At 41.9% G+C, this 231,936-nt stretch overlaps 4 protein-coding genes and 1 long non-coding RNA gene across 31 annotated transcripts; 2 read left to right on the top strand and 3 right to left on the bottom strand.

The window, feature by feature from the left end:
* Positions 1-55,482: 55,482 nt before the first annotated feature.
* On the bottom strand, positions 55,483-186,067 carry LOC102929958 (S-adenosyl-L-methionine-dependent tRNA 4-demethylwyosine synthase TYW1). Of its 7 annotated transcripts, none has more exons than XM_027831409.3 (17): positions 185,967-186,067; positions 184,682-184,979; positions 181,866-182,008; positions 180,905-181,045; positions 180,295-180,396; positions 179,374-179,568; positions 177,557-177,838; positions 176,115-176,237; positions 161,793-161,919; positions 146,812-146,864; positions 143,612-143,730; positions 133,213-133,322; positions 129,175-129,352; positions 125,166-125,301; positions 84,593-84,703; positions 72,980-73,147; positions 55,483-57,968 (listed from the first exon to the last, which is right to left on the bottom strand). In XM_027831409.3, exons 2-17 carry the CDS (start codon positions 184,713-184,715, stop codon positions 57,747-57,749), a joined length of 2,244 nt encoding a protein of 747 aa, XP_027687210.1. In that variant the 5' UTR covers positions 184,716-184,979; positions 185,967-186,067; the 3' UTR covers positions 55,483-57,746. The 7 variants fall into 7 exon arrangements, 5 of the variants coding, with proteins under 5 accessions (XP_027687210.1, XP_027687203.1, XP_043386858.1 ...); XM_027831402.3 differs by having other exon boundaries at positions 185,923-186,038; XM_043530923.1 differs by lacking the exon at positions 185,967-186,067 and adding an exon at positions 185,390-185,512.
* LOC122463169 lies at positions 89,523-93,956 on the bottom strand. Its single transcript, XR_006286261.1, has 3 exons — positions 91,289-93,956; positions 90,209-90,298; positions 89,523-89,664 (listed from the first exon to the last, which is right to left on the bottom strand). It is a non-coding gene; the product is annotated as an uncharacterized LOC122463169 (long non-coding RNA).
* An 80-nt stretch (positions 186,068-186,147) lies between the features above and the next one.
* Positions 186,148-193,902, top strand: SBDS (SBDS ribosome maturation factor). Its single transcript, XM_037880211.2, has 5 exons — positions 186,148-186,320; positions 188,574-188,703; positions 189,859-190,059; positions 190,701-190,865; positions 191,654-193,902. The coding sequence occupies exons 1-5, from the start codon at positions 186,193-186,195 to the stop codon at positions 191,780-191,782; spliced, it is 753 nt and encodes a 250-aa protein (XP_037736139.1). The 5' UTR covers positions 186,148-186,192; the 3' UTR covers positions 191,783-193,902.
* A 290-nt stretch (positions 193,903-194,192) lies between these two features.
* LOC102939269 (merlin) lies at positions 194,193-225,559 on the bottom strand. Of its 18 annotated transcripts, none has more exons than XM_037880200.2 (18): positions 225,211-225,559; positions 223,295-223,366; positions 218,546-218,654; positions 215,618-215,743; positions 215,098-215,220; positions 209,772-209,855; positions 208,508-208,576; positions 208,170-208,252; positions 206,870-206,945; positions 206,192-206,329; positions 204,429-204,503; positions 203,303-203,416; positions 202,729-202,851; positions 201,529-201,746; positions 200,489-200,591; positions 199,244-199,371; positions 197,481-197,631; positions 194,193-196,749 (listed from the first exon to the last, which is right to left on the bottom strand). In XM_037880200.2, exons 3-18 carry the CDS (start codon positions 218,633-218,635, stop codon positions 196,501-196,503), a joined length of 1,950 nt encoding a protein of 649 aa, XP_037736128.1. In that variant the 5' UTR covers positions 218,636-218,654; positions 223,295-223,366; positions 225,211-225,559; the 3' UTR covers positions 194,193-196,500. The 18 variants fall into 18 exon arrangements, 12 of the variants coding, with proteins under 12 accessions (XP_037736128.1, XP_043386861.1, XP_037736127.1 ...); XM_043530926.1 differs by lacking the exon at positions 225,211-225,559 and adding an exon at positions 225,142-225,190; XM_037880199.2 differs by lacking the exon at positions 225,211-225,559 and adding an exon at positions 223,810-224,361.
* A 72-nt stretch (positions 225,560-225,631) lies between these two features.
* MRPS17 (mitochondrial ribosomal protein S17) lies at positions 225,632-230,276 on the top strand. 4 transcript variants are annotated; one of them, XM_037880212.2, is made up of 4 exons: positions 225,632-225,937; positions 226,789-226,877; positions 228,422-228,568; positions 229,845-230,276. In XM_037880212.2, the coding sequence occupies exons 3-4, from the start codon at positions 228,446-228,448 to the stop codon at positions 230,133-230,135; spliced, it is 414 nt and encodes a 137-aa protein (XP_037736140.1). In that variant the 5' UTR covers positions 225,632-225,937; positions 226,789-226,877; positions 228,422-228,445; the 3' UTR covers positions 230,136-230,276. The 4 variants fall into 4 exon arrangements, with proteins under 4 accessions (XP_037736140.1, XP_037736142.1, XP_007054225.1 ...); XM_037880214.2 differs by having other exon boundaries at positions 225,909-226,158; XM_007054163.4 differs by lacking the exon at positions 225,632-225,937 and adding an exon at positions 226,385-226,435.
* Positions 230,277-231,936: the final 1,660 nt, after the last annotated feature.

The raw sequence follows: 231,936 nt of genomic DNA, 5'->3' as shown, positions 1-231,936 counted from the left end.
CCTCCCTCATCACTGTACTATCTCAGTGCCTTCCAGTAGTGCAGTAAGCATGCATAAGTAATATCTGTCACATTTGGTTCAAAACTGTAAACCCCCTGAACTCTTTCCCCTCTTCAGTTTCACATTTCATTCAAAAGGCGGGACCTTTATCAGCAAGTCACTCCTTAGTATCTTTACGGAGCTTTCGCTCCGTGCTAAGTCAGATGCATTACAATCCTACTTAGAGTGTAAATTTATCGGGGTAGGGTTCATCTTTTTCCTATGTGTTTATACAGCATCTTGTACAATGGAGCCCTAATCTCTACGGGGCCCATAGGCATAGCTGCAGTACAAATAAATAGTAACAACAGACACAATAAATGACGTATTGTAGAAACAGAAATAGGCTTGAGCCAACATATCTGGATCTGAACTGTCCCATGTTCGGGGAGTTTAGTGTTGTTCAAATTCAGACTTTTCATCTGGGCCCATCTCTAATTGTCACGCATCATTACGATGTTTATTTTCCTTGGAGGAGGTTACAGTAGCTCTAACTCTAGGCTTTGGATTTTTATATAATCTATTCTAGCTAGTTACACCCAATTCCCATCACTAGAGTACCACAGCATGACAGTAACTCTTCCTTGGCTTCCACCTAGACTTTGGAGGTCATTCAAGGGTGTCTGTTTGGGGGTGGCAGAAACCTTCCTCTTGAACTTCCCTGCTTAAATGGAGGCAGAAAGTCATAGAGTTTAAGGCCAGAAGGGACCAGAACATTTAGTCTGACTTCCTGTGTCTCACAGGCCACCAACACCACCCAGTGACAGAACCCAACAACCAAAATTAGACCAAAGAATTACACCCCACAGCAGACAAGACTGTTATGTGTCCCAGGAGAGAATAGGAGAGACCGAGGTGCACCAGGGCCTGGGGCAGGAAAATGATTAAGTGAGATATACCCAGATAGTCCTGGCAATTGACCCGCGGTCACAAGGACAAAGGACATCAGTGTGATCTGAGCATACTTTGTACATCTGCAGGAGGCTCTTGTATGACGCGATAAGTGATCACATTGCTGCTGACACACACATACACACGCAGAGGAATGTTTTAAAGCAGAATTCATTGTTTAACTCTAGCTTACCCCTGTTTTTCATTCCACTGACAGCATATGATCTAGACAGACCAAATGACTGCAGCACAAAGTAGAACAATTTGCTGATGAGACAAAATCAGGGATAAAAAGAGGAGAGTGTAACTGTGGCAAATAGGAAATGCTGAAGGAGTTGGTTTTACGATCAGGCATGTAGAAGATTGAATTTGAGATTGAAAATGGTAAATAAATTTAGATTGACTACAAATAATCCAAACAAGAATGAAAATGAACTACTGGCAAAAGGACCTTGGGTGTCCCGAGTAGCTTTTTAAATTTCATTTCCACCTTGCATAGCTATTTACCGAAAACTGACGTTCAAGAGTAGAACGCTATGGGACATACTTTATTTCCAGGGAGATTTTTAATAAAAACAGGATATTAAGTGCTGCTTTCAAAGTAGCGAGGGTGAAGGGCCTAGGTCTCAAAAAAGGCTTGAGGTTTGGGCTTGATACACACACACACACGATTAGATGCTTGTCTGAATTATCTGGACCTCTCGGCTCTGCCGAGTTAAGTTGGAGAGGCTCTCTCATGGAAAGCTCAGAACTTCTTGTGTCAGTCAGAAACCAGCTACGCTCATGGTACTTTGGTGTTATCTCTTTGAACCCTGGTTGGAACCCACAAGGGCAGAGATGTTCAAAAACTGGAGAGGAGACAAGGAAGAGTTGAGGGCCAATTCCTCCCCATCCACCAAGGCCAAGAAGCTACCCTTGCCACAATAGGCTTCATGAAGGGAGGAGAAAAAACTTTCCCCGTGCTTCAGACCACTGAGGGGTAACAGAGCTGCTTCAGGGATGCTACTGCAGCTCTACTTTTACAGTTACACCTTTGCTCCGTGAGTAGCTGGCCCTGGCCTTGTCTCATCCTCTGTCTCCCAGCTGCATGGGATATGGCGTGAGCTGGGCCCTACAGTACATGGGGCTATGCACCAAATCCTGGCTATACCAGCCCCACATCAGTTCCACTGCAGGCAGGATCCTCTTGAGGAGGTGATGAGGACAGGGGCAGAATTTGCTCCTCAATAAGCTTTGTTGACCATGAGAATAGGTTTGGTTGGAGTTCTTATGAGCTTCAAGGGGAATTGCCAAGTGTCACTAACCCAGGTTCAACCATCGTCAGATAGTCATTCTCTGCATCTTCAAAATGCACAACCAATCACAGCCAAAATCTCACAGAGGAATTATTTTCCATTCCCAATAGACTGGGAATAGTGAGGTACTTCAAAGGGATGTGTGAATATTGCAAAGTGTTACTATGATAAGGGCTTGCTAATGCACAGCAGCTCCGTGGTTTCCTGCAGGATTCATATGAATATTCATATCTCTCACCTTCTTTGGTTTTTAAGGAGCAACAGTCACCATTGCATGTAGATGTGTGTTACTCCAGAAGGTTTTCCAATTGAGAAATCCCAGAAAGGTTTGCACATGTGTAACCCTTCTGCCTGTCAGAGTTGGCAGCAACAAGGGCCGGGTTCAGTATCTAGGGGTTCCATTCCAATAACACAGTGCAAAACCGGCTCGAGTCCCCACCCAGTGACCTGGGACAAATATATACCACCCCCGCTGGGCGCCTCCAAGAGGCAATACTTCCCCTCTCGCAAGCACATAGTCTGAGTGTAGCAAAAAGCCTTTTAATAACAGAGAGAAACAATGTGGCATTATGCTGGGGAAACACCACCAACAGGATTCATAACACAACCCATGAGCAAAAACCCACCCCAAGCAAATTGGGGCATGTCCTTTCCCTTTGGTTCTTGAGTCCAGCAACCCAAAATCACCCAAAGTCCCAAAAGTCCAACAACCCAAAAGTCTCTGTCCCTGGTCAGGGCAGCCCCAGAGTTCAAAAGTTTATCTGCAGAGTTTTACCTCCCAACCTGGGTGGAGATTGCAGGGGCGGGAGGGGGGTTAAGGGGCACCTTACACGGTCCAAATCTGATGGCCCCACCTCTCCATGTGGCTCCGCTCTGCCAGCCACCCCATGAGCTACTCTAGGCATCCAACAAACTGCTCTGCAATTAGCAGTAAGGCCCTCACCAGGGGGCCCATGCCACCAAGTATTAATACGTGTTCCCAGCCTCTCTCAATTCACAGAGTTTTGGAACCCATGTCCCTTGCCTAGCGAGTGCTACTTAGTTGATGGCAAGTCCCTCCATCATAACAAAAGGCCAAGTACAGTTTCACTGTCCTTGATTCCCATAATCAGGGTAATAACAATTTATTCTTCCTGCCCCAATAACAGAGACACTGGGGATCCCACAGCAGCCAGAGTGACCATTTGGGCAGCTATGGCCTCATTCTAGGCGGGGTGGGTGTGCCTATGCAAATGAGATGAGCCCCTGAAGTTCTTTTCCACAACTTGCCACACCTCACCACCAGATGTCAGGGTGCAGCTCATCCTGACTCTGCTTACACATGTAAGGCAAGATTTTCTTAAGTCACTAATGATTTCTGGTTCCTAAAATGTTAGCAACTTAAAGCAGCTGGATTTCAGAAAGTGTTGAGCACTCTGGAAATCAGGCCCCCGTAAAGGTTATCTAATATCCAAAATCAACAGTCACTCCTGAAACTGAAAAACTTGCCCACTGATCCCAGTATTTCCAAATACCTGGAGTCAAACAGTCAGGATCTCACAATGGGAGCAAAATATAGAAGGAAGAAATGTTGATCAATATCCCTGGTGGGTTTGGTTTGGAAGAGTATTCTTTAGAAACACTGCTGACTATTCTACGAGGTTATAGAAGACATCACTTTACCTTCAGAATAAAACTTGATAAGCAACCAGATAGTTCAACACTCTACGTTGGGAGACACAGATCGGCGTATCACCATGCCGCCTGCCAGAATCCAACCTAGGTCAGCAGTGACCTGCTGTAACCCACTGGTCAGTATGTGCTACACACGTATGCCCAATCTACAGAGCACACCAGTCTGTTACAGCTTCTCTGCTTGACAGCCTGGCTCTGTATATGTAACACACCGGTCAGTGTGTGTTACCTTTTCCCCTTTTGGTATGAGACTGGGTATAGCTCTCTGCTTGAGAGACATCAGGGGCCTGAACCAGGGACCTCCAAAGCTAAAATCATAAGTCTCCACAGCTCAAGCTACAGAAACAAACTCTCTACCTGGGGACTGTACAAGATCCATATCCTCCATGGATCTGGCACAGTAGAGGACACAAAACGCATTCTGAGCAGCTTGTTACACTACCATATGTGTAATGAGTTGGGAGGGGATGTTCAGCCCAGCCCTTAGTGGACATGCTCTCATAGTACAAAAACTCCCATGAGAGTCAAGGCCTGGATGGGCCACTGAGACAAAGCTATCCTCTCATCCCTAGATATAGTTCCTCCAGGAACGTTGGTGAGACACTAAAGGGGAAATCAGACTGCCCCTACAGCACCTGTAATTCTGTGCACCGAGAGAGTGAAGCGGATTCTAGGGTTGTACCTATCAGCCATGAACATCACACTCATTTTTAAAGCTAGTTTTCAAAAAAGGAGAAGATTCTTATTATCTGTTTTCATAACTAATTATTGGAATTGTGGAGGGGAAAGCACTGTGTAATAAACATTCACATCAGGTATACTGCTGCTTTGAGTAATCATGCCATGGGGACCCATGCCATTGGAATTCAGAAGAACAAATATGTCAATGTCTATAGGTGAACTCATCAACTTACAGTTGTTCAGGTTGGTAGGTCTGTGGTCTATAGCAGTTTTGCAGCCTATCCAGAGCAGCAGCATCCTTGAACTAAAGCAGGGTTTGCTGGCACTAGTCCATTTGCAACCATTCTAGGAGTGCCAGATGGGGGCTGTGTTCCTTCAGAGAGCTCTCATTAAATTCAAGTGTCGATCAAAATCAACGTGATGCTATTCCAGGTCAACACTGCTTTATTAAACATCTGTGTGAAATTCCCCTGGCTCATACCATGATTCAGCTCCACCATCAAATTTATCCCTTGGTGCATTTACTTGAGAATGCAGAAACACTATTAGGGATTGGAACGCTTCTGGATTTTAATTTGAAAATGTCTATGTCCTAGCAGATGAAATTAAGCTAATTTGGGGGAGAGAGGTTTGGGACTCTGAAATGTTTCCTACAATGCATATTTGGACTTGCATAAACTCTCGTCTTCAAGGTACACCCCACTGTTTAGAAGCCCAACAAAGGTCTGACTCAGAAACATTAAAAAAAGCCAAGTGTGAGCAGGTAGAGTTCCCACCCTGCTCTGAGCAGAATATCAGAAGAGGGCGTAAACCAATTCAAATTCACCCTCTTCCCAGAATTTTTTTTTTCAGAAAAATGTTATCCCACTTTTTTCAGTTTCCAGATTTTCACTGAAGAAAAAACCCCCCAGAAAATGGCAACCAAAATGAAATTTTTCCACACTCAAAAAATTCCATTTTTGTTGAAAGCCGTTAAAAAAATAATGCGTCATCCAAACAATTCCGAGCAAGACTGACATGTAGGTTTCTCTGTGTGTCTCTGTGCACGTGTACAGAATGAATACTTTAACAATAACACAGCTCAGCACCTCCACTTTTCAGATGCTTAGTGACGTTTTGGACACTTGCTCTGATCTGATTCCTTTTGCCCCAACTTATCTTGTTGAGACTGTATTTTTTTGATGGCATAACCTCTCAAATATATTGTTTTAAGAGCCTGATCAAAATCCCATGGTCATCAAATGGCCATGGATCAAGCCCTAAAACTTCAGCAATTTTTCTTACTGAATTCAGTTTTTTCCAACTTCTGTGCGCCCCAGCAATGGAAACCCAAACCGGAAAGCAGTAATGCAGTTAACGTGGTCACAATCAGGTGAGCTTTATAGTTTCCCTAGTTCCAATCAAACACAAAATGAAACTCTGAGGAAACTGCTCAGCTTTGGTCTTCACTGCTGTTATCCCTTAAAGTTTCTGCATCTACCGTCTAATGCCTAGCACCTCTTTCATAACCTCAGCTGTTGGGTAGGGTCAGTTCCAGGGACACTGCAGTTTGACAATCTATGCTGCAATGTGGCTCTTTCCCACATTGGCTGTCATACTGGAAAGCAGAGAAGTACACATAGCTGGACATTTTAAAAAGTTGAGAATCGCTACCCATTTTAAACGGAAACAGTAAAGTTACCCAGATCACAAGAAACCCAAATAATTTAAAGGGTAAAGAAATCTTCTAAACGGTAAAATATTGGAATTAGCTGCTTCCCTACAGCTCACCTGAACATTCTCAGCTCACCTCTCACCCCCATATTTTTAATTACTATCGGATATGTTCTGTGTATCAATTTTTTATGTGAACTGTCCATATCACTAAGCTTCTAAAGCTATAATGGTGGAATCCCAGCCAGCTGCTTTTTCAAACCACAGATTTGAATTATTTTTGCCCAAGCCTGAATGTCTACACAGCTATTTTTAGCCACACAGCACCAGCCCTGCAAGTCTAAGTCAGTTGACCCGGGTTCTTAGACTCACTGTAATGGATCTTCTGTTGCTGTGTAGACATACCCTCAAGGGCAGATCCTCGTCAGCTGGTGTTAGTTGTCATAGCTTTGACGACTTCCAGATGAGGATCTGTTTAAGTCTCAAAACTGAAGTCCTGCACATAAATCATGAGGTTTATAGATCCTGGGTAAAATTTTCAAAAGTAACTCAGGCTCCGAAGTCCCATTTTCAAAAGTGACTTAAGCCCAGATTTCCAGGGGTGTTAGGTGCCTAAATAACTTGAAAAATATGGAGAGACTAATCAGAATTTTTTTTTTTTTTACTCTGAATTGCAAAAAATGCGCTTTCCAGAACGAGTGAAATTTGCCAAATTGTTGGAGGAAAAACAGAGCTCTGGGGTGACGTCTAACTCCTTCCATTATCATGGATATTTTATTTGTTCTTGTTTAAATTATAAAACAACCACTCTTGTTTTCTAACTAATCTGTCTCCCTAATTTTAATTTTTTTCCTCCATTATTTTCTTGCTGCATTAAATAAAGTGCTGCTTAAATAAGCTGGTCCACAGCTCTGAAAACTCACCGCAAGGCTGGGCTTTGAGAATGTCATAAAATCAATTCCAAATTAGAGCTGAATGTTATCACTTAGGGATTTGCGCATTTTAATCAAGGAATGAGGCATGCATTGGACTCAGAGGTGAAACAACAGCAGCAGCTCTCTTTCGACAAGCGATGAGCCTAGCCTACTTGCCTCTGCAGGAACCGTCCTAAAGATTACCTCTCTCTTTCTCATCACTAATTCCTATAAAATGCATGTCATCAGTGTGATGTTTTGGGGTTCACCCAGGCCAGCAAGGGGTTCAGTCACCATCTGCCTTGTAACCTGGGCTCTCTTGTGGCTGTGCAGCATTAAACCAGAGCTCTGCTGGCAGCCCACAAGCTTCACCCTAGCTTTGCCCCACTTGTTTACTCCTTGCAGGCTGACCTTAGGACCCTTCCAGCCCCAAATGCATCCTACTGCAGGGACCAGTACCTCTCACTGGACCCTCAGAGAGAAAGTGCCAATTTGCTGCCTTTTCAGAACCAGCAAAACACTCCAACCTGTTAGCTTTCTGCAAGCACGCACTTTCCTGAACTCATCAAGCACCGACGATTTATAATGAAAGCAAAACAAGTTTATTAACAAAGGAATCATGGATTATGTAACACCAAGCGAAAGAGAGAAAGGTAGAGATGGTTACAAGCAAATAAAAGGAAAACACATGCCTAAAAGTCTAAAATTTAATCTAGCAAGATACAGTCTTTGTTCAAGATGGATTCTCACTCTCTCTCACTCACACACACACACACACACACACACACACACACACACACGCCATCTCCTCTACTGGCCAGGATCCATCACAGAGACCAGATCACTTGGTCTCTTTGTCTCCTAAGGAGAAGGATAAAGATGGAGTCTCTCTGTGTTCCTTATATCCCTAAGGGATGTCTGTTTTACAAGTCAGGAAGGCCCCCTCGGGATTCAGTTTCTTGTGACTCTGGGGTACAGGAGCCATGTTAATTCTCTGTCTCTCGAGTTCAGGAGTAGGAAAATTCCCCCAGTTTAGCTCGATGACTTTGTTTAATACTAATCTGTAAATCGAGGTAAACCCACATGCCTTTGTCTCGGACAGACCTGTTCATCACCTTTATCGAGCCTAGGCAGTCTGGTCTTACACATGTTCTAGTAACATCATACAGAGAGAATTCATAACTTCACATATATGGTTAACACATGCATCTTACACTATGAATAAACAGTGTGTTATTGGCTTTCATAGGATATCTCACAGGCATGCTTTGTACAAATGTTACTCCAGTAGCATGTAGGGTATGAATACAGAAGTGCCTAGGGCCACAAGCTGAGCAAAAATGACTCCTGGTGCCCAACACACTGCAAAGCACTCCCATAAGCCCAAACTCTACACACACAGAATCATAGAATATCAGGGTTGGAAGGGACCTCAGGAGGTCATCTAGTCCAACCCCCTGCTCAAAGCTGGACCAATCCCCAATTAAATCATCCCAGCCAGGGCTTTGTCAAGCCTGACCTTAAAAACTTCTAGGGAAGGAGATTCCACCACCTCCCTAGGTAACACATTCCAGTGTTTCACCACCCTCATAGTGAAAAAGTTTTTCCTAATATCCAACCTAAATCTCCCCCACTGTAACTTGAGACCATTATTCCTCGTTCTGTCATCTGCTACCACTGAGAACAGTCTAGAGCCATCCTCTTTAGAGCCCCTTTTCAGGTAGTTGAAAGCAGCTATCAAATCCCCCCTCATTCTTCTCTTCTGAAGACTAAACATCCCCAGTTCCCTCAGCCTCTCCTCACAAGTCATGTATTCCAGTCCCCTAATCATTTTTGTTTCCCTCCGCTGGACGTGTTCCAATTTTTCCACATCCTTCTTGTAGTGTGGGGCCCAAAACTGGACACAGTACTCCAGATGAGGCCTCACCAATGTCGAATAGAGGAGAACGATCACGTCCCTCGATCTGCTGGCAATGCCCCTACTTATACACCCCAAAATGCCATTGGTCTTCTTGGCAACAAGGGCACACTGTTGACTCATATCCAGCTTTTCGTCCACTGTAACCCCTAGGTCCTTCTCTGCAGAACTGCTGCTGAGCCATTCGGTCCCTAGTCTGTAGCGGTGCATGGGATTCTTCCGTCCTAAGTGCAGGACTCTGCACTTGTCCTTGTTGAACCTCATCAGATTTCTTTTGGCCCAATCCTCCAATTTGTGTAGGTCCCTCTGTATCCTATCCCTACCCTCCAGCGTATCTACCTCTCCTCCCAGTTTAGTGTCATCTGCAAACTTGCTGAGGGTGCAATCCACACCATCCTCCAGATCATTTATGAAGATATTGAACAAAACCGGCCCCAGGACTGACCCCTGGGGCACTCCACTTGATACCGGCTGCCAACTAGACATGGAGCCATTGATCACTACCCGTTGAGCCCGACAATCTAGCCAGCTTTCTATCCATCTTATAGTCCATTCATCCAGCCCATATTTCTTTAACTTGATGGCAAGAATACTGTGGGAGACCATGTCAAAAGCTTTGCTAAAGTCAAGGAACAACACGTCCACTGCTTTCCCTTCATCCACAGAACCAGTTATCTCGTCATAGAAGGCAATTAGATTAGTCAGGCATGATTTGCCCTTGGTGAATCCATGCTGACTGTTCCTGATCACTTTCCTCTCCTCTAAGTGCTTCAGAATTGATTCCTTGGGGACCTGCTCCATGATTTTTCCAGGGACTGAGGTGAGGCTGACTGGCCTGTAGTTCCCAGGATCCTCCTTCTTCCCTTTTTTAAAGATGGGCATTACATTAGCCTTTTTCCAGTCATCTGGGACGTCCCCCGATCGCCATGAGTTTTCAAAGATAATGGCCAATGGCTCTCCAGTCACATCCGCCAACTCCTTTAGCACTCTCGGATGCAACGCATCCGGCCCCATGGACTTGTGCTCGTCCAGCTTTTCTAAATAATCTGTTGGACTGACCTGCACGCTGGCCTGGAGTTTTCCCAACAAAAACAAAGGTATGTCATAGCATAACCGCTTCCTGAAGAAAATTTCTTCTGGTAAACTACTTTTAAAATATTTATATATTCCTCTGCAGTTCAGAGTGCATGGCCAGGTCAAGTTTCTATTAGCTCCATTTCTTCCACATCATTAATATTTACAGTGAAGGAAAAGCCAAGTCCTGGGGTTTGGCTGCGTTGCACAGAATACAGGTCAGGAGGGGCTGGTATACTACGGTGACTCAAAGCTCATCTTTGTATCCCATTGATCATGGTACTTCTCTGCACACAGCCAGTTGCCCTGCACCATGTTAGAGCAGCCCAAAAGCTGCTCTACCTTAAGCCAGGTTGCAAGCACTCAGAAGAAGCAAAAAATGCAGTCTAAGATCAAAATGGCTAATCCAATCAGAGGAAAGGAGTGGGGGCATTCGTTCTCTGCCACCAGAGAGTCACCCTAACGCTGGGGTAATTTCTCTGGGTACCTTAAATTGGTTTTAGGTCACAACAAAGGTGAAGGGCAAAGCAAGAGACAATCTAGCCAAAAAAGTTTGTCTGGCCGGGACATATCCCCCCTCTAAATTGCGCAAAATGTCAATCTTTTCTGAGGCAGCAGTGGCATTAAAACTATTTATGTCTGTGTAGCGGGGTGGTCACCCGCTCCTGCCCTGAAGGGCCTAAAACAGCCCAGGAGAAGGCTGTGGCTGGGAGAAAGCAGTTCCCAGGCTGATTGGGGGAAGCAGGCTCAGCTGTGGCCATGCCCCAATCAAGGCTCAGCAGGCCCTTATAAGAGGGCAGTGGGTCAGGAGCAGAGATACTCTCTCTCAGCCTTCAGAAGGAGATGGGCCTGGCTGCTGGGGCGCATACCTGGTGAAGCATACTAAGGTGAAGCAGGGCTGGGGAAGGCCAGAGGAGCTGGGAGGCTCCAGACTGGAAAAGTCCCAGGCTTCAAGCCTGGCAGACTGCCTAAGATAGGTAGTGGGGTTGCAAGGGGCAGCCCACGGGTAGGCAGAGGCAGCAGGTCCAAACCCCCCTTGCCTGTTATGATTGGCTTATATACTGCAGTCTGCCCCAGTGAACGGGGGCTAGATGGTGACTGGGAAGTAGCCATATACTGAGGCGAGGTGGGGATAGCGGGTGGGGGTTCCCCTGGGAGGGGGAGACCCAGATCTGTGGGGGTAGTGCAGGGGGCAGCACCCCAGGTAAAGGGGCACCGTGGCCTGGGACGGACACAGGGGCCAGCAGCAAGCAGGACACTGGCCTGCAGAGGGCGCTCCAGAGGCTGGAAGAGCTAATTCCCAAGGACGACCAGCAGGAGGTGCCGCAGGGTTGAGTCGCCGAACCGTTACAGTCAGATCTTTAGTTGGTATAAATTAACCTAGATTGACTTCAATTGGGCTGTGACAATTTACACCAGCTGAGGATCTGGGCCTCTGTGTTCATTGGAACTTTAAGGGATTAAACAAAGTACCTTTTCTTTATAAGCAAAACATATTAACATTGGTGGTGTTTACAAACTTGGTGACTGATTTTGCACAAGTGATGGGTGAACCCTAAATGGTTCAGTTCAGATAACTATCTGAAAGCTCACCCAAAGCTTCTCTGAAGTATCCAAACCTCATGAGTCTGGAAAACCAACCTGGAAATCCATAAGAAAAGGCTTTTTTGTGAGATTTCATTATCTGTTCACTAATGGAAATACCTGCCAGAACAGTTTTTCTTGTGGTATCTCAAGCATTTCCAATCCCAGTCCTGGATGCAAACTGGGCATGGAATGCAAAACTTTTTCCAAACACTTCAGAAACTTGCAAAGGGTTCATTCTCAGCTTCTCCAGAGAAGAGTTATGAGGGAAGCGGGAAGAGTTATTAATATTTCTCAGTGGGTTCACACAACTGATTTCAAAAGCTTGGATCCATATCCAATATTCCAGGGCATTTTAGATCCAGAGTAAAGGCCCACACCTTTCAACTCTGGGATCCAATACAATTCTGATTGGAAAGATTAAATGCAATGCACTTGGCGGAAGGAATTTAACAGCCACTGGTAATGAGAATTTAGTATCAGAGTAGGACGTTAAATGGCTTCTCAGCCTCAAAGGAGGAAGGAGAAAGTAGATATATACAGCCATTAATTATAGATATTTTTCCACCAATCTCTTTAAATAGTGCCATTGGGAATCAAAGAACTTCCTCCTAAAATATGTTTTTTTAATGTTAAGGTTTCACATAAACAGAATAATTTAATGAATACTAGGCAAGAATAAAGATCAACCAAATCAACCCAATCAGTCTGTGCAGTCTGGGGTGTTTAAAATTTCATAGGCAACACTTCTTTGCAGCCCTTATGCTTGGCTTTTTGCAAATCTGTGACATTAATTGCAGTATAGAAGAAAGTAAACAATGTGAACAGCTCTTACGAGCTGCAATATCTTATACTTTATGCAAGATCAAAGGGGGAATAGACAGGAAAAGCTGTTAAAGTAGCCACCAATATCATTGTGTTGACAGTGTAGCAAAATATTAAAGAGCCCAATCCCCAAAAGGCATTTGATTAACCCTTTGGAGGCTGCATATACAACCTCCCAAGCACACAACTGTCCAGAAAACACCATCATGCTGTGGTTTATGCTGTTACATTAGATACTAAACCACATCAAACCAGTGGAAGATACAACAATGTAGTCACTCAAATCAATCAAATTATTTGAGCCAACTACATTCCTACAGTTTAAGCAACACAAACAAACTGGGGGAAGGGAGGGAAATGAAACTCTAACAGCCTGGTGTAAAATGTTCTCCTGTTAGAAATGTCTCTGACTGGCTGAGATTAAGTAAAACCTGATTCCTCTTCCATTAAAGTCATTGGGCACATCTAGACAAGGAAAATAGACCATGACTAGCTAACACATTTTAACTAACATATTTTACACTATTTTCCAAGTGTAGCCAGAGCGAATCAGAGGTTTGAGATTATGGAAGTGAGCCCTCGGTGTCCAGCAGAGAATAGAGTGAGAGCATTAAACTTATATTTACTTCTGATGTGCCCATGATTTCCACACAGATATCCAGAAAAGCTCCCTCCCTGAATTTCCACCTAACTTCCCATGGGCCTGTTAGTAAGTGGGCCTCCTAAGTCAATATCTTAGACTATTGTTTTACCCCTGTAAACTCAGTTCTCGAGATTCTCATAGAATCATAGACTATCAAGGTTGGAAGGGACCTCAGGAGGTCATCCAGTCCAACCCCTGCTCAAAGCAGGACCAATCCCCAATTTTTGCCCCAGATCCCTAAATGGCCCCCTCAAGGATTGAACTCACAACCTTGGGTTTAGCAGGCCAATGCTCAAACCACTGAGCTATCCCTCCCCCCCATGGTCATCAGGCATTTTGTCACAACCTCAGGGGTTCCCCTGGGGAAGGCAGATCAGCACTGCGTGTTGCTAACGCTGTTGCAAGCATCGCAAAGCATTTTGGGGAGGGTCAAATGTGTAAGTGAAGAGTGAAAGATTCTTTTGCAGTCTGCAAGAGGCCAAAGGGAGAAGAAGAAGAGAGCAGAGAACGGGTTAACTCAACATTTCAGCTAGCTCAGTCAGAAGATAAGACACTGGCCCTAGCAGTCCAAGGACACTGCTCACAGCCGAGACTTGGCTGACAGCCGAGAAAGACAGGGGCTTGAGGCTTTCCCGAGCAGCCGTGAGAAAGAAAAACCCAACTGCACAGACCTGCAAGGCAGCAAGGCCAGCAAAGAAGAAAAGAAGGACTAAGACTACAGAGACTGAAAACACCGGCGAGATGGCAAGAGGGGGAGCCGAGCCCTGCATCCCTGGAACCGGGGTGTTTTGAGAAAACTGAAGACACCATGGAAAGCTGGTTTGGACTGGCACAGAGGGCACCAGGAGCAGAGGTCCCTGAACGAAGCACCCCCCGTCCCCCCGCCCCCAAGGAGCCCGGGACTTAAAACCCTCCTGAGAGCTGGAGCAACTTGGAGATCACAGCGGACCTGGACGACCTGTGCACACAGGACAGAACTCTTGTTCACCCTTCCCCCTCTTCTTCTTACGTTACACCCAGGCCTGGCCAGCCTCGGGTAGTGCACGTGTGAGTATGAAAGTGGTTAGGGCTTGGGGCACTAATGCTTCCTTCCTTCCTTCCTCTGAGTGACACGGGAACCACCTATCACTCTCCGCTGTTATTTTATTATTTTATCAATAAAGCTGTAAAATTTAGACACTTGGTGTGTTACATCATCTCCTCCCTTAATGATCCTGTGGCCTCAGACTGATCATCTGACGCTTCAGGCAGATTAGGAACAGAAATCTGTCAGAATTTCTCATGCATCCTGAGACCCATAGCCCTGAAGATGATACACCCTCGGGGCAAGGAATTCTTAGCCTGTGCCATAATGGCCACAAATCTTGAGTAGAGGACTCTCCAGACCCCTTCTCTTCACTGCCTCTTAGAGGTTGAAAGTTTTTCTACCTCTTGAAGATGGCTTGTGGGAATTTCCCCAAACCATCTAAAATTCCTGCCTGGGTCATAATGAAACAAGAGAGAGAAATATTACAACCAAACACCATGCTCTGCCTAATAGATCCAGGGTCATATTGTCAAAAGACACTTAGAGCTGAAGTCCCACGGATTTCAATGGGATTTAGGTTGCTAAGTCACTTAGGCACTAGTGAAAATTTTACCCCCTAGTCTTAAATCTCTGCAAAGGCTCCTCTAGATAGGCCCACTGTGTCCGTACAGGGAATAAGCCATAACTTCTCGAGCATGCATCCTCTCCTCAGCTACCACTTTTGACACTTTAGCCCTGGCAACATGTCGGAGACCCGGTGTCTCATCTCATCCTCTATTTGACTCCGTGCTTTCCTGTATGTTTGATGTGCCTGGCTTTTCAGCAGAGCAGACACTTCCCACCCACCCAAACGTCACCCCACAGAGGGGATACTGCAGCCTGCCAAGGTCAATGTCTGCTTTCTCACATCATTCGCTATTGTAATTAGGGCTCTTTGGAAAACCAGACGGGAATCCTGTCTGCCTCTCTGCCCTGCCATCCCCACTGCCTTTCTTATATCTTATTTCCAATAGGCAGCTCTCCCTTCCCTGTTTGTTCTAGCCTGACAATCATGCTTTTGCTTGTTGTCATGGCTGGAGGTATCAGCCTGAATCCAACTCATTGTCTAGCTTTAAAGAGACAGCGCTCATGTATGCATAGCCCTCCCTCTGAACTGTTTTTTTTTCTGTGCTTTTTTAACCTTAACTTTTAATGAGATCAAACATGTCTTCATCTCAGCTATAATCCTGAGAGCCTCAAGACTCTCGCTAAACCTCTCTCTCTTCCACTCCACTCTCATATGACAAGCGTAATTGAAATTAGATTTTCACAGTGCAGCTGCAGGAGGGTTAAGAGTGGACTTGTCCTACGTACATCTTAAAACCCCAGAAGGGGCTCTTGCCAGCGTACTGAGATCCTATTTAGTGATTATTTTCTTTAATACTGGAACTTAACACTCACATTTGTGTGCACGATACAACTAAAAATAATCCTAAGGAGCAGTCCAGTAGCTTCCTTGGGGTTTGCTTTAATTTTCACCATCGTCAAATCTGCCATTAAATAACATCATTGCTGTCATGTCTCATCTGCTTTTCTCTCTTCTCTGCTTCCCCCATTTAGGCATCTCCTCTCTTTTACATTTCCCCCACTTACTTCTCAGCAGACCCCGGGCTTTTTTATCTTGCCCATCATTCTTCCAAGCTTAATGTCTTCTTCCAGCACAGACTTCTGGGAGATGCATATCTTTTTCAATTCCTTCCTCTCTCTTTGCTCTGCGCACACATGCACACTCACTCATTCTCTCATATCTATAGCTGCCTGCATTCTCGTGGCTAATATTACAGTCATGAAAAAGCAGAGAGAGGTGGCGCAGCTCTAATGCACGTCCCTGTGAGCCCTACAAAAACGTTAGCGGAGTCTATGGAACCTGCCTTATCTGATGCCAGGAGAAATAAAACGTTAGCCAGTCTCAACCAGCATTAATGCAAAAGGGAGAGAGTGTGGTCAAGCGGTGGTAGTATGGGAGAATTAGACTTAACGTCTTCATAGGGGTGGTTCATATGTCTCGGTGCTGTTTGTGGCATAAATGCCTGGACAGATTAGATGGCGCGCCACAAGGCTTATTTAAGTAACGTTCAGGGATCCTCAAGGTGGGGGCTCCAGTACATTCTGAGCTATTCCAGTCCTGGGGTGAGGGTCAGCTCCACACTCTATTCCAAGCTCAGGCACTGACCCTGTAAAGTCTTACATACACGCTTGACTCTACGCATGGGGATAGCTGAGTAGGGATTACTCAAGGGCATAAATGTAAGTGTGTGTATAAGTCTTTGAAGGATCAGAACCTTTGCGCATTATCATTAACTGTGTCAATCAGTACGTAAAAAGCCTCTCCCCTCACCCAGGTGTGGTCACAATCAGAATTTTGTCCTCTTTAATAATGGATGGCTGTTTCTGAGACTAATAGAGGGGCCAGTGGCTCTAAGTTGTCCACTGCACACCAAAATGTTCCAGCCCTGTGCTTTGCAACTCCAAAACGATGTTTAAGGCACTGGACCGGGACTCTCAAGAAGTAATACAGGGGGGCTCAGTGCCAGTACAGAGGCTTCACATAGGTGGCCCAGGATCTGTGGGGCAGAATCCTTAACTCCTTTGCCCCAACTGCAATAGAACCATATGGGGGGAAATCTTCACCATGGGGTTCTCTATGGGAAGGGGTTCTCTAGTTCCTGGTGAATAGGCATGAGAACTTGGGTTTCATTAAAAGGAAGCCTTTTCCCCTCCCCTCTTTCTCAGAATTTTTGGCCACTTTTATCTGCAAAAATGGTAGCATTTAATGCTCTGGAAGAAATTGGTGATAACATTTCAGCCACAGCCTCCTCACCCTCAGCTCCACTCCTCTGACCTCTCTGCGGCAGGATGGAGCATCTGATCACAACAGAGCTCCCTTCATCCCAAGCAGCAACCAAATGTCAGTGTTTTATCCACTTTTCAGACCACGGTTTGCCCTCAGCATTGAACTGCCTTTCCACACGGTCGGAGAATCGAAAATCACTTGGACAGCTGATTCTCTTACAGGGGTACCGGCTATATCACAAGAGCCCAGGAATAAATGTGATAAGGCATTAAAGTAACAATGACAGAGGTGTGTTTTGGGGGTGGCACTAAAGGGTGCGTGTGTTCATTCTGAAATAAAAGCATCTCATTGTGTTGGCCTCCCAGCCGCTCCTGAACCACAAACTCCGTTGGCACAGAAAAAACACAAGAGGGTTTATCCAATTCATGCCCAACAACCAGACCATGCTGCATAGCTGCTAAAGGCTCATAGTCAGCAGAAGATCAATTTCTGGAAGTGGGCCAGAGCTGCTCTGCCTCAATGCAGTTCCTATTGAACCAGTCACCTGAAAATCAAGCATCGCTTTATCTTTACTCTGCATTTGAAGGGTTTAATATGGGGTCAGCACTCCCAAATTGTCCCTTCCTCTTGCCCTCAGCTTTCACTAATTCCCCTAGAATGGCACAAAATACACAGATGGCCTTTGTTTATAACCATATGTGGATGATGACTCAGATCATGTAATAAGGGAAGCATCCTGCTTGAAAGTCCACGTCAGCCGGGCTACATGGAGACAAGCATCTCAAGCTGCTCTGAAACTTGGTATCCCCAAGTATCCAGTTGAGAACCTTTCACTACGTAGCTACATGTGCATTGATACACAGATGACCATCAGTATGCTCATTTTACATATACCACTGTCAGAACCAAAAGTAGCATCCTGAAGGGACAACAGGGAAACCCAGCCATTTGGGTTATTCTCTGGCAAAACAGGCAGCTTGTCGATTACAGCTGACCTTTTCAGGTCAGTATTTTTCCAGAGCTACTTGCGTTTTTCCAGCCTGAAGGCATTCTCTGATGCAACAGTATAGCTACAGCTAAGTACATCCTGTTTTTTTGAGGACAACAGCATTCCCTAGTGGCTAACACATATTTCCACTAATCTCATCTTTTGCATACGGCACTTTAGTTTCCGTGGCCAGATGGAACCATCAGATTTCTCTGGTGCTTTTTCCCCCCCATCACAATCAGGTGGCTGTGGTAGTAGATCTGTGTTTGCCCGTAGGTAGACATCATGCAAACCACCCACATTCAAACCTTGCAGTGGATACTAGGTGCCATCCTGTCAAGATCCCAGGTAAAGGAGGAAAGCCACCTACCTTCCTAAAGTCCCTGACACCTGCTTCTGCTCCTAATGTTTTTGCAACAACATCTCTCCCTGAATCACTCCTTCCTTGACAGGCCACTGGGTCACAGTCTTCTGCCAATTATGATAATCAGGAATGGCTTTGTATTATGGGGCAGAGCTCAGATCTTGCTAGCCCTTTAATCTGCTTCTCCAGCACAAGCATCAAGAAGAAAGATGGGCCAAAGACACCTGAGCCACTGGAAGTGCATGTGAGGAGAGAGATGGGAGCGTTCCAACGCAATAGGACCCAGGTGTGACCCCCCCCCCCCCCCGAATTTCAACATGAAGAACAAGACTCTGACCAGTAAGACTCTGCACAATCAAAGCCACCATCCAGTTTGCCCGTCTTTGTCCAAAGCGTCCACAGCACACCCTGCTCAGCTCAGTCCCTGGAGAGAGGGGAAGCTTCGTGCCATTCTCTGAGGTAACACGCTTGACTCCACCCATCGAGAAGCACTGATAGGCTCCAGAGGTGCGCGCTGTCATTTGCAATGAGGACAGCCATCATTAGAGCGGAGACACCATTTTCAGCTGAACCCCCCCCCCCCTTTTTTTTTTTTTTTTTGCTGAAAAATGCAGATTCGGTGACACCCAATCATTCTGCGAATTTGCTTCAGTTTCACCAAATTGTTCCTTTAGATAAAAACGCTAGAAAAATCAGGGGAAAAAAAAACGAAACATTTTGTTTGCAATGTTCTGGATCAAAATAACATTTTGTTTTGACGTTTCCCTTAATTTTAATAACCTTCAAAACCATTCAGAAATGTTCAGAACATACTCAGTAGGGAACGAGCACGGAGATGAGCTTTTAGATGGGACTCAAGTCATGCAGTCACTTCTACAAATGTTACGCTCAGCATACGTGTATGCAGCCCGTGGCAGGGACCTTCCTAGCCTGCTGCAACGTACTTAGGCTAGCAGGGCTCACACAAGCACTCTAAAACCTATCAAGGCAGACAGTGCTTTGAAGTTGCAGCTCAGGCTCAGAGGCCAAGCTGTAACTTCAAAACTCTGTCTACACAGCTATTTTCAGAGCACTAGCCCAAGTCTATCAGTCTGGGCTGGGAGGCACACTGCCGCGGAGCCATTTGCCTAAGGTCCCAGTGTAACCCTGTGGCAGACCGAGGAACTGAGCCCAGATGTCCTGACTCCCAGTCCAGTGCCTCAAGCACGAAGCCGCGCTCCCTGCTACAACCTCCCATAATAGCACATTCAAAGCATGGAACAATAGTACAGTAAAAGCACCAGTAAAAAACATTTGAAACAATCCAGCAAAGTTAGAACTGAACGCAGCACAATTTGCTAAAGTGAAAGAATTGCCAGCAAGTTTCTAGGAGTTATGAGACTTCCCCCTGTGGCAGGGAGCAATATAGAAACCTCCCTCCTGGCAATGCCTTGCCACTGTTAATTAAGGTTCCTGCAGTCTTACTGGAGCTAAAAATGTTCTGTGCATGACCCAGAGAGGCAACTCCTGCACTTCTCCATCTGGTATGCCTGACCATGAATCTCCAGCTAGCGCTGTGATTGTGGAATTCAGACCAGGCTAATGGCAGCAGAATCCATCTTGGTACTTTAAAGGCAGAGCAGGATCACCTCCCTACAGACTAAAAAGAGTGGATGAGCCAAGTAGGCCCATTAATCTGTTCTCTCCCTCTCTCCCTTTAATCACTGAAAATCTGTTTTCAAGGGGTGTAGCGATCAATAATGTTAGCAACAGGATAGCATGATATTCGGATCAGGAAGAGAGGCTTAAAGAGGCCGCTTTGTTGTCTGCATAAGATAAGAGTGATCCTGAAAGCAATCTACTAATGATGTTGAACAGAGCTAGAAGGCTATAATATAGCTCAGGGTCAAGGGCACAGGAGAGAGGTAAGCTGCATGATCCTGTGGTTAGAATTTGAAAAAGGGTATCAGGACTCTTGGGTTAAATTCCCAGATGTGTCTCTGAGAAGCACAGAACTTGGACACATCACTCAGTGTCTCGGTTTTCCCATCTGCAAAATGAGGATAATTTTTTTATTATGGCATGCATGTTTAAATACTGTAATAGATTAGTACTAATAGCTATTTCACAGGTGTGCCAAGAGGTTTTGTAAAGTGCTCAGAGATTTGACTGAAAATAATGTGTACTGAACCCAATTATTACAATGAGCACAATCTATTTATTGTGCTTATATGACCCCCAATACCAGAGTACCTGAGCACCTCACTGCCCCTGTTTATCTTCATGACACTCTTGTGAGGCCGGACAGTGCTATTATTCCCTTTTTACATAAAGGGAACTGAAGCACAGGGAGACTAAGTGACTTACCCAAGGTCACAAAATCTGTGGCAGAGCATGGAATTGAACCCAGGTGTTTCAAGCCTGAGGCTAGCACCCTAGCCACTAGCCGACGCTCCTAAAAACACAGAAGGGATTCAAATCCATCCATCAGGAGAGAGGATACTGAGACACCCATTGATCCACTGGCTCAGGATTCAACCATAAAGACATCAGGATTAGTCAAAAATATTAACTAGGGCCCCAATTCTGCAATGACCTCAGCATAAGCAGACGCCTGTACCCACGTAGGATTGGGACCCCAAAAAAACAAAATTGTCAAGTCAACCTCCTGCACTGCTGACCCTCTCTGAATTCCCATTATCAGCATTTTTAAGTACAGTTTCCTTCTCAGAGGATTTCAGTAACTATTTCACAACCTGTTTAAAGAAGATTCCTCTTTTAAGCCTTTGTTTAATCACATAATCCTGAGAAACACCCTCGGGGGCTGGGGGGGCTGCTGATTGCTTTATCCCCACGTAATTGGATAAAATTTACTGATCTAAAGTAAGGTTTCAGAGTAACAGCCGTGTTAGTCTGTATTCGCAAAAAGAAAAGGAGTACTTGTGGCACCTTAGAGACTAACCAATTTATTTGAGCATAAGCTTTCGTGAGCTACAGCTCACTTCATCAGATGCATACTGTGAAAACTGCAGAAGACATTATATACACAGAGACCATGAAACAATACCTCCTCCCACCCCACTCTCCTGCTGGTAATAGCTTATCTAAAGTGATCACTCTCCTTACAATGTGTATGATAATCAAGGTGGGCCATTTCCAGCACAAATCCAGGTTTTCTCACCCTCCGCCCCCCCCCACACAAACTCACTCCCTTGCTGGTAATAGCCCATCCAAAGTGACCACTCTCTGTACAATGTGTATGATAATCAAGGTGGGCCATTTCCAGCACAAATCCAGGTTTTCTCAACCCCCCCCCCCTTTTTTTTTTTTTCAAAAACCACACACACAAACTCACTCTCCTGCTGGTAATAGCTTATCCAAAGTGACCACTCTCCCTACAATGTGCATGATAATCAAGGTGGGCCATTTCCAGCACAAATCCAGGTTTTCTCACCCCCCCACCCCCATACACACACACACTCACTCTCCTGCTGGTAACAGCCCGTCCAAAGCGACCACTCTCCCCACAATGTGCACGATAATCAAGGTGGGCCATTTCCAGCACAAATCCAGGTCTTCTCACCCCCCCCGCCCCCCTCCACACACACAAACTCACTCTCCTGCTGGTAATAGCTCATCCAAACTGACCACTCTCCTTACAATGTGTATGATAATCAAGGTGGGCCATTTCCAGCATAAATCCAAGTTTAACCAGAACGTCTGGGGGGGAGGGGAGGAAAAAACAAGGGGAAATAGGCTACCTTGCATAATGACTTAGCCACCTGGATTTGTGCTGGAAATGGCCCACCTTGATTATCATACATATTGTAAAGAGAGTGGTCACTTTGGATGGGCTATTACCAGCAGGAGAGTGAGTTTGTGTGTGTGGAGGGGGGCGGGGGGGGGGGGTGAGAAGACCTGGATTTGTGCTGGAAATGGCCCACCTTGATTATCGTGCACATTGTGGGGAGAGTGGTCACTTTAGATAAGCTATTACCAGCAGGAGAGTGGGGTGGGAGGAGGTATTGTTTCATGGTCTCTGTGTGTATATAATGTCTTCTGCAGCTTCCACAGTATGCATCCGATGAAGTGAGCTGTAGCTCACGAAAGCTTATGCTCAAATAAATTGGTTAGTCTCTAAGGTGCCACAAGTACTCCTTTTCTTTTTGATCTAAAGTAAGTCCTCTGGAAAAGTTTACAGTTTATAGCAATAATACCAGGGCAATTTTTGTAATAAAAGGAAGCTAACCACACGCTTTGGAGAAAACAGGTCCCATTTTGGGGACATGGTGGTGCATGGGAAACAGCAGCACATGTTCAGCAAACATACAGCTACAAGGTAGAGTTCTTTAAAAGTTAGCACTGCAGAGTGGAAGGACAGTGTGGAGAAAAGGGACACAATAGAAAACACTTCCTGCAGGGGGCAAAGGAGGGAAGCCTGCAGAATACAGATTTTGAGAATATAGAGAGGGGGGTTGATACTTCCAAATACAGGGTCCAATCTTGCAAGGTTCAAGACCTCAAATCCCCACAGGTTTCAGAGTAGCAGCCATGTTAGTCTGTATCCGCAAAAAGAACAGGAGAACTCGTGGCACTTCAAAGACTAACAAATGTATTTGAGCATAAGCTTTTGTGGGCTACAGCCCACTTCATCGGATGCATAGAATGGAATATATAGTAAGAAGATAGATAGACAGATATATACATACACACATACAGAGAAAGTGGAAGTTGCCATGCAAACTGTAAGAGGCTAATTAATTAAGATGAGCTATTATCAGCAGGAGGAAAAAAATAAAAACAAAAAACGTTTTGTAGTGATAATCAAGATGGCCCATTTAGACAGTTGACAAGAAGGTGTGAGGATACTTAACATGGGGAAATAGATTCAATATGTGTAATGACCCAGCCACTCCCAGTCTCTAGTCAAACCCAAGTTAATGGTATCTAGTTTGCATAATAATTCAAGCTCGGCAGTTTCTCGTTGGAGTCTGTTTTTGAAGCTTTTCTGTTGCAAAATTGCCACCCTTAAGTCTTTTACTGAGTGGCCAGAGAGGTTGAAGTGTTCTCCTACCGGTTTTTGAAAGTTATGATTCCTGATGTCAGATCTGTGTCCATTTATTCTTTTGCGTAGAGACTGTCCGCTTTGGCCAATGTACATGGCAGAGGGGCATTGCTGGTACATGATGGCATATATCACATTGGTACCAGTGGGTATTAAAGGTGCTTAGCACATGGCAGAACCAAGTCTCTAGGAACTCCAGGTGGGCCCATAACAAAAAGCCCAGCAGCTCTTTGCACCCTCAGACGTTGTGTCTCAGACTCATCTTTAATAGGAACGTCGGACTTACCGAACTAGAGGGGGCCACTGATACTTTCTCATCTGATAGTCTGTCTCCAGCAAGATGGTTCAGGAAAATGCTGATGCTAACAGTGTCTCTGTCCCTTTGCGCATGGAATGAGAAATTCCTTCCTGACTTCTGGAGGTGATCGGATAACATGAGATTCAATTTCCATGATCTAAAATGAGAGTGGTCTTCTAGGTAAAGCACAGGGCTGTGTGCAGCATTTCCCCTGATCTCAGCTGGAATGTCTAGGCACTACTCTGATACAAACAGCACTAATCATACCACTTACGCTTCCCAGCACTGCTGTGCAGTATTTCATGAATGTTAGTCAAGGACATTGAGGTCCTCAGGTGGAAGGTATGGAGGAAGGGCAAAGCATTTTTGTGTTACCTGGTGAAAAAGTTCAGAAACTAAAAATGTTTTTCAAAAAATAAGGCAAAGGATGTGAATTCTTATAAAATCCAGATAGATTTCCAACCCCGCGATTACATGATCTCTTGCTCTCCATCACAAAACTTGAAAAGCTTCATTTAAACTTAACATAGCACAATTTACATTGAATGCAATTTCAGCATAAACGTGTTTATAAAAGGGAGAAAAATTGTTGTCCATTCACCATGACAAGTAATCCATTACTGCCTGTGCCCCTACAGAAATAATCCCTTATACTTCAATTAAAATTTAGAACCTCATTAAGGAATTCTTCAGAGAGCGAGAAAGTGGCCTACGCTGCAGTTGTTCCTTTATTTATAGAAAGTGGAGACCATAAGCAGTGATATAAATAGCTTTATTTGCATGCACGTGACTTCAGGGTGTTTCTTTTATGATAATGAAAATATTGACTTAATGGACCATTATATGAGAAAATAGAAAAATAAACATGCTGATGTATTTCATCCTAGTGTCTATTCCATATTAAAATACTGGCACTTAAACTATGACATGGATAATGTATTGTCAGAAGCATTTTGTAAACGCTTCATGCGGAAAAACTAGTTAGAAGATTTCACAAAAGCTTCTGATCCTGTCAAAGCCTTTTCTTCTGTATTAAAGCTGTCTGGGCACTGAAGAAATTATGCTCACAACAAAATCACGTGTTTCTTGCCAGCTGCCAATATACTATTTGCAAACCAGCCACCAGAAGTACACAGTGTCAGATCATGATCTGTAATTATCACCAGGGTAGAAAACACTACACTAAATCTACTATATGAAAATAAACAGAACAGTCACAGTATAATGGTAGTGGCATCATTTTACCAGGTGTGGTATAAACAGTGGCATGTGGACATGTGGTGCAGAGAGTTTACCTTGTGGACATGCATCGGATGGTTCACAGAGTCAAACCTATTAGGAAATGGAGTCTTTCACCTCTAGTGCATTAGTTCACATAGGACACCAGGTAAGGACTAACTAAAGTGGATGATGTAATGACCACACCACTCCCTTTTCATTGAGAAGTACAGTCAGGCTGGACTATGGCAACTCAGTCTTCCTGAGGGTCATCAGGGGAGCTATACAGAGACCACAACTAATGGGGTTGCTTCATGTGCTCATTTGCATTGTGCTACCCAGAATCCTCCTCCAGCTCACTGTGCTGTTCCAGTATCTCTGGGCTGGTATCTGAGCTCTAGAAACAAATCAAAGGTTTACTTCTCTGTCATGGTGGGTGCAAGATGCTCCCTCCTGCCTATTCTGAGTCAGTCGTAATTAGGAAGGATTTTGTGCCGATGGTTTCACTCTCCATACCTTACTGTTCTTGGGTTAATAGAAAAGGAGCAAAGTGATCATTAAGTGCAACTCCAGTTGTATAAGCAGAATCTAAGAACACTGAATTTCCTTTAATCAAAGGAATCTAGATATAGCGCCACACTCTTGTAATGTCCCACAACACTGCTTTGAAAAGACAGTTAAATGAAATCTGTCTGGCATCTTAAATCAAACATCGAACAGCGCCTTTGAAGAGATCAGAGCCTTACAAGTATTGTTCAAAAGGTTCTGGACGTTCTCTGTGTTCTCGGTTTAGTCTTAGGGAGGAGAAGGAGAAAGAAAAATAAGAAATAGATGTCTCTGAAGACATGAGTACAGTAAAGTGAAATAGATCTTTGGGGGGAGGAGGAGGAGGAATATCAAGGTAGCATCCAGGTAGGAATTCAGGTAAGGTACCTGATGCTACATTGTTAAGGCAATACACTAAATTCTAAGTGATAACAAAACTGCAAAATGAGTTTACTTTCTGCGTTCCCTGCAATTAATAAAATCCATGACAAGAAATTATAATTGTGAGCTTCTTGGACAACATGGTAACAGGGGCCACATAGACACCTCAGATAGATAGAAGCATAAAAAGAAATGCTAAGTGTAACGCTTTTTTTTAAAACTTAACCTTTTAAAATAAGTATTTTCTAGTATTTACTGCTTTATGAGCTGTGAGGACTGATTTTGTCAGCCTTTTGGCAGTTCTACCCTCAAGGCCAAGTTTTTCAAAAGTCACCAGCAATTTGGGGCACCTAACCTGAAACACCTTAGAGGGGCCTGATATCCAAAGGTGGGTGCTCAAGCACTTGTTTAAAACCAGTCCTCTTTAAGGAGTTTCACATTACGTGTGCAAAAATTGAGGCACCCAAAATCACCACCATGTTTGAAAATCTTGGGCAAGAATCCATTCACTGTCAGATGTCTCTTATGCAGACAAAGTTCTTAGTGAAGGCAAAAGCCCTTAGAAGCCACAAGAGACGACAGAGCACTTTTATAACCTGCACAGGTACGTGGCTCACTGTGACTAAAGTCAAGTTTCTGGAACCGTCTCTCTCATACTGGGCATGCTCAGAAACTTGACACTGGCATTTACATAGTCACTCCCATACTACAAACTTGCTCTCCATCCTTACATTAAGGACAGGTCCTTCCAGCAGGACTGGACCCTTAAGGGATGATGCAAATAAGTTAGACTCAACAGTGACCATCGCAAATAAAAGAGTCTAGGAAAACACTAGGTAAGTCCTCACCCTTGCAATCTTACAAACATGATTTGGCTTTCTCTACTTTACCTCACCCACAACACACTCCTCTCCAGCCTACTCCTCCATGCAAAACGTGCTGTCTTCATCTCTAACCATGCTTGTGGTTAGAAATTAACATTAGATCAGTATTATATTGCAGACTTCACTGGTTGTCTCCCACCCTCTTTTATGGTTGTGTTTGGGACTTGAGAAACCTGAGCTGTTTTTAAAGAAGAATTTTGTTTGGTGGAATATATAGCAGTCCCTCTCTGCTCCTACCTTATTCATTCCCTTCAATGCAGCTATGCTTGCTACACAGCACAATCGTCCCATTATTAGACAGTTTATATAATGCTAGCTCTGCTTTAATAAGGTGACCATTGCTGCAGTTTCTGGCTCCGTTCCAGTCAACTGAGATACTGAAATTTGCACTTACACTGTGGGAACTAGCCCCCCCTTAAAAAGGCGGGGGATCTAAATTTATTGTCGGGGCTGCAGTCTTTAGTTCAGATCTTCACTAACAGTCTCAGGAGAGACCTCAGCAGCTAAAAACTATGGAAAGGAGTGCAAGTCTTGTAGCATGAGGATCCAGGAACAGACAGGACAATTAATGTGATTGAGGAGCATAGTAAGAAAAAATGCTGACTTTGAAAAAAAAATATTTTGCCAAATCTCAGGGAAGCCAAAGTACACATTTGACAACTTTTATTGGAGCTGCACCTTGAACACTAGCTACATTTCCGAAGAAACAAATGGCACTGTTCTGCCTCAAACAGTGAATCCCCAATAGAGTCAAATCTTAATGGAAGCAAACAAAGAATTAAGGTAAAAAGAGGTGACAAATTATTAATTCCTCTTAAAGATCCACTTCTGCTGTACTCAGTGAACTGAGTTCACTTGTATATAAGTTGCTTATTCCCTACTGCTGTTCCCTTCCCCTAACCTTTGTTTCCTTACTTATCTTTCTTAGAAAGCAAGTTCCATACAGTGCGGAATCATCTTCTCTGGCGTTTGAAAATTGTCTCACACACAGTGGGCACTAGACGTGTGTGAATTATGGATTTTTCAGTTTGCTGGCAATTCAGAAAAAATAGAGTTTTGGATCAACCCAAAATAAAAAAAATTCAAAATATTCAGCAAATTGAAAAGTAAAAAAAAATTGTTTTGATTTCAAGCATTGTTTTGTTTTATATATATGGAAATTCCTGAACAAAACGTCATTTTGAATTGAAAAGCCAAAACGTTTCATTTTGAAAATGTCAAAACAATGTTTTGGTCATTTTCAGAATTTTTTTTTTTTAAGGTTTTTTTCCAGCTGATACAATTTGCCAAAATCTACATGAATTTGAGACATATTTTGGTTGAACTGGATCTACATTTTTCACTAAAAAAAGTTTCATTTGAGAAATTTCAGCCAGTTCTAATGGGCACTACCATGAATAAAGCGTACATAGAAAGAAAGAGAGAAATAAAAAAAATTAAGAGATTGTGACAAATAACAACTGCTTGTGCCTTGTCCTTATGGTCCCCTGCATAAACACAGATTGTTTCAATTGTGTACTACCTATTTATTTAAAAGTGTTCAGTGACTGTATCATTATGGAACTTGATATACAATGCTTAGCTAAACTCAGGGGTGGCTCCCAAGGAGACATTCCAGTCTGCTGGGTAAACGTTACACATCTTAAAACCACATATAAATGCATCTGCCTCCCACAGATCAGCCATGACAGACTACCATGTGAATATGTATTAATGGACTGATTGCCAGATTGCACCCAATGGGCATGCAGACTCTCAGAACCTCTCAAGAAATAAATGAATCAGACCACTAGGCATATTCCTATTGGGGGTGTTCCTGCAATTCTAAGGAAAATGTAAAGAGCAAAGTTGCAAGGGTAGCCTACACAGTACGGCATACTATTTATTAATTATTATTATTATGGAGACATTCCAGAAGACTGGAAAAGGGCAAATATAGTGCCCATCTATAAAAAGGGAAATTAGGACAACTCGAGGAATTACAGACCAGTCAGCTTAATTTCTATTCCCAGAAAGATAATGGAGCAAATAATTAAGAAATCAATTTGCAAACACCTAAAAGATAATGAGGAGATAAGTAACAGTCAGCATGGATTTGTCAAGAACAAATCGTGTCAAACCAACCTGATAGCTTTCCTTGACAGGGTAACAACCCTTGTGGATAGGTGGGAAGCGGTAGATGTGGTATATCTTGACTTTAGTAAGACTTTTGATACTGTCTTGCTTGACCTTCTCATAAACAAACTAGGGGAAAACAACCTAGATGGAGCTACTATAAGGTGGGTGCATCACTGTTTGGAAAACCATTCCCAGAGAGTAGTTATCAGTGGTTCACAATCATGCTGGAAGGGCATAACGAGTGGGGTCCCGCAGAGATTGGTTCTGTTCTGTTCAATATCTTCATCAATGATTTAGATAATGGCATAGAGAGTACACTTATAAAGTTTGTGGATGATACCAAGCTGGGAGGGGTTGAAAGTGCTTTGGAGGCTAGGATTAAAATTCAATATGACCTGGACAAACTGGAAAAATGGTCTGAAGTAAATAGGATGAAATTCAATAAGGACAAATGCAAAATACTCCACTTAGGAAGGAACAATCAGTTGCACACATACAAAATGGAAATGACTGCCTCGGAAGGAGTACTGAGGAAAGGGATCTGGGGGTCATAGTGGATCACAAGCTAAATATGAGTCAACAGTGTAACACTGTTGCAAAAAAAGCAAACACCATTCTGGGATGTATTAGCAGGAGCATTGTAAGCAAGACCCAAGAAGTAATTCTTCTGCTCTTCTCTACGCTGATTAGGCCTCAACTGGAGTATTGTGTCCAGTTCTGGGCGCCACATTTCAGGAAAGATGTGGACAAATTGGAGAAAGTCCAGAGAAGAGCAACAAAAATTATTAAAGGTCTAGAAAACATGACCTACGAGGGAAGATTGAAAAAATTGGGTTTGTTTAGTCTGGAGAAAAGACATGATAGCAGTTTTCAAGAACATAAAAGGTTGTTACAAGGAGGAGGATAGGACAAGAAACAATGGACTTAAACTGAAGCAAGGGCAGTTTAGGTTGGACATTAGGAAAAACTTCCTAACTGTCAGAGTGGTTAAGCACCGGAATAAATTGCCTAGGGATGTTGTGGAATCTCCATCAATGGGAATTTTTAAGAGCAGGTTGGACAAACCCCAGTCAGGGTTGGTCTAGATAATACTTAGTCCTGCCATGAGTGCAGGGGATTGGACTAGATGACCTCTCGGGTCCCTTCCAGTCCTATGATGCCATGATTGGCGTTACCGTCGTGCCTAGCAACCCTAGTCATACACCAGGGCTCCACTGTGCTAGGCGCTATACAAACACAAAACAAAAAGATACTCCCTGCCTCAACAGGCTTACAATTGTATGTGTGTCCTGGACCCTGCAATCTTTACTCTTCTCTCATATAAGTTGCCCCATTGAAGTGAACAAGCTTTTAAGGAAGACTTATAGGACCGGGTCCAATATTAGCTTGTCAAGGCTGAATCCCCACTCTGAGTGCAGGAAGTGGGGGCCTGCAAGGATTTTAAAAATTAATACTTGCCACTCCAGGCTTGCATTACACTCCCAAAGTTACAGCTTTTCTCTGACCTTGCCTTGGCAAACACTGCCACCACCCAAATGCAAAAAAAACCCCTTTGAACCCAGGAAGCAGCACTTGGGAATTCCTCCCTTTGGGGTACCCTCAAGCCCTTTCACCCCCGCTCCAGGGAAGAGCTGAGAAAGAAAACAAAGGAAATTAGCTGTGCTACCAGTTAATCAAACAACATGCACAAACCTCTTAGGACACTAAAAATCCAATCCTGTTCTTAAAAAAAGGTAAATTTTATTAAAAACAAAAATGAAAAAAATACATCTGGAACTTAGGCTTTTTGCTAGATCTTAAAAGAAACACTTACAAAAATTAAGCATCAAGATAGCTCTCTTGAGGTTCAGCATAAAGGTTACAAGCAAAACAAAAACATTTGGGGTTAGCACAGAGGAGATGCACAAGCCAAAATAAGAAATAAACCTGATCGCGTCTAACTAAACATTCCCTATCCAAATTATTTCTTCTAGGTATGAAAGATACTTTTGCATACCTGGTTCAAACCTTACACAGCATTTCTGCTTATAGCATTGCTGCTCCGTGTCCCTGCAGCCCAGAGAACAACAGACAAAGGGAAAGTTTCTTTCCCCATTTTAAAAAGTTCTAGCCTTCCCATTGGCTCTTTTAGCCCACTTTTTTTTCTTTACCTGGGGGACGTGTTAACCCTTTACAGGTAAAGCAAGTAAAGAACAGCTACCAAGAGGAATTTTACAGCTAAGTGGCCAGCTGGGTGTCCAAAAAAGGGAGCTATCCCCCCACTTTATTTATCACATAGCTATTTTCATATTTTTCATTTTTAAAAATGGAGTTTTTGCCTGATCTTGATCCCATTGAAAACAATGGGATCAGAAGCAGGACCTATCGACCTGATCTTCTTATGAGCTAGTGAGCACCAACAGCTCCCAGTAAAGCCAATGAGAGTTATGGGTACTCAGCATCTCTGAAGAGCAGACCAGAACTGCTTACAAATTGCCTTATTTTGGCAAATGAAGGGCTTTTTTATTTGTGTTTTTCAGTAGGGGTTGCAAAAAAAATTTTTTTAAGTAACATCTAAAATGCCGACTTCTCCCACTTTTGCAGAGAGGCCATACCCACAAGCTGAGACCTGGCAAGACAATTCTGAGCCCACTGCAAATGTTTTCAGCCAAGCCATAAAACGGCAAGCACAGGGATTTATCACAAAAACACTGACAGACGCTTAACTGTAATGTCATGAACAGGTAAACAGCAAAGATCCTACAAAAACAACTCCTGTCTCAGTCTTTGTAAGAAACAGTAAATCTGGCTTCCAGTTAAAAAAGCATTAGAGGAGATTTGAAGTAGGCATATTGGCTTGGCTCCTGATCCAGCGGTATCTAGGAAAAGCAATAACTACTGATGATGGAATGCCTGCGCTTGAAGCACTAACTAGAACAAGTGTTTGAATTTATAGAGCTAGTAACTGAAAGCCTGCTCCTGCTCCCACTGAAGACAACAGGAAGTTTTGGCTTCAATTAGAGCAAAAGTAGGTTTTTAAAGGAAACCCTGCTAAATGGAAATGGGCAGTGTTCACATTCATTCAGGCAGCCTTGCAGGGTGCATCTTCGGTTCTGTCACTGATCTTGAAGGCCTTGACTACACCCCGAACAAACTGGACTCATCGTTTTCAAGCTGTGGGCCGCCACTGGTGGGAGCATTACAACATTAACCCTCCTTGGAGTGTCTCTGAGATTAGAGGATGTCAGAGTCCCAAGAGCTTTATTATGCCTCCATTTACACCAGAATAACTCAGGAGTAACTCCAATGAGGACATAGCAGTAAAAAAAAAAAAAAAAAAAAAAAGCTCTGGAGCCCTGTCTACACTACACTTCCCACCAACGATGGAGCTGGACTAATGGTGAATTACGGGCCTGTAGTTTGTCGAGGAAGTTGAAGCCGGATTCTGCTCTCACAACAGTTTTACACCAGTGTGATGGCTTATATGTGCAGTTATTCCTGATTTACATCAGAGTAAATTGAGATTAGAATCAAGCTCTCAGGCTTCTGCGATCCCCCAGACTCAAACATGGCTGGCCCGGCAGTTTGTAAAACCAGCTGCTAAATCTCCATACTTTTTCTCTTCTCTTGAACTGGCCCAGTATGTACACTGGCTATACCTAAGGGTGCCCTGTAGGATTGTGCTGGTCATTACAAGGACATAAACAATGCCCCTAGGGAGGATAAGGATGTGTGTAATAAGCTCTAGTCTTAAGGGTTGTTTCTTGCAATTGAGTACCATTGATTTAAATGAGTTTCCATTACTGTAGATGAGGCAAAGTGATTAAACCAGCCCCTTGCTATTAGCAAAGCTTGAGAAACAGAGGTGTTAGCTGTCAACCTATTACCAGCGTAAAGCAGAAAGATGGTTTAAAGAGGGAGGATGGTCTTATGGTAAAAGCATCAGACTGGAGCTCAGGAGATCGGGGTAATTCCCAGCTCTACAACACACACTTCCAGGGTGACCATGGGCAAGCTACATAGGGTAATATTTTCAAAAGCACCTAAGTGACTGAGGAGGCTAAGTCCTTTTTTCAAAATTGACCCAGACACTTAGGGGCCTACACTGCGTTGACTTTCCATTAGACTTAGGCTCCGAAATTCCTTTTGAAAATTTTACCCTTAATCTCTCTGCGGCTCAGTTCCTCATTTATTAGGTGGGGATAACATCGCTTACTTACTGGCTCAGTCTCATCAAGAATGTATGGTTTGGGGGGACTGTGTCTTTTGCACAGCACCTAGGACAATGGGGCCCAAATCTTGGCTGAGGCCTATAGACGCTACAAACAACAGCTACATTCACAGTTTCAAGTTGCTGAAGCTGTTTGCACACACCGAAGACCAAACACCGTCATCAAATTTTATACAGAATTACCACTGAGCTACAAAGCGTTCTTTTAGAACTAGCCCCTTCCAGCTGTAAGGACAAGGAGTCTGCCACCGTTTGCCAGCTCAGTGCAATCTGATTGGGCAAAGGGTGCTGTGCATTCAGCCAGACTCCCTCCTTGGTCTTAAAGGGATACCATTCCTTACAAAACTCAAAGCACAAGGGGCTTCCGTTCTTCCCATCTTAACCACGGGGCACGGCCAGGCTCAGCTCTTCGGAACACACATTGGCCTTGCTACTGTGCTGTGAGGAGAGTGCAGAGGAGGCTGGACTGAGCAAGAAAATTAAGCTCCATTAATGCTCTGTCTCCATTAAATAACAGCTTAGCGTTAAATGAGAACCGCATCTGCATACTTGATCCGCTTGTGCAGCTTATTCTCAAGATGAATCCTTCACGGACATAAAACAGATTGCAACGGGATTGGCCTGGCCTTACATGCAATTTTTTTAAAGAGAATTTAAGCAATAAACCTTTATACCTGCCATTTTAAAGGAAGCCAAAAATGCACGAGAATGAATACCCTGAATTTCCAGGCTTACTCCTTTGGATGATGGATGGTGTCTAACAGATAGTAAATAACTCTCTTGATTTTAGCTTGGTATCTTCATACCATACATTGCGTGACCAAACAGAGAGGTTGCCACCACATTTTGGGCATTTTCTGCTATGATATAAATTGGGATTACAGCCAAAGGACATTTTTCATGACTTTCTAGGATAAAAATGCTCAGTCTGGGGAGCCTGAAGCTGCACGTGGCCTTTATGTGCTTCCATTTGCTTTTAAGTATTACTCGGTCTTCCATCAACTATGCGGCGTGGGAATGAGACCCCACAGTACATTCCAAAAGCCAGGCATGAAAGAAAGGGCAAGTCATGATGCATGTGCTGCTTCCGTGTGACTTCTTGTTCTTCAGTTACCCGTGCCTACCTTTGTTATTTGTATTATAGCAGCACACAGGAAACCCAGTTACAGGCCCCAGGGTGGTAGGTGCTGTACAGAAAAATAAAGACAACCCTCCCTGCCCCAAAGAACTTACAGTCGAGGTGTCAATCAGAAGGTAACATCCTACTGTAAGATTCTATTTCATCCCTTTGGGAAATTAACACAATATTTCTAATTACTTTTACTGCTGGTGAAAGAAGCCAGATAGGCAACCCTGGAGAGTGAAGTCCTCTAGTTTTTGATATATTAGACCAGGGGTGGCCAAACTGTGGCCCGTGAGCCACATGCAGCTCTTTTACACTTGAAGTGCGGCTCACAGAGCCCCTCATGCCCCCCCCACCCCCCAATTCTCCAGCTACCAGACTGGGAGAGGGGAGCTCGGAGCTTCTTCCCTGCAGCAGGGCTAGGGGCTTCTGCCCAGTGTGTAAGGGGGTCTCAGGGATTCAGTCCTACAGGAGGTGGGGTCTCAGGGCTTCAGCAGGAGTAGGGCTGAAGCCCCAACCACTGGCAAGTGCTTCCTGCGGGGCTGAAGCCCTGAGCCCCAGCACTATTAAAGATGGCTCCCACTCTCCACTGGTGGGAGTAAGTTCACCAAGATCTTTAAGGATGAGAAAACTGGGGAGAAATCTGTGGGTCTCCTGAGAGACAAGCAGAGACCATCCAGAAAACAAAAAGGAATGAAATTACACATTCTTATAGAGCAGTGACAGTATGCAGGACACTACGGTGACACGAGTGCATACGCTCTAGCTGCATTACCCATTAAAGAAGCCTGTCACAGTAACATACACTTGCTGTAATTACCTGCCTTTGACCACACTGCTTTACAATTTATAGTGTGCAGATGGGTTACTTTAGACTGTGTACTGTTCTATTACCTACTAGACAGGCTAGTAGTGGAATTCTGTCATCAAATTACCTCCAGGGCATCTGATAATGAATATTCCACCACTGGCTCAGTGTTCTAACATCATGCTGGGAACATGCCCAAAGCAGGGAGGGCTTTTTGGGACTCCAGAGTCTTATTTACAAAAGTAAAGTTTGCTAGAAACACAAAACTACAGGAGCTCCCCTCACCCCCCCCCCCCCCCCCCAACTATTTCCTTAGTGCAGTTTTCCAGCTGGAATAGCTTCGAATGAATTTGGTTTTATGTGGCTGTTTTTTCTCACTACTGTTTCTCAAAGGCATTTAATGTCTTGGGTAGCCTATTTGCTTAAAGGAGATGAAATGTTCTGTTCCAAGCAGATTTTAGCAGCTGAAATGGGAGGTGAACAAGGGATTAGGCTATTGCAGGTCTATCTAAACAAGACTAAATACTGTACCAGAGCAGCTTTAGTTATAATGCCATAAGCCTTCTACCAAAGAACAATATTTTATTATTAACATACTAATTTTCTGATCCACAGCAATCCTCTTGGAATCATTACCCAGTCCTCTGTATGGAAACACCACTGAGATTTATTTTTTGCAGAATTAATCTATGGAGTTGATTTCTACAATATGTGGATGATATATTGTATCATTCAGATTGTAGCCTATTGCGTGAGATTGAATCTCATTAGAATTCCCCCATGGTCCCTGGCCCTGGGTTGAAATATGCAAACGGTGTCACTCCTACATGATAATTCTGAAGCAGATTTTTATTTATTAGCTACTTTGTAAGTGTCGTGCATACACAATACACCAGCCCCCAGTGCAAGGAAACGTATTGTCAATATGCGGCGTTGGAAATGACAGCTCTGTCTATTATTATGTAAATCAGCCCAACACACTCAAACAACAAGTGTGCTTTTGAAAACCCTCTCATTTGTAGATAAGATTTGACAGTGACCCAGCTGGGAATTCAGATTTAGCCTCCACACACAATAGTTTACAGCAGGAAAGTTGAGTGTTAACTGTTACAATAAAAACTGGGCCAAGGATCTACATGCCCTTTGTCCATTCTGTCCAATACAGAGGATTTTCAGAGCACCGTCTCCTCTTCATGGTAGGTACCACGCAGGGGAGACAGTATGAGAAATTTCAGATCCTTCAGCAACACAGCCTGCAGCCTCCCAGCCCTTTTGCCATCACATGGACTAGGTCATCTGCCTCTGTCAGTGTGCCCATTGTGCAGGCTGCATTAGGGAAAAGGGAAGACGGGCAGCTTGGGCACCCAGTGCCATGAGCAGAGAAGAGCCAGATATATAGTATTAAAGCAGACAGCGCCCACTTCCATTTCTGAATCAGGTCCGAGTAGGAATTTGAACCCAGGTCTCCAACTTTCCAAATAAGTGCCCTAACAACTGGGCTACTGGCTATCCTGAGATCTCTCTCTCTCTCATTCTGCACTGCAGCAAAATGCCCCTTTTTATGACAATGGGAAAGCAGGATTTGAGGCCAATCATTTGGCCCAAAATGACAAAGGGAAATTACAAGTTAAGGCTAAACGTCTTTATATAGGGGAATGTATTTCATACTAAAAGGGGGGGTAGGGCGGGGATCTGATTTACATGAATGCCCCACAAGAAGCAAGGAAATAGGTAAACCACTACATTTCATACCTTTTAAAATATTTTTAACCTTTTTTTTTTGCTGCCAATACAAAGCATTGTTCACCTTAACCTTCTCAGAGTTCTGTTTCATTGAACATCACTGTCTCATTGCTCAATAAGAAGACAGAGTAACAATGAACTGAGCAAACCCAAATTATGCCACATGGAATCACAATACAATTGACTTTTACATTATGAAAATTGAGTTTTCTACATACCCTCTGTGTATAGAGAGGGGCTAAAATCCACATCATTTCCCCAGAGCTCTCTTTCTGGTACAAGGGAATGGAAACAGGGTCCATTACAGGAAATAAAAGGAGGACCACAATGTCCACCTGACATTTGCATATAATGAAAACTGCACTGTGAAGTTTCTCTTTAGCAAGTTTACGACTTTCAATCAACAATTTAAAGTAAAAATAAGCAAACTATGTTCATAAAGGCAGCTTTGCCCATACAATGATCAAATGTAACTTGAGAATGCATCTGTCAACAGAAAGAATTACAAAATGTATTTTATGGTGTGGTTTATTTGAAAGCAATCAGTCAATTTGTAAATATTGCCATTTCTTGATTTGAATCGTGTTAATCATAAATATGATCTGAGGAATGAAATAAACATGGAATTCTCTAGATCATCTGCACCCATACTAAACCTAAGAGTTTCAGTAAAATAAGGTCCCTGCAGTTTTTTCCGTATTTTACAGATATGGCTGTTGGTATCTATTTCTTATTTTTAAAATAATACTGAAACCCTAAAACTGATAACAGAAAAGAGACCTACAATCTGTCATTCTAGATCAGAGCATGTATTAGACAATATTTAATAAAGTACCAAAGGTTCTGATCCAACAAAGTGCTGAGAAACCTCTGCACCAGGCCTAGTGCCCTCAACTCTCAAAGACTTGAATGGGAGTTGGGGATGCTCATCTCCTCCCATAAGAGGAATCTCATAAAAGCAGGCCCAAACACAGCTACAGAAAAAAATATGAGGACAAGCAATATTGCCGATGCAATTTTAAGCCACATTCACGTTATATAGCTAACCAAATCATCTACCCTCAGGATTATATATTTCCTCACCCACCTACAAAAAAAAACAAGGCACAGATAAAGAATATAGGAAAGATAAAAAATAAACCCTGCAAGGTGAGAAATATCAGTTTAGCCTTGCTGGATTTTGCAGATCAGACTCATCTCTAGCAAATCGAAGCCAATTGCAGCCCTCCTGGGAACAGGAACGTTCTCCTGACTTCTGATTTGCTCCTGCTGTCCATTTCCCATCTGAACAAACATCCTGTTTCCATGCTAACAATGAACACCAAGGGCCATAAAGATAGAAAACTTAATAACCTACAAGTAGACTAGAATGTTTAGCAAAGTTTCTGTATGAGGCATTCAGGCCTCAAAAACCTGTATAAGCACAAAAACTTGTCTCTCTCCCCAGACGAAATTAGCCCAATAAAAGATATTTCCTCACCCACCTTGGCTTTACCATATTAAGGAATCATTACACACTAAATATTTAGGCCAATATTTATTCCCACTTCTCAGGGCCTAATCATGGTTAAGAGACCACATAACATGTACCTGACAAATATTTACCGCTGTCCTTGTGGAGAGGGAATGAAGTTCTCCAGGGGAAGCTAGAACCCAGATGGAGCCTCTTTCCCTCCCTCCCCCCACCATGTGGTTCCGGAGCAAAGAGGAGACAGACAGAGATTCCAATGGGTTGGCGCAGATACAGCCAAAAAAGGGACCTTCTGGTTCCAGAGAATTTTCTACAGTTCTGACTGGATTATCTCTGGTCTGTGGTGACTGTCAGTTTGCTCCAACCCTCTCGCTGCCTCTTCACCTCAGCTTCACTCCACACCTACCCAGTCTCCCCTCTTCCCTATCTTCCTCACCTGCTTCCCTTTAATGTCTCTTCTGCTTTTCAGTTTTCTTTCTATTCAGCCGATCCCCTGCTAAATAAACCAACCCCCCAACAAATCGTGACGCTAACATGCCATTTGCTGCCATCACATTGTTCACTCTGCTTGTGTTCTACCCCTTTTCCCACCCTGTGTCTGTCTTGGCTATTTAGATTGTAAATGCTTCAGGGCAGGGGACCATCCACTACTCTATATTTGTACAGTGCCTAGCACAAGGTGTCCCATTCTTGGTTGGTCCTCAGGCACTACCCAAATAAACATGACTATTAACAACCACCTAGCACAAAAACAAGTTCCATTCTGATACGTTAAGTTATAAAGTGCCAGTGAATCAAGAAAGGATCAAGGTGATACCAGAGAGCTTACAGTGGGCGAGATAATAACTTTTATTGGACCAAATCTGTTGGTGAAAGAGACAAGCTTTCCAGCTACACGGAGCTCTTCTTTGGGTCCAAGCTTGTCTTTTTCACTAACAAAAGTTGGTCCAAAAGACATTACTTCACCGACCTTCTCTCTCTAATATCCTGGGACCAACATAGCTACGCTGCTTACAAGGTTATACCAGGCGTAGATGATGTTTATCCATCATTTTAATCTACTAATTGGCAGAAGGACCCAAAATCTGCACAGTTGTCGCAGATCAACAGCATGAACCCGAATATTTAAACTTGTAACTGGATTGCTCAGACAGATGAAAGATGTTTGAAAGCTACATTTAGCTAAAGAGATCCCAATTGGTTACACAATGGAGGGCCCTCAACTGTAATTTATAACTATTAAATCAGCTGTGTACAACAGCATAAGAACATCAGGGCTTTGCTAAATTATTTATTTGTATTGCAGTAGTGCCTAGGAGCCCCAGTCATGGACCACAACTGCATATGCTAGGTGCTGTACAAATACAAGAGAAAACCATGGTGCTTTTCAGAAGCCAGACTTTTCATAGAATGGCAAAAAGTTAGTGAACTGAAAGTTAAGCACACTCTCTGTTCCGAACGCTTAACCTACTTTAAATTGCTGAGACAGCCAAATTCTGCTTGCAAATCTGTGCTCTGGCTGTTATTTTGTATATTATACTAGCATCTAGAGGTCCCAACCACAGCTGAATCAATATAACAAGTGTGACAGGGTCTAGTCAGATGCCTATAGGAAAGTAATAGAAGGCAGATATATTAGCCCCAGGCTAAGTAGGTCCCTTTTCCCTGGGTAAGGTAACAGGGAAGGTTCCAGAACAATCAGGAGCCTTCTGGAGACAATTAAGACAGGCTGATTAGAACACATGCAGCCAATCAAAAAGCTGCTAGAATCAATTAAGGCAGGCTAATCAGGGCACCTGGGTTTTAAAAAGGAGCTCACTTCAGTTTGTGGTGTGCGTGTGAGGAGCTGGGAGCAAGAGGCACTAGGAGCTGAGAGTGAGAACGCGGACTGTTGGAGGACTGAGGCGTACAAGCATTATCAGACACCAGGAGGAAGGTCCTATGGTGAGGATAAAGAAGGTGTTCGGAGGAGGCCATGGGGAAGTAGCCCAGGGAGTTGTAGCTGTCGCACGGCTGTTCCAGGAGGCACTCTAGACAGCTGCATTCCACAGGGCCCTGGGCTGGGACCCGGAGTAGAGGGCGGGCCCGGGTTCCCCCCAAATCCTCCCAACTCCTGGTCAGACACAGGAGGAGTCGACCTGGACTGTGGGTTCAGAAAAACGGCCAAGCTGAGGGCTGCCGTGAAGCTCCAAGGCGAGCAAATCCGCCAATAAGCGCAAGACCCACCAAGGTAGAGCGGGAACTTTGTCACACAAGCCACACTTAAAAACTAGAGGAAAGGCTTTATACCCAGTGTTGAAACAGTAAAGGCAAGAATTTGTGCATGATACAGTTTGAAAACTTCCCTTGAACTGACTGCGGCCATGCATGGCAGCTACACTGTACAGGAACAATGCACAGTCTTTCAAGCTAAATGCAGCAGAGACTGTTTTCGTCATGATCCTCTGTTGGAGATTTTCCATCACCTTTGAAGCCAGGAGATTTTGGGTGAGACACAAGATAACATGGAGTAACAAATGAAGCTGCCAGCACTGACCGGGAAGTGGAAGTGAGTCAGTGCAGCTGTAGGATAATGTCGACCGACCTGATAAATGTGATGCCTAAATGCATCATTTCCTCCCATATCAATGTACTGTGTAGGAGAACCTAAGGGTAATGAGCTTTATTGTCAGGCTACACTCAAAACTATAGAGTGGAACAGGACTGCTTCCCTGAAAAATATTTCAAAGCCAAGTTCCATATTCTCAATGTAATTAGCCAGGGAAATATAGAAAAATTTCCTCCTGCAAAAGTTCAGTCCTTGTCTACTCTGGCAATATGCACAGATTTCAGCCACAAGTGTTACTGCATCACAGCAAACCCTTCGTGCAGACAGGGTAAAATGCTGACAGTCAGACTTGCACCAGCATAGCTTGGCCTAGTCTCAAGCACTGTAAATAGCAGATATGCCTGTCTACACAAGGGGTTCCGCACTCCAGGCAACTACACCAATGGCTGGTCATGGATGGCTGAAACTGAAGCAAAGGTGTCGTGTAGACAATACCTTAGTTTCACCTAGTTTCCCATGAGCAACCTGATTCAGAAGGACAAATTACAAGTCGCTGACAATAGGACAACCACTCGGGGACTGCGTAAGTGCCAATAATTTTGACAAGTATCTTCTCATTTCCTGGGGCAATCCACTGAATGGGAATGGAGCATTTATTGGCTAATTATTCACGTCTGACGCTTTCTCTCTGTTTTCTAAATAACATGTATTTAGTGCTAAGATGATTTAAACAGCTGATCCAATCTGAGCCCCTGGCAAAGAGGATGAAATTTAGCATGGCAATGGCAGTTTAAACTCCCAGATGGCTGACCCAGAGGTGAGGATTACACTATTATCAGCATGCATAAAAATTCCTGGAGATAAAAGACATGTATGGCAAATCCATTAGAAGAGGGAGACGGAGAAATCGACCAAGAATCCTAGCACTGTGGGGGAAAACAGTAACTAATCAAGCCTCTAAAATTTCCTGCCTTTCCCATCAACTGGTTATTTTCTCTCATATGAACAATATCATCATGGATCTGATCCCGAAAAAATGCACCTGTTTTAACTCGATTCATGTGAGTTGACCCATTGATGTCAATTAAGTCAAGCATATGCATAAGTCTTTGCAGGCTGGGGCCCCTAGCAAAAATGTTGAAACTAGCGAACAACCTTTAATGCTAGTCTATAACCAGTCATATCAACCCTTACTGGAGCTAGATACGGAGGCAAGCCAAATACAATAGGTTCATACATCAGATTTCCCAGTGCAAGAGCCCAATCCAATCACACTCATGCAAGAAGTCCCTAAAGCGAGTTCCACCTAGGCCAGTGGTTTGATGAGAAAAAATCAAGGATCTCCTATGTGCTGTAGGAAGTATTGTTGGCTGGCTATCCAGCAGGAAGGAAGCCAAATAGGTAAGTAGTTACCTTCTGCCTACTTCCATTTCAAATGGATAAGGCAGCACTCTTTGCTTCTGTCATAAGCAATTCTGCGATGCTATTGTGCAGTTAAACAGCTGCCACATTCCACCCTTGAGATGGCCACATTGCAGAGACAAGGGAAGTGATGTCTATTTATAACTTGTATAGGAGTTTGCAAAGCTGCTATATAAATGTAAGTGATACCTACATATACATTGTAAATAAGCACAGTGTGAATTCTTTTCCTCCATGACATCAGTCAGTTTAATTATGTTCTCAAGAAAAAACATAGAAGCAAAGGAGATACAGGGTTCAGCCTACTGTCCATATTCCCAGTGATTTTACTGGGATTTCTTGAGTCAAGGTTTGACCCCAAATTAATAATAATCTGAACAGCCACCTGTATAGAATTTGTCTTCTACAGAGAGCGGACAGGTGTTTAAATAGATATCAGTCAGTATTTCACACATTCATATTCATGAGCTGTGAAATCGGTAAGTCCTGATTGCCCTTGGATTGGAAGGTAAAAGTTTTCATATTGTGCTTAAAGAACACCGAGCTGAGACTAAATCTGTATGAGGTTAGCTTCAAATACACCAAACACCAGTGGTAACAGATGTGAAGGCTCTGATGAGCCTGATGGGGAGCCTGTGGAGAGAAGAGTGTTCAGCAGTAATGAAGTGGGAGAAAGAAAAGCACAGGTTAGGACACAAGACTTCAGCCTCCTGACATCTATCTCCACAAAGGGTGAAATGATTTGTGAAGGACTGATATTTAAAGGCATGTAAGGCTAGCTTGTGACCTGGCCTACACAGCGGCTCAGAGTAAGGGTTTCAGAGTAACAGCCGTGTTAGTCTGTATTTGCAAAAAGAAAAGGAGTACTTGTGGCACCTTAGAGACTAACCAATTTATTTGAGCATAAGCTTTCATGAACTACAGCTCACTTCATCGGATGCATACAGAGTAAGGGGGAAATGAGAATTCACATTACATGCCTGCACAGACCTTGGGAATCAGCAGGCATGCTCCCCAGAGTGGCTGGGCCGGGGAATGGTTGTACCTTTGCTCTGCCCTTTTGGTGCATCCAACCAGTGTAGCTGGGCTAGCTCGGAAGGTGCTGTAATGTACTGCTGATATAAGCTAATAACAAACAACTATCTCACCAGAGTAAAGCAGAGAGGGAAGTATTATTAGATATTTGTATTAAAGTAGTGCCTAGAGAATAGAGATTGGAGCTCCAATGTACTATATGCTGTCAATACACATAGAAAGAGACAGTGTAAACTCCAAAGAGTATACCACCTAAATGAACAAGACATAGGGGTGAAGTGACTTGCCCAAGGTCTCAAAGCCAGTCAGTGGTAGAGCCAGGCCTAGAACCCAAGTCTCCTAACTCCCAGTCCAGTGTCCTACACGCTGGCTTATGCTGCCTCACAGGTGGGTGAGGTTTACGAAACATACCATGCTGAGGGCTGTGACTGAAGGCACAATGTTTAGCTTGCCATTTTCAGGACAAAGAGGGTGCTGTATAATCACACAGAGCAGCAGCTGCAGCAATCGGAATTTCAGCCCTTGACCAGCAAGGGCAATATCATATGGCAGCAGCATTTTACTGCAGTGGCACTTGCATCATATTGCAGCATATCATTACAGACAGCAAAATGGAAAAGGCTTCGGGCCAGAGTCTATAATCCTCCGTCTGGCATCCAGACGACAGAAACCCCCTCCTCTCTAAAACACTGGGCTTGCACAGCACACATGGCAGATGGAGTTTTTATTGAACCAGGCCCAAGAGAGAAGAAACAATTAAGATTATTCCATAGTTAAGGTATAAATGTGATACAGGAAAGGCAGGTAATCCATCTGTCAGATAATCATCCTGAAACTGTAATTAACAACTGCCCCTGTAATGAGATGTACCAGTTCTCAAATATACTCCTCTCCATTTTGTATCTAACCAGAGTAGCAAGTTGGAACAAGGGTCTAAAAATAATTTATACTTCACAATTTTTAGAAGGTTTTTTTAAATCATCCTGTTCTTACTCCTAATCCCCAAAATTGCAAATTTAAGGGCTCATCTACAGTTCACAGCAAGCTGAGGCATAAATCTACCCTGCCTCACCATGTGGACACTGCTGACACATTAAAAGTTCCCTAGTGCACTTCTATCTACCCTGCTTTGAAACAGGAATAGATCAAAGTGCACGAGGGAACTTTAAGTGCGTCAGAACTTAGTCCGTGGCAAGCTAGTGCAGGGGAGATTTACACCTCAGTTTGACATGAACTAAGTGTTTGTGTAGCCAAGCACTACAATTTATGCTACTTACATTGTTTTTTAATATGGCTGATTAGCTGAATCAAAAGCTTTTGTCTCTATAGCTGTATGATATTACTAACATGTGTCTGTCTGCATCAGGGTTATCTCTAGAAATATTCCCTGTCAAAAAAGAGAATTTATGATGAAAGCAATATTGCTGACTTGTGATTTTATCATAGGTCTTGCAACATTTCTTAAATTCCCAGCTCCTGGACTCTTGTGAATACATGAGAATTTCAGATCTCATTTTTTTTAAAAAATAATTTTCTAGTCCTCATGGTAGCAGAGAAAAGCTTAAAAAAAAAGCACATCCTAAAGATTCAAAAGTCAGACTGGTGAATAAAGAGAGAACATCCCTCCCATTAATAAGTCTCATGATTTTTATTAAGCCAATCTTGATTTTTGAACACTTAGGACTGACACTATCATTATCAAAGTGAAAACAACTGCATGCACCGACTCTCCCATCAATCCTCTATGATAGAAAAGTGTACCCATTTTATAGCTAGGAGACTCTTGGATAAAAATTGAGGGTCCGATTTTCAAAAAAGTGTCGAGCACTCCCAATTCTCACTAAAGTCAGTGGGTGCTCAGCACCTCTGAACAACGTAGCCTAAGCAACTTACCCACGGTCATGCAGCAAGTTAGCATAGTTTGAACCAGTCTCAAATAGGAATCGGGAGCTCTGAAACCCAGGAACTGCTGCGCTTGCTGTCACTTCAAATTATTCCCAGTGTGACGTCAACAACTTCTTCTCAATGAAATATTTTTAAAACAACAGGACTAAATATAACCATCCTCTACATCTGCATCTACAGGTCCCTGTTGGGTCTCCAACCTTCTTCATAATTAAAGATTTAACGAAGAGTTCTAAAATAAATCCCTTTGAGAATCAAAGATCCATCACAACCCCCATGATTAATATGTATGTTCCAAACAAAACCTATCTTCCCCCTGCCCCGTCTCCTACAAGCTGCCAATTTGCTACTTGTGTGTTTCTAGCTAGTCATTCACAGAAACATTTTACATAATAGACCACCTTCTTCTAAGCAGATTGCTGTTCCTTCCAGTTCATTGGGATCTACTACTTCAGAAGAGGGCTAGATCAAACAGTGTATGTGTCTCAGACCCTGCTGTCACAATCACATAACTCAGCTTGAAGGAGCCAGGCAAGCCAGATGAAAGCTTGTCTAGACAGCACAAGGGGAAGCTGTTAGGTCTCACGCTAATCTACAGGTTGATCTGGTGGAGCACAAATCTCTAAAGAAAAAACCAAAACCCTACTTTAGCCACAGCTCCACTTGCCACACAATTGACTCAGCTCCCGTTCTTACAACGTGCTCTGGCTGTCACCTCCTGTTTGGTGGTTTATAGATCTTTTAAAAAATTCTGCACTATTCCATTTCTAAAAGCAGTGGCCCAAAACATTGCATCTTCCCGTAGTACTGCTGGATTGCCTGTTGGTTACAGTGCTATCCTGGCATTTGGGCAACATGGCTTCAAGTCCCTGCTCTGCCCCAGACTTCCAAAGAAACCTGGACAAGTCACCGAGTTTCTCTGTGCTTCAGTTCCTATCTGTGAAATGGGGATAATAGTAATTCCCAACCTCATGAAGTGTTGTGAGGGTAAATACATTAGAGATTCTGAGGTGTTCAGATACGATGGCAATGGTGGCCAGATAAGTATCTAAGACAGTGTTTTGTGTGATTGCTGTAGAATAGCATCGTATTATTTTCCTAAAGGAGGACACGACATCTAACGGACAACCAGTGGATGTAGCAATTCTTTAGCTCCAACATTTTAGTCAGAGTTGTCTGACTCAGCATCCAGCAGTTAAAACTTAAGGCAAAGTCATTTGTGCTGGAGCAGCTACAAGTTAAAAATTATCACACAAGTATCTACCCTGACAGGAAAATTAATTTCCCCCCTAGTTCAGGCATGAAACAGAACAATACCTACTTGTACAGCAAGACCCTTTCTGACTATAGTTCTGCTGGGCATACAACCAGCAAGGACGACACAAAAATGGGAGGGTTAATAATAAATAATCTCGCTGCCTTTTAACACGTCAGTGTCTGCCTGTAAAAGCCATTGGAAAAGGTGTCACATGTCAGTGTGCACTAAAGATAGTGCTTTCGAAATATGAACTTGCTGGAACAAACACCTGTCACAGCATCTTGAGAACCTTTTTCCTTCGTATTAGCAGAGTGCAGGTGAAGAAAGTCAACCTTGGTTTAGAGGAAGACTGGATGTAATTTTAGACCAGATGATAGCAAGGCTTTCTGCAGAAAAGCCCTGGATCCTTAAGAAGCTCATTATACATATATAACCTGAATTCAGACAGCCTGGATGTTCTTGACTTACAAGTTCGCCCTAGAAAAAGTTACCAAACAAGAATGCACTTTTGCTTGTTTGAATGATTCCAAATGATGCTTAAAGCCATTCAGGCACAACGCAATGACAACATAGCTAATGTTAGCTGGGAGAATTTAATTCAATACAATTTGCAATTGTAAAAATGTAACTACACGTTTGTTTTATAGCTGATTGACCATATCTGAGTTTGAACATAAAGCAACTCAAACCATTCTGTATGCTCCAGCTTCTTTTTTCGTTGCAACAAACACTGGCATTTCTTGATTTTAAGAACTTTTCATGACTTTATCTTAAGAAACCCTATGAATGTAAAATGAATGCACGGAAAGCCTTAAAGGCATGCATAAAATATGAAGGGGGGAGACCCCCTGTGCTAGCAGCAGGAGTAGAGTAGGGACTCTAGAACATGGGTAACAAGATGGACATCTTCCCTGCGCGATGGAAAGAAAATATCTGGTATTCACAAACAGAGAAGTTAGCTAAAAAACATTAAATACTCTTTCTTGGAGTCTGCAACATAACACTACTTTATTTCTTAGAACCCACATGACAACACACAAGAACCCCAAAAACAAAGAGACAAAGCAGGCTGCTTGCTCAGGCAGAGACACCCAACTTGCTCTAGCTCCTCACAGATGGACTGCTAAACGCCCCAGATTGAATGCTTCCCAACAGATCCCCGACTCTGTAGCAGCAGGACCAGGAAAACCCCTGAGAATTTAAACAGGTTTCAGAGTGGTAGCCATGTTCGTCTGTATCAGCAAAAAGAACGAGGAGTACTTGTGGCACCTTAGAGACTAACAAATGTATTAGGGCATAAGTTTAATTCCAGTTCTGCAGTTTCTCATTGGAGTCTGTTTCTGAAGTATTTTTGTTGAAGGAAAAAACAAAAAAACTTCAAAAACAGACTCCAACAAGAAACTGCAGAACTGGAATTAATTTGCAAGCTGGACATCATGAAATTACGCTTAAATAAAGACTGGGAGTGGATGAGTCATTACACAAACTAAAAACTATTTCCCCATGCTAATTTTTCTCCTACTGTTACTCACACCTCCTTCTCAACTGTTTGAAATGGACTACCCTGATTATCACTACAAAAGTTTTTTTTTCCTCCTGCTGATAATAGCCCACCTTAATTGATGAGTCTCATTAGAGTTGGTATGGCAACACCCATTTTTTCATGTTCTGTGTATATCTATCTTCCTACTGTATTTTCCAATACTTGCATCCGACGAAGTGGGTTTCAGCCCACAAAAGCTTATGCCCTAATAAATTTGTTAGTCTCTAAGGTGCCAAAAGTACTCCTCATTCTTTCTGAGAATTTAAAGTGATACCTTGTCATTTTAACAGTATTCAACACACTGCAGCATCGAGCTGCACTTCGTTAGCACAGAAGCTTGGCCTTGCCCTAAGGCCAATTTGTGCTTGTTGCATGAGCAAGATGGAACCCACAGCTTGGTCTCTGATCACACTGGCTTTTTCAGACTTTACTCAGGCCTTTGTAAGAGCCTCCATTAATTGCGCTCATCTCATATGTACCACCTAGTAACTCCAGACAGACTCAATTCCTTGCACTCCTGGACTAAGGATTGTTCCATTATTTGTTTGGTCTCTCTCATTGTGCTTGATGTTATCATTTCAATCCACTCTTAAACACCAGTCAGTGAATCCGAATTCCTACCTGTCCAGCTTGACAATGAGATTCTATCGGATACTCCATTGGCAAATTTATCTCACCTTTTCTAGGCACTTGGCTTTCCTCAAGGAGGCTATACTAACTTGCCTTGTCCAAGGTGATTTTGGACTCACCTTCATAGAATTGACACAATATGGGCCTGGTTCACATGAAATAATTAGAAAGAATATAGAGATAAGCCAAGCGCATCTTGGTTGAAGAGAAGAAATGGCTGGGGGGGGGGGGGGGGGGGAGCATCTTTCGTCTCACTATCACGCCTTCCGTTTTGCTTCTTTGGGGCATCCTGACCTAACTCCTTTTGATCGTAAAAAGACCCTGTGAGGAATCATAGCACTAATGCAAACAGCCTTTATTCATGTAAATAGTCTCCTCAAGCTAAATTGACCCCTCACACTCTACTAAATCCCATTGGCTGGAATGGGATTTCATGGGATGAAAGTAGATGCCCAATTTGCCTCATTGATTTCAATAGGACTGCAGGATGAGGCCCTAGACCAGCACATCCTTTTCAGATTGGCAAAATAAGAGGGATAAGTCAGAAAAGATCAACAATATGGGAAGGTGTGTACATGTCCAGACTGGAACCCATTTAAAATCAACCACAGTCAAAGTCAGAGACACTACAGTACAGCCCCACAGGCATTGATGTTTACATTCAACGAGCCAAGGAAGAGGTGCACAGTACTTAACCCACGTGTCTCAGTCCATGTAATCCAGCCAACATACGAGATCCGCTGCAAAGCCTGCTATTTTTCTCATGCATATGGAAGCGAGGTGGTTTGACAGGAGGATGTAATGCGGTGGAGAAGTTATGGTGATCTGAGTTGAAGTTAAATTTACTGTAGATCTATAACTACATAATCTTACGTCTCCCTAATATAAAGTTGGTTTTAGCATTTGTTAAGCATAATGGGTCTCAGTGAAGCACTAGAAACCCCTTCTGCTGACGTAGGAAGCCTTTGCACTATTGCACGTTAGTGGTACAGTTGCAGGGCCACAGCTGAGCTGCCATAGCAGCTATAGTGTAGACATGCCCTACATCATATGGACTTTCAATGAGACAAATACCCAAATGCCTGCATCCCCCCTTTTGGAAATGGGACTTAAGCACTTTTCAAATTTTTTACCTCTACTATAGTAAATGAATCAAACCAAGTGTATATTGGTGATTGACAAAACAATAAAGAGAAACCAAAACTTATTTCATATACATCACTTTTTAAAAAAACAAATAAACAAAGCTGAAAATTCCTGCAAATCAGGCATACAGACACAAAATTATGGGGGAAAGGAAAAGAATTCAAGTTCTCTGCTCAGCAAAGAGGAAGGAATGTGTGTCATTTTTATTGATATTTTCCCCAATATTCATTTCCTTTGCTCCATCATATTAAGTCACTTGCACAAACACCCGGTCATACTTGCCATCAGTTACTCTCACTCAGGTGCCACGACCCTGTGCCAGCTCATGAATCAGTTTGCACTGGATGAAATGAAAGAGAGCCCCTTATTTAAATGAAGATGTCTCTTTCCATTTTCTCCTTATTGCATCATGCTAAATATAATATTCAAAATAATTCACAGGTGAAGCAAAGTAAAGGCAGAGCTGATGGAGAGCAACTGTTTTGGGGAAGTTTCTAATCATGATTTTGCTCTTTATGAAAAAGCTATTTCTATCCTTTGAAAAGATGAACTTTAGTGGGTCAGGAATGAAAGTGATGGTTCTTTACTCCATCCCTATCCATAACTCTACAGTGGCTGGATGTTGCAGCTACGAACATCAGCAATTGAACAAAATTGTGAAATGTCAGCCTTGATGATCATCAAGGAGCTTCAGAGTTATCACTGAGATGAACTGGGATAGTTCACCCTCCTAGAGCTATTATTGCTAACCACAGTCTCAGTAATATAGTGCTGCACTGGTGTTAGATTCATGTGTGTGTCATGGTGTGTGTCCTCCTCCCTCCTCGCCCCAAGTACAGGGATAGACCTTTTTAAGTGAAAGCTTCAATTCTGCAGAAAATGATGGCACCACTATATCACAAAATACCAGCTCTTCCTGATCCCGGATAGGTTAACTTAGTTTACAGCATGTTCACTAAGAAGGTCTTACCAAGACAATGCAGAGGTTAAAATCCATCTTACTTTTGGATCCTGGAGTTGAACTTTCCAGGAGAAGCAGCTGGGTACTCTCAGCAAGAAAAGTCATGGTTTTGGACATTGCCCCTTGTAGTGGTGCCAGATCCTGAGTCTGGGGAGCTTCAGGCCACAAACAAAAGACTGAGCTGTTAAGTCAGACTTTTAAATGGACACATGACCATTGCTACCAGTAACAGGCAGCAGGTTTAAATACCTAAGGAAATACTTCTTCACACAACGCAGTCAACCTGCGGAACTCATTGCCAGGGGATGTTGTGAAGGGCAAGGGTTCAAAAAAGAATTAGATAAGTTTGAGGAGGATAGGTCTATCAATGGCTATTAGCCAAGATGGTCAGGGATGCAACCCCATGCTCTAGGCATCCCCAAACCTCTGACTGGGACTGAACAATAGGGGATGGATCAATGGATCCATTGCCCTGTTCCGTTCATTCCCTCTGAACCATCTGTCACCAGCCAAAAGTCAGAAGACAGGAAACTGCGCTAGATGGACTACTGGTGTGACCCAGTGTGGCCATTTTTATGTCCTTAATGTATGGGAGGGTGGGAGTTTGATATAGTGTATCTATTCTGAATAGTATAAAGGCACACAATTGCTGAGACAATAGGCTCTGTTACAAACTGATACATATAAAAAATAGTTTGACATTCCCTGACTAGAAGCTTATTCAGTAACGCTTATGGAAAAGTGACATCAAAATCTCCAAAGAGGATGGGCCCAAGCCTGATCACTGAGCCCTATGGGAATTCTCCCACGACCAAGCCCTTTTATAAATCTATGTCAAAAGGGAAAGGATAGAGTTTGAGAACCCTAAAGATCACACTTTTTTCTTGTGCAGGCTGGATGAATACTGTCGCAGGACAGCCCTAGCACAGAAAGGGTGTAAATCACAAGCAAAGTGAATGTATTGTCGAGAGGCGATCTATTTTAAATCTACCTTAAAATAAGCAATTTCTGAGACGGCATCAAATATTATCGTTGATTGTTCAGAACCAAAGGACCTTTGTCCGATTAAAAAAAAAAAATGTCCAGCAAAACTAATAAACTTCAAAGTACCAAATATCTGAATCCAAATACAACAACATCTAGCCTATCTTCTTCAGATATATTAACCTAGGAGAGCACTCCATTCTGGTTGCATGGGTCTGAGTTTTAGCACATTTTAGGAACAGCATGGGATGGCAATTTATATTAAGTTGTACACTTGAAAGCTAGCTGTGTAAGAGGATTTGGTTTTGGATATGGGCATTGAAAGACATGCATTGTGCTTAAAGTAAATCAGGTATAACTGCAAGACAAAATCCAGCTAGTTTTATTCACTTGAATAGTCCTAAAAGTGAATGGAACTACTCAAGTGAACAGCGTTTGGCCCTTAGTTTGCTCAATGTTCCTAATTTTCAAGGTTTTCACGTTTCACTCATCTCTGTAATCCCAAAGCCTTGCTCCCTAAAGCAACTAAAATATTGTACCTTGATCATGCCATTAACCATTGCCACGATCAAGGTGAGATATTCCAGCTCCAGTTATGCCTTTGCATACATGGCTGTAATTCCAATGACTTCAATGTGAAATATGTCTGTGCATTTTAGGCTGGGATTGAGCCCTTAGCTGCACTCAGTACTAAACCCTATTCTGTTTTCCACTAAATGAAAAATGAACTTTTCGTTCTTTTCTCTCTCCACACCTTTGTACATTTCCAGTTGAAGTGGCCACCTGCCAGCGATCACAACAAATTCCCACTGTGTGCCGAGAGATTTATATTTACAAATCAGTAACCAACACCAGTCATTGAAACTCTTCCTTCAAGTTTTGCTGAATATTTTTTAAAAAGGCTCCAAAGCAATACAGGCCTGTTCAACTCCTGGGCATTTAGGTCACTCCCAGGTTAAAGACCAGGCCACACGTAATTTTGAAGATTAAACTATTTTTTTCCGACAAATTGTGAATGGTTTGTCAAAATACTTTGTTCAGGAGGGTGGGGGAGTCGGAATCGCACCTTAGCTGCTGCACTAGGAGCCTGCGTTCAAATTTAGCCTCAAGAAATCTCAGTGATGACACTTTCCTAATGTTAGCGAGCAAGCTCTTACGCAATGGTGCTTCTTATGCAAGATAACCCCAACAGAAGAGCGGTGCGCAGCTGGGCTTTTGTGGGGAGAGGGACCTCTGACAAGATGGGATCAGAACAGAGAGGAAGGATGGGCCAGTGGGCACTAGCCTAGAAGTGGAACAATGTAGCTCCAAGTCTCTGCTCTTTCAGACTCCACATGTGACCTTGGGCATGTCACTTAGCCTCTCTGTGCCTCAACTCCCGATGTGTGAATGGGGATAACAGTGCTTGCCTTCCTCACAAGGGTGTTCTGAGGAGAAATACATTAAAGATTGGGAGGTGCTCAAATACGACAGTAACAGAGAATCTTAGAGAGACTGATAGAACACACGGGAGCATTTTCTGACTCTTTAGTGCTTCATGGGAAAGGATGATCCAGCACTTAGATGTTATAGAGCATTAACTGCCTAATTATCACCATAGCCGTCAACAGCAGCACACATCCCATCAGTAAAATCCAACTCTCAGCCTTCAATGATTAAGTATAAGGGGGAAGCGAAATTGAATAACTATACTGCAGTGCATGGTCTGAAAAGGGAGGTTAGGGTAGATTCAGAGCCAGGGGGCCAGATGCTGGGCTGATTTATAGCTGTGTAATTCCATGGACATCAGTGAGGTTTGGAAGTGATCGGAGTATCTGGCCCTAGGAAACCAGATCAGCTACATCACAGAAAGCCTTAAATGGAGTATTGTACGTACATTATAGTGCATAGATGGGCCCCAGTTCTACAATTTGCACGAACAGGCATGAGCAGTCAATTGCAGTATTGAGGCCTAAGTGCTAATACTAATCTAATAGAACCTATGCAGGGCATTAGATTTCTGGCAATTATCTTGATTTGATTTATACGGGAAACTAGAAGTGGCTTTACACTATGGTGCTTCTTAGCAACACACAAAACATCCCTAATTTCAAAGAAATACGTTTTTCACTCCACTGCCCCAACCTTGAAGGAACTTCTAATAAGACATTCAGGCTGCCATGAAACATAACAGGATTGGACAAGGTCTCAGTCTACAGACATCTCCATCAGAGGGTAATTCCTCCTGGAATGTCTGTGCCGAGGAGCAGTAGCATGTCAATGTTGTTTAAACTTCAGCTCTTCACGAACAAATACGCTGTGTGTTGATAGCTAAACTGCAAGGGAAGCCAACTTCTATTGGAACATGTTACCTCTCATTTTAAATCCAGTGGAGCACTTCTAAGTGAGATCATTTCTTTCCCACTTCCCTACTATAACATACAAGACGACTTTCACTATGGCAAAGCAAAATTTGCACACTTTGATGCAATGAAATACTTCTGACCTCCACTGTATAAACAGCTCCACACCTTAAGGATTTGACAGAAAGAAGATTGTACGTTAGCATGTAACAGCCATTCCAGCCAATGAGAAAAACCTCATTCTAGAGCTGAAAAAACCCAAGGGGATTTATCCAGACCAGTTCTGGTTCTTGTTTTGCAAAACCAGAACAGAGCCTCCTCTGAATTCTTGGGATTTGTAATCCGTATTTTGAGATCTGTAATCCTTATTTTAAAAAGCCCTATTCACTTGAAAGAGACAGTAACAGCAAAACTCAAGTTTTACTAGTAAAAGTGAATTATCTTACAAAATAGCTTCTAATGACAGAAAGCTGGGCATCTCAGTTTGCAGATGGTATAAAATAATTTCCAATATTGGCATCTTGAGACAGTAGTTGCTAAAATGTAGTTGAAAGGAAACAAGTGAGTAATCATAATGATGTGATTTTTTAAGATGTGATATCTTGCACTAACACCTGGATGAGAGCACTAAAAATGCTTGCAGAGCCAGTAAGCTAGTCCAAGCCCAGATCAGTGAGCAGAAAGGAAATGCGTTGCTCCCTAGACTTTTTAACTGGGAAAAACAGTGAAAAATTGGAACCATGAAGTTGTTTTTCACACTAGGGTTTGGTAAGTATTTTGCAGAGGTGAATGGTGAAAGGAAAAAAAATCCACGTTTGATTATGGCTTTCTGACCATTACCGTAACCAAATATGCCAACTGCATTACGAGTTTCCAATACCTTTAAAGGATCGATGAAATCTAATTATCTTTCCTTTACAATTCACTGAACGACATTCCTAGCATATTAGTATCAAAAGATATATGAACTCCAGTCTCCAATTAATAGAGTAGAGATAGTCTAAAGGCCAGCATGCTGTCTTTGTGGTTGACGGTATGGGGATAACAAAAGGATGCTTACTTTTGACTTTGTAACCATGCACAAAAGCTATCAATTTTATTATACCCAATATTACAGTGAGCAAAATGTTCTAACCACTAGATATCACTCTCTAGAGAATTATGGCTGTTTGTATTTGTCACCTTTAACCTCCATAGCATGAGAACAAACTTGAACATTTAGAAAAAAAGCTGGAGAAATTACCTATTAGGACATCTTCACACTAGTTCAGACCTCTCTCTCTCTCTCACTCACTCACACACACACACACACACACACACACACACACACACTTTTTGCTAAAAGCAAACCAAAAGCTCAAACATTTAAATTCCCATTACAAAATTTTTTTTAAATGTTTCGTTCACGTCCCCATATAGAAAAAATGGTGAATGGTGCACAATCACACACAAGAGACTGCGTTGAAAAGTCAAGTACTTTATTTCCTGCCTTTTCTGAATCACTTTTACAGTTTAAGAATTGCACTTTTAAAAAATTACAATCCCACGAATACCGACATGTCCAAGCTATAAGGCAGGAATATTACTAATTTTGAAAATACCAGCTACTGTAACAAAGAAATTAAAAAATTGCAAAGACCTTCATAAAACAGCCAGGTTAGGTAGTTCGGTTTCAGTCAAGATACATTATGGCATTCTCTGGGAACCCTGAGAGAACACATCTAAAAGATGCATATATCTTAAAAACATGGCAGCAAGCATAGCTCTCTTTAACACATAGCTATAATATGCCTGAGATTGTATTGTTTAACCTGCACGAGCAAATTATACTCCTCCTTGAAGTTTGCTGTAAGTGGAAAATAGTCAAATACAACTCCATTCTATAGTCATTATATGCAACAGGAGTCTAAGATCCATATAGATGGAGATTATAAATAAACCCACGATCCTCAGCTGGTCTAAGTCAACACAGCATCAATACTTCCACGGAGCTATTCCAATTTACATCAGCTGAGAATCTGACCTCAGATATTTTCACACTGAGACTTAGTAACTTGTACATGAGCAGACAGTGACATTGCACGGGGTTTTCATGCAGCACATTCAAGCGTATTTCATAAACAGAATGGTGCAAACTGTTGGGCTACAAAAGCAATTATTTCCTCAATGGTAAACAAAAAACACCTTTATTGAAATGTGAATTCCTAGTAGCAGTTACTTTAATCTCTTAGAATATCACAAAAAGCCATCTGTGGCCCAGCCTCTCCGACAGATACATTTATAACACGCACATCAGTTTGACCTTTACTTTTCTGTGATAAAAGACAACAGTTTTCTTGGAACAAAAATCCCAAACCTGATTCAGACTTTACTTACACCAGTTTTACACTTATAACTTGGACAAATTCACCGTTGTTACTGTATATTTACGCATGTGTACGGAAGTTCACAACAAGCCCCAAAGTCCAGGCTCTACCATCACAATCAGAAGTTGTCACAAAAACTGAAACTGTTGAAGGGTTTAGACAACAAGTAACATTCCTGAATAAATGTACTGCTTAAAATCAAAACTGCTCTTCATTCACAACTGACAATTTTGATCAAACACACTGGCACTTAGGCTTGAAGATTAGCCACCATCACCCTCCCACACACACACACACAAAATGCCAGTAATGATTTGGTTCGAGAGAGAGATTCTGTTGGTGCCTTATTCCTAGTCGTTTCAAAATATTGTTGATTGTTCAGTCTTTCTGCTCAAAGGTAGAAGTGATTCTTTAGATATTAAGACTTGATGTATTTAGGTTTTCCTACTGGTCAGGGATTCAAATTAAAATTCACTGCTGCTTACTCAAAAAAATCAAATACTGATAGCCTACCTCACTCAAAACTCGCAATCAGTAGGACATTGTGCACAAATCTGATGAGCACGATTTGGCCCAAAAGAGTTCATACAAAACTGAACTCATTTTGCTTGGAGGCACGACTATTTAGAAAATATTAAATATAAGAATCCATGAAGTTGGAAGACACTTGGGCATGTTTTAAAGGCTTGACACAACCAGCATAATTAGAGGTGTTTTATGACTTCAGTGGATACTCTCCACCTTGCTGGATCGGGCTCTAGATTTATTTGTCTTTTCTTTATAGCAACGAGTGTTTGTGATTGACATACATGTTCATAAATCTTAGGTGCTGCCAATGGCATGGGTATGGGTCCTGGTATGGGTCAGGCTTTTAAAACCAGAGCTCCCAGGTTTCAAGCCCTCAGACAACCAGACGAGGGGGACAGTTACACTGAAAAATTCGACCTCCCTATCATTGTTATTGAAACAGAACATTTAAATGTTGAAACAGGAAGCAAACAGACACCAGCTCTCTCCACTCCAAAAAGGCCAGCAACAAAATAATAAAAGCTGTAACACTAAATTGTGTGGGTCATAGTTACTCTCTAATTGCAAGGTCTATACACTTAGAATAAAATGTACATGGCACCATGCCAATTATAGCAAATTGTTTATATGGATCATTTGTACTAGATTAAAAAGTGTCTGATATTTTAATTCGCAGAGCTAGAAGGAACAGAAGGAAAGAGATTACAAAGGGCTTTTGCCTTCTTGTTGCTGTCAAGGGTTAGGGCTTCATGCAAATATTCTGTATGCAGGTTATGCTATATAAGTAAGAAAACCAAACAATAGCTCTATCTGTCAATCAGGTTAGTGATATCAACACCCCGAGATGTCCTTTGTTTTGTTCTTTCGTTGAAATCTAGTGTCCAAAGGATCAAAGCCCCTCTCTCTGGAGCCAAACACTGCCCAGTGTGGTGTTTTGGTGACATAATCTGCTGCGGTGAAGGTCTTTGATCCCCTGCTTTCTTCATACTCCTGGACCAGCTCCTGAAAACGGTCATAATCGATCCACGTGCACCATTCTCCGCCGATCTTGAACTAGAAACGGGAAAAAAGAGTATTGTCATATCTGGGAGCAATAAAGAGTACCAAAAAAAACTTGACTATATGCTTAGCCAAGCTGATGAATTCATAGCTACATTTTAAATTGGGTCAAACTGCAGCATTCTTATTCTCTAGACACAGCGTTTCTCCCCGGGAAAAGAAGCCATCTAAAAATTAAGACATGATAATGACTGAATGTGAAAAGCCATATAGACAGCGTATTGTTCACCATCAATGGGAATCCACTTTTTCCAGTTCACATCTTGAAGCTTAACAAAATGCACACAGATGTGGAACAGTCCGTTTTCTTAAGGCTCTAGTCAAAATTGAGTGTTCTCTACCAGCATATAGACTTAATTTCTTGGATGCATTACCTGCATGTCAAAAGTGAATGTCCTTCTGATCCTGTTAACACTCAGTGCTGCCTCCTCGGAAGGAATACCTCATCCTATCCTCTTTGGCTACACTCGACAGCCTATTTCGCAGCCATCTCAGCATTCACCCGAGCGTTCATTCTTATCTGAAGAATATGGTTTCAGGTGCTGGAAAAACTCTGTCTCAGCCTTGTGTGTTACACAATGTTAGTGGGGTATCCCTGTTTGGAGGATCTTGTCCCATGACAGTGATCAGCCTGTGTAACAGCCATCATCTTGACTGACACACTGGGATTACAACGGGTTCCTCCAGAGCTTAAAGCAAGAGATGCTCCCAGTTCAGCTAAATAGCCAAAACCCTGTAGCTGAGGGCTTTAACAACTCATATCCTCTGCAGATCAGCATGGATGAGGACTTGTAACACACTCTCACCAGTGGATTACATAGGCATGCTGTAATACTGGCTAGAGGACATTAGCAACCACCGAGTGAAACGAAATCGGGTAAATAATACAGGTGTGCCTTTGTAGGAAACAGGTTTGAATTATTCTTCAAGAATAAGAGGACAGGGTCTGGGGAACAGAAAAAGGAAGAGAAGCTTAATTACATGAATTCTCCTTTTATGCAATGGGAATTTTAAGAATTGCTCATTTTGACAAGTCTATACTGCATTTGTCTAATAAGCCAGCTCTGCTAATTTAGCAACAGCCTTGACTGAATCCTCAATTAGGCGTTATCGGCGCTAAGTAAGTGCCTATTACACACTCCATCCAAGAAAGACTGAGAATGTTTTGGCACAGAGGGGGAGGGGGTTTTAAAAATTGAATGTTATGCATTTAAATGGCATCTGACTTGATGCCCAAGAGCTAAAAGCTTTTCAGTAGGGGGAAAAAAAAAAGCTAACATCAGCAACATTTGACATAAAACTTTGCTCCTGTTACTATATTGCTGTCCATCTAATAGTTATGAAGATGGCTTGTCTGAAGATTCCTCAGCTTAGTTCTCTTAGCCAAGAACAGGAAAATGCAGAGTCATAATTGCAGGCAATGATTTCATTGTCAAATACTTTTTATTCAATGTTCGCTCTAAATATGTGATGATACGAAGGCAGTGTTCAAACTAGGCAATGTATCTGTTGTTCTGCATACAGCTTGCAATAAAGCAACTTGCAATTTAAAGAGATGTTTTTGCCTAAAAGGCAGTGTGGTCTAGTGGATAGGGTAGTGCTCCCGGTGAAAGGAGAGCTGGGCTCTACATCCATTGTTGTCCCTGATACTGGGCAAGCCACTTCACCTTACCTTTGTTGCTCCCTCGCACCCTCTGTCTCTCGTCTACTCAGACTAAAAGCTCTGCAGCACAGGGACTCTCTTCCCATGTCCTACGCTCCTACCACAATGGGGCACTTCTCTTGGCTGAGGCCTCCAGATGCAGTGGTGCTCAGTAGCTAGAGCTGGAGAACGGGAATCGGGACTCTTGTATTCTGTTTGTAGCCCACTTTGACTCTTGTGACTTTCGGCAAGTCAGTTAACTTCTCTGTGCCTTGCTCCCCAATCAGTCAACCAGCTATCATGCTCCCCCTATCCTCATGGGAATGAGAGAGGCTTATTTAATGACTTAAAAGAGCTTTGAATCCCTAGAACAAAAGACATTTCAGAGAGTTCATAAAATGTATCAGGATGCCAACAAATGTTGGCATACAATGCACACGCAATATTTGAAGAGAGGAAACCAAAAAATGGATGGTCATTGCAGCCTTAAGCATGTGATACAGTGAAAGTGAACTGTTTAACACACAGTGAATTAATTTTCATAACTACACAAGGAACTCCATAGATATGGAATGGATCAAAGCCATTTAAAGAAGCAAAATAAAGGGCAACCTAGTGGATGGTGATCAAAGATCAAATAAAATTGTTAAAACCTGAAACTAAATCAGCAGATGAATAGTTCAACAAGCCTACTTTCTTGCAAACCAATGAGGTGCTCTCACCTTGGGGGCAGGGGGCGGGGTCGACTTTGCAATAAATTTTTTAACTGCATTCAGCAGCTGACAAACTTTGTACCCACTCCCACAATAAGAAAAACTGCTATTACCACAAGCCATCAAGTCAAGATGAAACAAAGATATAGATTAAAAACTACAGCAACAGTCCAGACAGCAGTCTACTGTACTAGCTAGATTATTAAATTGGAAACAATATGGCAATTTTGTGTATTATCTGAAGGATGAACAGAACTACCACCGAACCCATATCTGCACTGACAAACTAATCAATAGTGATTCAGTTTCACCCGCACTCAGTAGAACATGAATGTGTGGATTACAAAGAAATTAAATTCCCGAACGGGCTAGCATTCAAGTAGTCTTCTTCACAGTGCACAGCAGCTGCTACAGATACAGAACTCCACTGCTGTCCCATTTAGTTGGGGAAAGTGGTCTCTTACAGAGATGAGATTTTAAAATGAGCTTTGGAGAAAAATTAGCTTTTTTTTTTTTTTTTTTTTTTTAAATAACTACTTACTTTTCTCAGACCACAACAGTGTTCTATTTCATTGCTCTAACTGTCCAACTAAGACTACTCATCTTTGTCAAAGCATACTAGAATAATTGGGGGACCTAAAATGGTATGTCCAGCACTAGTGTCCAATGAGCTATTTTTGTAACAAGGGAGCAGGATTCTTAAAAGTTATGCAACGTGAGCTGTCAGATTCCTGAAGAAAATGTTAACCTGCACAATCCCCTTAAGAAAATCAGAAGATATTCATGACCAAATGCAATTATGCAAAGTGTCAATCTGCTTTATCTGACATGCAGGCTCTGAAAGGTCTATTTGAGCATTTTTTGCATACAAATGGCACTGGGAACCATGGGATCAAATGCAATTACTCAATAGGATCATATATATGCAAAAGAAACCAAGTGAGGACCTAAAACCAAGCCCTTATTGAAGCCCAAATAAACTGGGGTCAAACAGCAAAAACTTGATAGTGCAATAAAGGGAGTGTGCAATAAACAAATAAGACCTGAATTATAGCAGGGAAACCAGTGTAGAATTCCAAATGCAACAATAATGCTTGCAGATCCATGCATGAAAAGTATGTAAAGTGCTTAAAAAGGCACGTAAGAATCAGGAGTCATTTTTAATTGGGCAACCCAAGGCACAGTGAAAGGAAGCAACTTACCCAGTCAAGGTCAATGTGAGTTGGGGGAGTTCCCACCCAGCTCCAAGCAAAAGACAGGCACTCATCATAATATCAAAAATTTACACTTTCCGGGTTTTATTACACAAAGGAAATTCCAAAACAACATCCCAGGAAACCCAGGCTAAATCTTTTCCCAAGGACACCTTCCCTTCCGGACCCATACCAAATGTCATCATTCCCACTCTGAACTAGAGCTAGACAGCCCAAAAAGTCTAGTCAAAGATGCAGGCCGTTCAAGTTACTTATGGTTTTTGTGATGAACGCTCCACTCTTGTGGTGTCTAAATTAGATTTTAAGCAATTCAGCTACATCATCTCATGTGGATGTATACCATCTGGCACAATGGGGCCCTTAATCCCGATTGGGGTCCTTTACAGGCTTTCATAATCATCATCATCCAACTCCCATAGCAACAATCAAGCTAAGATTCTATGGTATTTTGTTACAAAAACAGAAGAAATATTTAATATTTTTAATGCTGTGGTGCAATAGCAACAACACATGGATATGAAAAAGTCATCTTTAAGCACAGTGGAACATGGATTGACTTTCCTCCAAGGCAATAAAAATCAAATAAACTGCGGGGAGCGGGACAATGACTTCTTCAGTTGTCCACACAGATTTACTGATTGGAGTTCAACAATTTTATGAACATTCTCCAGCTAGCAAAAGATTTAAGACTTTCTATAGTATTTCAATGTTCACACAAACAATGGAACGATAATGCTAAAAACTAGTGTTATTTCAAAGGCCAATACAGTTGGGATTTTTATTATATTTTTCACTACCTAGTTAGTCTGTTAAGGTAACAAATACAGGAACAAGGGACTACTTTTTTTTGTTAGATCAGTTAAAAAAACAAACAAACAAACAAACAAACAAACAACAAAAACCACCACACAGGCTATGTGAGATTGTCTTTTCCAACCAGCTCTAAAATTAAGTCACTGAAGAGTGAAAACTCATCCCCTTTCTGGGGTTTGGCTTTATTAACAGTAAGGTTATATAAAGGTCAGCTCAGACATTCACCTCAGGCTCGACTGCTCTACTGGTTCCTATCTCAGGGATGCTTAGCCCACACCATAGATCTGATACAGGCATATTTACACCACCTTCATTACCATAGTGCCTGAGCACCTTCCATTACTTACTTTAGGGAGCCACTCCCCTCCACCCTGCCTCAATGTGCACAAAAACCCACTTAATCTTTCCCAGCAACATCTATGGGGGGCCCAGTCCAAAGCCCACTGAAGTGAATGGGAGTCTTTCCATTGATGAACTCTGGACCATGCCTGAGGGAAGAGGTTGATGGGAAGAGTGTGTCATTTCAGGCCAATACTGACAGCACATCATGAGTTAATGTTGACTACTTTGTTTTTTATTTATCCCTAATGGAAGTGTATCTAACATTATTTCAAAGGGCATTATCTACTGGAATACCATTTCCGCTTGAATTTCTTTACGCTGAAAATAGAGTAGCTTCTTATTATGTAAAACTGAACATTCCTGAAGGAAAGAACAGATTAAAATGTGGAAAACAGTTAATTGCTGCAGTGCATAAGCAATTTTTAGTAACTAATGTATAAAGAATTTATGTTTGAGATAATATAATTTGTAGTACAATATACTACATTCCATCAGACAGGCATAATTGCAGAGAAATAAAAGTCTCAACAGATTTATATGGAGGGATATAATACAGAAATGTACCAAAGATTGTGACATGAAATGCTACAGTTGAAAAATGGAAGTCAGCCAAAAATCAATTAGTTTATCCTAATAAGGATGACACTATTATTCTCTTCTGAGGAACGTGCATTAAACTGAAGAATAAGGTGTCTCTTCATCCATTCACTTTGGTAGTTCCTTATATACTTATTCCCAGACAAAGAGAACGTACTCTAGGCAAAATAAGAAATTCAACCAGAGTGGTGCAGTGAAGCTTGTTGCCGTTACTACCCAGGTTTTACCCTTCTGGAGCTAATCCTGAGCTAGAAGGACATATCCTGTCATGGGAGAAGTGATAATTAGCTGCCCTGTCCACTTCATTCATTAGGGTCTTCTCCTTGCAGACTGTCAGGAACGCTGAACTGAAAGGGCTATGAAACATGGAATTCTTTCCACTATTGACTGAACGGCAATAATCATGTTTCAGAGTAGCAGCCATGTTAGTCTGTATCCACAAAAAGAAAAGGAGTACTTGTGGCACCTTAGAGACTAACAAATTTATTTGAGCATAAGCTTTCGTGAGCTACAGCTCACTTCATCGGATGCAATCATGTTGCGTTTCATTTATGCCCCAAACTGAGGTCAAATGCAAGAGTTTAGCTACACAGCAATTCTTCACACCACCACTATACAGGAAAAACAGGGCATTACTTTTTTCAATCAGTTATTCTTTAATAACCTCAAGGTACATCATTTTACATGCAGAAGTTACCAAAAAATAATGGTTAAGCATAAATCATTTCTAGACTACATAAAAAAAATCACTCAGTGGAAAGAAAAAGGTGTGCATGCTTCAATGGCATTGCTTAGCGACACAAACTGCTCCACGACTGTACTGTAGGGAATGATCCTGCATTGACAGAACGATGGACTGGAGGATGTAATAGAGCTTTTCCATCTCTAACTTACAGAACTTTAAAATCTGGTTTCTGCAATTGTTCAACCAACATTTTTCCAGTCTGCTAACAGCACTACATGTTAAAAGAGGGTTTTTCACCAGCAAATATTGAAGGGGAAGCTTTTTAAGGCTGACAGATGCAAGGTTTAATTCTGGTTACCATCTTCCTCCTCCTTCATCCACCCATTTCAAAAAAACAAATGAAAATTAACTCTCTCACACCCAATTATCAGACATCGAAAAACTATTTATTAGGTTTCAACAGGAAGGACTCCAAGAGTGTTTAAACTCCAGCTTCTTAGCTGAGCACTCCAACTAGGGAACTCAGAACATAGGCTTGTTAAATTTTCCAACATACACACACATATTGCTCTCCCCCTTGCTTTTCCAAACTGCTTCACACTCTTGTGAGCCAGTTAGGAACTAAACTTGACATGAACGATGCCTCAAAGCAACATTGTCTCTCTCTCCATTCCTGGAAGGCTCACAGAAACCAGAATTGTTAACACAGGTTGCTTGTTTTTGCATTTGGATCTCCCAGCCCCAGAGCAACTGGGGCTTGGGTGGGACTGGTCACACATATCCACTTGCAGAAAATCATTTTACATACTTTAGAAGTGTTCCATGTTGGGCTCGCAAACCTTAAGAATGTCCCTTTAACTCTATTGCACAGTACAGTCATTTGATGAAGTACTTGATCAAAAAAAGACCACCGCTCCCACATGCGTTTTACTGAAATGTAAGACTTATCTTCAAAGCATAGGTTAGGGTTGCATCAGAACAACCCTCATGAGCCCCTATTTTCAGCAGCTTCCCTCAAATGATTTTTTACTGAGCTTAAACAATTCTTTTTCCATTAAACAAAAAATGTTCTTAGGAAGACGGCACAGATGTGCACACATAGCTTAGGATGCTTTTTTTAGTTGCAGAAACTCTTGCAACTTAAAAATGTGCTATCTTGTAAAGCCTGTAGGAACACTAGCACATCATATCAGATACTCTCATTGATGGCTTGTGGTCATCTAACATGATTGTTACCACACGAACACACCAAAATGCTTTTCATTTTCAAAGCTGTCCCAATATATTTAGGTTTCAGAGTAGCAGCTGTGTTAGTCTGTATTCGCAAAAAGAAAAGGAGTACTTGTGGCACCTTAGAGACTAACCAATTTATTTGAGCATAAGCTTTCGTGAGCTACAGCATCTGATGAAGTGAGCTGTAGCTCACGAAAGCTTATGCTCAAATAAATTGGTTAGTCTCTAAGGTGCCACAAGTACTCCTTTTCAGTATATTTAGAGAGCCGATTTGTAAAAGCAACATGGCACTCTGTAACTTCCCAGAAAGAAGCACTAGATGTTACACCTGGTCAAAATAAACCCGTATTTTGCCAACTAAGAGCAACACTCTTCTCCCAAAACACCAGCATAAAACAGATGTTTCCTTTTAGGCTAGTGTAAGTGCCACTCCATTAATTGCTCATTTTTTGGCACAGAAGATAAGGGCTGTTGCCCATTCTCTCTCTCTCTCTCTCTCTCCCCTCCCCCCCATACATTTTCATGGAGACCAAGTGTATTAGCTCTGCAAGACTAGACAGCATTAAAATGGCTATTGATTATGGGTCTACCACAGTATATTATTCTCTGAAGCCATGGCACCAGGCTTACAAAGATTCTACATGTACCATATTTGTGCATGTAATATATTGATGTATAAAGTGTGATATGATACAATGATTGACAGAGTCAGAAGGGTACCGAGAAGTCACCTACTACAAGACAGGCCCGACAAAGAAAGTAACAGAACGCCACTAGCCGTCACCTACAACCCCCACTAAAACCTCTCTAGTGCATCATCAAGGATCTACAACCTATCCTGAAGGGCGATCCCTCACTCTCACAGACCTTGGGAGACAGGCCAGTCCTTGCTTACAGATAGCCCCCCAACCTGAAGCAAATACTCACCAGCAACCACACACCACACAACAAAAACACCAACCCAGGAACCAAACCCTGCTACAAATTCCGGTGCCAGCTCCGTCCACATATCTATTCAAGGGACACCATCATAGGACCTAACCACATCAGCCACACCATCAAGGGCTCATTCACCTGCACATCTACCAATGTGATATATGCCATCATGTGCCAGCAATGCCCCTCTGCCATGTACATTGGCCAAACCGGACAGTTTCTATGCAAAAGAATAAATGGACACAAATCTGATATCAGGAATCGTAACATTCAAAAACCAGTAGGAGAACACTTCAATCTCTCTGGTCACTCAACAACAGACCTAAAAGTGGCAATTCTTCAACAAAAAAAACCTTCAAAAACAGACTCCAACATGAAGCTGCAGAACTGGAATTAATTTGAAAACTGGATACCATCAGATTAGGCCTGAATAGAGACTGGGATTGGTTGGGTCATTACAAAACCTAAACTTAACTTTCCCAATACTAATTTCTCCCTACTGTTACTCACACCTTCTTGTCAACTGTCTGTAATGGGCCACTCTCTTACCACTTCAAAAGTTATTTTTCCTCCCTTGGTATCCTGCTGTTAATTGATTTATCTTGTTAGACTGACCTCACATTTGGTGAAGCAACCCCCAATCCTTTCATGTATTTATACCTGCTCCTATATTTTCACTCCATCATCCAATGAAGTGGGTTCTAGCCCACAGAAGCTTATGCCCAAATAAATTTGTTAGTCTCTAAGGTGCCACAAGGACTCCTCAATGTATGGAACAGAGAGGTATGAATTGGCTACTGATTAATGCCTGGAAGCAGGAGTCAGAAGGTACTCAAATACCATGGTCATGCGGTGCAGTGCAAAAACCTAGAACAACAAATATATCTGGTTCTAGTCATGGCTCTGCCACTGAGCTTCAAGTTATTTCACCTTTCCATACCTCTGTTTTCCCATCTCTGAAACGGGAATATTGCTGCCACCTCCACTTTCCCTCCCTATGTTGCTTAACTCAAATGCTTAAGACATCCAAGTTCCTCAAACAGAAGGAGCTATCTAAGTGCAATGTAATATTATAGGAAGTTTCCTTTTTAAAAGTTATGACCACTATATTTACTTATCTAGGGCCCCTCAGTGCAGCAATTTATGCCATTTTCTTTGCACCATTTCAGCATAAACCACCTTTTGTTCTCATTAACGTGCGCCTTGAGGAAAATTCTTAAATTAGGTTAGTTGGGAAAAAAATTAATCCATTTTCTCATGCAACCTTTCCAGCCTCAGTTCCTTAATTTAAGCTGATGACAGTGAGATATCTTAATAAAACAGCTTTTATACATTCACAAAGTAGCATTAAACAGATGAAACATAATGGCAGTGCACAGTATTACATTATGCAAATTTTCATAACAAGGCTATTCACACCACCTGCCAATAGAAATCTGTCTGAGTCAACTTGAATAATTCATTAAGTTATTGTGGACAGTTTCTTTACCTAACTATTTAAGGTTCTTAATATACGCTTTCTTGTATGGCAGGAGTAACTGGACTGGAGCTGATGTGAAACCAAAAGAAATATGGCAGACAGCTGAATTCTATCAGGCTCATATCACCACTTCTAATTCAGAACCCAGCTTTATTTTTAATTGCTAGTTATAACTTTAAGCTCCACGGGAAGCGACTAGGAGATGAATCAAGTCATAAACATGTGGCATGGAATGTTATAAAACTCTAACAGTGTATGGGACATCTAATTATGAGAATTTTACCACATACTATACCCTAGGGGTAAAACAAAAATCAGTATATCGGCACTGACCGCTGGGGAACAATAATACTGGTGCAGAACTATATCCTTCCAGAAATCTTAAAAACCACCATCCATGAACAATCACACTGAAGATTTCCATTTTCCCCCCAACAATCTCTCTGTCCATAAGTACCCTAGTCACATGATCAGTGATTTTTTTAAACCCTTTAACAGCATTATTACCAGTTTAGACAATCAGGCCATCATCCAAATTTAGCACTGATAAAGTTTTATACATTCGATTTGTTATCGCACTTTCTAAAAGAGTAAAAGCCTTGCAAAATGTCTGTACCATCCTCGGTACAGGGGCATAATGCCATCCACACATGGGATCTCTCTTCTGTAACTTATTAGCTGCTATTTATTAAGTCTAATCTTATACAGATTATTCTACATAAAAGATGCATTATTGCAGATTTTTTTAATATATAATTCTTACCATCATCATTATGGAGCAGCCCATCTACCAATTAAGCCATAGATACACCCAGACAGTTTTAATTCTAATGGATGAAAAATGGATTACTTCAGAATAACCACAGTGCCCTTTTTAATAACTAACAGATCAAGCACAGCAGAACCAACCTCATATTTTGAGAGTGACACTAAAGAAAATCACAGAAACATCAAGTTACAATCCCATGCCTGCAATAATATTGCTGTCGAGAAGTTAGACTATTTCATGGACAGGTTAGGGAGCTACATGGGTCACCCTGCCTGCTGTAAACACAGGGATGTTTTATATCTGGTTCAAATTTATGGCAGTGGAGGCTCAATTCTCCTCTCACCATGCAACTCTACTGTCGTCGGTACAGTTACGCTGACATCAAACTAGCATAAACAAGAAGAGAATGCAGTCCAGATTTTGGATCCCAGGTTCTAGGAGGACAGAGAATACTTATACCCAAAAATTGACCTGCAAAATGTGGGACTGTTAGGGACAGGAAGGAAATAAAATGCTGTGGATCTTTCTGAGAGACAAGGTGAATGAAATAATATCTTTTATTGGACCAGCTTCTCTTGATGAGAGAGACAAGCTTTGAAGCTTACACAGACCCATGTAGAACCCACCCGCCACCCTCTGGTGGGTCAGGACTCACCCTACCTGGACACACTGATTCTAAAGCACTGCAGCCCACAAAATCCAGTGCTGAAACCTGCAGACAATGTAGAACACAAGAGAGGGTTTTAGCTATAACCGTCACATCCAGAGCCAAACATTCCCAAAGTTTTGGGATCTCTGGATCCACCGTTTGGATTCAGATCCACCTTTACAAGGTCTGTCAATTCACAGATTTTAAGGCTAGAAGGGACCATTCAATTATCTTGACTGACCTCCTGTGTAACACAGGCCTTTGGATTTTACCGGTTTACCCCAAACTTTGATTTGTTTCTATCCTGTTTCGAACTGGGGACCTTCCACATGATAGGCAACTACACTACTAAACCTCCTAAAGACTGATGAAGGTGGGATTCGAACCCACGCATGCACAACATAATACAGTAGTAGCCCCATGCCTTGCCCAACTGGCCACCTCAAAATGCAGTCTCCTGGCAGGGAGAAAAAACCCAGGTGCCCCTTATGACAGGTGGGGATACTCATCACTACACCAACAAGGAAGAAGCTCACAAAATACTTAAATTCTTAAAAATAATCCTTCAGTGTTAAGGATCTGCTTTTAGCTGATCAAAAATGAACAGCAACAGAAGTAGAAAGCAAGAAAGGTAGTACAAATACAAATAGCACTCATGAGAAACCCAGGAATGTAAAGCGATAGAGACAGCATTGATGGAAAACAAACCCATCACAAAAGCAAGGTAGGTTATTTAAAATCAATATAATAGAATGTAATTGGCAAGCAAGGGTTTCAACACAATGGAGTACATGGCAAACACCAGGGTAAAACAAATCCAACAAAACAAAAAAAGAGAAGCAGACGTTTTTAATTCCAGAAATTACTGCGATTGTAACTTTCATTCAAAAAGATACTTGCTGCGAGGCATCTGCAGAAGATTTTCTCCCTTATTAGTCACTCACTCTGATTGTCTCAAGGATACCATTTATTGTTACAACACAAGGAAAACCAGCTGCCTAAATTCTCTCTCTGGAAAGGTTATTAGAATTAATTGTTAAATTAGAAAGTTGCCACTGTCTCAATATCTCCACCAATTAATTCAAAAGCACTGCAATAAATTAGATTTTTGTACTTGACTGTTCATAGGATTTGCCACAAAGCAAATGCAATTACTTGAGACTATAACAGCTATGCTGGGAAAATATAATCAGACGGGAGGGAGCTGGAATACTCTGGGCACCTCGCAAGGGGAGGTGGAAGTCATCCGTTTAAGAAAAGACACAACTGGGAGGACACAGAAAAGACAAGTGGGACTGACACCTTCTGAAAGTGGCACACACTGGGCAATACAAGCAAGGAATAGATAGCCAAGGGGACTACTAATGTTGCTGCTACAGGGCTATCTACCTTCACTGAACACAATGGCACTTGCTAGCAATGGCTACTCTATAGCAGATAGTTTCAAGCCAACCTCAAAATAGTACAAGTATCAGCTTCTTCATCTACAGGTTAATACTGATCTATTAACCAAGTGTTTGTAATCACAGTGGCTAATGCAACACTGAAAGCCAGATCCAATTTCCACTGAAATAAATGGGAGTCTTTCAGCCAGCATCTATGGGAATTGCATTGGGCCCGAACGATAAAATTTTCAAATGTGCCCAAGTCCCATTTTCAAAAAGGATTTAGGCCCCTAAATCACATTCACTATCAATGAGTCAGCCACCCAAATGCCCAAGTCCTTTTGACAATGGGACTTAGGGTGAAATTTTCAAAAGTGCTTAAGTGATTATCCATATTTAAAGCAGTTGGTAGTCAATGCCCCTAATTTAAGACAAAACAGGTATTAAACAGCTCACTCTCTCTGTGCCATTTTTAAATTCTCTTGAACATGCAGGCATTTCAATTAAGGGTTGGGTTTTTTTTAATTTGAACTTAATAAAAACAGCTAGATCTTGCAAAACAGAATGAAGCAAATGAAATTCCTTAATTATTTCTCCTATCCTTTTTTCTCCACTCTTTTTTATTTTAAAAGGTTCCTTTTATGCAGCCTAATGGCTCCCATAGCTCTGGTTTTCCACAAGTAAAACACTGATGAGTTTTATTCTCTACTGGAGCTTGAAATCCAGAATTAAAAAGGAGTAGAAATAAATTTACTTTTTATTAGTTATTTTAGCTCCTGGGTATTGATTGCCTCCAACAGACACCCTCTCCTCATGAATTTAGAAAGCAAAGTAGTTGTAGAATTCCTCACAGGTTAGTATCCATCTATTCTTGTTACTGTTAATAATGGTGTTACTTAGATTATGTATCAATGACCTAGGGGAAAATTGGTTCCCTTTCCTTAGGCCAGACTTTCACCTTGCTATGGAAGAGTTTTTTCCATTGTGAATGCACTCTGGCACAGCTACCAGTTCCACCACATAAGATTTGAATTGAACAATAAGGAAATATTATGAGGACATGGGCCAAGAAAGTAGCATGTCAGATTTTTTTAATCCTACTCCACACATACCCCCACTTTTTTTTTTATGTGAATTTGGCACCTTTGAAAATTTCCTACTGGACATTTTCAGCCACTATAATTAGTTGCAAACACCAATTAAAAATAACTTCTGATTTTCTACAAGTCGGGATTTTAACCAAATAGACTAATTTGTTATTGTGTGTGTGTTGTAGTGCCTAGAGGCCCGCAATTAGGAGCGGGGCCCACTGTGATAGGCGCGGTACACACAGGAGACAAGAGAACGGCCCCAAAAGGAGTTCACAATTTAAGTAAATGATCAGAGGTAACAGGTGAATACCACACAGACACACACAGCATAATCTAATACCAAAATAAGAAGCAGTGATGTCATCAGCTGCCTAGCAAGTCCTTCGTTTTGCATTTTAAAATGTTTTCCTGTACAACAGAATGCCAAATAGTACAATATTTTCTGAACCCCACACGCTTAAAAATTAACCCTCCTTCCGGCATTTCACATGCATTTCAAATTACTTTGATGGCATTTATAAGAAACATACATTATATACACACACATACATATATGCACCACTGAAACATGCTTTGCCTACAAAGTATTTCAGTGCCTGACAGAACTGCTGGGCTGGTGTTGCTGTTATGACAGCAGGAGTAGTTTCACAGTTGTTTATCTATCATTTATATGGATAGAGAGTGTATGAAATTATGACAGAGCTGCTTTATTGTTTGTCCTTTAAAATCAGTTTTCTAGAAATACAGTTGCGGAGACCTCTCAGATACTGCAAACCAGATACATCAAGTTGTTCTGAGGGGAAATTTTTCCATGCTTAACACCCACGTTTCAATTTGTCTTGTGTAGAAATTGTTTATCTCAAAGAAGAAACGCAGTCCCCAGTGCTCCTCCAACTTGGGAGTAAAAGGAATAAAGATGTCTACCGCTTTGACAGGAATTCTAATGATTAAATATATATTTATATATATAACCCGAACTCCTCTACCTCTGGTGCCCCTTCAATGTCTAATCTGCATGAGGACACCCATTGCTGAACAGCATTATTAAGGAAGAAATAGGGGCGGCAGATAGCAACAACCAACCCATCCCCATTTAGTTTATTCCTGCTGCCAAAAAATACAAAGCAAAGAGAGCAAGAGAGAGACTTTCATTTTCTTTGAGAGCCAAATGACTGACTGATATTTTCAAGATCTTGCTTGTGTCATCAAGGACAGTACTGCAGGTTGTAACAGGGCAGTCACTGAACCCATAACAATCTCCAAAACTAATCCACAGAGCTCCACGGGATAACTGCATTAAGGGATTTTTAAAAAGCTAATCTTCCAAACCTAGAGAGAAAAACCTGCTGAAGTAGAGCAATTGCTTAGACTCAGCAGCTCACAGCTTTTCGGAAGTGAGGCGTCAAATCTTTCTATGCAGTGTCTGTTTTCACCAGCCAGGAGAGAGATACCTTACCTTTTTGTGAGCTATTAGGAGGCAGTTTGAGTGTTCATGTTCACACGCGATGTCATAGTCTGGAATCAAGTCAGCCAGCTCCCGGACGAAATGCACCACCTCTTCGTGCCAAGGGACATTGGCCATGGTTAAGTTGCTGGCCAAGTTTTCACCGCAGTATGTCACTCCCTGTCGAAACATGTTGAAGTAATTACCAAATGTCTTTTTAAGATGACTACAAATTTAAGGCAGCATTTACACACGCACATGTACAATTCACACTTAGATATACTCTGTGAGCTCCTTTTTGACAATTTCACCCATATTATCAGCCAAGTGTGTGTTGGATGGGGAAGGATGGTCTTGCAGCAAGGACATAGGAAGAGAACAAGGAGATATTCTCACCTCCGCTGAAGGCTCTCTCTCCACCACTTTCGGTAATCCACACCTCAATTTCCCCTTCTGTAAAATAGGGACTAATCCACCCCTTCCAACTCACACACTTTAATGCATTAGGATGTGAAAAAAACAGCAGCAGCAACATAGCAAAAGTCGATAGGGCTTGTGCTCCTATGCCATTTAGGTGCTTTTGAAAACCACACCTTTAATGTTCATAGACAGCTTTGAGATCTTCGGAAGGAAGGTACTATCACAGTACAAAGTATTACTGTATGTACAGCAGCCTAACAAAATCTAAAAAGTTACAAGAGAATAATTCTTTCCATACCCTCACAAATAAACTCTCTGTCCCAGTGGTTTTTAAATTTTGCCCCCTAGAGCAGTAGTTCTCAACCAGGGGTACATGTATTAAATTTTGTTAGGTCCTCCAGGGAGTACATCAACTCATCTAGATATTTGCCTAGTTTTACAGCAGGCTACATAAAAAGCACTCGTGAAGTCAGTACAAACTAAAATTTCATACAGACAATGACCTGTTTATACTGCTCTATACTATACAATGAAATCTAAGTAAAATGTTTCAATTCCAAATGATTTATTTTATAATTATATTGTAAAAATGAGAAAGTAAGCACTTTTTCAGTAATAGTGTGCCGTGACACTTCTGTATTTTTAGGTCTGATTTTGTAAGCAGGTAGTTTTTAAGTGAGGTGAAATTTGGGGGTACACAAGACAAACCAGACTCCTGAAAGGAGTACAGTAGTCTGGAAAGGTTGAGAGCCATTGCCCTAAAGAACTGGCTCTCATTTGAAGCTTCTAAATTTATTTAAGAGACAATTGAAAATACACCCATTAACTCGCTACTATTACTTTTCAGGATACACAATTGTAGTTGCCAGAAGTGTAAGGAGATCATAAATAAGAAAAGGGGAGATAGGCCACACAGTTATGAATGGGATGTGCAGGAGACAATTATTATTAAAATGTGGTTCAGACTATGCAATTTTTGGAAACCAGAGCCTGCCTTCCACAGAAATCTCCACAACTGGAAGCCATCTTGTGGGGCTGCTGCAAATGGCGGACTCAGCTATACGCCAGCACAGACTGCATTTCTGCTGCTACAGGTCAGCTAGTCCACTGATAGTAAAGCACTTTGTTCTACTTCCACAACTGATTGCATCCCAAGATCTCATAGAACTCACTACTGGCCATTTTAATTTCTTGCCACTGCTATTCTAAAAGGATTTGTCTGCATAAAACAGACAGTAGGGAATTACAGTAAAATACACACAGAATGCCAACATGAGGACCAGCAACAAATCCATTAGATATTGTTCTGGAGGGGTTGACGAAGGTAGGAAAATGGATGGCCCACCCGAACCTCAAGGATGCACACTCCCATTCTAATGTCAAAGGAAGAAAAAAAAAGTCATACTGCAGGCATGCAAATGTTTCCTAATCCTCTGTGCAAGCGCATGAAGTGTGAAATTACTCTGACTCTTTGGAAAGCTTTGAGATCAAATCTGCTCATTTGTAAGGGGGTCAAGGAGCAGTATAAAGCAGTAAAGTGCACATGGAGAGCCCTCAGAAGGCAGGTGCTATTTGTGAATGCACAACAATGAAAGATCTGAATTTTATATCAAAAGCCTCAACTCATTGGGTCCAGTTCTCACCTCACTTACCATGACTTAAATCACAAACAACTCGGTCGAAGCCCAAGGAGCTCTATTTGGGAGGTGGAGCTGTGCTCTTACCCGCACTGTACAGATGGGGAACTGAAGCACAAAGAGACCAAATGGTCTCCACAGGGTTACATAGGAAGCCTGTGAGGAACCAGAAATGGAACTCTGGTATCCCATATCCCAGGCCAGCATCCCTAACCAGTGGCCCCTTCCTTCCTTCCAACACCCCTTCCTTCCTAGTGACAAACCTGGTTTCCTTTGCTTCACTTCAGAAAGACCTTCCCTCTGTTTCTCCCTGTCTCACTCCCACCTCCTGACTTCTATTTCTCAACAACCCTGAGAGAAAAAAAAATCTGAATTGCTCAGTAATATGAACTCAAAAAAAAAAAAAGTGACAAAGACTCCTGTTGTAACAACTCCTCTGGCTTAAAGAAAAGTATGCTTATTTTTTTTCCCATTACTGTACCTAGCTCTATTTTCATGACAGCGTAACTCGGACAAATATTGGCTCCAAGATGAAAGCAGGAACATAAGGCCTCTGCTAGATGACAGGTAGATTTTTAAACAAGGTAAAGAAGATCTCCTTGGCTTTTTCAGCCATGCAAAAGAAACAAAAGATCCTAGCTTCAGAGGCTATTTTGTAGTTCTACAACTCAAAACCTGCAGCATTATCTACACTGAAATTTTGCAGGCTGTTAGTTTATGTGCGCCATTTGAATATTTGGGGGAAGCCACACATTTTTCATAAATGCAGGGTTCTGAACATGCCACTTCCCTCCCTTCTAAGACCCGGTCTACACTAGGAAATTAAGTCAGTATAACTACATCGCTCAAAGGTGTGAAAAATCCAGAGCCCCTCAGTGATGCAGTTAAACTGACCAAAGCCCTGGTGTAGACAGCACTAGGTTGACAGGAGAATTTTCCCATTGACCCAGCTACCGTGTCTAGGGGAGGTCAAATACCTATACCAATGGGAGAATCCCTCCCTTCAATTCCCAGTGAAGGCAGTCGAATCAAGAATGCTCAGCATTGTTCAGGAGACACCTGGCACCTTACAGGACTGGGCTCTAAATGTACGAAGTGAATAGGGAAGAAAATCACATTGCCCGGCTCTACTTAAATATTAGAAAGGAAATAAGTGTTTGAATACCATGCATTTCTTATGGATGTTAATATCAATAAGGATCAGCATGGAAATCATTACAAACTCCCCTTGCTAGTACACAAAATGAAGGATATGGCATAGGAGATGCATTAAATTGCTCTGTTGACCTACATGCCATCTACAGGTCTGATTTACTCACACAGCTTTTGGATACTTAAAAATCCACAAGGCCATCCCTGAAGTGTATTCACTCAAGCATCTGCTGTGAATTCAGCTAATTACATCATGTTAAGGCTCCATTCCATCCCTGCACACCCCTTATGGCCAAGTGCATCTCTGTGATCAAATAAAACATCCCCAACCAAGTAGCAAAGATGATAAAACGGCCAATGAGAGCGTGAGGGCAAAAGGTGCTCTTGCTTTTACCGGAGTTCCTCTACTCCAGTAAAAAGTTGGCCCCGTTGGCCACATTCCCACTGGCCATTTTATTATCTTTGCTTCATGATTGGGGATGTTTTATTTGGTCCCAAAATGCTATCAGATATGTGCCTTTAAAAACAGAGCACATGCAATTCTATGGAGGATTATGTTTTGAAACTTTTTTTCCATGGAAAGAAACTTCGGTTTCTTTTAATCAGTATTTGCATCTCCACCAAATGTTTATGGAGCCCTGATCCTTTCCAGCATTACATTCTGAAGACCCAATCCTGCAGGTGTTATTAACGTTTATTATAGAATCATAGACATATAGGACCAGAAAGAACCTAAACAGGTCATCTAGTCTAGTTCCCTACACTCAAGGCAGGGAGGGTTAAGTAATAAGGAGACCATTCCCGACAGGTGTTTGTCTAACCTGTTCTTTCAAACCTCCAGCGATGTCGTGTGCATTACTGTAGCACCTCTCAAGCACACTCAGAGACCAGGACCCCATTGGGCCAGGAGCAGAACAAACAGATCAAAAAGACAGTCACTGCCCCAAAGAGTTTAAAATTTAGGTAGTGAAGTTGAATGTGCTCAGCACTAAAAAGAGGGCCAAGTCCTTACACTGCAAAGGCTTGAAATGGGGGCAAGTGAAACATACAAGCAGCAGAGACTCTTAGGCTAGTGGAAACGTCCTGAAGAAGAAATGGAATAGCATTAATTAGAAACTGCAAACATTTTGGAAACAATTATTTTTCACATTTTTAATTTATGGTGGACTGCCTCCGTTAATCTACCCAAGTGAAGGATATTAAAGCAGCATACTGTAGCTCAGTACCAGTGAGGTAACAGATGCACTGTGCAAGACAGAAGAGATGCAGAGGGAGTACTGAACAGGAAAGTACATTAATTTAACCCTGCACTGGAAGTTTGAAGAGATTTTAAACATGCCTATATAAAAGCAACCAGACACCCAAATAATGTAATGTATATCTCAAAGGCTCAGCTGTATAGAAACAGCTTTGTAGAGCAATATTTTCCCCTCATTCATTATGCAGATTATGATTGGAGCAGCATGAAAAATGTATGATTACAGAGGGGGAAAAACTCCTAGGAAGCTACAACATGACTCATTCCTTTAATAAACTTCAAAGATATCATTTACAAGCAAAGAGAATGCAGTGGCAAATGGAATTACCAAGTACTTGGGACGGTTGATTAATTCTCTCTCTCTCACACACACACACACACGAGTGAAAATCATCTTAGCAACACACTGTACAAAAGCACATCAGCTTTCAACTTCTTAAAGCTTGAGCTAATTAACAGTGCCAACAATGTCTGTAAAACATAAACGGTTGATTAGGGCAGTCTTGTTATATTTTTCAGCAATACCTGAAAATAGCAATTACTAAGAAGCAAACCATTAAAAAGGAAACAGTTCTATTATACACAATAGCTTATATATAAACTTCTCCGTAGTGGAAACATCAATGACACTCTTAATTAGTCTTTAATATGCATGTTTTCAGCATGCTAATTATACTAACAGCTTTCAGACAAATACCTTGAAATCCAAACCTCTTCAAAAGTGTCTTTAATGCTCAGGCCAATTTGTGGTTTTGGTTCTGCGCATGTAAATCCAGAGTAACTCCACTGAACTGGTGTAATGGAGCTGAATTTTCACCACTGATTTTATACAATGTCTTGTGCTAGGTTGGTTGTAATTACAGTGAATGAGAAACACAAAAAGGAGTGCTGTCTGGTGCTCGCTCAGTCACCAAAGAGTTTCTTCTATTGAGATTTGGATCCTTTCCAAGGACCTGAACAATCATGAATCATTCTAATCCAAATGACTGTGGAGAAAGATTACCTGTGAACTAAAAATGAGAGAGTATTGCTTCTTTTCTAAAATAAACTGCAGGCCTTCCAATTTAATTATTATGAACAAGAGAACTCTCTTATCTTCTAAACCGCTGATTATAAATTCATTAAACATAGTACTGTGTGAAATGACAAAAGAATAAAGTGCTGCCATCAAAATGTGGCTGACCTACTATTAGAGAGACTGGATTACTGCTCAGAAATTGGGGCAATCTTGACCCAAGGCAAATGTACCTTAAACTGCCCGTTGATGGATCAAATACGCTGCAATAAAAATGCAGATTATTTGGATTTTAATATTGTCTAACGCTATAATACACAGCTACTCCTCACTGAAATGTGTTTTTTTATATCCATGCTCAAGTGGATTGACTAAAGGACATCAGTTTATTTACATCAATTATATCTGACAACCCAATAATTCAACTGTTTAGTCATCAATATAAAGGCTACTTCCATGAATGTTGGTTGTACTCTAACATTTAGAAATGGACTGTATAGATATTTAAAGAAAAAAACAATATCAAGTTTTAAAGGACATCATGTTCCAAATCTGGTTGGTTTCTTGTTTGTTTAAACACCTGCGCATAGAGCATTTGATTAGCTATCAGGACAACTGATCCCCAGCTAAGATACTGATTTGCAGTGTAACCTAATGCTAATCACCCTCCTTATGACTCAGTTTCCGCATCAGTAAAATAGGGATAATGATACTTATCCACCTTTACAAAGCATTCAGATCCACAGATGGAAAGCATTATATAAGTGTTATTATTTACTCCATTGGCATTAAGTGGTGACAGTGTTTAAAAATCATGGTCCAGATTTGGCTATCACCTTACATTAGTTGTGCCATAATAATACTTTTAATGATAACAAATACTTTCAGATAGCTACATCAGTTTTCACGGTTTATACCTGCTATTTACTTTATACATTACTCTTGGCTTAGACAATGAAAACAGACGAGTCTTTCAGATTGGTTTCTGGTTATTTTCACACATTGATACACCAACACAACAATGCCGCAATGTTTGGGCTGCAAAAAGAATGTGGGGAACGATTAAATCAAAACAAAAAAGTAACCTGCTTTAATTTTTTTTCTCTCTCACATCATTAAAACATGTGTAATGATGCTACATTTTTTTAAATGACTAAATTTTCAGCCCAAAATGACAGGGTGTGTCTAGAATCCAAAACGTTTTAAAAAAAAATACAACCTCCTGCTAAAATGTTCACACGTGCTGAACTTGAAGTAACTGACTTGAGTAACTGACTTGACTTCAGTGGGATGTTTGATACAAATCGAGTTAAGCACATATCTATGCAATTTGCCACTCCGGGGCCTTATCCTGAAAAAGGAATAGCAAAAAGTGCTGGCTGTATATTTTTCCAATACAAAATTTTTACTTAGCCTGGTATTCAAAGGGGCTGGGCCTTTAGTGGGAGCTCACCCTCTCTGAAAATCACACCATGCCGTGTGCAGCTTTGGCACTTCCCTTTCTCCCTGTTGAGCTCTGACTCATTTAACCTAGAGTTCTGTAGATAACGGCACAGGTCAGCGTTTCTCAAGCATGAAAATTATACATCAGTTGTTTTTGTTTTATAGCACTCGCTAGGACACGTGACTTAACTTCATCTTCTCTCCATCTAATTGCAGAATGGAACGCCACCCAGGCTCTGAATAGCTTTTTGACAGGTGAAGGCAATCAGCTCTCGCTTCTTGCAAGTAAAAGCTCATTAAAGAAGAGTTAATTTTCCTCTGTTTTAAACACTTACATAATCTTTAACATTTAATATGATACAGGTAAGCAGAACGGGGGAGATGCTTCTGTGTGGCTCTACCCAGCCAGCCTATTAACTGGTCATTTTAATTTGATAGCAAAGCCTCAGATACCAGTTCCAGAAAGCCCTTCCTCCTTCTGACTGACACTGGATCCACCATCCCTTATACACTAGCCCAGAACCTCTGAAGTGCTGAGCGGTGTAGCTAGACAAATCCAGCAGCAGTGGTCAGAAGACTGAATGGACAAAGGCTTTTGGAAATTATACTGGGCCTGAATCTCATTTATACTTAAGGCCCCTTTACCCTTCCAGAGCTCTTCCTTGAAGTAGCAGCATGGTGTAAAATAGCCTTTGGGTAACTGGGAATCTGGCCCAATATTTTATTTTAAGTGAAAAAAATTGGTTAAATACAAAGATGACAAAGGAAGTGGACAGATTATGGGCCCGATCCTAGAGGCTTTCCTCATTATATGAGCCTACCAAAATCAAGTGTTCTCAGGGCTGCACAATTGGGCCTTTCTTTAGTAGCGCCAGCCTGCTCCCCAGGTGAACTGTTCCTGGGTAAGTTACTGTCTGTTTATCAATTATGTACAAAGGGCCACGCAAACACAATTGCCAGGTTTACTGCACTGACTGGTGAGGGTCTGCAAAATCAGGGTCAGAGCTGCAAGAGGGTATGTACACATGAACGCTCACACACACATTGTCTGAAAGCTACTGTCAGTTTGCAGAGAGAGGTTTGAAGTAAGTGCACACAAGGGCACAGATACAATGAAGAATGTTAGTGTAACAGATTTGCTGTGTAAACCAAGCCATTTAGAGGTGTATTTGTTTTCTGTGTGCTTATCTGGCTTTCATCCCGGTAGCACCACCAGTGCTTTTGTAAATAAGTTAATCTTCTGCATATGCACTTTGTTTTCCATATCTTTGGTATTAATTATTAAGGATCCAAACACTGAATCTTTTATTAAATTTCACACATGTTTCTCTAATAAGTTGTTGAGCCCAATGTAGGGGTAACCCCTGTTGAAATTTAATGGCCTATGACATACAGAACATCTGACTAGATGATCTAATGCTCCCTTCTGGCTCTAAATACTATGAATCTATGAATGCGCTTGATTTGAAAAAAAAAATGCAAGATACTGCGTGTTTATTGATATAAACTGGTGGCTTTCTAGGCAAAAATCTGATAAGGTAATAAGTCAGATCTCTTAATTTTGATCTCCATAAACCTCATTCTCCTGACCCACAGGTTTTACACAAGGGTAACCACTGCCAACAACAAAATTAATGCTAGTTTCCACTAGTTTAAGTGAGAGAAGAATAGGGTTCAACAGAGTTGCACCAATGTAAGATGTGTAAATGAAAGCAGAATTACATTCTAGATCTTTTGACCTTCCACTACACCCCAGAGTGTTTCTGGAGCAACAGGGGATTAGCTACATTAATTTAAAACTAACAATTTATTTCAAGTATTTAACCAGGAAAATCCCACAGATGAAGCCTCATTTTGTAGCAGATGCTCTCCAGGACCTAATTCCTTTTTCTTTTCTTGGTCTCCTTTCTTGAACCCATTACACTAGAGTAACTAGGGCAAAAAGGACTGTGATGACTCTTGATCTCCAATGAGTTCTTCAATCTACTTCATTCCCAAAGGATTAAAAATACCACCTTGTAAATCAAAGAAAGATCTGAGGGAAATTTCAACGTCACAGGAGCTCTGTACATCCTCTCCTGGGCACCACTCTATCAAAAATATTATAGCTGGGCTAAAGGACAGACCCCTATGGCTATCAGCAGGAGTGACATCAAGAAGTTAAATAGCACCTAAGAACTCTAAGTAATACATAAAACTGTACCCAGCAAGTGCAGAAAGAAAGAATTGGCTCTGCGATACTTAGAGCCCCTGGATCTAATCCCTTCTTAGTGCTACATGACATCCATGCTGCTAGGAGTTTAAACTATGACTCATTGCACTTAACCCACATAGTATTGCCGAAATTGTTGGATTACGTTCCTGGGCCAAATGCATCTCCAGCAGACCTTACTGACTGCAACAAGGGGACAGTTGGAGTGGGTATGGCTCTTATTATACGTACATACAGCATAGCTCAATGGGGCCCTGACCTCAGCTGAGGTCTCGATCACCCTCATCCCCACACTAGGCAGCTAGAGCTCAGGTACGAATGGGGAAAATAATTTAAGTAAGTAGATAAAACATCCCAAGACAAAGTCGTTGCAACTGATATAACCCATTGTTGCTAAAACAAAGATGTAGGTGTTGCCTTCCCATGTTGGCATTATTTCACTGGGGTATAAGTGGACACAACTGTGTCTCTATCATCCTTGTTGGGATGCACGATTTCTCAATACCAGCCAAGAGGAACGGGAGGCCAAAAAATAATAGGGGAATCAGTTTCACTCTTGAAGTAAGAAACCATGTAATCACATTCACAGAGAGAGCACAGTAAGAGGAGTAAACTATTGCGCCTTCCCCGCTGAGCCAAACCCTCTGAACTTCAGAAATGCTGCTGTTTAGCAGAAACTGGCAAATAAAACTACGTGGAACAAATAAGGTTACTGGTTGGCCTAATGCTATATTTAGTGTGAGATGCTTTATTCCTATGCAGCACAAAATTTACCCCCTTTAAAACGTTACACCGATTTTAAAGAACTGAAAGATGAAAGAAAAAGGGTTAAAAAAAAAGCCCTGCCCCAAAATAAAAGCACTAAAAATAAAAAATCCACTGAAAAAACCCATGAGGCAGCGTTTGTCCTTCATTGACTATAAATTACAGTCCATTTAAACAAAATAATCAAGTGTCAAGCAAATCTCAGCTGCAGGAAAGTGTCAGAAAATTTCGTGACATTTTAAAGAGACGGAAATGTCATCCAAATCTAAAAATGTTCCACTGATGCATAGACAGCTGTGCCATTTGGTTCAGAAAGTGATCAGATCAGTTCAGTTCTCAGGAAAAGAAAAATCCCATCTTGAATGGGCACTGCCTGCAAATGCTGTAAGTAATAGGGTGCTTCATATTTAAGCTTGTTTTTTAAGGACATATATACTGCTGCAGTTCTTATGCATTAAAATAACAGGACAGTGCATTTCAATTTAAAAGCTCTGTGATGACTCAAGTGGAGAAACGGAGGCTACTGCAGGATCTGCAATAGATGGAGGTTCACCTAGCTTGCTGATAGTCTATTTCTATCAGGTGAATATGCCAACCAATTATTTGTGTTTTATGGTATTGAACTATCCACTTTTCTCTTCTATAACTTAGCTGCTGTCTTCATGTACAGTACCAAGTGCATTGTGAAAAAAACGCCCCTTTTTTCCATCCAAATTTAAATGAGAAAGCCAATGCACGAGTCGTTTTCATACCCTAAGAACTATACAGCTTACGCTGAAATTGTACATTGCAAAAATTTTCAGCCAGCTGTAATTGAGGGCCGTGTACAGGGGCTGACAAGAGGAATGGAGAAGCCCCAAGAAGGTTTCCCACCTCTTTCTTCCCATATGCAGAGTCTTCCACTGACAGGCAAAATGCATGCTGCCTCCCCTTAAAGGACATAAGCATGAGATACTCTGGCCCACATACCGTCTCTGTGCTGGTGGCACTGTGCCTGCAGCCCTCTGGATACAAAATTTATATCCACAGATATAAAGCAGATATCCATGGAGTTGCAGGACGCTAGCGACAACGAGCGAGACCAGCAGGGCCATGGCCAGTGACTAGGCCAGGAACTGCAGCAGCAAAAGCAGCAGCATGTCAGGCCACTGTTTGCAGGAGTCAGCGCCCAGCCCAGGCAGCTCCTCCGGCATGGCTGTACTGTCCCAGCCCTGCACACTGGGGCCGCCACCAGGCTCATTGGCAGCTGTTCCTGGTCGTGCTAATGCAGTAGTCGCCGGGGCCGGGAGTAGGACTGCAATTCCGGGAGCGGGGGACATGGACAGAGTTAAGGGGGCCAAGGCTGAGGCGGGGCTAGGAGCAAGGCCCGGGCACAGGGCCAGGAGCTGGGACCCCAGGCATGGGGTCGGTAGCAAAGTGAGGTGCCAGCAACCGCACACAGCCCTGAACATTCCTCTAGGCCCTCCCAAGGGGACATGCCCCACAGTGTGGGGACCTCTGTGCTAGTGTGTACAAGAGGCTTGCACGCTCCCAGACAGGAGTCCCTTGCATGCAGCGGTGTGCCTCCCCTGTCCAGCAGCGTGCGAGCCACTTGCGGTGGGAGAGCCATGCTTGTGTCATTTATTTGCTCAGTGCTCGGGTAATCTTGAATTATTGTGTTACAGAAAGTGGAGAGGAAAAAAATAGAAGCTATGTAGCAGAAAAGCACTGATATGCAGCTCACCTTAACTTCAATGAAGTCTGGTTTACCAAGGGACACCAGCTCAGCATAAGCTTTGAGTTCATCCACGTTCCAAGCTTTCACCAGTGTCAGTCTATACACTGTGCGCTGTTGCTGAAATAGAGGAAAACTCAGTTCAGTGACACTTGCTTTGTACTCCACTTAATGAGCTGTTGATGTTTCCTACTTTCTAATTCACAGTCTTCAAACTATAACCAAAAAAAGCATTTTATTGTAGAGTTATAGTTCCAAGTACTTGTGGTGAGGGGGGGAACTGCAGTCAATTAGATAATAAAGTGAATAACCCATGCTACATGAACTAACTTTTGATCTAGCATGACTGCATCTAACACTCTCTCTCCATATACAATTACATATGGGAGTATTTAGTTATCAGGACAATCACTTGGTTCCAGCAGGAATCAAGAAAGTTTCTCCCCCTTTGGTATGACATTTCACCGTTAGTTGCAATATGGATATTTTACTTCATCAAGATGAATCATGTGACATTGCCAGTAATGGAGACGAGCAACTAGACTAGAGGGAGCCTTCATCGGTCCGGGTCTGACAGTTGCTATGGTACGCTACATGCACTGTAGCTGCGGAAAAAGCTCCCTTGTGACAAGTAATGCATTTTATTGGAAACAAAAGTGACAATTAAAATTACTACCAAAAAATGTGTGTCCCATTCACGACCTAATCCATAAAGACTGTGCTATAAACCATTAAAAAAAAAGTGTGCATTATTTGCAATGCTATTAAATAAACCAACATCAATCCATCAGCAGCACTCTATCCCGGCTCTGAATCTCATCAACACATCACCACCACTACTGCTTGGTTTCTACCTGCTCTCCACAAAATCTCTCTCCACAAAGCTGTTCTCTTCAAAAACTGCTTTATCGAAGCACAGGGATTTCTCCTTGCACTAGCCTATTTCCTAAGATGTCCACAGTAAACACGCTCATGCATAATACTGGCCCTGTGCGTCTCTTAAGAATAAAGTGATTTTGTTCAGCAGCTTCACTCTTTATAGAGTCATAGATTTAAGGTCAGAAGGGACCATCATGATCATCTAGTCTGACTCCTGCGTATTGCAAGCCACAGGACCTCACCCACCCACTCCTGCAATAGACCCCTAACCTCTGGCTGAGTTACTGATGTCCTCAAATTGCGGTTTAAAGACTTCAACTTACAGAACCATTACACTGATTTAAACCTGCAAGTGCCCCATGCTACAGAGGAAGGTGAAAAAACTCCCGGGGCCTCTACCAATCTGACCTGGCTGGGGGGAGGGAGGGGGGGATGGATTCCTTCCCAACCCCAAATATGGCAATCAGTTAAGACCCTGAGCATGTAGGCAAGACCCACCACACAGACACCTGGGAAAGAATTCTCTGTAGTAACTCAGAGCCCTCCCCAACTAGTGTCCTATCACCAGGCATTGGAGATATTTGCTGCTAGCAGTCGCCGATGGGCCACATGTCATTGTAGACAGTCCCATCAGACCATCCCCTCCATAAACTTATCCAGTTCAGTCTAGAAGCCAGTTAGGTTTTTTACCCTCACTGCTCCCCTTGGAAGGCTGGTCCAGCGCTTCACTCCTCCAATGGTAAGAAACCTTCATCTAATTTCAAGCATAAACTTGTTGATGGCCAGTTTATATCCCTTCATTCTTGTGCCCACATTGGCGTTTAACTTAAATAACTCCTCTCCCTACATGGTACTTATCCCTCTAATGTATTTATAGAAAGCAATCACATCTTCCCTGAGCATTCCTTTCGTTAGGCTCTGAGTCTCTCACAAGGTATGTTTTCCATTCCTCGGATCATCCTAGTAGCCATTCTCTGCACCTGTTCCAGTTTGAGTGAGTCTTTCTTAATACAAGAGACCAGAACTGCACACAGTGTTCCAGAAAAGGTCTCACTAGTACCTTGTATAACAATACTAACACTTCCCTTTCTTTACTGGAAATACTTCACTTGATGCATCTTAGGATTGCATTAGCCTTTTTTTCATGGCCATATTACATTGATGGCTCATCCTGTGATCAACCAATACACCCAGGTCTTTCTCCTCCTCTGTCACTTCCAATTGATACTTCCCCAGCTTGTAGCAAAAATTCTTCTTGCTAGTCCCTTTCTTAGGGCAAGTTTGCTCAAGCAGATACTAGCAACAACCTTTCTGTAAGTAGGAAGCCACTTAACTATGGGATAAGGTGATGCTCTAGTTTTATTTTTTGAGAAAGCTCATTTGCCCCCTTATTCCCCCAGCTCCTTCATCTTTCACTATATTCCAAACAGAAGCTGGTAGAATAAAACATTATTTATAGAGCAATTTTCCAGCAAAATTGTTTTTTCAATTAACTCATTTTACATCCTTGGCAGAGAGTACATTGTAAAATGTTTCAACAGTACCAGCTTACTTCGAAAAGATAATGTAACAAATCCATGGCAACCGAAGACTTCACGGTTGTCAGTACATTGCATACCACGGCCAGAAATTCACAGCAACACCAGGGGGAAAAATCAAATGTTTCTGGAGCAGAAGAATCAGGCCTTCACTACTTGAGTTAGAAGAAATTCTCTGCTAGCTGTCAGAATTACAGGGCCTACGGCAGAATTTCATAAGCCATTCTAATTCCATTCAGTATAGGTGAGTTGTACACGTACACACTAACCAGTTTATTACAGAATATACTAAATATTTCCTCACTCCAGAAGCATATGCTAATAATGATACCTAGCTCTTATATTATACTCACAATAATAATGATACCTGGAGATTTTATATAGAACTTTTCATTAGTAGATCTCAATAGGCTGCACAAAGGAGGTCAGTGCTGTATCATTATCCACTTTTTAAAGATAGGGAAACAGGCAGAGGGAAGGGAAATGACTTGCCCACAGGGTGGATTTGATTTAAATCAAATTGATTTAATTCATGATTTAAATCACTAGTCAGGAAGACTCGATTTAATCATGGTTTTCTACATAAAAGTGCATTCTTGCTGGTTGTTATAACCTTAATACATATTCTTCACAACTCAGAGATAGATGTAGGTTTCATTTTTAGAAGGTACACACTATACATTTTTAAACAGTGATTTATTTTGAAAACTTTTCAGATTAGTTTTACAGCTATATCGGAAAATGGATGATTGTTTGGTTAGTTCATTTACCAAAAGTAATTGAAGCAGATATTTATGAAGTCATTGGGAGGGGAACTATCATTAATATTTGGAGGATTTTCTTGCCATGCTGTATTAGGAGGAGAACATCACCAGACAGACATTTAAATTGTTTTATTTAACTAAAACAACAATGTTAATTATTCTGGATTTTTTTCTTCAACAGCATACATAATATTTTAACAAAACAAGCATATGTCCCTCGCTTCTCACATTTATCTCCAGACTTCTTCTCCTTGTCCAGATCTATTCCGCCCCCAACAATCTTCTATTCATTCAACTTTTTGAAACTTTGCACTTTTAGAGAGAGGTAAGGGATTGACTCTGTGTACACAAAATTGCAGAGGGACAATAGAGTTGAGGTCTGTTATTTCTCACCTCTATATATTTATTTAAAAACATTTTTGCTGTTAGCAAGCATGTTACCTCTGGAGACTACAAATCCACAGTTTGAGAACTGCAAAACTAAGCATCTCTGATGGTATCTTCTAGACTGAGCACTGAGTCCCACTGGGTAGACCAAAATAATCTATACAGAAGCCTGTGGAACACCATAAAATTGGGTCCCTAATCCATGAACTATTGGAACTCATTTACAAAACTTTTCTTAAACATTACATGAATATATTGTCTCATACTATAGAATTAGAACTTATAATCCCTATTCCATGATGAGATATCTTTGAGCTATAGTGTATCTTAATTAAAACTATCTTTAGGTAGGTTTTTTCCTAAAAAGCATTTTATCAAAAAAGTCCGATTTAAATTAAAAAAATCCGATTTTTTTAAATTTTTTTTTGACCAAAATCACCCATTAGGTCAGTGGCAGAGCCACGAATAAAACCCAGGGCTCCTAAGTCTCAGCATGGTGCTCTATCCACCAGGCAACACTGCCTGCTGATAGCCAAATGGTTTCAAGTACCATTCCCAACTCCCAGGAACATCACACTTCCTCAGGTCTGTATACGTCTAGTTTCCATATAACATCGTTTTCCACCTGATTTTCATGAAACTTTCACCTTTAAGTAAACTAAAATATTTAGTTACAATCTACAGCGTATAAAAATATATAGTGTTTATATCTATATAGATATAAATCTAGAATGCATTTTGGATCACTTACTAACAAAGGACTAGCAGACAAAACCAGACTGGGTGCCACTGCCTGAAAACAAAGGTTGAAGACTCACTGCTCCTTTAGTTAATATTTAAAAGCATCTCGGGCCAGGTTTTTAAAAGGTATTTAAGTGCCTAAAGATGCAGATAGGCACCTACCTGCAGCTGTAGGCACCTTAAAAATCCAGCCCTTTGTGCCTTAGCGTTTCTGCCCACTATGAGCAAAAAAGCCTCAGCATGTCATGGTGGTATACAAGGAAAAAGGGTAAAATTTTCAAGAATGCCTAAAGTAACTTGGGCCCAAATCCTCCAAGGTATCTAGGCCCCTAGCTCCCATTGAAATCAAAGGCAGTTATGGGCCTAGAGACCTTTGAGGAGCTGGGTCTTAGCAGCCTAATTACTGTTCACTTTTAATCAGACTAGGGCTTGGCTACAGTTGCGAGTTACAGCACAATAAAGGAGCCCCGGGCGCACTAGCTTACTACCCATCCACACTGGCAAGGCACGTAGAGCACACTGACTTCGCAGCTACAGCGCTGCTGGTACTCCACCTTGGCAAGTGGAATAACGTTTGCTGTGCCCCCGCTGGAGCGCTGCGGCGCCAGTGTGAACAAGGTGTTGCTTTACTGCGCTCTGATCAGCCTCCAGAAACGTCCCATAATCCCCTTAAGTCAAGTGGCCACTCTTGTCATTGTTGTGAAATCGGCTGCAGGAATGCGGAAATGCCCTTTCAAAGCTCCGTTTTGGAGAAGTCGGCTGCTTATCAGCTCTGAGAAAAAGCAAATATTTACTATGTGTTTGAGTGAGTCAGAGAGAGGAGGGGGGTCTGAACTTACAAGACAGCATGCTGACGCACTCTCAGCACCCCAAAAACCCACTCTCTCTCCCCCCACATACACACAACACAGACCATGTCACACTCCACCCCACCCACCCCCGCGATTTGAAAAGCACGTTGCAGTCACTTGCATGCTGGGATAGCTGCACACAATGCACTGCTCCCAATGCCACTGCAAGTGCCGCAAATGTGGCCATGCCAGTGCGCTGTCAGTGTGGATAGACTGCAGCGTTTTCCCTACTGCGCTCTACCAAGGCGGGTTTAACCCACAGTGCTCTACATCTGCAAGTGTTGCCATGCCCTGAGGCACTTTTAAAAATTTTACTGCTAGCCTTAAAAGCTGAACCCCCAAAGTCCTTGAAGGGATACACCTCTTGTAGGACCTTGCATATAAAGAGTCAACAACAGGTGGATATGATAAACTAACACAAAAGCTTATAGAAGAGAAGAAACCTGAGATTAATATACATTTTACCGGAAACCAACAGCATCCCTCTTGAAAGTTGGTGTGCTAGCTGCCAAATTCTGGATCAGTTACAATGCGTAGAAAGCCCACCTGTAGCAGCTGAGATAATCAATGAAGACACAATAACAACATTGATTTAATTTACTTTAACGAGTGATATCACTTCTAAAAGACTCTAATCCATGTGACAAGTATCCTGGCACATCAAGAAGAGGGAATGATTTCTAAGCCCAGAGTTTGGCATGAATGAAGTATCTGTCCTCCCCCTGGCTCTCCATTGTTCATAACCTTGTTGCCTTCTGGGAATGGTAGGGTGAAGGCTTTTGTGATATAACTGAATTAGTAAAAGGAAAGTTCGGAGGAGAGATAACAGCAAGGTCATGAAATTGATTATTAAAGAGAGAAAGAACAATGGGAATGCTAAGGATACAGCATCTTTTACAAGGTTATTGGTGGGAAAGGAAACCAAAGATTACAAAAAATCTAAACTTCAGTAAAATCTCTTCTGCATTGCATGCCTGACCATTTTTGAGCAATTGTGACATTACCCAGGGTACAATCTGGACTGCTGACCAGCTGTGTCCCTCAACTCTAACCTGGGGTGCCTTTTACACAGCTTTGCTGTGAGAATAACTACTCCTGATCTGCTCCCACACAGCCTCTAGCATGTAAATTACTCCCAACTACGTTACATGAGTGTTCTAGCCCGCCAGTCATGTACTATATTATATGGCGACACCAGCAAACTTCCAGCCCCAGACTCCCCCCCCCCAGAAGTGTGCATCTCGTACTGCCCAGCTTTTTGCTTCTGGATAATACAAGCTCATAGAAAGTCCATCGCTTCATTAATAGAAAATGATATGCATAGACCCTGTTATCTCAGATGGAAGTTCCCAAACACTTCAATCCAAACACATTGGTTTAGATAAAACAATAAAACATGTTTACTAACTACTGAAAGAAAGATTTTAAGTGATTACAAGTAATGAGGCATAAAAGTCAGGATTGGTTACAAAGAACCTAAAAAGTAAAATCCAACTAACATCTAACTTAACAAACTTAATGAATTTAAATAAAAATGTCTCTCACCACACACTTTTGCAGTCTCACTGGCTGAAATCCTTTCAGCCAGGACCCTACTCCTAGTTCAAAGCTTTCTCTCTCTGTCTTTCAGGTGTTGTGGCTTCACAGGCAGAGAGAAAGGCAGGAGTATTTTGGGGGAATCTCTTCTCATTTCTTATAGTTCTCTTTTCCCTTTGAAGATCATTTCCAGCTGAGGTTCAGAAGACAAGAGGTCTGGGGGACAGGAACCTCCAAGCTGTTTTCTTTGATGCTATGTAAATGTTTTTGCTTATACTCTTCTTCCTGCCAAAGAATGGCCACCTAACAGATGATAGTCCATTTGACTTTGTTGATACCTGGCTGAGGCATTGGCTAGCCTTTTGTCCCTGGGGAACTGGTTTGAAGCTGTTTCCCCATAGTTGGAATATGTCTTATACAGTAGAATTTTATAACTTTACAAACCGTGTTGCCACACATATTTAACCACTACTTTAATGTTCAGCGGATTATGAGTTTTCAAATGATACCTCACAAGGCATACTTGGTACAAAATTTATCTTAGTCTTGTAAAAAGGGTGAACACAGGGGTACAGATTGTCACACCAATTAAATCAGAAATTGCTCCCCAAGGGTCAGCTAGGACTGAAAAATAAAAATGTGTAGCTTCAACGTAATGTTAAATAAACTAACAGCTCTTAATACAAGTTTATCGATGCAAAGGGCCAAAGTCAGAAAGAATACACTCCAAATGTAATCAGTGAGTTTTGTGCCCTGCATTAATTAAGTCTAGAGGTAACATTGGAATGTCATATAAAAATAAGAAGAACAGGGCCCAGTGCATTTCTGCTGTGTATGCAGAAAATGCAACATGCTGATAGTACACATGCACAAATCTTTAGTGACTCAGAGAAGGAAGATACCGCCCTGTCAGGAGGTTAAAGCCCCAACAGAAACTTTTCATTAAAAAGTGGAAATGCCCGTTTGTATGGATTTCCATCACAGTCTCAATAATCCCCATTGGAACAGGCAGATTGAATACCAGTAAAGAAAAACTACCCACTCCATTTAGGCTACTCACAGAACCCATAGCAATTCTACCGGGTTACAATCTAAAGGAGGTTATTGACTCAAGGAAGGACACATTGAAAACACAACTACTGCCAGAAGCCAGATCTAAAATAGCCCCTTTTTGGAAAAGAACAGATTACTAGCATGGAGATGGAGAAATGAAGTATGTGAAATCCATTCAATGGGGGGAAAAGATAGACAGCCTTATACCAGGATCAGCTAGATTTTATGAGATATGGTTAGCATTTTGGGGAATTTGACCAAAAATACACAGAATTTGACCAAACACAAAAACATCTTTTCAATGTAACAAATACAGGCTAAGAATTACAATATTTGTTAATACATGAATGGAAAAGTCATGTTTGTTAATAATGACAAAATAAAAATGGGGAAAAAATTAGCCAAGATACAAATGGGATGAGAATCTCTTTGCAAAATCATGGTAATTGCCACTGTATGTAGCAGATAGCATGCCCCTTAGCCTAACTGAAGTGTTGACAGCTCAGGGCAGAACCAAAGATTTAAGAAACACGTGCAATTCACAAGGCATCATGCACAGCTGTAGTATCTACTTGGAATGTGCTATCCACTTGAGTACCATTGGTTTGTAGCAAGATCTTTGGGAAAAGGCCGTAAAATGTTCTCCCAAAATTTACCAACACCTCATAATACCATTAAGTGTACATTAGAGTAAATGTAATGAATAAGCACACGAAAATTGTGTAAGTGCCCACTTGTATCAGTAAGAGGTGACAGGAGATGTTTTTAATTGAGGGTAAAGATTAAAGGAGAGCCACAGAATTCTGAAAATGGAAGGAGGATTTTACATGAAGGAAATTAAATATTTTAAAATTTAAACTGGGGAAAGTGATAAACCTATTGTGCCCATGCAGATTTCCTTCTGTAATAATGAAGTACTGTACAGATTAGTCATTTGGTTTCCTGTCATCTAGATCTCAACTGGTACTTTCAGATCGAAATTTTAGTCTGTTTTAAAAGTCTGACACACTTCACCCAACTTTGTGAAATTGAAACTGCTACAAGTATATGAATAGTATTTTTTAAATGGGAGAGTTGACTGATATTTAATAACTGCAGTCAACGTATATTATCAATCACTTTAACAACCCAACTGTTACAAAAAAATATTAGCTAATCATTAGTAGCTCTGAGAGAAACAGATGAAGAACACTGAAATATTGCCCAAAGGGATAGGAAAAAAATTAGCAAGCATCAAGGATTAATACTGCAACTGAAGTAACATCCTTCCAGAGGGCAATATACTTCAAGTGTAGGCTGAGCGGGGAAAAAAAGACTAAACTCACTCACTTTTTCATTTTTAAAAAAAAAAAAGTATATAAAAATGACTAAGGGTCCAATCCCTCAATGTGTTACATGTGAGTAATCCTTATATGTAATCATCAGCACTAACCCAACAAAAATAGTCACATATCATCATATTATTAGTGTTTGTATTAGGTCAGTGTATAGGGACCCCTTCAATGGCTATTAGCCAGGATGGGCAGGGATTGTATCCCTAGCCTCTGTTTGCCAGAAGTTGGGAATGGGCAACAGGGGATGGATCACTTGATGATTACCTGTTCTGTTCATTCCCCCTGGGGCGCCTGGCATTGGCCACTGTCGGAAGACAGGATACTGGGCTAGATGGACCTTTGGTTTGAACAAGTATGGCTGTTCTTATGTACGGACCCCACTGTAGTAAGCACTGAACTAACATAGAATAAGACATCTTCCACTTTAAGAGTTTACAAGCCAAAACACTGGAGTGTTAACATTTACTGTCTAACGTTACATGCCTTATGTTCCCAGGAAAAGCAATCGGTATTTCAATTCAGACAGCTATCACAGTAACTCTAGTTAAAATGTTATGAATAATAAAAGCTGACAGACTGTTGTCCAAGTGATAATTCAGTTGAGAAGAAATTTGAGGGTGTGGAAATGCAAAAGTTTTATTTAAAAATCTATGCTCATCATCCTTCCAAACTCAATGACACATGGAACAGCGGCCACTTAACATTGCTGCTATTGGAACTAGCACGATCTGACAAAGGCTGCAAAAAACAATATGCTCTTCTTCTAAATGGGATTCCTCTGACACAGACCAAGCTAAATCAGGAAATTAGAAGTTGTAGAAATGGCATCTAGGAGGAAGATACAAACATGTCACTTTGGAAAAAGAAAACAACATATGCCAATGAATAGTTCTGACTTGCTCCAATAATACAAAACACATCTCTTCTAAAATCACCCTTTGCAGGGGGAGTTGAGGGCAGTGTACAATTCAGCTCTAGGATAATATCCATAATTAACAACAATTAAAAGGAGCAGCAAACATACGGAACATTCCTTTAGCCTTGTTTAAAATATCGACCTAGACCAACAATTATCAACAGCAGCAGAAAGTGCATTCTACAGTCATGGGGCATAATTACAGAAGGGAAAAAAAAATAGCTCCCATCATCACAAGGTTATAATCAAGGTAGATTAGATAACCAACTGATTCAGATCTTAATGAACAGCTGGGAGTGTAGCAGGAGAAAAGAGCAGTAAAGCACACTGAAGCTATCCATTCACAGCCATAAGAGTCAGATCAACTGTAAAATCAATATATTGAAAGAGAGCTGAGATTTCAGAAAATTACTAATAATATTTTATAATGTCTGCCTACCTAAGGATGTGAGCTGCCACATTTGAAATAAGGTGTATCCTTGATATAATACAGTCTGGTACTCTGAGATAATATATCCTTGACTATGAGAGCATATATGAGAGCATTCATCAGCAATCATAAACCATTCTTACTGACCAATGGCTCCACAGAAGGAACTGGGTTTTACAAATTATTGGTCCATTATTCTCAAAAAACTGAACAACAAACTCCTAGAGGACTATTTTTTACACTAACAATCTCACAGAGATAATTAAGTTTTTTTTCAGAGGCACTTAAGGAAAACTCTTCTTTAGATTTGCTTCATTCCACTAACAAAACCAGATGCATAAACCAAGGAGTTCCTTCTACAATAAACTAGTCTCTTTGCAGGACACCAACAGATCTATTTTGTGTTTTTATATTTCCTGACTGGGCTGTATTGAAAACTGTTAACATTATAAACTGCCACTTTAAATTCTCAGGAGTTTTCCTTGTACTCCTTGCAGACTCTGGGCCTCTGTAAGGAAGAGTGCACTCTGGTTCGTTAGCAGTCAGCCTGCAAAGAGTTAGCCCAGAGCAAGGTGGGATGAGTTGTGAGACTCTGCATAAGGGACCAGCCTCCTTTGTCTCTCTCTGGTTTTTGGTTCTTGCATGTTAAGATTCCTGATTCTGAGAAATAAAGGAGCATTACATTACAGTCTTCCAAAAAGAATATTTTATGTTTATCTAACTTCTGCGTGTATGCTGTCAACATAACACTGACATACCAAAGTGGCTTTTATAGATGTGTTTGGTCAGTATTCCCTAGGCAATACAGTGCAAATGTAGCTTTTTATATCCACATACTTCATGAGTTATTTACAACATACTTAATATATTTTTGCATAGCCAGAGCACTTACAACACTTAAAGATTTCACTCATTATTGAGTTTTACTCATGATGAACAACTAGGGTTGCCATCTGTCTAATCACACAAACCCAAACATCCTTGCTCCCGCCAGCCCCTTCTCTGAGGCCCCGCCCCGCTCACTCCATCCCCCCTCCCTCCCCTCACTCACTTTCACCGGGCGGGGGTTGGATTGAGGGAGGAATTGTAGGCTCTGGGCTGGGGCTGAGGGATTTGGAGTGTGGGAGGGGGCTCCGGGCTGAGTTGGGGTACAGGTGCAAGCTCTGGGAGGGAGTTTGGGTGCATGAGGGGGCTCCAGGCTGGGCAGGGGTTGGGGTGCTGGAGGGGGTGAGGGCTCTGGGAGGCAGTTAGGGAGCAGGGTACAGGCTCTGGGAGGGAGCTTGGATGTGGGAGGGGGCTCAGGACTGGGGGATAGGTGCAGTAGGGGGTGAGGGCTTCAGCTGGGCAGCGCTTACCTCAGACGGCTCCCAGTCAGTGGCACAGCAGGGCTAAGGCAGGCTCCCTGCCTACCCTGGCCCCGCACCGCTCCTGAAAGCAGCCAGCACGTCTCTGCGGCCCCTGGGGAGGGGGCTCCATGTGCTGCCCCTGCCTGAAAGCATCGCCCCTGCAGCTCCCAGCCAATGGGAACTGCGGAGGGCAAAGGCAGTGCTCAGGGCAAGGGCAGCATGCGGAGACTCCCTTCTCTTCGCCCCCCTCCCGCGCGCCGCTCCCCGGGGCTGCAAGGACATGTTGGCCGCTTCCGGGACCTGTGTGAGGTCAAGACAGGCAGGGAGCTTGCCTTAGCCCCGCTACACCACCGGACTTTAAGCAGCTTAAAATCTCCTGGATTGGCTTCAGTAGCTTCCAGGAGATAAAGCCTGATTCCGGGAGACTCCTGGTGAAACCGGGAGGGTTGGCAACCCTATGAACAACAACAACTATGTCTAAATGACAGACTCCAAAGTGTCTAGGTCACTTTTGAAAATGAGACTCAGGAGCTTAAGCGATGTAGGTACTTTTGAAAATTTTACCTTATGACTGTAAATGAAGTTATAGGCCCTATTTCTGATCTAACTGGCAACTGAAGAATCATCAGGTGATATTCCATGGCCTATGATTTGCAGAAGGTCAGACTAGAGAAATTTAATGATCCCTATATAAAAATAGAGCTCTGTGAAATTTTTTTATATATATAATTTTTCATTTCATTTTGGGGAAATTGTGTTAGCTCTTTTTATCTGGGGTTTGGGGAGAGTTGGGAGGCCCTGTGAGGGAGGGGAGGGGTTGCAGAGCGGTCCCACCCCGCAATCAACCAGCAGTGGCAGCTCCTGTCCCTTGGGACAGGGCCCTGCTCCCCACTTCAGACATTGAGACCTTGCGCATGGGACTGCAACGCCACAGCCCCTCAGTCAGAATTTTTTCTGCTATCCTCACTGTTCTTTTTTCCTATAGAATCCTCATCGATATCAAATCAGGGCAAACTTCTGAGAGGTAGCAAATTTGCTTATGAGAGGTTTTTCTGGAGCTCATAGTGCTATTCAGTTCATTAAAATCAGCCTTAGTACAGTATTTGATCAGGCTAGAAGCTTGTTCAATATATACCACATGGCACAACCTATTCCCACAAAATTCTTAAACCTTTAATATACCAGGGAATACTTAAACCAGGCAAATCTAGGCATCACACCAGAGAGACTCATAAGTATTCTCTACTGATCTTTTCACCTCTGACCACTACAAGAACCAGGTACTGACACTGCCATACTCTTGCAGTAAACGCCAAACACACTGACTCTGGCTCTTCTACTTAAGGAAAACGTATTTCAAACAACTCCATGCAACAGGAACCTTGATGAAAAACAGCATTTTCCTATTAGATTCCTGTTGCATCTGAAGAAGTGGGTTTTTACCCACGAAAGCTTATGCCCAAATAAATCTATTAGTCTTTAAGGTGCCACCAGACTCCTCATTGTATTTGTTCCTATTAGATTATTATTGTACAACTGATTCGTTTCTCGAAACATTGCATCTTCCAATTGCCAAGGAGGGACACAAAGAACAAAAATGTAATAAAAATCCTACAATAAAAAGCTTTGGAATCCAAAGTTATTACCCAGTAGACAAAGAGATAAAACCTTTTTCTCCAGAGGAGACTTTTGAATCCTGTTACCCATCAGTATGGTCAGAATTTATGTCTCACTGCTAGAGAAGCAGAGAACACAACTGACACTCACCACTGATGTTGGACACAGGCACAGAAACTTACCGGAGTTTTACCATGCAATTAAATCTCACTTTTGAACCATGTCAAGAAGTTTTCCACTCCTGTACAATTTGCAAGTGAGCGTTTGTTCTAGATACAAGCTTTGACTTTGCCCACATCGCAAAGCCAAACTATCCCATACATCTGAGCAATCAGCTAACGCCAATATAGGAGACAGTGCCCTCTTTACTATCCATCATTCCAGAATCTGCTAATGTAGGTTTTGCATGTCAGCTTGACAAAGTGCTCCCTTCCTGCTTCATAAACCAAGAGGGATTAGGCTGTTTTGTTTTTTCTTAAGTCATCTCTTTTTAATTCCCTCCTCCTTAACATTCATCTTTTTGTAGATCAGATACAATTATTCTTCACAGAACATACTAGTTCTAATTTCAGATGGGGGGATGTACATCACAATTGTTACTATAAATGGCCGTGCACAGGTACAGTTAGAAGCAAGAGGAAACATTTCTCTTGAAGGAGGGAGAAGGCACAGAATCCATAACACAAGTTACAAAAGCAATGCTGAAGCTTGTGCTTGATCGTGAACATCTGCAACTGATTTCAGTAGGAGCTGTAAGTACTCAGCAGCTCAGGATCAGACCTCAGGCCTGACTCCCAATTGCCTTGCATCTTGTGCATATCTGTGCAAAGCGGGTTCAAAACGCTACCAAATCAGAACTCTCCACTCGCACCAGTGAGCTATGTTGCTAGGGAATCAAAAGCAGGGCCCACAATGGCCAGTGCCAGTAGAAGCACTCTGGGCTTACACACAGTGGGCCTTGGCATTCTGCAGACCACCAGGCTCCAACAGATTTGGGGCAAACTTAGCCTTTTTCATGGGAAACCCATACCTAATGAGACACTAGGAAAGAGATGCCTGCAGATATTTCCTCCTCCCTGGGAGGGCAGGATCAGGCATGCAGTCAGGCACCGTGTGATTTAACATCCTCCTTCATTAAAGTGTGAGAATCCTCTAGTAAAGTGAACTCAACATATTCATGGAGTTATAAGTCAGATTGTTACATGTTCAATACACCCAAAATGTATGAGATTCCTATTCTACTGCTTAAAACAAACTCTTCTGAATAGTTATATACCTTCCTTAGATATAAACAGACTGAAGAAGAGCTCTGTGTAAGCTTGAAAGATGGTCTCTCTCACCAACAGAAGTTGGTCCAATCAAAGATATTACCTCACCCATATTATCTCTATACTAAAATAAGAAATTTTATTCACCTGGTCTTCAAAGTAAATTCATATTCTGTGCCTAATGGGATTAAATAAGTAACGTAAGTGGTACAAACGAAATGCAAAGGTAGCTTTGCTTAAATGGGAAAAAAGACTTGTGGAAGATTAGATTACATAAATCCTTCATGAAAATGACTATTGTCTTACTCCAGCATTGCAGATACTTTGTAGGTATTAGATTATAAATAGGAAGCTACTGCAGAAACCAGTTTTTGGATTTTTCATTAGTATTTCCTGCTCTCTCTTTGACAAAGAGCCTTGACTTGCACCCTGGCCTGAGACAACATTTTAAAAGGATCTGAATTGCAAAGTACTAACCCTTATCAAAATATAGAATAGCTTAAATTCTTACACACAGACACAACTTTAGGACCACTGTTTCATTCCTGGTGGCCATGGCAGGTCATTTATTATAAACATGGGAGCAGTAAGCAAGGTTAACTTTTGGAGTGGCAGCCCCTCTGAAGATAGAAAAATAGTAATTTCCAGCAGCCAGATTTTGATGCCCTTTCTCGGGTTGAGGAGCATCTTACTCCAAAAGCAATCTAACTTAAGTCCTGAGTAAAGTTATCATAACCTTGACCACAATTTATCACACAGAAGCAATCACTTGTTACAGGGATTTGCTATAAAAGAAAGCTGTAGCCATGCATCAATTTACGATATGCAACATGCATAAAACCAATAAATCCAAGACACAGCAAATAAATTCAAAAGCCATGAGGTCAACAAATCCCAGATTTCAGCCCCTAATTTTAATGCAGAAGCCTCCAAGCATTTGTTAAGCAACCTGGTGACAGAGTTTTAGCAAACAGATTCTTGGTTCTGAGAGTAAAGTGGCCCCATCTGATTCATCCAGGCTTAACTCCCAGCCTGTGGGAGAGCTCAAACTAGCCTTTCCCTAATTCACTACAACACCTGAGTTTCCAGGCTCTCAGAAAACACCATCCCAAGTGAACTATACCACCTAGTCTACTTAAAAGTTTAACTCAAGTAGCACATAGCAATGAGGTTTCACTTCCTCTCTTTAGAAAGTCCAACACAGTCATTCAGGCAAAAACAGTACTGCCTCTTGCTGAGGTGGTTTTATTATGCCGACAGGAGAGCACTCTCCCCTCAGCACAGAACATCTGCATCAGACTCACTGCAGTGGCACAGCTGAATAGCTTCTAGCGTAGATTAGCCCTTGGGCTTTGTCTTCACTGGCTTGAAAAAAAGAAAAAAAGGCTCTCTGGCAGTAAAAAACATAGGGAGGACAAGGCATTTCAGTTTTACTGCCAGATAACCTAGGCACAGTCAGCCCCAGGCAGGGGTATAGGGCTGATCTCTGGTTAACTCTATATTATCTCCACTGAGAATTTTGTTACCAGGCTGTAAGAAAATATCTTTTTAAGCAGTGAAGACAAGGCCAGTGTTAGTTCAGATTTGACCCCAGGTTTATAATGTCAAAGAGAACCTGAGATGTTCCTTTAAAAAATTATAGTTTTATTTCCAAAATATAGATACCCCCCTACAGTGGTTGCATTCCAAACCATTTATGCTCTGCGTCAGTAGTGGAAGTGCAAGAGAACCGAAAGTGAAATTGACTAAGTAAATGTCAAACTGATTAAGGACCGGATCCTGTAAATACTGACAGCTTCTCTACACAAGAAAGTTGTACCAGCCAGGACAAAGAGGCAACTGCAAATCAGATTTATAAAATTTTCAGATTTAATGATCTGCTATTTTTTTCCTTAGGTACCAAGGCTGAAATCCATAAAACCATTTCTCATTCTTCTATAGCCTCAATATATTTCCCTGTTATCAATGCAGAGAAATCAGTTTGTCAGAATGTGTATTTGTAAATTATTAAAGACGTGCAAAATCCCGCAGTCAATTCTTCTACATTTTATATCTGGTCCTTGGATGGGAGTTCATTTAACCCAACTGTTACTGGCCAAATCTACAATCCTTCCAATGAAAGGACAGGAATAATCTACAGAGATGCTTTGGGAATATACCACTACCAATTCCCTCACCAAGACCCTTACCCAAAAAGCACTTAAGCATGTCAATGGAACTACTCACATGCTGAAAGTTAAGCATGTGCTTAAGTGTTTTGCTAGATTGAGGACTAAAAAAAAGTAGAGAACTAACTATGATTCATGTCTCTTGCTCACCTACCAAAACCGTACCACTAAACTTTGAGATTCTCTGTGACCCATTTTCTACACCAATATTTGTAAGCTATTATCACCACTTCATTATCCCAATCATAGTCTTTGTTTTGTTTATTTGATTAAAAATCGCTGGAAATAAAACCTTAACTAAATGTTTGTGCTGAGGCCTGAAAACTGTTTTACTAAGTAGATCCAGAGACCTCACTATTTTTTCCACTTTAACATACTTATCTCTATAAATCATTTACCAAATTTCCTTTGGTGATTAAGAAAGATTTTTATTTCTAGGCTGGCTCCAGGAGACTGTCATGTAAAATTTATACTCACAGTAGAAAATCAAGTGTAATGTTCCTGAAAATAAAAGAAGAGCAGCAAACCAAATTATATCCAGCCATCAGCAAAAACATTCTTCATATTTATTGTTAAACAGGCCGACAGGAATAATGATATTTCAGTTCCTTTTGGGAAATTAAGTAAATCCAACATTAGAGAAGACAAGTATCAGGAGCAGCATGGATACTGCGAACACATGGCCCAATCCTATAATGTTATTACGAAAACACAGGGCTTGAGCTACAGGAGAACTCTTAGGGTATGTGTACACTGCAGCTGCGAATGAGCCTTACAGCCTGGGCAGACAGACGTGAGTTAGATCTGCTCAGGCTACTGTGTTAAAAATTGGAGTGTGGCTATTGCGGCACGGATGGTTGCTTGGTCTAGTCACCCACGCTTAGATCCAGGGCTCGGCTGCCTTGGGCTCAGGAGCCTACGCCAACCTACCACCTGTGCCACAACATCCACGCTGCTATTTTAGCGTACTAGCTTGAACAGAGCTAGCACAAGTCTCTCTGCCAGAGCCGGGAATCACAGCTCCCAGCTGCAGTATAGACATACCCACAGGGAATAAGCACACTAGTAATAAGACCCCATTCAGCATGTGCTGAAGTGTTTTCCTGAACAGGGATGCTTTTGTGATTCCATGTCCAAGTATTCACAAGATCAGGGCCTCTATGCATAAAGGTCTCGCTTTACCGACCAATGAAATACAGCAGCAGTCACTAGGGTGGATACAGCAGCTGTTAAAACATCAGGCAACAACTATTCAGAATAGGAAATGACGACCACTATATCCAATTCAAATCGCATGGGCAATTTAGCGAGGCGGAAAGTAATAATCAGCCTTGGAATATGGCCAGTACATCAAGGCTACCAATGTATTATCATGAAAAGAGCCACAGCAGTTTTAACAAAACTCAGGCAGTCAGCCCTCAATTTTAAGTCGCATCTGTAAAACAGCATCTCCCCATATCACTGTGTTGGGACCCTGGTTACAACCCCAGCTGGAATACCAACTCAGTTCTGATTCCACATGACCACCGCAACATTTTAATGAAAAAGTGACAAGTATAGTTTAAGACCATGAAAATGCTATTAAAAAAACAGAAACATTAGAAATAATTGTTCCTCGGTTTCCATCTCTGTGAAGTGCTTTGAGAGCGAAAGATGAAAAGCACTGTATAACAACTAGGTATTATCATCATTACTGAAGAGCAACATTTACAGTATATTGACAAACAACATGGGGAACTTCATATGGGGAGGAGGAGGGAGGAAAGAGAAAGGGGCATGCTACCTATGATTATCCTCTGCAACAATCTAAACGAAAACCAGGACCAAAGGTTTTACAAATAATCAATAGTTAGGAATATAAATAAGCAGACTGATTACCAAAATTGCAAAGCACCCACCAGCTCCACTGGCAGCTGCTAGCCGCTCAGCACTTTTGAAAGTCAGACACTTATTTACATGCCTGTAGAAGATCCAAGAAGTGGAAGGCCAAAACTAACCCCCCAAAAAATAAAACTCACTTTTAAGGTGATCTGCAAACTGATCCCAGCCAACTGCAACATTCCTAGTTCTCTTGTTGTTCTAGATGGCAAGTAGGTGCTCCCCCTTTTCCTTAGGTCAAGTTGGTGAATGAGTCACTTAACCCAGTTCAGAAGGCCCTTGACTCAGAGCCACCAAATGTATAGTCAGCAAAACAGTCTACAGGCCAGTAACCTGGGGCCTGTCCTCGGTCAGCCAGCCTGGCTTCTGGTCCTCAATCTCTTATTCAGCTTTCTTTTCCTGTTTATATAGCCCAGTCCCAAGGACAGGGCAGGGCATTCCTGGACTACACGCAGGTTATTTTGGCTGTGAACTCCAGACTGTCCTGTAAAGGGGTAGTACACCCTAGCAGGGCGCCCAGCTAAAGACTTAGGAGCCTTACTGTAGGTTCCTATTGTTGAAAAAGCTTGGCCAAAGAAAATTACTTTTCAGCTCCAGTTGGATTTGATATGCTCTCATGCCTTTGTAATTTCTCCAGCTCTTAGGTGCTGGACTGCCAGAAGCACTAAGTCCCCCTGCTCTGAAGTCCATTGTTTGGGGGAGCTCAGCCCCTCTGGGAATCCCATGCCCACCTTGGACAGCAAAGCCCTCAGTATGAGAAGGGCAGTGAGAGAACTGCCCGCCACAGCTGTCTGCATCCTCAGACAGGGAATCCATGGTACTGCTGCTGTTTGCAAGCAAAAATAATCCCACTCCAAAGACAGAGCCCCAGCCCTGGGAACTGATCCCATCCCCATCCTGTCCAGCTCAGCCGCAGCTTCCCTGCGAGGGTGTGGCTGTCTGCAAAGCAGGGGGCACGGAGTGGGGGCCTCACTGAGGTACGGATGCACCATGGACCCTGCCACAGGATCTGCTAATGTAGAGCAGCTGTAGGAAAGGGGTGGGGGAAGATGTACCACCCCACACTAGGGCAGCTCCGGGAGATGGGAGGCAGCAAGGAGAGAAGGTTCATGGATCAGAGACACAGGAGGGGACAAGGCAAGTCAAACATGCCCCCACTTGTGCATCAGCCCAAATGCCCCTCCCCAAACATGCCTGTGTCCTGGCAACCTAAATACCCTTCCCCACACAGCCTGGTAACCCTAATGCTGCTCCTCCCCTGCACTGGTGCAGAAGGTCACAGGGAGACTTTTTCCCAGCTTGGCTTCATGGCTGATGCACTCCAGCAACTCCAGCATTTCCCAGTGTATGGGGGAGTCAGCAGGGATCCACCCCAGTGGCTCCCATGGTGGGAGGGTTGGTTCAAACTGTCACATTAGCACAGCTACCAATCTAAAATGCAGCATCCCCATCCAGGACCCAGAGTTCCACTCCCTGCTCCGATCCGTCTGGACCCCAGAGTCTGCCCGCCCTGTGCAGAGCCCCTTGTCCCATCCCATGTCCTTCCATCAGTTCCATGGATTAAATAGCCGGGCAGTGCCCCTCCAGCAGCCCGTCCAGTAGCAAGCCCCCCAGACCCTATTGCATGAAACACTAAGAGGCATGATGCCTACTAAAATGAAAGATTTTCACAATTTGACAAAACTTCAGCTCCGTCACAGGTATGGTTCACTGAAAGCAGCGGCCAATAACTCAGACATAATACATTTTATGTATGATTAATGCTGTGGTACACTGGCATGCCGAATGGACTGAAATATGACAAGTTAATATTATGGTTAAAAGAACAGGGCTAACACGCTAAGCATCAGGAAAGCAACAAAGAGCAGTGCAGTTGCAAGGGCTAAATAATGAAGTACAGATTAATCTGCCATAAAAATATAATTACCTTATAGAACACCTCTCAAACACTCTATGAAGCAAGAGATTTATGAGTATTTTTCTTTGGGGGCTGTCTAATTTACCTTAAAAAAATAGATTTAAAAGACCTGATTTGCTGTAATTCCTGCCTATTGAATTTAACCAAAAAAACAGCACAAGAAAGATACATTTTATGTCTTGTTGATTAAGAGAGCTTTGAAGGCAGCTGCTTTTGTATGCCATTATATTACTCCAATAGTTACAATCTAAGATAATGATTAAAATAAAAGGTAAATGGGCTTTAAAAATTTTAATTGCCCATCCTATTAAAAGCATAGCTCCAGCAGAATGCTCATGGGATTTTAAAAGAACATAATTTTTATATAGTACCAATTGCATGCTTTAGAGACAAGCAAGAAGATATGATCTGGGGCTGAAGGCGCTCTGATCCAGCTGACAGGGAGCTAAGCAGGGGTTGGGGAAGTGGGAATCCAACCACTGATCCACACACAGGGCACAAATCGGCTCTGCATCCATTCCATGACTGTTATTAATGGACTATAACAAGGTTCAAAAAAGAACTAGATAAGTTCATGGAGGACAGGTCTATCAATGGCTATTAGCCAGGATGGGCAGGGATGGTGTCCCTAGACTCTGTTTGCCAGAAGTTGGGAATGGGCAACAGGAGATGCATCACTAGATGATTACCTGTTCTGTTCATTCCCTCTGGGGCACCTGGCACTGGCCACTGTTGGAAGACAGGATACTGGGCTAGATGGACCTTTGGTCTGACCTGGTATGGCCATTCTTATGTTATCAGCTGCCAATGCTTTTCTATGCAGAGCTTCTAATCTGCTGCAGCCACTTGTTTTTGGATCCAGCAACCCTTTCCCCCATCGTTCACTTCTGCATCCTGATGGTTAGAACCGAGGTGGAGTCTGCTCGCCAGCACACCGTGAGTTTGAAGGCCTTTCAGAATGGACACTCCCCATGGCTCTAACTATATAGCGTTACAGGCATGAGGGTTTCACAGCACGGGGAGCCTTGTGTGAGACCTGCCAAAAGGGGAATATTGCTCATGCCAACTGCACTGATCTGGACATGGTCTTGCTCCTGCGTCTGTTGTATATCTAAACGAAGAGACATGGACATTAATTGTCTGTGTCCTAAAACTGCCAGATGGGACTCCGTCTCAAACGATGAGGAATTTTTATAAAAAGTTACCTTTGACTTTCCTGTAGGAAGACACTGCTGTTAGAAGCTAGACTGTGAAAAGCTAAGTCATTTTCATAGAGGCCATGTGCTAGAACCAGAACTATCATTTGCCCATTGCAATGCACCGAAACAATTTTGGACTTATCTACTTCACTGTAAGGAGAGTTTCGTTCCACCTGAGTTGGCTATAAGCAGATTCCCCGTACGTGACTTTACAACAAATTAAAATATTTAGAACAGGATCATGAGGAATTGCTCATTAATGTGATAGCAGGGGAGAAAATGCAAGTGGTGGGAGCACATCCAAAACAATGACTAACATTAGGACCTAATTACCAAGTTCATATTCCTGTAAAACAAATTGGGAGCAGTTTTTCCTCCAAGCCTGTTTGTATGCAAAATACAGAACCTAATAGGTCCTCTAAGCTGTTCTGCACCACTGCTGGTATGTTACCCGATCTCTCAAGTCTCCCACACTTCACAGTTGCAACATATCTGCCTCCTCAGGTATTTCTTTTTATTACTAATTTTATATTTTGTTGAGGTTTTTTTTTCCCCCCAAAAATAAGGGGGAAAACAGAAAAAAACCCTAAAAAGTAAAGGGAAGGAAGGTAGGAAGGAGAAAACAAAATTATATCTCTGTTTCTATCCACTAAGAATTAATCAGACTTCTAAAAAAGTTAGAGCAAATCCTTCCAAATTCGCCTGAGGTGCCTCGTGCCTCTTCTCTCTACCGCCACCACTCTACCGATGCTCCTGTCAGAGGGAACCATTTGAATCCTTTATAGTAACATTTTCTAAACTGGACTCAGCACAAGAGATGCACCTAGATAGTTGTGTGCCTTCTCAGGTGTCATTTTGTATTGATCAGAATCTCAAACCTGCTCAAGGCTTAGGCAAGAGATCACTAACTGGTGTAGCCTACACAAATCATGCATGTTTCTTAGGTGTCCAGCGGCTCAGCTCAATAAGCATTACACATTATTAAAACCTTTAGCCAAGGTTTTGGGTTAGTGACTCGGGGGTCCAAGATGAAACTCCCGCAAATGGAGCCTGGTTTTGAGGGTAGGTGCTTAGCACCATCTGAAAACCAGGCCCCTTCCAGGCATTTCAAATTAAGCACTCCAAAACTGAGGCAACAGTCACTACTGAGAACCTTACCTTCCCCTTGTTGTGGGCTGGGATTTCAAGAGGAGCCAAATGAGTTAGGTTGAAAGTCTATGCCTTAGGATCCTTTGAAAAAATCACAGCCCACAAAGACAAGAGCAGGTTAGTGCAACAAAGTCAAGGCACATACAGGAACAGAAAGACAAAGGTAAGTTTGTTACAAGGCTGGAAACCGTCTCTTTAGATTCCAGGCTTCGCCTTATAAGAAAATGTGATGTCTCCACATCATATTTCAACTGCTATTTCTCTTTGCTATTTGAAATTCTGGCTAAATGGATTTTACTGCAAACTACACATTCAGGAATTGTGGTTTCTCTGAGTGCTAAAATTAAAACAAAGTTCAGTCTCTTTTAAAAGAGAAACCAGGATAGACTACTGGTGTTAGCATAAAAACATAGAAGTGTAGGGCTGAAGAGGTCGTTTGCTGAGGAAGGATTAAGTATACCTAATGGATTTGCATAATGGCTTTATGCAGGATGTGTCGTTATTACAAGGACACTTCCTAATTCAGATTTCATAGACTTTTTTTTTTTATGGACTAGTGGAGTTTAATTTTAAAAAAAGAATGAGAAGAGATCATTTATATTGTGCCTATTGTAAAAGCATCCATCTGATAAACATGGAGACAGCAGAGTACTCTTCTGTGAGTAATAGGGGGGAGAGAATCCATCTTGCTCACCACAGCCATCATTCCTCTGACCCAAGAGAAAGTTAAAAATGTACACAATAGATTTGTTTATTTACAGACATTTTTACTGTGGACCATTTGTGTGGGGGTGATTTCATCTGGAGAGAAATGGGTAAATAAACGTGTGCAACTTCACAGTACCCAAAGCACATGCTTTCAGCTTCAGATTCATCTGCACACTAAATGCGGCCACATTAAAAATGGCCTGTTCAGTGATTTTGGAGACTTTCCGTTCTCTGTCATAGAAAGATAACTAGGGCACTCGGCTCAGAGTCAGGAGATGCGAGTTCTATTCCTTGGGCAAGTCACTTTGCCACCCGATCCCTCCATTTTCCTTCCCATTCTTCATCTATTTAACGTGTACGCTCCATGGAGCTGAGACAGGCTCAGAGCACCCAGCACACCAGGGCCCTGATCTCAGTTGGGACCTCTAGGTGGTGCTGTAATACGAAGAATAATAATTTGAAGTTATTTCTCCCCATGAATCCCCAACTAAGTTTCTAATTTTTCTTGCCAGATCCCATTTGGCTGGCAGATTTGCAGCCTTTGTGGAATATAACTTGGGGAGCAAAACGCTGACTGTGAAGAAACTCCTCTCCTATCCTCAGGGAGTGACTTTAGGAGCCCAACAGAGCACATGGGGCAGCTCAGAAGCTAGAAAAGCTATGACAATGCTGTGACCCTAACAATATCCCTATGCAAGAGGACAAGGTGCACATTGGTATCTGGATTTTCACCTGGCCTGACCTGATCAGTGTACCCCAGACCACTGATGTCATAACCTGTATCTAAAAGGTGTCAGGTAAAACATTAATAGAAAGCTAACCACATACTGCTCATTGATATTATTGTGATATATATTTACAGATGTCCAATTCAAAATTTACGAACATGTTGGAAATTATAAGTGTGTCTGCCAACCAGGACAAAAGTTACCGCATCCTAGACAAAGGAATAGGTTCTGCCATCTGGAAGGCATCACCAAGGTACATTAAGACAGAAGCTCTCTACCTTTTTCTTTCTAAGGCCCACCCCTCCAACATGCTATAAAAACTCCATGTCCCACCTGTTCCACAACAACCGGTTTTCTTCATATAAAAGTCAGGGCTGAAATTAGAGTGTAGCACTCAGGGCAATTCACTGGGACCCCACGCCACGGGGTCCTCGTAAAGCTAAGTTGCTCAGGCTTCGGCTTTAGGCCCGGGTGGTTGGGCTTGGGGCCCTGGGCTACAGCCCCATGCAGCAGGACTTCAGCTTTCTGCCCCAGATCCCAGTGAGTCTAACCTCAGTCCTGCTTGGCAGACCCCCTGAAAACTGCACGTGGCCCTGGGCCCCCGGTTGAGAACTGCTGCTTTAAGAGACAGTGGGAATGCAAATTACATAGAAGATACACAGAACCATCAAGACAGCATGGGGAGGAGATTGCAGAAAACAGATCAATTTGCATTTTAGCAAACACCAGTCGGGGAAGAAGCAGCATGAAACTTCCTTCACCAGGAGACTCCACGTCGCCTTCCTCACAGTTTAAATGAACTTTATTTTGGGGGGTAACCTTCAGAAGAAACCATTTCAAAGCTTCATTGAACTATAAAGGGAGAGGCAAAAAAACCCAAGTTATTTTTCACCTCAGACGACAAAGGAACCGAGCCCTTTGGACATTGTGGGAGATCCTAACCAGAGGGCTTGGTCAGCCATCTTGCTGATGGGACTATCAGTAAGGAAACTGTCTTGAACAAAGCCTGTAGCTTCTTGTGTTCAAGTCTTTGCCTCTGGAAAGTGCTTTTCACTTTTACTTGCTTGTACCCATTTCCATATCTATCCTTTGTATTTTGAACTAACTTGAAATCCTATCTCCTTTTGTTAATACACTTGTTTTACTTTTAATCTAAACCAACCCAATGCTGTGTTTGACTTAAAGTGAATGTTAATTCCAGTTAAGGTGGCAAGCTGCTGGGTATTGTGCCTTTAAAGAACAATGAACCTTAATCTCTCTCTGAATGGTCCAGGAGAGGGCTGGACATTGCAGAGCACATGGTTTTGGAGAAAATTCATGTGTTGGGGTCATCTTGCCAGATGTCACCAGAGCATGGCTGAGGTGTCACAAGCAAGCTGCTGGAACCAGAATTGCTGAGTCAGAGCTGCTTAACTCACAGGAACTCAGCACAGGCTTGGATGCTGGCTGGGAGCATCCAGACAAGAGAACCACAGTAGAAGAGCATTTTGAGGCACTCAGGGTTACAGGGCAGGCACTGACAACCCCTCACTCCAGAATGTGACGAATACAAATTAATAATAAATATTATTATTAGGAAGAATAATAATAAATATTATTATTAGGTACAAGTTACCAGCTGGTAGCTCAATGAGTAAAAGGGACTTAAAAAAAAAAAAAACCAGGATTGTATGCATCATCCCTAAGATTTCCTGAAATTAAACAAATGCATAATAAAAATACTTGCAGCTTTTTTTTCAGATTTTGAAACAAAATAATTACCACTAGAGAGTGGTATGCATTTCCTAAAGCTTTGTACCAAGATTAAGGCAATGACTTTTAAAGTCCTAACACTTTTTTTCATTGCACAGAATGAAAAATTAAACTGCAGAACCCATAGCTTGAAAAATTAGTGGGATTCAAAAAAAGGATTTGACATTTATATGAATAAAGAAAACATCCAGAGATTTATTACACATGATTTTAGAAATGTGTTTTTATGGGGAGTTATAAACCCTCATGCTTCAGGCCCTAAGCTGATAACTAGCTCACAGTGGTTAGGGAGAAATTTTTGCTGTGGTCAGGTACCGCCATGATGTATCCTCTGAAGCATCAGATACTGGTCACTGTCAGAAAAAGGACTACTGGTCTGACCCATCCTGATAATTACTATCTTCCCATTATAATGTTCACACAAGGAAGAAAGGAAAGCAGCAGAATACGGACCCTGGACTTCAGAAAAGCAGACTTTGACTCCCTCAGGGAACTGATGGGCAAGATCCCCTGGGAGAATAACATGAGGGGGAAAGGAGTCCAGGAGAGCTGACTGTATTTTAAGGACTCCTTATTGAGGTTACAGGGACAAACCATCCCGATGTGTAGAAAGAATAGTAAATATGGCAGGCGACCAGCTTGGCTTAACAGTAAATCCTTGCTGATCTTAAGTACAAAAAAGAAGCTTACAAGAAGTGGAAGACTGGACAAATGACCAGGGAGGAGTATAAAAATATTGCTCAGGCATGCAGGAGTGATATCAGGAAGGCCAAATCACACTTGGAGTTGCAGCTAGCAAGAGATGTTAAGAGTAACAAGAAGGGTTTCTTCAGGTATGTTAGCAACAAGAAGAAAGTCCAGGAAAGTGTGGGCCCCTTACTGAATGAGGGAGGCAACCTAGTGACAGAGGATGTGGAAAAAGCTAATGTACTCAATGCTTTTTTTGCCTCTGTCTTCACGAACAAGGTCAGCTCCCAGACTACTGCACTGGGCAGCACAGCATGGGGAGGAGGTGACCAGCCCTCTGTGGAGAAAGAAGTGGTTCGGGACTATTTAGAAAAGCTGGACGTGCACAAGTCCATGTGGCCAGATGCGTTGGCGGATGTGATTGCAGAGCCACTGGCCATTATCTTTGAAAACTCATGGTGATCAGGGGAAGTCCCGGACGACTGGAAAAAGGCTAATGTAGTGCCCATCTTTAAAAAAGGGAAGAAGGAGGATCCTGGGAACTACAGGCCAGTCAGCCTCACCTCAGTCCCCGGAAAAATCATGGAGCAGGTTCTCAAGGAATCAATTCTTAAGCACTTAGAGGAGAGGAAAGTGATCAGGAACAGTCAGCATGGATTCACAAAGGGCAAGTCATGCCTGACTAATCTAATTGCCTTCTATGATGAGATAACTGGTTCTGTGGATGAAGGGAAAGCAGTGGACGTGTTGTTCCTTGACTTTAGCAAAGCTTTTGACATGGTCTCCCACAGTATTCTTGCCAGCAAGTTAAAGAAGTATGGGCTGGATGAATGGACTATAAGGTGGATAGAAAGCTGGCTAGATTGTCGGGCTCAACGGGTAGTGATCAATGGCTCCATGTCTAGTTGGCAGCCGGTATCAAGTGGAGTGCCCCAAGGGTCGGTCCTGGGGCCGGTTTTGTTCAATATCTTCATAAATGATCTGGAGGATGGTGTGGATTGCACCCTCAGCAAGTTTGCAGATGACACTAAACTGGGAGGAGAGGTAGATACGCTGGAGGGTAGGGATAGGATACAGAGGGACCTACACAAATTGGAGGATTGGGCCAAAAGAAATCTGATGAGGTTCAACAAGGACAAGTGCAGAGTCCTGCACTTAGGACGGAAGAATCCAAAGCATCGCTACAGACTAGGGACCGAATGGCTCGGCAGCAGTTCAGCAGAAAAGGACCTAGGGGTTACAGTGGACGAGAAGCTGGATATGAGTCAACAGTGTGCCCTTGTTGCCAAGAAGGCCAATGGCATTTTGGGATGTATAAGTAGGGGCATTGCCAGCAGATCGAGGGACGTGATCGTTTCCCTCTGTTTGACATTGGTGAGGCCTCATCTGGAGTACTGTGTCCAGTTTTGGGCCCCACACTACAAGATGTGGAAAAATTGGAACACGTCCAGAGGAGGGCAACAAAAATGATAGGGGACTGGAACACATTACTTGTGAGGAGAGGCTGAGGGAACTGGGGATGTTTAGTCTACGGAAGAGAAGAATGAGGGGGGATTTGATAGCTGCTTTCAACTACCTGAAAGGGGGTTCCAAAGAGGATGGCTCTAGACTGTTCTCAGTGGTAGCAGATGACAGAACAAGGAGTAATGGTCTCAAGTTGCAGTGGGGGAGATTTAGGTTGGATATTAGGAAAAACTTTTTCACTAGGAGGGTGGTGAAACACTGGAATGCGTTACCTAGGGAGGTGGTGGAATCTCCTTCCTTAGAAGTTTTTAAGGTCAGGCTTGACAAAGCCCTGGCTGGGATGATTTAATTGGGGATCGGTCCTGCTTTGAAGACCGATAATTCTATGATTCTGTGATTCAATTAACTGTAATATGGTAGAGGGCTTTACAAAAATCACCTCAGCCATGCTCACCACAGAAATCTCTCTTCAGCATGTTTTCAGTCTCTCAGGGCAGTTTATCTTTCATTCCATGTTCCACAACCACCAGTTTGCTTTGATGTGCATCTAACACCATACATTCCTGATTATCGTTGCATGAAATTCAGTAAATTCCCATAGTTTCTTGTACTTAAACAGAAGATTATGCAGGTGTCAAGGTTCCTCCCCCACTCTGAACTCTAGGGTACAGATGTGGGGACCTGCATGAAAAACCTCCTAAGCTTATCTTTACCAGCTTAGGTCAAAACTTCCCCAAGGTACAAAATATTCCACCCTTTGTCCTTGGATTGGCCGCTACCACCACCAAACAAATACTGGTTACTGGGGAAGAGCTGTTTGGACACGTCTTTCCCCCCAAAATACTTCCCAAAACCTTGCACCCCACTTCCTGGACAAGGTTTGGTAAAAAAGCCTCACCAATTTGCCTAGGTGACTACAGACCCAGACCCTTGGATCTTAAAAACAATGAACAATCCTCCCAACACTTGCACCCCCCCCTTTCCAGGGAAATGTTGGATAAAAAGCCTCACCAATTTGCATAGGTGACCACAGACCCAAACCCTTGGATCTGAGAACAATGAAAAAGCATTCAGTTTTCTTACAAGAAGACTTTTAATAGAAATAGAAGTACATAGAAATAAAAAAAAAATCCCCCCTGTAAAATCAGGATGGTAAATACTTTACAGGGTAATTAGATTCAAAACATAGAGAACCCCTCTAGGCAAAAACCTTAAGTTACAAAAAAGATACACAGACAGAAATAGTTATTCTATTCAGCACAATTCTTTTCTCAGCCATTTAAAGAAATCATAATCTAACACGTACCTAGCTAGATTACTTACTAAAAGTTCTAAGGCTTCATTCCTGGTCTATCCCCGGCAAAGACAAAATATAGACAGACACACATACACTTTGTTTCTCTCACTCCTCCCAGCTTTTGAAAGTATCTTGTCTCCTCATTGGTCATTTTGGTCAGGTGCCAGCGAGGTTACCTTTAGCTTCTTAACCCTTTACAGGTGAGAGGAGATTTCCTCTGGCCAGGAGGGATTTTACAGGGGTTTACCCTTCCCTTTATATTTATGACAGCAGGCAATTAGGTGAGAAAACAGTGATGGAAAGAATGATCAAAATCCATTTGTCCTTTCAGATTTTCTGTACTTTACATGGTCTTTACATCAAAAATCAATGGTGTTAATGCTAGTCATAAAATTGACTGCTACACTATTCCCTTTCCGTATTGCTGACATTAATCAGAGCAGCTGAACCAACCCATTAAATTGAAACATAATGACAAGCCTTAATGTAAAAAACAAACAAAAAAATCACCTTTAATTGGCAATTAGTTTACAGCCTTTGGTCAACCTCTAATTAAGAGATTCCAGTTCCAAAACGACTCCACTCTGTTCAAGGTAGGTAAGCTTTCATGAGTAGAAATCCCCAACTTTAATTTTTTGGAAAACAATTCTTCAGTGTAGCAGCTTCAGAAAGGGCTCTGAAGATCGCTGCAGGGCAAGCCTTCCAGTCCTTAGAGTGGCAAAACAAATGGGAATTTTGTCCAAGGAAGAAATGCAGCATCTGGCCCTAATGCTCAGATCCTGCAACATCAACGAGACTACAAATGGCCTGACCTGGCTGCCCTCAAAGGCTCCTAGTTCCTAAAGTTGATGGGTGTGGCTGGAAAGGTCAAAGGTTACCCTTCGTATAGCCATGCAGGGCTCTGAATGCTGTCCAGTACGCAACGTCCTGACAAAGCTAGGAGCAGCTTTGGTCTCATGTCCTGCTAGGTGGATGTAGAATTATAATAAAGGAACTGTTTAAGGCACATATTCCTTGCATTCATGCAAAGACCCCAAACATGGCACACTATAGGCTGCAAGAAAAAGAACCCAGCTCAAGCAAATTGGCACTCAACTCACTCACAATATAGCAACCCCAACAAAAGTGAAAGTTTAGGGCCAGATTCTGCTCTCATTTGCACTGAGATCTAGAATAATCTAGAATAATGTAATCTAGAATAAGGCCACCAACCTGAACACCAAAACCTGGCCCTTTGTCTTGGAATGCATATGTACTGCTTCAGTGTGCTGGGGTAAATCCTTTCGAGACATGTAGAAGCAATTAGCCAAAATCTGTCCTTGGTAGCTCAGGCATAATTAAGAGCACAATTTAGCCTTATATGGAAGTCACAATTACAACCCCAAACAGCCTTCCACATGGAACAAAGGTTGCATATTCAACCTTGTTGCGGATTTCTCTTATTCCAGTAAGAGCTATCTTACTATTCCATTTTTCTTGGGTGTGGAAGGATCCACGTTTCTTTCTTTCCCTCTGTTTTCGATATGCATTAGCACACCAGTATCTATGTTCTTCACAGTACAGAATTTCTCAGTTTTGTTTGTGGTGCTTTTGCATCAGTTTTACATTTGCTCTCATTGAAATGAAAACGTAAATCACCCTTGGAAATGCTTTGTCAGCTCCTCTTCTTTCATGAAATGTCAAATAAAAAAAAATTCAATGGATGAAATAAATACTTTCTTATAAATCACCAAGTTAGAGCTTCTTGGTATTTGTTTAAAGACAACAGAAACGTCTAACAGTTAAAAGAGGTTACATCATTTAAAAGATGGGAAAACTTGAACAGACCCAGTACAAGTCCACACAGCATTTGGTCCAGCACCATTCTAAATTAAATGAGATTTAATTCTCCTTTGTTTAGCTGACACAACCAGTGATCAGTCCCCATCTTTCCCCTGCAAGAGTTCCAACGAATACATATATGCATAGAACCTTTTCAGCTAAAGATCTCTGAGTGCTTTTCAAAAGTCAGTATGAGCAGCCCCGTTTTACAGATAAAGAATAAAGAAGTTAAGGGACTTGCCCAAGGTCACACAACATGTCAGTGTCAGAACAGAACTCTGGCTTCCCAAGTCAACCCAGTGGGACACAGTGACTCTTCTAGAAGGACAGAGAATGCTCTCCTTTGGGTATTTCCCAAGTCATCAACTCTCAAGGGCAGCATGGTCTAGTGGACTGGGACTAAATAGAGCTGGATTATATTCCCAGCTCTGGCACTGGATTGCAGGGTGACCTTGGGCAAGTCACTTCCCCTCAGTTTGCTCATCTATAAAATAGGGAAGATGATGCTTACCTCCTCTGTAAAGTGCTTTGAGATCTACAGCTGAAAAGCGATATACAAGAGCTAGGAATTAACAACTCCTGCAGAGGAAAAAATAGAAGTCTGACACCAGGTAAGCAAAACAGGAACTGATCCTTAACCAGTCTTTTAAAATGTAATTATTTGTAATTTCAGGTCTCCAGGTATCCCAGTAGAGACCAATGATGTGGAATATAAATCAGGTTTGATTTTGCAATATTATTTACAAACTTCTTCGTTCCCTTTTCTTTTCTACAAGAGATATTAGAAACGTTAGAAAAGGCTAAGTATGTGTTTATTCTTTCCAAAGTCCAGATGTTTTTGTTAAAGATTCATTCTGGTTATACTCGGTACGCCATGCTGAAAGAGGGCAACATATTTCAGGGAGTATCATTTAACATAAAACATTGTACCTTTCTAACTTTCATGATGTTTCAATTCACAATGATTACATCAATAAATCTTGTCAACAAAATCATTAAAGCTAGCAAACAGCTGGTGGAGAAGAGATGGTCTACTGTGCATGAGAGGCAGATTTTTCTAAATTTATAGCGACACATAATTGAATACTGATGTCAATGTCTGTTGCAAATTTTGAATTTTACAGTCTCCTTAAAAAAATATATCTTGGTTCAGAAACAAAGACCAGTCTTTCCAAACCGACTAACAGAGATTTCTTCCCTCAACCACACAAAATAATCTCCACACAAACCAAAATCTGTTGCAAGCGTAAAAGCTATAATTATTGGCATATATTATGTAATAGAGCATTAGCCCCAAAGCACAACTAAGACTTTACTCTGAAGATACATATTTACAAACATCATGTATAAACACACAGAACCAAAGAGTAAGTTGCAGTAAGGATCACATTAAAAAGAAGAGCTAAGTAAACAATACCAGACACAAGCTTGCATAATTTTGAAATCTAGATCCAGGCATCTCCATATACACTCAGATATCTATGAGGAATTACGTAGAAGTGAAAAGAAAAGGAGTACTTGTGGCACCTTAGAGACTAACCAATTTATTTGAGCATAAGCTTTCGTGAGCTACAGCTCACTTCATCGGATGCATACTGTGGAAAGTGTAGAAGATCTTATTATATAAAACACAAAGCATGAAAAAATACCTCCTCCCACCCCACTCTCCTGCTGGTAATAGCTTATCTAAAGTGACCACTCTCCTTACAGTGTGTATGATAATCAAGGTGGGCCATTTCCAACACAAATCCAGGTTTTCTCACCCCCCCCGCCCCCCCCCACACACAAACCTCACTCTCCTGCTGGTAATAGCTTATCCAAAGTGACCACTCTCCTTACATTGTGTATGATAATCAAGGTGGGCCATTTCCAGCACAAATCCAGGGTTTAACAAGAACGTCGGGGTGGGGGGGGGAGGGTAGGGAAAAACAAGGGGAAATAGGCTACCTTGCATAATGACTTAGCCACTCCCAGTCTCTATTCAAGCCTAAGTTAATTGTATCCAGTTTGCAAATGAATTCCAATTCAGCAGTTTCTCGCTGGAGTCTGGATTTGAAGTTTTTTTTGTTGTAAAATAGCGACTTTCATGTCTGTAATCGCGTGACCAGAGAGATTGAAGTGCTCTCCGACTGGTTTATGAATGTTATAATTCTTGACATCTGATTTGTGTCCATTTACTCTTTTACGTAGAGACTGTCCAGTTTGACCAATGTACATGGCAGAGGGGCATTGCTGGCACATGATGGCATATATCACATTGGTGGATGTACAGGTGAACGAGCCTCTGATAGTGTGGCTGATCTTATTAGGCCCTGTGATGGTGTCCCCTGAATAGATATGTGGGCACAGTTGGCAACGGGCTTTGTTGCAAGGATAGGTTCCTGGGTTAGTGGTTCTGTTGTGTGGTATGTGGTTGCTGGTGAGTATTTGCTTCAGGTTGGGGGGCTGTCTGTAGGCAAGGACTGGTCTGTCTCCCAAGATTTGTGAGAGTGTTGGGTCATCCTTCAGGATAGGTTGTAGATCCTTAATAATGCGGAGGGGTTTTAGTTGGGGGCTGAAGGTGACGGCTAGTGGCGTTCTGTTATTTTCTTTGTTAGGCCTGTCCTGTAGTAGGTGACTTCTGGGAACTCTTTTGGCTCTATCAATCTGTTTCTTCACTTCCGCAGGTGGGTATTGTAGTTGTAAGAATGCTCGATAGAGATCTTGTAGGTGTCTGTCTCTGTCTGAGGGGTTGGAGCAAATGGGGTTGTATCGCAGAGCTTGGCTGTAGACGATGGATAGTGTGGTGTGGTCAGGGTGAAAGCTGGAGGCATGTAGGTAGGAATAGCGGTCAGTAGGTTTCCGGTATAGGGTGGTGTTTATGTGACCATCGTTTATTAGCACTGTAGTGTCCAGGAAGTGGATCTCTTGTGTGGACTGGACCAGGCTGAGGTTGATGGTGGGATGGAAATTGTTGAAATCATGGTGGAATTCCTCAAGGGCTTCTTTTCCATGGGTCCAGATGATGAAGATGTCATCAATATAGCGCAAGTAGAGTAGGGGCGTTAGGGGACGAGAGCTGAGGAAGCGTTGTTCTAAGTCAGCCATAAAAATGTTGGCATACTGTGGGGCCATGCGGGTACCCATAGCAGTGCCGCTGATTTGAAGGTATACATTGTCCCCAAATGTAAAATAGTTATAGGTAAGGACAAAGTCACAAAGTTCAGCCACCAGGTTAGCCGTGACATTATCGGGGATACTGTTCCTGACGGCTTGTAGTCCATCTTTGTGTGGAATGTTGGTGTAGAGGGCTTCTACATCCATAGTGGCCAGGATGGTGTTATCAGGAAGATCACCGATGGATTGTAGTTTCCTCAGGAAGTCAGGGGTGTCCTGAAGGTAGCTGGGAGTGCTGGTAGCGTAGGGCCTGAGGAGGGAGTCCACATAGCCAGACAATCCTGCTGTCAGGGTGCCAATGCCTGAGATGATGGGGTGCCCAGGATTTCCAGGTTTATGGATCTTGGGTAGTAGATAGAATATCCCAGGTTGGGGTTCCAGGGGTGTGTCTGTGCGGATTTGATCTTGTGCTTTTTCAGGGAGTTTCTTGAGCAAATGCTGTAGTTGCTTTTGGTAACTCTCAGTGGGATCATAGGGTAATGGCTTGTAGAAAGTGGTGTTGGAGAGCTGCCGAGCAGCCTCTTGTTCATATTCCGACCTATTCATGATGACAACAGCACCTCCTTTGTCAGCCTTTTTGATTATGATGTCAGAGTTGTTTCTGAGATTGTGGATGGCATTGTGTTCCGCACGGCTGAGGTTATGGGGCAAGTGCTGCTGCTTTTCCACAATTTCAGCCCGTGCATGTCAGCGGAAGCACTCTATGTAGAAGTCCCGTCTGTTGTTTCGACCTTCAGGAGGAGTCCACCTAAAATCCTTCTTTTTGTAGTGTTGGTAGGGAGGTCTCTGTGGATTAGTATGTTGTTCATTAGTATGTTGGAAATATTCCTTGAGTCGGAGACGTCGAAAATAGGATTCCAGGTCACCACAGAACTGTATCATGTTCGTGGGGGTGGAGGGGCAGAAGGAGAGGCTTTAGATAAGCTATTACCAGCAGAAGAGTGGGGTGGGAGGAGGTATTTTTTCATGCTTTGTGTTTATATAATAAGATCTTCTACACTTTCCACAGTATGCATCCGATGAAGTGAGCTGTAGCTCACGAAAGCTTACGCTCAAATAAATTGGTTAGTCTCTAAGGTGCCACAAGTACTCCTTTTCTTTTTGCGAATACAGCCTAACACGGCTGTTATTCTGAAACCTACGTAGAAGTGGTGTCATAAAAAGAGAGTCAGAAAGTGGTAAACTGATGTATAAGTGCCGTTTCACATTTTGAGACCCTGATCCTGCAAATGGGTCTGCAAACACCACCCCTTAAGGCGACTCCATGCATGGAGTACAGATCTACGTGTATGTATCGCTTGGCAGGATCGGGGAATATGGCACCGTATTTAAGGGTCTCGCTGTTCAATATATGAAGTCCTCAGTTAAGCACAGTTAAGAACATCCTTTCATACTGAAGATGAGGAACTTCTGCAGCACTGCATCTGCAAAGAGTCATGACCCTTTTCCCAATGAAATTTCAATTAACTTGAAGAAAGGAAAAGATCTAAAACTTAGGATCTAAATCCCACAAAAAGATACAATTTAGAATGAACTCTGGAAAGGCTCACCAAGGAGTTCCTTAGCTTGTGTGACCCTTTTTTAAGGGCAGGTTAATGTCCTGCTTGGTCATCAATTCTTGCAGGGCCATAATGTTATATTAACCTAGGGTTTGGACTCCCCCTGCCCAAGCGTTCTAATCTGTTTAAGAGAACATTGGCACCTGCACTCTGAAAGTTAAAAGAGTGCAATAATGCCTACTTGGTGTCTGGCAGCACAGCAAGTACTTTGAGGTACAGTGTACTGAGCAGATTGGAAAGGATTTATGATGATTAAGTCAAGGAGATGGAGAAGTAAGAGGTACCTGGGGGGCACCTAAAGATGACAAAGAGGTGGCACCATGCGGAGGTGGAAAAGAATTCTGCAGAATGCATCAAGCTCAGAAAATTGACTTTTTCCTATACTCTGGTATTCATCAGCTCCATGATTTTTTTTTTTTTTATGAGCAAACACAGCTCCCTGCTTAAAAATTAGTTGAACTAATTTCTCAAAGAAAAATATACGTGTGCACACACAGGTACCACAGGATAATGATGAATCCCAAACCCAGATCTTAACACTCTGCTGGCACCTACTTCAACTTTTCTCCAAGATAATTTTATAGCTTCTGATGTACAAATATGTAAGTCACATACCAAAAAATAAAATGTGCTCCCTTTAAAATCGGCTAAATTATTATGCCATTTTTCAACCCCCCCAAAGCAGCTGACCAACTATGAGCCAAGTGATGCTTGAGGTCCCCATGCAAGGTCGCTCCATCACTTGTGCTAACCGCCACACCCTCTTTTTAGGAGACATATCACCGGATTTGCATTGTCCAGGCAGCACAGACAGGTGCTTAATTTTTACCAGCTGTCATCATACAGAACCTCACCCAGTAGAATTCATGGAAATCAAGTCCATAGAATCATAGATTTTTAAAGGCCAAAAGGAGCCATTAGATTATCGAGTCTGACTGTGTAACACAGGACACGGAATGTCACCCAATTACTCCTGTAGAGAGCCTAATACCCTGGGTTTGGCTAAAGCATCTCTTCCAGAAAGGCATTCAGACTTGAGCTAAAGACTTCAAGAGATGGAGGATTCATCATTTCCCTCAGTAGTTTGTTCTAGTAATTCAAGACCCTCACTATTAAAAGCAACAGCTTTATTTCCTAATTTTAATCTGTCCAGCTTTACCTTCCAGCCACTGGTTCTTATTATGTCTTTCACCACTACAATGAAAAATCCTTTAATCCCAAGCATTTTCTCCCCAGGAAGGTACTTGTCCACCGTAAATTAAGTCACCCCTTGATCTTTTTGATCACCTAAAGTCATCTGCTTTGGAAGGATGAAGGGGTGAGTGAGCTCTGCTGGGTATTTCAGACATGATGTTTGGAAAAAGCACACTTTAAATTAGATGTTAGTTTAAGCACTCAGTTGACACCTGTCCCTTACTTTTCATTGATAAACAGTGCTTAAGACATGTTCAGAATATACATTTGGATCCGAAACAAAGCTTTCTGAGTACTCACCAGCTATCTAACACTAAATCACACAGATCTCTCGGGAAGAGTATTTCAGAATGGAAAATTCATCATAAAGACCACTGCAATAAAGATTACTTTGGAGAGAGCAAGACTTACGCCCGAAAACAGCTTCTCCACATCAGCTGGGAGATACACTGTTGCTTCCACTGGAAAGTGATATCCTGATAAGAGATGGTCAGAGACTTTCTGAAGAAACTGTTTATTCCGAAAACACCAGGTCATTGAACCAGAAATTTCTCATGAAAGCAAGACTGGTTTGACAAACTAGGGGTGAAACTCTGCCCACTAGGGTTCTGATGAAATCCTGCAGTGCCACACAGTCTGCCCTGGAGCCAGGGACCCCAGGCTCTTAGGGTTTTCAGCTCCAGGACAGTCCTGCCATGCCAGGATTTCCAGGATCTCTGCTGTGGAGTCAGGACTCTCAGCACCATGGCAGGGAGCCCTGACTGAGACGCTGCTCCTGGCTCTGCAACAGGGAGCCTGGAATTCCTGTGGTCTCTCAAGGTTTCCAACCCCCTGCTGCAGAGCTGGGATCCTGAAAGTCCTGGGATGATCTCCCCGGGTCTTTGACTCCGGACAGCCCTACCACGGGGCTTTCCCTGGAGCTGGAGACCGCAGGGCTCCCAGGCTACCTGGCTTCCCAAGATGCCAGGCAGGGACTGACTCTCATACTTACAGTACCAACCACAACAGAGCCCTGCTCTTGTCTGGGCCCTCCATGTACTACTGTGATACAAGCAACCAACCACCGGTAGGATGACGGAGAACGAGAATACAGGAACAACTCTTGCCAAACAAAGTTGTAGCAAGCACAGGAAGACATTTTATGTCAGTTTTAGAAGCCTTTTGGTTTTTGGCAGCACAGGGGATGAAAACCCACTATAAACTCTTAATAACAATGACCTTATATCAACTACAATATCATCTTGTCTGTGTCTTAGAGGAATTATATAAGACACGACAGCTGAATGCAACGTGCAAAACTGAGGATTTGTGTTCTGTTTCCTGATACATAGCACTGCTTTCCTCAACACAATGCATCATCGCTTCCCTATCTCAACATCCATATTGTAGTGTGAACCGTACACCTTGAGATCATCAGAAGCAGCATCAGCTTTCCCCACACTTAATTCATCAGAGTCCTACGAAACAGTGCTTAATCTCCAACTTGGACACAAAAGCATGCACACCGAGGAGAAAACCTGGAAGGTTCTCCTTCTTAATAAGTCACTTCAGGTGTTTCTAGACACCCCCTATAACTACAGCCATGTGTAAAATTACAAAATCATCTAAAATATACAAGATTCCTAGGGGATTTTGACATTTGCATATTTTTGCCCTGGCATTATGCAACTCATACCCCATTGCTGATAAAGGATATCGTCAACCTTGGCTGCTATTAAGAGGGTGCTGTGTTGTCAGTGTTATAAGAACACCCAAATCTGTCTTCGAAGGGAAAAAAAATGCAGCTATCAGCTTGGCTTTTTTTTCCCCTTTCCTCTTCACCTTGACCAAAAGTATTTTTAGCTCTATGTATATAACTGCCAATATGTTCCTCACAAAAAATGAAGGTGGAAAGATTCTGACAACAGACAGGAATTCAGCAGTGACTGTACCTTATATAACCAAGGTCAAGAGAGACATTCTGCCAAAGGCAGATTTCCTAGTACATCAAAATGTCCCCCTTTTTGTTTGGTTGGTTTTGTTTCATTTTGGGTTAATCGAGTTTGGGCGTCCCCAAGCCAAATCCTGATCCCATTAAAGTTAACGGAAATTTTGCCCCCGACTTTGCTGAAGCCAGATTTAGCCCTGAGTTTAACAAGATGATCCTGTACATGGCCACTCTACACAAGTACCTTTACCCATGTGAGTACTGCCAGCAAATGAAACGGGTGTATCCAAGTGAGAAAGCTAATTGCGTGCATTTGCAGGACCAAACCTTCAGGCAGTTCCATTGAAGTTAATGGGTCTATTCATGTAAGTAAATCTGGCAGAAACAGGCCTAATATTTGTAGTCTCAGAACACAGCAAAGCTTATTATATACACTAAATAGCATCTCCCATCTGCTCAGTACCAGAGGCAGCATGTAAAGTTGTGCCAGAAATATAAATAAAAGCTTTTTTTCTGAGTGCTGCAATAGTAAAGACAAGAGAAAATATGTACACAAAACACCTAGCTTGTTAATTCACACAGTGCCCAAGTCAGATAAGTAGGGCTCTGTCAGAGAGAAGGAAAACTATAAAGATTGTGGCCTAAACTCACAGCTGGTATAAGCAGGTCGTAAGCCTGCCGTGAATTTGGCCCAGTGTGCAACTGCCTTATGCAGTACAGCAAGAAAGTTACAACCTGGAAATATCAGGAAGAGGCAGCATCCTTACATTGCCCAAGTATATACAGCCACTATCTTCGGCCCCAATCCTGCAAACAAACTTTTACACATATGCTTATTTTTACACATCAGTAGTCCCATTGCAGCCAATGTGTAAGTGTTCACAAGACAGGGGCTTTACTGAGCTCCTGGTGAAAGCTTTGGAAACAAATGTTAGCTATCACATGTGCTTTCATGAACTCTTCTGGGCTTCCTACCTTTCTCCAACTGCCTCGTTTTGGCTGCAAGCAGCTTTGGCAGGGACTACCTCCATTTTGGACAGCAAAATAAATACACGATTCTCTTCCTGACACACATTCTACCCCTCCTCTCCTGAAATTTATTCCCACACAAAAAAACCCAGAGTCCTTTGTTAGCTTTGAGTTTGGATTGCTATACTCCTTATCCCAACACCACAAACTGTACAAAGCACAGAAATAAAGCTCTTAAGGCATTCAGCACCCCATTTCCTTCAAGCCCCACAAAACTACACCCCCCTCCTGAGCGGAAAATGGGAAGAAAGGTAAAAAAGTTAACAAAAACCGTTCTTAATTTGGTACCTTTTCAGCCAAGGCCTTTAAACTGTCTAGAAACCTTTGCCAGAAATCCTTGAAGAGGGGACGGTCAATTTTCTTCAGGCTTTCTTTGGTGCTAGCATCCACGCTGACATACAGCTGCGTTACTGGCTCAAGGTTCCTTGGCAATAAAAAGGAGAGGGAAATCATTATTTTCAGACATTACAGCTAACTGAATTTATGCTTTTTTACAGAAGCATCCATAAGACATAACATGGCAGAGCAAATAACTATGCTGGACTCTGCTCTGTTCCCAGAAGCAAAAGCAGTAATGTAATATTTACAGCATACTCTCTCAAAGTTCAGCAGTGCATCTTTACCAAATGGCTGGGGTTTCTAATAGCAACAGAAAATATTCTTTCACTACATAATGTGCCACAAAGCAAGGAATACCACATACTAACCACTCGCGGAAGGGTCAAGCCCAGTGATAGTTCAACAATCCAATCCTCACTGAACAGCATCTTTCATCCAGGTAGAAAACTAATTAAGAAAAGCCTTCCCAAGCGGCCTGTGATCAAAAGAGCCTGGAGTCTCACCTGAAGCATTTAAAAGCTTCACTTCCTATTGGAACATCTGCAGGCAAAGTGCCCTAAAATTCCACCTGTCCTACAGGAAGGCAGCCCTATTCAACAGAAATGCAGTGCTGCTCAGTGGAGTTCACCCGGCAGGGTGGGACATCTCTGAGCTAGGCAGGTGGAACTTTAAGGCTCCAAAACTGTAAGCCACATGCAAATGGGCTTTTTGCAACAAAAGAAGTACAAAAGTGGCTTTACAAATGTGCTCCTGGTACTTTGTAGAGGACCTTATTTCATGGGACCCGCTCAAAATTTTGCACTGAATCCTTTTCAGTTAGCACTACTGTAAACATGCTTGGGGCCAGAGACCTACTGTCATATGAGACATTGATTCCAAAGCATATCCTTAGTTATGATTTCCTCCCCACATTTTAATAGCCCAGGCTCCCAAGTTCCCACATTTTGAGGACTGTTCCTCTGGTGCAAAAAGCGTGGGATATAGCTCCCACAAGGACATCAATGCCTTTGTGAAGTTGACTAAAGAGGTCATTACAGTAATCCCAGCGCGCATCAGTCTAAGTGCAAAGAGCTGCAGCTTGGATTTCTGCAGGAAAGCATATTATGCTCTAGCTCTTTTACAATTTAAGACATTACTCTTTTTACAAGTTTAATCTCCTAGTGAATGCCCCCTATGCTGATCCACAGAGGACAGGAAATGTCACAGCCTCCAGTTAAAAGAACACATTCACCAGTGGGTTAACACAAGCACTATGTAAGTGACTTCTAAAAGCTTAAACCTATTCTGCTGTCCAAGAACCTGTGACCGCTTTCATCCATGCTGGAACCCCAAGGCTAGCAAGTGTGATGCAGACACAGATAACTGGGGATGCAAAGAGCAGAATAAATAACACTGTATTCTGCTACGCAAGGAATAATGAACAAAGAGTAACGAGCTGAGAGAATCAGACTTAGCAAGCTCCTTAAAATCAAGAGAAATAGACAAAGGCAATTAATTTTTATACCCTTTTGTCTCTTCTGGAGGGCTGGTGATATTTGTCAAACACCAGGCAAAAACACTCTACCACAATGCCTTCTAGATAAAGTGAGAGCTTCAAAATTTTATCACACAGCTCTGTGGGTCTACTAGCCAATGTCTTAGGAAATTAAGGAAGAGCCTTCCACAAATGCTGCCTGTGAAAGCTGCTAATGAGCAGGCTACAACTCCAGTCTGATCTAGTGCTTTTAAAAAAGAATCTTTCATACAGCTGTCAATCACTCCTGCTTTAAAAAAACATGAAGGTGAAAACTAAAAGTGACAAGAATTGTCTGGAATGAGACCAGAGCTGAGCTGTCAATGGTTAGAAAATCCAATTACTCGACATGAACTTGCAAAGTACCCAAGCATATACCTCCTCTCCAGATTCAGACAAGAACAGATCATTAATGGGAAACAAATCTAACAGTTTAGATTAAGAACCGGTTTACTAGTGAGCATGCTCTGAACTGACAGTCCAAGCAGCAATTGCCCAAATGGCCAAGTGTTCCAGGTATCAAGGGATTGGAATATTCAATTACAAAGAGCGTAGCCAGTCTTTTGCATGTTACATTTGCCTAATATAATAATAATAATGATAAAAAGGTATCACTGAAGACAGAGCTAGTCACTTTCAGAATGGTAACTGGAAAAGTTCCTCTTCTCCAAGGAACCAAAGCATGCCCCATCCCCAGCAGCTGCAGGCAGCCAGCAGAATTAGTACAGTTATACCACAGAAAGATGGGGATGCGATCATGAGCAGAGGTTTTACATACCCTCCTGCACTATGCTGTTCCGCTTTGCAGTGACCGACTGAGCCCCAGCACCCACAAGGGGGCATAGCTGGGTCTGAAAGTACATGAATACACTTGTCATTCTACCCCACAAGCTGTGAGAGCTGCTGCGATATTCCACGGAGCTCTGACATGGATGTAGTAGTGAACAAACAAGGGACACAACCTAATGTAGTGGATATAATTACCAGCTAAACCTGAAAATGCTTTTGTACACAGCCAGCGTCAGATCCCTAAAAGACTTACAATACCGACAAAATGTCATGTCAATAGACTGTACAGTCTAAGCTCAGCAGCAGGAATAAGACCACTCTTATCTTAGCAAGGTTTTTGTGTTCTTAAAGCAAGTCTTATTAAATGCTGTACCATATACAGGCTCGGATTTTGCTAGTTGGGATCAATGGACATGCTGATGAGAGAGCAAAACTAGAATTTTATCATTTAAAAAAAAAAAAAAAAAAGACATTTTCTAAGAAATATATTTTCAAAAATAGTGTTGGCTCTCTTTTTAAATTCTATGTTTAGTTTCTATCTATCAGGCCCATAATACATGGTTTGAAAAGTAACTTGATTACACAATTACCCAATCATTTGGAATGGCTTTGGAGTACCTAATTACTCACTCCAAAAAATGTGTGCCTCCAGCCGTCACATTCAGACCAAAATAGGGAGCCAGAGAGGAAGCCAAAATATCAGAGATTACTGATGTGTAAATTATTATTTTGCAACAAATGGAATGTCCTATTCACCTGGAATTAGAGATTGTGGGAAATATAACACACCAAAGCCATCGCAGCTGTACCCTCCAGTGACACTGCTAGCTTTCCACCAGAGAGGAATTTGGGCCTATGCTGTTAACTAATGCCTTTCGAAGTACTCTTCCTCCCTCCCCCGACCCCAAGTTGTGGGAGCTGAAGACAGGGTCTGAACATTAGCAGGGAGTTTTTCACTGCTGTTCTGATTTTTGGTTAAACAGGTGTCAAGCACTCTCAAAAGAGACAAATAATACTTTTAATTCACCCAGGACCTTTAATCGAAGTATCTGAAAATGCTTTACAAATATTAAATTTCACAACTCCCTCTGCGTGGTTAGATAAAAATGACTAATTACCTTTTGCAGGTGGGAATACTGAGAGAAGAAGTGAGTGAATTGCCCAAGGTCACAAGGAAGCGAGCAAGTGAACTGGGAATAGAACTCATGAGCTTTAATTTGCGGTCTGTTTATGAGAAACACTCCCTTCCTTTACTCAATTGCAACAACAAAAGCAAAACACAATTTGCATTTCATTTGTTTTATCCCTATCGACTTTAGGTATCTCCAGAACCTTCTGGAATGGACGTTTGGTTATACTGCCTGTATTTCACTTCAAAGTAATTGCACTGAATTTAAGAGGCACAGAAAAAAATAATAAAGTAAATGTACATTGGTGTGGAGAAGAGAAGGAAGAGGGAGGGAAACGAGCCCAGAGAGACTAAAACTATGACCCAGACAGATTCTGAGCAATAATTTTCATGGCTATTTGTAATGCAGACTGTGGCATTGTGTATTTCCACTATGATAAAATATAAGCACACCATACAACACCAACTCTTTAGAACAAGACAAAATCCATTTAAAAAAAAAAAAAAACACTTCATAGGATTCTCACCTAATCTCCACAGGGAACTGTGCGTTTGTAACCAGGAAGCTGGAGATGTTGTGCCGGTGCAGCAGTTTTAAGAACGTGTTGATTTCTGGGTACATAATTGGCTCTCCCACCAGAGACAGCGCACAGTGTTTCACCACCATCCCTTCTTCGAAGCGATCTACTCTCACTCCTGGCACACCTGGAAAAAAAGGAGAGGTGGGGAGAAGAGCGCTGTCGGAAAAGAATTTACAAAATAATTCATAAAAAGAAAAGGAGTACTTGTGGCACCAAGTACTGCTTTTCTTTTTGCGGATACAGACTAACACAGCTGCTACTCTGAAAATAATTAATGCAAAACCTACACACACAGCACATCTTGGATATTCACTGGAAACTGGGGAGAGAGTAAAGTGAATGATGAAAATTTGCTGTCCATCACAGGGAAAGAGAAGATTGGTTAATCCTTAAAAAAAAAAAAAAAATTTTACCCTCCAGTAACTGAACACCAATTTGTAAGCAACCCTTCTGAATCATCATCCACTTGAGCCAATCCACCTGTGCTGCTACTCATTTTAAGATTTTCATTGTGTCAAGATCAAGAAAATGGGACTGATGACTGAAGCTACTGAGCCAGATCCGCAGGTGGTGTAAATTAACATGGCATCATTGAAGTCAATGCCCCAACATTGCTTTGCACCAACAGAGGACGCCGCTCACTGTGTATACAATGAACCTGTATAAACAACAAAAGCAATATTTTAGTACACTGTATAGAATAGTCTCTCGCCCACATATAAGTCCTCAATAAAGCACACGTGAAGGAATAGGAACAAGGGAACTAAACCAAGAACCATAAGCCGTTCTTTAAGAAGAAATGAACAAGTTATTTTTCTCCTCCCTCAGAGCTGAAAGCAGTTTGTGCATTTCACACGAAAACAAAGGCCCACATTTCATTTAACACAGCAACAATATTCCATTGCAAATCAGTATTCGTCACCAATACCATCTGCTTTAAGACATTTCCTGAGACAAAAGACCTGTTAACACACAAACACTGCTTCATCCCTGAGTTGCAAGGACCACTTCCAAGTGAGAAGGTAACAACAATAAGGCTACCAGCTGTAGCTATCCCGTGGAACAGTCATCAGATGTAAGTGCTTTTAGCTCCTAATAACATGAGCCAGATTCATACTAGCAATCTGGGAACGAAGAGTGCTCTATCCCATCCATTACCAGCTCCCTGAGCTTCTGCGTCTGCACGTGAACTCATTTCACTAGGAATAAGAAGCAAGCCAATTCAAATTTCTATTCTGAAGATGTCACTTTATATTGGCCTGAGGTGCCTTGATGCATTTGAATAATATACTAAGCATTTTAAAAAAGAGTTATGGCTTGAAACCATAGTCCTCACCTCACCTCATGTTGCCTAGACACTGCAGCTCAAATGGTACAGAAAATTACCCACTAGACTGCAACGTCAAGATAAAGAAAGGCGTTTGAGGATACAGCCTCAACCTTAAACAGAGAAGTTGGTCTGTGACCAGAACCAGGAAGTTTAGTGCATTTAAAATGAGTTAGATTTAGTCCTGAGCCCATGATAGCTCTAATAATGTCTACTCGCAGGGACCCTCCAGGACTCAAAATGGGAATTTTACCCCACTGGAAAGGAGAATCGCAGCTTTACAATGGGACAAACAGCACTTTCTTCTGGTTCTGGAAGGAGCAGAGATATCAGACATTAGTCATGACATTTCCATGTCTCAAAGTTATTCTGGGAGGCATTTAGCTTAATTTCCCTCCCCCTATTAACCCTACGCTATTGGATAATGGTGACGAAGGCACCAGGCTTACAGGCAGAGGGAAATAAGAAATAATCCCAATAGCACATGTTTAAATTCTCTAAAATTTTCCTACAACAGTTATTGTCCAATATGGCATGCACTACATACAAAATGGTGGGGTATTGAGGTTTTATAAGCAATCATTTTGACCAGCATAAATGATATGCTAGTTCAGGGTTATTCCCAGTGAGTACATGGACATGTTAAGAAGCACATGAACTCCCATACACTTAATAACTAAACATAATGACCACATTCAACTTCCCATTTCCTGTGGATGAGCTCGCTGTCAGATCTACGGTGCTCACTCTTCCACCACCTCAGCTCTTTGTGACTTTAATATCACATTCCCCTTGAGCTGCAATGCTTAGGCATAATGAACATTATGGACCAAACTTCCCTGTTCACACTGTACCAGCATTATAGTACTGTATTAAGGATCTTGTTTAAACATATCAGAAACACCCAGATAAGCGACCTTCCCTCCCCACCTCTTACAGCACCTAGATTTTCAGGGCACACTTCGTTACAAATCCAGGACTGCAATACCAAAGGTACCTGCTTTTCTGGAGTGGGAGAGGGTGGGAGGATTGATTGATTTAATTATTACTACTATGCAGCGTCCACCTTTGCGAAGGGCAATGGGATTTACTAGTCACTACCTGAAAAAAGCATCCACCAAATAAATTATCCTGCCCCTGTCCCCTTCAGCAGCCAATCAATCAATAAGATCTCTCTCTCTCTAATTTACACAATGGAGAATTCTGTGGCTGGAAGCTATGTCAGGGTGGGGGTGGTGCAAGGAGAACCCATTCTAGCCACAATGCCACCCTGCACCCACAACCCCCTCACTTCATTCCAGCAACAAAGACCAGATCTTCTATCCCACTCCAGCCCCACAGCCCAGGCCCCACCATCCCTGGCCCTCTCCATTAGAATCAGGCCATGAACATCTAGTGCACCAAGATCCTAAGAAACTGTCTTGTCCAAAACATAACAGGATTTAAATCAGCAACTTAACAAAAAAGGAAGGCAGGACTGACTTTGCCTAACTCAAGCTGGGTTTACATAAGAGAGAACACCAATGAACTAGACAGGATCACTCCCATACTGCTGAAAAAAGTTTCTGCCTGTCATGGTTCTCATCCATTGGGCACGCTCCATGCTCAGCCATGATAGACAGATGGGTTACCCAATGACATCCAAGACAAAGGCTCGACTTGCATATTTTACGGATGCTTCATTTGACTCCTGACGCAGTCACAATCTAAATGGTCAATAAGAAAGAGCTTAATTCTAGAGTTTTTTTGTCAAATCGGCTGGCTTTTCTTGTGCACAAGTGTTGACCACGGCAAGGTAACTAATTTTCTGTATCTGAAAAAGGATGTGAGCTAATGAGTAGCCCATATGGGAAACAAAGCCAAGAAGATTCCAGGTTACACATTCAGGTGGGCTGATTTCCAGAGGTGCTGAGCACCTGCAGCTCCTATTGACTCCAGTTGGAGTTCTGGGTGCCAAGTACTTCAGGGGGAATCAGACCCTCAAGTGCAGAAACCAGGTACATAAACATGAGAGAAAAAAGAAAAGGAGTACTTGTGGCACCTTAGAGACTAACCAATTTATTTGAGCATATGTTTATGCTCAAATAAATTGGTTAGTCTCTAAGGTGCCACAAGTACTCCTTTTCTTTTTGCAAATACAGACTAACACGGCTGCTACTCTGAAACATGAGAGAAAATGCAGCCAATACCCTGCAGATCTCATTCCAATGAGGCTCTATCTATGGCACTCCTTCGGCTCAGGTTAATGGACAGCTCCTTTCCATTCTTACCTCTCCTTACCTTTTATACAGCAAGGTCAAGATTTGTAGTCACCCAGTCTGTCCCCACCCATTGTGGGGCCTCTGTCCACAAACCATATATCTTACCCCTGCTATCATATATGAGAGAGAGCTCCCTTCAGCTCTTTCATGGCAGAAACTAGCAGCCCAGGGGCTGATCTCGAGTTCTAATGATGTAAACAAGACAAATCACCTGGGGAAAAACGACAATAAATAATGTGCCATAAAAATTTCAGTTACGTACGTTTGAGGGCCCTTACTAGTCTCATCTTTTTTTTCTAGTGTTCTAGAAACTTTTTGCTCCACACATTATTAGTTAGTGTCTGTTCTGATTCCCGCTTAACAGCTTCATTAAAAAAAAAAAAACATTTAAATTACCTTTAAATTGCTTGATCAAGCTCTGGTGGTTTTCAATAGCCTCCCGCAAGATCATTTCAGGTTGGTCCATTTTCCACCGCCATTCTGTGCCCACTGGATTTGTATGATGCCTGAAAAGAGAGATATTGGATTTTTTTATTGTGATTTGTAACACACAAGAATGAGCCCACCTGCCAATCTTTGCACCTCTGACATTATTAAAAAAACAATACAATACAACAAAAGCCAGCTGCAAACCCCCAGTACAACTCCAACCCTCGCACAACCCAATAAATATATGGGACTTTTCTAACAAAGCAGCCAGCTCCATCAGCCCTCATTTCATGGCCGATGGGTGAACACGATGCTGGGGGAGGCTAGTCACTGGCTGCTCCTGCTCTGCCTGAGGTCCCCCGCCCCCCCGGCTGGAGCCCAAAGCTCACCCCCCCCCTCCCCCCCGTGACCACTGGCCCCCCAGCGTGCTGTGTGGGCAGCACATCCGGAAAGCCCCCAGCCCCAGGCAACGGGAGTGTCCCCAAACCCAGCACACCGGGTGGGCATCCAAGCCTTGTGCACACCAGCACAGCCTGCCTGCCCCCGCCTCTTGGCCACAGAAGAGCGGAAAGGTAACTGGAAGCAGGCAAGAGGTGGCCTGGGGGCAGAGCGTGGATGGGGCCACACCAGGCTGTTTGGAGAGGCACAGCATTCCCCTGCCTATGCTACCCACTGCCCATTCCTCAATTTCTCTTCTCCCCAGGCAGAAAGCTGGGCCTTGCAGTACATCTTGAAGGCCATAAGCCTAACTATTCTGGACGATGGGCAAAAGTTTCTTCAGCAGCCAAGGGAACACTCTGCCTCCAACCATGCCTCTATTAAAATCAAGGGGATCCAGCTCTAGAATCTCCAGTGGAGTGCAGCTGCGGCAGTATGACACACTCAAGGAGGCAGGTCCCAGGCCATTTAGCCGAATATTGAAGGTACAGATGCTATCCTCAACTGAAAATGAAGTGATGTGTTTCTAACACAATAGCCTTACCCTTTCTGTGAGTTCCAGTGTAAAATGGACAAGAGCAGACTTTGTTATTCAATATAAAAAAAAGGGCGGTGCAACTTGCAATAGATCAGAGATGCATTTATGATGGATCCAGTTAATTTCCTAGGTTTATTGAAGTGAGGCCTTCTCTGGTTACTTACAAGATTTTTTTTTTTTTTTTTTTAAGTATTGAAACCTAACAAAGTACTAGTTCTCTGCACTGAAGTAGGCGGCAAACAAAACAATCAGTCAATCATTTGAGACACAGCTGGAGTAAGACCACAATGCAGCAGCTTGCTCAGAGTCAGGAAAGCCCACCCACCCAAAGAAAGCACTTATATCAATATCTCAGCAGCTGTACTCAGATTCGCCTGCACTGATTATTTTTCCACAGGCCAGGCACCTGCAATTATATTTCACCCTCTACCTTAGTTTTCCAGATATACTATAAATCGATCGAAACTCAACTGTGCAAAACTCCAAAGGCATCTCCCAGACTCTTAACTCCCAGACAAAAAGGTAGAACATCCCTCATGATTTCCCTTTACTACAAGTGATTCATGTTGTGCATACCAGTAACAACACAGAAAGGGGTCCTAGACAATGGGCTTGATTCTGTTCTCTCTTACAACAGTGGAGTAACTCCACTGAATTCAGTGGGGTTAACTTGGTATAAACCAAAAAAAAAAGAAAATACACGTACACACACTTCTGTGCCTCTTCTAAAAATAATACAGAGTGTGTTTGAAAACAGAAGGCCAAAAATGGAAGTTTCTCCTCTAATCTTGTGCATTCCCCCATCTTCTGTTGATGTTTTGAACCAATCTGAAATTCACAAAGGCTGCCTGTGTATTCACAAGGCTGCCTGTTTGTCCTCTCATTTGAGCACTTGCACCATCAATTTCAGTACAGCTCTCAGAAGAAATTTAAAGCGCTGTAGAGGGAACAAAATACCCTACTGGATCTCACGCAATGGCACTGATGGATTAAAACACTGAGCAAGGAATACAGGATCACACCTTCTATCCATACAGCATTCACAGTTCCAGTTACTGTGCAAAACGCTGCTCAAGGGAGAGCTGATATCAGGAGCATTTCGGACAAGTGGTTTTTGACCTGCAGAACTCAGACTCTGATATTACTCTTCTATAGTCTTCAAGGCCACTTGCCTTCCTCAGTCTTCCAGCTACATAGAGCTCATGCCTAATATCTAATATGTGGCTAAAAGAGGGAAGGAAGAGATCACGGGCCAGAATTAAGGGCCTGACTGAAAGCCCATTGAGTTAATCAACAAGACTTCCACCAAGTCAAAGGGATCTAAGTGAGAAAAACCCTTCAACCTCACACTTTGACTGAACCAAACTAATTGATTCTCAACCTAGCACAAGGCCAAAGTGCCTGTTTGGGCCAAATATCCTTCTCGTTCAGGTAAAGAACAAATTCATGCACTGATGCCTGAAGCATCTTTAACTTCTCACAAAGGGAAGATACATAAATAAAAGTGAATCAAAAGCAGCTTTATTCTTCTAGAGTTTCTCCAAAAAGCATTAGAATGCATTCATACAACTCTTACATTCTATTATAAGGTATTTATTCAACTCATACATGTTTAACTCCATCACTTGTACCATGCATATTTAATAGGGTGACTTGACAGAAAGTCGATAGATCCTTCCTTGATGGACTCTGGACACCCATAAATTATGAGCGTCTCACAGGCCTTGAATTTTTTAACACACTAACTGTTTAATAAACACACTGGGTCATGTCTACAAGTGGCTTATTTGGAGTATGGAGTTTTAATGGGGACACAAAGCATATTTCATGGCTTTGGAGATTGCACTTCCTAGTTATTGCCAGAGCCAATCATTTACTCTCACCTTTTCATTCACCAGCAGGCTCTAAGGTGTCCTAGAACATGTGCCCGACTAGTTACTCAGGTCTTAAGAACAGTCCAAGATAAAATTTAAGCAGGTAATCAGGGGGGACTTTCTTCCCCTTCCAGCACTAACGCACCATACTCAAAACAAAGGGGAAAAAATCCTATTGTATTAGAGAACTTTCACGTTCAAAACATATTCATTTAAGAGACTGCTCTGCTACTCTGAAATATAAGGCATGAGTGCTATAGTGTACTGCTATGAGAAACTGATGAAAGACATCACCTGAACACAACAGGGAGTTTTCAGATCATTCTAGCGGTCCGTCAGCAAATCAGTGTGGCCTACAAGTGAACCTTATTTGTATTCTCATCAGGCCCTTGATCTACCTATATCATTTACCAATACTACCCAAAGGACCCTGGCAATTAATCATAACTTTTTCCCAGGAAGATGAATGCTCCTATGGTGTAAATATTTACGATGAAGCAACCGCTAGTTTACTACCATGGGCAAGTTCCATAAGCACTATTTGCTTAAAATGGAAAAAGGGTCAGTGGATTTACCGCAAACCTTTACAGAAAAAGGAGTTATTTTCCACTGTGAAAAAGTAACCCAGTCCATTATAAAGAAACGAATAGCACACAAAAAATTGAAGTGCCAGTGTCTGCCTGCCTTGGTAACTCAGATTGGGAGACCCAGCAATAGGAAGCTTCTACAGACACTATGGGGAAGTATGGTCTAGTCGTTGGGGATTGAAAGTCAAGACTCCTAGAACATATTCCTGGTTTGCTCCTAACTCTCAATGTGGCCTTGGGCATGTCATTTATCCACCCTTAGCTTCTATCAGCAGCAACACTTTTACTCTGTCAGCAAAGATGGTTTTGCGCTACATATTTCCTTTTTGTTAGTTTTATTTTGGGGGCTGAGATGAGGTGGGGAAAGAGCTGGGTTTAGGAGCCATGTAATTTGGTAGAACATGCTTTTTCTAATATAGACCTTTTCAATGCATTAAGAAAACAAGTACCTCTCAGAATTTAGCCTAGTGTATCTAATATTCTTTCCCTAAGGAAATATGTATTGCAATCAACACAACAACTGCTCCCCAATTAACAAGAATGAGGAGACATGGAAGCTTCTCCTTCAAAATCAACTCAAAAGACTGTTTCTAGCATTCTGTCAAAAAAGGATTGGCAAGACTGAGTGCCATTTCACCAAGCACATGCAATAATTAGTGGAGGGAAGTGAGCACGGGGTTTCCAATAGCTTTATTATATTGTTATGCCTTTTTGACCCGAGCACCTAGCCATAGTTCAGGGCCCTGAGGATGTTCCAGTAGGAAGCAGACATTGATGGAGTCTGGTATTTTCTTTGGTTCAATCTTGTTTATTTACAAGGAAAGTACAGAGTCCTGCTTCTCTGAACACAGAAGGAATCAAAAACCAAAAGAGCAATTTCTTAGCTTACAGCCCCAAATCTTTTTAGCCAACAGACCCAAAAGCACTCTGTCTTTTCCCAGGGTCACACACTGTGCTCAGAGGCTACTGCTCGGCTTTCTTGCTTTTTCACCTCAGCGCCTCTGTCTGTTCTGCCATCCCTCACACCCACCCAAAAACAACACTCAGCAAAACCCCTCCACACACCTAGTCCAAAACTCCTGTGCAGGGTCACCTAACCCTTTTGTCTTAGGTAGTGGCTTGTGATTGGTGGGTATGAATCCACCCTGTATTTAAGATAACTGTAAGGAAAAATCAATCTCAACAAGGTTTTTACTCAACCCATAACAATGCTTCACCAGCTCATAACAATATTCATTACTGATACCATAGTACTGTATCACAAAAGCTTTACAGTCACAGAGAACATCATGGACATAAAAGGTACGAGATATCAAACATCATGGTTTTGAGATACAAGAGTGGGAGTGATGAAAAGTATGGATTTCAGTGCCAGTATGCAGTTGAGACTGGGAAATTAATGTTGAGGAAAAGGCATCTCAATAATGATACCACCTAGCTTTTCAAAAGTGTTTTTCGTCCATACAAAGGAGGAAAGTATCATTATCCCCATTTCACAGATGGGAAAAACTGAAGCAGAGAGGTAAAGTGACTTGCCCAAGGTCATCCAGTAAGTCAGTGGCAGAGCCAAGAATAGATGCCAAGTCCCAATCCAGTATCCTGTCCACTGGACCAGACTGCCTGGATTTAGAGGACATTTTGGATACATGTTCTTGTTTACTCACTATGTGACCCTAAGCAAATTACTTCCCTTTGCTGTAGCTCAGCTTCCCCTTCCATACAATGGGGGATAATAATACTCCTTACTTAGCATTTTCCACATGAGTGCCCTGCAATCTAAGCGGAGAGTACTATTGTATATATAGTGAGACCTATTCCCCACCCTATATTGCCTGGACTTGACAAGGAAGGATTTATTTAGGTATTTGTACCAAACTGAGCACCTCATAAAGAAGTTGCTACAAAATGGAGGTGGCAGCCACAGAAGCCACTGTACCTATAGGGCTGTGGAAGGTATTCTCTGCTCTCCATTCAAATAACCTTTTTGTTAGCATGTTTAAGTTTCCACCATTTATTGCTGGCATCATACCCAAGCTATATATTTTGCACACCGTCCAGCTTACCCTCATGTTTGAAGTCAATTGAACTGTATCTGTGGAAGGAATCCAGAATTAGGCCCTGTGACAGAATTCTCCCAGTCCCTCACCTGGCAATAGGGGAAGATAAACTAAAGCCCCATGCTACCATTCAGCCCAAGGCTCTTTCCTCAAGGCGGGCTTTATTAATACAAACAAATTAAAAACAAGACCAAAGCTGGTTGGAACACTCGGTCACAGCCACTACCCATCGTTCAAGACTGCAGCAAGCCGAGAGGAAAGAAATACACCCTTTCTCTGGATAGCTGCACCTGTGCTTTAGCCCCACCCCAGGTTACCCATGTGATAGGCAGGGAACCCTCTTACGCATGGGGAGTTAACAAGCACCTTTATCCATTGTCACACAGGTGCTGAAACCCTGTAGGGTCCTTATTGCTGAGCCAGTGGGACCTGCAAAGGAAGGTAGGGGCTGGGACAGTCCGGTCTTATGGAAAACAAACTAGAGGACAAATCAAACCTGGGGAGAAGGCTAAAGCTAGGGTTAGGTAATGCTAATTTTGAATTACCCTATTTTTGTTAACAGAACAAACCCCTACAGGAAGATGACTTCACTTATTAAAATGAGTAGGTTGTTTGGCGATGGGAGGGGCCTTCTCCAGCTTACAGGCTCCAATTCTATTTAATGTAATTCTATTACATTCCAGTGTTGCTAACTTTTGTGATTTTATCATGATATTTGATGTTTCTCTAAAAGCCCCAGCTTCTGGAGTCAAGTTATTAGATGAGAGTCTGCTTTTGGTTTTTAAAAGGTAAGTTTCTTACCCTCCCAACTGCATAGAAAACCTTGAGAACCCAAAAACTCACAATGTATCTCCTTTGAAAATTTCATTATTTCTGGGGGCCTGACTCTTGCTCTTTGAACACTGTGGGTTGGCAATACAGATATTCAAGTATCAAGGAAATCCATCCCTGAGGAGTTCAAGCCATGAAATTTCAGGCTGCTGTACTAGTGGAAGACTGAGCATTTAGACACAGCTGTAATCAATGTAGTGTTAAAAGAAGAAATAAGAGCAATTTTTCTACGGTATTTTATTCTGGTTGCCTCCTACTCAAAGACAAAATAATAAAACCTATTCATTGAAATCTTATTTAACTGCTTCATCTCTCCACAGTAATTGATTGGGTTTTAGACACTCAGCCAAAGGACATAATCAAATCAGGTTTGCTTAGTGATCTCCTAAGTAATCATGACAGAATATGCACAGTGTCGGAAAACTCAGTCTGTACGCTTCCTCTAACTGATTAAAAGATTTGGTCCCTTAAATTTTTCCATTTAGACAATTAAGCTGAAGAGACACAACAAATACAGTGGACAGATTGAGAGCAATAATGGATGGTGACCGACTACCTTTTTATTTTTTTGTGGTAAAGTGAATTATTAGTTTGGGATATTTATGTATTATAATAATTAAAGGTTTGTTCCTGCTCCCATTGCCAACTCCTACTCACTTCACTAAGACATGAATAAGCCCTTAAAAAACACGCATATTATCCCTGAGCCCTGTGAAGAGACTACAGTATTAGCGTATGACAACGTGTACACTGCGCTTAGGAAATCCTGGGCCAAGTTTAATCTTGCCTGTCTCTGAATGGAAGTGGTATTGAAGACAGACCACCCCTAATTGCTTCCTTTCACCAATACGGAGCATTATATCTACACAAGGCATAATGCCTCCACGGATGATGGATGAGCCAAACCACACTTTTTAAAAAAGGGACTAAAGCTGCAGAGTTTAACGTGCCAAGGGCCGAGCCATGGCCACACTCATGCATGTGGGCTTTAGGATGATGAGTATCATAACCAATGCTAGCCAGCGCCCATGAGTGAAGACAGCCAAACTATAGCCATGTCTTGCCAGAGGAGTGGGGGTGGGACAGTCATCATTTACTTCTATGGGTATGTCTATACTGTAAAAAAAAAAAAAAAAACCTGCAGCAGCAAGTCTCAGAGCCCAGGTCAACTGGCTCAGGCTCATACTACAGGGCTAACAATAGCAGTGTAGACATTCAGGCTCGGGCTGGAACTTGGGCTCTGAAACCCAGTGAGGAGGGAGTGTGTAGAGCTAGCTGACAGGGCCAGTCAGGAGGGAAATACATATTACAAGTATTTTACTAGCATTGGATACAAAACCATTACCACATGAGTCTCCAACAGCACAGATGGTAAATGTGATGGGTTACCCTCCACTCCGGGGTGCCACCTGATGTACTGGAGTACCACTGAGCCTGCCTGTTCCACCAGTCGGGGCTCCTTGTTACCACAGTATCTGGGCACCTCACAACCTGAAATGTATCTATCCCCAAAATAGCCCTATGAGGCAGGGCAACGCCATTATCCCCATTTTACAGATGGGTAACTGAGGCACAGAAACTAAGTGACTTGCCCAAGGTCACACAGGGACTCTGTGGTGCAGTAAGGAATTAAACCTGGTCTTCCAAGTCTTAGGCTAGTAACCACTAGACTACCTAGGCTGTACCTAGCTCCCCCAAAAAACTGGTCAGAAAGAGGTAGGGATGACCCTAGATCACTGAAATTTGCTACACATCTGTTTTTCACACCTGTATCCGTGTTTTTAACTGCACCTGACCTGACAGCTGAAGAGACTCTCCTCCTGTTCATACCGAAAAGCTTACTAATTAGACCCATTTCATCCAAAGCAAATAACCTAGAATGTTTTTCAGCATAGTCCTCTAGAAAGTGATTTCCTTGCACTCAGTTTGTCACCATTAGCAAAATCCGTTTTCCAGCATTACTATTCATTAGTGCTACTCCATTTCCAGCATTATTTTAAAAAGTGACAAATGGCTCCACAGAGCTATGAGTTAGAGTCATATGGCGGGTGTCACACTTGACAATTTATCCCAATTATCATACTTCCAAATTTACTCTCCCTTGGCATCTCTGATTCAGCCCCATACTTCAAGACACAGACTCCTGCTGATAGAAAATACTGTAGTTGGATTGTTTTGGAGGGGAACGGTATTAAATTTTCTGTAGTAGAACATGAGGTACCAAAAAGCTCCGTTTGGGTGGTTTTATTGCTTTCTGTTTTACGTTTATGATACGCCCCATCTGTGTTGGGATTGGATACACAATTACACACACGTCAAAATCGCTCCTAATGGCACAGTTACCATTGCAGAATTAACTGCACCATTACAAACTGAAGTCTTGAAAAGAGAAAAAAGAAAAAAAACAAACCACATTTTGTTTCCTAGCTACAGAACAGTTATGACATACTGTAGAATAGAGTGGGAAAACACCACCCATTAACTATACCATATGAAGTTCACGGTGTCCTTTCAAACCATGAGGTGTGGAGAGCCTATTTAGGATTACAGTACCAATTAAGGCTCAAGTGTAGATTTAAATAGGATGGCCAGTACAGAATGCTTGAACTTAGCATTTACATTGTAGTTATCTTCAAAGTCCTTTACAAAATGACATCAATTGGTCTGCACTGGGACTGTTATTTAAAATACTTTTACTCTTAAATTTACAGACTATCAGAATAGGGGGAACAACTGACACTCAGGGGGATACAGCTGTTTTCACAGGATGATCTTGAGATGTCCAGCACGCTGGCAGAATATGAAAATGAATGGTGTCTGCCTATGTGCTCTTGGGGAGAAATAATACCCAAGCTAAGTACAGTTTGAACGGTATTGAATTAGTTAATGGGATAGAAAAAGAACGAACAGTTGAGAAGTTGAAATAACTTTCAACTCCTCCTATCCATCACATTTTCACTTCAGTGTTTTTATTTATACTGAGGGTTATGTTCTTTCCCACCAGGCTTACCTGGCCCTCCCTACTCAGGCAAAAAAATTCCTGCTGAATACTAGGAAATTTTTGCCTGAGTAAGGAGTGCTAGTTCAGGTATTATCTTAAATTGCAGCTTACGACAAAGCTCACGCCCCTCAAGGAACGATTAACAAGACCATCCATCTTGGGACGGGTACTTTGGCATGCGCGCGCACACAAAAGAGAGACCCAGTTTCATACAATCTCAAAACATATGAACACATTCATTTAACATTTCTGTGACCCTGCTCCATGGGGAAGTTTACTCATTTTTTTCAACTGAATCAGGTTCCGAGATGGCGTATTAGTGCTTGGTATTTTTTCCAGTGGACTTAACATTGCAAGAAAAAACTACCTGCAAAGTAAAGCACAGCACGTTCAGTCTCTTGGCTAGCTCCTTTATAGCCTAAATGTCATCTTTCCAGATGAAAAATGCTTTGGAAACTCAAGGATGCTTTTGAAATTATTCCCACCCTCACTATCGAAACAGCAAGAACATACACTGAAATAATCCTTCCACCAAATTCTCAGGAACTATAAAAGGATCTTTTAAAAATATATCTTTTTAAAATGTCATATAAATAAATTAAAAATTAAAGAAGGCTATTAAACCACATTTATCATCATATTAATATTTTCTTACTCTGGATGCAAAATTTAGCAATCTTTGGTAATGAAACACCTGAAACTTAAAAACCTCCCATTTGCAATTGTAATAAGAAAAGCATTGAGGTACTGACCCTGCAACTGGATCTCCATGTGCAAGCACATGTCCAGCTGCAATATCTAGGCTATGTGTTACTAAGTGTGTGTACACAGCACTCAGCAGATTGTCAGCACGCAACAAATCCGATTTAATTTTTGGAATTATTGTTTGAGTTTTTTTTTTAAAATAGGTATGCTGAGTTCACAGAATTGCAAGCAGGTCTTTCTCTCACGCTAAGAATCCAGGAGATTATAAACACTCCAATTAATTCACCAAATGATAGAATGACAGTCCCCAAAGTAAATCATCATCAGTATTTTACCTCCAGCAAAACACACATTTGTTTGCACAAGCCAGGCTCGGTGTGGTCTCCATGCAACGGTGACTTTCAATGCCATAAAAAGTATGTTTGTAGCAGCCTCCTCTACCTCGCAGCATAGACTAGAAACAGAAGGGGGAAAAAAGCCACATAGAAGTTTAACACACAGTTTGCAACAAAATGATGCAAAAAGCAAAATAATCTAGAAAAACAAGATTTGACAACATTTCAGCTTCCTTCATAGAAAGAAATTAGACAATGGATCAAACTTAATTCTTACTCCCATTATACAGGAGATCAAGCTAGATTATCACAATGGCTCCCTTCTGGCTTTACAACCTATGAACATATGAAAATTCTAGTGTAACTGACTTCACTAGAGACTTATACCTGTGACTAATTAGCCCAGTAACCTGAATACCAATAAGGCTGCTTAAATTAAGCTTCCTTTTGCCAAAGAATCCACAGCAAAGTCAATGCATTGGAATGGAGATCAAGTCCCCAGTGCTGTATTAACTATAATACAGCAACACCCAAATATCTTTACAGGCATTTCTTCAAGTTTTGCATCATTTTTGTTTTTAATACAGTCATATCAATGCTGTATGGTTATTTGTTCCCCTAACAGATCTGCAGTTTCAATCATCAGCCACTTTGATGTTCAAATCCATCCATGGACAGATTCCACAAGCCAGGTTAAATGTATGCAGTACGTCACTATAATGACAGATATAGTCTATTTGAGAAAATTCATGGCAAGCAGATCAGTGTACACTACAGCAGCTTTTGTATGTGCCTATATAAAAAGTTTACATCAGTGCTGGAAAATTCATGACTCTCCTTTACAGGAAGGAAACAACAAACAATGCTGTAGCTTAAACATCATTTTTTCTTGAATAGTATCATACCCCACCACATCTGTTATTAAAGCTTTTAGCCTTACAAGAATACTCACTATCAATAACCAACAGATCAAGCCACTTAGCTGTAAACTTAAGGTAACTTTCTTGTAAAAAGTTACTACAAATAGTAACAAAAACCAATTTAAAGGCTACCTTATTAAACATCCACTTGTTTTAATTCTCCTAAAAAACTGCTTCTTTCTCAATCCTAATTTAAATAATACAAACCCTCTTTTACACCAGGAGTCTGTTCCAGGAGGACTGCATTATCTCCTTAAGCCTGGGTTTGCAGCATCTATCCGAGCGGTTCTCAAACTGGGGGTCGTGACCCCTTTGGGGGTTGCAAGGTTATTACTTGGGGAATCACAAGCTATCAGCCTCCACAACCCTTCTTCACCTCCAGCATTTATAGTAGTGTTAAATATTTTTTTAAAATGTGTTTTTAATTTATATGCAGGGGTTGCATTCAAAGGCTTGCTGTGTGACAGAGGTCACCAATACAAAAGTTGGAGAACCACTATTCCCGTAGGAATTTGCAGTCTATTTAGAATGTATGTTGCTTGGGACAGAGATTGTTTTTTTTTGTTTTGTTTTTTGGCACAACACATCAGATCAACAACAACAAATGGGAAAGGATTGCTATCACTATCAAGAGGGAGAGAAGAATATAATGGATTAACTTTTAAACCAAACCCTTTTAATCTAAAAGCCCCGGTGATCGAAATTAAAGTTTCATCCTCTTAGAGAAAAAGAAAATACAGCTAACGCCTAACCATTACAGTATAATTATGCACTTAGTGATTTTTTAAAAAAGGGTTAAAAAGGTGATTGTGCCCCCTGCCTTCAAACAGGTATTAAAGTACTTTTTGTATTATCATAGCACCTAGGAGTCCTTGGACCCCTTGCTTGGTGCTGTACAGAACAACACAGAACAAAAACACAGTCCCTGCCCAATGCCATATGTATGGATTTGAGAAGATGCACATCATCTAAGAGAGCCAGATCGTGCAGATGGATATTCTGAGATGCCCAGAAATACACATTTTTCGTACCTGCCAATTCTTTTCTGTAATATGGCAAAGCATAAATACGTCTAATTAGTTAAGATGGCACAGTACAGCTTGTTTTCTTTAATAAACCTTAGGCCTACTTCTGCTTTCCACTGGTTTAAATTAAAATCAATTAAGATACTGTCTGAAACTGGTAATGTAGACCAGATCTACACCACACACTTCGGAATAACTACGTACTGCCCCCATCCATTCCCAAATTGTACTTCTATACTTTTTAATGGGTTTTATGTAATATTGCTTGAAGCGATGGCACTTTAAAACAAATCAGTTCTCTATTCTTCGCTCTCATTTGCGGCACTGACAAAATCGGAAGACTTTTTCTTTAAGTTTTTCGCTGCCTGCTAGTATGTTAAAAACCACAGAAGGAACATTTTAAAAAGTAATTTTACAGCCCACTTTTTGCAATCGATGCAGTGGTCACCAAAAGCATTACCAGGATCAATATGCCTTACAAAACATTCATGACAGGGTGCACTTTAAACCATTCAGAGGTGCAGATATTGTGATGTGAGACTTCTCCATCTGGCATTTCAGTAAAAACTAGATTCAGCCACCCATGTTGGTAATCATAATTCAAAGAGTTCTTTTCAAAACAGATCACACTAATCATGCACCAAAAACAGACACACCAGGGAACTTATCACTGCCATGACTCCAGAATTAAAGATGTGTCAGCACGTTCACTAAAAGTGCTTAATCCTAGAGTTTATAATTCTGAGAAAGTTTTAGTAAAATATATCCTGAATTTGCAAAATTCATAATATTCTCTGTTAGGAGACAAGGACAAGGCAGTACAACCACAGAAAACCAGAAACATCAGTTAAAGGACAAACTGGTCTGAATACCCTGCTACAGCTATTACAATGGAAGGTGTCATCTTTGCTTTAGAAGATCTTGCCTCTGTGGTGCAAGCAATCTGCCCAATTACTTTTTCATGCTATATATTACTGCAGACAGGAGCTACAACAACAACAGGAATAAGCCGCAGAAAGTGAGACTACTAGAGAGTGGCTCCAACTTCTTTGCGTAAATCATATTTCTACTCTTCACAGCAGGGATTTAATAAATCAAAATGCAAAGTGACATTATAATAGACAGCTTAAGGTTTGGTTACAGGGAATATATTTTCAAACGGTTATTTTGGACAGAGAAGGGTCACACCTGATTTAGGTCTCTAGATGTTTATTTTTGTTAGTTTTGCAACCCTTAAAAAAAAATAAAAAGGTACCTTTGTCCACCGACAAAGCTTCACACCGGAATGGCTTCCAATCAATTTGTAACCTGGACAGAAGAAAGGGAAGAGTTAGTTCCATTGATTTTAAGCTGCAGTAATTGGCACACAAAATTAATCTAGTCTCTGAGCATTAACATCTCCCATCCCCGCTAGCCACCCCTAAAAATTAAACGTGTTCAGATGATGGATGTGACACAACACTAGAGCTTGTCTACAGGGAGAGCTAAGCTCAGTGGTTTGAGCATTGGCCTGCTAAACACAGGGTTGTGAGTTCACTCCTTGAGAGGGCCATTTAGGAAACTGGGGCAAAAATTGGGGATTGGTCCTGCTTTGAGCAGGGGGTTGGACTAGATGACCTCCTGAGGTCCCTTCCAACCCTGATATTCTATGGTAAGCCAGAGTGTGAATCTACAGCACACTAGCTTGCTGCACACTAACTCGCCATGTGGCCCCCACTGCAAAGTGCACTATGGAACTTTTAGTACTCTGTAGTGATGTCCATGCAGCAAACTAGTGCTTGGGGAGCTCGTGCGCGGGAGATTCACACCTTGGCTTGCCACACACTAACTCTTTATGTAGACACGCCCTATGTTAACATGGTGGAGAAACTTAACAAACACATCAGCAATTCCCTGCATTAGAGTTATTTCACTGATAGCATCAGCCTTTCTTTATTCTCGCGAGCCCAGATCTTAGAGGGAAAACCACATGTCACCCAAAACTGACTCCACCTCATTCAGGATGGCTGCTGATTGTTTACAAATGATGTATTTATATTGCCCAGTCTCCCTCTGATGAAAAGATGGTGGCCCCAAGACGGGGCCATGTAACAGAGTGGCAGACTCTAGGACAAATCACAGTGACAAAGAGTCTGTGTTGAGGCATCCGCTATTTAGGCACATTGTAACATGGCCGAGTCACAGCAGCAGGCAATCCAACTAGCTCCAAACCAGTCATACAGAGGATGGTATCTCCTCTCAGGCACAAAAGGAAATAGGGTCTGGAACACAAGGGGTCTTCAGGAAAAACCCTGGGAACAGCTAACCCTGGTGGAGGAAAGCTTAGGCAGAAAGGGGTGAATCTGGACTAGCTGCATGGTGCGAAGTCCAGGTGCTCATAGGTTTCTAGGGGAGGGCTAACGAGTATAAAGCAGACTTCAAGGTAGGAAGACCCTTCCGTCTCATAATGCATCATCTAGCCCCTCAGAAAGGTGCAGGAATCAAAAGCACAGGTTATATTCAGAACAAAACTTATCACACCTCTGCTCACCTCTTCCAGAAACTTCTCCCACACTAGTGTCTCAGCCCAGTTCTGAAGGGAGCACCTCAAGAGAATGATTGTTCCATCTTCATGCCCTTTCAACATAGACTCAAGAGTACCAGCAAATGGCCTATGTGAAGTGATATTTGTTCACTAAAACGCGGCAGACACCAACCCAGGGCCTCATGTAGGCCTCTAAATAGCCAGTGTATGTCATTCTCCAAACTGGCCAGACCTTAAATTAGAGGCCTAGCAGTGACTCTTCCCCTGGACAAGGGAAGGGGATCTTCTTCAGCAAAGTTGACAGACCAAGGAGAATCATAGCCAGCTCTCCTCAGCCCACTCATGCCACAACAGGGATAAGAGATGGAAATGGAAAGGAGAATGATGGGCTTGGAATGGAAAGAAGCAGGAAGGAAGCCTCGGGATTTTAAACTGGACTCAGGATATTGTGAGCCAGATTCTCAGCTGGTGTAACTTGGGGTAACTCCATTGTCTTCAGTGGAGTTATGCTGATTTACACCAGCTAAGACTCCAACACTATATTCTGAAGATAATGTAAATTTGACATCACTTCATGGCATTACAACAGTACTGACACACATTTCTTCAAATTCATTGGGATGAGGGGATTAATTAGATGATGTTCATTAAGCTCTAAGCACTATTACCCTAAATAGCCTACGTTAGGTTATTTTCCTCTTTGGAAAAAAAAAAAATGCTTAGATACCCAAATGTCTGTAAGATTTAAATTCTCTATGAAATGGACACAAAGAGATAAGTGGGATTCGGAAAGCCCACTTGCATAACTCAGACCAAATGCAGAGCTCTTTACTAATCAATGCAGACTGGACACCCACAGACCCAAAGATTTACCTCAGCTAGCTAGTTTTTCTTGGTTAATTCCAGCAGATGTTTATGATGTTTATTCTTTTAAGGCAAATAAAAGTTTATGAATCAAGTCCTCCTTCCTGCCCAGAAGCATGAGCTAGATATAAAAACCTACCATTCGGCACAAGGAACCATTCGGCACACTGCCACCCAGAGCGAATCAAAGAGTGGAATTAGTGTGTTTATTTTACTTTCTTCACTTGTGAAGTTATCACACACACCTCATTGCCACCAGGCTCAGGGTGATGCTCCATCCTGATTTACACACCCCTGCAGACTCCAATGAAGTCAGTGCAGAATTAAAATAAGAGTAAGAATGTGAGTCAGATGTACCAGCTACAAGTAAAGCAGCATGATACACTGCAAGCACAGAAGGAGGCTGTGCAACTGTCTATCCATTGAGCACATACAGCACTCAACAGGCTATTCCTGTTCATAGGTATTGAGCACCCGTCACCTCCTTCTGAAGTCAATGGGCGAAGAGAGCACTCAGCACCTCAAAGGACTAGCCGAAAGCATGTTACGTACACAGAAGTTACACAAAAATTAATTCTGATGGACAATGAACTATTGGCTGCCAAAAATCCTATGGGCCAGAATGAATTACTTCAATGGAGAAAGACTGTGCCTACCCCAAAGAGCTTACAGTGAACAAATTGGAGAAAGTTCAGAGAAAAGCAACGAAAACGATTAAAGGTCTAGAAAACATGGCCTACGAGGGAAGATTGAAAAACTTAGGTTTGTTCAGTCTGGAGAAGCGAAGAATGAGTGGGGACATGATAACAGTCTTCAAGTACATAAAAGGCTGCTACAAGGAAGAGGAAGAAAAATTATTCTCTTTAACCTCTGAGGATAGGACAAGAAGCAATGGGCTTAAATTGCAGCAAGGGAGGTCTAGGTTGTACATTAGAAAAAAATTCCTAACTGTCAGGGTGGTCAAGCACAGGAATAAATTGCCTAGGGAGGTTGTGGAATGTCACTGGAGATTTTTTAAGAGCAGGTTACACAGACACCATCAGGGATGGTCTAGATAATACTTAGTCCTGATGGACTGGACTAGACGACCTCTCAAGGTCCCTTCCAGTCCTATCATTCTATGAATGGAGCTATTCCATTTTATACCTGCTGAGGGTCTGTCCCCATCTTTTTAGGAAATAACACATTTTGCCAATGTATTTGGGGACCTGTGTAGCCCCCAATTAACATTTTAAATGTGGGATTTATTTTCACCAAAACTACATAGAGAAACAGAGTTTAGGGCCAGAAGCGACCAGATCACCTACTCTGACCTCCTGTGTATCACAGGCCACCACCATCACCCAGCACCCGCATGCTAAACCCAACAACCAAAATTAGACCAAAATATTACACCCCTCAGGAGACTGTTATACACCACAAGCAGAAAATAGCAGGAGCCAGATGTGCATCAGAGCCCAAGGCCCCCGCAATGGCAGGGAAATGATTAAGTGAGATATGCCCAGATAATCCTGGCAAGGGGCTTACACCCACATGCTACAGGGAAAAGCAAAAAAACCAAGGCCATATGAGGCATGGGAGCCTGGTCTAGTGGATAGGGCACTTAACTGGGAGTCAGGAGACTTGGAGTCTATTCCTGACTCTGCCACTGCCCTGCAGTGTGACCTTGAGCAAGTCACTTCATTTCCCTGTGCCACTTCTTCCCCTCCTGTCCTGGGTCTGTCTTGTCTGTTTAGGCTGTAAGCATTTTGGGGTAGGGACCTCTTCTTAGGTTTCTACAATGCCTACCACTGTGGGGCCCTGATTTCAATTGGTGCCTGTAGGTACTACTGTCATTCATTTTCATTATTTGTCTGAGTAGAACCTACCATGCGTCTTCTTCCTCCCTTCCAAGAAGGTGCTATTGGCCACATTTGTAGCTCATGTCACTCCACAGAACTCCCATACCCTATTTTTTTTTAAAAAAAACATTTTACCCATTCATCAGGTGCCACGTGCAGCCCTCCATCGACAGTTTTAGGAGAGATTTATTTATTTTCTCCAAGACTACAGCACCGAATGTCAGTAAGAAAGTCTCAATATTATCACTTTTTTTTTTAAAAAAAAGAAATACTATTATATTAACGTTTTACTGAAAATAAAACCTACCTGCCCAAATCCCCTGTTGACCAGTTCACGGTAAAGAAAAAATTAGATCAATCTTAAGAGATGTTGCGACCCTGGGATCCTGAACCTACAAGTTTTATTTCCCTTGAGTAAGGGCCACTGATGCCAAATTCACTATGCCAAGCACCTGCAAACCTCCAATAAAGGCAATGAGGACTGCACATGCCCAGCACCTCCTAAGATTTTGCTCAACATTTAAGAGAGGCTGAAGCTCTCAGCCAACTTTAGCGATGAAAAGTGTCTGACTCATCTAGTTGGCCTGTGCCAGGAATTATACTATTGGAAGAAATAGCACAGAGATCTGCAGAAGTGCTTAAAAGCAATTTATGTAGCCAAGCTCTTCACCTGTTGTGTTGACTGTGTGGAAAGTTTGGTGACAATTGCCCACTCAGCCATCCTAATGGTTTCAAGGACTATAAAGTAATGGCAAAGTCCTAAGCCAAATGAAACGCATCCCCATGCAGGTTAGTGGCTAAAGTTTAACAGCCCACTACGGCTATTTTAACGAGTAAAACCATTCCTCCAATTTCTCTAAAGCCCATTTATCTATCTCCCATTTGGTCTACCAATACCAGCAGCAAGCCAGCCTAAGTAACACAGGAGAAAGGAGCACAAAGGACTGTGCATACTCATGATTAAACTATACAGGATACGGTAGCACTTTTTGTGGATGCAAAGGAGACAGAATCAAACTGAGGCTCTTCTCTCTCATCATGTTGTGTGTCTGCTACCTGAACCATACATAATGAACTCTTCAGTAGCCCAGGCCAGACACCTTTTCCATCAGCTGAGCCAGGTCACCCTCACTGTTATACTTTTTTTGGTTCTGTGGTAACTCTATTGATCTTCTTTCCTATTTGCGATGCTTACAATGGCTGTTTCAATTAAATGCAGCTACTGGTCCCATGTAAAAGCACTCAGGGCACGCCTGTGCATAGATATTCCCAAGGACATTCTGAACATATCCAACTGTTTTTGCTAGTAGTTTCAAAGTGCTAGCAAAGAAATTTCAAGTTTCACATCTTCCCAAAACACTCATAATGAGATACAGGCTTAAGCTGAAAGTTTAGCTTCAATATACTCCAAATAAAAAAAAAATGCTTTCCAGACAGCACTCTCTTGAATCACAACTAGATGGATTTATGGTCATAGCACTGCTCAAAAGAAGTACGCATCAACACATCTTTAAATGACCAAGTATTCATGTAAGTCAAGCCCATGAAATACCTTTATCATCATAAGCAAGATCATAATGAAATCAACAAAAAAATTTTTACTGAAAGCACAAGGACTTCAAAACTGGGATTTTGTACCAAGTGAGCCTTCTCTAGCTGATGAATTCTGAAAAAACTAGAGCTTGCCAAACAGTGAATTTCAGTAATCAAGCCTAAGTGTTATAAAAGACGTGAATTATAGCCTGAAGGTCAGCTTTTGAGACAAATGAGTGTCCTCTGGCTATAATATTAAGAGGATAAAAAGAACATTTGGTAATGATCTGTTCTGACAGCCAGACTTTCAAAAGAAGAGACAGAAGCTACGTTACAACTGTCAAGCAGCAGGGTGTACACAGTGAAAAAATTTAACCACAACTCAGACCCAAGCTGCACCATTTTTATCAATGGATTTAAAAAACAAAAACAAAAGACCATTGTTTGGCATCCATACAAGGATCACATCCTACATTCTCCATCACTGAGAATTCGTCACCAGTGAAATGATAGTGTGTGTTCTCCATTACAACAGCATGTCATCCATGGGAATTGAAAACATCTCCAGGAAACTCAGATGTTCAGGCCTTGTCTGCACTAGGAAGTTTTGCCACTTTAACTATACTGGTATAACTAAAAAGGCAAAACCCTCTTACTGTAAATGCAGTTATACTGGTATGAGTGCGAGTGCTTACCCCGGGAAAAGCTTAATATAGTTCGGTAAGTGACGTACGCTATACACCAGGATGAGGTACCTTTGTACCGGTATAACTGCATCCACACTTGAAGTCGTACTGTTAACTGTATCAGTACAGAACAACACCCCTCATAAATACAGTTATACAACTATCCAGTGCAGACCAGCCCTAAGTAGCACAGAAACGTTGGGCACACCACAATGGAAGGTCATTACACTATCAAAAAATTGTTTTGCCAAAAAATTGAAAGATGTAGGGCTGTGAAATTAAGGATTTAACCATGACAGACTGAGCTAAATAAGCAATTGAAATCACCAGGAGGTGCAAGAGCAAAAAATTAGCCACGCTCCCCAATAAGGAAGAAGTCATTGCAAGCCCTGGTGAAAGCAAATTTGATGTAACGCTGAACTTGAAAATCAGACAAATTCAGAAAGAGCTGCTGTGAACAGGGGATAATAAACATCCAATATATTTGTGTGGTTCTATTAAGCAGTCTCCTTAAATAAACACTCTGGTTTGAAGTGACTGCTACCTGTTAAACCCAACACTCATCAGGAGAATGTTCACAGGAATAAAGTTTCCCATTTGCTCCCACAATGCAAAAGTGGAGCGTAAAAGGGTTGCAACGTAATAAGGTCACTAATACAATAGTAATTCACCTCCAACAGCTACCACACAACTGGGGTACTTAGCAAAGATTACTTGGCAGAGAAACCAGGGCGGCAGGTGGGAAAGAGATCACAAAAAAGGCTGAAAGGAAACTACTGGAATTAAATTAGTATTTGATGCAAAAATATGAACAGTATCTGGTAACTGGATAGGTTGGCCAGTCATGTTGGTGTTTATTAAACTATAAACACACTCTGGATTTTGTTCTGAGCTCTGACCAGTATCTCATGGCTGGGGGAATGGGGGAAATCAATCAACACAACCAGTAGAAGGCCTAGTTTTCACAACATCCTTTTTAAAGCATTTTTTGGGGAAAAATACTTTTAAAATAGGCTTGTGGGGTAGGAAGCTTTCAGGGCCTGATCCTGAAATATTTTCCTATGAGTAGTGCAATTGACAGAATGACTCCCAATGAAAGTGTTTGCATGACAAAGGGTTGCAGGACTGGACCCTGACTGCGAAACAACTGCAGCTTAATACCTGTGATTCTTTGCCTCCCAACTGAGCTGCTAAAATGTTGCTTTGAGCGCCTAACGTCCTCTGTGAATATCAAAAACTTATGTTTGCATTTTCGACGTTGTAAAAACCTGCTGTGACTAATAAATACAACCTCTCAGGCCATGTGCATTAGATACAAGCGAACATATGCGCCTAGGTGTCAGAAACAGACTGGGAAATTGACAGTGATGAACTGCCAGTAGCTGCAACAAACTCCAGCCTCAACCTTAATTTACTGACCATAAAATATCTTGCAAATTTTTAAAATTTCAGTGTCCAATATGATACTGTTTTTCATTTTAATCAAAGCCCAGATCCATCTTTATATTACACAATTGCCAAACTAGCGGAGCATATAAAACCACCGATGTATTAGAGCACCATTTCCTATCAAAGCGTCTGCTTGACAAATAGACTGCCACAAATACCACTTCAACGTTTTCATCTATATTAAACTAGTGCTGAAAAAACCTCATGCTTTGTGCAGGCATAGACAGAGCAAAGTGGTAAGCAGGACCACTCACAGAGCTGCTGCAAACGTTCTTGCCACTAACAAAGTAATGTCTACTGAATTTCCAGTATTTGGGCGGAATGAAGGAAATTGCCCTACAACTATCACAAGATATTACCCAGTAATACACCTGGAACACACCAGCTAGAGCAAAGCCAATATGATTTTACATACAATAAAGCAAATACAACCTCAGGAGGAAACAGAGACAAGAGATCAAGTGAGGAATCTTTTGATTATTGCAGGACATTTAATTTTCCATCCTTTTTGTAAAATTAGCTCTCCAGCCCCCACCCATAAAAGACCGATGTGATCACTAGTTGTTTGCAGTGGTGTCCTAGCTGTGTTAGGCCACATCTACAGTAGTGAGCTTACAGTGACATAGCTGTACCACTGTAAGATCACTCGCGTAGCCGCTCTATGCAAGCAGCATAGAGCTCTCCTGTTAACATTAAAAAAACCCACCTCCACGAGCGGCCGTAGCTATGTTGATGGGAGAAGCTCTCCCGCCAACATAGCGCTGTCCACACTGGAACTTCTGTCTAAGTAACTTATGTCACTCAGAGGGGTATTTTTTCAGACTCCTGAGCAACAAGTTACACGGACATAAGTGGTAGTAAAAAGAAAAAGTGTACTTGTGGCACCTTAGAGATTAACAAATGTATTGCATGCATCGGATGAAGTGAGCTGTAGCTCATGAAAGCTTATGCTCAAATACATTTGTTAGTCTCTAAGGTGCCACAAGTACACCTTTTCTTTTTGCGGATACAGACTAACACGGCTGCTACTCTGAAACCTGTCATAAGTGGTAGTGTTGACATGGCCTTAGTCCCAAGACATTAGAGAGAAAAGATGGGTGAGGTAATGCCTTTTACTGCACCAATTTCTGTTGGTGAGAGAGACAAGCTTTCAAGCTTACACAGAGCTCTTCTCTGGGCCTGAGAAAGGTATTCCTAGCATCACAGCTAAATCAACAGTGGAACTGATAGTTTAGCATAAGTACTTAGCACACATTCTAAGGTACCATTCAAGGTGAAGTGGCCTGTTAACACCCCTGCAGTCATAGGAAAAAAAAGAGTGGAATTAGCAGGTTACACGTTGTTGTAATAAGTCATAAATCCAGTATCTTTATTAAGACCCTGATTTTTAGAGTCTAACACAGCTATAAATTTAAGCTCTCAGGCTCATCTTTCGAAGTGGTTGTGGAGGTTCCCTTTGAGGATGAGGACGAGAAGGCAGATGGCAGTGTTTGCCAAGGGGTGATGTGATACAGTGACCACTGATAGCAGGAGCTGGTGTGTATTTATCATTCTATTAATGAAAACTCACCCTTACCTGAGCCTCTGGATGCACTCACCAATAATACCACTTAGCTCTTACACACTGCTTTTCATCAGTAAATCTCAAAGCTTTACAAAAGGAGGCCAGTATCATCATCCCCATTTTACAGAGGGGGGAACTGAAGCATGAAGAGGTATGCGATGCTTGATGGAAACTTCAGAGCATGTTCTCCGTGTACGCCTGTGTGTCAGTTTTACTGGCTGCTAGAGACCAAGTTGTTGGTTTTTTTTAAAGCATCTCTTTCCTCCAGCTGTTATTTCATGAACTGGGCAAATTTATTCTTATGTCTAGGACTTTTTTCAACTTCTAAAAAAAAAAAAAAAAACCACACCCCTCCTATTGTCTGGGCAGACAGTGTTATGAAGAATGCAGGGAGACACTTATCCTTGCCTGTCTCTATGTCTACAACCTGTGTTTTGTCTAAGTCTAACAGGCCTCATGACTTCCAATCCTCCCCCCAGTAGTCCCATCCCCTTTCAAAAAACCAATATACCTAAAATAGAAATAGAAAGAGTCCAGTTCTTCTCCCCACCAGTTTTACATTTGTAACTTCATCCCCTTACACTGACGTAAGCAAAAGGTTAATCAGGCCCACAGAAACTCGATTATTATCACTTTCTGTGCCACTAATGCTATGCATCTAGCCGAGCAAATGAATATAGTCACCTCTCCGTGAGCTCTTGGCAGCTCCCACACCATGACCCTGCTCAGCCTCAGTTACTGCTGCTCTTAGGGCGTTATTTCTTTAACTGTATATTCCATATTTATTTACAGATACACAAATTCTCTAAGTAAATTTAGCAGATTTAGAGCCTCGTCATCTAAAACCACTGCATTCTTCTGCTTACAGGCACTTGAGTGAGAATAATTTTATTTTATGTTTTCACAACTCATGGTTAATATTTCCACAACAAACATTTTAATTCTGTTGTTCTATCTATAGCATACATTTTAGTAGCTGCACTATTGTTACCAATACATAACCCAACCGGAAGACTACTAGCACTCCCTGGAGTTCAAGGGCTTTATTTTCCTCTTGATGCACAGGGATTTACACAGGGATTTACACAGGGATTTCAGGCTTGGGTATCATCCCCAAGCCTGAAAGATGAAAATATAACTTTAAGTATGCAACCCACACAGGGGTACATCACGCTTCCTAAACCTATCAGTGACAGTGTCTATGCAGAATGCAGCATCACATTCACAGCACATTTAGCCTTTAGCCTTTAGCCAGAAATTTCAAAAGGGCTCAGTACCCATAATCAAGTGCAGATTTTCAACAGAGCTCAGACTATTGGGTGTTGGACCCTTTTGAAAATCTGGCCATCCGAATCAACAATGGGAGCTCCTGAGTACTTTTAAAAGTCTGGCCTCAACTGTGCATGCTGAGCATTTGGAAAATGGACCCTGAGCTCTTCCTGACGTCAACACCTGAACATCCCACACACGCTGAAAATCTTAGATCAAAGCACTTTACATTGACATCCTAATGGGATGAGAGAGCACCAAAGATGTTACAGGACTGAAATAGCCCCTGCTATTTCAGATACTGCGTTCCCTTCTATTATTTCTTTCCCTTGGATTTCTCTTCTACCGAGGCCCATTAAATAAGTAACCAATTTTCTATAACGTGATGATTCTTTGACATTAGAGAACAGGATGAGAGAAAGTACACATACTATTGAAATGGATATTCCCAATCATTTGGCATTTCCATTACCATTCAGCTAACAAACAGGAAATTAAGGTTATAATTAAATGCAAAATCATCAAGGATGAGAAAGCAAGCCCGATGAAAGTGAGGACATTCTGGACATTATTAAGGCTCAAAATTCTGCTCTCATTTACGCTGGTGTAAACACAGAACAAATTCCATTGGACTTTCCAGCCAACAGAAGAATTTGGCCCAGGTTGCTTTGTAAGTATATAAGTAACATTACCTCAGCCACATTATATTAAATATATACTGTGCAATACACAGTATATATACACACAGTGTGCATATATTATATACACACACATATACTGTATATATACACACAGTGTGCATATATTATACACACACACACACATATATACACACACACACACACACAGTGAAATACACATGGACAATTACCCAGGCAGCTAGCCCACACTAAAGCCAATGGTTCCGCAGCTTCTTTGCGCCAGTCCCCAAGCTAGCTCGACTGAAGATAGCTCAGGTAGATCTACACAAGCTGCAATCACATCCCATGACTAAAACGTAGACCTACCCCAAGGTAACAGAGACATGGAAGGAGTCTCATTTGGAGTTTCTCCCTGCTTGGGTTCTCAGCCTTATTTTTTTGCATTTATATTCCCACTGGTTTAAGGTCCTCTTTACTGTGCCCTTCTTAAGCACCGTAAGACTGTAGCTACAGTCCTCACTATAGACTTCAAAATGGGCACTGTGGGGGGATCATGTTTATGGATACAAAAAAATCACTTAGAGACAAATCTGCTTACTAGACAAAGGATGATTTTTTTTTTTTTTTTTTTTTTTTTTTTTTAATTCCCAGCCCTCACCCTGGGATCTGCATGTCAAGATGGGTTCATTCTGACTTGTCTATCGCCGATAATAAGTAGTCTGCAAATCAGAAAAGTTCAAATTCCATGAATAATTCATTAACCAGAACAGAATACAGCTTCCTATGCCACAGCTGATTTTGTAGAGCTAGCAGGATAGTGTAAAAGTTTACCATGTTTTTTGCATTAGTAAAATAAGCAGACCTGACCTGGATTACACATAAGGAACAGATGTGTTGATTCAGAATGGATTATTTTAAACAGTCACTCTCTTCTGATCATAATCATAATTTAAGGGTGCCTCTAAAGCTAAAGCCACACTTAAGTTTACCTCCTCATCTGAATTCAGCCTCCAACACTTAGAAGTCATGAGAGGTAAGCTTTTCTACACACAAAAATTCATCTTCAGACCAAGCATACCAGGTTTCGGCCAAGAAGGAACAGTTTTGAAAAACTATAAACAACTAAAGGAGTTAGAATATAAGCTACGTCTCAGCTCTACGTACATACTGTTTGCTCTGGCAAACAAAGTAATATCAATGGTTGATTTCTATTTTCAGTTCATTTCCTGTCTGCCTAAATAGATGAAAGCTACTATAACATTACCACTGCAAAGTAATATCACTGTAAACATAACACCCACAGTCAAATACTTGAAATAGACTCATTGCTAAGACTCTCTCTCTCTCAAGTTAATTATGCCTTCAGGGATAACGTTGAAAAGAAAGTGAAGTTTAACCCATAGCGACCAGTAGCTGCTAAATAAATTATATGATCTTTTGAATCCTCTGCACTTTTTTTTTTTTAAAACCACCTTGTAAATATGTCTCTATAGTCTGATCTCTGGAAGAATGTTGTTTTGACATCTGAAAATAGAAAGGCGGCAAATTAAACCCCTATAGAGCAGGATGCTCTGATACTAGTTTTTGTGAATATAGTGTACTCAGTGCACAGTGGGAAACTGTTTCACTGAGAGGTTTTAATTTAACAGAAATGGGCATGCTAAAATTAACTCTTTGGAGACTGCAGGTTTATTCATCCAGCTATGATTGCTGGCATTTTCCAGAAAGCAGAAAAAGTAAATGACACGTGTACCTAAAAAAAATGCAATCTGCCAACAGGAAAGTGAATTCTTCCCTGAACGTCTCAAATGATGAAAATTTCTCAGGCAGATCTGCTCTGGTGTTTAAAACTTTATTTGAAGAAAAGTGGGCTCTGTGTGCAATTTTGATCATTTAACTGAACATTTTTTATGTAGCACCAAATAGATATCTCGTCAGAGCCACAAAACCAAAGCAAATTAAAGGCAATTGGAAAGGTGAAGCTGCCTGAATCACTGCAGTCACTTTGCTTCACTCTTCCGGAAGACATAATGCAGACTCACAATTGGGCAGGGCACTGCAATGCAAACATGGGGCCCAAATCCCACAAGATGCTGAGTGTCCTCAGCTCCCATGGCAGTTGATGGCCCCCAGCATGTCAAAGGGCCAGGGCCATAAGCAGCATTTATAATTACTTCCTATCATCAAAGTGTTTCACCAACTGAAAGACAGTAAAAGCCTCTCCCCTCACGTCCATGCAGTAGCAGAACAAGATTCCTCCTTAGGACTCCACAGATCACTTAGCAGGGTACCAGCTACCATGCTGCCTAGCACATCGGGGTCAATCTTCCAACCCAGGGAACAGCCAGAACCCAAATTCCCAGGCAGCTAGTGCACATGCTACTATCTCCAATAGATGCTACTGCAGTGCATGCCATCCATCCCACTTCACATTCCCTCTCCACCCTACGCATCTACCAGCATCCCTGCTCCTAAGACAACAGGCTAGGACAGGATTTGACCTTAAAGTTACACAGGGGCACAAAAGTGCACTACATATTCAACTACTTTGCAGCAGTTTACATTGCACTTGTCACCAAAAGTATGGCCTTCGGCAACAAAACCAAAAAAGACTTGAGCAACCCGGATGTGTGGGAGACACTTCGGGCTTCCAAAGGTGTCAGCAAGCAGCAAGACAGATACCCACGTGGAGGCACTACAGGTTAGTGGCCAAGTTTTGCAGAACTTTATTTCTTACGAAGCCTTTGCTAGATTATTTTATTCTAACTCTGAGTTTTATGCATTTCCCATTTCTTTTATATCTGTTCTAAATTTAATAAAAAAAACAAAACAAAAAGGCACGTGCACAAGACTGGATGGCTGGGACATGGAGCTGGATCACCTTCACGTGACCAGGTCAAAGAAGCTAGAACACGCCATCAGTGACTGAAAATGTTACAGAAAGGCCACAGCTGTTTGACTTACATGAAACAAGTTCACTATCTCAGACTAGCTGTCAAGTCACACATCTGTAACACAGTAGACACCCTTTTTCAGGAGCTTCAGGAGAGGAACTAGTGTGTGAATGGGCATGAAAACTAAACTCCTCTCTCATCTTTAGAGCTGAAGATCAAACTACTCTCTCATATGCCCTTGAGCTACATTGCAGAGCATTGTGCTACCCTTGCCCAAGCTGTACCTGTTCTGGGGATTGAGGCTTTTGGTCTGCAGGGCTGTAAATCAGGCATTTTTCATGCATTCTCACGTACATGTTTTTTAAAATAATGGCCTTAAGTCCAATAACATCGTTCTGTATGGTTCTTGAAAGAAGTCATTATCTAGTTTTCCTCCAGTGGACGATTCAGATTAATTTGAATGAATTTCAGCACTGAAATCAGAGTATGAAATTGAGAAGAAAGTACTGGACTAAAATATTAGAAGTGAGGCTAATTTTCAAATGCCCTTCAAAAGCCCTCTCTTTTGGGAGTTGGATATGCACCAGGGTGTTTTCTCCCCAAAACATTAACAAAATGTTCGGCTCACGAAGAAGATTGGTGCCCACTAGACTCCAAAATTCCTGATCAGATACTACTGTTTATGACTTCAAGAGCTGCTGTGCCCTATTAAGTATTTTAGGCCTGGACTGCTTGGTTTCAGTAATCTCACTAGTGTCCTAACTTTGCAACAGGAGGGTGACACCTACAAAAAGTTTGTCCCATATCTATTATGCAGGCATCATGGAAACCAACATAAACAAAAGGCATACAATAGCTCAATCCTTTCTTCGCAATCCTTACATTGCACCCTTTCTAATAAAAATCTATACACAAACTTTTTGAAGCCTGATCCAGAATCTGGTCTCCACACCATCTTTATGGACCCTCACCTTGTTTTGTAAGTGCATCTCTAAGACCTGGAGTAATCATCTCCCTCCTTTCACTCTCTTCATTTTTCCCACTGCTCTGCTGAGATGGACCTGTCCTGCCAGCTTCTTCCCCAAGTTCACGTTCTTTCTGTTAAAAGAGAATGAATTACAATCATTTATCTGAATATGCAATATTTAGACATAGGAATATTCCTAACAACCTCAAATCACAGCTATTAAACTTGATAACAATTCTGGCACACCAAGATGAACCTGGCACTCATGCAATTCATTTGTTAAAAGCTGATCATCCATTATTTCACTCCACCTCTTCGTCATGCTGTCCAAAACACTTAAATACCTGGATTTACAAAGGAGTCTAATGGAGTTTGGCATCTAAATTCCATAGAAAGTCAATGGGATTTGAGAACCCAATTCCCATAAATTCCTTTGAAAATCCACAGCCATAGGGACTTTCATCTCCAAGTGCTTTACAACTGATCCATATGTGCAGAGATCACATCTCCCTGCCAATAAACCACAGCCATCTCTTGGGTAAAAAGTAGTTCCCGTAGTGCTCAGCACTGCAGTGATTTAGCACAGGTCAGTGAAGAATGCCCCATAACCGTTTTAAACCACTGAAGGGTTTTAAATAGGCAAAACAATTTACTGACTTGGAGACATGAAATGTTGCTACTACTCTTACACTAAATACCATAGGACCTTTCCTGGCCAGTGCTTCAGACCTCTGTTTTATGTCTATCTGGAGCATCACACACTCCAGAAACATAACTTGTCCTTTCATGCTGTGATGCTGCATCAGTTCAGGACTGTCGCTGCAGACCCAACCAACTGCATTGTTTAGAAATAAGCTAATAAATCTCATCATGGAATCCAACTAAGATTAGAGCCACCATTATCAGCCACAGTATAACAAGAGTATTGGACTCTCCAGGGATACAATGCTACAAATATGGCTAATCCCCACAGTCTAGTTTGACATGAATAAAGAAAACACAGATTAGTATAAAGTTAAAAAGAGGGCCAAAAAAAGAGTACATCATAATTGTGAATCCCCTGCTGTATGAGTATCACTTCTGAGATTGTACTGCCATTTATAGTTGCCCGGACAGCACACATGGAAGTATATATAATTACTTTGATATTTGATGGAAGGTATACTACATTTGTTCTCAAATTCAAAGAAAATATACAAACGTTACAGACAAATGATGTTTAAAAATGGAGTCATTCTGATTTCCCAAAAATCAAGTTGTTTTACAACCAGGTCCATTTTAATCAGCACCCCTGATCTAGGTCTATTTTAAATCAGTAGACACACACACACACCCAGGAAGTTCCAATAATTTTTTCCAGTTTTCGCTTATTTCTACTTCCTATTAAAGAAACGTACTATTAAACGTAGTATTCTATTAAAGATACTAATCAAACAACTGCTCTTAATTTCCTGAGCTCCACATGGTCTTCCTGACCAGATTCACAGTAACTCAAACAGTTCTCAAGACACACGTACGTATTTCATTTGAACTCCAAGAAGTTTTCAGAAAATACTTAGAGCCAGCTCAGAACCATCAAAGAATTCAGTTTGCCGTTGCTTCCAGGAAGTCATATGGGATAGATTATTGAAGTCATATTGGATAGATTCTACCCACCCTTCATATTAGAGAAGTACCTTACTTGTTCATATTGAAGTAGTACCTGTTGATTTCAATAGGACTACTTGTGCAGTAGGCATCAGTCATCAGAACATAACAGAATCTGGCCCTTACTAAACTCGTAAGATATGGTCCAACTTTTGCTTCTTTGCATTCATAGTTTGTTCAAAAACAGTTCTAGGATACAAGTACAGCATTTCATCAGCAATTCTACCAACATTTTTGTAATTCATCTGAAGTTTCTTAAAAGGTTCACAATATAAAGCACCCAGCCACTAATACAAATCACAGAAATGTTGAGCTGGAAGGGAGCTCGAGAAGTCAACCAGTCCAGGCCCCTGTGCCGAGGCAGGACCAAGTAAACCTAGACCATCCGTGACTGGTGTTTGTCCAATCTGTTCTTAAAAACCTTCAGTGATTGGGGATTCCACAACCTTCCTTGGAAGGCTATTCCAGAGCTTAAATACCCTTATAGTTTGAAAGTTTTTGCTAATACCTAACGTAAATCTTCCTTGCTGCAGATTAAGCCCATTACTACTTCTCCCACCTTCAGTGGACATGGAGAACAACTGATCATCATCCTCTTTAGACCAAACCCTTAACTTATCTGAAGACTATTAGCAAGCCCCTTCTCAGTCTTCTTTTCTCAGGATTAAATATGCCCAGTTTTTTTTTTTTTTTTTTAACATTTCCTCATAGATCAGGTTTTCTAAAACTTTTCACTATTTTTGTTGCTCTCTTCTGGACTCCCTCCAGTTTAGCCACATCTTTCCTAAAGACACAGTTCTCCAGCTGAGGCCTCACCAGTGCCAAGCAGAGTGGGACAATTACCTCATGTCTTATATACAACCCTCTTGTTAATATAAATACGCTTCTAAGTCCAATATAAGACACCACCTTCACTCATCAAGACACTTGGACAATAAAATATTGATGTTACTGAAAAGGCTTCATACATAAGCAGGGAGAAGGTAAGTTAGTCATCTTTTAAGTAACTATTGAGCATCTCTCTCTAAAAGCTCTAATTCATGTCTGGGCTAGATTCTGCCCTCCCCTTACTCAAGGTGGGCAGTACCTTACTCACAGTCGTCCCATTAACTTATCAGAGTGCAGAGTTACTCAACGTGAGTAACAAGGTAAATTTCTTATACCGCATAGAATCATAGAAACATAGGGTTAGAAGGGACACAAGGGTCACCTGGGCTAACCCATGCCAAGATGCAGGATTTGTTGAGTCTAAACTATCCAAGACAGATGGCTATCCAGCTTCTTTTTGAAAACCTCCAGTGAAGTAGCTTCCATGTCTTCCCTAGGTAGTTTGTTCGATTGTCCTACTGTTCTTACAGTTAGGAAGTTTTTCGTGAGATTTAATCTAAATCTGCTATACTGTAATTTGAATGCATTGTCTTTTGTTCTTCCTCTGTGGGCAGGACAGCATGTACTGATGCAGGAGCATTCCCTTTTACATGAGTAGAGAGCACAATGTGTATCTGTGTTGCTGCATTAAATGTAGTAATTCACATAAGTGTGCAGTACAAATAAATCCTATACCGAACCAACCTTTGCATACAAGAAAAGTCATCTTGCATGATTAAGTATCCTAGCATATCTATTTTTCTATATACTATAATATGCTGTATTATCTCAGCAAAGTATTGAAACATAAAGAGTCTATTTAATTAGAAAAATATAATCGAAATCTGCATATTTAAATTCAAAAAATAAATTCTTATTTTTTCCTACCTTTAAGAGACTGTCTACCACTTTTTTCCCAGGCTGATTTCAAAGTGTGTAAACAGAACACCAATCATTTGTTCCAATCTTAACTGAGTACCCAATTTGTTTTGTGTTTGGTAAATATTTAATCCAAGACATTTCTTGAAGGGAAAAGCAACTTGCTGCCCTAGGAGTTGTATTTATTCATTTGCTTAATAATAAACCTTTCATGTTTGTTATTTAGGATTTGAAAGAAAAGAACAAAAGTAAACAATTTAGCACAGAGAGCAAACTTCTCAAGGGTGATTTAGCAAGAAGCACTGAAGTAAATTTAAGGCAAGTTCATTGTCTTTCTGTAACAAATCAAGCAAGTAGTGGCTACAGCCAGCTTTTCTTGCCCTTGAAATAATGTGGCTGCCAATAAAACAAGCCAAACACTAATCCTTCTGTTCTATATTCACAGGCAGCAAAAGTCCACGGACAGTGAAAACTTGGGAATTCAGATTTTTGCTACTTAAGGCCCAAATTCTGAAGCCTGCGGGAGTTTTGCTACTATACTTCATTGGGACCTAAATAAGGACAATTACACCTCATGCTTCCGGGCACAAGCTGACCTCAATCTTGGGTCAGGAAAGAAATGTATTTCTCTTTATTCTTATATGTACAGCATAACACCATCAGCTAGGCACTTTGTGGAACAGGCCAGAGAAATCCACCTTCCTCTGAATGACCAAATATTAGCCATTATAAAAGGCAGAACATGGGACCAGTTGCCTGATTTAGTAGAGAAGGTTCTGTGTTCCCGGTTAGGATAGGAATAGAAAGCAGAACAACATTCATTATCTGCAAATTCACAGCTCAAATGTTTCAAATGCTTCTTTATATGCATTTCTTACAAATATGCCTGAAAAGCGCACACAAAACGTGAAGTTCTTTCAGCAGCGTGTGTTTATTTGGGGTCCTGCCGATATCTGCAGACATGGAGGAGGACACCTCCACAGATGGTTATAGCTGAAACTGTCAAAACTCCTCAGCTGCATTTTTGGCTTCATTATGTAGAATTCAAAATATTCAGAACACATTCTGTGGATAAAATTAGCCATTTCAATTTAAACTACGCACACAGTTAATTTAAGTCTTTTTAACCTCCCATTAAATGTGGCTCTCGTTCTCAGTGGGTCATAGCTGAAGAAAATCTGTTGATATAACTCACTATACAATTCTCTACTTCAGCATGGCAGCTGCCACCAATAATGTCCAAAAGATAAAACTCTGTTTCACAGATGGTCCAGACCATTACTTATTCTCCCAGGAGAAACATGCTAAAGACCTTCAGAAGTTGGTCTGGCTTCTGGAAGACTGGTTTTCTAGTCAAGTGGATCCAACCTTTTTAATGGAGGATAGTCTACAAATATTTGAAGGGCACAAACACCAAGCAGACAGAGTTACTTAGTGTTATCTACGGGGACAGAACTAGCAATAATGAACAAAAATGAAAGGGAAAATTTAGGCAGGATTATCAGCCTCCCCAGGGAGGTGGTGAAAGCCCCACTGTTTCAAACATTTAAAACCAGAAGGGATAAAGTCTTAGAAAAACATACCATAAGTAAGGCCCTTTGATTTCAGTTTTTACTGAAAAATTCCCAGCTTGTACAAAAGCTGTTACTCTGAAACCAGTAAAAACTGAGTAACAGCCGTGTTAGTCTGTATTCGCAAAGAGAAACGGAGTACTTGTGGCACCTTAGAGACTAACCAATTTATTTGAGCATAAGCTTTCGTGAGCTACAGCTCACTTCATCGGATGCATACTGATTTTTTACCTGAATTTTGTACCACACAAGTACACAAAAATACTGTTTATGTTAAGAAAATCCAGTATATTACATTAGATAGATATGTTTATGTTAACAAGTTAATCTAAGTGTCCATGCAAGGCCATCTGTTATAAGGCAATGGAATGGAAGATATACATGAACACACATACACTGTACATACTGAATGTAAAGTTCATGAAATAAACCACAGCATTAAACGTCTCTTATTTCCAGTACTCTTACTTTTCTCTATTTGTTGCTTTTTTTTTTTGTTCCTCCCATCCCCCAATATTAACTCCGATATTTACCCAGAAAGATTTACGTTAATTTTTGGAACTGATTTTTCATCCATTTTTTAATTATTGTAATAAACCCAGATAAATTCCCATGAATTTTTAAACAAAGCAAAAACTGAAAACAAAGGGCCTTGACCATAGGAAACAACACTGTCCTGGCAAGAATATGAACTAGATGAGCTAATATGTCTGTTCTAAATCAGACTAAAACCTCAGCTGAATCACTGAACACCAGCAGCCTTCCAGGCAGTAATTGTTTGGGGTAGGATTGCAAGGTGTCCGGTTTTCGACCAGAACGCCCAGTCGAAAAGGGACCCTGGCAGCTGTGGTCAGCACCGCTGACCACTTTAACAGTCCGGTCGACGGTGCAGCAGGGCTATGGCAGGCTCCCTGCCTGCCGAGGCTCCGCACGGCTCCCAGAAGCAGCAGCATGTGTCCCCCATCTCCGCCCCCCCCCAGCTCCTATGCATAGGGGCAGACAGAGGGCAAGGGCAGTGTGTGGAGTCCCAAGCGCCGGCTCTGCAACTCCCATTGGCCGAGAACCGTGGCTAATGGGAGTTGCGGGGGCAGTGTCTGCAGACCACATAGTGTGCGGACCCGCCTGGCCTTGCCTCTGCATAGGAGCAGAAGGGCAGACATGCCACTGATTCCAGGAGCTGCTTGAGGTAAGCATCGCCCAGAGCCTGAACCCCTGACCCCCTCCCGCACCCCAGCCCCCTGCCCCAGCCCTGAGCCCCCTCCTGCCCTCCAAACCCCTCGATCCCAGCCCGGAGCCCTCTTCTACACCCCAAATCCCTCATCCCAGCCCCACCCCAGAGCCTGCACCCTCAGCCCAACACCTGTGCCCCAGCCCAGAGGCCACTCCCACACTCCAAACCCCTCAACCTCCTGCATCCCAAATCAAGTCACGCCCAATTTGTCCTTGCCTAGAGGCCGAGCTATTTTCAACCCCACTTGAGATGGGTCGGTATCCTTGATCAACCACAGATCATTTCCTAGCCTACACATGTCACAAGTGTATACAAAAGGCCAACACTGCGCTCATCAGTAGAGTGAGATTAGCACCCCTAGAGCTACAATTATATAAGGTTATTGGCAGAAACAGGTTAACACTGTTTCCCTGGCTAAGACCAAGCTGTACTACGAACCAAGACAAACTCCATGGCATGGTTTTGTACTCAGAGGTTACTCCATACCAGTTTACAGGTACAGTTTAATATATCAGTTTACAGCATACTTAGGCCCTGTTTACATCTGTAAAATTGAGTCAATACTACTTCCTTTCTCCTACCCTTTGTCCATCTCGTGTATATAAACTCAGGACAGACATACTTTCATGCTGTGTATGTATAACACCTCGCACAACAGAGTCTCAATCTCAGTTGCAGCACTAGGTGCTACTGCCACAAATGACAGAGAGGGATTTCTGTCCATCAACTCTCTGAAGTGCTCAAACAAAAATCAACCAATTTGCTGAAGGAAGCAAAGCTGTGCATCACCTTAAAATGAAGAAAGGACCTGATGGGTAACGTATTTCAGAATAACCGCACCTTTAGAGAAAAGGAATACGCTTTGGCAAGACAGAAGACAAACTTTCAGGGTTGACTGCCATTTAGGGACTATGCCATACACTTGGACAGTGTGGGACGGGGCGCGGGGTCCCAGCGGCGCTTACCATGGCTCCCAGGAAGAGGCCAAGTCTCTGCAGCCTGTAGGCAGAGGCGTGGCCAGGCAGCTCCGCGCACTGGCCTTGTGCCTGCGGGTGCCGCCCCGCAGCTCCCATTGGTTGCAGTTCCTGGCCAGTGGGAGCTGCGGAGCTGGCACTCGGGCGGGGGCAGCGCACAGAGCTTCCCTTGCCCACCATGTGCCATGGGGCCACAGGGACCTGGGCAGCCGCTTCTGGGAGCCACTTGGAGGTAAGGCAGTCAGAGAGCCTGCCTTAGCCCTGGACCCTGCTGTGCCGCCCTGGACCCTGCTGTGCTGCTGTCTGGACTTTTAATGGCCTGATCAGCACCGCCGACCAGAGCCGCTGGGGTCCCTTTTTGACTGGGCATTCTGGTCGAAAACCAGACCTCTGGCAACCCTACTCCAGTTGTGCACATGCTCTTAGTTGTTAGTTGTGAAGCTTTACAGTTCAGAACACTAAGCTCACTCAGTTAGGTTTGGATACCGACAGTGGACACCATGTTTCTTGCACAGATTTTGAACCAAAACCTGTTTCCTTACTCAAGGAAAGCTCCCACCAACTTCACTCAGAGTTTTGTTTAAGTGAAGACAGTAAGATTTGGCCTTTCACAATGATAAAACTATAAAGGTTCTCAAATAAATGTATGAACACTGAGGTTTACAAATCCCACAGGAGCTGAGTAAATATACACCCCATTTTACAAGATGGCAAAATGAGCCAAGAGAGATCAAGTGACCTCCCCAAGAACACACAGTGAATCTGTGGCAGAACAGGAATAGTATCCTAAAGTCTTTGACTCCTAGTCCCCCACTTCAATCCTATCCTAAACACTTGGTTCATTTCCAACTACCCCTTTTCTTTTCTTCCCCCCAGCCCTTGTATTTTAACTTTGCAACTGTGTCCACACACAACATTATATTTGTTTGTTTTGGAAAACAAACCAAGAACACTAATATGAAAATGGTACAAAGAAAAACATGCATGCGTGATTAGCTCTCAACAGATCAAAAAAAAATTAGGTGATTATAAGTATGAAGGTTAATAAAGCAATTCCTTTTGGTAGGACAGATCTGTATTTCTAGTTTATCACAATCATCCAGCTGTGGCAGACACACTGTATGAAGAAACAGTATCCCTGTGATTAATGACCATAGATTTAAAGGCTAAAAATACATCCATTAAATTTCACATTTATCTGACAAACACATTTCTGGGGAGTTACTTTAGAGGACAGAGAAGGTGTACCACATTTTTATCAATCAAAAGCAGAAGGAACTGTTCAACCTGTCACAAGCCAACACCTTCCTCTGATAAACAAAAGCTGGTTGGGGGAATATAACCAAACCATATTCTCTGTTTGAAAAGCAACGAAATTGAAATTACAGCTAACAGCAAGAAAACATAGGAATTACCTTGCTAGGTCAGGCTGCATTCCATCTAATCTAGCATCCTGTCTCTGAGTTACCAGTAACAGATGTTTCAGAGAAAGGTGCAAGAAACTCCATGGTGGACTACTTACAGAGTAACCTCCCCATTGGGCTAATTATTCCTAACCACCCATCAGTTAGTGGTTGCCTTATGTCCTAAAGCATGGAGATTTTTAATATGCCTTGGAATTTATTTTACCCTGTCTTATGAAACTGTGGATATTTTCTCAGTGGTCACAAGTAGGTTTCAGGGGGTTCGCCAAGCAGGACCAGTGTTAGACTCACTGGGGCCCCATGCATGGGGCTGAAGCCCGGGACCCTGAGCCCCACCACCTGGGGCTGAAGCAGAAGCCTGAGCAACTTAAGTGAGCTGTAGCTCACGAAAGCTTATGCTCAAATAAATTGGTTAGTCTCTAAGGTGCCACAGGTACTCCTTTTCTTTTAGCTTTGTGGAGCCCCTGTGGTGTGGGGCCCCAGGCAATTGCCCTACTTCCTACCCCCTAACACTGGTCCTGGCTTTTATATGCAGAAAACCAGTTGTTGTGGCACAGGTGGGCCATGGAGTTTTTATAGCACACTGGGGGTGGCCTCAGAAAGAAAAAGGTTGAGAACCCCTTATCTATATGAAGATCTAACCCCTTTCTTGAATTCTATTAAGGACTTGGCTTCCATTTTAGCTTGTGGCAGTGAATTCCACAAGTTAGCTCTTTGTCATGTAAAAAAAGTATTTCCTTTTATCAGTTTTTAAAATCCACTTTTCCTTGCATTATGAGAAAAGGTCTGCTGCCTATATCAAATGCCCTATTTTGTATAATCCTAAGAAACTTGCAGTGTGTAAAAGGCAATACATAAAACAAAAATCTGGTCTAGATTTCCCAGCAAGTCATGTAATGGGAGATGGAATTTCATTCAGCAAAATTAAACGAAGATTAACTGCAGAGATCTGAACAAACATGCATTATTAAGATGCTGCTGTCATGACCTCGCTCATGCTGCCATAGCATAAAAATCAAGACAACAAGGATTTATGACTAGACGTCCCAGGCATTCAAATCTCTGCCACCAGTCCTTACACAGCCACATAAGAGATTAAAATTAGGTCCTAAAAATCTTCAAAAATTATCTTTTACTGCCCCCTACGCACAAAGGAAATGTGCAAGTGTACATCCCAAAGCCAGGGGAATATTAGAAGGATGAAAAAAAAAAAAATCAGAAGCTAAGATACAACGTATTCTACAAATAGATTTTTAGGCCCCTTTCTGCTCTCACTCATCCCATTTTAAGTGATATAATTCCACTGATTTCAGTAGAGTCAGTGTGAGATCAGAATCAGGCCCTGTGAATTTAAGTACTGAACACGTGCAACTCAGTATTCTGTAAACTGGTTTTTAAAATTATCTTAATTTGAAAGACAAAAGCTCTCATTGCACTAATGCGCAGCAGCAGCTAAAGCAAGGACAACTCTGTAAAGAAGGATGCTTTGGACTTAACCAACAATGATACCTTCCATCTTGGAAATCAGACAACTCAATAATGAAGAATTAGTTTCACATTTCAAATTCTTCTGCATGTTAATATCACATCTTCAGTGTTTATTTTTATTACAATAAATGACTGCACCTATGGGATCATTCCACAATTCAAGCAGTTACACAAATTCGTTAGTAAGTCAGTCTGCATATTCCCTGGGAGATTCATCAGAGGCAAAGCCATGCATTCTCATAGCTAACGATAAAGACAGACACCTATTTAGCCGCTCACATGCAGCAATATGGTCATATCCTGCCATCGTTCTGTGTATGGAGATCCACTGAAGTCAACTGGAGTTTTACATTAAAATTAATAGCAGGATATGGCTGTAGTTAAGAAACCTATCCTTGACAAGCAATTTTTAAAAGACGAATGAAATGCAACTTTCAGACATTAACACACACAGCCAACACATAGCTAGAGGAAATACAAGAGTCTTCCCCCAGGCCTGCCTGAGGCCAGGTCTCCAACTATAAACTTACATCAGTATAGCTACATCACGACGGGGTATGAAAAATGCACAACCCTGAGCAATGCAGGTTATACCAACCTAGACAGAGCTATGTCAATGTCCTGTCAACATAGCTACTGCCTCCCACAGAGGTGGATTAAATATGCTGACAGGAGAAGCCCCCCATACCATCTTCACTGAAGCGCTGCAGCATTTTAAGTGTAGACCTGCCCTGAGGATTCTTTGGAGGTATTTAACTGCCACAGGTGAGGTTTTTAGTTGGAATATCCATGGGCGAAGAGATGAAAGAAAATACTTCCCAGGTCTAAGCTTTCTGAATTAATCCAAAATCCTAGACAGCTACAGAACACACAAGAAGTAGTTTACTCTTACAAGTAGCCTCCTTGAACTCAAGTGGGTCTAGTAGTATAAGAGTTGCAGGATAGAGTCCCTAGATTGTATGGGGCAGGGGGTTGCACTTCTGGGATAGCCAACCTACATAGAGTCTGCACAAAGAAACCAGTTTAGGGAGGAGGGGATTAATAAAAGACTCCAGCTCCACAGACAAAATAAGGGGAGGATGAGAGGTAGAGACAGAAAACTCCATCTTAGATCCTAGAAAGACCAAGCGTCAAGCAACAGTGAGTTTTTGTTGCCTATTTGTAACACTCAATTATACTGGAAATTCTGACTTTGGTCACTACCAGGGCAGTGATCACAAAACTTTAGGAAACAGTTGTAGTTTACTGTTGTGGTCATTTGCTTGTTCATAAACTAGACAATGGACTACGCATATTTTTATTTTACATTGCACATTCCTTGTGCTGTTGCTAGATTCTATTAGTCAGTGAAACCTTGAGGTCTAATCTCCTATAAAAATGGTTGCAAAAATGATTATTTTTTCCCTTTAGTGGTTTCAAGTCATGTCACAAATGAAGGCTACCAAAAAGAATCTTTTATTGGACCAACTTCTGTTGGTGAGAGACACAATCTTTCAAGCTTTAAGCCTGGAGAAGAGCTCAAGGTGGCTCAAAGTTTGTCTCTCTTACCAACAGAAGTTGGTCCAATAATCGATATTACCTCACCCACATTGTCTCTCTCATATCCTGGGACCTCCACAGCTAAACTACACTGCATACACAAAGAATCTCTTTTTCTTTTCTCCAGTGACCTCTAGTGGTGAATACATATGACAGTGAAGCCAAAGGAGGACTGTACCCTATTGCAAATAGGATCAAAGCGTGTTAAGGGTGAGGAAGATCTAGTAAGTGGAAAATAGTTTCCCCCCAATGGAGACACAGATACTAAGCTGACACTACACTAAGGAAAGGTAGACATTCAGATACAGGTCCCCATCTTCCCCCATGACAGTTAATGAGGCAGTATGAGCTCGGGGGAGAAGCCTGCTAATCTCAGAATTTCCCCTTGAGAAAAGAGATGAAGTATCCTCAGACAGCTTCATTCTGCATTCCTTGCACTCCCATGTTTCCCACTGAAATCAATTAGAGTTTTGGGTGTTGAGGCAATAGAAGATCAGGCCTGCCAGATTTATCTGCAACTGTCTCTTAAAACTAACTAGTAACTGCCGTTACTGTTATGGACTACAAAGAAACGTGCACACCAATTATTTTCATTGCACACGCAACTGAAACTTTACAGTTATTGCCTCGGATGCCTTACTAGATAAATCCAAACAGATCTGCAATATAACAGGAATAATGACCATGTGGCAGAGGCAGGAGGTTTGTTTTTGGTGGTGTGTTTGTGGGGTTTTTTTTGTGTTTTTTTTTTTTTTTTAAAAAAACACACTTAGCTACTGAGAGCATTTAATAAAACCAACATAAAATAGTAGGCCTAGTTCTGTAGTTGAAAACTCATCTTTGCACTTAGCAAAAATAACTTCTGAGGACACTTCCCGTTCATTGTTCAGGAACACCACTTTTTCCTCTACGAGCCCAAAGTAGAGTCAATATTAGTGCATGCACCTGTATTTCCAAAGAGAGAAACTTCGGGCCCTGTCCTAGTCCCATTGCATTTCAAACCTTTATTTTTCTTCTTTTTTATTAGACATTTATGCTGCAATCACCCCTAGAGGCATCAACCAAGTCAGAGCTGCATTATTCTACAAATAGGTCAAATATATAGCAAGTGACAGTCCCAGTGCAAAGAGCTAATTCCTGCTCTCTTAAATTCCTGAAAGACTCTCCAACTTTCTCCTTTAGTCAGGAAAGACAATTGAACCAAAACTTCATGCTAGCAAGCACTCTTGTGACAATATGAACACAGCTCACTGTCGCAGAGTGTCCCCTTGTTGCAAGACCAGGTGTTGCAGCACTTGCGCCTCAGTTTCCCCTTAACACTCTTCAGCCTACTCTTGCCAGAGAGGTGACATGGCCCTCCAGCCAAGCCACTTTAAACATTCAATCCCTTCCAGGGTAACAGAGACCCTTAGTCTAAGTCCAATGCAACACCAAAACAAAAGAAAGTCTTCTTTACAGGCGGGCTTCCAGCAGCAATGGCCTGTCTCACTATCACCCCAACCATCCAGGTCAGGTCTACCCTCCTTCAAAGGGACCCTGGCAGGCTACAGCCAATTCCTAGCTCACACTCAGCTTTTTCCCTCTTTAGGAGCAACCCATCCGCTCCCACCCCAGCCAGCACTCAACTGCTGGACTTTCCTCCTCAGGCAGCTCACCTGTTCTCCTCCTTAGCCAGGGGATTATCGCCTGCTTCCACATGGAGCTCCTCTTCTTAAATCCAACACCCAGCGCAGGTGTAGCAGGGTGGGACTAACTGAACAGGGCTGACTGGCCCTTACAGGGGAAAGCATCCCTGCTACCCAAAAGCATTCAGCTGTCTAACATGATTGAAGATAGTGTCATGCCACAGACTCTATAAAGCAGGGGTAGGCAAACTTTTTGGCACAAGGCCCACATCAGGGTTGCGCAACTGTATGGAGGGCTGGGTAGGGAAGGCTGTACCCCCCCAAACAGCCTGGCCCCCACCCCCTGACCGCCCCAGAACCTCTACCCCATCCAACCACTCCCTATCCCCTGACTGCCCCCAGGGACCCCCTATGCAACCCCTGCACCGCCGCACGCGTCCCCCTGCCGCCACCCCCTTACCATGCTGCTCAGAGCAGCAGGAGCTCGCAGCCCCGCTGCCTGCGCAGTGGCGTAGCTGCGGGGGAGGAGAAACAGCGGGGGAGGGGCCGGGGGCGAGCCTCCTGGCCGGGAGCTCATGGACCAGGCAGGATGGTCCCACGGGCCGTAGTTTGCCCACCTCTGCTATAAAGGCATGTCATGTCATCGTCATCTGCTTGTCCACCTAAAATGGAGTTTTATCCATTGTACCGTGGCATCATGGGTGACACTAAACAAATCATATTGTTTACCCCCAATTGGAGGGAAATTTTAAATACGAAACATCTATGCTACCAAGAGCTGTACTCTGTGCACTTTTCAATCCACATTTTTCCAGGCGTCAGTGCCCTTTATTACAATCCCGTAACTTTAAAATAAGACTATTGCTAAATCTTTTGAAGGGGGAAAAGAGCACTTCCCAACCTACCTCCAAATATTTTAAGTCACATTTTTGTTGTGTCCTTAGGTGATAACCAACTGAGTTTACTGCTTAGTTTATAGTTTACCTATATAGCTACAAGCCAGGGGCAGTAATATTTTAATCAGCTCGCCACCTTGGTGATAAGGAAACTCCAAGTACTGAGCTTGCTCCAATAGCAGTACCTTGGCCTTCTTCATGTGACCCATAATTTTGCCCAGATCTTCAACGTCAATGACAGAGTTACGGCTTCCATCTTCCTCAGCGCCCGACTCCTCCTCGCTGGTGGTTTCAAATAAATCCTCCACCTATGCAATAAAGATTGCAGAAGGAATTTTAGAAGCTTGCGTACTATATTAAATATAAACCCCTGCCTATTCGAGCCTGCTGATTCAATTACACAACATGTGGCGAAGACTTCTGGAAGGGTTAACGATGGGACATTTGACCTATACAAGGCACACAACTCCCAGCTGTAGCAATAAAAAGCCTGATGAATTGTTTTTTTCAATGAATTTAAGAGTACACAAAGCATTTGACCCTCAGTCTCCTGGGAAATCTGGCTTCCAGATTCATTCCACTCTCTCTCTTTCCTGATCCGTCCATTTGCCACCCTGTCATTGGCAGTTTAAATCAGAGGTTAGGACAAAGGCACCCAACTCCCATGGGATTTAGGCACCTCATTCCTTTAGGCTCCTTTGAAAATCCACACCAGAGTGATCAATATCACAGTGAACAAGACAGGAAGGGAACTGCTGTTCAAATTGTAAACTCCTCAGGGCAGGGGGCTTGTCTTACTCCCCCGTAAAGAGCCAGGCACAGCAGCTGTCCTGTATCAATATTAACAAAGCCTATTCCTCTCGTGGTAGCCTAAGGAAGAGGCAGCCTTGCACCTTCAACCCCATCCAGGGAGAAGAGCAACCGTCTTCTGGTAAGGTCTATAGTGCACTAGAAATGATGCCCTGTGCTCGAGATAGATGATTCAAGTGTCTCAGCATCAGCAGCTGTTGCTTTCACTTTCTACAGAGCAAGAGAGATGATCCCCTAATCAAAACCTGTTATTAACACAAACACTGTGGGAGAGAGACAAGCAGTTAGACATGTAAGTATTCAGAGGAAGAGACAGAGCTGCCTCAGACAATGCTGCCAATCTGCAGCTGAAAAGAGACCCTGGATCAAAGCAGCCCACCTGATCAGCGACAGACTGAAATGCTAGTGGCGCTGTTAACTGCTCCTATGGCACAGTAAAGAAGAAGCTTCACCCCGGCGGTGGAGATAACGTAAGACCTCTCTGAGAAATCAACATGGCTCCCCTTTATGTTGGCTCTGGCACATCCTTGTTCCCATTTAAAGGGAAACTTCCCTGTACCATTCCCTCTAACTCCCCTTCACACACACGAGCTTCAGTTCTACTTCTTTTCTGGCCCTCTACTTGCACCCTCCCCAAGGCACAGAAGCAAGGGACAGGTGTGAGGGAAAAGGTCACATAGTGGATCCAAGCCCTTAGAGCTGGGGAAGCAAAGGGAGGAGTCCAATACCGCTCCAAGAGAGCCCACAGATTTCCTTAAACCAACCCAGCTAAGAGAGACTTGTCACAGAAGTAATGCCCTGTGATTTTTGGACCTACCTCAGTGTTCTCCTGCTCCGACACCCTTTGTTCATGATCTGATCCCTCCTTGCTCTGCTTCCCTTTGGATTTGCACTTGCCTTTCTTACAGTTCCCGCTACAGGGCTTCTTCTCCCCTTTGCAAAGTGCCTGGAGCCTAGCAAGGAACCTGGCCTTCCAAGCGTCGAAGTCAGCCTCGATGCTGCCGTGCTTGCTTTTGGCTACATTACAGTCCCCCTCCGCACGAGTCATGACACGACTAGCACTGAGCATCCACAGCCATTTATCAATGTTTTTTCCAACCTAGGACAGGAGACGGAAAAAAGCCCATTAACAAGGCCCAAGAACTCACAGAGACAGAATTCAGAAAACAAATTGGACAGGAATTTAGAAAGATGTGGCTAGATGCATGGCCATAGCAGGCTGACTAAGTGATTGGGAACCAGGGATTTCTGCGCTCTAATACCAGCTCTGTTAGATGCAGAGTATGAACTTAAACCTTAGCTCTATACCTCATAGTTTCTTCATCAGTAAAACAGTATTGATATCACCACTGAGTCTGTCCAATTCAGGGTGCTAAACTGTAGAAAAGATGTGAACAAACTGGAGAGAGTCCAGAGGAGAGCAACAAAAATGATAAAAGGTTTAGAAAACCTGACCTGTGAGGAAAGGTTAAAAAAACCTGGGCATGTTTAGTCTTAAGCAAAGAAGGCTGAGAAGGGACCCGATAACAGTCTTCAAATCTGTTAAGGGCTGTCCTAAAGAGGACTGTGTTCTCCGTGTCCACTTGAGGTCGGAGAAGTAGTAATGGGCTTAATCTGCAACAAGGAAGATTTAGGTTAGACATTAGGAAAAACTTTCTAACTCTAAGCATAGTTAAGCTCTGGAAGAGGTTTCCAAAGAAGGTTGTGGAATCTCCAACGCTAGAGGATTTTAAAAACCGGTTGGACAAACACTTGTCAGAGATGGTCTAAGTTTACCTGGTCCTGCTTCAGCACAGGACGCTGGATTCGATGACTTCTTGAGGTTCATTCCAGCCCTGTATTTCTAGGATTCTATAATAGATGTGTTTAGGGGATAGTTTTTCATTTCACAGCATTTGCTAGTAATAACTAAACCTATGTATGTAGAATACCAGGTGTTGCCATCAGGCAATCAAGCACCGTACAAGTACATTAGTCTGATAAACTACATCTTTTTTCTCTTTCTGATTTAGGTAATCTCAGTCAGTTCATAAGGTTAAACACCATCAGACTATCACATAGTTGGCGAATATCAAGATTTACATGATCCAGTACAGTAAATGAAATGCAGAGAAAGGAGTACTTTAAAAAAGGGAAAGAGGCAATAAGTCAGTGGTTTATTTTGCTCTTTAAAAAACATACAGAACAGCCTCTGACAAAACAAATATAACAGCTTTATCTACTAATTACTGGTTTTAAAAGCCTGGAAATTCATTTCACAATGAGAGATTTACAAAACGTATTCTGTAAATATTACAAAGGCTGGGGATCAGAGTTACTATATAGTTTTACAAGTGTCTGAATTGCCATCCTGGGGAAAACAATCCACAGGTTAACATAATACCAGTAGGAATCATTCCTCTTCGCTTTGAATGGGTGCTGCACTTGAAGGGGAGTTGGATCTGGCCTTAAATACTGCATCCTTTAAACATCTAATTTTCCAACTTCCTCTTAAAAGCAAGGAATCTCCAGAACACTAACTGCCTAACCTGAGCGGTGAAGAACACTATCAATTTCACTGATGTCTGCAGACACCGAAGATGCTTAGCAATTCTTCAGGATCAGAAAACAAAAAGAAAATCCAGAGAAACTCACCGTGTTGTAGTGGTCCACATATAATGAATTTCCCAAGCCAAACACAGCGTATCTCATGCCTCTCAGATAGGTTTTGCCAAACCTAAAGTCATTCACAGCCTCTTCTAACCATTTGCAGAACCATGCTGCATTTTCAGTTGGCTGTCCATCAGTGTAGGTAGCAACCAGAAACACACAAATATTTTTGCTGATTGCCTGAAGACAGCATAGCAGAGGAAAAGAATATTTTAAAGGGATGATCAGTGCATTTTCTAAAACAACTTTAATATTAGTGTGTCAGGAAGAGAATGTTATTGTCTTTTTAGAAGTCTAGGTATGAAGTCTACGGCAGAAAACCCTAGGCATGAAGCTGGTAAATTCACTTTGTATAAACCATGGATTCAATAAATTGGGAAACTGTATTAATAAACATTTTGCCCCATACAGCATTTCCATTCAAAGATCTAAAGGAACTTTATGAACATTAACTAAATAAATATCAACACCCCAGTGAAGTAGGGATGAACTATTACTACTCCCAGACAGGACACTGAGGCAAGGACTTGAAAAATATCTCTATCTTATTGAGAAAGCTTGCAGCAGAACCAAGAAAAGAACTCAGATCTCCCAGGATCATAGGTCTGTGTTCTAGACAGACTATCATTCTACCTTCTCTTAGAAAAGAAATAGCAAGTTGATGTCAAATAAGGGCCAATATTAAATTACTTCAAGGTGGTGTTTTAGGCTGTAAGAAGCCCAGCATTGAAGGTTCCCATTTACCCCAAAGATGCACTCTTCAACACAAGTCTTATGGGATTTGCAGAGAACTAGGGGAGGTCTGCAGGGAGATGCAGAAGAGATAAGACCTCTCAACAGACCCAGGGAATTGTTACATTTATATACTTTACCTGTCTAGGAAGGGGAAGAAAGAAAAATACTAACCTCTTCGGCTAGACAATCATCTGGATCATAGTTTCTCATGTTAATGATTTCTGCAGGCAAATTAAGGGAGAGAATAGCTTCAGCAAGAATTGTTGCAAATCCCTGGAGAGAGAGACATGGAAAGGCTTTATCTGCAATAACCCAACTGAAGGAAGAGCCAAACAAATTCATGAGAGGGCGTTAGAAACTCACAAACCTTTTAACAAGAAGCTGATATTTCATATGGCTATCATGTACAGAAATAGAACAAAGACAGCTATAAAACACACATTTTCTTTTTTTAAAAGTGAAGTGCATTTGGTTTTGGAAAAAGTGAGTATTTCTACAGACACACAAAAATCACTCAACTTTAATCAGTTTTTGTCTTTGTCAGAGAAACACTATAAAGCAGAATCTCTCCACACAAGAGGAGTTTAAAGTGACACCAACAGATTAACAGAGTATATTTTAAAGGGTTCACGTAATAACCCTTAGATTTTTCAAGATGAATAATTATTTAAAATCTAATTTCCTCTTCACTTTTTTCATTGTATTGGACAACAAAAGCCAAAGTTACGCTTCAATGACATTTTGAATTAACTTTGTCCAAGTAGAATAAAATTACTTTTACCTTAGCAGTGCCAGTCTGAGAGCCATAGAAAACCTTCACCCCAGCAACATAAACCTCCTTCGTCTTTGGCATTGTATATCCATTTATTAGCACATCTTTTGTTACTTTAGATGGAGTTAGCTTCTGGGTGGATTTTTCATCCTACAAAACAATTGTAGTATCCCAATCTTACCCCTTTCAAACTCATCTTAAGCTAGTTTTCACATAAAATGCAAACCACCTGGTTAGATCTTCAGCATTAGGTTGGTGAGCGCTAGCAAATGTAACAGTGATCATTTTTAGAGTTACAGCTGACCCATAAAAACAATCAAACTAGCATCCTCTCATTTAAATAAGCCATGTTTCTGTAATCTTATCTCAGATTATAGGACGTGACTTGATCACAGCAGGTGTCTGAAGACATGCCTTCCTCCCATCCCACATATCTACACACTTCACCCACATACACAACTGAATATTTTATTAGGGAGTTTTTACCCTCTTGAATGGCATAATCCTGCTCCTAGTGAAATCATGGAATTTTTATCATTAACTTCAATGGGAACAGGACTTGATTCTAAAACATCAGGTGTAAGCAGCTGGCAGAGATAGGATTCTACATTTGAAAAAGTGCTGGCCCCGTCCAGAATGTCAGATCTTCTTCACATAATAAACAGAAGCGATTATGTGAGATCAGTTCACATGTCGGTAACAAGGCAGTAAAATATTCAGCAGGTATACTTTTGATATCTTTCTAACACACTTCAAGTACTATGATTTCCGAGTATGCCAAACCACATTTAAACTTTAAGAAATTAGAACTTGCACGTGGCCTAGAGCGGACTACACTGAAATGAAATGCCACATTCCCACATCAAAGTGGGATACATTTCAGTAATAATCAAAGGATTACTGTTGTAACACTCTGGGATACTTCCAGTTGAAAGAATATAAATGCTAGAATTGTGAAGTCTCACTTTACCTGCTTTTTGGCTTTGGTGGTAATGAACTGAAAACAGATCCAAATACCGATGCCAAAAGCTGCACAAGAGTAGATGTAAAACCTGTTTAGCCATAAGGACATCAGATGAGTGTAGAAGAAGCTCCATGTATCCACTGATGCATCTAAAATGAGAATAAATCATGACTGCCCTCTTCCAACTCAGCAAAAGCAGCAGCAGTTTCCTTCATCAACCATTTTAAAAAAGCAACACACACACACACAGCATCTACCAGTCTCATGACCTTAACTATTCTCAGTCTCCAGATCACGCAATGACAGGCAGAAATTGAAATGGCTTTTGACTATGGACACAACCATTATAAATGAATTAGGGACTAGCTGGCCTTTCACCCAGTAAAATACTGCTACATAGACCGAGCATAACTACATTCTCATATGCAGGCCAAAGCCTTGGACTGTTACATGACATTCTAAGTTTCAACAGCATAGCTCTGGTGCACTGTGTCTTAAACATGTTCTATGCCATTATGAAAAAAAACGAGGAGTCCAGTGGCACCTTAAAGGCTAACAGATTTATTTGGGCATAAGCTTTCGTGGTTAAAAAACCACTGCAGATGAATCTGAAGAAGTGGGGTTTTTACCCACGAAAGCTTATGCCCAAAATAAATCTGTTAGTCTTTAAGGTGCCCCCGGACTCCCCGTTGTTTTTGTGGATACAGACTAACACGGCTATCCTTCTGATACTTGTGCCATTATAGACTCTTAAGAATTAATACAGTCTTAATGCAAAAACCAAACTTCATCTCATTGGCCTCAGTCTTGCAACAAATCCAATGAGTGCAAAACCTTGCACCTATATAGAGCTCTGCTGACTTCAAAGAGCTCAGTGCAAGATTAGAACCATTACAAACTGCTCAAACTATACAAGTTTTAATAAACTGTGTATCAAGACATGCTTAATATTTTGATTAAACTGAACATACTTCATCAGCATTATACAAGGCGCATAACCACAAGGTTTTTATTTAAAAACAGGATTAGCTTTTAAAGTATAGTATTAAGAGCAATATACGTTACAGTGTAGTAAACAGTACTACTTCCCCATTCTCTGTCTTTACTGGTTATGTGCAAAATGTTCAAAGGCTTAAAGATCATAAGCTGACAAAATAAGACTAACTCATTAAATTAATTCTTTCTGAAGAGCAGGGATTGAGCATTCACATTATTACTTCTCATGCTCTTAACTGGGCTCCCAACATCATGACTCTAATAGGTACTGGAGTCTGAGATCAGGTCTGCTATCCCACAAAAGAGTGCAAGTAAGGGAGGGGAAAGTTTCTTGGAAACTGAATGCAAAATATTTGGTTTTCTCAGCAACCTCCATTGGGAATAGTCATAAGACTTCTCACACTGATTGTCAGCTCACTTGTTAATTCATTGCCACAATTCCACAGCTGGCCAGCTTTGCCTAGCATTTCAATCAGAATGAGCTACTTGAAAGGAAAGAAATGAGGAGTCACTGAGATAGCAGTCTGTAACCAGAGCCAACCCTACAAGCAGCTGCCTGCCAGAGGCCAGAGTTGTAGTACAGACAATGCTGGAGACCAGAAAATGTTTGTGAAAATCACTGTGAGCAACAGATGTTTTCCAATATTCTTGAAGCAGCAAAAACCCAAAAAGCTTGTCTAGATGGAAATTTGCACCAGTGTGACTACACAGATGTAATCACACAATTGCAAATTGCCCTAATCTAAACAAGACCTTTAGAATCAGCTCAGTTAATAAACTAGTTTCCAAGGTCCACAACCAAACCAGGAGCGCCAGGCAAATAAAAGCTTAGCCTAGCCTTCCTTGGAACAAAAATGCCTTTTTGGTAAAAGGGATATTTAAAAAAACGTAAGTTTTCCTAGAAGTCTGGAGATCTGGGTACTATTCCCTGCTCTACCAGTGGCTTGGTATTTCATCTGTAACAAGTCTCCTTCTCAACCTCTCTGCTCTCATTCCCACTCTTTGTAAAATGGGGATAATGTCACTTACCCACTGAAGCAAGGCCAGAGAGGGTAACTCTTCAAACAAAAAGGTTTATTAGACGCTCAGCTTTGAATCCAAATAATCCTCTGGGTCAAGGTTTTATTGCAACAGTTTCTAATTCAATCCCACCTAAAAGCAATCTGGCCAAAATCTCTAATTACCCTCCTCCCATGCAGCAAACTCATAACCCCAAAGATAGCCCCTCCCGTTCCTCACTGCTCCCAGTCACACATACCTTCCCTTTGTGGAGTTTAAATACACTCAGCTGCCTGTAATTAACACTCTTGAACCCTGGCTGGAAATTAACACCCAAAAGCCAAGGCTATTAGCTGGCTCAGAGGTGCTTCCGCCAGGGGCACCACCGGAGAAGGGTGCAGCAGTAATTCAGGGTTACCTTCATATTATTGTTTCCTACATTTCTCTGATACTAACAGATTTCGCTTTGGGTGTTTCCATCACAGACATGTTCCAATCTCATTTCTATCTGTAAAGCCAGCCTGCACTCAGGTGGTCCCAGCAGCCCTAAGGTTTTAAGATATTGGTCACAGGGGTCACCCCTTCCAGGCTCAGCGCTAATTTGACCCCTTTTTAAAAGAATAAGCAACTGAGTGTATGATGCACTCAGAACTAAAAGCAGCAAGTGAGTGAGCCCGTTCCCACCTTGCTGGGAGCAGCAGGATAACAGGCTATTCCTGATGTGTGATGGCTAAATCAGTATCATTTCAGTTTAATAGGAGATATGTCCTCTGTCAAGGCACTAGCAACAACGATCTCACCAGGTCTCTCCACACAATAGTACTTACCCATGGCATGAGCATCAGCACAAGCAGCCGGCATAGTTAAGACCTGAAACACGAGCCAAAAATTCAGTATTCCAGAGCGTGATGTGGCAATTTGCAGCTACTCTTCTACGTCTTAGGTAACAAACTTAACTGAGACAGAGAAATCCCCAGGAGCTGCTGGGGGCAGCCATGCTGTTTGCAGAGGGATGCTGGGAGGTTTTTTTCTCCTTCCTCCCCACTTCACTTCATAGATTGCTACCGTTGAAAAGAAAGCTACACAGAGCTCACGGCTGGTGTGGCAGTGTTTTCTTCCTCATGCCTAGAAAACAAAAACACAGGCGATCACAAACACTCTAAACATTTACAGTCATAGAAAAACAATCTCTCATACGCAAAACCATCAGACTGGCAGTGCCACTTCACCGGGCTAAAGAAATGGGACACTAAAACAATACAGTAAAGACAATCACGGCGGGGGGGAGCAGCCGATCCTACACACACCCCACACACGCGGTCGCATAGAAACCGAATGCCACGAACAGTCACAGAAACACACTGAAGCACAGAGCGACAGGCAGAAACGCAGCCCGCCCGGGAAACACGACGTGCTACAAAAAAACCACACAGAGCCAAGCCACTCTCACCCCCGTCTCCGACACAATCACGGGAACACCGTCCCCCACGCCAGCCGGCCCTCTGGAGCTTTTCACTGCTGTCGAGGAACCCCACCCAGGAGCCACTGGCATCCATGCCCCAGAGAAGGGAGGCAGGCGGCCAAGACGACACGGTGATGGGCGCGCGGGCTGACTGGGTGTGAGCTCCTCCGGCGGGGCCGGTCTCTCTGCCGCCTCCGCAGCACCCTGTCCGTTGACGGTGCTCCGGCCATCACCGCGGTGCGGTGCGCTCATATTAATGCACCATCACGGCGGTGTGGTCCGCTGGGGTCTGGTGTGTGGCTCGGGGGGCGGCCCGCTGTCACGGAGGGCCCATGGCGGGATGACACTCCCTGACAGGCCGTGTCCTGCCCCCTAGGTCCGGAGGGCTGGGGGCAGGCACGGGTGCGCCTCAGGGGAACCGTGCACGGCGGGGCCGGCTCGGGGCACTGCTTTCAAACCGCCCCTCTCCCGGGCGCCGGGGCAGGCACGGTCAGACCCCCACCACCACAGCGTGCCGCGGCGCTGCGAGAGCCCCGCGCCCGGGAGCCGTGGCCTGGCACCCTCCCGCCCCCGGGAAGACTGGGCCCCTGGGAGGGAGGAACTGACCCCACGCGCGAGGAGAAGTCACACCCGCGCGCGCGCACACACACCCCCACACCGCGCGCTCTTCTCCCTGTGCGGCCGCTGCCCCGGAACCCTCCATTCGCGGGCTGCGTTTCCCGCCCCGGACGCCTTTCGGCGGCCCCTTGAGCCGCCTGTTTCCGGAGCTGCGCCGACGTCACAAGCGGGGGCGGTGGTTCATAGCCGTGGCGCAGCGCTGCTTGTTGACAGGCTTCCACTCTCGTCTCCGCCGCCTGACGGGCCCCCTGCGCCGCCATGTCCATCTTCACCCCCACCAACCAGATCCGCCTCACCAACGTGGCCGTGGTGCGGACCCGGCGCGCCGGGAAGCGCTTCGAGATCGCCTGCTACCGCAACAAAGTCATGGGCTGGCGGAGCGGGGCGTGAGTACAGGCTGGGGCTGCAGGGTTGTGGGGAGGAGGGAGATCTGGGGGCGGGGAGGTCTGAGGCAGGTGCAGGGATGCTGGGGAAGGGGGGGAGTCCGGTGTGGGTGCAGGGCTGGGAGGCGGGTGAGGGGCCGGGGAGACGTTTGAGGTGGGACCCCCCCCCTCGCTGGGGGGTTTCTGCGGGGGGAGGAGACTCGGATGTCTGGGGCGGAGGGGAGTGGATGCCCCAGGCGGTGCTGGGAAGCGGTGCCTGCCAATATCCAGCTCCTAGTGAAATGGACCAGGTCAGGCCCTTCCCCCGGCTGGGCTGACTCGCCAGCACCCTACTGCTCCAGCTGGTGCCAACGCTTACAGAGCGGGGTAACCTGCCCTCATCCTACTCCAGGAGCGATTCCCACCCAGGCATTGGGGGAGGGGTTCGCAGCATGCAGGGAAGCTAGGAGTCGGCTCTGCCCTGAGTTACTGAGGGGGGTCTGAAAACACCAACTCTGTCTACATGGAGGCTCTCTGGAATTTGAAGAGTCCATGCTCATAAGTTAAAGCATGCAGATGCTCTCATTCAGGAGTAAACACGGCCTTAGTTTCCTGTAACTAAGCCTGGCCTACACTCAGGCTGTGTCTACATTACCACTTATGTCGGTATAAGTCAGCCTCTGAGTGACATAAGTTGCATGGAGCTAAGCACGGGTGTGGACAGCACTGTCGGTGAGAGAGCTCTTTCCACTGACCTAGCTGCCACCGCTTGTTGTAGGTGGATTAATTAAATCCATGGGAGAGGTCTCCTGGCCGCTTAGAGCGGCTACACTAGAGAGTTTACAGCGGCACTCTCAAGTGTAGCCATAGCCTTAAAAGTTAGGCTGAGGTAGCTACATCAGTCAGGGGTGTGAAAAAACACACCCTTGCGTGCTGCAGTTTTGTCAAGGGAAGAATGCTTCTATCAACCTAGCTACTGTCAACAGGGGAGGTGGTGTTTTGATTGGAAAAAACCCCTTCTGTTGGCGTAAGCTGCATGTATGCTATGGGGTTATGCCAGCATAGTCTCCTGGATCCTCCTTGAATCCTTCCTTGCCCTTTGAAGGTATCTTCACACCTTTAGTTTATTTGCCTTAACTTTTCTAAGTGTCCTCCTATCTTCTACATGAGGAAGTGTCCCTCCTTTGAACCTGTTGCTCCTTCTCTTCTTCTTGTGAATGTTGTTTTACTTCAGGATTTAGAAATACACTCTGTTGCCACTGCCAGTTTTGACTGCTCTTATTTGGAAAATATTGATCTGTTTTGTGTGTTGCAGTGTTTGTACTGAGGCTTGCAGTTGGCAGTGCGTCTTTTATGTTTCTGCACCGCTAATGTTGAAGAGGCAACAGCGGTTTGAGAATAAAGACCTGTCCCTGCAGTCGCTATCAATCCAAAACTCTTATTTTGAATGTCTTTTTCTCTGGGATTTATATTATCCCTATCAGCATAATGTTTGAGAGCTTATTGAGAGTCTTTTCTATTTCATTGTCTCAACCATGTTTTTAGTTTAGCTTCTCTGAATAGCTAAGGGTTTAACTTAAAAAAAAAAATCAAAGACTAGTCCCACAAAATTAATATTTTATATGTCATATTTGGAGTCCTAAAGGAACATTAATGACTGCACTGACTTAACTAGCCATTGCTTAACCCCAGCATCTAAATTTTTTTTGTGAAAACCAACTCTTAAAATCAATGTTGACATTTTTTTAAAATTCCAGTGAAAGTAGTTCTCTGTAAACAAAAACATTCTGCAGTGCATGCAATACAAATGTTTCAGCATTGAGAACCAAAATGAGACCGACTTAACTGATTTTCATGGTCCCAGTTGGAAGAAGTGATGAAAGTAAACAAGCAGTATAAACTAGAGGAGAAATAAATTGGATGTTAAAATTCTTTCCTTTTTAACAACCAATGTGTTAATAGTAATCTAGAAAGGAAATTTGTTTCTCCTTTAAGTCACTTGCTGGTGTCCTCTTAAGAAGTTAGTAATGACTTAACCAGTCCATAAAGCTACAAAAGGAATCTCCATGTTTTGTTAGATACAATTAGGTTTACGGAGGGCCCCGAACAACCTTCCTCTTGGTGAGAAAGTCCAACAGCTGCCCACACTCAAGTTCCCAGCTTCCACTAATTGGTGCCCTAGCCTCAGACACAGAGTAGCAACCACAAGACTATTCCCTGCTAGTTAATACTATGCTTGCACGTTTTCTGATTGTGAATACAATTGTTATTTACCAGTGAAAAAGACATTGATGAAGTTCTGCAGACCAACACGGTATTTGTAAACGTCTCTAAAGGTCAAGTTGCAAAGAAGGAAGATCTCCTCAAAGCTTTTGGAACTGATGACCAAACAGAAATCTGCAAGATGGTAGGTCCTCCATACATGAAAGCATAGAGTTAACACAGCTTATTGTGAATCACAGAAGATTCTAGCCATCCTCCATTAAAATTTAGCTAACTGAATCTCCATCTGTCAATTGATGCTATTAGAGATTAATGAATTTTCTAGTATATTACATGGTGGTGGTTTTTTTGTATTATTGATCAGGTTTGGGTAAACACATTCTTTCCCTTCTCTTTGGAAATAAAGTGCTTTAAATCTGTGGTCTTCAGCACCACTTTGTGCTTGTTTTGTGAGCAAAGCAGGGTCCTGTCAGATCAGTAGACTGATAGGGGGTGTCCATGCAATGCCTAGTTGCTATAGACAAGTGTGTTGCTGATTCAGTCAAGGATACATTTCTCTTTCAGTCGCTACTGAACCAGCTTCCTGGTGGGGAGGGAAGGGGCATTCTTCTTGATATCTGATCTTTCCAGTGAGAGATTTATAAAACTGAGTTCTGACCCTTGCACTTTTTATATAGCATCATTAGGATGCATTGTCCTTTACATACATGTCAGAAGCAAGGTCCCCGTCCCAAAGAACTTTAGACCAATTTCTACTGGAAGATAGGGATGGAGGGAGAGACATAATAGTTTTGTTTCACACATGTTTTGATCCAAAGGATTTTTTAGTTATATTGGTATATTTATAATGTAAAAGGAATGAGTGGGGGTGAATAGTTAATCTGCATTTTTAATCAAACAAGATATTCAGTAATGCTGTTTATTTTGAAATAGTTTCAGTGTTCAAGATAAACCTGTTATGATTTTTTTTTGGTCCCCTTGTTGGTACACGTATATAAACTGTTAACTTCACTTGTAGGATTTGACCTTTATCTTAAAAACACTAGTTTCTTTTTTATAGTTTGAGACAAGCATTACACTTTTGCGTTAGGGTTTTTTATATTACGAAAAAATTCTAGGGTTATACTTGACATGCTGCAGAATAACGTAGTCAAATTAAATATATATACACTATTTTTTATATATAATATACGGTATGTCTTAGCTTTGTGTGTGTGTGTGTGTAACTGTTACTTTGAAAACAAATCAATAACTTTCCCAGAGCTAGGACTTCTATTCCTCAGTCAAATATGTATTAACTGTTTAATAGAATTTTTCATTCTTGATTAATCACGTCTAGATTTTAACAAAAGGGGAGTTGCAGGTGTCTGACAAAGAGCGACACACACAATTGGAGCAGATGTTTAGAGATATTGCAACTATTGTCGCTGAGAAATGTGTGAATCCTGAAACAAAGAGGCCATACACAGTAATCCTTATAGAAAGAGCCATGAAGGATATCCACTACTCTGTTAAACCAAACAAGAGTACCAAACAGCAGGTCAGTATCACTCCCCAAAAATTCTGTTTAAACTTAAAATAATTTTTGTATGCAGTTTCATTATTAACATCCACAGGAGTCACTTGAGCCTAAATCTAAGGATGGTAAGTAAGCATTGTTTGACACAGAGGTGGCACAGGAGCTGAATGTCAGAAAGAAACACATGTTCTGAAACTTTGTAATTTGGTTTGTATCTGCCCATGAAACGGGGAAAGGGAAACGAACTACAGATTATTAAAACAGCAGCAACATTGGGTGTAAAACAAAAGCAAGAATACTCAACGCTCATGCTGTCGTCTTACCTCTTGTTGTTCAGTGGGACAGTGTGTTTATCCTTAATTTTGAATGTCCTGGCTTTTATAGTTTCGATATAACCACCTTGTTTAACATTTCCAGCTTTTCTGACACCTTAAGTCCAATGCCAGCAATACTTTGAGAAGATCTGCCTTTTTATGTTAATCAGTTCTGATTATAATATACCAAATGTATTCCTGGAGAATTCCAGGGGATGGTACCAAGGAATGTTTCTGGAGCATCTATAAGCTGTTGTAAATAATGCTCAGTCTGAGTGTGGGATGTGGTGCTATGTAAATAACAAATGAGTATAAGTGAATTTCATTTGTAGTTAATGTCTTTTGCAGGCTTTGGAAGTAATCAGACAGTTAAAGGAGACTATGCAGATTGAGCGGGCTCACATGAGACTGCGGTTTATTCTCCCAGCAAAAGAGGGCAAGAAGCTAAAAGAGAAGCTCAAACCACTGATCAAAGTTATAGAGAGTGAAGACTTCGATGAGCAGTTAGAAATTGTAAGCATCTAGTTTCCATAGTTAATTTGTCTACATTTAGTTGCTGTCTTTGGAAAGCTACATGTAAAACCTGTGTTTGGGTTAGCTGAAATTGAACTAAAGTGCTGAAATTTGAATTAATCAGAGATGCATAATTTAAGTGTTTTTGGGTTTTGTTTTGGTATTTTAATTCTTCATGGTCTTAGTGACTGCTTTCAAGCCTTGCAAGGCTCAGGACTGTCAGAACACTTGCTTGAGGAATGAGAGTTCTTAACCAGCAGCCATGACTCGGTTATCTTCCTGTACCCATATTTGTTGTAGAATTACTGCTCAAACTTTGAAAAGTATAATGCAGCCACTTTTAGCAAGTGCTATGTTTAACATCCTCATTTTGCCAGTCCCCTATATGTTAGGATGTTAAATTTTCATTATCTTATGGTGCATGTGTTTTGCACTGTATCTTACTGCAATTCAGTTCTGACAGTACTGTAATTTATTTAAAAGGTATTCCACCAAAATAATAAAACAAGATGTGTAATTAGTAATACTTTGGGATACTTACAACAGACTGGGCTGCTTCTGCAATTTCACTGCTGCATTATCAGCAAGTCAAGCATGGGCAGGTGGAGTTGCAAAACTCCCTTAAAGAAAAGATGGATCCATGTGGATTGATTAAATATAGGCTTTTAGGAATGTGGAAAAGCTTTCTTCAGGCCTATTGGGGTCAGTCATCTCTGTATATTAAAATGCCATTGGAAAAAAATGGTGTAGGCTAAAATCTTCACTGATTGGTATGTAAAATGTTTCAGGTGTGCCTCATTGACCCAGGCTGCTTCAGGGAGATAGATGAACTGATCCGGTGTGAGACTAAAGGGAAAGGCTCGCTTGAAGTACTCAGTTTGAAAGATGTGGAAGAAGGAGATGAAAAGTTTGAATAAAACCCTTCATCAACCTCACTTTTGTGGTAAACACTATTAAGAGGTAGACTTAAGCCACCTCATTCTGTTACTTTTATTTTTCCAACTTGTTGCTGCCAAATAACTGCTGTCACTAGTTCTATTTGAGATTTTTCTATGCCACGTTTCCTTGCATCTGTCTGGGTAACAAGTGCCTTTTTATAAAGAGGTGTTTTGAGTGTTTGATTTGCACTAAGGATAAAGCTATAGGATTTAACAGTGAAAGGCTATACTAGCTTTTGTTTTGGAGTGGGTATTGATTATCAGTAGTCATTGGCGCTATCTAGTGTGCCAAGTCCTTTTCCCTTTAATTTAGTGGTGGGTGGAAGACTGCATATATCCCAGAGAGGCTTATTGTGTATGAGGAGAAACATGCACAGGCAAATGAATTAAATGAAGTGTCACTTAAACCAGTGCACAGAGTTAGTGTGTATAATATTAACCTTGTTTAATGGCAACATAAGTAGGTGTGACCTAGACTGCCACATGCTACTGCTACAGAACTTTAGCTATTTTCAAATAGCAGACCATTATTCTATATTTTATTCATGGGACACATGCAAAATATACATTCTAACTTGGGGAAAAAGTGTTCTAATTCATTCTTTCAACTATAAATGAATTATAATATATACTTAAAATATTTTATAGGATCTGGCACAAGTGTAGTAGTCTTCTATGCTTTTGTGAGGCTGAAGCTGTGCTTCCACAATCTGCAAAAACTCACTACTAAAATAAACCTGATCTAGAATAGACAAAGGTATCTGCTCTTTGAGATTTCCACTGCTAGAAGTTGTATGTTCCTTTTCTCATCCAAGATAAAAGCCAAAATGCTTTCAACTTCTCTAATATCTTCATTTTAGACTCTTTGTATGTCTTGCTGATGTCCACACACACTTTCTATCAACCAACCTGCTGCAGAAAATATAGCACTCTAAACTATTTTCTTGCTAAAATTACAGTACAGTTTTTTCAAACTAGATAGTATATGAATAATACAGCTAAGCAGCTCCAAGGGATGCATTCATACTTCCTGAGAGAGAATACAAAATAGAGGGAAAGAGAATAAATGATACTAACTTGCCTACCCATCCATAGATAGTTCAAGGATAAACATGGAGTTTCAATAGTGCCCCTGTAATTAAACAACTTCTGACAGTAGTACAATGCAGCAAAACATGGATTAGTTGTTTGGTACAATTTCTGTTTCCTAGTTTTAGGGGATGAGCAAGTACGCTGGCCACTTGCTGATTCCTAGAGGTAAGCTGCATATGTATTTTGTGATGAAGTTGTCAGCTGTCCTCTGATTTGATGCATACATTTTCTGCAAAGACTTAGATGTTCTTAGTTTAACTACAACAAACATACTGCTAACACATAAGTACCTAGCAAAGCCCCTCTGTCCCCCTCTCAGGCATTTACCTTCCCTTTAGTCTTACAGCCTGAGCTTGTTCACAGTTCAGATTACAGGGGAGGCTAATAATAAATTTAGAAGTACTTAAGTTGCATTGGAGTTTAAGTCCCACTGATAGTCAATGGGATATGGGCTCCTTAGTCATTAAGCATTTTGAAAATTGAAATTACCTGTGTGATTTTGCTGCTATGTCTCCTTATATGGACACACTAGATTAAGTGGTTATACCTAAACTATGTTAAGACATTGATTGTGCTAATATTTGAGCACTAAAGATACTCATCAGTACTAATATCCCATTGAGATTAATAGGCAATTCATTGGTTGCATCTAATGTTTTGGGTTGCCTGCAGCTTCAGCCATCACTGCATCCATAATTAGAGCTGGTTTTTCTTTAGTGATAGAGCTTAACTTCTGAAGAGCAAACTGGGAGCGAGCAGGAGAATGAGATGAGTTGTAATAATTTAGTAGAATCCAGTTCACACACTGGCTGAGAGTGGGGGAAGTTTATCAGCCTGTAAAGCCTTCTCTAGGATACGGGTGAGTTTTTTCAGGTTTTTTTCTGTAGAGGGAGTTCTTTTTTGATCTTTTTGTAATTTATGTACAGTTGGTTTGTTTAGTATTTATGGGTCAAGAAGAATGGCTGACAAGTATCAAAACAAACCTTATTAAAGTTGACTATCACGTGTGGTGGTTTTCAGTTCTGCTTCAACACCTGTACTTCCTTGCACAATGTTTTCCTGAATATGGATACAATTCACATTTCAAAGCTACATGTAGAGGCTTATAATTCTGTCATCTTACTGTTTAGAGAATTAGCAAGTTAAGTGAGGAAGTAGAGACAAAGACTAGTAAAGGAGCACATAGTACACCTACTTGGCTGTGCTCAGAGCTGAAAAACTTCCAGTATTTCATGCTCTGCCTTTAAAGGTAAATCCAAGCAATATGTACATACACCTTTAAAAAGCTGACAGCTACAAGAAATTGAAACTTTATTCAATATACTTTAGATTTAACTTATAGGACTAGATGTTTATGAACATTAACATCTGTTTTTACTCAGTCCTGCATGTTCAACTGACTTTAGCTACAATTTTGTATTGTCTACTTCCATAGAAGTCTGTATGAAGATCTCAGTTAAATACACATTTAATGCACAACATCCTCAAGTACAAATTGGTTCTACTGATAAAGTAGATGCTGGATACCATGTTTAGTCTTCATCAGAGATGAGTCCCTCTTTAGCAGACACCATTAGGTGTCTTTTGTCTCTAGTACTTAAATTTCTGAAACAGTATGTTATACAGAGTCTTCTACAGGTGTCAGCAGTGAAGGTATTCCACATCACAAAAATCATATAGAAACAGAAGCCTTGCACTTCCAAATTAAGGATTCATTCACATCTCCATAAGACATCAAAATAATAGATGTATTAAGGCCCACAAAAAAGCCTGTCCAATCCTGAATTAAGAGCTAAACTTTCCCTAATAGAAATACAAGTCAACTATGCAGACAGTCTTATGTTAGGGATAAGTGAAAAAATGTTCTGTGGATTAACAAATATGCTGAAACAGGCTTCAGAAGTGTCACACCAGCTGCAAAGACTTAAAAACACAAAGTCCTGTATGCTCTATGTACATTTTTTTATAAAAGCAGGAATTTTCCAAAATGTCACTTCCTCCTAGTGTGTTCCACTGACTGTTTGCTAATCTTCGCTTTAAAGGGTCCTGTATTTCAGTGGTGCTCTGTAGTTTAAAACGCACTTTAAATTTAAAATGCCTTGTCTCCTAAAGTGTTCTCACAAAGCACACATGATGTAACTTGGCTCCTATATTATTTCATGTTTGCTACTGTATGAAAGATGCTGGTTGTTTTCAGTGCTACAGGCACAGGCTGCCTGTCTGGCAACTGAGCAGCACCACACTCATGACAGGATGTGTTTTGATGCTGACATCATTGAGTAGCTAAATGTATATAGTGGTTTTGTGTAAGTAACTTTTGCGGCAGGCAAATGGATTACTCTGAAATTCTACCTTTTCACCTCTTGATGAAAGCATTACTGAATTGCTGAGACACTTCAAATGTAGATCACGTCCGAGTCATGCTGCTGAACCTACATGCAAATCAAAGAGAAGTTATTTCCATCCACCCTAAAGTTCCGTTTAAGCATATGAGTGGGACCCAGGAATTCCTTAGCTCTAATCCTGGCTTTGATATCAACTCTGGCCTTTAAGAAGTCACATCAAAATGGCTTGACTTACGTTCCTGCCAGCCCCATGGAAGTTTTCCAACTGAAAGACATCACTTTGCAGTTTGGATTTTATTTTTCTTAAAACAATTACCTGTATTATTTGCATTAGGAAGATGCTGCTTCTGTCCAACCACATTGGACTGTGTATCTTAATTCTGTGCCTACAGTCTGCAAGTTAAGGTCATGGGACAGTCTCTAGTGATTCTGAAAAATCTTTAGAATAAATATATGAAGGAGGCCACGGGCACAGCTCAAGTTTATTGATCATAGAATAGAAACTCTTGCCCTAACCTCATTCACATACATCAACGTTCCTTTAAACCTCCAGTTAGTTCTCTGGCAACCAGCACAATTAGTAGTGCATAAATAAAGTTACTTGCTGGTAACTGTTAAATAACAGTTACCTGCCCTTAAAACAGTCTCACGTACAGACTGAGCTTTTATATCCCCAAATTTATTTACTCACTCACCTACCTGGAAGGAGCCACGCATACAAGGACACAAGGTCTCCCTCATGGACCCACACAGCACTTGTGTGAAACAGCTGATAGAGAGGCAGTGTTCTATGACCATTGCCATGTAAGAGCTGAATTGTAGGTGGTTTGGTCAATTTCTGTTACTAGTATCTTATTACTTACCCCTTAATGCTGGAAGTTAGGTTTTCACAGCCATAAATACTAGTGCAGAAGGGAGTCATGTTTATGTTTTAAACTGCTGATGCCAGCACTGAGGACACTTTACTTTCAAGCTTGGTCAAACTATAAAGAAAACGCAGCTATTGAATACAAATCCTCTTGTTGTCTAATGGGATTTATCTTCCATTCGTATTCCAGCTTTGACCACAGGTGGAGTGGAGTCAGTTGGTCTCATCTTAGCCCCCATGATGCCCATGTTATAAGCTGCCTTAAATGGCATGAAACTGAAGGACTAGAGTAACTAGCCGTCCTCCACAGTTTGGGATTGAGGGGCACTGGCAGAGCTGGGTGGAAGAAGCTTGCCCAAGCTATTAATTCCTTACTTTCACAAGCAATAAATTCATTCACATTTTGGGAAAATACATATAAATCCCATTACCTTTATAATCTGTTTTCTAGTTCCTGTCCCCACATTGCTGGCAACCAAGGTATTTGTTTGAAAAGTTGACTTTTCCACAGGCACTGTATGTTGATTCTTGTTGGTACATGGCCAGCTGCTTGTGGCATTTAATGGATAAGCTGGGAAGGGCTTTCGAAGATTCATATCCAACAAGTCTCCAGCTCCAAAGGTTTTCATCCATGAGGGAGCCTTTAAAGAACAGAATATGTGAAACAGTGTTCTCACTACATCAGCTCACATTAAGCCAAAGGCATATCAACTACATGGACCAGAAATTATAGGAGCCTTCTCTCACCCAAGCCTCCCTTTTTTGTCTCTCACATGTTAGTCTAAAGTAAATTTCTAGGTCTGAAGAAACCTGGAAGGGCTGGGGCCCTGTTACTGTTGCACTAGTCCAGAAAGGGGCTTGAAAGTTTGTTTGCTGAATCACTAGAATCTGGCATAAAAAGCTGACTTTCACACACACAAAAATATCATCACACCTGAAGAATAAATAGCCAGAAAAAGCATGAAGTAGAAAGAGACTGATAACAGTTAAATGTAGCATAGTTGGAATGAGCTTGCAAGAGCTTATTTTGCGCAAAAGCCTTCAGCCTTTATGGGACTCTGCCTGGGAGCTCACAGTCTTTTGACTGTTATATATTTGAGGGGATTCCTCCCATAAAAAGCTTCCAACAGAAAATGCCACTTTCAATGTCTCCAGACCCCCTTTTCACATATTATCAATAGAGATAGTGAATGGTGTGTTTCGTACCAAAATATGAAGCATACGTTTAGCATATGCTTTTAGAAACGTTTTAGGGATTCCAGTGTTCCTTCGTTTATGGTGTCAACCGAACCTTCTATATTTATTAACCTTACTTATGCAGTAGAAGTTATCTGTTATTCTTATTATAAAACCTATATGTATGGTTACATACATTTCCTATTGAACGATCCAAGGATCCAAGAACTTCATTCCAGTGAGAGTAGAGCCCAGTTTGTTTTTCCTCTAGTTTCAGTGCATGGATTTCTGACTTCAGCTCTTTCAATCGATCTTCAAATTTTTTGCTCTTTTCCAAGTAATCTAACCTGCAGCCCACACAGGGAGAGAAGAAGCCAAAAAATGAACCTAATTAGCCAGTGGTAGCTCTAACGGAGGGTTTTGTAGTTTTTACATTCATCTATTTTGTAAAGGCAATTTGTAAGGAATGTTCATTCTAAGCTTCTGGGACAAAAACCATCCCCAGTGTAAATCCACTAATCTTACATCAGAGATTAATCTGACACTAAGTTATTCAGTTGACAGTCAATAACTTCATCCAATTTGTATTTTATTTATTCTGATATTTGCTCCACATGGCCTGAACCTATGTTCTCCAATTGTCTCATTACAGGGAAAGGCTTTCAGTGACCCTGACTTTTCTTTGGTTGTCATTACATTAATTCTAAATTGCTGACAACACCTGCAACATTTAGCCCTGCTTGCTGAGGGAGGTTTTCTTTAAACAGGGAGAAGTCAAAACAAAGGGGAATGGTTAAAAATGTAAGCTCAGGCTATGGGCTTCATGTGTATCCACAGGTTTCCCATTTACTTCCAGCTGATCACAGCAATACCTGCTCCCCCTCAACTATAAATCCAGCAGTCACACACAGAATCTCCTGTTAGGTGTTAAACAGTCGGAGAACCAGCTTTATATGGGAATCTGCAGAATCATAGAGGGTCCCGCAATAGGTAGAGATAGGACATCTATGGTCTCTTGTCTTCTACTTAGATGATAAGCTCTTTGGGGGCAGGGACCATCTTTTTGTTCTGTGATTGGACATTGCCTAGCACAATGGAGTCATGGTCCATGGCTGGGGCTCCTAGGTACGACGGTAATGCAATTAATACATGTAGTAGCTCCTTGCATTGTCAGCTAATTTACTATCAGAACGTTAATGCATTTCAATCAGTCAGATACAGATACTGCTGAAGTTACAGCCCAGATACTCCCATATGGAGCCAAGTGATATACAGGAATCAGGCTAGATGACTAATGGTCTCTTCTGATGATAAACTCTATGAAAGTATAACATACATTATAGTGCATGCAGAGTGAAAAAAATTAAAAGCACGAGTCTTGCCACTTTATGTCCATTTGCCCAGAATGCAGCTTATAAACCATTTTTAACATTCAAGATAGCCTCAGAACCAACTTGGTACTCTCCAAGGTCTGTGTTGGCAAGCAAGTGTAATATCTAGGAATATTTTGAATAGTCTTTTGATAGATTTTAAAGCCACTTTTCACAGGAATGTAGGAAAGACCACAACAGAACAAAGGTTCCCATAGTCCAGTATACAGTCTACAGTGGGGCAAAGGAAAGGAAAGCCCTCTCAATGCACCAGTCAGTTGTTTCCATCCTCCTGCAGACTCATATCGGAGCAGATTGCTTTGCCCCAGACAATGTATTCCTTTAAACCCCAGGGCTCTGTATTCTTCGTGGCTAGATGCCAAGAAAACCTCTTTTCTCCTTCTAAAAAGCTAATGTGTTACAGAGCTGATGCTATTACTTCCGTATAAGGCAGTCACGCATATGTATTGTGGGGAACAATCCTGCACTGGTAGGAGGATACATCAGGAGACCTAACTGGTATTTTCCACTTCTAGTTTCTCAGGTTAAGACTCCCTAGTTTATTTACATCTCAGGAGTGTTCCAGTACCTCTCTCTTTCTATCTCAAAGGACAGTCTCTTCAGATCTACATCTTTTAAATCCATCTTTACAGATCCTTTGTCAAAGCTGACATCTCTGGTGTCCGCAGGTGAATGAGGAGGATACCGGGCCACATGCTAAAAGACGCAAGATAATCAAAAAGAGTTTGTTCCATTAACAATACAATTAGAACTTTTTTTTTTTTAAATTTCAACTATATTTCTAGCTTCTACAAGAATCTCAAAAACAGTGTCTCCAAAATTGACGTCTTCCCATTGATTCTAAAGATGGCTGTAAGCATTTGTATCCCTTTCCTTCCTGGCTGGCTGGCCCTAAACAAATCTTTTTGAAATAAAATGTTAGCCTTCAATGAAATACATTACAATGCATACAGACTGCTTGCCAATGAGAGAGAAGCATCATGGCTCGAATGTTTCCCATCTAATTTTAAACTTTGTGGATATCAGAGAGAGTGCAGCATGTGCATAGATCCACTTCCCCATAAGCAGGATGAGTGGCATTTGCTCCTGGCACCTCAGGTCACAGTGGCAAATACTGCTTCTGTGCAAGACCACAGCTTTTCTTTAAACACAGACCGGGAGGAATAAACTTTCATCTTATCCTGTTTAACTATTATTTTTGTGAGTGTAAGTACTGAGGAGTCTGGCACTTTTGAAAATTGGACTCGGACACTTTTGAAAATTTTCCCCTAAGTTGCTTGTCCTAGTTCACATAGTGACTCAGTGGCAGAGAATGGAATAGAACCTGACCATGCCAATCCTCGGTTTTGACAATTCAGATTCCCCCTTTTGCTATATTGGAGCATACAAAAGAAGTTTGAAGCTGCAGACAAGTTTTTGTCCACAAAGCTCCTTTGCTGAGCCCTTCCTGAAGTTCTCTCAATGTCACACAGTTTCCATATTTCATTTCTGTCAATACGACATCCAGGTATCCTTAAATTGCAAACATCTCTGGGTACTGTGTAGGCTATGGGATTAACAGTGATGGTGTCAGATAGGTAATTTGAGCAAAATCTGTCTAATCTATCATATGTTAAAATTGTGAAGACCAAAGACTGCAAAGTACAAAGACATTATAAATACTTCAATTTGGTAACAAAGTGTCTTGAGCAAGCTTCATGGAGAATGTGTATTTACTTGTTAGTTACACTGTATCTACATTTAAATGATGATTGGTTATTTGTCCACTCTCCAATAAAGTGCTGCCCACCAGAACCTAAACTGGGTAACTTACAAGATAATTAAGCTTCGTTACATCCAGAAGTTTCTGCTTCGCTTTTCGTTCAGCTTCCCTGGCTTCATGCAGATCCTGTTTTAGATGTTCAGCTTCTTTGGCTCTGTCAGACAAATATACTGTGAATGTTAGGTGGTAGATTTCAAACACGTGGCAACACACTGAGTTCATACACCTAGCTTGTTTCCTGAGAGACATCTGTTAGCCTCTGAAATAGTCTCCACAGGTGAAGGCCTAATTGCATGGGAAATTGAAAACTGGACAAAGCACAAGAAGAGGTGACTGCGGAAACAGTCCTGCATTAGCTGGCTGATTTAATAGATCTTTTCTATCTCTAATTCCTATGGGCCCAGTTCTGCACCCATTGTCTTGTAATCTCTGAGCCTTCAACCATTATCTGGCATCAAAGATCCCCTCTGGGATGCTGGTTTGAAAAGTAACAGCTCCCTGTTTTGGGGAAATGCTGTTTAACACTATGCTAGCATAAGTAAAGTGCCCTCAGCCTACCAAGGTGATAAGTACTCTACAAATACCTATAACAAAGAACATGAGACACACCCTGTATTTTAGGACAGCACTGAGCCCTGGGATTCTATACATGTGTAAATAGAATATACATAATCTACAACAGTGTGTATATTAAATGCACTACACTGGCTAGGAGCCCCATAATAGAATCCTGCAAACCACTTATGAGTTTAAACTCCTCTAATTAGCATGGGTCTAGCATTCACAAGGCCTTAAATTTAAGTTTAGACTCTCCACTAGTAGCCCTCAGTCTTTCGATAATGCTAAGAAGGAGTTGCTGCATAGTCATGGTTAAAACTATAGCTGAAGATGCAATTTTTGCTAAACAATTTCTGGCAGTAATTTCAAATACACTGGTACAAGGAGGGAATGAACAAAATGCACAAAGCTGTGAAGTGTTACCTGGGGAGTTCCTCCTTCCACACGTAAATTCTGGGAAGATAGTCACACAGTATATCCACAAGTGCCATGGCTGACAGATGTCACCCACCAAACCCACAAGCATATCTAACCTTCTATCTGACTCTTTCACCAATTTTACTGCAATCAGCTCTGTCTCCCGCATCTTCTGCTCCATCAGACGCTTCTCCTCCTTGGTTTTCAGTGCTGTGATCTCCAACCTCTGCCGCTCTTGCTCAGCTTCTGCAGCATTCTGGGCCAGCAGTTTGGCCTCTTCTTCTGCAATCTGAGCTTTCTCAGCCAGCAGCTCTGCTGTTTCCTGGGACCGGAGCTAAAAAGAGACATGATTTATCTTAGCTACAATGATGCAACATTTAGAAAGGAAAAATAGCTACAGTCAGCTTAGAAGCAGGAGGTCTTTCCCCAGCCGATCATAATAATGTTAACCCTTAACATACCAAGGATCATTATATTAGTCCTTTGCCCTCTTTACTGAGGGCCTAGAGCCAAGTAAACGTTTCCAGGATATCTCGTCTCCCTCTGCTCCAGTACGCTTGCCTTCCTCTCTCCCTCACTCCTTCCACCATATATGACCTCTCCTCCTTTAGTCAGCGCTGGACTAAGACATCACCCAAAATGGGCAGAGCCTAGGGAACTCTGCCTGCCTCCTTTCAGCTGCCAGTCCCACCTGCTGCTGGCTTCAAACAGGCTTCTCCACAGCTTCCATTCCTCATGCAGCCTGCTTTCCTCCCTCTCTGGTTCCTGGCCCGAACAAGGTGTTGGCAGAAAAAATCAGGGGGAAGTGGGTGGTTCCCAGCAAATGGAGATTGGGGGCAGGCCTGGCTCCCTGCAAGAGTGCAAGCATACCCTGCCTCCCAGAAAGTCTCCCTCCTTTCCTTAACAATAACCCTCAGAGTAAATCTACACTGCAATGAAAAGACCTGTGGCATTGCCATGGCTGGCCTGGGTCAGCTGACTCAGGCTCACGGGGCTCAGGCTGCAGAGCTAAAAATTGCAGCATTGACATTTGAACTTGGGCTGGAACCAGAGGTCCAGGACCACATGAGGACAGAGGGTCTCAGAGCCTGGGCTCCAGCCCGAGCCCGAACAGCTACACTGCAATTTTTAGCCCTGCAGCCTGAATCCTGTGAGCCAGAATCAATTGACCCGGGCTCGGAGACTTGGTCCCATAGGTTTTTTACTGCAGTATAGACATTTCCTCAGTGTCCTAGCTAACGCCACAGGAAAAGGAGCTTATAAATCTTGACGTCACCCAAGGCCAGATGACATTCACAGACTACTGTAACGCTCACCAGTGCCTCGTTGGCTTGCCGGGCTTCATCTTCCATCTGGAAGAGGCGCCTTTCCAGCTCTTCTTTGGCTCGCTCGGCTTCTTCTCTGAGCTGCTTCTCCCTGGCCAGCCTTTGAGTCTCCATCTGGAAAGATAATGAGTGATGCTCATAGACTGGGACTGCCGAGCAAACTGGGTAAATATTTCTAGAGAACTGAGAACTGTCCAGCTGCTGCACGGCTATCTGCCACTGTCAGGGCATCTTGCAAAGTGCCAGGGCAGCTCATCCGCATTGAATCCAACAGTTGGTGAGCCTGGTTGTTTAAAAGTGCTGTCCATATGGAACACGTGTGTCAGGTCTCCCTTTGTACTGCACCTTGTCATGAGCATCCCTCTACCACAGATACCACCCATACACAACACACATCTCCTCAGACATTCCACACCTCCCATAGCTGCTCATATTCAGTCCCTCCACAGGCATCAGCACAGACACACCCACCTCTGCTTATGGTATGAACAAGTAGGGTGAGGAAGCATGTTTGTGTGATGAATGGAATAGATACTTTCAGCAACAAGAAGCAGAAGGAACCTACTTTTTGTCTAGCCTTTTCCGCCCTGGCCTGAGCTTTCATTTGCTGGATCTCGATGGAGTCAACATTCCTCCTTCTCATGAAGAGGTCGTGGTTTCCAATGCACAGCTGTAAAACCTGCAGAAAGCAAAGCAATTGCAACACAAGTAAGTTGCAGTGAGCTGGGGGAAGAGCACGGCACAGGAATGCAAACATCTTCTACTTGGGGGCTAACTTCAGAATCATCAGGAGCTAGCAATTCCTCCAGGTTGTAGGTTTCTAGCCTAGCAAGTCAAGGTAAAAGCACATCTTTAGTCAGCAAATATATGATTTGGACAGGTTGAGAGCAGGCTGAAAGTCTCTCTCCTTATTCAGTCACCGTCTCTGGCACCAATTTCTCCTCCAGTTTTGCTGGTGTAAGAGAGGTAAATGGAACTCGTCTGGGGTGAAGGCATATGAAAGAGAAAAGCAGTAGTGGCATGGCAGGTCATCTGCAGAAGACCCTGCACAGGTGCATAATAAGATTGCAGGTTGGGAAAGGGTATGGTTTAGCTAGGGAGAGGACTGAGCCAGTGTCTTCCCTCATCAATCCCGTAGGGATATTTCAATGAAAGATAATGCCAACCCAGTCACCAATATTGTATGCTGCTTCCCTTTCCTTGAGGAAAGTTGGGACAGCAACAGACTGAGAATCCACACAGGAACTGCTCCTGAGGAAGCAAAGGAGGCATCATGCCTTCCCACAATGCCCTAGCCTTAGATCTGCAGGATTTCCCTGTGGCTCTTTGGTCTTTTACACAGTTGGCGAGTCTCCTCCCATACCCATTCTAAAAAAAGAAAAAAAAAGTGCAAACTCACCCACAAACAGAATAATTTAGAGGAAATAGCAAGTGTTTAGACAAAGATTTCTGGTCCCTGGGTGGTTCTCTCATGTAGGGCACAATATGGTACGTCAGTTTCTCTCATTAATTTTTACCAAATCACTGCAACACTAATTTTTATTATGGCTTCAGGCCTCTTAAGTACCAATATTCATGACACACGACCATGGCGGCTATTCTGAGAATAAGATTTCTCATTCTGATATCAATCAATGCAACTGGGATTGTTACGACATTCAGATTTTTTAAAAGAGCAGCAGCCCACTTACCAGTTTGTTCACTTTGAGCTGAGAAGAAAAGAATTTGAAAACTTCTGCTTTTTTATCAAGAGGTTTAATAGTTAGCTGGGGAAAAAAAAATAAATAAAGGGAAGCAGAAAAGTCTGGATCAATAAAAAGCTGAAAGTATTGAATACTATTTTCTACAGCAGACAATAACGAACCCACACCTACAGGAGAGTATTATCCCCAGCATCGAGGGGAAACTGAGACAAGACGTTAATGATTACTCGAGACCTCAGAGAGAATCAGAGCCAGAGTTGGGATTTGACAACAAGAGAGTTCTTAGTTTCCAGTCCTGCAATCAGATTGCTAAGGGATTTTAGAAGCTGAAGCTGCCAGCAATGGGGCCAGTTAGTGCCAGCTGCGACAGTGGCTTTGTGATGAACTGGATTGAGGCCACCAAAGTCAATGGTCATCATTATAATGAAGTTATTATTAATCTCTAGAGGTTGTCATTTTAACAAATTTAATACTCCAAGCCTGCCCTTGTGAAGTATCCAGCACCACTGTGGTTATAAAACAAACAAAAAGGAAATACACAGCAAAAAGCTTAAAGGATAAGAACTCCTGGACATCAGGACCCATTCATGGAATTTTTGCTTTTCCATATTCAGAGTCCATTTCCCAAATTGTTTTCTGAGGAGTAAGTGAAAAAGAGCTATATTGCAAGAGGGCCAGCACAGAGTGTTTCACTTCCTATGTTCCATTCAACAGTACAATAAAAGCAGCACCCTTCTTTTAGATCCTGGCTTTTGCTGCGACTCATGAATTAGCACTCTATTACGATTCACTCATTTGCATTTTGTTGCATAATCTCAGTGCCTATCATCTGATTTTAGATACAGTTTCACTCAGATTATAAATAACTTGTTATAGCTCATTTCACTGTGTCATTCAAATATCTTGCCCAAAGCAAGGCTGTGTTTGAATAGCAGAAGATAACGAATGTTTTAATACATGCACACCCCTGACTTTGGATTTCCACTAGAGCAGAATTTGGACCCCAATTTGAAAGGACTCATTGAAAAGAAAGGAACAGACTGTGTTCCGCTTTTATTGTTAATTCCTGGGGATTCCAGTGCTGATGTTTTCTCCTGATCAGTCTTCCAGTTAGCAATATTTCAAGTCTCTCTGACACCTTCCCCTCCACACTCTCCCTTCTTTGTATGGAGGATGATCTGTAATCTCTTTAAATTCAACTGAACTCTTATAAAATGTGCTGGGTTTATAGCTCTGGAGACAGAAGTCTTCTACTTATCCACAGAACAGGTAGAAAATGCATAAGCATCCCTACATTCCCTCTCTTGCCATAGTGCCTCCATCCTGACCTGGAGGGGCCAGCTCTGTAAATGAAGATAAAGTTCAGTCTTCATGGACCATTCAATCCTTGGCTTCTCCACGGAGGCAACTGGAGCCAATCATGGTGGCTTTTGTAGGCCTTATCTTCTGGAAAATGAACACAAACCACCACACTTTTTTCACAGGTCAAAGAGCCATCAGACTGCAATGATGTGCTCAGTTTTCACGGAGGGCTGAGCACCCATAGCTCCCCTTGAAACCAATGGGTGCTACAGGTACTCAGCACCTCTGGGGAGGAAATTCAGGCCCATAATTCTGAGTTTTGTTACAAATCCCCCATCCTCAGATTTTTTTCAGCTGTTCAGATAGACAGACTGCTTCCAATCTATTACAAGAATCCCTGTGTGTGCACGCACGACCGCAAAAAGAGTAATAGGTTAGATCCATCCTACCTCTTTCTCACTATAGGAAATGTTTCTGATACCACTCCATTCAAAAGACTTATTTGGAGAGAACCTGTTATTTATGCTGTAGACATGAATACCTTTAGCATCAACTCCAAGTAGGAGATCTGTGTCACTCTTATTTTGCTGCAAAGGAATACAATAAATTATGACCAACATCATTTTGGGTGGCATGTACAACCACACTCCAGTGACTTGTTTATTCTAAGCAATGTATTTGTATATTTTAGAGGCTAGTGTCTCCACCATATCCTGGGTTTATTAGTCTACTGCCACCTCTAGCTAACAGGCGTGGTCCTTTAGCTTAGCCAGTAGAAGCCCTTAGTTTTAGATCCAGAGATCCCAGGCTCAGTCACCATAGGTGACCTCACTAGGGGGTCATCACATGCAGATATCAAAGACCTTTTACAGACATTACATAATTAAGCCTAATAGTTCTGTTCACAAGAACTTATTGTATTTATTTTGCAGACTAGTAAGCTGAGAGAGAGTAGTGTGTCCGTGACCACATGGCCAGTCAGTGGCAGAGGTGGAAATAGAACCTGTGATTCCTAGTGCTAACTCCCCTGCTTCAAGTATCAGGAAACACTGGCACTAACTGGGCTGAAGATTTAGAATCAATTAATCTATAGCAACTAAAAATACAGCTTAATAGGATACACTTACAGCAATAGGAAAGTAATTGACACCATACATCTCCAAGTCCTGAGCAATTTTCAAATAGTTCATCTTTGCTTCATCCCTAGAAAGCACAAGAGTGATTACACTTGGAAATTCAAGTAAATTCCAACCATTTTCCTCTCCTCTAATTTTACATTACTATTTTGAAGAGAGCAATCCTAAACAGGTTACTTGATCTTTTGCTCCTTTGTCATTTGGTTTATTTGCGCTTAAGTTTTGCTGTACAGCTTTTAAGATCTGCACTGTTAAGTTCATGATCTATTGCTGACAGCTTAACCAGTGCAGTCTACTCCAGATGACCAGAGTAAAGCTTTACCAACCCTGTTTGAGTCGCATATAGTATAACCTTTACCCATTACTGGTAACTGGCTCTGATCTCATCTCTGCGTGTCAGTTTTGCCTCTTTCAGATGTTCACAGATGCCACTGGCTAGAGACCTGTGTCATGGAAGACAATGTTAGAGTAGGAGTTTTCCCCTCAGGAAGTGGTTGACTGAGAAGTATTGCTGTAAGAGGCTCCATACAATATTATACACTAAAGTCCAAGAGACACACCGAAGCGGTCCTTTGACTAACAGAGAACTTCTTCAGCCACTGATCAAAATAATTGCCAATCCCCTTTCAAGGCAGGCAAAATAATAAATACTGAGGAGAGAATGTTAATGTGCATCCAGGGCAGCTAAATAAAGAAAAAATGAATTCAACCAACTTGGGCTAGATCAACTCCACATGCCTAAAACTCTTATTGAGTTTTATTTTATTGCCAGACATGTTGAGTACATCACTGTTAGTTGTATAAGCCCTGGAACATCGACATGGAACAGCACAAAGACAAACCCCATGATACTTGCACAGGTGATTCCCCCCCCTTTCCATCTTGGTTCCTAGCTAAATAGACTCGTGCCTCTATAATCCTAGCAATTTCTCTCATTTCCCTAAGTAGGTATGAGATATATGAGGTTCATTCTCTGTAGCTTAACATGGGGCCTGGTATGGTGTGTCTCTGAAACAGGGCCTCAACCCCTCCATTGGCTTCAATGCAAGTTGAAGGCACTAAGTCTATCTTAATTGCTCAGCACCTGGTATGAGCAGGATCTTAGGACCAAAATATTGTATTTTTCCATTCAGCAATAAATGTTCCTATTAGGAATACAATGTTGATAAACCAACATAAATGGGGTCAGATACCCATCCGATGACTTATAACTGTAAAACTCCACTGAAGTCAAGTGGGTTGTACTGATGTAACGGATATGTCTATGATCTCCCAAGAGATGTTACAGTACCTGGCAATACCCCTGTGCTCTGCATACCAAGCCGATATCTTTTCTTCCCACATGTCTGCTGTCATCTGATATTGCCGGAGGACCTACAGAACAGGGAAGGATTTGGTTTTCTTTTGAACATATGAAGACGTGCTGCCAATGGTGTTTACCTCCTGCCGCTCCCAAACAACACAGTGTATAAGGGTCAACAAAATTCACAGCTGGGACTTGTTACCAAGTTCAGAGAAAACACACACACACACACACAGTGAATTCCTGAGGTTACAGCCAGCCCCACGAAAACATTTGATTCTTCATGCAGCTAAAAATATTCATGTTCAGGCATGGGAAATACTTACTCTTTTGGGTAACAGTTCTTCTTGGGCAAGAAAGCCTGGCACATGAAAATTCGGGTCATAGTCACCATACTGTCACAGGAGAAGAAAACACACTTGGTTAAATACCTGCAGGATGCTGGAGAATTTGGTAGCTGGACAACTTTTGTCTAGAATGACTGCCTCAAGGGGGAAATACAGCCCAAGTAAAATGGGCTTTGTACAGGGATCCCTTAGATGGGTTTGGGGTATGGAATTTGTCATTAGTCCATGGCCAGGGCATGTGGCTTCAACAAGCCACTGTTCTAGCCTATGGACTGAAATACTAGGCACAGCCCCTTGCAGAAGTTCCAGTCTGTGAATCCATGTAACTACAGATCCAGTGACTCCTTCCCTGTCCCACCCTCCCACATCCTCCTTCGCCTCAGCTGATTCAGAGACAACAAGGAGCCCACTTCAGCTGCATTCTGGAGATGTGGTGGCTTTGTTGGCTCAGCTATTCCTCCTGTACAAATACCCACACATGGCTACTGCAGTCAGCAGTGCAGAGGGCTTTGTGCTGACCTTCTGCCATGAGGCAATTTTGACCCCTGTGAGCATATGGTGGCCTCTGATACTTAAAGATGCTGAATGTCCTCAGTTCCCATTGATTTCAGTAGGAACTGAGGGCACCAGCCACCTGCAGGATCCATGGACATCTTTTAAAGAGCCAGGAATAATTTTACATTTTAATATAAGCTTATACCAAAGTCCTATATACAGATTTTCAGGATCAAGATATTCACATGCTCGCACTCTGCCTCTTAGTGCAATACGACAATCCAGAGAACAGGATCTAATTTTAGTCCTCTGCCTTGTTAAAAACAATGTAAAATAGCAAACAAGCCTCTCTCTCCCTAATTGCAAGTAATTATATATAATATAACTCTTCTCTTTCTGCAATACCTCCATGTCCCCAGTTGACCTACTTTCTTCACAGCAAAGCTTAAGAGTATTGTATGCAGAAAAGGAGTACTTGTGGCACCTTAGAGACTAACCAGTTTATTTCAGCATAAGCTTTCGTGAGCTACAGCTCACTTCATCGGAAGTGAGCTGTAGCTCACGAAAGCTTATGCTCAAATAAATTGGTTAGTCTCTAAGGTGCCACAAGTACTCCTTTTCTTTTTGCGAATACAGACTAACACGGCTGCTACTCTGAAACCTGTCAGTATTGTATGTGTTAGTTAAACCTATATAATCATGTTTGATAGAAATTAAATAAAAAGAAAATGCACTGTTGTGTACTAACCTTAGCCTGCACAGCATAAGAAGCCAATAAAACTGTAGCCTCTGGAGAGCAGTAGATTTCTTCATCCAATATCTGTTTCTTAACCTAAAGATGGAAAAACAGTACCAAGTTATGAAAGACAATCCAAAATCAGGACTTAAACTAAGCTTGAAGTGAATCAAACCAGCCCACCACAGCCTGGCACCAGAAATTAACAGTTATGAGATAACAACAGCAACAACAAACAAAAATACACTGTAGAAACAAAGGATATTCAAAGTTAAGGTTAAATGTACAGGAAACCAAGACCTTTGAAAATATGGAAGTCACAGTTAAAGTAGTTTGGCTATCCCCACAGAGATACCAGTCGTCAGCTATCTACCCTGTCTTGCAGATGCTGTATTGAAAAAGTGTACTACAGAACATGAATTTTATCATTTGTTTCATGCACACATATCCAATACTAAGTGAAATAATTGCTCACCATGCTAACTTGCACACTTTTCATCGAACTGCTCTAATCTTATGATTCAGGCATATGAAGTTTTTATAGAGAAACACACTAGCTTGGGGTCTAAAGACATGTGACTAGTTGGATGACACATGAATCATAGATGGTGAGCACTCTCCGAAGATCAGGACCTTAATGAAGAGTGAGGAATGATTGCCTTCCATATGCTATTTGTCTATTCAGGAATTTGGAAGATTTGTGTGCACATGTTGTATATGACCATAGAGAAGGCCAGAAAGATGCTCAACCACTATATGATTAAGATGAAAGTATCCTACTTTTTTAGATCAATACTAAAATGAAGGCACTTGTTTTGGATGGATAAAGTACCATATAGTAGCACATGTTGCTTATTTTCTCAGCACTTCATTACTGGCACAGAGTTAAGGTCGTTTGGCTACTTTAACTGCAAATTTCCGTGCTGCCAAAGGTTTGGGTTTCTTGTGAGTTTCATCTTAACTCTGGCCTGGTTTTCTTAAATTTGAATTTTCTCTTAACTCAAATGTTATTGAAAGGTAATGCGCATTCAAACCACGAATATACGTCTCTAGCCTTCATTTCACTTTAACCCAGTTTTTTTCTGTGTGAAAATAAAAATGGGTCTACCTTACAGTAGATGGTGTTTTACAAGAGCAAAATATCATCAGAGATCATCTGAGAATTACTGAGATACAACATTTTCCTGGAGAACAAGTGTTCAACTAGAGATCAAGGGCCCAGTTCTTATATATACAAAAGCCTACTTTATACCACTGCAGCAGCACCAACAGGCCTTCATTGCCAGGCCCCTCTACACTGCCAGAGTGGTATAAAGCTCCCTGAATGTAAATGAAAATTATGTCTTAGAAGTAAATGTTAAAACTGAAGAAACATTTTAACAGCAGTAAGAAAACCCAGTGAAAATATAATACTCAGTTTGCTTGACATCACAAATTCTTAAAATTTTAAAATGGCAAGAGCAGGTTTTTTTCCCATAAGGGTGAGAAAAATGTAAGGGAGAAGCTTTCATAACTGTGAATCTGGAATCATCAGGTTTACTCATTATGCCACATTCATATATGCAGAATGAATCACGACTTTCTCTCTCTCACCCATCTATCTGGCACTCGAGCATATATATCCAGGGGAGAAGCGATAACACATCTTGCTTTTACCATTAAAAAAAAGTGAGCCAGCTCCTCAGCTACCATAAATCAGCATAACTTAATTGTCTTCAGAAGAGCTACCTCGATTTGCACCACCTGGGAATCTGGCCCACTATATCTAAAAAAGGCTCTAGCAGGTAGCTTAGGCCAAAAGTTTAAATTTTGTTTTAAAATAGTCTTACAAAATGTGAAGTTAATAGAAATGTTCTCAAATGTAAAAAAATAAAATAAAAAATGCTCAATTAATACAGTTCTGCAGTGCCTGAAGCTCAAACATTGCAACATTGGAGGAGTGAAGGAGAACCACAATGTAAAACTGACTAGTAAAATAGTGAAACTAACAAGTGTTTTAGTTGACCAGGCAGAGCCAAGTGCAGAAAGTTCAGGAGGAAAAAACAGCATAAATGGTAAAAAGTTAAAATATCTAACATTTTTTCCATTTTAATAATCTAAGCTGATATTAGTAACACAAGTACTAACTTGAGGGGTTTTGTTTGTTTTAAATCTGATTTTATCCAATAATTTAAAGGAGAAATGCAGCATAATATTCACAAATAGCCCTCTCAAATGCAAATGAGTTTAACCTAGAAACAAGTCTTGAGGAATTTATAGCCTTAAACACTTCCAAAATGGAAGGAAGGAATGACGTGAGGTAACTCGGTTATCTTTATGAATATCCATTGGGATAGCAGATTCTGTGAAGTGAAATGAATCCTCAAGGAAGGATTTTTATTATAAAAACTTTATTCCTTTGGTGAGCACAATCTGTGAATGTATGTTATAGTGCAGAGGGAAACTCATTTCTAAGATGCTAAAATGGAAAGAATGAAAAGGTTTTTCTTCAAAATTGCAGCTTTCATGTTCCATGTTACAAATTACATCTTTCACAATTGAAAATGACCTTGGACAAATTCTATACACGTCTTTGGGATTTTGAAATTAAAGAATTACAAACATGAATTGTTATACTTCTTTAGACAGCAGATTGTTCATTAGAGATCAACTGAGAAAGTTATGTTGAGTTTTAGTCATGTAGTTTTATTCATACATATGGCAAAATGCTATTATGCCACATTAATATTTAGACATTTCAGTAGTCTATAAAGCTGAAATCTGTAGGCATGCGGATGTCTGTACTTGTTTTTCCTATTAGTATCCAGGTGCAATCTGAAGTTCTTATGGCCCGGAAACTCTGCAAGTTCAAATTTGTTTTTTGCCATGTCTTTCTACTTTGGAATGAGAAGAATTACACTAATTGCATATCTGAGAGTCAAAGCCAGTCAAGGCAGGTTCAAGGGGAAAGAAAAAAAAAAAAAAGCAAAATGAGGATTAAAAGAAAGGCAAAGAGGAGAGTTTTTGTCCTGTCATCTCTTTCCTAAATGACTCAAGAAACCAGCTGTCAAATGGTCAAAAGAATCCAAGTGGAAGAACAGTTCCTTAGAACAATGGCATTTGTCCAACTACTTGATGAATTAATACCTGCCAGGAAACAAGTATATCTGCTGTGCTTCTATATTTAATATCATACAGCATATAGACAATCATATTCCATGCCTCCAACCTCCTTTGCACAGACATCCAAGTTCCAAAAACAAGCAGAACTGCCATAGTCCTGCTACAAAGAGGAACCCGTCTGTTGAGAGGCAGATGGAGCAGTAGATAGAGCAGTGCTCTACAGTGGCTCTGTACACAATAGCAGAAACGTGGGGCTGGGGCAGGCCAAGGAACGGGCAGTGGTTCTATGAATAATTGGCCAAAACCTCCATGCATGGTGCATAAGAAGGGCTATTATAGCAGCTATGGTGTGACAACATGGTTTCTCTGTTCCAGGTTGGGGAAGATTTTGAGCTCACTCATCTCTATGTAGGTCCCCAAGCAAAGCCTTTTAACTCAGCATGAGACACAAGAATTTGGCCCATAGTGCACAGCGTCCACAGGATTACCAGAACCTTAGAAGTCTCCAGGACAAGCATAATGGAAATGACCAACCCTAGCAATTCAATCAGAAAGGCAGCCCTGCAGAGTTACGAGCTCTAATGTACAAGTAGAATTTATTTTAGTTTTTTAGCACCTTCCATCCGGAGATCTCACAGCATTTAACAAATACTAATTAAGCCTCACAGCACCACTGAGAGGGAGATAAGTATTACAATCTCAATTTTTAAGATGGGAAACTGGGGCACAGACCAGCTAAGCAACTTGCCCAAGATCATTTAAGGTGTCAGGAAGAAAAAAGAACACCAGAGTCCTGACTTAAGAATTCTGCTCTTACAACTACTACACTATGCTTCTGAAAACAAAGAGCAACTCCAGTTCTTTAGTAACAGCTCCCCTCTTAACAGTTATTGAAGTGCTGGAAATTATTCCATTCTCTCCCAGCAAAACCACAATTTTACTTCCTAATGGAATCAACCCCATTGCAGGGTGTCACCATGAGTGGGGTCAATTATACTTCTGTGAGCAGTGGGATTCCATTAAATTCCTAGGGATGGGAAACACAACTCCAATTGGCTGGCAGAAGTTAGGAGCATGCAAGGTGCCAGAGGACTTCTGAGTATCCCTGAATTGCTATCCAGAGAAACAAATATAGTATATTGGTGCTGTTGTACAGTAAACAGGATATATGGTTTGCTTGATTTGAAGAGTTAGACCAGTCCCAAGCTTGGCTTATCTGTAATAAATTTGCAAGAGATTTAGGTCAAAAGTATGCTGAGCCCATTGATTTGTTTATATAAATTACCTGTTTATCCCAATAAAATTTAAGAGTTTGCCAGACAGCCTGTATTTCCATGTCCAATTTTGTGCGTTTTACATGTGATTGAACATTAAATCCATAAGGGATTCCTGGAATCTTATGCTGCTGTTCCAACAGATTTTCAAAACATATATTCGGGGCAGACTTTCTAGGTATGAAAACTGACAGATACAATCAGAAGAATGAAGTTCCATTCTCAGCCCAAGGGTAGAAATCCAGGAAGCTGAGCAAAAGAGAGAAACAGGCAGCAGCAACAGGGACTACAGACACTGATTTGCTAAGCTGGTCTGATCTTGCCTTCAAACAATTGAGAACCCCAGAGCTCAGAAGATTTACAGCCCAAAGAACTGGAGGGTCTTAAAAATTTTATGGAGCTGTTCATATTTCCTGGTTTTGCTGTGTTTCTTCCTTCTCAGCCCAGCCAAGTAAAAAGCTTCTCCAAATCTCCCTTGGTCTGCTTGAAGGTTTTACACACACACACACACACACACACACTCACTCTCTCACCCTTGCTGAGGAAAAAATAGGTAATTAATAATGATGAATGAACCTTGAAATACTCAAGAGGTTATGTTCACATGGGATTAACACCCAAAACACTGACTGCTTGATTCACATTCTGGACTGTAAGTCCCAGCAGCTGTAAATCCACCTGTAATAGGGACACAGCAACACAAGCCACCAGGAGACCCAGAGCTGGTGTAGCCCAAACAATGGGTAGGTCCAGTCTAATAAGGTGAGTGAGCCCACTGACCAGGAGAGGAGACTATTATTATTGATTCCAGTTAGGATATCCCACAGAGACACAGCAGCTTGCCTGCTCTGGGCAGCATCACACTGAGGACTAAACTACAGACACGAACAAAGAGAAGACAAATCATGAAAAGGGATGGGATGAACAGAGCAAAAGTTAACAGTTAAAAACTGCCTCCTGACCTGCAAGAAGAATAGGTGCTGGGTAATTTCCTGTAATAGCTCCTCTTCCACTTTCTCTGGATAAAATTTAGCCAAAAAACGAAAGCTAACAGGGTCTTCTTTGGGGATTTCTTGATCCAAAACCTATTTAAAAATAAGCATTAGTAGAAGCAGCAGTGAAAATGGTGCAGATATGCCTCAGAACACAATTCCAGACATCAGTTAGAAAGCAGCAAGCATTTGAACCAAAGCAACCCTTTCAGATTTGAGCACGAAGGACATTGCTGACTCTAAATTTAACACTATGCATTATGGGCCTTATGCAGGAATCAGCTGGTGAAATCCTAGGGCTTATTTTATGTAGCAGATCAGACTAGACTATCACAATGGTCCCTTCTGGCCTTAAAAATCTAGAAATCACAGGTCATCACTAAACATATGAGCCTTTACCTCTTGAGCTGAAGTAGTAGCTCCTGTAGGAGTAACCTAACTCAAAGGAGGTTGACAGTTGCTGTTTATACAGGCTAATTGTTTTCAATACCTTTTTATCCATCTTTAACCAGGTGTACATTCCTTTTATAGTGTATTGCAAGCCAAAGAACCAAGTTTCCCTTAGTCCTAATGCTCGGCACACCAAGTCGAACAAGTCCTTTCCCTTCCACTTCATCTAGAATGAGAATGGAGAAAAAAAAATGGATTTTTCAAATGTTATCTTAATGAGGTGCTCTCAGGCTGGTTTTCTAAAGCATAGGGGATTAACCAGGTCATGGATTGCTTTCTTCCTGAGAACGGCATTTATCTCATCTTTTGCTTTTCAAATAAATGTGTCACTGTTGCCTAGTGGTCAGAGGAAAGACTCAGAAGCAAGGCCCAAGAGCCAAGTCTTCTTGATGTCTCTTCTAAACTCTGCCAGATTCACAGTGAAGCTTTTGAGTACGTCACTCTCTATCCTGCATTTTACTTACATATAAAATGGGGATGATGCTACATTGCAAACTTTTATTAATAATTTGTAAAGTATTATTTAATAATTCATGCAAATTGGAGAGATTGGGGCAGGTGTGTTGAAGGGAGGGCCAAGCCTAGAAGAACAGTAATGCATAAAAATCATAGGGTAAATCCATCCTTGATGTAACTCCATTACTTCAGGGAGTTACACCACAGACAGACTTGACCGCTTAACTATACAGGCTCTGATCTTACTCCCATTCAAGTCAATGGGGTTGGCCACTTCCTTCATTGGGATAGGACTGATCCCACGATAGAGGCAAGATTTGTTGTATCCAGAAAAAAAATGTAAAAACATAGTCTAATGATAGACCTAACATAGATATATGATTAATTAGTTTGCTAGGCTAGCTCCGTGTAGGAAGAAGGTTTTGATTAAAGGACCTGAAGTTCTCTCATACAGTCACATAGATGTGCAGCCTTTTCAGAGGAAAAAAAATGAAGCTGTTTCTCCTATTTGGCTGGGTGTTACAAGAGTTGCTGTCTAATAATGTGGGTCAGATCCTGAGAATTTAATGGCAAAAAAAGTGAATTTATGAGTAATATTTGGATGGGGAGAAGGAAATCATCCCAACAACAAAACCAATATTTTGCAAAGGAGGGGGAAGAGAATACATTACACTGAATTTAACAAGGTTCCTGAGCTGTAAGCAATATTCCAAAATCCTTTATTTCCGTTAATCTGACAAAATTATTTTAGATCAATGTGTAACAATATATGACCTGTAACTAGGTTATTTGATCTTTGGGTGACTTCTAAAAACCAAGAATTATGTAACAATTCACACCTAGAACAGACAATCCCAAACAAGATTGCCAACTCCCACAATGGCAAATTCATTCAGCCCATACCAGTTCTAAATTTTCACCTTTGATTTTTAAATAAAATCATTTCCCACCCTTTTTTGCTACTGTTGATTTAGTATGTGTTGACCAGCTAGCCAGTCTCTGTATTTCCTCCACAGTAAACCCAAATTCAACCAGTGACTGGTCATCTAATGCATTATTCTCCTGCATGTGGCGTTCATTCACTCTCTTCTTTTGCAGCCTGTATTTCTTGATTTTGTTTACTGGGGAGCCATAACTAGCAGAAAGAAAGAACTAGCTGGTGTGTCCAGATTTGTCCCCCGCCCCCATAAAAAGATTCCCCCACGAAAAAACAAAACAAGAGCTTTGACATTCTAAAAGTCATTCTGACTAAACAAATATACTTGAGCATGGTTAACGTTTTTAAACCCAGAAAACAAACAGGCACCTTTGAGGATAAAGTCTTAATTCCCAACTCAAATATGCATTCTGCAACTTGTAAAATAAATTACAGGCCCTAGACCTGCTCAGCACCCGCAACTCCCATTCAAGTCAGTGGGAATGGATGACAATCAGCACCTTACAGGACTATGTCATTTGTACAAAGATTATATATGTGCACCCACACTGATATTTACAAGAGGTCCTTGTATTGCACACCAGTCTGACTAGGATGAAAATCAGACTGAAATCTCTCCAGCTGGCATAATGCCACTTTAGCTGTACTGTGGTGCTACAATCAGAAATTAATTTTACTGAGGTAGTTTTAGGTTTTTACTGAGCATATGAAGTCAAGGGTGCATAACAGAACATGTTTTCTGAGACAATTAATGGCCCTCACCTTAGGTCTGATCATTTATTTCTTAAATAGCCTATTAACGGAGGATTTTAATGGATACCCATTACAGAGTGCATGCCTTGATTAATTCTTTACATGTACGACTGTCCTTTCACATATACCATCTCAGTGTACTTTAAAAATGAACATTTAATAAGTTAATGCTACTAATCATTACCTCTATATGTAGGGCAAGGTCAGTGGTAGCACAGGCTTCCCTACACTGCCCGTGTCGGCATGCCTCCACCATGAAGCTGGAGGGACCTACTATAAGGTTGTGGGTAGTTTTGTCTATTCAATCCTTGGCCTCTCTGCTGAGATTCCCAAGGTGTCAACAAGTGGTTTTGGAACGTGGACACTTATCCATTGGGAACTGGACTGAGACCACCCAACTTACTTCACACAGGCCACTGAACAATCAATACATAGCAATGCCTTGCAGGCAATACTGACCTAGGCTGGGTTCAAACCAGCACCCTACAGGTGAGAGACTATGGGTCTGATTCTCAACAGTTGAGAATCAGACCCATAGTCTCTCACCTGTCCTGCACCTCATGTACTCATTTACACCTGTGCAAAATACACATGAAATGCTAGTAGATCAGAATCTCAGGTGTATGTGACTACACAAGGTGCAGGACAGTGGAGAGGCAGGCTCAAAATCCCATTACCAATCCCATGAGCCATCCAGTCCCCTGATTAACAATTATTTTTCCAAAGCCTGTTTGTGGTTGTATTCAGAATCGTCCAAGTCAGACCTTAGTAACATGGAGGATGTAAGTTCTCTCTCTCTCCTCTCACCTCCAGGAAACTTACCTCACAGCTGAACTCCATTTCAGCATCCATGGTTATAACTTTTACTTTAAAAGTCTTAGGTTGCTTCTTCTTCAGCCCCCTGATGGACATTTTATCAGGACAACTGCAGCTAGAATTGAACAAGAGTAACATTAACAAAAGTATACATTTAAATACACAATTTGGGGCTGCAAATCTATTTTCTGGAATAAAATAGTAAATCCCAATATAAAATAAGTCTGATCTAGGGAAAGGAGGAGGAGATCACTCTTTATTATGAGCTGTCTCTGTATGTGATAGCATACCTGGAAACGACAGAAAATCCAGACCATAACCAAGAAAGGAGATTAAGATTTTACAGTACAGGAGCAATTATTTATATGAATAAGTCTCCAACTTTTCCTCCAATTCGAGCAAACATTCAGTCCCACCATGGCAAGGGCCAGTTGTCTGCTTCTTATCACATGCGAGACACACATCCCCAGATCCAGTCCCACAAGATACTGAAGTGCTTCCTTCCTCTGTTGCAGCATAAATGTCAGAGTACAACAAACTACAACATCTCACTATTGTGTTGTAATAACACAAATATGACAGGTTTCAGAGTAACAGCCGTGTTAGTCTGTATTCACAAAAAGAAAAGGAGTACTTGTGGCACCTTAGAGACTAACCAATTTATTTGAGCATAAGCTTTCGTGAGCTACAGCTCACTTCATCGGATGCATACTGTGACATGCATACTGTGACAAATATGACATTTATCTTGTCCCTTTACAGACCTAGACAAAATTCTCCTTAACAAGACAGGATCTCTGTTGCATATGCCATACTCTTTGAGCACAGAACTGCTGCTGACATCAATGGAAGCTGTGTTGCAGAATACGAAACAAAAATACGCACCAAAGAGCAGAGATCCACAGCGCTGACCAGAGAGGACTATTTTATTCTTAATCGTTCTCTGCCTTTTACAGAGGATGCCCTCATCTCATTGAGACATGTGCAACAACATATGCAGTGAATAAATTGCATTTTTACACTTCTCTAGGATATATATTTAAAAGATCAGTTAAGTCTTATTGATGTAAGGTAATTTAAATATTTATTTTCACATGAGTTCTTGTGATGTGAGTTTATTTCAGTTTTGCATAAGCCCACATAACATATATTTTAAATACAGTTGACTGAGTACTTTCTATAAAACTATATGGAAAATGTGTGCTATTTCCATAGCCGGATGGTTTTGTGGAGTCTAGCCCAACTAAACGTTGCAAGCAGTGGGCTCGGCAGTGGGACATGGATCCACACTATGCTGTCCTCAGATTTTATAAGTGTAGGAAAGTAATCCATAAAGTTTTGTTCCATAAACTAAAAACAAGAATTAATAGCTTTGATTTGAAACATACACAGCCTAGTTAACATCTGAGGGCAATATAGGCCAAGAAGAGACCCAGAGTTCTTGGTTTCCTACAAACTAAGGCTGTTCTTACAGTGTGGCTAACCTCAAATCTTGTCTTAAAAAAATTCCTAAATAAGGTCCCAGTTTAAATTGAAAAGGTCCATTTGTCTGAACTTCCCAGTAATTTATAAAGCATCTTCGTCCTTTTTCCTCTTCTACTGAGCTGTAAATTGGCAAAGATGCAAAATACATGGAAAATAGTGTATTTCAACCAAATATCTCAAGCACATGCGCGTGCGCGCACACACAGACGCACACACACACACAGACACTCTCTCTCTCTTTTTACTGATGGGAGCACAGAAGCAAAGAGCAGGTCAGTAAGGTACCCAAGGTCACACAAAAAACAATGGCAGAGTTGGGAATAGATTCTCAATGAAGAATTCATCCCTGCACCAGCACTGAGACCATTGCAGAAATCATGGGGACGTGGCTCACACTCTCCCAATCCTGAGGCTGCTGGAGGCTGGTTTAAACTCAGGCACAGATCAGAACTGCCAAGTTGTGCCTTGGCTATAAAGCCGACTAGTGTGGTTGAGGAACAGCTGGGACGCAGCTGTGCCCTAGCCAAACCCTCTCACTCACACCTCCAGAACAATCCCTGTACTGGAAGTATTTTTCCTGGAGGGGTGCAATCACTTTTCACCAGTCTAACCAATCCAAATTCTCCACAGGGCAATTGGAGCCTGCATTCTAACCACTATAGCATACTGCCTCTGTATTTAGTATCCAAAGTTGTACTTCTGTCAAAGGTGAAATTAACATTTTGCCAGCTCAGCCACCATCATAAGTCTCTGTAAGGATCTGAACTGAAGCTATATGAAAACAGTTTAATTACTTTGATACCTTTTTAGGCCCCAATCCTCCAAGCTATTCTAGATGTGACCGTGTACATGACAGTAATAGTACCTTTGTGTGTCTAGTATATTCAAAAGGACACTCCCACACATCTTTTCCTTTTATAAAGGTAACTAATACTTCCACAAAGTACAACACATACAGAGTATTACAGAAGATGTACTTAGCAATGGTACAGGAGATGACAGTTAGATGCCAGTGGAACCAAAGTGAAACAGGGGAATGAAACCTGCTACCCCCAATCCTGCAGAGACAGAGAATCAGTAGCTAGAGACAAGAGAGCAAGTAGTTACATAATCTGTTTTTAATGTATACTTTGAATTCACTAATCCAAGGGTTCTCAAACTTCATTGCAGCAAGACCCCCTTCTGACAACAAAAATTACTACATGGCCCCAAGTTTTGAAATGTCAGAATTTCTCACTAAATGGAATTTCCTAGTTTCAAGCAGACCTACTCTGAGGAACGTAAGAGGAGAGCTTTTCCACAATAATTAATCCAAGGACCCACTGCTGATTTTTTTCACACCAGTTTAAATCCAGAATAACTCTACTGAACCCTAATGGAGTTACACCTATTTAAAACCCTTGTAAGTGAGAGAAGAGTCAGGCCCTTAGCAACAAAGAAATCTTTTTCAAATAAAAGAAACCTTGCAGGCCAGCATAATCAGGTTTTGAAATCCTTTGTGAAATACAAAATGGTAAACCGTGTCAAGTCTTCTTGCTAGTAATAACCACTTTGGACTGTGAGTCATGGGAAACTTGTATCAAGATACAATCTCCTTCATTGAGTTCCAATGATTTATTTAGGAAATTCCCAGAGAGACAGAAGCTACAAATTGTGATAAACTGAAACATACAATAATATTTAGTAAATAACAATGCAACAAGCCACAGCAGGTACATAGAGAGGGTGAGGTGAAAAACACAGTAACTGGCTGGGTAGGAAATTATTGACATTTTAGAGCCAGGGAACCATGGAGAAGTGGTGAATTTTCAGTTCTTCCTCCTCCCCCTCATAACTCATTGAAGAAAGACATAAGCTCTGCCTGAAAGGTGGAAATAGAAATGTAGTGATCTAATATAATTACTGGAACAAAATTATTATGGCCCCACCTTTCACCATGTTCACTGAGGAAAGTGGTTTGCTAAGCACTCTGAACTTTCAGAACCCAAGCAGCCACTCCTCACTGGACTGCAGTCCTCTTCCTGCCTGCTACAGCCCATGGCCAAATCCAGAAACTAGCACCTGGACCAAGGGATCAGGATGAAGAATGACAAAGGAAAATAGCAGCAGGAAGAACTGGCAAGGCAACTCTTGCAGGAGTGTTGCAAAGATTACAGTTTATTTATACAGCACATAGGTGTGCATCGCACTTTACAGACATATAAAACAGAACATGTCCTGCTCTGAAGAGCTTATCAAAAGTGTAAACAATCCAGATAATTAGACTTATGACGACATCAACCTAAACCAGAATTGGAAAGAAAGTGGAATCAGTAATCCTGCTGGTCATAATATAGCTACCAGAGGTAATTAAATTACCGAAACCAGGATAGCAAAAGATCTCAACCAAGGCCACTGTAATTAACCCTCCCAAGAAGCTGAGTTTTATTCACCTTCAATTTAGTACTACCAAGGTAAGTGGATTGTTCATGAGACTGTATATGGGATATAAAGGCTTTCACCTACATGGCACTTGCTTTAATCCAGCTCTGGCTGATATGGATAGTGAGTAAAAGTGTTACAGTCTGGATCACAATTTGGGAGTCTCAGTCCAAATTCTTGTGTGTGTGTGTCACACACCCCCAAGTGGAAGAGCATCCACGTGTGTGTGTGTGACGCACACACATCTCCTCCTTTAATTGGCAACCTTGTTTTCTCATCAGATAAGCCAAGAAATGAATGAGCCAAGAAGGGTCATCTTTTAATTAGGATTAATTAATTCTTTCAGATTAGGATTCAAGCATTTTGGTGGGGCAGTGAAGGTGCTGTATGTGGTCGGCGGATAACCATGAGAGTCTTCAGGCATGTCCGATAAGCTCTTTTCACAAGCACCAAATTTGTGCCTCACAGGCACCAAAATAGTGTTTAATGAATTAAGGTTTGTGAAGCACTTTGAGATCCTGCAGTAAAAGGAGCAGAGTACTTTAAAAGCACTATATCAACAGAAACACTGTCTAATTTGAAAGGCTCTTGCCTTCATCATCACTGAAGTATTTACTGCAGCTTTTATTCACAAGTTCCACTGCCTCATCTGTTTTTCCTGTTTCCCAGGTGTCTATACTTTAAGACCAGAAATTAGTGCAAATAAACAGAATGCAGACAGTTAAGAGATAAATGGTGTTTTGTTTCTTTTAGAAATCTTTAATTTAAACATTTGTCTCTGTGCTCCCCACCCTAATTTGCTTAAATATTATTTTTAACATGTGTGAGTGATATAAATAATTTCCTTACCTCTCAGATAACTTCTCTTGAGTCTAGGTTCTCCAGTTGGAACCAGATTTATTTCCCCGTTTCCGCTCTGAACTAAGATAGGACAAAAAAATTACTTTCAATCCCAAATTCCACATTTTGCAGCACACATCAAGGTCCAGCCTCACTCCTCAGTTCTGTCATTGAAATTAAGATCCAGGCTCATGTTTAATAGTTGCTTCCCTTTCCTTTGTTTCCTATGAATTGCAGCATGTTAGCGCCCTCTGACAAATCAAAGAATTGCTTTCCCAGGTGATACGAATGGCTGTTAACCATTTCCTGCCTGTGCTGGCTAGACTCCTCCCCAATTTTCCATTCACTACAGTTTAAGCAGCAAGACCTTAAAACATAAGGAGTGCTTCAGAAAGGAGCCTGTAAATCTTGATGCACACATATGTAAAAACTGATCAGACACACTGGAAGAGTGTCACAACTCTTTTAAAGACATTTGATCGTATTATTTTGACAGTATCCCCAGTCACAAAGAGAAGCTTTACCTCAAAACTGCCAACCACCTTAAAAAAAGGAAACTGTGCTGTGTACTCTTCTTAGGTAAACACCACCCTGCCTCTTGCTACTTCCTGCTGTGGTGACATGTGAGGCGATGATAAAATCTAGAGAGTAGGACTGTGAAATGGGTAATGGCCAATATATTCACAGACCAAAACTTACCCAGAAACAAAACCGAATGCAGTTCAGCTAGCCCCAAATCTGAGGAAAAGTGAAAGAAATGGGATGGGGGTAACAGTGCCAACGAGCTGCCAAAAGCACATTGCCCAGAACGCAGAGACTCAACTGCGCTATCCTTTGCCATTTTTAGGGCTATAACTCTGCAGTTGTGCCACCATAGCTTTGTAGTGTAGACATGAGATACATCAATAAAAGGGGTTTGCCATTGCTGTAGTTAATCCACCCCTCCAAGAGATAGTAGATAGTTCCATTGACCTTGCAGGATTTAGGTCAGTTTAACTACATCTCAGGGGTGTGAATATTTTATATTTCTGAGCAACATAGGTAGATCAACCTAAGTTTTAGTTGTTGACCAGGCCTTAGAGTTGAGCTACAGTAGAAGTCAATTTCTTAAATATCCAAATTCTACTAGGAAATGGATAAGCAAGGACAATAGACCAAACTCCCATGTCTGTTACACCAATGTAAACTTTTACACAGGTGTAACAGCAAAATTTGGCCCACTGATCTGATTTTGGTCTGAGCATGAGCAGAGGTCCAATAAACCCCTCTGAGAAAGGCCTCTTTCATCAGATTCTGCTCTCCTGAGGTGCAAAGGACACCATTTCACGATAAAACAAAGGGTATTTTATTTAAACAGAGTTCTTAACAGGAACTCTGGTGAAATGGAACAAGGCACCTCAGTTCCTACACCGTTGCATCCTCATCTCCTTTGGGCACCTCTAACTGGGAATCCACAAAAGACACTCATATCTGAATAATGAAAAATGTAATTATGAATAATTTGACAAAATCTTCAGCTCTGTTCATCACAATGAAGAGTTCAACCAGCTCTATTCGTACCCATACGTGAGAGGGGTTTTGCGACTGCTTGAACTTTGACTTGACGCGATGCAGACCCCGACGGGAAAGGTGGAAAGGAAAGGTAGGGTTAGAATAGTCCAGTAACACAAGACTGCAGTTCTCCTCTCCGCTGTAGAAAGTAGTTCCCTAGTACCAGTACTGGCCAGCGAAGGAAATGAAGAAGACACGACTTCTCTGTCTGCCACCAGGGCGGACCACATTGCTGGGGGGTGCACACACAGACTCCTCAACCACCTCTGGAGGTGGCAAAGGGCGGGTCAATGGAAAGTACTTGCCAGAAACACTCCGCAAGAAGAAGTGCATGGTTACATGACGTTCCTGGAAGGCCAGATGAACCATCTCACCTCAGCTCTTGTTGCCTCTTCTTCCCTGTCCTTCGCCTCAGGCTGTTCCAGCCGCCCCATTCCCACCACCCCAGTCCGGCCACCCTGCACAACCAGGCCTCCATCCTACCCCCCCTCCCGGGTAGGCGCACCCCATTGCTCAGGTGCAGGGGTTGAAGTTGAGCCCAGATTCCCCTTTATTACAAGCAACAGACTTCCCCTCCCCCGCTGACTGGGAATGGCTCCCCCTCCCGTGGCTGAGGGGCTGCAGCCCAAGCTCCCCTCCCGTTCCGTTCCAGCCCATTGTAGCCCCCCTGTGTGACTAAATCTCAGGGTTGGAAGGGATCTCAGGAGGTCATCTAGTCCAACCCCCTGCTCAAAGCAGGGCCAATCCCCAATTTTTTCCCTAGATCCCTAAATGGCCCCCTCAAGGATTGAACTCACAACCCTGGGTTTAGCAGGACACTGCTCAAACCACTGAGCTATCCCTCCCCCCAATGGGAGGCAGGGAGCCATGCCCCTCCGCGCTGCTCCCCCCGCCACAGCAGGAGGCCTCCCTTTCTCCTCCCCTGAGGAGAGAAACAACGGGACTCCCGCCCGCACGGCCCCGATGCCTTTAGATGGCCCCGCCCCCTCCTCTACCGCGGTTGGCCACGCCCCCTGGTCTCCCGTCAGGGCCAGCCCCCTCCCTTCCGGGGTTGGCTCCGCCCCGTTCCGGTGCCGGCTCCTCCCCCTCGGCCGACGTGAGGTGGGTCCGGGGTGCAGGCGGGTGGGGAGCGGGCTTTTCGCTCCCTGCTTAGCCGGGGGAGCCGGGAGTGCTGCGCTGGCCGAGCCCGTGGGCGGAGCGCGGCCTAAGGCCGCTGTACGGTCCCGGGACGCTGCTCTGCGCTGGGGTCGGGGCAGCGGCCCAAAGCAGGACCGGTCCCGGCCCCGGGGGGCGTTAGGCTCTGGGGCTGGCCTCTGTCGAGGGTGGGTGTGGGGGATGGGGCAGTGGGGGCTCTAAGGGCGGGGGGGGTTTCTGAGTGAGGGGGGCTCTAAGGGCGGGGGGGGGTGTTTCTGAGTGAGGGGGACTCTGGGGGCGGGGTGCTCGCAGGGAGGGAACTCTGGGGGCTTCTCAGGGCAGGGCCACTACAGCTGCCTTGACTTGATCTTTTTCTCCCTACAGGTTACCTTTCCCAGCGAGACAGCTTCGGCCCAGATCCTCCAAAAGCACTTAGGTGGTTGACTGCCATTGACATCAGTGAGGGTTAGGTGCCTAAATACTTTGTGAGGATCTGGGCCTTCCTGCCTACAGCACTTCCCCTCCCAGTGCATCTCTGATGCCTTATAAACGCTCGTGATTCAGCTTTCACAGCACTCCTGTATCATTATCCCCAATGCGCTAGAGTCACGGAAAATGATTTGTTCCCTGTGTTCACTCAACAAGTTAGGGGCAGAAATAGGGCCCAGGAATCCTGACCCTCAGTCTAATGCTCCAGCCACTCGACCATGCAACTGAGAATTGATACTTTGATTGCTTGGGAATGTGCAGGGAAGAGCTGGCTGTTAACTCCTGTGTTGAAATGTGCGTTTTTTGTTTTGTTTTGTTTTATCTTGTAGGTATGTGGAGATCACAGTAAAAAGTAGAGAGGGAAGTGTCTCTGGGGTTTTGGAGAGACGCTTCAGCCAAGCATAACATTGCACAAAAGGTGTGTCAGAAAAGAACAATGCTATTTTCTTTCTTTGTCACATTAATTGTTTGTAGCTGGAATTTGCCAAGGTCTATGTCAAGAAAAATTGTTCATGTTAGCACCCTCTCGGGCTTGGGACTTCAGATATACATTTCTCTACTTTTGTAGTATTTCCTTAAATGTATTATTTACTTTTCTAGTGCTGAGTACTGTAGAAATAAAAGTATGCATCACCTTGTATATATGTATGTAATGTATGTACTTCTGCTTTTGTAGCTTAGTGGGAAATAACTCGCAAAACAATATGGCGGATCAAGAATTCCTTTAGTGTTGATGACTGTCTTTAGCAAAGTTTACTTGAACAAGGGGAACAGGTGTTTACTGAACTAACAATTTTACATTGCCCTAGTTTATTTTTATTTCTGAAGACATAGTTTTCCTTTAGTGCTCATAAGGGTAATGTGCAACTGCGGAGAAACTCTTCCCCCTTTAGAGCACATAAGAATGGCCATACTGGGTCAGACCAAAGATCCATCCAGCTCAGTGTCTTGTCTACTGACAGTGGCCAATGCCAGGTGCCCCAGAGGGAGTGAACCTAACAGGTAATGATCTAGTGATCTCTCTCCTGCCATCCATCTCCACCCTCTGACAAACAGAGGCTAAGGACACCATTCCTTACCCATCCTGGCCAATAGCCATTAATGGACTTAACCTCCATGAATTTATCCAGTTCTCTTTTAAACCCTGTTATAGTCCTACCAAGACTGGTGTGATAGTCACACACTCTTATTTGCACAGCAGAACTAATTTTAAAAGTAGTCATCTCATGGAATGCATCTGATGTGAGAAAAAAACATTTAACTTAGTTAACCCCCAGTGCACCTTGAAGTTTGAACCTTGAAACCTCCAAGTTTCAGTTTCTGAATTAATAATCATGGAATATACAGACATATATGTACAATATTTTTAATCCCTAAAACTGTGGAATATTTCATGTAGCAGTTTTTTTGTTTGTTTGGGGCTTTTGTTTGTTTGTTTGTTTCTGGGTTTTTTCTGTTCTACATCATTCTTTTCATATGATACAATGTTAGGTAAAATTGTAAGGGGGGTTATAGGGAAGATACCAAAGAAAGGTAAGACAAGAACAGTAATTTGGATATGGATTAGGTTCATATTAACCTAATTAGTTTTTCATTTCTAGGTTATGAATTTGGATCCAGCATTTTAATCGGATGGCTATTTGAGCCATGTAAAATGAACTGGGTGCAGTTCACTTTTCAGTGGACACAAGGGGTCCAAGTCTACATCCCTGAAATCACTACCTCATTTGCTGTCTTCAAAATTTGGGTGTAGAGACTGACATACATTCACACACCTACTTGTAGGTTTTGATACAAGGCTGAGGAAGGGGAATATGGGGAATTTGAACTGCTGCTGTCTGTGCCTTACCTCTTCTAAGGATTAAAATAGATTTTGGGTTGGGACCAGGCACTTTGTCATTTTGGCACTGATCAGAAACCACTTAATTTTTTTATTAAGTAACATTGCAGTTTTCTTTCCAGGCACTGGATGATCATAGCTAAATAATGTCTGGACTACGTGGAGCTGTCCATGCAAAATGGATAATAGGGAAAGTAATTGGAACTAAAATGCATAAAACTGCCAAAGTGAGAGTGACAAGGCTTGTGCTGGATCCTTATTTACTAAAGGTAAGGTCTGGTCACCAACTTATTTTGCAAGATCATTTTCATATTCAGTATCAAAAATTGTATTGATGCGCTGAAATACTAGGATTCCATTGTAAACTGTTTACACTGTTAACTAATTAAGAACATTGGGTGGTAATATGGCTCTGAATGTGACTGCATAGAAAGTAAAACCAGTGTAAGAACATAAAATTTTCCATATCAGATTAGCTATTAAATGTATTTCCTTGAATGATTCTGTTAACACACATTTTGATCTGAGCTGGGAAAGTGGACTACTGATTTCGTGCTTTGACTTTTTGAAAAGTCCTTTTTAAAAATTTTTATAAGTTTCTGGGCTTTTGCTTCATTTTGAAAGCTTGAAGTTATAAAATAAGATGTTTTTGTATATGGTGATATTAAAATAATTGCTTGCTATATCTTTTTTCCTAACCACTTTGTTGAATAAGTAATTGCAGAAATATTCTTTAGCATTGGAATAATCATTAATAATTAATAAAATAACAGACATTTATAAGCAAGCCTCCCTCAGTTATTATTAAAGACTAGATTCAGGAGGAACTATGCTCGCTTTATTCAATTCAATTTTATAAGATAAAAGAAGGTAGGTTAGATTTGTAATTGACTCTTTTCTGTTGTAGGGTGCATTTTCCACAACTTTTCAATCATAATTTACACAATCTTCTCAAAGGATGTAGTCTGGATCCTGATATTTTCCCCACACAATAAAAGTTATTAAAACTGGACTGAAATGTGCTCATATGGGAGATATTGGTGGAACACTAATACCACAGTGATAGGGACTTGGGTGTATTGAGAAGGATGAGAATTATATAGTTTCCTGACCTCTTCCCCTTTGCAGTTTATGCAAATTATTATTAGGCTTGGAAGAGCCTTGACAACCATTTTTGCTGAATGTGATGCACTGTCATGTTGGTGCATCTTAAGCACGGGAAGGACTGAGATGATAAAGCAGAGGTAACTAGTGGTCAAGAATGGAGTTGATGAGTCAGGGATTGGTGAATAGTGACAGTACCTAGGGCAAAAGACCTATCCCGGGTGAAGAAGAGCGAATGTTACATTTGCCCAGTTCTACTGTTATACGTATGCATCTACCAGTGGCTTTGTTTGGGCAAAAACCCTGTTAGTTGTGCGTACCTGCACTATCAGCCTGATAGTGAAACTTCCAATTCATTTTGCTTTTGAACATAAGTTTACTGGTCATCTTTTAGTTTCGAGTCCTAATGCCTGGGTTTCCTTTTCTCCTTCTCTCCAACAGTTCTTTAACAAGCGAAAAACTTATTTCGCTCATGATCCATTGCAGCAATGTGCCATCGGAGACATTGTTCTTCTAAAAGCTTTGCCTGAGCGGAGGACCAAAAATGTGAAACATGAACTGGCTGAGATTGTTTTCAAGGTTGGAAATGTCATAGACCCAGTAACCGGAAAGGCCTGCGCAGGAACCAGGTTCCTGGAAAGTCTAACAGACTCAGAAAGTCTAACTGAGGCAGACACTACCTATCTAAGTGAAAAGCTCCAAGAACTAAATGTTTCCTCAACAGAGAAATAAAGGGTGGGAAGAGGCCGTAAACCGAGGGCTTTACCTCTCATCTTTACATGAGGGATTGGTTGTGCCTATTGTCTTAGGATGTAAAATCTTTTTATTGTTAGTAACAACAAATAATAAACTGAATTACTTCCAACACCAAAATGACAGAGAGATTTTAAAATTGGGGAATTTATCAATTAGAAGTAATGTGGAGAAAACTTAAATTACAGTTAAGCTGTGTTGTCAATGGTTTATTTTCTTAACACACAGTTTTGCCCTATCTTTAGCAAGAATGTCAAAATTACCACCTCAGTCACAAAATTGAGAATGGTTCTTCTTTATTAAGATGTTTAAGAGCATAAATCTATATATAGTTTAATATTCATGGGAGGATGTTTTTCCCATGTTTGACTGTCTGAACCCTGGAACTGAATCTGTTGTGGTTTGTAGCCTTAAATTTAAAGTAACACAATTATAACTTTTTAAAAAAAATTTGTAGAAATCCTATAACCAGATGTTTATTTCATTTTATTATTAGTAATACTACACTATAGCAGTAAGCCTGTTATAACATTTCATAAACCTTCTGTATAAAATGAGTAATAGAATCGTGCATTTGAACCACTTAATTTTAATTGCTTACTGTTATAAATTTTATCTGCTTTATCACAAGACATACTAAAGGAAAGGTTCCCATGTGAAATTGATAAAAGGCTACAATGAAACAGAGGCATAGTTTGACAAAGTGAAGGGACATAATCCAGCACCCCTTGAAGTCAAAGGGGAATGGGAAGTCAATGAGAGTTTTGCTATTGACTTTCATGAGAGAGGTTCTTAAATAGGGGTAAAATCCATATCTGAGGGAGAAAAGTGGGTCCTTCATGATTCAGATAGCTTGTGAAACAAAGGAAAAGTAGATATGTATCTGTTTTAACCAAAGTGTTGTGCTGCAAATAGAAAAGTTACAAAATCTGAGTATTAGAAAAATCCCATGAATGTAATACAAAAAAGTGGAAGTAAAGATGCCTGAAGTCTTAATCCCTTAATAAGAGAATCTAATTAAGGCCGCAAATCCTGCAAAGAGATGCAGGGATCAAGTCTCTAAAAGCTGTAAAACAGAATAGTCCAGAGCAATTCAGGATTACAGTTGACTTGGTGCTGGGATTCTGGGCCTGTTGATACTATTTCACCCCCTTGCCATAAATTAGAGCTGTTCCAGGGCTTGCTCAACAGTCAAATCTATTGGGACATCCTCTTCCACCCCCAAAATACAAGGTTTGCAGGGGAGAGCAGAAGATCATATATGGTGCACCTGCACAGGGGCCAGGCCCAGTGCTGGGGGAAGGAATCTTCACTCACTGATTCTTCAAATGGATGTATAGGTGTGCCTGCATCCATCACTTTGCAAGGTTAGGATTGCAGCCTAAACTTCCAGAGAATCCATCTCTGTGGATGAGGTTGTACTGATAAAGCAAGATTTTGGAAACTAAGCCCCTCTTCAGGAATATGAAATCAGTTGTGCCCCCTTCCAGTCTACCATGTGTGGTTAAAGACCTACCCATTTTAATTTATATGCTTTCAGCCCCCAGGGGTGCTTGCGTTATACTGTGGGAAATGCTACACTAAAGGCTTAGGCTCTTGTGCTTGCGAATCTGTTCAGCAGTTGCCAAAAGCCATGCATTGCTCATCAACATGTTCATTATCCGTGTGCCCGCTGTTCTGCACTAGCAGTTATATAGCACTAGAGAAATTGGATTTTGTTTTGTTTTTTTCAAATATTGCGGAAGAAGAATATGAAAAGAGGGAATGGAATTCATGTTTC

Source organism: Chelonia mydas, chromosome 17 (genome assembly GCF_015237465.2).
Source record: "Chelonia mydas isolate rCheMyd1 chromosome 17, rCheMyd1.pri.v2, whole genome shotgun sequence".
Classification (NCBI taxonomy): Eukaryota; Metazoa; Chordata; order Testudines; family Cheloniidae; genus Chelonia; species Chelonia mydas.
Note: the sequence above shows the minus strand (reverse complement) of the source record. Positions and strands in the feature narration are given on the sequence as shown.

Coding starts and splice junctions, on each gene's coding strand:
- MRPS17 (XM_037880212.2), top strand. CDS start 228,446: ATGTCTGGACTACGTGGAGCTGTCCATGCAAAATGGATAATAGGGAAA. Junction 228,569..229,844: donor TGGATCCTTATTTACTAAAG/GTAAGGTCTGGT, acceptor TCTCTCCAACAG/TTCTTTAACAAGCGAAAAAC.
- LOC102929958 (XM_027831409.3), bottom strand. CDS start 184,715: ATGCCGGCTGCTTGTGCTGATGCTCATGCCATGG. Junction 179,569..180,294: donor ATGATTGTCTAGCCGAAGAG/GTTAGTATTTTT, acceptor TGCTGTCTTCAG/GCAATCAGCAAAAATATTTG. Junction 129,353..133,212: donor CTTGATCAAGCAATTTAAAG/GTAATTTAAATG, acceptor CTTTTTTTCCAG/GTGTGCCAGGAGTGAGAGTA.
- LOC102939269 (XM_037880200.2), bottom strand. CDS start 218,635: ATGTCCATCAGGGGGCTGAAGAAGAAGCAACCTAAGACTTTTAAAGTA. Junction 204,504..206,191: donor TTTCCTATAGTGAGAAAGAG/GTAGGATGGATC, acceptor TTTTTTCCCCAG/CTAACTATTAAACCTCTTGA. Junction 197,632..199,243: donor TTTGAGATAGAAAGAGAGAG/GTACTGGAACAC, acceptor TGTGGGCTGCAG/GTTAGATTACTTGGAAAAGA.
- SBDS (XM_037880211.2), top strand. CDS start 186,193: ATGTCCATCTTCACCCCCACCAACCAGATCCGCCTCACCAACGTGGCC. Junction 188,704..189,858: donor AAACAGAAATCTGCAAGATG/GTAGGTCCTCCA, acceptor AATCACGTCTAG/ATTTTAACAAAAGGGGAGTT. Junction 190,060..190,700: donor ACAAGAGTACCAAACAGCAG/GTCAGTATCACT, acceptor TGTCTTTTGCAG/GCTTTGGAAGTAATCAGACA.